Raw genomic sequence first — 228,394 nt, forward strand, 5'->3', positions numbered from 1 at the left:
TGCCCTTCACAATCATCATTCAGCCTCAAGAATTAATAAGCCACCTCAATACCACCCCCACCCTGAACAGACATTTTTTCCACATGGATGAGTACAAAGAAATAATCAGATAGGAGATTTTTCTTCTAAATTAGGCCTCTTGTTTGTAAACTGAAAGAGTGCTAATGCAGTTCAAACCCGGCTGTGCACCACACATGCCCATTCTGCCCCAGAGTCTTACAAAGAGCGGGAGAATGGAGGGTTTTGTTCTATTCTTCAGGCTCCTTCTGTGTGAGAGGCCATTCAAGCGATCCAGTACTTCTCCCTCACTCTCTCCCTTGGCCCCTCTCTCTCTCTCACACTCACTCTCCGTGTCTCTCTGTAATGCCAGCATTAGAGGCGAGCCGCTGGCTGGGAACGAGCTTTGATGTCGACCTCTCGCTGCCACTGACAGACCTGCATTGGGGGGTGAGTGGCGGAGCCACGAGGGCATGTGTGGGAGAGAGAAGGATGAAAGGAGGCACGGCCGGGGCTCAGAATGTGGACAGATTCCTGCCTGTTCCCTTAGATTCTTCAGGAAGAAAAATGCCAAGCCTTGTGATTACAGAGGTTATGAACCAGCTAAACTTCAGAAATGACCATTAAAAGTACTGCCGAACATAAAGAATCAAATTATTGTTCAGGCTTTTGGCCTCAAAAAGAAAAAAGAAAATGAAACAAGCCACAGACAGGGCCGAAGAGATAAGGACATTCAGATTACATTCTAACGAGGCTGGTTAATCAAGGGTGTGGGGAGCCCAGCACATAGACAGGGTTTGAGTGACAGCCATAGGCACACTTGCTGCCTTTCAACTTTGGGCTGTATTGTCTTGATGACTTGTGCCAGATGTCAGAAATAAATCTCAGGCCCTGGTGTTAAGGTTACAGCTGCGACACAGGCAGGCGACACATGAGAATGTCAGATCAGCAGTCTACTCTGATCTGCTGCGAACCAGAATGGCCAGGGACATCCCGAAAGGGTGAACCCACAAGGGAACTTACACCCTGCGTGAATTCTTAGCATTCAAGGACTACCTTCAGTTAGATCGTGGGATTTCATGGCTCCCTCTGAATTAAAAGGCTTTCCATTGCCAGGTTGTCAGAATAGATCTAACCTTATTCTCCCGTAACGGACACCTGCTTCCTCCTCCCTCATCTATCTGTTTTGTTAATCCGACCATATAAAGGAATAAGGGCCTGTCCACATCACCAATTTCCCAATACCACAGTCTCAACTCTTTGCAGAAGATACGCAAGAGTAGAATACAGCAGAGAAATTAAACACTAAATCCCCTTCTCTTTTTCCTTCCTTATTTCACTGACTCCCAGAGAATGTAATTTATGATCAGCCAGCAAAAACTTACTGAGGTCCTACTGTGTGTAAGATCCACATTCAAGAACATACAGAAGTTTAAAGAAAAATCCTTTCACTCTGTATATTCAATCTGGAACTGCTCTTTAGTACTAAAATGAGTCTTCTACTATTAAAATTAGGTCTCTTTCTAAAAAATCTAATTTTAGGAGGTTATAAAAAGAAAAGAAGTCCTACATTTTCTCCATGTCTACTTCTTGAATTTTGGCTTGCATGACTGCACCTTACCTATGATCAGATGGCTTGGTGTGGTTTTTATACTGGTCAGAGCATTCGTGGGAACTATTTGCTAATGGAAAACTCTGGATGGAGTCAGGAGCCTCATAAACTGCTTGTTGCCAGTAAAAGCAATATTCATAGAAGACCCCATTCTCCTTTGACAAGACTGCCCTAAGATGAATTGGCACCTAGCTTGCTTCCAAGAAGCCTTCAAAACTAAGCCTGCCTCTCCCTTGCTCCCCCATTCACAGCCCAGAAAAATACTCCCAGAAGTCCACTTGGCTCTATCCTGGGTCCTGAAGGAGAAGCAAGAAGAAGGTCTTCGCAGGGAAGTCTCTGCTCAAAGCAAAATCTCTTTATGGAATGGCATGAGCTATCTCATTATTAAATTCACCAGCAGCCAAGAGCTTCTGGCTGTGAATTGAGTTCAGCATAGTAAAAATTGTTTGCTCTCCATTTCTTTTAAATGACCAAACACAGAGGGCTCTGGCTTAAATGGAACCATTTGCTGTACAGGAGAAATATATCCCCAGTGATAGAATATGTGTTTGAATTTAAGTATATGTATTTTGTACATCTGAATGTTTTTGCTTTTTAAAAACAATATCCTGACGTAGAACCTTTCAAGTGTGAAAATCACCAAAGAATAAAAGTAAAATAAAATAAAGCAGGGAAATTGCATGGAGGAGAGAGCGGCAACCCCCAGCACCCCCACCAACCACACACACAGCGGGTCATCTCTGGTAACTTCCCCAGCCTTCACTCCACCCTCCAATTATGAAATCAGCAAAATTCTCAGGGGAAGAAGACCCAGAAAGAACAAATGTGGCAGCAAGAGACAGAAGGATCAATACCTTCAGAGTCTGAGAATGTAATGGGCCCTGTAGGTCTGTTAATTATCCAACAAAAATTCTGTTTCAAGAAAGGGAAAAACGCATTTTAATAGCAGCTCTATAATTAGCCATTTCTGTTCTTGGTTTCTTAGTAGTTTTTATGTTTGTCTGCCTCCACCTTTATTTCCTTTAACAATGTTCACATAAAATGGATCAGAATTGCTTTGCCTCTAATTATTTACTGTAACAACCAACAAGCTGAGAGAAAGACGACAAAGTAGTAGAGAAAGATCTTTGTACGGGATGTATTGACTCACCACTGTTTCCTTCTTACTCCTTGATATTTTATTCTTCTTTTCTAGTATATAATTCGTAACTATGCATACACAACTCCCCTGAGTTTCATTTTCTGATAGAGTTATACTTTTGGTCTGTGAGTTTGCTTTTCATGTAGATGCACAGTTTGCCCAGCTTTTGGTAAAAAACAGTTTTATTCCAACCCTAAAATCACCCTTTACTGAGATGGAGTGATGTGACCAAGGTGTTTTTTGGGGATTAGAAAAAAGGAAGGTGTTCAGAAACGTAAATGTGACAACCCAGGGAGAGCAGGAGCTTGGATGTCACGATGGAACTGTAAGGCAGAGAATGGTTCAGGGAAAATCATCAATGCCAGATTCTGGTAAGGCAAATGAGAAATTAAATCCTTAGCGGGCCAAACACAAGAGACAAAAATCTCTAGGCTGAATCATGATCAAAGCCACTACAATCTGAAGAAGGTAGGAGATTCACAGTGTCTGGGGCAGTCACCCAGGGATCATTTTCTCAAATCTGAAATTGTTTGCATCCATCTTTCTGAAAGCCCATCTTAAAAATGTAAGACTCTGAGTTCAGCGCCAGAAACTATGAGCCTTATTATGTGAATAGCAGTGACTCTGCACTCAAGAGACATGTGATATATGGAAGAAGAATGAATTTAAGGGTCAGAATGTGGGCCTGGGAGGCAGCAGGTCCAGCCGCTATTCATTGTTCTACTGTGGGCAACATGAAATGACCATTCCCGGCAAGTTGTCATTATTAAGTGATTGAAATATTATGGCTGAGATATGACTTGGAACTTGAAGAAATTAGAGGCTGCTAAAAATAAATTTCTGAAAGATGACTATTGCATGACTTTTAAAGTAATCCATCCAAGCAGCACCAGGGTGAAGAAAAAGACATAGAAGACCAAGAAATGAAAAGCATTGTTAGTAATCTCTCAAGAGGTTCTCTTCAAAATCATTCATAAATAACAATCTATAGGCCTTTTCTATATTATCCCAATTTAAATTTCTTCAGAGATGAGTTAAATCTCACTGTGAGGTCATACGAATGGGATGTTAGGGGAAGAAACCTTCTCTCAGAATCTAGGGCTTCTCTCTGGGCTAAGCATGAGATTTCCCTGCATTATGAAGAAAAGTCCCAAATCACCTGGGTTATGCTAGAGACCTCAAGCAAGATAAAGAGCAAAATAAATTTTGCTCTGTTCTCTGAGCAGTTATGGTTCTTGGTAATAGGCTATTGCTGTAGTTTATTGGTCCATCTTATAGGTTATTAGAGCAAAGCTTGTGTCAGAACTTCCATTACAAACCCATATTTTCTGAGTTGAGAAATCAACAACAAAATTGGGCTAGTATTGAGCCTCAATTTTGATATTTAGTCCCTGCTCAAGAACTTAAGAAAAGAAATTAAAGAGAGGTGGGTGGAGAGATAGAGAGATAAAAAGAAAAGTTACAGATCTGGCACTGCAATTTCAACATGCATATATGTGTGTATGTATGTATGTGTGTATCTATCTATCTACCATCTTAGCCATTTTCCTAATGTAAGACTCGCTTTTGTTTTATTTTGCTTACATTTTTCATGGGACCTATTTGACAGAGGAGAAAGTATTTGACAGAGGAAATATTAAAGAAAAAATCAAATCCATTTTTCACTCTACATATTCACCATACTTATATGTCTACGGAATAACCACATCTTTACTTTTTGCTACTCAAGTCACCTAAAGAACGTGAAGATTAACACTGTGTAAAAGCCAGGAGAGAAGAAGGTAGAGATGTTCTTGTTCATTTTTTTCCTTTTTCCTCTGGATAATAATGAGCTTTGGGCAGACTTCCTTCAAGGTGAACTTCTTTTGATTTTCTTCATTTAAATAGAAAACAAATAGTACAAATGTTTTCGTTTTACTCACACCATAGTTAAGAAAATTATTTAAACTTGTTTAAAATGCTTCCCAGGGCAATGATATCTAAGAAAAGATCATTTGTAAAGGATCCATTTTAAAATGCACAGTCTCAGTATAATGTCCACTATAGAGAAAGACCTTAGCTTAAATTATACCACAGCTATTTTAAATGGATTTTTAAATTATCTACCTTTGCATTTCATCATGAATGTTTCAGGGAAATTATCCTGAGATAATGCCAACAAATGGCTGCAGACTTTAGGTTTATAATTGCTCTTGTTCATTTAAGGTTCCCAGCAGACCATATCAGGAAATTCAATGCCTGGCAAGTCGGGGTTGATAATATACCGTAACTGGCATTTTCTTATTAGATGAGCACCCAAATCGGTTTTCATTTGTAGCAATGACCCTAATTAAGAGAGTTATGATTTAAAGCAAGTCTTTGCATTTTAAGAGTCAGATTTGGATATGGGAGAGTTAGCCAAAGGGTTGTATTTTTTTAAAAAAAAAACATTGGCATAATCTGGCCTTAATTTTAATTTTTCAAATGTATATCAAATACATTTTTTTCAGTGACTCCCTCTCTCAAAATGAGAGACTCCCTTCTAGCTACTGAGAAAATATATGAATAAGCAAAGTTGTTCATATACACATACATTCACATGTACCTAAGTATACTCACCTCAGTCTTCACTAAATTATTTGGTTTTTGATCTGCAGGAGGTCTTAGAAAAAAGAACATCTAATTCAGCTAGCTCCCGACACCCCCACTATCTGAAGTGGAAGAACCCACGGCATGGCAGGTAAAGCATTTTGCTTTAGATCATAAGCTGTTAAGAGGTAGAGCCCAAACTACATGAGTCTCTGGGATCCTAATCCAGGGATTTTGATGGTAAATGTACAAAAAGATCCCCCTCCAAAAAATACCTATTTAAAGATGCTATCTGTGCCATATATTGAAGTGTCTGACTTCCTAAAAACTCATTGAGTTGACAGAAATTATTAATTGCTGTGTACCACAAAAATGTCCTCACTGAAACTTTATGACAACATTGCTGTAAGGGGTCATTACCAAAAAGTAATTTTATTGTAAGGAACTTTAAGTATTCCATCTGAATGTATAGCCAAAATTTGATAACTTACGGAGCTGGATGCAAAGTAAATTCACCTCACCTAACATATCAGTAAAAGGAGGTACAGCAAGAACAATAAGCAACTTTTGGAGATCATTTTACAATTTATGAAGAATATTTACCTAGATTATTTCTTTACTTACAGTTGTCTTCACGGCCACACTGTAAAGGGGCAGGGCAAGACAAACATCAGACATTGGACCATTATCGTTCACATTTCATCGTTTGGAAGATAAGACTCATCAGGCTTTCAAACAACAGATCCTTTTACTTTCCACTATACTATTCTAACTTCCTGAGAGCACAAAATATTATTGGTAATCTATTATAAATTGAAAAAAGCAATATGATTGATGAATTGTTGTTATAATTACAGAAGTGATAACAATAGCCATGATTATTTAGCACTTTGCTTCAGATGATGCCCTGAGCAGCCTCTTGGACATCCACAGACGTGAACATCCCTATGGTAGATGTTATCACGCCAATTCACAGAGAAGCAAACGGAGGTCAGAAGCGTTATCTGATTTCTCTAAAATCATGTAGCCTGTAAATGGCAGAACCAAGATTTGAACCAGGTTAACTTCACCCCAAACCAAGTGTTTTTAACCATCTTCTACACTTCCTTCATGAAAGATAATGCATGTGTTTGACAAGATCCCAGTGCATTGGTAATACAGAAGTATAAACAGACATCAGTGTAAAGACCACCCCAAGCCAAGTTTCAACTAGTATAGGATAAAACTTTGAAAGAACAAAGAAAAGTTTATATGACAAACGGCTTTCTAAGAGCTGTATGTGTGTATGTGTATATGTTTGAGGGATTGGATTCTCAAATATATATATATATATATATATATATACATATAATATACCTATATTTTCATTTATACATGAGTGCATATACATACATAGAAAATACATATTTTAAAAACTAAAATTATACGGCCAAAAGGAATAACATATTATTAAGCTCTTTCACAAAATCCTAAAAAGTTCTAACAGTTATTAAGTAGAATTTAGTTCCTAAGTTTGGTGCAGGAGACAGAATTGCTACCAGTGTTATAGGCAACTATTCATCAAGATCTAATTGTTAGAATTGCTTCATTTCAAGGAAAATGATTTAGCCCCCAGGATATGCATATCACTATTCTAATAAGCCACATTTTTTAACAACGGGAGGGCCTTCAGCTACTCTTGCAAGCGTGAAAATTTCCAGGAATTATCCTTACTGCTATTATAAATGAATAAGTTTTAGTAGTGCCACACTGCAAATCTTTGGCACTGACCTATATAGAAACATTAATATCTTATGATATTGATTTCAAAGATAAAGTCCAGAACCTTATGGTAAATCTAGAGGAAGTTTGTCTCTCATGATAGATGCTGCCATAAGATTCACCTAATAATATCTGAGTAAATCATAATCTCCAATAAGCTCAAGACGGGATCACTGAGCATGTATATCCTCTCCAGGGGACTCTGGGCCCTCATGTGCTCTGGGCACATTTCCTATAAATGGCCACCTAAAACATTGCTAGTTCCTTGTTCTTTGTGACTGTCACTGGTAGATTGAGTTATAATCCAGTCAAGCTATATTCACACCATTCATTCCATTTTAAGGGTTTCAGATGTGTCCCCCAAAACAAGGACATTTGCAATGAGATAAAGTTAGTCAAGAACTATTAGAAAGAGATTGGGAAAAACCCAGACAGGGCCATGAAACAAGTGTGCCTTGGGCTTTGGTAGGTGGACAGGCTGAGCTCTGTTCTTCCAGATTCCCTGTTCCTTAAACAGGAATGACCAGCCCTTCAACAAATAAATAAACTGTGGAATACACCAGTAGTTGGGGAAAGCAATGCTTCCTCTCCTAGCCCCTGTACCAAGTTTACTACTTTGAAATTTTATTATAATTTACAAGTTGCTAATATATTTTCCAAGCATGGTCCCTTTTAAGTATTAAAACTAGATAGCAGCATATATAAATAATAGAACCGTTGACAGGAACCATCAGTAAGTAAGCCAGACTCTAAAAAGTCCCCTTAATGTCTGGGGGTAGGGAGAAGAGGGCAGGGAACCTCACCTTCCAGCATCTCTAGCTATCAGCCCTATAGGCCATTATTCCAAAATTGCCAGCCTGGGTAAACACTGGAGACAGATGTTTTCCAGTTTGTTTATCTTCTTCCTGTCATTTTCACTAATACTCTCTGCTCTTCTTGGCAGGTGACCTTTCACAAATGGTGGCTTTGTTTTAAAAATGTCCTATTGTAAAAAAGAGGGCAGAATTCACAGAGCAAAGGCCAATGTAGCTGGAAGGCTTTGTGGGGGCCATGGAGGCTTGTTTCCTCTGCCAAAGGCCAGCGTTAACCTGCTCCCAGCCATGAGGAGGAAGGGGGTCAGCCCTCACTTCCCAATGCTTCATCCCATTCAAGCTTCGTTTCTTAACATTTCCAAGGAGAACATACTTAACAGTATGGAACTGTTGGTTGGCTAATCTATTTGCTGTGGTGGTATCTTAGGAAAATAAGAGTCAGCAAATATCTGGGTGACTTTTATAAGGAGATAGAGAAACAAATCAATATTCAACAGTACAAGTGAGGACTGGAAAATGTCCTAGTGAAGACATATTTTCAGTATTGGTTAGTTCTTTCTACTCAGAATCTCTAGAGGAAAAGAACTAATCTTACATGTAATACAGATCGTTGGACTAGAAATCATAGATAACCTGGATTTATGCCCCAACTCTATTTCTATGAGAGCTGGGATTCTTGTTGGTGGATCAAATGACTTCTTTGGGCAATTCCCTCTTTGGCAATAAAATAAGGATAACAGTCCCTCTCCACCTGCCTCGAAAGAGTGCTAAATCTCAAGTAAGATTATGCATATAAAAGCATACTGTAAGAAGCAAACACTCACAAAGGATACTGAGTACTTGGTACTTGGGCCACGGAGCTTGGGCTAACATCATTCACCAATTGTCTTTTAAAAAAAGAAATTTCAGATGATCAAAAACATGGGGCATTTCTAAATTAGAAGAGCTTGAATAATGATCCCTTTCTGGTTCCTGATACTGTGGAGAGAGGTTAATAAGTAAGACAACAGTTTCCCATCAGGAGATGGAGAACTCAGTGGTCGAGGTATAATGATAACACTGAAGTTACTAAGCAGCAATTCCTTCTTGCTCATATCTCAGAAGCAAAGAATCCTCAGGGTTAAGGGACACAAAGCCCACATAGGCCTTCCTGAGGCTTTCCAGGTGTTGGCATACTCAGGCCTTACTCAACAGACAAGACAAAGTGATGCTAATGCCCCCATGATAGGAAATAAACTTCTATTGTTTCTTGAAAGCATCTCTGGATAAGAGCAAGGACCAGAGGGCTTTTTCCCATGGTATCAAAAACTGGAACAGAGAGAAAGAGAATTTCTCATCACAATGTTAAAACATCCATCTCATGCTCTGAAGTGCATGTAGCTCTGAATGCTTCCTTCATAGTAGGGAGGCAGGCCTGAGGTTGCTCTTGGAAGGAGTCTCTGGCACAGAAAGCTTTGTAGAAACTCCATCAGATCTCCACTCTCTGCCTCCTGATTAGCTGCTGCCTTCACCTCCTCTTTTGCTTTTCTACTGCAGTTGTTGGATTTGTGATCTTTGCCATTTCAGGAAAGTTTCAGCATGTGTTGTACTGTAATTTTAGCTTTATACTGTTTTTCATTTGTAAAAGAACCTCTTTAAAGAACAGAATGGAAACAAGCAGTTCTTCAAAGGGTTTCAAATGAGAAATGTTCAAGTGTGTGTGAGTGCGGGCACTGTGGTAAACCCAGCAGTTGCTGGGCAGAGGTTATTCATTTATACACTCAGTCATTTGACTTGGATTCTAGACCTCTATAATAGAGGCTGGCAATGTAAAGATGAATGAGAACAACTGGCTTTATCCCTAGAAAGATGTGGCCCAAGGAAACTAAAACTCACTTCTCCCTCACTGCCATCACCATCAGCAGCATAAGCAACCTCAATACCATAATGCATTTTTATTCACGGGTAACCCATTTAATATAAATTCTTCAGTCAATTTCTTTGTTTGTTTTGTTGTTGTTGTCTTTTGTTTTACTTTTATTTTGGGTTCTGGGGTACACGTGTAGATTTGTTATATAAGTAAACTTGTGTCATGAGGATTTGGTGTACAAATTATTTAGTCACCCAGGTAATAAGTACAGTATTCCATAGGTGGATTTTGATCTTCACCCTCCTCCCACCCTCCACCCTCAAGTAGGCCCTGGTGTCTGTTTTTCCCTTATTCATGTCCATATGTACTCAATGTTTAGCTCCCCCTTAGAAGTGAGACTATGTGATATTTGGCTTTCTGTTACTGTTAGTTCACTTAAAATAATGGGCCTCCAACTCCATCCATGTTGCTGCAAAGGACATGATCTTGTTCTTTTTTATGGCTGCATGGTGTATATGTACCACATTTTCTTTATCCAGTCTACCATTAGTGGGCATTTACATGGATTCCATGTCTTTGCTATTGTGAATATTGCTGCAATGAACATACATGGGCATGTCTTCAATCAATTTCTAATTCATCTCTAAATCTTCTGTATCACTTTCAACTACTTTGAACACATAGAACTTAGTAGGCATCTAATATTTGTGGAAAGATGATCTTGAAGAATAAAATAAACATCTAAAGTGGGTTAATACCATTTGAGCAGGAAGAGTGAGGGTGGGTGCATCAGTTGGAGAGCATTGGGGACAACTGAGGAATAATGGAGTAATTAATTGTACATGACCCTAGGCCCTTTGCACTCACCAGATACCGACTTCCTCCTGCATTCTTAGTCACAGCCAGATTCAGCTTTAATTGATCTCCACTGAGCACCTAAAGTGAACCAGGAATTATGTAGGTATTCTTGTATGGCATAGTTTACCTAATATCACAAAACAACCCCTTACATCCAATTAATCCCTCATTACTGGCGTGGGAAATGTGGCTCAAAGATATTAAATAAGTTGCCTAGGTTCCACAGCCTAGTTATGTTAGACCCAGGATCCCGTGTCAGGTCTGCTGCCTCTGACGAGGGTTGCATTATTCTTAAGCATCAGAAATGGATCTCGGAACATGAATAATAAATGAGAAAGACCCACCTAGTTAAAATGACTGTAATTTTTTAATCCATTTGGATGATCAGAACAAAGGCTATAAAAGCATCCTTTGAAAGATCAGGCCAGCCAGAGTCACCTCCCCTTTGCAAGGAGGAAGTCACATAGGTCTAGCTCATCCTCTTAGGAGCGGAGCCCCTGTGAGTTTAGTTCCTAACCAGCTCATCCCAGCCTGGCCTCTCTCTACTGCCTCAATGCAAATGACTACCTGAACCCAGGGTAACCTTATAGATTTTTTAATTCAGTAGTTATTTAAAGTCACTGAACAACTTATTAAGCAGGTAAGATAAAGTTCACAGGATAAAATGTGTAGGCATGCAAATGTGAAGCATTAGTCCATGTGGCACACCGAAGTCTGGCATTGCGTGTTTTAAAAGCCTTCAAAGTGCCGTGCATGTCCTTGTACTTTTCTATATTCCAATGTAGGATTGTGGAGATCTAGTTTCCCTCAATTAAGTTCTCATTGCTGATGAAACCTGAAGAGAATGTGAAATGGTTTGAAGTGAGGAGTGTGTCCTTCAATGTGGATCGATGGGCAAGAACAGTGTGACCAGAGCAGCCATGGGGCAATGCTCTATATCCTCACCAAAGAAGATGGATGCTTTGGGAGTTGAAGAGGATGATCAATAGCATGCTGACTGACATTGATACAAGAAAAGGTCACTCAAGAGTCCAAGCCATAGGGTGTTACCCAGCCCCTGAGGGTGTCATTCACATTGCAGCCTGTAAACAGCACCTCCTGGACTTGGTAGACATGGTGGCCCTATAGACCCCTTATCTTCCCTATTCTCTAGTACTATTATCCTCCATTTACGACCAAGATGGCGGAGCAGGCAGAAGGAAGAGAAACCACCATATGTCACCTTGGCCCCAGCTCATGACAATATCCCCAAAGTCAATAGCCTTTGAGTGCCCCCAGGAAAGAGGATGTGGGAGTGAGGAATACCATGTGCCTGTTCTGTATCAATGTCTGCATTTTATTGATCCGTCCACAATCCCTCCCAAGAGGGATGGATCATTACGCCCTGTCTTTACAGCCAGTGCCTCCTCTGTATGAAAGCCACAGCAGAACAATCCCTCTTTGCCATTCTCAACTTTGCTTTTGTCAATAAGTGCTGAAGACATAAAAAGGGAAGATGGGCTTTGCTCCTGAATGAGAGCTATTTGACTTTCAATATACAGACCGTGGCAAATACCTTTAGATGTTGTGTCCCGTGGAGCCTTTTCAGAGGTAGGTTTTGTTTGCAGAGGGCTCTTTTCTCCTTAAACTAGACCCAGAGAGCCATCCTCTCTTAATTTGGCCTTGTGGATGCATCGTGGCATAGGTATGCCAAACCATGCCCTGGTCCCTTGGTGGAAATGATGGGCTCACAGTATTTTTTCCAGGCAGCATCAGCCATGCCATAGTGAGCAAACATCGAGTTAAACAGAGCTTGCCTTTCTCTTGTGTTTAGGCTGCTGCCCCTTCTCTCTCTGCACAGCCCCAGACTGGCAACATTTTAAGGCAGAGTTTTAAAGTAAGCAGGAAATTGCCACGTTTAGCTGTTATGCTTTTCCCAAGCTTTAGGGCACACACAGAAAATTTAAATGCATCCCCAAATAGTACTTGGTATCAAGAATGGGCATCTTTAAGGTACTATACAATGGAAGATTGAGGATGTAGCAGGACCACAAACATAAAAATTAACATATCCAACTCATGGCTCCTCCCAACTCAGTATTAGAAGAAGCAATGGGGAATAAGAACACATTCTCTCTTGGGAATCTTCAGAGTAGTAAAAAGCACTTTATATTTATGCATAATGAGCTACTTTTGTGCTTTACAGACCGTCTTGTGCATGGTTTGTACCCCATATTAAATTTGATGATGGATATGAAAGTATTTTATAAACAGAAAATTGTTATGCACATTTTAGCTATTATGAAAATAATGATGAGTAAATAACTTCAGTTAGTGAGGCTGTCATTGGACCAATTTGGAAGCCTCTCTCTCCTGTTTCCTCAGTCCTACCCTTGGATGCAGAAGAAAGAAAAACACACAAGAAAGGAATTTTAGGAGATGGAAATTTTTTAAGTTACTGACATTTACTAATAGTCATAGAACTGCAAATTAAAAAGTAAAATTCCATTTCAAGTTATAAGAGATTGGTAAATAAATAAAAGATTGAAAACAATCAATGTTGACAACACTATAGTGAAATAGGCAGTGTGAAGTGTTAAAATGTTAAAGATCCTAATTATGTGATATAACAATTCCACTTTTGTGAATCATCCTACCAAAAATGAAAACACTAGTCATTATATCCCATTACATCCATATATGTATAGATAGGTAACTAGATAAATAGATATAAATAGATATCTATTGATGTTCAATATGGGATTGTTTGTAGTGCAGAAAACTGAAAATAAAAATCCAAATAATCATTCATAAGTCAACAGTTTGTTTTGTTTTGCTTTGTTTAGTTTTTTGAGGCAGAGTCTCGCTCCATCTCCCAGGCTCGTGTGCAGTGGTGCTATCTCAGCTCACTGCAACCTCCACCTCCCGGGTTCAGGTGATTCTTGTGACTTCAGCCTCCCAAGTAGCTGGGAACACAGGCATGCACCACCACAGCTGGCTAATTTTTTTTTTTTTTTGTATTTTTACTAGAGATGGAATTTCGCCATGTTGGCCAGGCTGGTCTTGAACTCCTGGCTTCAAGTGATCCACCCACCTTGGCCTCCCAAAGTACTGGGATTAATTATAGGCATGAGCCACTGTGCCCCACAATCATTCGTGAACAACAAAATTTTAATGTCTTTGCACTAATGCTCTTCCCTCAAGATATGCTGTAATTTACTGAGCCTTACACATATTTGTCAATGTTTAAGCTGATTCTAATATTTCGCCATTATAAAAACACAGACATAGGCAGCCTTGTATACAAATCTCATTCTACAACTCTGATTATTCCTGTGATGTTTATTCCCAGAAAGGGAAATGAATAATATTTCGGATTGTGATGTCAACTGAGTGACCATAGGACAGAGAACAGGGTGGTTTCGAGCAGGGTTTGGCAGTGCGCACTGGAGGGGAAGGGTGGGGGAGAAACGTTCTCTGAAGAGGGGGTACTTGACCAGAAGACCTACATGATGGGAAGGAACCAGGCATGCATAATGCTGAGCAATCAGCCTCTCTGGCAAAAGACATAGCATGTGCAAAGGCCCTGACTCAGGAAAGCTCCAAAGCCTTAGGAAGCCTGGAAAACTCTCAAGAGGTAGTCAGCACTCTGTCAAAACGGACCAATCAGCTCTCTGTAAAACAGACCAATTGGCTCTCTGTAAAATGGACCAATCAGCAGGATGTGGGTGGGGCCAGATAAGGGAATAAAAGCAGGCTGCAAGCCGGCAGTGGCAACCCGCTCGGGTCACCTTCCACACTGTGGAAGCTTTGTTCTTTTGCTCTTTGCAATAAATCTTGCTGCTGCTCACTCTTTGGGTCCACACTGCCTTTATGAGCTGTAACACTCACCGCAAAGGTCTGCAGCTTCACTCCTGAAGCCAGCGAGACCACGAACCCACCGAGAGGAAGGAACAACTCCAGACGCACCACCTTAAGAGCTGTAACACTCACTGCGAAGGTCTGCAGCTTCACTCCTGAGCCAGCGAGACCACGAACCCACCAGAAGGAAGAAACTCCGAACACATCTGAACATCAGAAGGAGCAAACTCCGGACACACCGCCTTTAAGAACTGTAACACTCACTGCGAGGGTCCGCGGCTTCATTCTTGAAGTCAGTGAGACCAAGAACCCACCAATTCTGGACACGAAAGGTAGAGGTGTCCTCAGGGAATAGCCCAGCAGAATTTTCCACATCGCAGGGAATGCTCTACAAAATGTTGAAGATGTAGAGTTCTTGCTGAAAACAAGATTAGAAAAATTAGCAAAGGTTGAAGGAAAGAATAAGAGTGGTAGACTAGGTCCTTTTAGGGTACACACAAAACAGACTGCAGATGATGAGAATTCAGGGTGCACAGTAGCCAGGGAAGCCTGGACCCCTGCAACATCTGCAGCAAGTACAGATGTGAAGTGTTCTGCCATAAATTCAAGCACAGTGGTTCTGTATTCCTACCTTGATGCCACTTCAGGAGGACTCCTCACTCCTCCAGGGCTGTTGAAATGATATATTGATGTGATCTTCATTTTTGTCAATACCGATTGTCTCAACCTCATTTGTTTGGAAAAAAATTACTAATTTGTGATGCCACCTTAAACATTTGCTGAAATACATCTGCATTGGAGGGTCTAGCTCAAGGTGCTCTATTCTTTTTCATTGATCTCTTCTACTAATGCTCATACCAATGTACCTTCCTAAATTATGTCCAGTTTTCTTTTAACAAAATTACTATTTACTAGGGCAGGTCTTCCTTACTTAGTCTTTTTGTTCAGGGGTTGGGGTTATTCCAACCCTCCATTCAGCCACTGAACTTTCTAATAACAAAAAAAAAGTGCCAAAACAATGACACTAGGATTTCGATGACTTTGTTAAAACTGTAAATAAATCAGTATGGAACTGCAACAGCCATACTGTCTTTTGAAAATATCTCCTAATTAACACAGGATTTCATGTGTCCCTCAATTAATTCTCTCCTCTGAATTAGTTGTTTCCATTATACTTCTAAATGTTTATTGCTTATACAGTATATAGGAAACATATGAGAGTTTCATATTTATTTCTGTTGTATTCAGCCACCTTAATAAAATATCTTATTAATGTTCAGTTATTTTATCTTTTGATTGTTTAATTTTTATCACATTCTCCATTATAACAAGGACATCATCAATATTCATGTCTTGTTTCTGATTCTTATGTGAATACAGGGGATGTATTGTTGATAAGTGTATTAGTCACTCAAGATGTATATTCCCTACTTTATAAAACAATTGCATGTGAGATTGAATTTATTCCTTTTGCATTCCTGGAATAAGCTCTATGCTGCATTATTTTAAATATTGATTAAATTTATTTGTATTCTAGCCTTTTAAAATTTACAAGAATTCATTTATGCTTTTAAAAATGGTATTAGCGCACTCAGAGTATTTTTTCATCTGGAATTAATATCAGTATTTTATATTTTCCAAAAAAGAAAATGATTTATTTTACTGAGTGCTTCAATATTCTGGCATAGATTTAGAGGATTTATAATTTCTATCTCCTTTATATTTGTTGTTTCATCATTTCTAACTTCTAATTTTGTTTATTTGAGCTAGCCATTTTATTATCTTACGGAGAATTCCAGACATAGGTCTTGAAATTGTTTTCCTTATAAAAATAGTGTCTTAGATGTACCTCTCCATTTACTTGTCAATTATATTCCCTACCAATATTGCTTCTTTATATTTACAGTTTTTTTCCTAATTTCTTGAGTATAATGATTAACTCATTTCATTTTATTTTTCTTTAATAATGCTATGAATGTGCTTTTTACTACTGTTTTGGAAGCATCCAATGTCTTTATGAGTTGTATTCCATTTTTTTCTTTTTAAAATAATTGTATTCATAATTTCTTTCTAGGCCTGCTAGATATTTGCAATAGTATATTTAAATTGCTGAAAAGGTTAATTTAAAATTTCTTTAGCCCATGTTAAATTTTGGAATTTTGGGGAGGTCTTTTTCATGGCTTAGAATATCATTTTTTCTGATTTTTTTCTTTTAATTTCTCAATAGATGCCTACAAAAGGAATCTTTTTTTATTAGCAGAGTAAAAAATGTGTGCTTTAGTAACTTTTCATTGTTATCCCTGATGGTAACATAAGCCTAGCAGGACTAAATGATTAGCAACTAAGACAGCCGAAGTTTGTCTTGGATGGGCACTTCCTTTGTACATACCTAGATGGCTTTTTTTCTCCTTCTCAGATTGTACTTCTTTTTAGATTCAGATAAAACACTGGAAATTTTTAATTAATGGAATATTTTATTTATTGCTTTAACAAATAGCTCTATTTTGTGGGAAGCCATATTCATAGATGGAAATCACACAATCTCTGGATCCCACCTAGTTCATTTAAGAGACCGGAACTACCCTTGTTGGCACCACTCCCACCTAGCGGCTCTTTTCAGAATTACATAGAGAGCGTCTCAGCATGACGCTCATGACGCTGAAAGTCATCATCTTCAAAAGTAACCTGTTCACACAAGGAAAGCATCACAATTAACGCATTAGGAAAATATTTATTAGACTGAAGCACCTTCTAACATTTAAATTCCAAACACAGTTTGTTTGGATTTTTTTTCTTTGCAGGGTTGAGGGAGGTAAAATTATCTATTTGAAACTAGATGTAGCATGTTTTCTACATAGACAATAAAATATCCAAGAGTAACTCAAATATTTTATTAGAAATGTTTAGAAATAACCTTTTGGAATTTGTTATTATTATTCATCTAAATTTCGATAAACTTCTCTATTCAGTTTCTCCTGATTCCAGGTTATGTTCAATAACATGACGCAGTCACTGATGCACGTGACAGCTGAAGGGGCTCAATGATGTGAAACTCATGTGAGAAATCATGACGGGAGATGCAGCTTTTATAACCCTGCATTGTCTACTAAAGCACAATAATCAAGCCACTTTATGAGACTGGTGATGATACTATAATGACATCAATCTGAGGACAATTTAAAGGAATATTCCATTTTCAAAAAATATTCTGGAATACAACTGAAGAGATAAGCCAATAGAAGAAGTAATTTAAGTATTTGTCCCTAGTTAATTTGTGTAATCAGCTTGACAACTTGCAAAGTCAGTTTAATTCTTTACCTAGCCCTGTAAGATCTGTCTACCAATAACAGCATTACTTAGCATATACTAAAACCATTTTTTCTTGTACTATAATGCTTATAAGAAGAAAATCATCAAATATTTTCATACTTTATACTCTACGGATTCCCAAATAACCAGGTTTGTATTTTAAGGTCCTACAACATTAGAAAATATTCTGTCAAAATAACACTTTAGATATTTGCCAAAAAAGCATATTCTCAGCTGACCTATGGCTTGCCTTCTGTCCTTCAAGGAAGGGTAATAACCTATCTTAATTGTTTCATAAATTCCTAAATAAGGGCAAGAATTTAGAGTACCACTCTTGGCAAAGTTATGGTCCTAAAATTAAAAGGCTGAAACTCAAATAATTTTAAAAATTGGTTTGCATGTTATGTACGAATGGGTAGTGGGCCTTTCATTTGTCCTTTGATTATTTTAGGTGTGCTTTGTATCAGGGGAAATGTAATCTGGAGCTAAGCAAAGCAAAATTGTGACACATACCAGAGGGATCTGTTTTAAATGAGAATCAACAGAAATAAGGGGGGGAAAGTCCTGAGACAGGGTCATCAGAAAGATGAAGAGACAAAATCCGTCCATTCAAGAGGCTGCCCTCACTCTCACTCAGCCACCCCATCCCACCCAGTTCTAAGGCATTCTCAGAACCACCCAGATCCCAGTTGTGACAAATTGTTCCAAATAAAGATATTCACTCACTCAGCCATGTAACTATAGAGAATGGCAGTTATCATATTAACTGTCTTCATGAAAACATTTAATAACATAAAGCAATGATAAAGAATTTTGATGAATGCAGATATATGCACACATACCCAAATTTATAAAGCATTAAGTAGAACTCAAAAGTTGCTGCTGGCATTTTTAGCTCATGGGATTTTTCCTTAGAAATCTGGGAAGTTCATTGCCAGGCCCATAGGCTCTGCAATCCGAGAAAAGGCTGAATTTTCTTGTGCATGGAGGCATCCCTGCATCTTTGCAGAGATTTTTGACAGGGTCTCTGATCTGCAGGCTGCAGAGCCACCTTTTCGGGGCCACCTGCACACAGAGGGAAACACATTGCATGCCGAACTGCAGATGCAACAAGAGCTCCTGAAGAATCACACACAACTTCCTGGCGTCCCGTGGCTCTTCCAATAGGAAGGCAGGAAAGGAACATCCTCTAGACCTGAGTCAGACCTAGGAGGCTGCCCTCAGCTGACCCCGCCTTCCCCCAAGCTCCCAATGAGAAATTGCTCCAAAGTCCTCTACTTTAATATTATTATTTTATTATTAGCTCTCTAATATCTCCAACTTACCACATTTCAAGCATATGAAAATTGAAAACAAAACAACATATGGAGAGAAGATTTTTGTGGAATTGTCAACCGGTCTCCAGGAGCACAGAGCAACCATTTCTTAAGCAGTCTTATCCCTGGTATTTCTCAGTTCAAGTGGGAAGACTTTCAAATAATTTAGTATTGCATTAGGTAATATATTTGAGGACTAAGATGATAAATCGGCTATAATATTCCTTTAAAGTATTAAAGGTTCAAGGAAAAAAAAGATATTAAAGACAGATGCCAGTCAGGGAGCACATTCAGGGAAGAGAGGGAGGAGGCAGGATGTCCCTCTGCCTTCGCTGCTCCCTGAAACACAGTGCTGTCCTGAAGAGCCCCCACGGTGTCCTCCTTCGGCCCCCATCCTGCTGCATCCCTCCCCCTCCTCCCAGGACTGAAAACAAATTGTTTTGGGCTACAATACCCCGGGCTGTGCCTTGACCTGCATGGTACAGTGACACTGTGCGGCTTGAATTTTTACATACAGCTGCATAAAGCAATTTTCATGTAAATTTCTAGGTAAATCAGCCTGCAGTTGGTCTATTACAGGGACACATACACAAAAACCGTTAAGTTTGACAGAAGATTAGAAGTTGCCCTTGTTCCTTCCTACGCCTCTCTCTGTGCCTTCGACGATGTGTCTGAAATGGGAAAATGAGAATGCCTAAGCACCCCAAAGAAGCAGGACTCTTATCTTGGGACTGTGCCTCCCCAAGGCTGGGATGTGCTGAAATCAGAAAGGGCTTCTCTGGGAAAGAGAGAAAACTTGGTATGAAAATCAACCCTCAAAAGAGCAGCGAGAGCTGGGTAATTCTCTCTCTCTGCCTGGGAAAGACTGGGCCACCTTCCATTACCTGGCTTCTTCTCGATGAGGCGATGGACACAAATAAACAGCCACTGTGGGCCCCCAGTGGCCCCACCCACTCCTATGGATGCGGACAGGCCAGCTCAATTAGCTCACAGCAGGTGGAGAAGTTTCCAGGGTCAGAAGAGCAAATCAGTCCTTCAGAGGCACCTTTCCCTGGGAGCTGGGAGCCACCTCCCCTCCCTGCACAGCCAGCAACAGGAGTTAGGCAGGCGACCCAGCCATCTGGCAGCAGCCTATCTGGGCCCTCCATCTAAATGCGTTCCTGCCCAAAGGAGGCTCATTTCTTGAACATGTTCTTTTAAGGCAACAGCATACACAGAGCACAAAGTGGAAGATGTAACCAAAACCTGGCCCAGGATGTTTGTTTATGCAATCCTTAAATAATTCATCTTTATCCCTATTGAGCCCATCACAGCATGTCAAAAATAAATGTGTCGCCTTGGCCTATTGTTTGCAGCTCAGGATTGTCAAGCGAGAAGAAAATATTACAGAGACGGAGGGAGATACACGCAGGAGTGTGACCTTTAACTGCACTACCTATAACCAATCTCATCAAATTAAAGCACTGTATATTTTCCTTAATAACCTCTGATTAGGCTGGGGCTATGAGTGGACACGAACACCCGCCATTGCTATGCAGCGGGATGTCTGCTTAGCACCAGCAAAGCGTTTGGGAATAAGTGAGCAAAATGCTTTAATTTGATAGGGTTAGAATCCTGCAGGCTCTGGGGTGAAAGGTCTCCAACAGCTCCGCTCACACTGAATATGCAGAAATAAAAAAGTAAATTGCTTACATCTGCTGCAGGCGGCAGGGAAAATGATCTGATTGGATGGTCCGAGGGCTCTCCATCTCTTTTGGGTTAGAGAGAGGGTTTTAGAGCATCAAAAGCTTGTAATTGGAGTAATTCTGAATTAATGGACACACACACACACACACACACACACACACACACACACACACACACACACAACATTTTGAGGCAGCTGTTTGCAGAAGCCTGCCTGTTTAGGAATGCTTACAGATTGCAAAGAAGCAACTTCAAAAATAATCTTTTCTTCTCTCCAAATGAATCCTAACCATGGGTTTGAATTTGACAACAGGTAACAAGCACAACATTCTTATCTGTCTCATCCTCCTGCCACAGAGCCTGGGAGCTATCAGACCTACGTATCTGCTTGCCCACCATGTATATCTTCCTGAAATACATGTGCACTCCAGCTCTCCTTCATGCATAAGAAGATAATTCAGAAAGGGCTTCACCGGGATTCCTAGAAGTTGACAGAGAAAGCTTGGGTTTTGCCTTGCTTTGTGATGTGGGATTTAATCTGCGTATTTGATCAATAAGAATCAAAGGCAGGACTCAAGGTCTTTTGGGCACAAGCTGGTTCAGTTTCATGCAGGATGCCAGGAGGCAGTCTGCCGTGTCAACCCAATGCGTTCAGAGGACAGTATGAGGGAACCTGCCTCGCAGATGACATTAGGCCTGGCTCGATCTGCTATTCTCTGTGGGGTATGATGGCGACAATGAGGCTGAGGTTGCATTTTAACTGTTTGTATTTTATTTTATTATTTTATTAAGCTTACACCAGCTTGCAGATCTAAATGAGATCACCTAGTCCCATTGTCAGCAGGCTCCTGTCACATACTGAAAGCAACTGTGGCCTCCTGTGGTTGAGAGTGAGCCCCCAAGGAGGGAGATTTACTGAAACTGAACGGGCCGAGAGAATGCATCCTGTGAGGCAAACTTTCAAGAGCTATTTCTCAGCCAGGCATTGATCTGGGAAGGCAGGCTTGGCCAGACAAGCCGCGGAGGCTGAGATGGAGGTTCCCGAATACTCTTGGATGCATCAGCCTTATAGGGACATCTCCAAGCTCCTCTGACACTTCAGTTGTAAATGGGCTGATGTCTAAAATCAATTTTTTCCATAATTCTTGTTACTGTCCAAGACTCTTTGAAATTATCTGAATAGCCTATTGTGTTTTTACAAGGATCAGATTGATAGGTTTTACAATCCATAAACAAGCTAAATATTCTAGGTATCAAATCTCATACACACACACACCCCTCTCTCCCTATCAATAATTTTTTAAACATGGACAAAGTAATAGATTGGATACAAAACTGCACAAAACAGTCTGTGTTCATCCCTCTCCAGCAAACTCTATGATACATAGAAACAATGAGTCTTTTTAAATTTCTCGATTTTGGCACGATTGCCCAGGATTGGCCACAGAGATGCCCTGACCTGGTTTCTCTTAGTAGGTTCACTATGTGCAAAGTCCTTTCCTCTGTAAGGCACTGCCTCTACCAAATGGCTCAGCTCTGGTCTCTATCATTCTGAAATCTCCTTTGTCTGCCTGGGCGCTGCCACAGTCTATTGGAAGGTATTTGTCAACAATTATATGTCTATTAAAGAGTAGTCAATCAGTGTGGGCCCAAACAGCCAGGCCTCTAGGGTCTAGCTTTTGATAGGAAACTGTCAATATCCCATCCAGTCCATTTCTCAACAAACACACAGTCACCTACCCGAAATCATTGTCGGAGAAACAGGGAAGGCCTGCTTTCATTGCTAGGTCTCCGACTTCTTCACTTTCTGATCTAATGTTCAGTTTGAATAAAGAGAAGCCTTTAGACTTCTGCTGAATAAAAGATGTATATTAAAATGCTATGTAAACTGAGTGCGGGTAGATATTTAATACAATTAAGAATATTATGTGAAGACTGTACGTGTAGGTGGCTGCAATTATTCCTGAAAATCATAAAACCAGAAGAACGTTAATAAAGGATACTTTAAATTAGCTTGACTGTAATTAATATCTATAAATACCTTCCATTCCACAAGCACAAAGTTGAGAGTTATTTACCCAATTTAAGACAAAAGGTTGTGATAGTAGCCAATATAGCTTCATGTATGTTCAATTTACAGAACTTACTGCAGATTTTGTAATTATTATTATAAAGGGCTTGTCTTTTCTTGAAAGAAGAAAGACTGGGAGTTCCATGTGAATGTTTAAAACTAAAGCCCCCCCAAGCAAAAACCACAATGTAGAGGACGGGGAGGGGAGAAGAAAAGAAAGAAAGGAAGAAAGAGAGAAAAGAAACCCGAAGTAAGGCTGTATCCTTTGAACTAGCAACTCCCCTGCATCACAGAGTACACTAGTTGTCCTACAACAAAAGACGGCATCAAACTCTCTCCACAAAGGCCTGAGACACCCAACAATATTTAAAGCAGATGTAGTATTTAGCATCTCTGCACTATGTAAGACGCCCTTTTAAGATCTGTTAGAGCCAGGGTTTATAAAATTTATGAAAACAAACGTTTTCTCCTTTCCTTCGAATGTTTCCCTGGGATTTTTGGACTTTCAATGAGAGAGATATATAAACGCCAAGCTGGCTGTCCCAGAGTTCAGGTAGCACACGATTAAATCCGGAATTAATGCAGGAATAGGTGTGCCCCTCGGACTGAGCTTCTTTTTATTGTACTCCTTCCATTTTCACTAAAGCCAAATAATTCAGATCTAGGGAAAGAGCATGGAAAGGTCAAAATGAAGCCCAAATGTCCAGTAGAAGTTTTATAAGTTGCCATAAAGATATAAAATAAAAATTAAAAGTACTGAAATAAACTGAGATGCCTCCGGTTTCATGTAGAGTTTTTGCCCATTTTATTTCTGCTCTTCAGAATCAAAACAAAGTAGATTCAAGGTGCATGTTAATCAAATTACCTATGTCCTATCTGAAGAGTGTCCCCAATCCCCCAAGAACTTGGAAATCCTTTTTGCATTTTATGACCAGAACTTCATGGCATTTAATGCATATTTAGTTTTGCAGGTACTGTTGGTGTTCAAATCCACTTATAGATACTCAAATCTAATCTACCATGTAGATGTAACGTAGACCTGCAGTTCATTTTAGATGCTCGGAGCAGGGAAATTATAAATGGACTTCACAAAATGTTCCAAGAGCATTAATAGTGAAATGGACTGGGTCAGGAACCCAAGTCACAAAGGGTCTCTGAGTAGTTACTTCCCCAGCAGACGGCCATCGTTGCAAGGGGCAGCTGATCTCCTTTTTTGAAAGCTCCATTATGTGTATTTACAAAATAAACAATGCATGCAAGTTCATGATTGTCATCATTAATAATAAGCATTATAGCAAACCGTTAAATAAATATACATGCCATAGATGTCTGCCAGACCCATCACTCCTTTTTCTCCTACATCAGATCCAAGGCATTGTCTTTGTTGAATTAAAAAAAAAAAATCACTCTTCATGAAACAGCAGCAACAACAAAATAGAATCATTATTTAAAATAACTCACCAATGTTCAAATGCTCGGATTTTAAATCAGATAAGTCAGCAAGTTCAGAGTTGGGGTGAGAACTTGCTCTCATTAGTCTCACGTTTGCAAGACGCAACCACAAGCCAGGAATGTAAAATGTTCTCAGTGCTTCAATAATTAACTATTTTTCAAAGGAAAAGACAAGTAAATAATATGATGTTTTATGAGTTCAAGTTGAACAACTTGTGTGCTGTGCAATACTTCTATCATGATACTCTCCAAAAAATTGTTTTATGAGCATAATATTTGCTTACTGACAAATTCTGTCACATCAAGAGATTTTTTTAAAAAAACGCAACGTACCTTTGAGTTTCAATTTGATAATCTAGAAATCAGTATACAACTGTTCAGATATCTTAGCAAGTTTCTTATTTAAAGCAAGTCTCTAAAAGTTTTACATTACATGTTCATTAAAGAAGTACATATGATTCCAGCCTCTCATTAAATAATATTCAATTTTAAAAAAAAGAAAGCAAGAAAAAGTATTCCTTAAAGCAGTACTTAACTGATAAAAATTTATATATTAAAGAACTAATGCTTGCATGAAAGAGCTTAAATTTTACTTTGTTACATTTTTAACCCATGCAGAAACACTGAAGCAAGAAAAAAATGTACAACATATTTTTATACGTTGTTTCTACACATATAGGAAGAATAATATATGTGTCTGTGTGTGCTTGCGGCCTGTGTGTGTGTGTGTACATATGTATATAAAATAGAAAAAGAACATTAGCGTTATTTGCTAAAATAAAAAAGAACATTTAGTCCTGTCTGAGTTTTTCCTTTAAAGGGTGATATAAAGATTTTGTAGGGAAAATTCATAGATGACCATTAGTTATGATTATTTTACTAGCTAAAGAAGAAATTCTTTGATAGTTCTAGATACCAGCACGTTACTTTCTTTTTACATAGAGCTTTTTGTTATGGGAGTAACAAGAAAAATTTTCAGACATTCGTTTCATAATTCTTGGCCAAATTTCCATCAGCAGAAGAGCAAATTTGTTGATGACTAAGCAGAGATTCAGAAAGCCCAGGGACCTGGCGAGGGTCACACAGCCTTTCTGTGATAGGGCGTTGATCTCCCAGCTTCCATTCACTCCATAGGGGAGTACAACTCTGTTCATGGATCCCATCAATTGAAATAAAAACGAGAGCGAGAAAGAGAGAGAAAGAGGGAGAGAAAATGAATGGGAAAAAGAACGTGCTTGAATGGACTGTATGGTTTGCATGAGACTCGTGCAGAAATTGATATTTTGCCTGTTTTTTTTGTCTCAGAGATAATCTTAGAAAATGTCTGCCTAAGCTTCTATCAGGGGTGTCCCAAAACTTGGAAATTAGCTTCTCACAGTCCTGGAGAGTCCCAAAATGTTAGCAAATTAAAACAATTTGTCTCCCTGGAAGCCCGGGGTATATTCACTGCTTAGAATTGAAGAGGAATAAGGGACCCACATGTGCTTTTGTGACTAACTGCTCTCCACAAACAACTTTTTAGACAGGCAGCCAGCCTAAATACGCTGCTCAGAGTTAGATGGGAAAAAGGTGTTGCTATGCTAGATACTTAAGAACCTAACACACAAGAATATCATGCTACACTTTCTGAAAAACAAAAAAAAGTGGGGAAGGGGTGGCATCAGCATTATCTTCCTCTTTCCAAATTAAACATCAACATGTTTTATTTTCCACATGTTTTGGACATACATCCACTTTTAAAGAATATTTATTAAGGCTTGTGTGTCTAAAAATACAGGCCCTTCCTCTATTACAAAATTCCCCAAAAAATTCAAAGGGAGAGAAAAATCTCACACAGATAAAAATCTCCCAAGCTGACCATTCCTGAACAAACTTTATTTTACAAACTACTAGGAAAAAATAATTAATTCAGCGCATTTATGAAGAATGCACACTTTTATTTTAAAATTCATAATGTCTAAGTACAAAAAGGTGCTAGTATAAAGAAGAAAATAAGATTTTTCAATGCAATGCTTCATAGAAATATTTTCTATTCAATTCAGTCATGTATTTTTAAAATTTTACACAAAATTAGTATATCACATTTTGGAATTATTTAAAACAAACCAGACCTTTCATTTACACACACACACACACACACACACACACACACACACACACACACTTCCTACCACAAATTTCTAGAGGCCAATAAAGAAACAGCATGGTAGCATTCAGGCAACATAAAAGTATTTGTTACTCATTATCGTCTATTTAATTAGGAAGTATTATTTCCTGTTTTTCAAATCAGCAATTTCTCTCTGAACAATAGATTAGGATACACCTTCCAATAATAATTAGAAAAAAATCATCTACTTCCAGCATATTGAAGGGTGAAAGTCCAGCTGCCACTGGTAAAATCTATGGTATCCTACCGCCATCTACTGACCATTGCTCAAATATTATGATTTAAAGGTACAGGTTTAAATTTATAAAATTAAGGAATTTTCAAAAGAAAACACTTTGAAAGCTCTACTGGAACAACTCATTACTCTGGCAGTTGTTCCAAATGTTTGAAAATACTTCCCTAATCTGAACCGAACTCGATCTACCTGTAAATACCACCTCCTGGGCTTTGCCTTGGCCTCCACTGGTATAAAGAGGATGCTGATTTTCTCTTAAACTCTTCAGAATTCGGAGGGCAATGCTCAAGCCCTTCCTATCTCTTCCCACCCACCCACCCAACACACACACACACACACACACACACACACACTGTCTCTCTCTCTCTCTCTCTCTCTCTCTGTTTCTGTTTCTCTCTCCCTCTCATTCGCTCAGTCCCTTCTTCAATCTAAGCAGCCTACCTTTCTTTATTAGCTCCACATCTGATGTGGTTTGAAGTCCCATCAAAAGCCAGATAGCTGTCCTCTGAACAAACTCTTTCACATACTTTTCTCATTAAATGCTGCATCTGAAAGAAAATACTCCGCAGAATAGATAGAGCACCTCCCTTTGCATGCTCTACCTTTGTCAATGCAACCAAAGGTCACAGTCAATATTTTGGCAGCTATACACACCATGTAATAACTTGCACTCAGGAAATCTCCTAGATCTTTCTATCTGTGCTACTGGCTGCTAAGCTATGCTCCCCTAATAGACATATGCAGTTGTATTTTTGAAACTAAGAAAATATCCATACATTCATTCAGTGATCTAAGATATATTCTTATTGGTGATGGTTCATGGTTCCAGCCTGTCATACATTTGTATCCTAATTCTGCTATCTTTTCCAATTTCATAGTGGTCTTGTATCTGTTATTGATCAATATTATTTGTGTAGTTATTTATTTTTCAGACAGAGTCTCACTCTGTTGCTCAGGGTGGAGTGCAGTGGCAGGATCACAGCTCACTGAAGCCTTGACCTCTCAGGTCCAAGCAATCTTCCCACCTCAGCCTCCGAAGTGGCTGAGACCACAGGCATGCACCACCACGTCTGGCTAATTTTATTATTATTTATTTAACTTACCATCAGCTACTCCCCTCCAAACCACTTTTCTGTATTTCTCTGGACATCCTCCAGTATGATCAGTATGGGAAAAGTTTCAAGGATGTCATTCAAGTGCTTTGTGCAGTGCCTAGCACATGACAAAACCTTGATGTGACAGCTCTTCCTATGATTATCATCAATAAAAATAATTAGTACAAATATATGATACAAATTAAATCTATGACATAAATAACCACGAAACAAGTATCAGTTCTAATAATACAATCATTCAATCAATTGTCATTTGCAACTGAAGCTCATCTTCTGCCCTTTCTGCTCTTCACGTAGGCAAAGGAGATCCTCTCCTCCAGCAGGACCCTCAGCTCCCAGAGGACATCATCTTAGCAGGAGTCTCAGTGCTTTTGGACAATTAGGAATCCTCTTGCAAAATGTCCCTTCCCACTGCCCCCATCTTGGCTTCAGATCTTCTCCTAAGAGACATTCTTCCTATTGAGGAGGAAGCCACATTCTGAATCAAAGAGAAGGTGGAAGCAGAAGAGAAGAGAAAGAGCCTGCGTCTTCCGCCCAAGCTCTGCAGCAACTTTTGGAGCCACTGAGCTGAGCCAGGACCTCTGTCTGCTGCTGGCTCCACCCTTTGCCGTGAAGGCATCAAGCAGGTGACACCATGTCCCTGAGCCTGTCTCAGCGCATCCTGGGACTGGCACAGACTGACACAGCTCCGGTATACAGTCCACGTTTTCTGTTCCTTGGCACAACCCAGAATGAAGATGTTTAGGTCAGAGTTATTTAGTTTTAATAAAACCCTGTATGTACTGGGATCAAATAACTCATTTTTAACTCCTGAAAATTGGACCAATATTGACAGCTTTTGCTTAATCCAGAACAGCTCATTGAGAAAGGGGTCAATATCTCTCCCACTAGGAAAAAAAGACAAATTGAACATTCACCAAAATTTCAATATTTCGTTAAAATAAATGAGTTTTTAAATACTAAAAACAAAATTCAATGGTTTAAAAAGTCCATTGATGTAGGAAAACCCAAAAGTCACCTAACAAGTAAAACAATCCTCTTCTGATACATGTCATAAGAACCAGCTAAGACTTCCAACCTCTGGCTAAATGTTAGGGCCTGGAACAGCACATTTTTATAACAAAGTTATAAAATAGATGGGAACCAGAAATAAGAGAAACAGGCACTAATGAAGGCTGATTTCAAAAAATACCTTATTTGGGCACTCTGGCAGGGGCAGCCAGAGAGTGGAGCTCTCTCAGACGGCTGGTCTCCTCGCCTGATTTCCAGAGGTCTCTAAGGCGCTGGGACTGGCAGTCTGGACCTAACTGCAGACCGCAGCCAATGCAGATCCTCCAAGGCCAGCACCAGCAGCCATACCTGACACACAGGAAGACTTGCAAAAATGCAATGGAAACAGCAGGTGGAAGTTTCCATGTTTTCTGCTATATGCCCCTCTCTCCTGCTTCAGTCTCCTATCATGAGCCTGCACTAATGAAACCAAGTAATAGGTCATTGTTCTCCTTATACTGTACTACTTCTTCCCCCTTCATCCAAGTTCCTCCAAACTCCTAGGCTCATTCATTCACCTTTCCGAGCCTCTCTCTTTCTCTCTCTTACTCTTGCTCTATCTCTCATTCTCTTTCATTGAAGTTTTGTTTTGAAATCCATATTTCATGTTATAGAATTATAAATGAAAACACATTTTAAGAAAGAAAGACCTGAGCTTCCTGCTTTACCACACCCGGTTTTTCCCTAGAACTCTTAACTCCATTGATTTTTCCCTTTCAGCAGTTACTTCTATAATCTCTAAAGATGTTGTTTGCACAGGTACTGCTATTTCTTGATGTATCTACTTTAGACATTATGTATTTCTTTTATGCCCTTGCTTTCATTAAACATAAACTTGGTTTAGTAGGGCTTTTGTCTATTATATTTTGTGCTCTATCTGAGGATGTATTTGGAGCGACTACAAGTTTTGCTATTTCTGTCTTCCATTTTTTCCCAAAGAAGTAGCAGATGGAAAGCATAGATATAGGTGCTTCCTCATCTGGGAATCTATTAAAGTATGCATCTTCATCCTGAAGTGCTTACCAAACAAATCCTCTCCACTTAAACAGCCATCAGGATCATCCCATTTATTCTGAGGAAGAAAAACTGAGGAAAACTCCATTTTTCTATTACAGCTATCATAGCTGAGATTGCTTCATTTTTTCCAGCTTTAAGTTCACTTTTCAGCTTTAAGTTCATCTTTCTATGTCCTCATCTATAAGAGAAAAAAATAGATTACCATGACACTAAGATGCCACAATATTTAAGGTTTCAAAAGAATTAACTTAGATTAATAGGAATTCAAGTAGCACAGAGAACAATTTTTAACAATAGTGCTTGAAATCAAAAGGGGATCCTGATTAACTGTGCATCATTGTGGAAGTTTGTTACTGAGGAGTCGCCACTCACTTTGGGGCCTACTGTTTATGCCTGACTTGCGGGGACACAGCCCAGAGACAAAACACTCAGAAAAGCAGACAAAGGGCTGCTCATTCTTTAATGTCTCCCGAATCTTGCTTCCTCCAAGACAGGCACCACATGGCATGAAAACCACTCCTCCGGCTGGGCGCGGTGGCTCATGCCTGTTATCCCATCACTTTGGGAGGCCAAGGCGGGTGGATCACGAGGTCAGGAGATCGAGACCATCCTGGCTAACATGGTGAAACCCCCGTCTCTACTAAAAAATACAAAAAATTAGCCGGGCGTGGTGGCAGGTGCCTGTAGTCCCAGCTACTCGGGAGGCTGAGGCAGAAGAATGGCGTGAGCCCGGGAGGCGGAGCTTGCAGTGAGCTGAGATCGCGCCACTGCACTCCAGCCTGGGTGACAGAGCAAGACTCCGTCTCAAAAAAAAAAAAAAAGAAAACCACTCTTCCACACCCCACACACATTCCCAGATACACAGGGCGCCCAAAATGTGTACAAGTACACCACACGGCTTCCATTAGAAAATCAAATTTGTCTTGTTTTGTTTTAGTGAGAATGAAAAGAACCAAAAAGCCAATAAACAAGCACACACACACACACACACACGGGCTCACACATATGCACAAATGCAAGCAAACATGCACACACACACATCTATGTATACACTGTGACTCAGCAGCAATTGTGGCTTTAATGGAGGAAACCACAATCTGTGAGACATATTTGAAAAAAAAGGAAGCAGTTGAATTGGAATGGGGTTATTTTCCTTGGGAAGATGCCTAGCAGAGTGTTTGACAAATGATTGGCATCCTATGTACGGCTTCTCTCCATATCACTTTTTCTAAGAAGCCTAGTTTTTTTAACTCATGCAAACAAGAATCCCTCATATTTTGAATAAGAGGTTGTCTATAAGAGGCCGCCCAAAATTTTGGCATAACAAGCTAAAGTTGAGAACCTCCTAACTTTCAACAACAAATAAATAAAACAGAGCTAAAAAAAAATCCATCCATTTTGCTTATCTGTTAAATGTTGGAAAAATTTTATGTGCTAAATAAAATTTGATTTTATTTTTTATTTCCAAAGCAGTAACACTCAATGTTCATGAGGGTTCAGGAAATTTTCTAGAAAATTATTCAGTCTCATAGAACATCAGTGGAAGGGAAATGCTACGGCTTTTCCAAAAAGCGGTTTGGTGATACGCTTCAAAGGTGCCCAAAATGTGCTTCTCCTTGATCTATAAAATTCCATTGTTCAAATTGTATACTAAAACACGCCAATCGGCTCTATAGAAAGATTTGTATTCAAAAATGTTTGCTATGGAATTATTCACAGTGATTTCAACAGTAAGAAAAACTATATACATATGCAAATAGGACAAGGAATGTATAATAAAGACCTGAGCTTCATGCCTCACTGCAGCCCAGTTTTTCCCCCAGGACTCTTAATTCCCTTCATTTTTTTCTTTTTAATAAAAAAATGAGAAAAAATATGTATGTATAATCATTGTTGGATATAACAACAAGGGGTATTTGTGGTGCATCTTTATGATGACACACTCCACAGCCAAAGATGGCATTATGGATATTTTATTTAATAAAAAGAATGTTATGGTATATAGTTAAGCAAAGAAGGTCATTTACAAAATAGCATATTTCACATGATTTCTGTTTTGTTAAAAATAACATGCATAGTATTTCTAGAACTTCCAAAAGGTAATGCCTTTATAGTAGGATTCAAGACATTCTTCTTTCTCTTTTTGTATAGGTGTATGTTCCAAATCTCCTCTGATGAATTTATACAATTTTATTATGAAAATATTACTAAAGAAAAAATAAAAATATACATAATAACAGCTGATTAAGTCAATGAGAGCCAGTGTAAGTGCTGCATGGGGAAACGTCAGTGATAGGAAAAAAAACTAGGGGAAGACAGCTCCTTAGAGTTTTGGAATAAAGCCAACAGAGTCCTCTAGTTACAATTATGGCCAAATTTTAAAAGCACCTTATTCTTTTCAATCTCTCTTCCTTCCTAGACTGCAGCTGTCTTCAGGCAACCTATGAGTAATTAAAATGCGGCCCATGGACAAGCTTCCATATTTTGATAAATACATGTTGATAAAGGCAGACAGAGAAATGAATACGTGTTTCTTGTGAAAATAATCCTCTCCAAACATGCTGTACTGCTTCCTTGTAACTCTGCAGTTGTGGTAGATTGCTAATATACTTTTGATTAAGAACAATATTTGTATCATATATCATCCACTTAAAAGAAAAAAAAAAAAAGCTCTGGCCCCATAAGACAATCGTATGTAGAAATCTTGGCCTTAGTTCCCTGTGAATTAGACGCCCTGTTCTCCAATACTGGGCAGGAGCCAGTTGTGCTGCAGAAGTGGAATCAAGCGCAGTGATTTCTAACACATTAGGAATCCCGACACCTCCGAATGAGTTGCTATTCCAGCATAAGCATTGCCTGTGAAATCTGTCTCCAAATTATGAAGGTAAAGATGTCTTTGGTATAATGGCTAAGTTAAACTTGAACCAACATGTCCTAAATATGCAGGTTTCCTGAGGGCTGGGGAGGTTTGGGTGCTGAGAATGGTGAGCAAGAGCATTTTCTTAAAACTGCAGTGGGATATTTCAACAGAAATTTCAGCCATAGCCTGACACCATAAATACCAGCTTCCAAAGCGATATCTCAGAATGGATGGAACATTTTCAAAAAGTTTGCTAAAAATTGGTCGCAAAATATTTAATACTTCACGTAGATCGTGGACATAAAAGGACCTGGAGTATTTCTGAATCTGACCACCATAGATTTGGCAGATAAGACACAAAACGTCCAATTCACTTTGAATTTCAGATAAAGAATGATTTTGTTTTAGTATCAGTATGTCCCAAATATTGCATGGGACACATTTATACTATTTTTTTCTTATTTATCTGAAATTGAAAAATAATGGGCATGTTTCCCCAACTCCAATCCTGGCAACCCTTTATCACTACCTCCTGGAGAAAGAGGCTTGAGTAACCCAATGCATATAGCTGAAATGTGAGTCTGGATAGCTTAAATGTGTGTCTCTGTTGTTTGGGGCCACAGTGCCTAGGCTGGTTTCTCTGATGGCGGAACATGGGAGTGGCTGATGCTATGTGGGCACAGACTTGCACCCCAGAGTTTGTTAGGAGAATGAATCCTTGATATTTCCTGTTGTCCAGCTGTGATCCACACAGGATAAAGGTCTAGGCTTGCCTTAGATACATGACAGAGGGTCACCAGGAAAGAAGAGAACTTCAGTAGAAAGTGGTCGGAAGCAGCGAGGAAGTCACAAGTGATCAGTTGAAGCAGGGGGTTATTAAACCCACCAAGAGAGAACAATTGGTGAGAGGGGCTCAGAGATGTGTGTGTGTGTGCGTGTGTGTGTCACTGTGTGTGTGTGAGATAGATAGATAGATAGATAGATAGATAGATAGATAGATAGATAGATAGAGGATAATCTCAGAATAGAATATTTTAAATATATGCCAAGATCAGAGAGTACAGAGCTGGGTGACCAGGTCAGTAACAGTCAGGTAAGAAGTCACCTGTAAAACTAGCCAGGTGTGGTGGTGTGCACCTGTATTCCCAACTACTCAGGAAGCTGAAAAGTATCCCTTGATCCCAGGAGGTAGAGGCTGCAGTGAGTCACGACTGCACCAGTGCACACTAGCCTGGGTGACAGAATGAGACCCCAGCTCTTAAAAAAAACCCACCGGTTTTTCTGTTGGTCTTAATTCTTTTCCTTGCTATGACTCCAATCCTGTCAGCCTCATAACCATTCTGAGCTACAGGGAGGAGGAAGCACAGAGAATCTCGTGGGATGAGAAGGAAGTCGGCCCGACCTCCCGGCCATCTGGTCAGTGGTCAGCATGAAGTGAGACAGAGATAGAAGAGGAGAGGAATGCTGAAGAAAGAATATTTTCTCATGATTAACAGGACTGGACATTTAAATAATTAAATTGACGTAGTGCTTTTGTGACTCTAGTGGTTGCAGAAACTAACAGCGATAAGCAAAATCATGGATGAACCACAGATGAACTATGCAGAGTGGATTTAAAGGTAAATGGGAGACAAAAATACAGCACCCATGAGCCCTGCTTGTTGAAGGTCAAGACTACATTTATTTTTTAAGGTTCGGGTGCATCATAAGAAAACTATGATTATTTGAGGATTATATTTTGTCATTATTTTTAATTTAAGGTTTCAACTACAGTAGCCGTGATTTCTTGACTTTTCCTGGATTTGGATGACATAGGTAACATACAAAAGAAAAAAATGGTGGCATGATAACATATAAAAGAAAAAATGGCCGCGTGCGTCTCAAATTGGTAAGACTGAAGTCTTTGCTATTGGTTGTAACCATTTGTTACTAGAATAGATTTCATTTTACTTCAGAAAGGGTTCCCACTATAATCTACACCCAGGAAGTTGAGGAGAAAGGAACCGAATATTATTTGGCCCCATGTAGTGTATGCTTTATCTCGGTTTATCCTCACAATAACTGGTTGAGTCCATTATTCCCAACGGACGGATACAGAAACTGAGGCTGGAGTAGCTTACCTGGCTAGATTCAAGGTCAGAGTGATCCTCTGAGGGCTCTATCCACCAGTGTTGCCATTATCTGCCACAAGAACAGACGGCCACAGTCTGAGCACCGTTGTCTTTGACCAGTGGGAAAGACTCCACCTATACATCTCCATCAGCTGTCCTGGGAGGACTGGCCCTCAGAAGCGCTACTGCCTGAAACTCCTCTCCGGCTCCCTTGGTCCATGTGTTTACTGCACCCCACTCCACCTCAGCCCACAAAGAAGTCCATAAATGGGGTATAGAGTTAGTCTGAGTTCTGAACCCTGAAACTCAAGAAGGCAGAGTGACAGCAGGACAGCAGCCCAGGACTGACTAGGGCTAACCTACAACCAAGAGTGTGTGGGAGCGGACAAGGCCCAAATGCTGTGCAGCCGCAGATTGCATGTCTGAGAATGAGGTAGTCGGACTCTATGCTCTCAAAGTCTCTTTCTGCCAGAAAACCCAAGACTTTTCCTCTCCCTAGAGAACTGGAAAGATCAACTCACATTACAGCAGAAATAACCCAAAACCCAAAACCGAACATCTTTGCCCAGTGACCTTTCTGCAGGGGTCAGGCCAAGAGCAAGACTTCCCTAGACTCCCTCCTCAGGGCTTCTTAGTGGTCAAGTAAGACCTAGGACACTTTAATTCTTTTTAATTTTTTAATTGAGAAATGCCAAAATAGATTTATAAAAATTATAACAAATATTAATAGTTTACATTTAAAAATTAAGTAAAATGATAACATTTCTCATGAACCTTATCAATATATCTGTGACTGTAGGTATGATCTTATATGGAAATCACCCCACAAGTCTAAAGTTAAGGCCCCACCTGAATTAGGGACTGTCCTGTACTTGCCTTATGATGGGTCTTGTTCCTGAGGTTCTAACAGACACTAAAATATTGAAGTTTATTTCGCCACTTTTCAAAATGAAAATGCCAGCAGTTATCCAGCAGTTTCTTATCCCAAATCATATATCCTAGAGTTGAAACATCTGAATTGTCCACAGACGAGACTCTTCCCATCATTAGCCATAATTTGTTCTAGAGAACTGTCAAAGGTATGGCCTCTGGTTTTCACTCCCTCATGAGGGATAATTATTCCTGAAATCATTGTGAAATTAAAGTAATGGGTCACAAGAAATATATCAAAGTAAACTCGGAGAGCTGCAGGGAGGTAAAAGTAATAGTAAGAATTATAAGAACAGCTGTACCAATTGATGTTACTAGTGGCCAGCGAGCATGTATGAAGGTTAACCACATGGACTTTGGAATCAGACAGATTTGAGCTCAATTCTTACTTGGGAGTTATATGTAAATACTTCCATTTCACTAATGTCCTTTTGTCAATCATGAAGAGTTTTGTCAGGGTTAAAGATAATCTGGCATGGTGTCTGGTGTCCTGAAAATATGCAACAAATATTAGTCATTGCTATTCTTGCCATTGACAGTATTGGTGGTGGTGGTAGCAGTAGTAATAGAAGGAGTAGGAGCAGGAAGAGAAGGAGTGGTGGTAGTAATAGTGATGAGAAAATATAAGAAAACCAGTGTCTTCTATCAGCTCATGCCTAAATAAGCACGCAAGAGTCTCACACAAAATAATTAGGAATAAAAGAGAGCACACAGAAGGACTATAAGTAGTTGAAGACATTTTAAGACCGATGACAGAGCCTTAAGGGTGAAGAGGAATTGGTTGAGCACAAAAGAGTTGGGAAGTATACTGAGCATCGGATACTCCTGGCACAAGGAGAGTTTGGAAGATTGGAAGGAGCCCAGGGTGCCTGGTTGAAACAGCACCATGGGAAATAAATTCATGAACCAATATCACCCCTTTCCTCAGTGCCAGCTTCAGGACCAGGAACTTAGTGGCCAAGGCAGCAGGGAGCCCCACTGGCTGCCAGTGATATCTGTTATTATTCATTTATTTGCTCATTCAATAGACATGGGTCTCTAGAATGTGCCAGGCCCTGCAATGTTGCAACCAAGCAGTGAAAAAAGGCCTCCTGCATTTGCTCCAACACCAGCACTAGTTTAGCATCCACTGAGTTCCTATAAGCTACCCTTGCCTTGAATTTCTCCAATACCCCAGCCATCTCAAGTCCTTTGAGGCCTCCTCTTGATGTGGTATTGTCTCAAGCCCTCTACAGCAGTGTTATGGGTTAAATTGTACCTTCTCAAAAAGATGTATTGGAGTCATAGCTCCCAGGATCCCAGAATGTCACCTTATTTAGAGACAGGGCCTTAGCAGATGTAACTAAGTAAAAATGAGGTCATTAGGATGGCTTCCAATCCAATATAACTATTGCCCTTATAAGGGAAATTTGGACAGAGACATACATAGAGGGAAAACAATATGACAATACACAGTGTAAGGACAGCCCTCTACAAGCCAAGGAGAGACAGCTGGAACAGACCTCACAGCCCTCAGATCGAACCAGCTTCTCATAATCTTGGACTTCCGGCCTCCAGAACTACGCAACAGATTTTTGTGGTCCAAGCCACCAGTTTGTGGTACTTTGTAACGGTAGCCCTAGAAAACTAATACAAATGGGAATCTTCCTCTAAAAGACTTATTAAAATATCTGTTTTTAATTTTACTTTTAAAGAGCCATCAGAGCTGTGACATTGGTGCAACCACCCTTGGATTTAGCCCGTAAGTTCTCTATGTTTCCCCACCTGGAATATTCTTCTGGTTTCTGACTTCTCAGTGATCTTCTCTTCTTCAAAACCCAAGTCAGACATCACATGCCCTGAGAGACATCCCTGGTTCCCCATATCCCGTAAGAACATTCCTTTTTCTGCTGTCCTCTGCAGAACTTGTACTCAGCTTCTCTGTTATCTTTTTTGTTCATAAGTCTTCCTTCTCCACCAGATTAGGGATTTATTGAGATCATAGTCTCTTCATCGACTTTGTTCCCCCAACAGAGGAGCTGATACACAGTAGGCACTGACGATGTTGTAACAGCACACATGTAAATGGATCATTAGCGACTGCCGTCACTGTGAGGCAACTGTGACTTCCAGATAGGCATAAATTATAAAAGAATCATTAGGGCTGGAGAAAGAAGCATAAACTCTTGTCAACAAATCCTTGGACAACAGACCTAGAAAGACACCATCTATCCCTTAACAGGGGTGTAGAGAATAAATAAAAATACGTGCTTCTTGATTTTGTGTTTAATGTGATATTGTATTAGCAGCCCCTGTCACAGTTGTTTCTGACTGAAATAGGAGGACTCAGAAGTAAAAAAATGTTCCTAGATCACTCAGTGATCATCCCTTTCCTGTGTGCTTGTGGTGGCCTCTAGAGTCAATTCTTCTTCTGAGTCCATCACCACTAATGCTATTCCCATATCAATCAAAAACTAAAACGTAATAAAAGAATTGCTTTCTAGGGAGTATAGTTTGACCAAATAAAAATGGGGGCTGGGCGTGGTGGGTCATGCCTGTAATCCCAGCACTTTGGGAGGCCAAGGAGGGCGGATCACGAGGTCAGGAGATCAAGACCATCCTGGCCAACACGGTGAAACCCCGTCTCTACTAAAAATATAAAAAATTAGCCGGGCGTGGTGGTTGAGTACCTGTAGTCCCAGCTACTCAGGAGGCTGAGGCAGGAGAATGGCGTGAACCCGGAAGTCGGAGGTTGCAGTGAGCTGAGATCGCGCCACTGCACTCTAGCCTGGGCGATGGGGCAAGACTCCGTCTCAAAAAAAATAAATAAATAAAAATAAATAAATAAATAAAAATAAAAATGGGATAGAAAAGGACAGAGAAAGAGAGAGAACATGAACTTTATCTATTCAGAATGACAGATAACCAGGCAGTTGTGGTAGAGTGACTTCCAGGTCAGTCAAAGAGCTAAGACAGACTGGTCATTCCGTGAATCATGGGTTTAAGGTGACCTCCCAAAGGGTCATGCCTTTTTATATTCCTCTTTCCTAGAGTGCAGGTGGAACCTATGACTTGCTTCTATCCAATACGGCAAAGGTGAAAGAAAAGATGTCATTCCTCAGATTAACTTATGAGATTGTCTGGTGTGTATGGCTGGGGGCAGCAGGGGGTACGCTCTGAGAAGAATAGAGTTGAGAGAGAAAGATGCTGCTGGTGACCTTGAAGAAGCAAAAAGTCATGTTTTGAACTACGGAGAGGGTCACATGGCAAGAAACCACAGGGTAGTAGGTAGAGACGAGGAGGCAGGCTCTAGAACCTACGGGCAGTTTTTAGCCTCTAGTCAGTAAAAAGGCAGGGATCTCAGCCATACGAGAAATAGACTCTGCCACCAACCTGGATGAGCTTGGAAATGAATTCCTCCCTATGAGACTGCAGCCCAGCCATCACCTTGACTGCGACCTTCTGAGACACTGAACAGAGGACACAGCTAAGCTGTATCCAGATTCATGGCAATTGTGAGATAGTAAATGTGCATTGTTTTGAGCCACGAATTTGGTAGTAAGTTGTTGTGCAGAAATAGAAACTAATTTGTCATAGTACATGTCAACTCATTCTTGAAATATAGATCTGAAAAGGACAATGATTGGCACCCAAATTGCTAAGAGTAGGATCAACTACAATCACAATCTTTTACAAAGCATAATACTAAGAACCTAAAAATCTTTCTTCATTCTATACTAGAAACCAAAACAAAACACAAAATCCTTATCAGTGCTACAGGAAATGATTCAGAACAAAAGAAATAAACTAGGGGGAAAAAATCACAAAGCTCTGAAAATATTTTGCTGTAAGATCAGGAAAATAAATTTCAAGCTACTTGGCAATCCTAAATATAATTTAAAAACAAAGTGGCCTCTATAAAGTCAGATTTACGCAATCATGGGAGGCAGAGAAAATAAAAAAGGGTTGCAGGAAGAGTAAGCATGCGAACACATAGATAACATCCACATCAGAGGCAGTAAAGAGAGGGACTAAGCCTTTTAATTAGCACTTATTTATTATCTTCTCTATAATAGATGCTAGGAAAACACAAAGAGTAAAACCGAGAAGGTACTTGAACTCATGAAGCTCACTTCCTAATGTGGGGATAGACATTAAGCAAATAAACAAGTAAGTAAATGAAGTAATGATATTTGTGATTATTAAAAAAAAAAACACCTTCTGTGATAGAAAATGAAGGTGAAGAGCTACTTTCAACAGGATATTAGGGGAGGATTTATTTAAAAGTAAATACCTTTACCTTGCAAGGAGCCAGTCCTGTAAAGAGCCTAGTGAAGAACATCATAGACAGATGGAACAAGGGCAAATGTCCTGTGGCAGAAAGGAGAGTGAGATGGTTTAGGAACTAACCGAAGCCTTGTTTCTAGAACAGAATGGGACTAAATACTTCAAGGTCTTGTAAGCTAAGAAATGGAGTTTGAATCTAATTCAAAATGTGATGGGTGCCCAGATTGTGACTTTGTATAGTATTTCCCAGCAAAATGACGCAGGGTGGTTTGGAGAAATGACTCATTCCAGGGCTGGAGCAGGGACCGTACAAGATGACCCTAGAGCATTTGCAGTCCCATAAATAAAGAAGTTCTCAAAAAAGAAAATGATGAGGGTGTGTCAAAGGGACATAGGAGCCAAATGAAAGGGTTCTCAGTAATGCTAGAATAATTTGAGCAACAAGATTAAAAATGTAGATTACTTGAAGATTATAATCTAAAAAGGTATGAAATAAACATCCAAGAATCCACATGTATATAAATAAATGATTAAGTAAATAAACAAAAGGGAGAGAAGTAACAAACCTTCCATATAGAAGAATTTCAAATAATCTATGTACCTATTCCTTCCATGAAAAGGTGGAGCTTAATTTGCTGCTTGTTAAGTTTGGGTGCACTTTGTAGCTTGCTTATAAAGAGAAAAGTATGAGGGGGTAGTAGCTTTACACTGCAGAAAGTGGGAAAACACTACCTCAGCAGGGTGATCAAAGTTAACATCATTGGTGGCGTGTCATGTTAACATTAGGAACCCTTGATAAGATGTGATGATAAGATTACTTCACCTCTGTGATCTTCCTCGCAAAAAATTCATAACTCAAGACTAACCATGAGAACACATCAGATAAACTCAAATTTAACTTAAGCTCAAATTCTACAAAATATCTGGCCACTATGCCTCAAGACTGTCATCAAGGTCATCAGAAAACACTCTGGTATTCTGAGAAACTACCAGAGTCCAGAAGAGATTAAGATATAAGATGACTAAATGCAATGTGGGGTTCTGGACGGATCCTAGAACGGAAAAATGACATTGGGCAAAAAGTAATGAAATCTGAATATATCAGCATTAGTTCATTAGTTGTGAAAAATATAATTATGTAAGTTGTTAAAAATAGAGCAAACTGGGTACAGGGTATAAGGAAACTCACCAAACTATCTCTGCAACTTTTCTCATCTAGACAATCCTGTAACAAAAAAAAATTTTATTTAAAAAATGTGGCCGGGTGCGGTGGCTCACGCCTGTAATCCCAGCACTTTGGGAGGCCGAGGTAGGTGGATCACGAGGTCAGGAGTTCGAGACCAGCCTGAAAAACATGATGAAATCTCATCTCTAATAAAAATACAAAAATTAGCTGGGCATGGTGGTGGGCACCTGTAATCCTAGCTGCTCGGGAAGCTGAGGCAGGAGAATCGCTTGAACCTGGGAGGCGGAGGTTGCAATGAGCCAAGATAGCCCCATTGTACTCCAGCCTGAGTGACAGAGTGAGACTCTGTCTCAGAAAAAATTAAAAAAAAAAGTAAGGCAAAACCATTAAATGGGTTCAAGCAGTGGAAAAATAAAAACAATGGATGTGAGCAGAGAACGGTTTGGGGAAGAAGAGAGAGGACAATAAAGAGACCACTCATGAGTCTATCATATCAAGATGCACAGATGATGCAGCTGCAATTTTGCAGGTGTTAGTGGAAATGGAGATCAGTGGACAGATTCAAGAAATAGTTTAAATAAAGAAACAAAAAAGAGTTATTGATAAATGTGTCAAGAAAGACAAAGAGAGAAGTTAAGTATGACACTGAGGTTTTGAGCTTTAGATATTAGATGGAGAAAACCTGGTGCAACAAAATATTTGAAGAAATAATACCTTACAATGTCAAAATTTAATGAAAACTATAAAGCCACAAGTCCAGGAATTTCAATAAACCAAGCACAGAAAACATAATGAAAACTACCCTAGGGCATATCACAATCAAATTGTTCAAAGCCACCGATAAAGAGAAAATTTCAACAAGAAGCCACGGGAAGGAGACATGTTATATAAGGATGACATCAAATTTCTCATCAGAAACAATGCTGGCCAGAAGACAGTAGAGCAATATCTTTGAAATACTGAATTTTTAAAAGTCACCTTAGAATTAAGAAAAAATAATTTTCAAAAATAAAGGCAAAATTAAAATTTTTTCAGATGTAAAAAAGCAGAAAAATTTATCATCAGCAGATCCAGACTAACAAAATTTGTCAAAAGACATCCTTCAAGCAGAAGGAAAAACAATGCTAGATGAAAATATGAATCTACACAAAGGAAGGAAGAATACCAGAAATTTTCAAGGATTAAAAACATACAAAATATATAATTTATTTTGTTATTTAAATGTATTTAAAGTTAATTAATACTTAAACAATAGTAACAATTTAGTATTTGCTTAATAACACATTTTTAAAAACGTGTAGCATCAGTAGCCCAAAGCTGTTGAGAGAAGAAAAGGAAACAGACTATTGTAAGGTCCCATGGTGTAATATCACTTGAGGATGCACTGTGATAAAATGGAGAGTTATACTATATAAATCATAAATCAATCTCTAAGTAACAAAAGAAGTTACAGCTAATAATCCAACCTGGATATGAAATTGCAAAAATTGAATCAATTAATCCAAAAGAAGGTAGTAAAGGAGGAAAGGGAAACAAAAACCTGATGAATCTAGTGTAAATCACATAGCAAGATAGCAGAGGTAAATCTAACTGTATCAGTCATTACATCAAATGTATATCATTTAAACATCCCAACTAGAACACAGGGATTTTTTTAAAAAAAGCACAAGTCAAATATTTGTGACCTCTAGGAAGTGAACTTAGACTATATTACCAAGTTAAATAGAATTTTTAAAAATGAGAAAAAATACATCCTCTTAACCCTGATCAAAAGAAAGCTGGGATAAGCACTTCTGGAATGGCAGAGTAAGGACCTATAGAAACGTACTCCTTGATAAAAACAGGGAGAACGCTAAGAAAAAATGTCAAAACCTACTTTTCGGGACTGCAAAAAAAGAAAAGTTTTGCGGAAATTAAAGAAGCATTTCTTTAAGAAAAGCATGAATTTCAGTAAGAACAGTAAACTTTGTAAATTTTAACATGTCTCTTTTTAAAATTCTTTTTTCTTTTGTCTCCTTTTATTGTGTATTTTCAAATACCCTGTCTTTAAGCTCAGTAATTATTTCTTCTGTTTGATCAGTTCTGCTGTTAAACAACTGATGTATTCCTCCACATGCCAGTTGTATTTTTCAGCTTCAGAATTTCTGATTGTTTTTATAAGTTATTTCAATTTCTTTGTTATATTTTTCTGATAGAGTTCTGAATTCCTTCTCTGTGTTAGTTTGAACTTCTTTGAGTTTCCTCAAAATAGCTATTTGAATTCTCTTTCTGAACTGTCACATATTTCTGTTTCTCCAGGATTGGTCCCTGGTGCCTTATTTAGTTCATTTGGTGAGGTCATGTTTTCGTGGATGATCTTGATGATTGTGGATGTTCTTCTGTGTCTGGACATTGAAGAATTAGGTATTTATCGTAGTCTTCACAGTCTGGGCTTGTTTGTACACATCCTTCTTGGGAAAGCTTTCCAGATATTCAAATGGACTTAGATGTTGTGATCTAAGCTGCATCTGCCTTAAGGGGCACCCCAAGCACAGTATTGCTGTGGTTCTTATAGACTCATAGAGGTATTACTTTAATGGTCTTGGACAATGTCTGGAAGAACTCTCTGGATTACCAGGCAAAGGCTCTTGTTCTTTTCCCTTACTTTCTCCCAAACAAACAGAATCTCTCTCTCTCTGTTCTGAGCAACTTAAAGCTGGGGGTAGAGTGACACAAGCAACCCTGTGCCCACCACCACCACCAGGACTGTGCTGAGTTTGACCTGAAGCCAGCAGAGCACTGGGTCTCGCACAAGGCCTGGTGTAACCACTCCCTGGCTACTTCCTATGTTTACTCAAGGCCCTAGGGCTCCATAATCAGCAGGTAGCAGAGCCAGACAGGCCTGTGTCCTTCCCTTCAGGGCAGTGAGTTCTCCCAGGCCCTGGGCACGTCCAGAGGTGCTGTTGGGAGCCAGGTAGTAGAGTCAAAAACCTTAGAAGTCTACTTGGCGTTCTGTTGTACAATGGTTGGACTGGAACTCAAACTACAAAATACAGTCTTTCCCAGTCTTCCCTCCCCTTCCAAAGGCAGAGGATCCTTATCGTGTGGCCACTGCCAACACAGGCCTATGGGGAATACCGCCAGACTACCACTGATGTTCTTTGAAGGCCCAAGGGCTCTTCAGTCACCTTGTGGTGAATGCTTCCTGGCCTGGGACTCACCATTGAGGGCAGTGGGCTTCCCTCTGGCCCAGGGCATGTCCATAAATGCCATCCAAGAGACAAGTCCTGGAATTGGGGACCCCCAAGAGCCCACTTGATGCTCTACCGCCTGTGGCCAAGCCGGTGCCTAAGGTGCAATACAAAGTCCCTTTTACTTTTCCCTCTACTTTTTTCAAACAGAAGGGGTCTCATCTCATAGCCACTTCAGCTGGTAATGTGTTGAGGCTCACCTGAAACCACCAAGTCTCAGAGTCTTAGCCAAAGCTCATGATACATTACCTGGGTATCACTGCTGGTTATTCAAAGCCCAGTGGCTCTCCAGTTAGCAGATAATAAGTCCTGCCAGTACTGGGTTCTTCCCTTTAAGGAAGTAGGTTCCCTTCTGACCCATAGTGTCTAGAAATGTCATCCAGAAACTAGGGCCTGGAAAGGGGGCCTCATGACTCGGACTGGTACCCTATACTGCTGTGATTGAGCTGGTATCCAAGATGTAAGAGAATATTCTCCCACTAATCCTTCTCTTTCCCTCACCTCAAGTGGAAGGGAGGAGTCTTTTTTGGAGCCATGAGCAGTGCAGCCTGGGGTTAGGGAACAGATGATGTTGGCATTCCCTTAGCCACCCCAGCTGGTGTCTATAGGTTGTGTTCCTCCCACCCCCAGTCCACTAGCTCTGGGCCCAGTTCAACACTAGGACTCACCTAGGAGTTGCAGTCCTTGTGGCCTAGACTGTTAGGGCCCCAGAGCACTTTAGCCTGCGATGGAGAGTCTTGGAGGAACTAACCACTAAGATTGGCAATTCCCCTCTGGCTTGGACTGGTTTAAATGCTTCCTTCATGGGTGGATGTCAACTGATCTAGAAGCAGAAATACCATTTGACCCATTCTATCATAAAGATACATACACGTGTATGTTCATTGCAGCACTATTCACAATAGTAAAGACATGGAATCAACCCAAATGCCCATCAATGATGGACTGGATAAAGAAAACGTGGTACATATACAGCATGGAATACTATGCAGCCATAAAAAGGAATGAGAGCATGTCCTTTGCAGGAACATCGTTGAAGCTGGAAGCCATTATCCTCAGCAAACTAACACAGGAACAGAAAACCAAACAATGCATGTTCTCGCTTGTAAGTGGGAGTTGAACAATGAGAACACATGGACACAGGGAGAGGAACAACACACACTGAGGCCTGTGGGGGGAATGGGGGGGAAGGAGAGCATCAAGATAAATAGCTAATGCATGTGGGGTTAAATATCTAGCTGATGGGTTGATAGGTGCAGCAAACCACCATGGCACATGTTTGTTTACCTATGCAACAATCCTGCATGTCCTGCACATGTATCCCAGAACTTAAAATAAAATTAAACTTAATTTAAAAAATAAACAAAATAATTTTAATTATATGAAGTATATTGTCCAACCAAATAGAATTAGAAATTAATAACAAAAGGAAATGTTAGAAATTCCCAAACATGAAATTCCTACATAACCAATGAATTAAAAAGGAAATCTTAAAGAAAATTGGAAAATAATTGTAGATGGATTACAGATAACATACCAATACTTATGAATACAGCTAAAGCACTGTTTAGAGAGAAAGACTAATATTTTTTTAAAGACAGAAATATCTCAAATGAACACCTTAAGAAACTGAGGGGGGTGGGGTGGGGGAGAGCAAACTAAACCTAAAGCAAAGAGAAGAAAAGAAATAATTAAGATTAGAATGGAAAGAAATGAACTAGGGGATAGAAAAACACTATAAAAATCAATGATTACAAAAATCAGTTCTTCAGAAAGATCAATATTAACAAATCTTTAGCTAGATTGACCAAAAAAGGAAAAAAGACTCAAATTACTAAAATCAAGAATAAGAGGGGACATAACTACCAACCTTACTGAAATAAGAGGAATTATAAGGAAATAATATAAACAACTGCATACCAACAAATTAGATAACCTAGATGAAGTAGCAAAGTGCCACAAACTGCTAACACTAACTAAAAAAAAAAAAGAAAAAGAAAAAGGAAATATAAATTTATATATAACAAGTTAAAGATTAAGTTAGTAATTTAAAAAATTTCCAGAAAGTAAAGCCTAGAATTAGATGGGTTCACTAATGAATTCAAATAAACATTTAAAAGAATTTATACCAATTCTTTACAAACTTGTACAGTAAATAGAAGAGGAAGGAACACTATCTAATCTATTCTATGAGACTGATGTTGCCCTGGTTCTAAAACCAGACAAAGACATTACAAAACCAATATCCTTTCTAAATATAGACACAAAAATACCCAACAAACTTCTAGCAAATCAAACCCAACAATATAAGAAAGGATTATACCCCATAACCAAGTAAAATATCCAAGGAAAGAAGCATATGGTATTTGTTGGTAATTATTCCATATGTGTTTGAAAAGAATGCATATTCTACTATTTTAAGTGGAGTGTTCTATAAATATCACTGAGTTCTAGTTGGTTGATTGTGTTATTTAGATATTCTATATTATTACCGATGTAGTATATACTTGTTCTATAAACTATTGAGAGAGGGTACTGAAATCTCTGACCATTGCTATAAACTTGTTTATTTGTCTTTGGACTTATACTAACTTTTCTTCATGTATTTTGATGATCTCTTAGTAGGTACATAATCACTTAGGAATGTTCTGCCATGTTGATGATTTCATAGCTTTACATGATGAAATGACATTTTATATATGGAAATCCCAATTAAAAGCCCAGGAAACCTTTTTAAAAGTTGACAAGCTGATTCCAAAATGTATATGATAATGCAACATAGAATACCCAAAACAACTTTGAAAAAGAACAAAGTTGAAGGACTAACACTACCTAATTTAAGAACTTATTAGAAGCTACAGCAATGAAGATACTATGGTATTAGTATTAGGATAGGCAAGTCAGGCATGGTATAGAATACAGAATTCAGAAATATATAAAAACATATATAGCCAACTAATTATTTTAACAAATGTATAGAGACAACTCATCAGAGATAGAATAGGCTTTTCAAAAAATTGTGCTAGCACAATTGAATGTCCTTGTGCGGATAAATAAATAAGCATTGATCTATCTCGTACCATGTATGATTAACTCGTAATAGACTATAGAAATTAAATTTAACCATAAAATGCTTAGGAAAATAGATAACCACACAATAATAGTGGAAGACTTCAACACCACACTGACAGGATTAAACAGATCATCGAGGTGAAAAAAACAATAAAGATATTCGGGACATGAACTAGACACCTGACCAATAGATTTAACAGACATATAGAGAATGCTCCACCTAAAAACAACAAAATCAATGTTGTTCTTGTCTACACATAGTGCTTACTCTAAAATTGGCCACGCAATCAGCCATGAAACAATCCTTAGCAAATTAAAAAAAAAGTATTACAAACCACACTGACAGACCACAGCACAATAAAAACAGAAATCGATACTAAGAAAATTACTCAAAGCCATACAATTACGTGGAAATTAAGCAACCTGCTTCTGAATGACTTTTGGGTAAACAATAAAATTAAGACAGAAATCAAGAAATCCTTTGAAACTAATGAGAACAAAAATATTAGAATCTGTAGGATACACCTAAAGCAATGTCAAGAGGGAAGTTTATAGCACTAAACACCCACATCAAAAAGTATGAAAGATCTCAAATTAACAACCTACAGAAACAAGCACAAACCAACTCCAAAACTAGCAGAAGACAAGAAATAACCAAAATCAGAGCTGAACTGAAGGAAATCGAACATGAAAAACCATACACAAGATCAATGAATCCAGCAGTTGATTTTTTAAAAGAATAAGTAAGGTTGATAGATCACTAGATAGACTAGTAAAGAAAAAGAGAAGATCCAAAAACATACAATAAGAAATGACAAAGGGGACATTACCACTGACCCCACAGAAATACAAAAAAACAAACAAACAAAAACCCTCTCATTAGCTAGAAAAACTAGACAAAATGGGTACATTCTTGGAAACATACAACCTGCCTAGATAGAACCAGGAAGAAACGGAATCTCTGAACAGACCAGTAAGGAGTTCCAAAATTGAATCAGTAGTAAAAAGCCTACCAACCACAAAAAGCCCAGGATCAGATGGATTCAGAGTCCAATTCTACCAGATGTATAAAGAAGGGCTGAATCCCAGCACTTTGGGAGGCCAAGGCAGGTGAATCACAAGGTCAGGAGATCGAGACCATCCCGGCTAACACAGTGAAACCCTGTCTCTACTAAAAATACAAAAAAATTAGCTGGGCGTGGTGGTGGGCACCTGTAGTCCCAGCTACTCGGGAGGCTGAGGCAAGAGAATGGCAAGAACCCGGGAGGCAGAGCTTGCAGTGATACGAGATTGTGCCACTGCACTCCAGCCTGGGTGACAGAGCAAAACTCCATCTCAAAAAAAAAAAAAAAAAAAAGAAGAGCTGATATCATTCCTACTGAAAATATTCCAAAACCATAAGGAGGAGGGATTCCTCCCTAACTTACTGTATGAGTCCAGAATCACCCTAATACCAAAACCTGCCAGAGACACAAGAAACAGAAAACTTCAAGCCTATATCATGGATGAACATAAACGCAAACGTCTTCAACAAAATACTAGCAAACCAAATCCAGCAGCAGATCAAACAGCTAATCCACCATGATCAAATAGGCTTTATCCCTGGGATGCAAGATTGGCTCGACATATGCAAATCAGTCAATGTGATTCATTACATAAACAGAACTAAAAAGAAAAACCACATAATCATCTCAATAGATGCAGAAAAGGCTTTCAATAAAATTGAACATCATTTCTATCCACCAACAAGGTCCAAGCTGAAAGTCAATCAAGAATGCAATCCTATTTACAATAGCCATGAAAAGAATAAAATATCTAGAAATACAGCTAGTCAGGAAGGTGAAAGATCTTTGCAATGACGATTACAAAACACTGCTCAAAGAAATCAGAGATGACATAAACAAGGAGAAAAACATTCCATGCTCATAGATAGTAGGAACAAATATTGTTAAAATGGCCATACTGTTCAAAGCAATTTACAGATTCAATGCTATCCCTCTCAAACTACCAATGGCATTCTTCATGGAACTGGAAAAAAAAAGTTTTAAAATTTATATGGAACAAAAAAAAGCCCAAATAGCTAAGGCAATCCTATGCAAAAAGAACAAAGCTGGAGGCATCACATTATCCAACTTCCAACTATACTACAAGGTTACAGTAACCAAAACAGCATGGTACTACTACAAAAACAGACCAATGGAACAGAATAGAGAGCCCAGGAATAACACCACACACCTCCAACCACCTAATCTTTGACAATGTGAACAAAAACAAACAGTGGGGAAAGGACTGTCTATTCAATAAATGGTGCTGGGATAACTAGCTAGCCATTTGCAGAAGATTGAAACTAGATTCTTTCCTTAAATCATATACAAAAATCAACTCAAGATGAATTAAAGACTTAAATGTAAAACCTAAAACTATGAAAATCCTGGAAGTTAATCTAGGAAATACCATTCTTGTTATAGGCCCTGGCAAAGATTCCATGACAAAGACACCAAAAGCAACTACAACAGAAACAAAAATTGACAAATGGGATCTAATTAAATTAAAGAGCTTCTGCACAGCAAAATGTAAAGGATCAACAGAGTAAACAGACAACCTACAGAATGGGAGAAAATATCTGCAAACTATGCATCTGAAAAAAGTCTTATATCCAGCATCTATAAGGAGCTTAAACAAATTGACAAGCAAGAGCAAACAACCCCACTGAAAAGTGGGCAAAGAATATGAACAGACACTTTTCAAAAGAAGACATACACATGGCCAACAAAAAAAATGCTGAACATATTTAGTAATTAGAGAAATGCAAATCAAAACCATAATAATATACCATCTCACACCAGTCAGAATGGCTATTATTCAAAAATCAAAAAATAACAGATGCTGGTGAGGTTACAGAGAAAAGAGAATGCTTATAGACTGCTGGTGGGAATGTAAATTAATTCAGGCACTGTGGAAAGCAGTGTGGCAATTCCTCAAAGAACTTAAAACAGAATTATCATTCAACTTAGCAATGCCATTACTGGGTATATACCCAAAGGAATGTAAATTTTCTACCATAAAGACACATGCGTGCATAGTTCACTGAAGCACTATTTACAATAGCAAAGTCATGGAATCATCCTCAATCTCCACCAATGGTAGACTGGAAAAAAATGTGCTACATATAAACAATGGAGACACTATGCAGCCATAGAAAAGAACAAAATCATGTTCTTTGCAGCAACATGGATAAAATTGGAGACGATTATCTTAAGTGAATAACACAGGGACAGAAAACCAAATATTGCACAGTTTCACTTATAAGTGAGAGCTAAACATTGAGTATATGCGGACACAAAGAAGGGAACAGCCACCAAGGCGTACTTCAGGGTGGATGGTAGGAGGCTGAAGATCAAAAAACCACCTATGGGGTACTATGCTTACTACCTGGGTGGTGAAATAATCTGTACATCAAATCCCCATGACATGCAATTCAGCTATATAACAAACCTGCAGATGTACCCCTGAACCTAGTACAAAAGTTTAAAAAAAAATACTTAGATAAAATAGGACAAAGTCCTTGTGGTTTTGGGTTGAGCAAACATTTCTTTGACATGACACCCAAAGAATGATCCATAGAATAAAATTTTCATATTTTTAACTTAATCAAAATCAATAATGCACTCTCTTTGAAAGGTACAGCTGAGAGAATGTAAAGGCAAGCCACATATAAGGAGAACATATCTGCAAATCACATACCTGATAAAGGACTTGTAAGCAGAATATATAAAGACCTTTCAAAACTTGATAATAAGGAAACTACTAAAATTTTCAAATGAGCATACAGATGACAAATAAGACAAAAATAGTTGCCTAACATCAGTAGTGGTCATTGGGTAAATGCAAATTAAAACTACAGTAAGAAACCACTTACACATCCATTAGACTAGACCCTCCATGTAAAAGACTGGCCCTTCCAAGTGTTGGCATGAGGTAGAGGACTAGAACCCTCATGCAATTCTGGTGAGAAATGGAAGACAGTAGAATCACTTTGGAAAAACAGTTTGGCAATTTCTTAAAATGTTAAGCAATGACCTACTATATGATCCAGCAATTCTATTCTTTGGTATTTCTCTGAGATAAATTAAAGTCCATATAAAGACTTCTAGAAATATCCAAACCTGGAAACAACTCAAATGTCCATCAATAGATACATGAACACATTTCAGTACATCCATAAAATAGACTACTTACTCACTACTGAAAAGGAATGAAAAATTGAGAGACATAACATCAATGAATAAAAAATAAGTAAGCGGAGTAAATGATGCAAAGCAAAGAACTATGCTATGGTTCCATTTATATAAAGTTCTAGAGAATATAAAATAATTTATATTAATAGAAAATAAATTAATATAAAGTTCTAGACAATATAAAATAATTTATATTAACAGAAAATCAATTACTGTTGGCATGGGGGATGGAAGTGTGGGGAAGGACAAGAAGGAAGGGATTACAAGAGAGCATGAGCAGTCTTTTGGGGAGTGATGAATATGTGTATTATCTAGATTGTGCTGATGGTTCCACAAGTATACATGTAGGTCAAAACTTAACAAAACCGTATACTTTAAATATGTGCAATTTATTGTATGTCTATTATTCCTTAATAATCCTGCTTAAATATCTCAAGAAATGTCAGGTGCGGTGGCTCACACCTGTAATCCCAACACTTTGGGAGGCTGAGGCAGGTGGATCACCTGAGGTCAGGAGTTCAAGACCAGCCTGGCCAACATGGTGAAAACCTGTCTCTACTAAAAATACAAAAATTAGCCAGGCATGGTGGTGCATGCCTGTAATCCCAGCTACTTGGGAGGCTGAGGCAGGAGAATCGCTTGAACCCAGGAGGCAGAGGTTGCAGTGAGCAGAGATCGTGCCACTGCACTACAGCCTGGACGACAGAGTGAGACATCATCTCAAAAAAAATTAATATATAAAATAATTATTCCATTTTAGTAATTACTTCAGTGATATGACATTTCATAACATGACATGATATGAAAAATGTATGGATAGGATATAAACAGATGAAAACTCGAAGTAAATAAGCTGAAATCATAATGTAATATTGTAAGTAAATTATTTGCTTATTTTCACTTTTAAAAAATATATAGGCTGGGCACGGTGGCTCAAGCCTGTAATCCCAGCACTTTGGGAGGCCGAGGCATGCGGATCACCTGAGGTCGGAAGTTCGAGGCCAGCCTGACCAACATGGAGAAACCCTGTCTCTACTAAAAATACAAAATTAGCCGGGTGTGGTGGCACATGCCTGTAATGCCAGCTACTCAGGAGGCTGAGGCAGGAGAATCGCTTGAGCCCAGGAGGCGGAGGTTGCAGTGAGCCGAGATTGCACCACTGCACTCCAGCCTGGGCAACAAGAGCAAAACTCCATCTCAAAATATATGTATATATGAATTACCTACAATGAAAATCAATTGCTTTCCTAATACAAAACAATTTTGTTTAAGTACTACTCACACCATAGATAATAAACTTGTGGGACTGTTGTTTTTAATCATAGAGCTGTTCACTACCAAAGAGGCCATGAAAAGTGAAGATATATTTTTAAAAAGATGCATGACATGTTTAGCCCATAATTGAGGGATATTTTGGTACCATATGTCTAATTCTCTGAACTTTAAGCCCTGAACTCTATCCTGACCCTGTAGGACATAACACATTTGCATACTTGTGGAGAAGCAGCATAACTTGACCCAGAGGGTCAGTTGGGGCTATTTTATAAATACTAATTTCCCCAAACTGGATATGATAATAGATGCATGAAAAGCCAGATGGTGACAAAGTGGTGCAGCTGGGCACAAAACCCAACTCTTTTTTCCCCTTCCCCTTCAATTTAGAGGAATGTTGTATCTTAGAAAGAAGAGAAGCAAAAGATTTGGCCTTCATAGGAACTGAAGAACTGCAACTGGCTGGCTGCGTAACTCTAAGGGCATCACTTTACCTCTCAGAGCTTTGGTTCTTCTTCAGGACCGATACACCAACACTTGCGTTGGGAAGATCTGGTGGAGTCCTATGCGGAGGCACTGTGTATACTGTAGGGCCCAGTACAAAAGTGAGTTTACTCCATGACCAATGTTCACTAGTAGGCTAGATCTGAGTCTTTAACCAGAATGGAGAGAATAGATTGTCAGAACGGAGAAAGCAAGCACAGACACAGTATTCCTACTTTAGAACACAAAGGTTTGTATTCCTGGCAAGATTTTCTCCCTGTCTGACCATCAACACCTGTATCCTTCTTGCCTCTCGACCACAAGTTTTGTTTGTTCTCCTTGATGTGCTCCAGTGATTCCAACAGGCTTAAGAAAATGACGCTTCAGCATTGCAGCTTTCATTACCAATAGAACTGATATTTGCTAAATAAGGAAATGTTACATAGAGAGCAGTGTGATGAGTTGTGTCCTCAAAAAAATGCTTACAATGTTTATCAATCCTGTTTATCCACACTTTGATCTTGGGGTGATATGGAAAAGAGATGTAAGTTAACAAATGACCCAAGCGTTATAAAAATCCTTCTACCGCTGGTAATAAGTTAACTGTGGTTTTATGTAACTATCAGATGTTGTCTGTAGGGCTTAATCTACCAGTGACAGAGAAAGCTCAACTAGTTTGTAAACCTTTTGGTTAGTGATGCAAGCCTTAAAACTGAAAATAAAATCAGTTGTCCATAGTTAAAGAACTCACTCCCTGCTCTTATAGAGTGTGGGTCACTCTGTTTCTCCATTACCAAAGCCCCCTGCCTCTCTTTTTCTGAGTCTGTAACTCATCCATAAAAATTAATATAACCTGCATGTGGGATAAAAACTGAGATGAAATGGGCTTGTTGCTGCAGCTTCTGAAATACATTCTTTAGGCAAATCACCCATTTCCAGGAAGCAAAACTGCCTCTGCTTTGAATATTTCCCTTTGCTTTTTCTCAAACAATTGCTATTCACAAAAAATTAACATTGAGCTATTTGTTTAGGGATATTTATAAACATCACAACAGCTTCTAAACAGGAAGAAAAACAAAGAAAAATCAGACTTCCAGAAATGGGCTGTCTTTTTTCTTCATGAACATAAAAATATTGCCACATGTAGCTCTAAAGAGTGAAAATATATTTTGAGCCTATGCTATACATAGAGGAAGATGTCCTAAATTTTATATTTTTCCTCCCAAGCTTCAGGCTATGTTTCCAAGGTACAGTCAGCGTTGTAGATATATGAGAGAAAATAATTTCATAGCACGTGTATATCGTGAGTCATAACAAGAGGTGAACGGACTATTTGTTTCAGACTTATCCTAAAACCATCCTCAGAGGAAGGGCATCTGCCCCAGTGTGCAATTAACAAAGTCCTTTGCAATCCTGTCTCCAATGTCCCAGGTGCAATGACTACATATCAAGGCTACACACAACACTGAGTTCATTGTTTCTTATTGTTTATCTGTATGGAGGAAACCTTATGTGTGGTAAAAGAAAGACTGGAAATTTATTTTTAACAGAGATAGGGATAAATCTATGCTGCTTTAATTGGCCTCCTCCAAAGAGACTTAGATCAGACGAAACATCTGGCATGCTGGGAGATTGCTGTATTGTATTTGTAGCCAATTTTCTTGTTGGGTAGACGGACACTCAGGAAGTGTTTGAAAAATCCAAAGCCTTCCTGTATAAACTGAGTAGTCCCTAATCCAGACATCTATAACTGAAGGGCTAATCTATAAATCAGTTTTAAAACTCTGGTACAAAAATGATTTGATTTCCAGTTCACTATTTATGCAACGACATCACTAAAAACTAAACAACATGTAGCAAACCACAGAGTATAGCTCTAGGAATTGTTATTATGCTGGGATAATGCAGAGAAATGCAGCCAGGAAGTCCCAAAAAGCAAATATCAGGCTCAAGTTACCATTCTAATGACTTTCCAAATGGTTTCATCATAGGTTGATTGTTTTGAAACAACTAGAACCTTTTATATTCTACTTCCAAATGCCTGAAAGAACAAGAGACTGAGGATTCATTGCTGAAAAGCTCCAGAATATATGGGAGAAGAGATTTTTTAATTCTGCCTCTCCTATGGCCCTGTGACCATTTTGGCCTTCACTTCTGTGTTTGAGTCAATGACTTAGCTCACGGGGGTTGCTATAACAAAATACCGTAAACTGGACAGACTATAGACAACAGAAATGTATTTCTCTCAGTTCCGGAAACTGGAAATCTTAAGAGCAAGGCACTGGCAGATTCAGTCTGCGGAGGACTCCCTTCCTGGTTCATAGACAACTGTCATCCCACTGTGTCCTCACGTGGTGGAAGGGGCAAATGAGCTCTCTTAGGTCTCTGTTATTAGGGCACTAATCCCATTCATAAGAGCTCCACTCCCATGACCTAATCACCTTCCAAGGCCCCACCTCCTAATACCATCACTTTGGTGACCGATGTCAATATACAAATTTTGGAGGACACACACATTCGGAATGTAACAGTCAGGATCTCAATACACTATGCAATAGCACAGAAAAGCCATCTCCTCATACTTCCCAATTCTTCCTTTTCTGGGATCGGCCAATTAATATGCATTCAGTCTACGTTTATGGAGCATCACGGTGTTCAATGCCCATGCTAGGTTCTGGTGAAATGTATAGACAAGGAAGTCTTGATTCTTAACAGTATATAAGCCAACTAAGAAGGAAACTTTATTGCTTGCTATACAGTGATCCTTAAAAAAAAAAAAAAGGAATGGTATATTTTTATGGATGAGGTACAATGCTCAGGATCCTGTGAGATGCTGTCCACATCATACAAGGGTGGAAAAATAACTCCATTTATGGTAGCACATGACTCAGCATATGAAGTTTACTGAGTTAGGCAAGGTTTTATAGTAATGGCTGACAGTATTGGTTATTTTCTCCATTCACATAATAAGTGGAGATGCTGCCTTCCCATCCCACAAAGATCTGACTTCCACCTAAGAAGAACTAAAGATCTCTGGAGGCCAAGAGCGGTGACTCATGCCTGTAATCCCAGCACTTTTGAAGGCCGAGGTAAGTGGATCACCTGCGGTCAGGAGTTTGAGACCAGCCTGGCCAACAGGGCAAAACCCCGTCTCTACTAAAAATACAAAAATTAGCCAGGTATGGTGGCTCACACATGTAGTCCCAAGTATTTGGGAGGCTGAGGCAGGAGAATCGCTTGAACCCCAGAGGCAGAGGTTGCAGTGAGCTGAGATCTCGCCATTGCATTCCAGCCTGGGTGACAGAGAGAAACTCCATCTCAAATAAATAAATAAAGTAATAAATATCTCTGGAGCACCAACATGTGGAAAATGTCCAAATGCAAAAAGTATAAACTTATTTCACTCTTTCATTGAGGTTTGCTTTGACCCAACTATGTTTACTTGTTTTAAATATCAATAACTAAGCAATCTGTAAATTGCATTTTAAGATACACTCCTATTTCTATTCATCTGATGTGTAAAATGATGCTATTTGTGACTAAATGATAAACCCTGAAACGTAATTTTAAAATTAAATTAATATTAAGGGGATGTTAGTGTTATGGTCACTGCAGAATCACCTTGGAAAGGAGATTCTGCAAATGAAATTCTCAGATGAATGATTTGAACTAGAAACTCTATAAAAATGCCACTCTTTCTTGCAATTCTAAACTAAATGACTTTTCCAGAAGATTGGTCAGAACCCATGATGAAAAGAGAAAGCTAGGAAATATTTAAGTAAAGAGGAAATTTTCTGTATTTCAAAATATATGGAGGCTGTAATGTCAGTAAAGGAAAATAACCATGAAAATTTGATTCTGGGTAGCACAACTGTGAAGAATTTTATTGGAATTTTCCGAGGTCCTGGAGTTAAAGGATTTTTTCATTTACTATATGAAGACTGTGTAATCATATAGATTACAAGTATGAATCTTGCAGATATGGACATAGGCAAGAGATATCAGAACTTTAGCATCTGGTAGAAAGCCTTCAAAGAAGACCAAGGCAGGAGGAGTTGTGGCTCTTATACTGCTGAATGAATTTGGGAAAATAAGAAAACCTTTTTGCACTCCATTTCTTCTATCCACCATAAGAATGTAATGAAGTCATCCCCAGGAATGGTAATGTGCAGTATAATTCATTATCAACATTATTAAATCATAGCTTTACCTGAATTCAATAAATTTCAAAGACGATTATAAAGCTTTCTCGGTGAATATGACCAGCCACGAGGTGAGAAAAGACATTTGGGTGTGTTTCTCAAATGTTCATAACAACATTTTCTCTATAGTAGCCAATTTCATTTATGGGGTGGTGTAGCAAGGACCTCTCAACCAAAGATTGCCTCATCAAAACTTGAGATACTTTACAATAGCCAACACTCTCAGAATGAGACCCATTATTTGTGGAGAACAGATGCCCTTCATCACTCTAGCAACTGGGTTAATATCATCAGCTCCAACTCTTTCCAGCCAATGTAAATCCATCATCAAGCTTTGGCGACCAGAAAAGAAACAAGCAGAAAAACCATTTGCCAGGATGATTTAAGGCCTGGCATTTAGAAGTTCCTCATTCAATTGCTCTCTTGATGTGGCTCTTGGCCCTTCCTCTTCTTGAAGAAAGCCCTCATATATTCACTCACAAATGGCCTACATGTGGGGATGCACAAAAACAAAGCAGAGAGATGTTCTTTTCAAGACTGGAATTGCTTAAGGGTGATGAACCATTGCTTAAGGAACATCCAGCATGGTCCTTAAAAGGATGACACTGAGCAGGCAAAGGATCCCAGCATATCCAAATGATGAGTGCAGCTCTGTATTTAGGTCCTGCTTTCATGATGGTAAATACTTGAGCAAAAACTGTAAAGGCAGCCAGGCATTTAGATATTTGGAGTTCGTCAATGACTAAGCAGCCTAGAAAACTGATTTTTTTTTTCCACAAGTATATCTTACAACAGTGTTCCCCAACACCAGGGACCGGTTTTGTGGACAGGGGCTGGGAGGCGGAATGGATTAGAGATGAAACTGTTCCACTTCAGATCATCAAGCATTAGTTAGATCCTCATAAGGAGCACACAACCTAGACCCCTCACATGTGCAGTTCACAATAGGGTTTGCGCTCCTATGAGCATCTAATGTCACTACTGTCTGACAGGAGACGGAGCTCAGGCGGTCATGCTTACTCACCCATTGCTCACCTCCTGCTGTGTGGCCCAGTTCCTAATGGGCCATGGACCAGTACTGATCCAGGGCCTGGGGGTTATGGATCCCTGTCTTACAACATATAGACCCAAATTGAATCTAAACTTGTTCTACAGAAGCTGATGAACCAAAAGATAATGTTGTAGCAGATATTTTGGGACAGAGAAGTCAATTGACACGGAGTGTCTTCAGTGACTTACCACGGAGAATGCAGAGAGTGAGGAAGCCTCCAAGGTTATATATCTAAGTTCTTCTATTACAAAGGAAAGGACTGAAGCCGAAGAGGGCATTTGCCCTTTGATAGAGCTGGTGGGCAGGACTAGAACCCAGACCTTCCCTCAGGCTCAGTGCTCCCTTTATTTCACCTGCCACATTCAAGGTGAGTGCGGCACTTCCACTGCCCAAGTATTGTTATATTCCTGTGCTATTTTGATAACCTTCAGGCACTGTGCATTCAGAGGCCACATCTCCATTATCCAGTAGCAAATACCCAGTGCTTCACATAGTATAGGGCAGCCTATTGATAAAGTAGCTACAGGTTTTAGTTAAATGGAATTAAATTTAACTGGAAAACAGCTTTAATAACCAATAACAACAACAAAACAACCATGACACTAGCACATGCTTATAAAATGCCTACTATGAGCAAGGCATCATTGGAAGCACTTTATGTACATTAACTTGAGTTAATGTTAATAATAACCCCATGAGACAGGTTAGCACCATTACTGACATGGGAAGGGCATTGATTTTCATTATTAAGATCACGACCAATGCATTGTGCAATCAATCGTGAAAAGAGAGTTCTTAACCCTGAGCCTGCTCATTGCCACTGTGCAGCAAGACCGGTCAATCTGGGGCAGGCGGGCTCAACCCAATCTTGGACAATTGACTACACCATATTTGGGAAGTTATTTGAATAGAAAGCATTTTAATTATATACATTTTAAAAGATAATTCAGGCAAATCTGGAAACACCCTAGGTTGGGAAAGCCTCACAAGCCGCAAGGTGGCCCTGGAAAGTCCGGCTGAGCCTGCTGTTATTTGGCATTTGTAGTTTGAAGATTACTGTGGACTGAATGTTTGTGTCTCTCCAAAACCCGTATGTTGAATCCCTAATTTCCAGTGTGGCTGGATTTGAAGATGGAGCCTTTAAGGGTGAGGCCCTGATACAATAGGATTAGTGTCCTTATAAGAAGACATGCCAGAGCTCTCTCTCTCTCTCTCTCTCTGCAAACAGTGAGGAAGTCCCTTGTGAGGACACAATGAGAAGGTGGTGGCCACTTATAAGCGAGGCAGGAAGCCCTCACCAGAAACTGAATGAACTATGAGAAAAATTATTTCTGCTGTTTAAGCCACCCAGTTTACCGTATTTCCTTCTCTCAGGCTGAGCTGACTAATACAAGAGTTTTGTCTGTTTGTTGTTCTGAGAAGTGGGGGAAGAGTGAGCAACCTCTCCCTGACGTGCTTCCAGCCTGCATCATTGCCCCCGCATTGTGTTCGCAGCCACCCTGAGGCTGGCATTTGCAGCAAGATGAAGGCATCCAAATAGCCAAGTTCTGCCATCCAGGAAAGGCCAGAACAGGCTTGCTTTGCTTTCTTGCACCCATTGCCTCACAGTGTGGCTGTAAGGTTTAAATTAAGTAACACCTGCAGAGCCCTCAGCACAAAGCCTGGCATAGAACTATAAATGGCAGTGGCTGTTGGAAGAGGCTGTGGAATACGTGGCTGAGGACATATAAAGCTTTGATAGAAACTTGAAATTGAGTGCAGGCCTCTCATTCCCCCGACCTTCTCATTAAGTAAGTCATTCATCCCTCAGAACCTCGGTCTCTTCATCTGTAAAATGCCCACACTATCTATTGCTTGTGGCTCTTGGGACACTGTATCACTCCCTGGCTTCTTTAGATGGAGGTGACTTTCTAGAGGGAGAGGAGGCTTACAGGGTGGATAAGATTCCCAGACTGCGGCTGATGTTCTATATTTTTGGCTTTGGAAAGAGGTGGGGTGGAGAACACCAGATCTCCTAGGCCCTGCAAAAGGCTCAACTGTGAGGCCTAAGCTGGGCAGAGGTTGTGGCAGTTCTGAAAGAGCACACTCAGGCCTTTCTGGAGGGATCTCCCTCAATTTAGGGAGCAGAACACTGGGCTAGGACTCTGGGAACTGAGCCCTGGGAAATGCAGGTAACTAGCCCCTGCAGGTCTCCACAGCTTCACCTTTAAAGGAGGGTAAAACATGATGATTTCTCAGGGCTCCTGTATCCTGTAGTTGTAAAGAGTGCATTCTTTTTTTATTGAATTCTACATTAGTAAAATGTGAACACAGGGTGATTTTATTCTGTGCACTTAGTCAGCATGATTTGTATTCCACAGCCTAAGTCCCTCACAGCAAGGTTGATGTGTGTTTAGACTGCAATAACCAAGTGCTTTTATATTTTATAAAAGCCAAATTAATGATGAAAACTCACTAACGGTACTTTTCCTTTTTTCAATTCAAAGAAAATTGGATTCTTCACGTGTGTAGTTAAGTAGCTCACCTCCATTAGGAAGGGGGGCTTATTGGAAATCCAGAGAAAGTGTTACAATCAGGAGGAAATTTTAGTAGAAGAAACCAAAAGACCATTACCAAAGCTTGCAAACAATGCACCTAGCATAGCTCACTCAGGGTGTAGTGTTCCTCAAAGTGAAAATCCCAAAGCCAGAAAAGGCCACCTGAGGTCCCACAGTGAGAAGCTGAGCCACAAACACAATCCCAACAGGAGAAGAAAAATTACTCCCTAGACTGTAAGCTGCTTAGAGTCAGGATTTTGTCTTTCTGTTTATTGTTGAGTCCCCAACTACTAGAAGACTGAGTCATTGCACATTGAATGAATGGAAAAGTGACCCATTCATATTCTGGTGCCTATTCTTCAAGAATTAGACCAATGATAGATACATAGGTAGATGAGAGATGATAGACAGAGAGATGATAGATAGATAGATAGATAGATAGATAGATAGATAGATAGATAGATAGATAATAGATAGATATAGACAGGATAAGATACATAGAGAGATGATAAATGACAGCTACAGGCATGTTTATGTCTGTATCTATCCACCATCTATATCTATCTATCCATCTGTCTGTCTGTCTCTATCTATCTATCTATCTATCTATCTATCTATTCATCTATCTAGAGAGAAAGACAGAGGAAACATTCAATATAAGATTTAATGGCTCTGTTTCTTCCATAGCCCACTTGTTTCTTTCCTTGTAGACTGTGAGTATTTTCCTGCTGAGGACTTAGGTTCAGATTTGAAGTGGCCAATTGGTACCTTTCCCCTTAAGCTCCTTTCTGACTTCTCACAGCTTGGGGAGCTTGAATCAAAGCTTAGAGAATTTGTTTCTTCTGTAACAGAGGTCTTGTGTACAAGGTCTTGAGTCTTACTGAGGAGAGAGGCCTCTTCCCAGAAAAAGCATCTTTGCAGCATGACTCTCTGAGTGTAGGGAGTCTGTGTGGACACCAGACTGCATTGTCCATGGTGTCAATATCACGGTCAGCCTTGTCAACTGCATTCCCAACCACATTCTTCACCAATCTAGAACTCCTGCCTTCTTACAAGATTCTGGGAAGAGAAGACAGAAAAAGACCCAAGTCAGTAGCACACTCTTGCCTTGCCTATACCCTGGGAGCAAATGGACTTGTGATGTTTTTGCCTTCTGGTGCTATCTGTTGTTCTCCAAGGGATGAGAATGGGTTCCAGGTGGTCATCGAAAATTTTCACAGCCAACAATCAAATATCCTTCTTATGAGAAGACATTTTCAGGCCAGACTTATGTGCCAAGCTCATGTCAACCTGTCCAAATACCTACTCAGTAGTCAAATAAATATTTATATTCAAAATAAAACTCACCCTCTCCTCCCTGCCAGACCAATGCCTGCATATCCTATCTCATCAAATGCACCATTCACCATCCAACAATTGCCTTGGATAGAAATAGGGTGTCCTTAGAATCTCTCCTCTCTTTCACTCATCATCAGCTCCAAGCCCTGTAGCTTCAGCCTCCGAAAAACTACGTGGACCCATCTCCACTACCACCACAATGGTGTAGGTCCTCCTCTCTGCTCACCTGGAAGAATGAAACAGCACCCCACCTGCTTCCTGCCTCCATGATACCTACAACATAACTCTGGTTAGGGCCTTCAGAGGTGGCTCTTGTTTCTCAAGGCACCATTCAAACCTTTGATGTAGCTCCTGCCTTCTGCACCAGCCTCATCTTCCTCCCGTTTTTGCAATCCCTCCAACACTCACTTCCCTGGGCTTTCCCGGATGCTTACTGCTGCCTGAGCACACTTTTTCCATCCTTAGCTGGACTCCTGAGCTCAAATTTTAACCAAGCTCAAGTTTGCCAAGTGCTTCCCACTCTGGGAGGTGCTTGAGGGTCTGTGCCTCTGATTTTATTTTGAAGTGTGCCTGGCACCCAATTCTCACCAATCTCACGGTAACTACCTTGCCACACTCTCATTTCTGTGTCTCTTCCAGAGTAGGGGCACGTCTTACTCCGCATTATAATCCTGGCACCCAGCACCATGCTTGCCCTATTAAGAAGTCAGTGTTTCCTAAACATCTATTGAATAAATGAGTGACTGTATCCTGAGGAATGCATGCCGTGGGGCTTTGAATTCTCTTTGTTTCTCCTACAGTTTTACAGCTTAGAGAGTTTGTCTCTTCCCTAGCCAGAGTGGACTCTTCCCTGCAGGGTAGGTGGTTTGCCAGGCTCTCCCGGGCTGTTCCGAGGATGACATTTAGCCTCACATGGAAGAAGGTGAAAAAAAATCAGGCAGTTTCAATCCTGCAAAACATCAGTGACAACTCATGGTAGAAGTTTATAACTGTGTTGAGGTGTTATTCGGTTGCCAGGACTTGGAAAAGAAACGAGCAAACAAAGGCACCAAACGAGGTGTGGTGTGAGGAGAGGCATGTCATTCCCGAGAAACAGCCCCCACGCTGGCTGGGAAGGGGAATGCAGAAAGCAGCAACAGCTCCCACCGGAGGCCCCCTCTGACCCAGGAGAGAAGGCTTGGCCTTAAATCAAAAAGACATCCTGATGAGATGGGGTAAGTAGAACAGATGGGGGAGGGCTGTCAGGAAAAAAAAAAAATCGGTTCATCCAGGACAAGGGAGATGGAGAGGGGCCAGGAGCTGGGATGCAGCAGAACTGGAGCCCTGGGGTCCAGTGACTTGTCAGCGTCAAAGAGGCCAGAGGGAGGCACTGCTTCAGGGCAGCCCTGCTGGAGGGATACACGGTTTCTCTCCTGCATATCAGAAGCCAAGCGCGTAACCTTAAACATACACAATGAAAATTATTTGGAGAAACTCTAATTTCAGCAAAAATCTAATCTAATCTACTATACAAAACATTGCACAGGCAATGTGGAAAGGTAACAGGTAAGGTTACTGTGTTTCTTGTTAATCAAAGTAAAGAGGGACTTTAGGTCAAGGCTGGTTCATTCCCCCGCTCCATCACTGACTTCCTGTGGACTTTGGGTTCACAATAAACTGCTCAATATTTTGGCCTCAGTTTCCTCATCTGTGAAATGGTACCGTTTGCTCACATCCCAGATAATATATGTGGTGGAAGATAATATATGAGGTGGAAAGGAGGATGGATAGGTGCAAATACTTTTTGTAACCTGAAATAAACTGTACAGATGTGTTAAAAAGATAAATGCATATGTGCAATTTGGGCAAAAGTCTCCAAGCATGTATAAAACCAGCATTTGGTCAAATGTATAAGAGAGGAAGAGTGCAAAAAACAAGAAGAGGTCCAAGGGAATGATAGGCTGGGAGGAAAATGGGGAGGGACACCTCCTTCAGGCCTGGGTCCTGGAGATGGGTAGAGGAGCTTGGCTGTTCTAAAAGCATTTGACTCAAGCCCATGGGAATTCCCCCTGGTCCTAGGGTCAGCACTTCTTGAAACCATTCCAAGTCCTATGTGCCAGCAGGACAGAATAGCCCTCTTCCAAAGATGCACACCTTATTGCATGAAAATGAAGTTTCCAGCTCAGCATACCAGACAGTAATTAATCTAATTAACAATTATTCGTTTTATTCCCCCACACCATTAGACAAGCCCACCCACCCCCCACCAACTCAACAGCAATGCCAATGAATAGCTTCAAAAGAAGTCAATATACCAAGTTGATGAGAAAGGCCTTCAAGGCAACCTCAGTGCTATTGCTCGTCCCTCTGAGCCAGCTCTGAATTGATGCCGGATAAGAAGGCTGGAAAAGCCAAGCCTGCTTCCTTTTAGCCTAACACCCTCTCTTCTTTCAGTCTCTTCTTTCTGGCAAACCTAGGTCCTCACCCTAGGTCATTAACAATGTCTTAGCACGTCTTACAAAAGGAGAGATATTAGGTTCTGGCTATATTTCAACCTACGTAATTGCACTCTCCCTAGCAAGGTCGTTCCTTAAAAAGACAGTCATTACAGCAACTTGGATACTCCCTCCCACCAATTCTTCCCACCTCAAAGAAAAAGTAATGATTCTTCCTGGGATTTTGGCCAGAAGCCAGTTCTGGCCAATTTGATTTCACCCGCCCCAAAAGCTTTTCCAGGACCTTGGGCAGCAGAGCTGCTTCATGTTTCATAGGTCATGGGTTCAAATGCCACGGAGGTGGTGCTTTCAATAAGACCTCTGTTAACGTTCAGGTGGTGGGTAATGGGCCTGGGAACTCTTTCTTCACCCTCCTTTCTTTGCCTCTACAATTTTCTTGCTGGGAAAGGTAACAGGTAAGGTTAGCTTTCATTTCCCTTCCCAATATGAGCCTTGTGCCCAGAGCCAAGTTGGCGCTCTACCATCCCATAAGGCATCTGGCTGTATTTCCGAGAGCTGCAAGTCGAATCACTCTCTCAGCTGCCTGGGGGAAAAATGGACCTTCATTTCCTATTCAGGCTTATGATTTATGCAACAATATAAATTACTATGATTCAATAAAGTAAAGTTGTATAACAAGTACATTAAATTCAGGTGTTCAATATATGAAATAGGATAAAATGTCTGATCAACATTTTTTTTTGACGTGGCAACCAGTGCCTGAAAAACTCTGCCACACATAAGCATTGACATGCCTGTGCATGGAGGGAGGAAATCATAACACAAAAAATCAAATGGTGATAGCTGCAAACATCAAATACTTATTACGTGCTAGGCATCAGAGTGGGTTCTCTGAATGGATTGCCTTATATGTTCCTTTACAGTTATCACTACTGTCCCTGGGATACAGATGAGCAAACTGCCCAGGGTCACCCAGCTAGTAAATACTAGTGTCTAAATTAATGCCCCGGGCATCTGGGGTCAGAGTCTATGCTCTTGAACACTGTATGCTATTTCTTCCAAAATATAGAGGTTGAGGAGTGCAACCCCTGGGAGGTGAGGTGGAGGATCAGCTTTATTTTCTTATTTATCCTTCTCTAGGTTGCAACATTCTTTGTAATGAAAGCATATAACATTTTTAATCAGGAAAACATGATATTTTCAAGTCTTCCTCTTTTCATATTGTCTGCATTTTAGACAAAGTAAAAAATATCTCAGAACAAGGAGCCTTTTTCATGAGGTTCTTTTTGGAATTTCCAGGACCAGAGAAAAGTATTAGGATATGGCAAATTGGCAAGCTCCTTTACAGAGATGTCATCTCCCTCTAAACCTGCTTTTACTCCTATGTAAGCACCATGTTTCTTCTCTCTCACACAAATAATAGGGCCTCTTGACACCTATACCAAAGAAAGCACAAGAAATCGAGGGGCAAAAAGTCGCATCTAAATGCCCAATCCTGCCATGCTTTAGGAGGATGAACTTGGCCTCTGGGTACAACAATTGTAAAGGCTTCTGCAACTTGGCAGCATTTTAATAGCATGAGATAATTCCCCATCGTAACAGTAAGAAATATGGAGTTGAGATCAATACAGGGTGAATTAGTAGTCAACAGCAATCAAGTATGACAGAGAAAATATGATTCATTTCTTAGAAGGGCTAAGATCTCAAACAGTGTATTGAGACGCATTTGAAGATTGGAGAACTGAGCTGGAAGGAATGCTTTAATTTAATCGACAAGTGGGTTGGTGGAGCAAACACAGACACTTAAAGGCTTTTGAGACTTTATTTTCTCTATTTCTGCTGTGACTGCCGAAATCTTCTGGCTATACTTCCTCCTGCAGCTGCTTCTGAAACCCCAAGATCAGTCCCAGGCAGGCAAAGCAGCTAACCTCACACCTTATTGCGTGAAAATGAAGTTTCCAGCTCAGCATACCGGACAGTAATTAATCTAATTAACAATTATTGGGTAGCGATGAAGCTAAGAATGTCACATCTCGTGGCATCCTTTTTATTTCAGATGGGCTTTGGAACGTGATTTTTCCTGACATTTAAACTGCCTTACCGTATGTCTTTCCTCTTGCAGAGAAATGCAATTTATTCATCAAGGATGCAGGTTCATTTTCCTTGGGTGCAGGAGATATGAACAAATGTGGATTACCTTAATATGAAAAGTGCTGGCCCTTGGCGCCTGCCTGAATATGAATGTTGGAGGGAATGGAGAAGTCATTTTCCTTGGTGTATTTTGTTATTAAGTTTGAAGGGTAAAAGCGTTGAATCTAAGCTGCAGTGACACTAGATAGCATTTTTGTAAATAAAAATTGATTTTTAAATAGTTTTAAACAGTGCCTAACAAAGAAATTTCTTACGAAATATGTGTCTCTGCCCACGTATAGGGGAGGAAGGAGAGTTTATAAATTCACAGCCCCTTCTTTCCTGCCAGTTTGCGGATCCAGAGATGGGGAGATGGTGGCTTCAGTTGCTGCAAAACTTCTCCAGTGAGGCTTTTTAGATTCTAGATCCAGAAGAGAAATGCGATAGTCCGTGTGTCTCCCCTTGGTGACTGTTTCGAGTTCAGTGTCTTCCCAATCAAAGCCTGGGGGAGTCACTAAATACAGAAATAATTCTAATTCATTTTGATGCAGTATCCTCCAAATTCTACCAATCAGCGTGTGTTTCCTCAGGGCAGTGTGTTATTTTCTAAAGAGAGAAGTAGGGCTTGGAGGCTAGACGGGGAATTCTGAACTGACTTTGGGCACACAAGGGGACGGAGAGATTGATCCCAGAATAGTCAATGAAGTGTCCCCGAAGTCTGCTGCCCCAAGAGAGTTGAGCTGATCCAACCAAGTGAACTTAAGTGTAAGTAGGGCAGAGGACCTCCCAGTAATGAAGTAATGAACAGCCAATCCCAATAAACCCTGTGTTCTGTCTCATCCGGAGTTCAGTCCTTTCGTGGAAAATCTACAGGAAGAATAGCTGGTCACCGAGGTGGTTCACATCTATGGCATGTCACTCATGACTAAAAATCCAGGGACCAGGACCCTGAGCGCTTCTCCAGACCTTCATCCCCCGTGCACACCTGTCAGGAACAATGAAGCTCTGGGTATGAAGCAAATTATGTGGGGCAGTGGTGGACAGGTAGGGGGAGGTCAGGGCTTCTTAAACACCCACAAATTCTATGAAAGAAGCACGGTCCCCGCTTTGAAGAGATAGTAACTGAGTTTCTGAAAACTTAAGTGTTATTTAAATATCATCGTTAAGTCACCCAACTTGGAAGTGGTAGAGAGCAGATTCTAACCCCAGCGTGGCTGACTGCAGCAGCTACCCTTTCGACTCTACCAAGCTGCACGTAATCAACACAAAGTGCCTTGAGCAACATCTTGACCACTCCTAATCTTTGTGTTTGTTCCAGTGATAGCTCGATTATCCAAAACATTTGGGGAATGGGGTGTTCTAATAAAACTGAAATTCTACCTTAGCAATAATAGAAATAATAGAAATAATTAGATTGTCAAAATCTGTTTGGCCCACAACAAGTAACTTCTCCACTCCACCATTATTATGTGCCTGATTTGCACATAGTAATGTGCCTGCAATGGTTATGATTTTTGATCATAACTGTTAGCATACTTTATTGTGGTCTTTTTTTCTGTTGTAAGTTCAGTCCAGCAGGACAGAATCTTTCTTGTCACATTTTATACCCAGTTCATGGCACAGATTTAGTCCTCGGTATATATATGTGTGTGTATACATATGTGTATGTTATGTACTATATAGTATACATACTATTATATAATATATAGTAATAGAGTATATATGATAAAATTATAGGGAAAATTATATAATATCATGTTGCATTAATATGATACATAATGCATAATATAAAATATATTTTACTATATAATATAGCATACAGTATATGCTATAGACATATAACACATATATATAAAATATGACAGAATGAATGAATGCAAACACTGTACAGTCTGAGATGAAAGCTGCGAAGAACATTGTTCTGAACGTTCACTGATATGAGGATATCCTCAGACACAGATGACACCCAGAGTTTGAGTCCAGGTGCTATCTCTGATCAGCTCTGTTATTTATAGGCAAATCTCTTAATCACCTGAGCCTAGTTAAAAATGAGGATGATTATATGATATGACACATTGGCATCTTCTATGGACCAGACTTAAGTAACCTTCCAATAGTCCTTATTACTCAGATGTTATGATTGGCCTCATAGGTGAGAAAACTAAGGCACAGTGAGGTTAAGTAATTTGTTCAAGGTCACACAGCTCAACCATGACAGGCATTCTGAATCCAGGGTCTACTTGCTTAATTTCTTCACCTGAGAATAAATGAGACAGTATACATATGGCATCTCACACAGCACCCAGCACATACTAAACACTCACTAAATACTAACTAGCTAGCCATGGCCTTCCTTCTTTAATGAGGACATTCTCCAGCTAACCACATGTGCTGTTAAAACTTGATAATATATTTGCCTTGTAAAGAATAGAAGAAGAAGTCAGTTTGCAAAGATTTTATTTTCAAACTATCTATAAATAATATGTTAAGGGAACTTGCCTTTCTTATTTAAAGGTCTAATTTAGATTCTTTATCAAAATGATTTAAAATGCCTTTCACTGGGAAACCATATTTCAAAGACTGTATTTATTAGACTTCTTGAAAGTGTGTTTTTAATGCACAGTCTGACTTTTTGCCAAACCTCTTCTCTGAAACAGTAAAATTAGAGCAGCCCCCTCTTTAAAGAGTTATATTTATTAGATTTTTACATATTGATACAGTACAATTTATCAAAATAAATCTAACTGAGAGTTGGCACATAAATCTTCCAACATTCTTTATATCCAGAGTCTCTACTGTCATTTTCCTCTGATGAACATTCAGAGAAGTCTCATGGCAAGAAGCTTCTTTTGAAAAGAATCAAAGATGTATCTTCAAGTGTCACTTTTCTGCCACCAACTTCACTTTCCTCATTGCTGTGGTTCCACTTGGGCCGGAGTGGCTGTGTGTGTTTTATCTGACACTGATAATTTAAACGTAATTACATTTTAAACCTCAGCAGCTGTGAACTCTGTAAAACGTGTGGAGCTCTTAAGCCAAGCTCTGAAACAACGTTTAAGCTTCTTGGGGCAATGCCGGAAGAATGTCCCCATTTTGCCCCTTTTCATGCTGTAGGCCTTTCGTCTTTTTTTGTTTAGATTATGGACGATTACTTCGAAAGAAGATGCCTATTTCTAAAAATTATAGCAATCAGATTTTGAGTGATTTCAAATAGTACAAGCATTACCTAAATCACCAAAGCTATTCTGGATATGAGTCTTTCTTTTCTAGAACTCCTAGATCTCTCGGCTGATATGTACTAGACACCAATAGCAACATTCAGGGTGGCTGACATGCATCTCGTTTGATATACAGGTTACCTGCTTGACAGTGCAGAGGTAAGAAATCCTAGTAAAAAATTAAAACTCATCTCCCTTTTCCAGGACAGAATCATTTTAACCCTCAAAATATGGAGCATTGTGAGTACATGCATTGTATTTCCTTTGTTCATGGACCCATTAAATAGTCTGTGAGGTATGGGGCTCCAATGGCACCAAACAAATAATGACAAATACAAACGTGATCATTCATGCAGACTAACTTGACTCTTTGTACTGAGGGAGAAAATCGGAAGCATCAGAGTCCATTTTTGCACTACTATTAAAAACAATGCTCTTTGAAAATTGAAAGCTGAAAATGAAGATGTGCCAGCACTTGTGCCTTGATAAATGCCCAGTGCTGCTCCTTCTCCTATCCCCGTGTCCCCTCCCACTCATATAGTGTGATCTTCCCACCTCTGCCATCTCCAATAACTGTGCTCTACTGGCTGCAATGCAAACAAGTCCAAGCTTCCAAATTCAGAATCCCAAACCCTTTCTAATCAGACCCTACCAATTTCTCTCGCTGCTTCTCTTGAAAATTAAACCTCCAATTGACAAGCATTGCTTGGACCTGCCCAGCATTCCTTTCTCTTCTCTAGCTAAAAAGCATTCTGTTTTCCCACTGTTACCATCTTCACCTGCACACTCTAACTTTGACCTCTTTTCAATCCCTGTGTTTAGTGAATAGAAATTCTTCTGTACATCGAGGGCTAAAAATATCCTTCAGGCTAAACCATCAGACTGTGGCATCTCTTGTGCACAGTGATTAGTTTAGGAAAAACTTCAAAAACCAGTGAAAACCAAGCAGATGGCCCTTTGAGACCTTGTTAGGAATACTGACAGAGAGAAACTTTCTTTCTGAAGGGTGAGGGGCTGCCTGGTTTTAACCCAGACTTACTGGGGACCACAACGAAAACAACCCACACCTATGGATGATGCCAAAATAAATAGAAGAAAGAAACCTAGTCTTGAATAAATTGTACCTGATTCTACTATGTCAGAATCTCCTTGGACTTTCTGAGTCTATCATGCAGGAAATTGCCTATGGGCTCCAGCTAAACTGAGTTAGTTTTTCTGTGATTTTCACCATGAGTCCTGATGAATATTGCACCCAGTGCACCAAATGACTTGCATTTCTCTACCCAGGGCTTGGAATTTTGTATGTCTTTGGTGTCTGTCTGTTTAATATGGATCTATCTGCCTAAAGATATATGGTCCACTTTTGGGGAAAATCAGGACAAAGCTATGACCAGTGTGTGAGATCTGGGCAAGTTGAGATGACAGAGCAAAGGCAATGGTGGAGAAGACTTCCCTGACAGCTCCAGGCGGGGTCTTTTGCCAATTCCCATCAAAACAAACTGTTAAGTCCTTGTACACATCAACCTGATGTCAATAAAATAGAGATAAATGTAGAGAAAATAGCTTTAGGGCCATAAACTCTATTGTGTAAGGAATTTACTTTTCCTTGTTCCCTAATTAAATTTCATCTTTATTTCAATCACCTATTTCAGCAGGGTTGTAGAAACTTACACCCCAGTCAATGTCATGGAGCCCCTCCAGATGTCCCCAAGCCCCATGTCCACCTGTATGTCTACTGAGACTTTGCTACCCTGGACCTTGAGTCCTTCTGCAGTCCAGTGAGAGGCTCTTTCTTACTTCTGAATTGCCCTGCAAGCACAGACATCTCTTGGAGATTGGGCATAGTCCCATCTACTGGGGCATACCAGACAGACCTTCTCTCTCCAAGGATTGGCAAACTCACCAGGCTCCTGCCCCAAACCTGTCTCTGGGCTCATCTATCCAGGGCTCAGGATCCACTCCCACCCCAGAAGAAATCTGCCTTTATATTAGAAGAAATCATCCCCTTTGCTCAATTTTGATGACTCTCCCAGAGGGGCACTTCCTCCTTAATGGTGTACTTAGGAATTACTTTGAAAATTCCTTTAATGGGTTTAGGACTTATGAAACCAAAACCAAGAAACTACTTTTATCTCTCTTTGTTCATTTTACAGAGTTAGCAGAAGCCCACTAATTGCTGGGGAAGGCGGGTTGGGAAGGTGGAGGGTGGAGAAATAGAAAATGGAGAGGAGCACAGGCTTTTACTCAAACTTATCTTATTCCACAAAGTACTTCTCAGCCTATCATAAAGTTCTCAGTAGGTCTTCCCAAAAGCTCTTGGAGCTCCCAGTCAACTCAGCTCCTTCCTTAGGAGAACATGGCTGCCATCTGGGAAGAAAATGAGTCTATGCCCTGAGAAGAAGATGCTTAGTCAAGCCTCAGGCATGAGCTGAGTTGCAAACAGCCCACTTGTCTTTAGCCATGAGCACCTATCCTTAAGCAAGGGACTGATTGACACAGCAAGATGAACATCAGCTATATTGCTAACAATGCTTTCTTGCATTTAAAGTATTTTAGAAAACAGGCAGATGGACTTATGATAACCAACCTATAAAGTTATGTAAGTGAGAGAGGCAAGAACTGAAAAATGGTAGGCTGACACAAGGTCTGGCTTCAAATGGGTTCAGGAGACAGCAAGGAAACCGGCAGTAGAAAGGGAAAAAAAAATAAAAGAAAACAGGTAACCAGGAACTCTACTTTTACATTCTTTTCTACTTTACTTCCTGAGCTGAGCCACTGGGTTTTGAGTGTTCACTATTATTTTCTTCACCCATCCTTCCATCAGCAGAGGGAGATTAATTGAGTCAGGGATGGCTTCTCTTGTACCTTTACACATCCAATCTGCTGCCTCCAGTCACATGCCTCTGGAGACATCGATTTACTGAACAAAAGATGTCACCAGAGCCAACCAGGATCAGAGCAGAGACGAGAGATTCTCAGCACTTTGAGTAGAAGGAGGAAGGGGAACTAAAATTTGTTATGGACCTACTGTGTGCCAGGTTCCATACTAAGCACTTTAACATATTCATTTGTCATTGCAACTCTGAAAGACAGATGTTTTTAATCCTCTTTTTTATAACTGAGGAAAAGGAGGCCCAGAAATATTAAAGCTCTTGGTCACGGAGGAATTCAGACCGTGATTTGATTCTAGACCTTCTTTCATTTAAACTACCCTTTAAAAAAATTAATTTCTAAAAAAATTTGAGTACTGTGTAAAGTACTCAATCTGGCACTGAGACACCAGAAATTTTATGAAATCATCAGCATCTTCCAATGTGAGAGAAAGGAGCACACCTATAAAGGCAATAAACCAATAAAGAATAAATGATATGGAAAAAAAGAAGTGCATATTGTTCATTTGTCTATACCACCTGAAGTACAAACATTTGTTGAGCTTCCACTAAATGCCAAGTACTACCTAGCGACTATCGTGTGTTTATACTTTTATACTCAGAAGCCTGTGGGATCAGCATTACCAGTATTATATGCATTGTGGAGAGGGGAATTTAATTAATGTGTCCATGTTTATTCAGCTGGTACAAAGAGAAAGACTTAAACCCAGATTATCCGAGGCCAAGGCATACATACTTTCCACCACGTCAGTAGCTCATTCAAAAACTGACACAATGTTAGAATGTTTCATTCATGTGTATGCATATATGTAATTTATATTTTCCATTGATATGTTAATTTATTCCAAAATCATGTGTTGAAAGCCCTATGGTCAGAGAACCAAAACAAAACTTAGATCCACGGGATGTATCCAGCGTCCTCAAGGAGCTTTACAGTGATGGAATCACTGGTCATCAGGGGTGAAAGGACTTGGGAGGAGCAAATCCAGTCACAGTGTCAGCCTTGTGTCCATGCTATGGTGGCTAGGCTCAATGGGACCGCCTTCTGCTGGGGAACCCACAACACTACATGAACAATACCGGGGCTTCACAACACCAGACATCTGCTCCACAAGCTGATTCCCTTGGTCAGTTACACACTGCCAGAGCTACCAATATGTACATTTAGCAGATCTACTTAAAGTTTCAGCACAATATTTTCCTTCTGAGACAGAAAAAGAGATCCTATTTTACAAATCTGCATTTTGAAGTTCAGAAAAACAGAGAGACCTGCAGCCCAGGAGAGCAAGCAGCACTCAAAAGGTGGGGGTTTTGAAAGCAGAAGTCCTGTGAGAACCCAACAAAATAAGAGGCAAAATCCAACCAAGAATGTTCCTTATACCTGGCAAGGTGCTGCTGAGAGACACGCAACAGAGATGTAAATGGCGGAATTCACAGGGAGAAAACTTGCCTCTGGCTCAGTACCTGGCTTCATATATTATTTATCATCTCTCAGCTTTCTTCTATTTTTAAGGGCTTGCAACTGCAGAATTCTAGTATCTCAGTCAGGCCTTTCTCTCTCTCTCTCTCTCTCTCTCTCTCTCTCTCTCTCTCTCTCTCTCCCCTCCCACCCCCCTCCACCCCAATTGATGGACAGTAGAATGAATTCTGTGCTGAAAGGTTATAATTAGCTTAGTAACAGAATGTTCCTGACGTGTTGCCATTCTATCTCTTCCCCTGCCCCTGTGATTGTACTGCAGGTAAAAAAAAAAAAAAAAAAGAAAAGAAAATAATCAATACTGGATTTTTATTATTAATATTTGGAAGCTCTATAGATGCCATTAAAGTAACATCAACCGCTGTTTCTCTGAGTGGATGATTTTGATCATAGTGATGTTTCTTCCTTGATTCTTGAGAACAATCTTATCACTCCGAAAGTACGCCTCAGGCCACATTCCCAAGCCAAAGTGCTGATTCTGGAGTCAACATGGTGTGGCCTCACTATGGGCCTTCCCAGGTTTAATAGGCTCTGACCTGGAGATTATTTATAAGGACTGATTTGTTAGAAAGGAAAGATTTATATGCGTGCTCTCCACATATGCAGCTGATTTTGTAATCTGAAAAGGAACCAGCGTTTTCTTTCTGTAACAATGCTTCCCAGAGTGCCACAAAACATGGTGCCAAGAAATTCTCTTCAGTAAGGAATTCACTACTAGAGCAAGACAGAGGGGAAAAGCCATCTACAGAGATGTAGAGCCATCTACAGAGGAAAAAATGTGGTCTCATCCTTAAAATACATCTTTGAAGCTAAATTGGTCCTTATGGTATCCACTAAGATGACCCCCCCCACAGTGATCCCCACTTCTTGTAATACACAATCTTGTATAAACACCTCCCCTTGAATGTGGCCTAGACCTATTAATTCATTTCTAACGAATAGCATGAGGCAAAGGTGGGGGGATATCACTGATGAGATTAGAGGCACTCTCGTGGCTATCACATAAAAGACATCTTCTGTTTCCCACTGGCTGCCAGCTGGGGACTTCCATTCACACGGGCTGATCACTGCCTGCTTCTCATGCAGCAAGCAATCCACTCGACAGAGAGAGACAGCACATCAAGAGAGAAGCCACAGTCATTTTATAACCTAACCTTGGAAGTGACATCTATCACTTCTACCATAGGCTATTCATGAGAAGCAAGGCACTAAGTATAGCCCACACTTAAGAGAATGTAAATAAGCTGCACCTCTTATAGGGGAAAAATATCAAAGAATTTGTGGACCTTCTTTTTAAAATTACCCTAGCCCCCATCTTGGTGGGTTGGTATGGAATTCAGGCATTATTTGGGCCACATCCCCTTTCCCAGGTTCACTCCAGAATCCATAGAACATACTTGGCTTCATGGAAACAGGAGAAAAGCTTCTAATCTCTAATACTATCCTGGGCATAGCTAATATCATCATAGCTAAAGCCTGTGCAATTCCCAGCAATGTGCCTTTGCCTGCTGTTATGCATTCGTTAGCCAGAGTAGTTACCAAGGCAAGGAACCAAGTGTCTAAGCAGACCATACCTGCATTCTTCTCTGAGCCAGAGTGCTGCCCTTAAGTGGTTCAAAGGTCTCAAGAGCTTCAGCACCAGCTTCCCTGAATCCTTACAGTCCAGGAAACCACCCTTCCTTTCCTCTCGGAGACACCAAATATCATAGCTTTAATGACCTTCTTCTCTTTGTCCTGCCTCTCTGGAAACAAGGACATACGCCACCTGGCTGCCTGGTTGTAAGGGAGGGAAATGCAGGGAGAACGGCATACATGTCTTAAGTATTCTGTCCTGTTACTAAAATGTTTAGGGCACCATTTGAAAGTTCTCTGAAGCACAGAAGAGTACATTGTAAGAAGCTGAAAATGTATGAAAAGATTTTATTTTTCTTTAATGATGAATGAAGTGTGTGGGAAACCTTGGAGCATTTTGCTTTGAAAGAGAACTTTTTAGCATAGAAGCAAAAAGCAATTATGCTTGAGTCTTATCATACCTCTCTTCAGCAGACAAGGTCTTCTGTCACTCACAGTGTTCCACAAAGGTTTTATACCCTGTTCTCAGTTCACTTTGAGCCCTGTTCACAAATACTGTCACCCCAATTCCCCTGAAAGTTGGTCCAAAAAGCATCCTGTTTTATCAGGTTTGAAGCTGGTAAAACAGGCAGTCAGATATAAAACTTCAGAAATTACTCAACCACCATAGTCACACATATTCTTTCTCCATTTCCCCAGTTAGGTAAAAAAAATCAAAATCTCTTCCATCCCATTAGATCTTGGAAGCCACCTTCTTCTCCCCTTATACTTCTTCAACCAAAACAGAAACTCAGAGGTTTACTCCTTCTTTTCATATTTCTCTATTTCTTCAAGTCCTTCCCCAAGAAAGGCCAAGGATAGGCAGTATCTATTTTAAAGGCCAAGGGCAATTTGGCCACTTATTATTTTAATATATATTCTTCTTGGAGAAACGTCAGCCTGTAGAATATCCTCTGAGAAATGAAAATGTGAAGGAAAATTCTTCTGCAACCTTGAAACTTTTGAATTCACTTTTAAATGAAGAGTAGACACGAGGTGTGAGGTGTGTGAATCAGAGCTTACTAGTCTTGTTTTGCAGATGTTCATCCGAGTCTGACGAACTTGAACTTTTCTGTGGGCAGCCACTTCATTCAGTCAGCTATGGTCATGTCTGAGCCTTAAATCTAACGTTTCTGTGGTTGACTCCTTGTAAAGTACTTTAGGACTCAGTTTGACTGGCTGAGAAAGCTACTTCAAAAATACAATGCTCAGGCTTTAATCAGGGGAGAGGTATTTTTTTAAGTATGGGTTACACTGCATAAAAAGACCAGGAAAGGACCTGAAACTTAACATGCACGGTGATGTGCCAATTTCAATTATAAATAAGGCAAACCCTATTTGGTCGATGTGCCAATATATTCCATTGACATCACATTTCTCACCCAAATGTGCACACTGGCAGAGTACATGCCTTCATCTTTATTTTGTTTTTTAATTTGCAACTCACTGTCTTTCAACTGGCTAAAAGGAGCTCAAAAATTATAAACAACCAAGAAAACGCAGTCAGGCTATCTAAAGCATAGGAGAATAATATATTTTTAGGTACTTTTAAGAATAACTGAAGCAAATGTACTAGAACTAGACTTACCACTTTTTCATAGTGGGATGGACTAAATTACCCATTATGTGGGAATCACACATAAAAACCTTTCTCCACATCAAGTGATAGATCAAAGGAAGGGAAGATGAGTGGTCCACAGGCACGAACCACACCTCCCGAATTCTGAGACCAGGATCGAGCAGTCTGCATTTTAACTACCTCTCCTTGACATGAAACACTACTCATGTGTCTCCCACTGAGGAAAGTCAGGTCGGCTCAGCTACAAAGATTTTCTTCCATTCCTCCCCCCTCCCCTTTTCCATTCCAGCCGAAAGATGACAGTTCACTGACTGGGCTCAGGTGAATCTAATTTAAAATCTGGACTCCAGGAGTCCCTCCCATCTGAGCCTTGCAGGGAGGGCATCTGTCAGCATCCCAGTGTGGGTCCGTGGCATATTTACGATTTCAGTGATGGCTTGCTCATTCCCACAGCAGCTGCAGTTGCGCCCTCACCCCACCCCCATCTGCACAGAAACTACCCAACCAGATATTCTGACGTCCATTGACAGATAAAAACACAATGTGTCCTCCTGTCATCCCTCTGCCCTCTTCCGTCCTCTTTTGGAATAGTAAAGGGCCATCGATATGTCAACTGAACAATCACCTTGCAGTTGCGCTACACGTTTATCAATATTCTAAAGAGGCCATTCCTTCATTCTCTCCTTCATTTAACAGACATTTGCCAAGGGTCTCCTTTGGGCCAGTCTCTCACCCAGTCATCAGGACACAACCATAAACATGCCAGCCCAGTGTCTGACCTCATGGAGCTCACTTCTCTCACACCTTCCACATGGGTAGCTTCTTGACCTATTAGCAATCTTCCGTTTCTATTAATTTCCTAGCAGCAGATGGGAAATGACAGCCAGGTCTCTGCTGAGGACTTCTATTTCAGAGATGTCCAAGGCCTAAAAGAAAGAAAGAGCAACCCTGCAGGATTTGCACCATCCCTGAAATGGGAAAATAATAGCAGAACCAGCAAGGCCCCTGGACTGGGAGTCAGGAGAAGCATCAGGCACGTTGCTCATGCCTCTTCATCAGGGCCCATTATGTGACAGCACTGCCCACAGCTCTGAGCACACAGACATGAACAAGACAGGCTCCAGCTCTCTGTGGGTGGTGGGGGCTTACCAGCCTAGGTGATATTGGAGTAGGCAGGAGAGCAGGTAAACAATAAACAAATCTATAGATGGTCTTTGCAGTGGACAATAAATGCTGTTAAAATAATGACAGAAAAGGAAGTCTGGGAGCTAGACTCAGCCCTTCACCCCTCCGGCCTCAGTTTCCTCCTCTATAGAATGAGTATGACTCTAGATAATCTTCAAGGTTTTTTCCTCTGCACCTAGAACACCTGGCCCAGGCCATCCCATCTGCCCAGTTCCACCTGTCCACTTCTTTTCTGCACTTCTTGGAATGTTCCAATCATCCATGGGTTTAAGCACTCATGCTCAGCCGGGAATATACATATGATCACTCACCTGTGAGGAGCACCGGGCAGGTAGCTCTGTGAAAGAGCTTTCACAGATAGTGTCTCATCTAATCCCATCGTCTTTACACAAATACAGACCAGGGCAGATGTGGTTTTTTACCTTTCACAGATAAAAACATTCTGGGCTCAGGGAAGCAAAACAATTTGACAAAAATCCGAGAAGAAGGAATGAACAATTGAGCTGAATTTAAAACCGGCCTTCTACTTCCAAATTCCATACATGCATAAACTACTAATCAGAAAATACATGTGAAGGGGAAGAACTGAAGGAGAGAGGAGGAAGGAAGAACCCTGGCGGCTATCAGAGGCAGTTCATGGGTAGGCAGTGAGACCCACCAACACAGAGCTCAATTCACCCGGACCCTTAGCCTCTGCCAGCTCCTCGGCCCATGGAATCCTTCTCCAGCCCTGGTTTTTGAACCTACCAAGGGCCACACACAGTGGGGGCTAGTTTAGAGCCACAAAGACACTGTTGGCCAGCAAGTATGTTCAGTGGCTCAGGCCTGTAATTCTAGCACCTTGGGAGGCCAAGGCGGGAGGATTGCTTGAGCCCACAAATTCGTGACCAGCCTGAGCAACATAGTGAGACCCCAACTCTTAAAAAAAAGAAAGAGAGAGAGAAAAGAAAACCCTCTGAGTAATATCTCACAGAAGCCAAACCGCCAAACCCTGCTGTCATCCGAGCGTGATGTCCCCTCCAGCTACTTCGATTAACACCAGCTGCACATCTCTGGTGACTGCTTCCAAGAAGTGGGCTCTGAGAGAGAAAGGTCAGGAAACCAGAGCAAACCTGGACTCTACATAATCAGAGTTTTCTTCTCACACAGAATAAATCTAAACTAAATTCATTCTTCAAGGAATTATCAAGCCAATCCTTTTCTTACCCCTAAATCAAGTTCAGAGATGTGGGATTATCAGAAGTTCTTCTACGGAGTTTGCAAACCAACGGGTGCTGCATATGGAGCATTTATTAACTAATAAAACAAAAAGAGAAATTGTGTATTAATTAAAAGCAATTAAGAGTTAAGTCTTAGCAATGCAGCTGACTATTAGGTATCCAGCTAAGGTACAGTTGTTTACGTTGCTCCATTTGAATCAAGTGTACATCAATACTTTTTGCATACTCCTCAGACAGGTCACATTGATCTCACAATACCATATCTTCATCATGGTCATAACCATCCTTATCATCAATGGAGCCCACACATCCACCCCTGGACTTTAGGCATACTCCCTGCATTTCATGGAGGAGACCCTTGATACTTTTCCCAGGGCACAGTGACCATCACTGCTGAGGTGGAGCCCAGATCTGTCTGCCTGCAAAACCCACACCCTTCAAAATTGTCCCTGTGAAAGTCCTACACTCTGCACTTAGCCCACTCATGGCAAAGCACAAAGTGGTCTTTGTGCAGGTACTTGCAAAGCACCGATAATCACCCTAGCCCTCACTCCACTGAAAATATTTCTCCTACCAGGTTGTGATTTCACATGAAATTTTGAAGAGGTTGACTTAAAAGTCACTCTTTTTTGGGAGAAAACCACATTAAAACATTGTTATCTTTTAATCACCATTTATTCTAAGGAGCCGGGTTACTGTCAGTCCACTCAGAGAGCCCTAACTCATGAGGCAGGGGGACATGTGTGTGGTTTCAGGAAGAATGACCCCCCAAATAAGCAGTCATTGTCCCAGTGAGCCATGCTTCTTTGGGTTGGTGTTCAGGTGATACTCTGAATCTGGGCTGGACCTGCAAAATGTAATAAATAGGGACATGGGCCCCCATGATCCCAGGCCAATTCTGGGCCTTACAAGGCATGGCAGCTTCTACTTTCTCTCTTGAAGTGGTTGCTGTGGGGAGTTGCAGTGACTTCAATGATATTGCCTACAAAGATATGTCTGTGTCCTAAGCCCTAGGACCTGTGGATGTGACTTTATTTGGAAAGAAAGGTCTTTGCATACCTTATTCAGTTAAAGATCTTGAGATCATCCAGGATTATCCAGGTGGGCTCTTAATCCAATAACAATGTCCTTATGTTTCAAAAGGTCAGTGGGCCCAGTGGCTTGCGCCTGTAATCCCATCACTTTGGGAGGCTGAGGCAGGAGGATTGCTTGAGCTCAGCAATTTGAAACCAGCCTGGGCAACATAGTGAGACCCCAGCGCTACTAAAATTAAAAAAATTAGCTTGGCATGGTAACATGCACCTGTAGTCCCGGCTACTTGGGGGGCTGAGGCGGGAGGGCCGCTTGAGCCCCGGAAGTCAAGGCTGCAGTGAACCCTGATCATGCCACTGCACTCTAGCCTGGATGACAGCGCGAGAGATTTGAGACACAGAGGAGGAGAGGGCCATGCAGAGGCAGTGGCAGAGATTGGAGTGATGCTGCCACAAGTCAAGGAACACCTGGAGCCACCAGAAGCTGGAAGATGTTTCTCCAGGGTTCTCCCCTAGAGTCGTTGGAGGGAGCACAACCCTGCGGACCCCTGGATTCCAACTTCTGGACTACAGAAATGTCAGAAAGTAAATTCCTCTTAAGCCACCCCAGTTTGTGTTAATCTTTTACACCAACCCCAGGAAATGAATACAAGCATGCAGAGAGTACACATAAGAAGTACATCTGTCCCATTTGTAGTGGAAAGACCCTGAGACTAGATAATGAGGGCAAGCCCCCCAGCATTGCCCCCATAGGAACCAAGCCTCCATGACTCCAGCCCCAGTCACTGGGTGACTACAAGCCTATGAGAGGCCACAAGCAAGACCAGCAGAAGAACTGCCCAGCTGAGCTCATGGAAACCTAGGCAATAAGAAGGTGGATGTTGCTTTAAGTCACCAAGTTTGGGAAGATGCTTTGCATAGCCATCCATCACTGAAAAGTAGACTAGGTGGCAGGTCAGGCGAATTGAGGTCAGATGTCAGAGGACCCTGAGCCCTGAAAATAAAGTACCGCAATGGAATAAAGAACATCATTGGGGAACAAGGTGTGGAAAACAACATTGTCCATGTCACAATTTTGATCTGGACTGTGAAACAGAAATAAGTCAGTCCCCAGCATTCAAAACATCGAGTCCTCCACCAGAGAAAGCACAGAAATGGTGTCTGGCAAGGCTGGGAATAGAAGAGCTAAGAGTAACTTCAGTGCCAAGGGATAAAAATGGTCCAAGTGGAAAATGAATATACAGTGATACCATGTGTGTTAGTTTCCTCTTGTCACAATAACAAATGACCACAAACTTAGTGGCTGAAAACAGCACAAAGTTATTAGCTTACAATTGTGGAGGTCACCAGTGTGATAGGAATCCACTGGAACAAAAATTAAGGTGTTAGTGGGGCTGGTTCCTTCTGCAGGCTCTAAAGATTCTCCATTTCCTTGCTTTTTCTGGCTTCTATGGCTTCTAGATGCCACCTACATTCCTTGGCTTGTGGCCTCTCCTTCTGTCTTCATAATGCATCACTCCAACCTCTTGTTTTGTCCTTACACATTCCCTCTCTAACTTTAATACACCTCTCTCTCTCATCAGGCTGCTCATGATTACATCAAACCCTCTCAGATAATCCACAATAATCTCCTCATTCTTAAGATCCTTGACATAATCCTATGGGCAAAGTCCTTCCTGTGATGTAAGGCATGTATTCACAGGTTCCAGCAGAAGACCAGAGGAAGAGCTCGCCAGCTGAGCTCACAGAAACATAGCCAGTAGGGGGATTCAAGTGTGGACATCTTTAGGGGGCCATTATTCAATCAGCCACATCATTTTGTATTTAGTGATCATTTGCTATGCATTAGGCACTGAGCTACTTCTTTTTTTAATTTTGTAATTTTATTAAAAATTTTACTAAACATGAGAAGTTTGCCTCAGATAGTGTGTAACTTTTCACTGGAAAAAATCCACAATTCGTCTCTTTCTCCAGTGTCTGTGCCACTGTTTGGAGTCTTCTCCCTTCAGGGACCTTCCCTACGCAAGCCTTGTGCAGGCCCAACCCTGTTGGCTTTGGTTCTTCCTGGACCGCCCACTGAAGCTGAAACTCCCTTCCTTACCCCCCAGAGCATTGAGCTCTGTGTAAAATGCATCAATGGCAATAGAGACTTCTACAGCTACAAAATCTATCTGCCAAGGTGATTATTTTAAAAAATGGAGAAACTATGGAAAATATATTTTATTTCTTTGTTTGATGTCTAACATTCTATATGAGTTTTTAAAATTGCATTTATTGTAGTAAGAATACTCAATATGAGATATATCATCTTAACAAAATTTTAAGTGTATAATGCATCACTGTTGGCTATAGGTACAATGTTGTACGGCAAATCTCTAGAGCAAATTTATCTTCCTTGACTCAAACTCTATGTCCATTGATTTGTAACTCTCTGTTTTCTCTCTGCCTGACTCCTGGCCACCACCATTCCACTTTTTGATTCTATTAATTTGACTATTGTAGATATCTCATATAAGTGGAATCATGCCCTTTTGTGACTGGCTTATTCACTTCATGTAATGTCTTCAAGGCTCATCCATGTTGTCACATATTGCAGAGTTTCCTTCTTTAAGGCTGCATAGTATTCTGTCATATGTATAGACCGTTTTTCTTTATATATTAATCTGTAGATAGACATTTAAATGGCCTCCATATCTTGGCTACTGTGAATAGTGTTGCAATGAATATGGGAGTGCCAATATCTCTTCAAGATCCTGATTTTAATTATTTTGGATAAATACCCAAAAATGGGTTTGTTGGATCCTATGGTTGTTCTATTTTTAACTGTCTTAGAAAACTCTATACCAAGCTTGTCCAGCCCAGAACCCAGGATGGCTTTGAATGAGGCTCAACACAAATTCGTAAACTTTCTTAAAACATTATGAGATTTTTTTGGCGATTTTTCTTTGTAGCTCATCAGCTATCATTAATGGTAGCATATTTTATGTGTGGCTCAAGACTATTCTTCTTGAAATGTGGCCCAGGGAAGCCAGAAGCTTGGACACCCCTGCTCTATACTGTTTTCCAAATCAGCTACATCACTTTACATTCCCACCAACAGTGCATGAGGCTTTCAATGTCTCCACATCTTTGTCTGTACTGGTTGCCACTGGTTTTTTGATAATAGTTATCCTGACAGGTATGAAGGAATATCTTGTTGTGGTTTTGATTTGCATTTTCCTGATATTTAGTGAAGATGAGCACTTTTTTTATACCTGTTGGACATTTGTATGTGTTTTTTGGAGAAATGTCTATTCAAGTCCTTAGCTCATTTTTTAATGGGGTTATTAGGGGTGTTTTTTTGCTAATAAGTTGCAAGAGTTTGTCATTTTGGAGATTAAACTCTTATCTGATATATGATTTGCAAATATTTTCTCCTATTACACAGGTTGCCTATTTATTCTATTGACTGTTTCGTTTGATACGCAGAAGTTTTAGTTTGGTTTAGTCCTGTATGTCTATTTTTGTTTCTCTTGCCTGTGCCTTGATGTCATATCCATTGAATCAAAATGAGCTATTTTCTAGCTTACTTCATCCTCACAACAGCTCTATGAAAGGAGTATTACCATTTTCCCTACTTTAAGGGAGAAACTGACATTCAGCAAAGTGAGAATCCACCCACTCTACACAGCATGTAAGAGGCTTTCTCCCTCTAAGAGAAAAAAATACAAAAGAAAAAGTCTTCCTGGAAGAATATTAATACTGAATTATCTGTATTTGGATTAAACAAAAACACAATGATAATTGCATATGATTACATCTCAGGCAAAAGTCCTTGGGCAGACATTGCCATAACAGGCAGAAAAGGAATGACACATTAAAATGCTGGAGAGTAGGGTTTTACACAGAGGCATTATTTTTGTCTACTTGTATTTAATAGAAATCATATAAAATTATATTTCCTTCTCTGTAAAAGCATTTAATTAGTTCCTACCAGTTTCCCAGCTTTGCAAGATACTTCAAGTGAGATTAAAATATCATATGAGATTAAAATATCATATAAGACACAGTCCCTGCCCCAAATATGGAGCACGTGCCTGTGCCCAGAAGCCACTGAAAGGTATGAGCTGCCTGGAGTTGGAAGGTATTCCGGAGAAAATGTAGTACATGGTTTGGATTCTAAAGTGGCTATATTGTAGATAAGAGGAATCTAAGGTAAATCAGGAATGGAGAGTGTTTTCTAAGTGAGAATACAGTCATGATCAAAATCATAGAAGACAAAATAATCCAGTGTGCTTTGGGAAGAGCAGTAAGATCAACCTGGCCACCCCAAGCACAAAATTGTGAAGTTAATGAGTGGGCCCCTCCTTGTGGGAAGCCTTGAGTGGCATCAGATTAGGAATGGAATGTGAGAAGAGCAGAGGTCTATGGGGCACAATGTAAAGGGAAAACTGATGGAAAAGAAAGGAAAATCAATAAGCAAAAAACGATTTGGAAACCAATGCTTTATGAAGATGACGTATTTTAAAGAAAGGCATAGTGGCTTTATAATGGCTCCACTAGGCCAGTCAAATCTGCATCTCCCCAAACCCTCTTTCTTGTATGTTTCTGGCTTGAATGGACCACAAAGAAGATTTTTAAGTGGGTTTGGAGGGTGCAAGGAAGAAACCGACATTTTGTAGCTCATACACTGTTGCTGATCTGCTGACTTGCCTCCTTTGTGTGAAGCAGCAACTGGGCCAGCAACCGCTCCACCTTCCCCTAGAGTATCCCTCAGCTTCTCTAATTCCTGGGTCAAGTTCATGCATTTAGCTTCATAACAAAGGGTCTCAGTTTCTGGGGGACAATGACACCATCAAATTCAGAGGCACTAAGAAGTGACACGTCTCCTTTAATCCTACTGGATCTTGCTGTTCTGCCCTTTACACCCATTTTTTCTTTCTGCCTGCCTGCCTTGTGGGCTTGAAACTCCAGTATCAGATGTGAAGATAACAGCACAACAGCTTTACAGAAATTCTTTAATCAGCTGCCACAATTATATAAACCAAATTCCTATAAATTATATGATGTATGTGTGTGCGTGTGTGTGTGTGTGTGTTCCAGTTCTAGGGGTCTAATTTCCTGGTTTAACCCTCACTAACAGAGAAGGGCAATGAGATATGATATTAAAGATTTATAATAATAAAAATGATTAAATAATAGAAAAACAATAACTGATATTTATTATTTCCTATTTTTCCAGTGGTATGCAAAGTATTTTACAAAATTACATTAATCCTTACAATAACCCTAGGTAGCTACTCCTGTCTCCAGTTTTCAGCAGGGGAACATTTTAATAGCTCACAAATCCAGAATCCTGCAACACTTTTGATTCAAAGCCATATCTGTCTAACTCTGGGTGATTGGCCATTAACATTCTGTCTCTATCATGGTGAGAAGGAGGAGTGAAGGCACTCCCTCATTGAAATTCTGGGGATGGAAGCATCTTGGTGCCTTGAGCAGAAACAGGACACATTAGAAAAGGGACTAGTTAAGCATTAGGTGGAGAGTAGGGAAAGGAAGGATGGAGGTGAAGATAATTTGAGACATATTGAAGATGAGATGATGAGAGATTGTTAAGAATTAGATACTTATATTCAGGTTAGAAATTACATATTTCTTTCGTTTCACAAAGAATGTTCGGTGGGTTTTAGGCTTGTACGTAAGTACGTAGTCCTATGAACAATCTGCCTGCAAATGGAAAACTGCCATCATTTTAAGTCTGTAACTTAGGTGGAAAGAAATATTTCACTTCTCTGATGGGAAAGAAAAAAAAAACTTCCTGAAGCAGTTAAGATCTCAAAATGGCTGGTGGGAGAACAGACCCAGCACTAGAGGAAGACTTTATGGCTGGGGGAGAAAGCATTTCCAGGGGCAGAGAAGGACAAGAGGCAGTGCATCCAGTCTGTAAACTCTGGGTAACCTGGAAGAAACCAGAAACCAGACAGGATCTGGGAGCTGGAAGCTGCGTGATGGCCAGGTGATACGGCTTATAAAGACAGGGGCCAGAGGCCACACCATGGGAAATGAAATGGGCTAGTGGCAGGTCAAGGAGCAGGAGTAGTAGTAAAAGTTGAGTGATTTCTTGTGTGATTAAGGGTTTATTTGGTGTTATCTGGAGTTAGAGGGAAATATGATAGGGGAGCCCAGTTTCTAGTCCTTTACCCATGCCTACCCAGGTTTATAGAATAAAGCAGCTCAAAACAGGTTGTATATGGAGATTATTATTTTAACCTCTTGACCTACCCCCTCCAAAAAATAAAGTCCTCCATTTACGTTCACTATCTGAAACATATGGCAATTTTGAGAACCGTGTTTTTGAAATCTTCTCACAGAGAGGTATCAATAACGAATTGCTGTCATTGCCTGGATACAAGCAAAACAGTCACTTATCACTGAAATGTTCTCAGATAAAATTGCGTATTTTTACAAAGTCACCTTAGGAGTCCTAAGACTTAAAAATTCTTTTTGCACTCTGATTATCCTTTTTCCATAAGCAGTCATTTATTTCTAATAATCTCTCTCTCTTTCTCTCTCTCTCACACACACACACACACACTCCAGAATCAACACATTTTTCTCCTGTGTAGAACATGTTTTGATTTGCAATTTCATTAACATGAGAAATATACTTGGTTTTAAAAATAGATAAATGTGGGAAAATAATTTCATAATGGAGGTAATTTTAGCCACTTATTTGTACTGCAATAAGTTTACCTATAATTCTTCCCCCAATGAAATTGAGTATAGTTATAATTTTTCAGTAAAATGGCAATTTTTCTATGTCCTCAGATTTTCAAAAAACGTAATAAGAATAAAAAGTCTCAATTCTGATCCTTGAAATCTTTAACTGTACAGTTTCTTAGATCATTAAATACATTTAAAATAATGCATTTTGGGGTTTTAATGTTCATGCTAGTCTTACTATATAGTCACAATTTTTTTAACATCGAAACTATTCATAAACTTATAAGTTTATTTTTTGCAAAATAATTTATATATATACAAATAATTATAGGGGATTTGGGGGATCTTTCCCTCATTATCTTCCAAAATCAAGATTTGAAACTTAAGTTTCACAGATCTCAAAAATCTATGAACCAACACATTTTTGTGTTCAAAACAACATCAACAAAAACTTGAGTAGAGAAACCTAAGATACTAACGCAATTCACAACGGAATAGAACAAAGTATCCTTTACTTCCGTGCATTCAATGGATGGCCTCAAGGCTGAGAAAAGAAAACAAAATTGATACTTGAAAAAAAAAATTCTGAGTGTTTCTAATGCATTTAGGAGCAGGTGTCGAGGTGGCCAAACGGAACTTTAGGGTCACTGGGAAGGAATGTCAGAGCTGAGTTATTAAGTTTAAGCAGAAAATATGGCCTGAAAGTTTAGCTTCGAACGAATTAAGGATGTGCCCAGGAATGAGTGAAATATTTTCTCTGCGAGTCACAGGGTTAGCAGGTTGGGATCCAGCATCTGGGGCTTATTACATGTGCTTTAGGTGACAGGTGGCTTTAGGAAATGGAGCCCTCATAGAGCTTTTAAAATATTTTCCTGGGAAGGGTAAATAATTCTGTGCCTTGCTCGTTTCCCTTCTGCAGGCTGTTTGAAATACAAAAACACATCTTAAGCCACATCAAAGTTGTTTCAAGTGCAGACAAAGGCAAACATCCTCAACTCTGACACATGGCTACATCGGTTTCACTTCCAGCATTTTGAAATCTGTTCTGTGCAAAACGGGTAGAGATCAGTTACCAAACCCTATTGTTACATTTATAAAACTAATATTTATCGGTCATCTTTTTAATGCTTGATTTTCATGAGCCTGAAAACGTTTATTGCCCAATTATTTCCTAGGGGTAGCCACAAATGTTGAGCCAGAGAAAATAACCTCAGCTTTGGCACCAAAAATCATGTGATGAGGAATCATTTCAACTTTTACAAATAAAAGAAATACTTTCTTGAGTGCCTGCCAATGGTCATGTTGCTGAGATCAAAGACGATGGATGATTTATTCATAAATATTTCCCTTGCCTTTATTTTGATTCTTTAGCTGGTTTTGTTGTTGCCATTTTTGTTTGTTTGTTCAATTTTTTGGTTCTTCTTGCATTTTAGTGCATGTTTTGTATGATGTCATGAACCACCTAGAAGCCCAAATTTGCCCTGTGGGATACATCTCAATCAAAGAGAAATCGCATTAAGAAGCATCATCGTTTCTTGATGATTAGCCAACTTTTGTCTCCCGCATTTCATGTAAAAGAATGTGTGAAAAGAGCAGGGGAAGTTGTTTTTCTTCTGCAATTCTGGAATATGATCGCACTTAGTGTCCTGGAGTCACACCAAGTAAGTCTGTTGCACTTAACAATTACTCGCTGATTTTTTTTTTGTCGTGTCTGAACATCTCCAATGCATTCTAAATTACAAGACTTTTTACATTGGGATCTTGACAAAACAATATGAATTTGATTTGTTTTGCACTCCATGAAGTTATTTTCCATTTTTGTAAGAACTGCATGAGTTTTAATCATGTCTATATGAGGAGCTTCATGATTGAGTGGATTCATTTACAGATTTTGTGTAATACATGCCTGCGCCATTTTTTGAAATTGTGATTCTTAAGGACAGGTTTTCTTCATTTTAGTGCACTGTCATTTGCATGCAGTTCTAGAACATGAAGTTAGTACGTTAATAAATATCAGTGAGAGTCAGAGATGCTGAAACATCTTGGAGGTTGACTAAACCAGAAATTTTCAAACTCAGGACCTCCTGCCTTAAAATCACCTGGGACAGTTTTAGAGTGTAGATTGCTGAGCCTTTCAATCAGACAGTATAACTTAGTAATTCTTGGTTGGTTTGGTTCCAGGAAATCTCAATTTTTTTAATTGTCTGGATGATTTTTATTTGTAGCCTTCTTTGTGTCGTTGATTTAAACGCATCTTTGCCTAATACAAGGATTGATTTCATCTAATTGTCACAAAATAAAACCTTCAATGTATCCACAATGTAGATTATGTAAATCTTAAAGGTATTTAAGAAATTATTGCATTAATTCCCCTTATTTTGCACTCAGAAAAAAATTAAGTAAATTTTTCAAAGTCATGGAGCTGGTTAGCACCAAAATCTAGAGCACAATTTTGATCTCCTGACTGAAAATTCCAGACTCTCCACCATCACTTCTTCAATGTTTCCTATTTAAAATCAGCCCAGAGCCCCCAGAATTCCTATACAGTCATGCACTGTAGAATGAAATTTAGATGAGGGTCCCATAAGATTACCATACTGTATTTTTACTGTACCTTTTCTATGTGTAGATACATGAAACAGACAATTGTGTTACAGTTGCCTGCAGTGTTCAATACTCGCTGTACAGGTTTGTAATCTAGGAGCAACAGATCATACCTTATAGCCTAGGTCTGTAGTAGGCTATACCATCTAGGTTTGTGTAAGTACACTCTATGATGCTCATCTAACAGTGAAGTCACCTAATGGTATATTTCTCAGAAGGTATCTGTGTCAGTCTGTTCTTGTGTTGCTATACAAAAGAAATACCTGGGGCAGGGTAATTTATAAAGAAAAGAGGTTTAATTAACTCATGGTTCAGCAGGCTGTACACAAAGCATGGCACAGACAACTGCATCTGGTGAGGGCCTCAGGAAGCTTACAATCATGGTGGAAGTCAATGAGGGAGCCAGCCTATCACATGTTAAGTGAGGGAATGGGGAGGTCCTACATTCTCTTTAACAACTAGATCTCACATGAAATAACTGAGCAAGAATTCACTCATCACCAAGGAGATGGTGCTAACCCATTCAAGAGAGATCTGCTCCCATGATCCAATACCTCCCATTAGGCCCAATCTCCAACATTGGAAGTCACATTTCAACATGAGATTTGGAGGGGACGAACATCCAAACCTTATCAGTGTCCTCTTTGTTAAGCCAGATATGACTATAATTGATAGTGTCTTCTAAGGGCCCATGGACAAGATCCGTTACTACCTGTAAACTCATGCCTTCTCCGAAATAATTTGTTTTTTAAATTATTACCCTGTGATTTCAGTGAATCTATTGTCACATACTCAGAAACTTAGATTATCACTGAGACTAGATAAACATAAAACATTATGTGTTGGTATGGAGGTTTATTAAATTCAAAAACACCATGTAACAAAATATGCTACAGCTGAACACATATTTAAATAAATGTTAAATAATGCTCCTTACAATTACTTGATCACCAATGGAAATCCCTATATTCATATAAACTAAGAAAAAATAAATAACATAGCTGAAGAAATGTTTATCAAATTAGAAAGTTCAGAGAATTCCATAGCAATGTAAAAGAACCCAAGGGAGAGGTTTATCCTTTATGAAAAACAGAGTTTATAATTTATGTCTTTCCCACTTGTCTCTTTTTTTTCTTCTCTGCTGTCCTAGTTTTCAGCAGCATTCATTAAGCAAAACACATTTGCATTGAGGTTACCTTGAATATTTCTATTCTCCACTAACAAACCACATCTCTTCTCACATAAATCCAGGTAGACTTCAGAGTAATTTTTTTAATACTTTTCAAAATAGACTTTATTTTTAGAGCAGTTTTAGTAACTCACAGCAAAATTGAGAGAAAGGAACAGAGCTTTCCCATAAAGCCCCTATTCCTATACATGCACAGCCTCTCCCCCTCCAGTATCAATTCCTTGCACCAGAGTGATACATTTGTTACAATTAATCAACCTACACTGACACATCATTACCACATAAAGTGCATAGTTTACATCAGAGTTCACTCTTGATTTTGTATGTTCTGTGGGTTTTGACAAACATATAATAATATGTATCCACCACTACGGTGTCATACAGAATAATTTCACAGCCCTAAAAATCCTCTGTTCTCTGCCTATTCATCTCTTTCTCTAACCCTGGCCAACCACTGATCTTTCTACTGTCTCCATAGTTTTGCCTTTTCCAGAATGTCATAGAGTTGGATCAAACAGTATGTAGCCTCTCCATATTGGCTTCTTTCACTTAGTAATAAGATAAGTACTCATTTAAGTCTCCTTTTCAAGATTTGATAGCTCATTTCTTTTCACAGCTGACCAATATGCCATTGTCTGGATGTACCACAGTTCATTTATCCATTCACTTACCGGAGGACATCTTGGTTGCTTCCAAGATGTTGGATGCATTTGCCAGTTATTAATAAAGCTGCAATAAACAACCTTGTGCATTTTTTTTGTGGATACAATTTTCAACTCCTTTGGGTAAATACCAAGAAGCATAATTGCTGGATCACATCATAAAAGTATATTTAGTTTGATAAGAAAGTGTCAAATATTCTTCCAAAGCAGCTGTACCATTTTGCATTCCCACTAGCTATGAATAAGAGCTCCTGTTGCCTTCCATTTTGCTGTCAATGAGGGTTGTCAGTGTTTCGGGTTTTGGCCATACTAACAGGCCTTCAGCAGTATCTCACTTGTTTTAATTAGCATTTCCTTAATGACATATAATGCAGAGCATCTTTTCATATGCTAATATTTCTCATTTGCATATCTCTTTGATGAGAGGTCTGTTCAGGTCTTTGGCCCATTTTTAAAATCAGGTTGTTCTTTTTTATTGTTGAGTTTTGGTTAAGAATCCTTCATCAGTTATGTCTTTTGCAAATATTTTCTGTCTGTGGCTTGTCTTTTCATTCTCTTGATTGTGTCTCTCAGGGCAGAAATTTTTTATTTTAATTAAATATTGCTTACCAATTCTTTCTTTAGAAGATTATGTCTTTGGTGTTGTATCTAAAAAGCCTTTGCCCAAACCTACGTCATCTAAGTTTTTTTCAGTGTAATCTTGTAGGAGTTTTATAGTTTTGCATTTTACATATAGATCTATGATCTATTTTGAGTTCATTTTTTGTGACAAATGTAAGGTCTATATCTAGATTCTTTTTTTTTCAAATATGGATATTCAGTTGTTCTAGCACCATTTGTTGAAAAGATTACCTATTCCACATTGTATTACCTTTATTCCTTAGTCAAAGATCAGTTGACTATACTTAGATTATCTATTTCTGGACTGTCTATCCTGTTCCTTTGACTTATTTGTCTGTTCTTTCACTAATATCACATTATATTAATTACTGTGGCTTTATAGTAAGTCTTGAAGTAAGTTAACATCAATCCTCCAAATTTATTATTCTTCTTCCACGTTGTATTTGACTATTCTGAGCCTTTGCCATTTCAGAAAAACTTTAGGATCAGTTTGTTAACATCTACAAAGAAACTTGCTTGGATTTTGACTAGGATTTTATCGAACCTATAGACACGATGTCTTGACACTATTGAGTCTTAATATACACAAACATGAAATATCTTCCCATTTATCTAGTTTTTTTTATTTCTTTCATTAGAGTTTTGTAGTTTTCCTCATAACAATTTTGCACATATTTTGTTTGATTTACAGCTATTTAATTTGGGGAGGTGCCAATGTAAATTGTGTTATGTTTTAAATTTCAAATTTCATGTGTTCATTTATAGTATGTAGGAAAGAGATTGATGTTTCTGTGTTTACTTCATATCCTGCAAAATTGCTATAATCTTTTCTTAGTTCTAAGAATTATTTTGTCAATTCTTTCAGTTTCCCACATAGACAATCATATCACCTATGAACAGTTTTACTTCTTCTTTCCCTATGAGTATACTTTTTATTTTATTGTCTTATTGTACTATCTAAGGCTTCCAGTATGGTGTTTAAAAGGAGTGGTAAGACATCCCTGCTTTGTTCCTAATCTTCATGAGATAGTTTCTCATTTCTTATCATTAACTATGTTGTTAGCTATAGGTTTTTTCTAGACATTTTTGTCAAGTTAAGGAAGTTCTCCTTTATTCTTGTTTACTGAGTTTCTATTATGAATGGCTGTTAGATTTTGCCAAATGCTTTTTCTGTATCTACTAATATGATCATGTAATTTTTTTTTCTTTAACCTGTTGATGAAATTAAAGACATTAATTTTTGAATGTTGAACCAGCCCTGCATATCTGGGATAAATCTCATTTGATCATCATGTATAATTATTTTTATATATTTTAAAATCTGATTTGCCAATATTTTTTGAGGATTTTTACATGCATGTTTATGAAAGATACTGGTCTATAATTTTCTTTTCTTGTAATATCTTTGGTTTTGGTGTTAGGTCAATGCTGTCCTCATAGAATGAATCAGGAAGTAGCTCCTTTGCTTTTATCATATAAAAGAGACCGTAGAGAATTGGTATAATTTCTTTCTTAAATAAAATTCACCAGTGAACCCGTTGGGACCTGGTACTTTCTGTTTTAGAAGATTGTTATTTCTTCGACTTCATTATCAGTTATAAGCTGATTCATATGGTTTATTTCTTCTTGCATGAGTTTTGGCAGATTGTGTTTCTCAAGGGTTTGGTCCATTTCATCTAAGTTACCAAATTTCTGAACATAGAGATGATATCACAACTTGATGTTTAGGTTCTTTTAATGTCCATGAGATCTTTATTGATATCTTCTATTTCATTTCTGGTATTAGTAATTTGTTGTCTTCTCTACTTTTTCTTAGTTAGCCTGGTTAGAGGTTTATTGATTTTATTGATCCTTTCAAAGAATAAGCTTTTGACTTTGTTGATTTTCTCTAGCAATTTTTGGTTTTCAATTTACATTGATTTCTGCTTTAATTTTTATTATTTTTTTCTGCTTACTTTGGCTTTAATTTTTCTTCTAGTTTCTAAGGTAGAAGCTTAGATTTTCAATTTTAGATATTTCTTACTTTTCAATGCCATAAATTTTATTGTAAGCGCTGCTTTCACTGCATCTCAAAATTTTGATAACTTGTGCTTTCATTTTTAATTGGATAAAATATGTTTTAATTTCTCATATGATTTCTTCTTTGACTCATGTGTTATTAATCAGGACAGCCATTATGGAAAACAGTTTGGAGGTTCTTTAAAAATTAAAGATAGAACTAACATATAATCTAACAATCCCACTTCTGGGTATATATTCAAAGGAAATGAAATCAGTATGTTGAAAAGATATCTGCACTCTTCACGTTCACTGCAGCATTATTTACAATAGCCAAGATATGGAACCAACCTAAGTGTGTAATGATAGATGAATAGATAAAGAAAACATGGTACATACACACAAAAAAAATCAGTCCTAAACAAATCCTGTCATTTGCAACAATATGTATGAACCTGATGGGCTTATATTAAGTGAAATAAAATGGACAAAGAAAAACAAATACTGCATAATCTTACTTATATACGGAATCTTAAAGAGTTGCACTCATAGAAGCAGAAAATAGAATGATAGTTACCAGGGTCTGGGGGAAGGGGAAGGAATGCAGATGTTGGTCAAAGGATACAAAGTTTTAGTTATGCAGGATGAATAAGTTTAAGTTCTGCAGATCTATTCTACAGCATGGTGATGATAGTTAATAATAACGTATTGTATGCTTGCAAATTGCTAAGTGAATAGATCTTAAATGTTCTTACCACAAAAATAATAAACATGTAAGGTTTTGAATATGTCATTTAATTTAATAATTTACAATGCATATGGATATCAAAATATCATGTTGTACACCTTAACTATACACAATTTCTTTTTTTTTTTTTTTTTTTTGAGACGGAGTCTCCCTCTGTCGCCCAGGCTGGAGTGCAGTGGCGCGATCTCGGCTCACTGCAAGCTCCGCCTCCCTTGTTGATCATACCTTCATAAAGGTGGAAGAGAAATAGAAGTGGATTGTTTAATCTTCATATATTTTGGGATTGCCATCTATCTTTGTTATTATCTCTAATTCTAGTTTGGTAAGAGAAAATACTTTGTATGATTTCTAATCTTTCAGCTTTTTAAAAGTGTGCTTTTTAGCCCAGAGTGTAATCTATATTAGAAAACATGGGAAAACTTAAGAAGACTGTGTATACCGCTGTTGTTGGATGAAGAAGTTGATAGATGTCAATTATATTCAGTTAATCAGTGACATTATTTAGTTCAACCATGTTCTTATTTATTTTCTGTCTGCTGGATCTGTTCATTTCTAATAAAGGAGAGTTGAAATTTCCAATAATAATAGATTCATCTACTTCTCCTTCTATTTCTACCAGCTTTTCCCTCACGTATCTTAATGCTCTGTTGTTAAGCACATACACACTGAAGGCTGTTATTTCTTCTGGGAGAACTGACCCCTTTATCATTATGTAATGCCTGAAGTTATCCCTGATAACTTCTTTGCCTTGAGTATTCTCTGTCTCAAATTAATATAGCTGTATCTCCTTTCTTTTGATTAGCGTTATCATGGTATATATTCTCCATCCCTTTACTTTTAATCTATATGTGTCTTGATATTTAATTGGATTCCCTGCAGATAACATGTAGTTGACACTTTTGTTATCTACTCTGAAGATCTCTGTCTCTTAATAAAGTAGTAATTAGGATTTAAGGTGATTATTGATATACTTAGATTAATAACTACCATTTTTGTTACTGTCTTCTATTTATTGCCCTTCCCTTTGTTTCTATTTTTGTTTCCATTCTTCTTTTTTGTTGTTGACTTCAAATGGGTATTTTATATGATTCAATTTTCTCTCATTTCTTAACATATCAGTTATACTTATTTTTTTCAAAACTTTTAAAAATAGTTGTCCTAGAGTTTACAGCTTGTTCAAAATAATAGCAACAATATATTCAATTATGTATACTTTTGTATACACATAAGTTTAGATATGCTTATACATAAGAAATATTACAACCAATCCAAGCCCACCTTCAAATAATACTACACTGCTTCACAGAGAATAGAAGGACCTTATAATAACAAAGTAATCCTAAATTTTTCTCCTGTACTTTGTATCACTGCTGTCATTCATTTCTTATGCATAGGCATATCTAAGCTTATATGTATACATAAGTATACATAATTGAATATATTGTTGCTATTATTATTTTGAACAAGCTATTGTATGCTATATCAATTAAGAATAAGAAAAATAAAAGTTTATATCGTACTTTCACTTATGCCTTCTCTAACGCTCTTCCTTTCCTTACGTAGATCTTAATTCCTGACCTATATTATTTTCCTTCTCTCTAAGGAACTTCTTTTAACATTTCTTGTAAGGTAGTCTTTCAACAAAAAATAAAATAAAATAAAATAAAGTAAAATAAAATAAAATAAAATAAATCCCCAATTTCTATTTGTTTAAGAAAGTTTTTATTTATCCTATATTTTTGAAGAATAATTCTGCTTAGTAGAGAATTCTAGGTTGGTGGAGGTTTTTCCCCAACATTTAAATATTTCACCTCACTCTTTTCTTTCTTTCATAGTCTCTGAGGAGAAGTCAGATGTTATTCTTATCTTTTCTTCTCTAAAGGCAAGCTGTTTCTGCACACACACACACACGCACACCCCACCACCCACTCTGGCTTCTTTCAGGATTTTTTCTTTATCTTTGCTTTTCTATAGTTTGAAAATTATATGCTTACATGTTGTATTTTGGCATTTATCCTGCTTGGTGTTTTCTGAGCTTACTTGATCTGTGGTCTAGTGTCTAACATTAATTTGGGGAAACTCTCAGTCATTATTGCTTCAAATAATTCTTCTGTTCCTTTCTCTAGTTGTTCTCCCTCTAGTATTTTCATTATACACATGTTATACCTTTTGTAGTTATCCCACAATTCTTGGATATTCTGCTCTGTTTTTTTTTTCTTTCAACCTTTTCTGTCTTTGCTCTTCATTTTGGGAGGTTTCTACTGAGATATCCTCAAGCTCAGAAATTTTTTCCCCAGCCCTGTCTGGTCTACTAATAAGCCCATCAAAGACATTCTTCATTTCTGTTATGGTTATCATGGTATATATTCTCCATTCTTTTTTTAAAAATCTCTAGCTATTCTTTTGATTTTTTTCTTAAAAGTTTCACCTTTTTGCTTACATTGCCCATCTGTTCTTGCATCCTGTCTATTTTGTCCATTAGAGTCTTTAGCATATTAATCATAGTTATTTTTGGTTTGGGTCATAATCCTGAGAGACACAACTCCAAACACCATAATCCTGAATGTTGAAATCAAAAAAATCAAAATCCCTAAAGTCTAAAATCCCAACAATCACAATCCTCAAAGATAAAAATTCTGAAAATATTTTGAAAAAATAATTTTAAAAGTATTCCAAATATATTTATTTGCATTTTAAAGAGTAGTTAAAAACATGTTGTTTTTAACATGTTTGTCACATAAAACATGACAACGGGGCCCAGTGCGGTGGCTCAGGCCTGTAATCTCAGCACTTTGGGAGGCCGAGGTGGGCAGATCACGAGGTCAGGAGATCGAGGCCATCCTGGCTAACACAGTGAAACCCCGTCTCTACCAAAAATACAAAAAAATAAGGAACGTAAAAATTAGCCGGGCATGATGGTGGGCGCCTGTAGTCCCAGCTACTTGGGAGGCTGAGACAGGAGAATGGCATGAACCCGGGAGATGGAGCTTGCAGGATCCGAGATTGCACCACTGCACTCCAGCCTGGGTGACAGAGTGAGACACTGTCTCAAAAAAAAAAAAAAAAGGTGACAACACTTCATAGCCAGCATAATAAAATAGACCAACACAATAAAATAGGCTATAACATTTAAATATTAAAATATTTAATAAAATATTAATAAAATATTAATAAAATAAAATATTTGAATGTTAAATGCATATTTTTGCAAGCATAAACACTCAGGTATACTAACAGTCACACAGGTACAACAGCTATGAGCAGACAAACTGTTTTCATAAAACAATAGCTTCTATAGCCATAGTCATCCGAAATACAATGGACAACCTAAGTCTTTTTTGTTTATTTTATTTTAAGTTCAGGGGTACACATGCAAGTTTGTAATTCTGATAAACTTGCGTCATGGGGTTTTGTTGTACAGTTTATTTCATCACTCAGGTATTAAGCCTAGCACCCATTAGTTATTTTTCCTGATCCTCTTTCTCCTCCCACCACCACCCTCAAGTAGGCTCCAGTATCTGCTGTTGCCCTCTGTGTCCATGTGTTGTCATCCTTTTACTCCTACTTATAACAACATGCAGTTTTTGGTTTCCTGTTTCTGTGTTAGTTTGCTAAGGATAAAAGCCTCCAGTTCCATTCATGTAACTGCAAAGAACACAATCTTATTCTTTTTTATGGCTGTATGGTATTCCATTGTGTATATGTACCACATTTTCTTTATCCAGTCTACCACTGATGGAAATTTAGATTGATTCCATGTCTTTGCTATTGTGAAAGTGCTGTGATAAACACATGTGTGCAAGTGTCTTTATGACAGAATGATTTCTATTCCTTTAGGTATATACCCAGTAATGGGATTGCTGGGTCAAATGCTGTTTATGTTTCTAGTTCTTTGAGGAATCACCACACTCCTTTCCACAATGGTTGTATTACAACTTCAGCAAAGTCTTAGGATACAAAATCAATGTACAAAAATCATAGCATTCCTATATACCAACAACAGTCAAACCAGGAATTAAATCCCATTCATAATTGCCACAAAAATAGGAATACAGATAACCATGGATGTGAAATATCTTTACAAGGAGAACTACAAAACACTGCTAAAAAAAATCAGAGATGACAAAAACAAACAGAAAAACAATCCATGCACCTGGATAGGAAGAATCGATATTGTTAAAATGGCCAAATGGCCATACTGTCCAAAGCAATTTATAGATTCAATGCTATTTCTATTAAACTCCCCATGACAATCTTCACAGAACTAGAAAAGCTATTTTAAAATTCATATAGAACCATAAAAAGGCCTGAACATCCAAGGCAGTCCTAAGCAAAAAGAACAAAGCTGAAGTCATCACAGTACCAGACTTCAAACTATACTTCTGGGCTACAGTCACCAAAACAGCATGGTACTAGTACAAAAGCAGACACATAGACCAATGAAACAGAATAGAGATCCCAGAAATAGGGCTGCACACCTACAACCATCTGATCTTCAACAAAGCTAACAAAAACAAGCAATGCGGAAAGGACCCTCTATTCAGTAAATGGTACTGAGATAACTGGCTAGCCATATGCAGGAGACTGAAACTGGACACCTTCCTTACACCAAACACAAGAATTAACTCAAGATGGATTGATGACTTAAATGTAAAACCCAAAACTATAAAAACCCTAGAAGACAACCTAGGCAATACCATCCTGGACATAGGAACAGGCAAAGATTTTATGATGAAGATGCCAAAAGCAAAGGCAAACAAAAGCTAAAATTGACAAATGAGATCTAATTAAACTAAAGAGCTCTGGCATAGCAAAAAAAAAAAAAAAAAAAAAAAAAAGAAAGAAAAGAAAAAAAGAAAATCAACAGAGTGAACTGACAGCCTACAGAATGGAAGAAAATACTTGTAAACTATGCACTGACAAAAGTCTAACATCCAACATTATAAGGAACTTAAATTTATGCAAAAAACAAACAACCTCATTAAAAAGTGGGCAAAGGACATAAACAGACACTTTTCAAAAGAAGATACACATGTGGCCAGCAAGCATATGAAAAAAAGCTCAACATCACTGATCATTATAGAAATGCAAATCAAAACCACAATAAGATACCATTTCACACCAATCAGAATGGCTGTTATTAAAAGGTTAAAAAATAACAGGCGTTGGAGAGGTTGCAGAGAAAAAGGAATGCTTATATGCTGTTGGTGGCAGTGTAAATTTCAACCTAGGTCTGTTGACAAGATCAATCTCCTTCAGAGAAGGAGGCAGAAGGATAAGACAATATGGACTACAATTCTGAGATGTCACCTTTTGCTCACAGTGAATCACCCTTTTCTTACAGAGATAATAAAAATTCAAAGGATATTTGAAAGGGCAAATCAGACTAGTCATTCTGTGTGGCTTTTAGACTGACATATCCCTAGTGAGGTCATGAAGCCTAATTATCACATTTTGATCTGGTAACTATGCTTTCATAGAGGACTCTACCCTCTTTCTGTCCATCATTCTCTCATGGCAAGTCCAGATTCCACACTGGGAAGCTTCAGAGCCCATGTAGATGACCAATCAATACCTTATTTTCATCACTCCTTGACCTTCTCAACTTCAATGACCATGACCCAGATTTCACAGGTCACTCCATGTCCCCAGAACTTGCCATCGCCTCAAATAAACTGTATTTCAGGCCAGGCGTGGTGGCTTATGCCTGTAATCCCAGCACTTGGGGAGGCCGAGGCGAGTGGATCAGGAGATCAGGAGATGGAGACCATCCTAGCTAACACGGTGAAACCCCATCTCTACTAAAAATACAAAAAAAATTAGTTGGGCATGGTGGCAGGCGCCTGCAGTCCCAGCTACTCGGGACACTGAGGCAGGAGAATGGCGTGAACCTGGGAGGTGGAGCTTGCAGTGAGCCCAGATCATGCCACTGCACTCCAGCCTAGGTGACAGAGCGAGACTCTGTCTCAAAAAATAAACAAACAAACAAACAAATAAATAAAGCGTATTTCAGCTTCTGACCATAATTTCTGACTCTACCAGAACCTTCAATTACTCTTTAAACCACAGCTTCCTCCCTGGCTCCCTTCATCATAGCCCAGTTGAACTGTCCCTGACTGTCATTCCCCCTTCTTGACCCTGTCAGAAGCCCAGGGCTGATGGTCTGAACCTGTCCCTGAACACCCCTCTCCATGCCATCTGTATTAATCCATTCTTATGCTGCCCATAAAGACATACCTGAGGCTGGGTAATTTATAAAGAAAAAGAAGTTTAATGAACTCACAGTTCCACGTGGCTGGGGAGGCCTCACAATCCTGGCAGAAGGCAAGGAGGAGCAAAGGCACATCTCAGGTGGCGACAGGAAAGAGAGAGTAGGAGAACTCTCCTTTATAAAACCATCAGATCTCATGAGATTCATTCACTATCACACGAACAGCACAGGAAAGACCTGCCCCCATGATTCAATTACTTCCCACTGGGTCCCTCCCATGACACATGGGAATTATGGGAGCTACAATTCAAGATGAGATTTGGGTGGGGACAAAGCCAAACCATATCACCATCCTCCTATTGCACATGGCAAGCCAAACCAGAAGCGACATGAGCTCTTCACTGATTCTGTTCTGGCACATTAAACCCACACAACGAAAGTCACATCAAACATGCTGACTTGGTCAACACATATTCATGACCTCTTACCTACATTGATACATCAACACCAAAAATTTATGACTTTCCTTATTATTCCTACACAACCACATTGGCTTCACTCTCAGCAGACAAGCAAGTTTCCTACTTCACTGAGGCTTCCAGATTTCTTCCTGTCAGCTGAATTGTATGTTCCTCCCTCCAAAATGTTACTCAGTTTATGCCAAGCATATCTACCTGTTTTATTCTCTTGCATCCAATTCCTACCTATTTCTTTAAGACCTACCCACCTCATCACCTGCTTTTCATCACCTGACCTCAAGTCCTCTCAAGCTATCCAGTTTTTTCTTACTGTCTCAGACTTCCTCACAGAAGAGTCTGAAGAGCCTATATGCTTCCTTCACTACAAATTTATGCCTCAAATTGTGCAGGTCATGGAATTGACTTCCTAATTGCTAAATAGGTGACTTTTTACAATTCTCATCTAACTAGACTTTTGCTACATTTGACACCATTGCTTACTACCTCATTTGTTTTATTTAAATGGCACAACATTTATTTTTCACTTTTACTATTTAAATTTGTGTTAGGTAAACTTCAAATATATATAAAAATTGAGAGGCTATTGTAATAAACTTCCACATACCCATCAACAAGCTTTAAGAACTCTCAATTTGTTGTCAATATTGTTTCATCTCTTCTCTGTCCCACCATCCTCATCCCTGGTTATTTTGAAAATATCTCATACAATGTGTCACTTCATCAGTAAATATTTCAGTACGTATCTCAAGAGATAAATGGTTCTTTTGAAAGATATTTTTTAAAATATCATTGTCAAATGTAAATGTTAGTAAGTCTTTAATATCTATGCTCACAAAGATATCTTCTAATAATGTGCTTGTTTGAATCATATCCGAACAATGCCCATACATTGCAAGTGGTTGAATGTGTTTCTCTTTTTTCCTTGCAACTTAGTTAATGAAGAAACTGGGAGAGTGGGGTGGAGCATGCCTACAGTCCCAGCTACTCTGGAGAGCAAGTCAGGAGGATCTCCTGAGTTCAGGGGTTTGAGTCCAGCCTGGGCAACATAGAGAGACCCTTACTTCCAAAATATAACTAACTAATTAAATAAATAATAAAATAATAAAATACAATTTTTAAAAAGAAACTAATTTATCCTGCAGTTTTCTACAGTCTGAATTTTGCTGATTGGAAAATTTTGTGTTATTCAACATGTTTCTCTCTTTCTTATATTTATTTTAAATTCATGATTAGATCTAGAGGCTTGATTAGCCTCGAATTTTATTACACACACACACACAAACACACACACGCATGCACTCACAACCACAGAAGAATACTCCAAAAGCTGTAATGTGTTCTTCCATCAAGAGCTACATAATGCCAGGTTGTCTCTAATTTCTGATGTCAGCAGCCATCGATGGTCATTGCCAAGATCCATTATTTCTTCCAAGGCTTCAAAAGGATTACACTATAATTCTAACATTTCTTCCCTTCTTACCTGAAATACTTTCACTGCCTTGAAATTTAATTGTTAGTGTTCATCGAGGGGCTGTTCTAGATACCAGGAAGATACCACAGACAAACGTCTCTGCTTTCTTGGAGTCTATATTTCAGTGGCACTTAGTTCCCATATGTAGTAGGTGCTCAATTAACACCAGTCACTGGATTTACACATGGTTCTCTTTCTACTGAATGCCTCTTAAATGCTAATGTCCCCCATGGTCCTATTCAGAGCCTATTGCTCTTCTTACTATACTTTTCACAAGTGGTCTTATTCACTCTCATTATTTCAAAGGTTACTACTGATTATCATTCACATTTATTAATCATTTCCAATGTATCAGGTACTACTCTAAGGAGAGTACGTATACTGAATCATTTCGTTTTCAAAACAATCAAATAAGGCAGTTACTATTTGTTCCAGCTGGTATTTATGACAGCCAGGAGAATGCTCCTCCCTGATCTCTGCTATTAACTGAGAGATCTCAGCTCCTGGGATCTGAAAATCATCATAGCCTTTGTACTGAGGCCACATTTTTCAGTGCTTCAGGGATGAAGATCCTCTGACAGATGGATTTAGCTCAAGGACTCCTCAACAGTCCCACTGAACTTGCCTTATAACAGCTCAACTCTGCCCAAACTTCCACCTTCCTTCCCTGTCTCCTTCAGTAAGGGATTGGACATGCATTATCAATTGATAGCCCTCCAAGTTTCTCCTGGCTTTCTCTCAAAGTTCTCTTCCAGGTATTTTCTTTAATAAATAGCTTCCATATTTAATCTCTTCCTGGTGTTGGATACATTATCTCTGTATAACAAATTGTCCCAGAACTTGGTGGAATAAAACAATCATGTTATTATTCTGTGGATCCAGAATTCTAACAGAGCTCAGTAGGGATGGCTTGTTTCTGCTCCATGAGGTCTAGGACCTCACCTGAGAAGATAGGGCAGCTAGAGTGACTGAAAAACTGGGGGCTTTTGAAAGTATGTTCACAAATATGTGTGGCAGCTGATACTAGCTCTCAGCTGGAACCTCGCCTAGGGCAATCAATCAAGCATTTACATGTGTCTCATGTAGATTGGGCTTCCTCACAGCATGGCAGCCTCATGGTAGTTGGACTTCTTATATGTAGGCTCAGGGCTCCAAAAATGAGTGCACCTGCAGGAAACAGACACGCTGCATTGCCTTTTATGATGCAGCCCCTAAAGTCATACTGTGTCACTTTTGTCATGCTGTGTCAGTTGAAGCAGTCACAACCTTGCCCAGATTCAGAATTGGGGAAATAATATCCAACATCTCAATGGGAAAAGTGCCAAAGAATTATTAGGTCATTTTTAAAAACCACTACACTATTTTCTTTTCAGTTTCCCAGAGAAGGAGACTGAGGCACAGAGAAATTCCCCAGCCATAATCAAGTCATCTAAATCCTGAGCTGACATGTAACTTTAGAATGATGCAGCCTCTCTGTATTTGAATCGATTGTGCCCTTAGATTTAATGCCCTCAAATTGAGTGTTTCATAATCTACCTTTTCTCCTGTGTTATTCTTCTGCAGCATATTATTCCATCTAACCAGTGACTCAAGCTAAAAAACCTGGGAGTACTCTTTGAGTTTTTCTCTCACCCTCATCCATGAATTGAATCAGTCCAATTCTATTAGGCAGGAGTTGTTCACATTTGAAATAGCTGCCCAATTGTATCTCTTCTGTTTCCATAAATTAGATTAGAATCAGCTAAAACTTCCATTTGCCACATAGGCAGGAAATCCACTGCTCCCGTTGCTGTGCTGCCCATCTTCTGGGTCTTCTAGAAGACTGGAGAGAAAGTCTGCCCAGGCAATGGCAATGCTATTGAAGGACAGGCCCTAGTGGTGGTCTCCCTCCTGATCTGGTAACTGCCTTTGCAACCTCATTGCCAAATGATAGAGCAAGAAACACCAGACACCCTTACCTGAATGGGCTATGCCTTGGTAAGATCTCCCCTGCCAAGACCCTGACATATGCCAATATTGTGCCTGGGCTCTGAGTATTGAGTTATTTCAGCTTCATGCAGAGAATCCTCTCTGGGACCTCACCATCGATGAGGTCTCAGGAGTTAACTCTCATGCCACCTGAAGCCACAGCCCTTCCTCGGGTTTTGTGAAGGTCAAGTTGCTTTCTTTTTCAACTTTGTGATCAATGCTTTTATTTATCTCCCTTTCACACACGAGAAAACCTCAGCTTCTCTGAGAAGGGCTCTGAATCCAGGAGCACTAAGAAGTTTCTTCATCTTCTCTGGAAGGAAAATACCATCTATGTCTTACTAATGACACCCAATGAGTCTCCCACATGGGGTCAAGCAATAGGACTTGCTGTTTTATCAGTTGCTGAAGTAAATGAATCAAACAGGCAAAGTTTTCATAGGGCTTCCTCCTACACGTACCAGATTTTCCTTCTAAACATTTCTCAAATCATTCCCTCTCCCCTAGTCCTGCTTTTACCAGCTCAGTCCAGGTCCTAATCATCCCTCTCCTAGACATTATAAAGGAGCTGTATACAAAAGGCCTCTAGTTCCTCAGGCAGTGTCTTAGGAAGCCCCACAGCTAAGGGCCTGGAAAAGTCAATCCAGGCAGCTCATAGCCACAAGAGCTGCTACAAACAGAAAAGCACCACTTCAATCTGCTTCATGAGGCAGAAGCATTTGCCCCTTAACATGCATGAAGCAATCTCCTTTTAGGAATGAATTTGGAGAATAAGAAAGTGGTGATCTTCTGCTGCCAAAAAGAAAAGTTATAGAAAACTCCAACCTAAAACAAAAATTTGACCATGAGCGTGACTTAGGATACGCCGCTGTTTGAAACCCTATAGTGGTCCCCCACAGGCTCAAAAGGAAGCTGCTTCTTTATGTGATACAAGGACTTTCACGATCTGTACCCACTACACACACACACACACACACACACACACACACACACACACACACACACCACTCCAGCATCTTCCTTTTGCACACTATCTTCCAACAACAATGAACAACTTGTATTTCCCAGTAGACGCTGTATCACAGCCCTAAGCCTCTGTTCATCCCTCCCCTCTGCCTAGCCCTATCCACCCCACTAACCCCCATCCAAGCTTTCACAATCAATTTGACCATTATCTCAGCCAGAAAGCCCGAACCCCTACCTCTCTCAAGCCTCTGCCAATGTAGGTGTCCATCCTCCGCACTCAAAAACACACTGCAAATCATTATCACTGTTTTATAACTATCAGATCAGGAGTTGGTCCCACTCTACACTGGGGGTTGCTTAGACAAAGGGCCTGATTTTAATCTATCTTTGTGTCTCCGTGCCCAGTAGAGGGCCTGGTAGATGTACACACTCAGAAATTGTGTGCTGCGTCCATTGATTCAATCTAATTGCAGTTAGAGTACTCTTTTATTACCCTACCCTCCCAGATCAAGTATTTTTGCATACTCATAACTTTCTCCTATCTCCTTCTTGTCGGTTTACAATCTGCTTTATTCTTTACTATGACTCAGCCTTACAGTTCTCCAAGCTTAGCATTTTCCTTGTAAGAATTCAGCGTTCTTCACTTCTGCCTTCTTTGCTCCTGTTTTGATCTCATATTCCTCAACTGCCTCATAGTAGTTATTTGTGTGCTTGCTTGTGTCTTCCAGTGGATTGGTGTCTATGGAGAGAAGGAGCTTACTATGAGGCTTTGTTCTCCTCACAACACCACTTGAGGCCCTGCTCATAATAGAAAACTCAATAAACATTGGTTTTGCTCTGTTGACAGTTCCGAGTCAGATATGCCTTGGCTTTTTAAATTTTTGATTAGATTCACATAAGTAAAAATCACATATTTTGGCATATAATTCTGAGCCATGGAAAACACATAGTGATACCATCATACCACAAGTAAGATTTAGAACAGCTCCATTATCCCAAAAATGCCTATATGCTGCCCTATCATAGTACAAAACTCCACTTTCCCTGAGTTCCTAGAAACCACTGATCAGTTCTCCGTCCCTGTAGTTTATCCTTTCTTTGGTGTCATGTAATGGAAATCATGCCATATGTAGCCGTTAGCTTGTTTGACCTAGAAAAGTGCATTGAGAGTCACTTATTTTGGTGCATGTGAAATAGTTCATTCTTTATTGCTGAAGAGCATTCTATTGGATGGATACACCATTGGATGGATATACCATTCCATTGGATGGATTCACCAGTTGAAAGACATTGGGTTGTTGCCAGTCTGGGGCATTTATGGTAATGCTATTTTAAATATTTGTATGCAGGTTTTTGTGTGAACATAAATTTTCATTTCATTTGGATAAATACCTAAGGGTGGAATTGCTGGGCAATACAATAAGTATATGTTTAACTTTATAAGAAACTGCCAATATTTTCTAAGAATACAATATGACCGTACCATTTGATATTTTTATCAGCAATATGTGTTCCAGTTGCTCCACATCATCCCCAACAGCTCTTGGAATTGTCCATTTGTTTCATTCTGTTTTGTTTTGTTTTGTTTTAGTCAATCTAATAGGTGAATGGTGTTATCCCATTGTGGTTTTAATTTGCATTTTCCTAATTAATAATGATGTTGAGCATCTTTCCATGTGTTTATTTGCCATCCACATATTACCTTCTTTGACAAAGTGTCTGCTCAAGCCTTTTGCTCATTTTTTATTGAGATGTTTGTTTTCTTACTGTAAATTTTGAGAATTCTTTATATTTTTTGAATAAACAGACTTTGTCATAAAAAGAGAAAAGAAAATGTGGACTGGGTGCATGCATAAAGGATGGAGAAAAGTGAGGGAACAGCATTTCTTGGCCAAACAAGGAGGACTTCTTCTATGAAGCTCTAGCTTGTCCTGTGCTGGACACTGCTGCGACTCTCAAACTGCTACACGGTCTCAGGACAGAGACTCCCTCACTCCCACCCCTGCGAAATATAATGGAATCCTGCATGATTCAAAAGGAACCTGAATTGCTTCAGGGTCAAAATAATGAACATCAATTATCCCAATAGCAGCAAAGAACAGATACAAAAGTTAATAGAGTTTTCTGGATGACAGAATGCTGGACAGACAAATCCATGCTGCATTATATAGCAAAAGATACTGAAATGTGGAGATATGAAAAAAAAAAATGGTGCTAAGCTGCAAGTGCCACACAGTCTGGGGTGTTGTAAATGAGAGAAATCCTCCACGATTACTACATTGATCACAAGAATCGGGCAGAATTTGCCACGGAGCTGATACAAGTAAATCCAAATAAATACCCTCCTAGATGGGGATCCAAATGCTCAATTAGCATTTCAGAACATACTCAGGGAGCTTCAAAGAGCCTGGCACTCTCGTATCATTACGAGGAGGAAAATCTTATCCCAGCCAGGCTTTTTCAGTATCCAGTGTTGTGAAAAGCCCTCCATGAGGGGCTGGGAAGTACTCAACCTCCCCATGCACCAGAGTCTATTTTCAGCCAACAGTCACCATGTGCTCCTCTGGATTATTTTAAAATCTCTCTTCCCTGAGCCCTTCTTGTCTTCTATGAGACTTCATTGCACCTTCAATATATAATTTTTTCTTACATGATTTACTAGTTTAAGTTTAATTTAAAAATAGATTTTTATTGGCAAGCCTGCACATAACTGAATTGGGTCCATCTTATGGGTTTTGATCCAGCTGTTGTCTTCGGTAACTATGCAAACACTGTGAATGAAATGCAGAGCCCAGCAATGCCTCCTTATGGAAAGCACAGGAAGCCTTGCTCTAGCCTCTCCTCTGACAGACAAAGAGAATCCACCTGCAAATTTCTCGCTGATAACGGATATTTGGATATGGATAACAGGTATTTAAGCAGTGTACTTGCCAACAGAGTTATTTGGCAATAATAGTAAAACAGTGTATCTAGCTACTTAAATAAATAAATTGAGCCTTTCAGGGTTATTAAAATTAAATTTAAACGGGAGAGAAAAAGCTGTACATGCTGACTGCATGTGGGTGGGTGTCCAAGTGTGCGCACGCTTGCGTTTCTTCACGACTTTCCAAACACCAGTGCAGAACCTTGTACATACACAGCCAGAGCAGCCAGTGTGAACAATGTCCTATACGTGGGTTTAATTTGTTTTGTAAATACAAGTGTAATTGGCATTTAAGGGGCCACTCTAAATTGCCATCGCCCCCTCTGTCTGAGCATGAGTAATCTAATTTTTCTGCAGAGCATGTTGCAGTTTGATAGACAGGTCTCCGAGGACTGTCTTGTATGTCAGCATCGGTGAAAATGAGTTCTGAAGTACAGTCACACCCCCACGCGAGCGAGGAGTCCCAATCACCCACGACTCATAGATCCATTTGCCCCATGTCTTGCTTCGGACAGATAATATATTCATTTGCTTCTGGCTAAAAAAAAAAAAAAATAGTGAGAAACCGCTGGTGCATACTGATGGCATCCTCAAGGAGCTGTAATTGGGAGAAGTGATACGCAGCTTCTGAACATGCCAGGGGACCTCAAGCTGCTATCGTCCTTCTTTGCTCTGCAGCCAACTGGAAACAATGAACCCCCAAACTCTCAGGGGATCTAACTGTCCTCTCTTGTAGGGCTGGAAAATTAAAATCTATCTCTCGACAAAAAGGGAATTTGTTTGCAAGTGCCACTAAGTATTTAAGCTGAACACTAAATGTTATCTGATTAACATTACTCCCTGAGGAAAAGTGTTAGCTTTCTTGTCTACTTCCATTGTGTTTAAACAATGCGCGATGCATGTGTGTCCTTCTGTATTGAAATATTTAACATAAGAGTATAAAAAGCAAAATAAAATGATGAAACTGCAATGTTTAAAGGGTAGGATGAGTTCACTCATGGAGAAGTTAGCCATGCGCAAGCCTGAGTTCCACTCATAGAGGGGCATGAGCCATGTACTCACAGGCCCTGGTCATTCCCTGGTGAGCAAGCTTGCTTATGGGAGACAGAGAATTTACCAGGAACTCAAGCATCTCCCTTCAAACAGTACTGATAAGCCCTTTACTACTAACCCATATTTTGATATTTAATAATGTGGTATGTATGCTAAAAAGCTGAGGACTTTATTATACCAATGTGAATTGCGTTGGTTAAAATGTTTTCATTTGGATGCATCAATTCTGTTTTCTATTAGTTAGAACAGTTTATATTTTTGGACACCTTTATTGTATATACAAGAGCTATTTTTGTTCAACAATTTCAGCTTTTGGAAATATCTGGGAAAGGATTGCTTTGTGTGATAATGAAAGTGCACCTGCTCCATGTATATTGCAATGTCGGACCCATTTTCTTTACTCTCCCTACAGCGTGCACTGTACAGTAGTTGCCCAGTAAACTATGATTTGAAATGCAAAACGAAATCAAATTAGGTAGAGCACGTAAGATGACTCACTGCATGTACAATTTTAGGATGTCCCAGAATATGTATGAAACAATGTGATCAAATTACAATGTACTGATAACTGGCATTAAATTCATTAAAGAGGCTGGGCGCAGTGGCTCACACCTGTAATCCCAGCACTTTGGGAGGCCGAAGCAGGCAGATCATTTGAGGTCAGGAGTTCAAAACCAGCCTGGCCAACATGGTGAAACTCTGTCTCTACTAAAAATACAAAAATTAGCTGGGCATAGTGGCACACACCTTTAGTCCCAGCCACTCAGGAGGCCGAGGCAGGAGAATCGCTTGAACCCAGGAGGCAGAGGATGCAGCGAGCTGAGATCACGCCACTGCACTTCAGCCTGGGTGACACAGCACAACTCTCTCTCAAAAAATAATAATAAATAAATTCATTAATGAGAGCTCATAGTCTGTGCTATGGCCTCAAATGCCAGACAACATATTTGCCACGTGTTGAGTGCTTTCCAAAAAAGCAGGGTCACCACAAGTCTTTGCTGGTTTTCCTGGGTGTTGGATTTGTCTGCCCACCAAGTCTATGAGTCACCATTCTCCACATAGCATGTCTGATCTCAGTGGCTACTCCCCTCAAACACCTATTTGTTGCTTACCCCGGCAACTGGTGGGCAAAGGGAAGAGGGCAGGCTGGAGAAACAATATGTACTTTAAAAACAGAGCCCTGTAAGGAGGGAGAGTGAGCAAGGCTCATGAGGATGCAAAAGAATCAGGGGCCTAGTTTCAGAAGAACCCTGCCACCATCTGTTACAACCTATCTGCTTTACCCCCAGGCAAGTAAGCCATCCTCCCCCTTACTCTTCTTCCCCCTCCACAGCAGGCTGAAGAGGCCCAAGCCTAGAATCTGCAGCCAACAGCAACATCTCAAAGTACAGAACCATGTCTGTGACCTTATAGGAACTAAGTTGTGTGAGTGTGGTCCCTCTCAAGCAAGGGCCACTTACAGTGTATTTCCACATCTACATCTTGGTTTCTGATTTAATATCTCCCCCGTCACCCTGTCTTCAACATCCCCACCAGCACCACACATACAACAACCAATAAAAATGTGCATTCGAGTGCACATATACTTGCACATATTATAAACTGCCTCTCTTAACAATTTCAAATTGTATAAGACCAATAACATTGTGTAAAAATGCCATCTTGTTTTATTAAAAGGGCCCCAAAGTAAAATTCCATGGCAGACATATGGTTTAGCATTAAGATAATAAAAATGCAGAAATCACTTTATGGTAAAACAAAATAAAAATTATGCATGTTTGTTATTGAGGTTAAATTTCTATAACATAAAATTAACTGTTTTAAAGGATAATTCAGTGGCATTTAGGACACTCACAATGTTGTACAAATCTCCCTGGTTCCAAAATATTTCTACCGCTCCAGAGTAAAACCCCTCACCCATGAAACAGTCACTCCTTACTCACCTTGCCCTCCAGTCTCTGGAAACTACAAATCTACTTCCTGTCTCTCTGAATTTGCCTATTCTGCACATTTCATATAAATTGAATCCTGCAGTATGTGGTCTTTTCTGCCTGGCTTCTTTCACTGAGAATGATGTTTCTGAGGTTCGTCCACACTGAGGCATGTATCAGAACTTCATTCTTTTTGATGACTGAGCAATATTTCATTGAATGGATGGATTGCATTTGTTTATCCATTCACCTGTACAAACCATGTATTCTTCAGGACCCACAGCTTGACAAAGTGGATAAGAGAAGGAGCTCTGAAATTGCCCAGCTCTGGTTTGAATTTCAGTTCTACTGATGAGAAACCGCTAAACAACTGGGCCCCAAAATACAACGAAGCCGTGGGGTTGGTGCAAGGGCTAATGAGATGCCAAGACCCCCAATAGAGTGCTGGAGGTGGCATGCATTGTTATCTTTTAAGACTGCCTCAAACACAAAAATAAGATTTAAAAAAATCTTTTGGGGAAAGAATTTTCATGATAATTTTAACATGTCCTCTCTTCACTTTATTTAAAATTGACTTATTTTCATTCTATTCATTTGCATAGATATACCATACTGTGTGACCAGCCCAAGGTACATGACTCATTTTCAAGACTCTTGGAAATCAAATAGAATTAATTTTTCTGATCTTAAGAATTTTTAACAGCACCATCTTCAGACCGTAGCAAGAGGAGTCCCCCACTTGGGCCCCATAAAAATCACACAAAAAAACACATTTATTAAAGAGCATACAAGCTCCTCTGTCACTTGGGATTAGGCACAACACAGCCTGTCCCCTAAATGTCCCTGCTGGTGACTTCATCTCTGGAAGCCACACCTCTTGCCCTCAGTTTTCTTACAAAAGGCGATTGAACCCAACAGGCACGGGTTTGCAGGCTGTGAAGTGCCAGCATGAAGAATGCATGTGGCTTAGAAGTGAGGGGAGGGTTTGATTGGGAAAGTGAGAAAACAAATTAATTAACTTGTCAGTATTTTGTCTTAGATAAAATGAATGCAATAGACATATCATTTCCCTCTAGTGCCTAGCTCTCATTTGTAGCTTCTCCTTCTGTTCCAGTTGGTGATTCCAGAGGATCTTACAAATTAACAAGGTGTTCACAACAGTTGCCCATAGCACCAAGGATAATTTTGCAACACTAAACAGATTTATGTCCAGCTAAAATCTGAATAGCTGGAGATGTAGATTAAGTGTAAATCAAGTCTGATGCTTTCCTTGATATTGACAGAGAGGGACAGAGAGCCCTGGAATGGAAAGTTTTATTTTCATACGAACATTTTGTAAGATTTTATTAACCATTAACTTTTTCAAAAAGTAAGAAAATGTTTCAACCTTACTTATATAATTTTATTTTAAATGTTAATGGTAGAATTTGTATTTCTCTTTTATTTATAATAGAATTTTTAAGATATTTTAGGATGAACTTTTTAATGTTTTAGATGTATTCATTTTAGTTTTATTTTTAATGAGAATACAATTTTGTTCACTTTGAATATGATTATATTTTATTATTCAATTCTTTGGTTCCTCCTCGCAGCAAAACACAGTTTTAATTATGAAACAGAGAATTGTCCGAAATTATAGCAAGAAAAATAATATATAGAATAAACATATTAATTTACAAATTATATGTTTTATGTTATTTACATCCTAATATTGTCATCTCATCATACTGAATATCTGAACATATGTAATGACAATTAGTGACTGAAGTCACCTTTAATATTTTGTTAATTTTTATTCATTTTTAAGACATGATTTGTCATTATTAAGGTTTAGCTATAATATATTTAACAGATTTTACTTAAAAGTTTTTTAGCATGAGTTATAATTGTAGGTGGTTTTTCAAGTGTATCCTTATTCCAGTCTCCAAAAATGTTTTACATTTCAAAACATACAAAAATTTGTGTTTTGTTTTGTTTCATGTGTAGAGAAAGGTCTCACTACAAACAAAACAAAACCAGATAAATCTCAGGCTAGCCTCAAACTCCTGGGCTCAAGGAATCCTCCTACCTCAGCCTCCCAAGTAGCTAGGATTATAGGCAGGTGCCACCACACCCAGATGACATGCACAAAGTTTAAACTACAATTGAGGATAACATAAAATGGTGATATTTTAGAGACACTCCTTTCATGTAATAAATTAAAATTAATAATCTCAATGACTTTAAAGATTCTTTCATTAAAATGAAAATATACATGACTGATTTTGAGCCCAGAATATCACAGTGGGATATTAAATTCCCATGCCTAATAACTTTATATGTTATTTTTATTCCAAGTATGCAAAAAATAGAGAAAATAAACATTTGAATAATCCCCATCAATCCAGCTACACCAAATCTGTTTTGCCATATTTGTTTTAGATATTTCTTTTCTTTACAGGTAAAACATTACAGAATCAGTTGTATTTTTCTGCATCCTTCAAATGTATCCAACACTTCTGGTTCCTCCGCAGAGCTCATTAATGTCTAGAATCTGGTATTTATCATTTCTATGCATGCTTTTACATGTATTCATACTTTTACTCAGTACCCTACATTTGTAAACAACATACAGTATTATTTTGCATGTTTAAAATTTTCATATAAAGAATGAATAATCACAAGCTTTCACAAACAGCTTTTTTTCAACCAAGATTACATTTTTGAGACTTGTTAACAGTCACACAGGCCATACTCATTAATTTTAACTGGTGTATTCCACATCACTTTTTACTATACCACAATGTATCATTTCTCCTTTTGATAGATACAACAGTTCTCACTATTGTAAACAATGCTGCTATAATCTTCATTAGACATTTCTCCTTTGGCAAATATGAGAGAATTTCTCTAGGCTGTGTATATCTAGAAGTATGATAGCTGGGTCCTGAGGAATGCTCATCTTCTTTACTAGCTGTTGCTAGTAAAGAAACCTACTGCTTTCCAAAGCCATATCAATGTATACTTCTCCTCATAGGTTACGTGGGCTCAACTGCTTCAAATCCTCACTAAAAACTTGTTATTTTTAAAGTTTAAAGTTTCACTTCCTACTTTGTTTCTGGCCCATAAGTATTTCCTTTACATTCTTTTGCACTAAACCAATAATTTAAATGGAAGTATATTATATATATTATATATATATATATAATATATATGTATGTATTTCATCCAGCATTTCTAGGTGCTTGCAGTAGGAGAATTTTTAGAAAAGCTGGTCAGTCATATTGCAGAAACCAAATGTGTCAATCAAGGAAAAGTACGAAAACAGAGCTATATTGAAAGCAGGGAACTGGTTACTGAGGTGGTAGAAGAGCTGCAGAAAAAAAGGACAGAAGTCAGATCCTGAAGCAGCGAGAGAGGTCTGAGTGTTATCCAGATGAGGAAGCTGCCATTATCCCTGGCTGGACCCCTGAGCCTGAACTTTTTGGCCCTACTGAAGGTGCCATGCAGCTAATAATGGAGCATGAAGAGGCATGAGGGGGTGCCTCCCAGAAGTAATATGGCTGTTTTCTTTCTCCCACCTTCCAATCTCATCCCAGGGCCTTCTATAATAGAACATAATTAGAACCCAGCAGCCTACAGTCTAAGAAATAGAGCTAGCAGGCTTTTAGTCTCCTAAAGCACAGAAGAACTGGAATAGATTTATATACAGACAACTGTTTGGCACACCACATGACCTAATTATTCTCTCTGGAAGCTTTCAGAATCTCACATCTAGAATTCTAAAATGTCATAATGATGTGCCTTAATGTAGGTCCTGGTTCATCATTGTTATAGCTATTTAGTGGCCATTTTGATGTGGAAACTCGTGTCCTTTAATTAAAGAAAATAATAAATAAAATTGCATGTATCAACACAGATAAATCTTATAAACATAAAAAGAAAAATGTAAATTTCAGAACATATTAATAATATATAATATAAATTCATTTATATTAAATTTGAATACGTGCAAATCAGTACTATATATTGTCTTGGGATGTATTTTATGTAATAAAAGTAAAAATGCATGGAAAGTTAAAACACTAATTATGATTGCTTTTGCCAATGAAATAGGGAAATAGGATTGGGAAGTGGTGTACGTGACATTTTAACCTGTGCTCTGTGTTATGCTCCATTTTTAAAGCTATGTGGTAGGCACATGGATATTTTCATATTACCATGTATAACATTTTATATATCCAAAACACTTCATAGAAAAAAAGAAGATTGAAAAATCAAGTCAGATTTTAAAAATTAGGAATCAGAATGGCATCAGACTTCTTAAAGTGAGCAATGGAAACTAGAATGCCATGGGGCAATATCTTCATATTGTCAGAAACTAACTTCCAACCTAAAAATCTGTACCCAGACAAACCATCAAGGAAGTGGTGGAGGAAAATACAGACATTTTTACTCAACTAAGGTCTCAAAATATTACCTACCATGCAACTTTTATTAGAAAGCTAAGTTTAATCAGAAAGGTGAGTTTCACCAAGAAAGGAAACAAAGAAAAAGGAAAAAATTAGATCCAAAAACAGGAGATTAAATATAGGAGAGACATGAATGGACTTCACAGGATGACGGTGAAAGTGGATCTAGGATGACAGCTGGGAAGCAGTACTTTATTCATACAAGTAGACTGCCATAGTTTTTAAACTCCTCAAACTATGGCAGTGGGATGGCAGTCTACTTGTATAAATAAAGTTTTATTGGAACACAGCTATTTCCATTCATTTACATATTGTCTAGAGCTGATTTTTCACTACAATGTAAGAGATGAGTAGCAACAATGAAAACTTTATGACCCACAAGATTAAAATATTTACTATCTGGCCCTTTACAGAAAAAGCTTGCAGATCCCTGGCCTAGAGTGCGAACTGGCCAACGTGGAGCAGGAAAACGGAAGGCTTCAGGAAAGGTCTTCCAGTGGAAAGAAAATAAAACTAATAGATTCAATTTCTGGGTGTGTTTGATCTTATTGAGAGGAGCTTTACAACTTTGTTGCAAAATAAGGAATGAATTAATAGGTACATATAAAATTAAGCAAATGAAAAATAATGTAATTTTTAACTCACAAGAAAGTAAAAAGCTGCACAAGAGACTATTTGTAATTACAGAACTATAGGTAACTTGTCTGTGAACAGTATTTCATAGGCAGAGTAATATAAACACTTAATATTGATTTAGCAGTATTAGGAGGATAGAGGAGTTAACTGTAAGTTGGGGAGAGACAGAAAGTGAAAAATAACTATCTAAAAGAACTACTCCTTCAGAGCAGAATATTAATAAGTGTTCTATAAAATTGAAAACTTAATATATAAAACTATTTTATTCAGAAATATGAAATTAAATAGAATAGGCATTTCTATTAGAAGATTTATAGACATATTTGTTTTTGTTAACTGGATATACTTGATTAATATAAAACATAATTTAGAGTAAAATGACAAGGCCGTAAGTATTTCTTTATTAATTTGTCAAGGTCGGTTTAGAATGAACAGGCAAAGAACCATGGATCAGGATGCCTTCCCTTTCCATGTGCTCCTCCCTGTGAACTGCTTGCCTTCATCTATAAACAATGTACAAATAAAGGCCAAGCTAAAAGAAAGGAAGGTAAAGAAAGAGGACAAAAAATAGCAAGCGAGAGAGAGAACAGAGAGATGGAGGAAATAAATTTTACTTAGAGAAATTGTCAAAAGTAGCTTTCCTGTAAATAAAATTCTGTAAATGTCCTATAAATGATTGTCTCCTCTCTTCATTCCCACTGTTTTTTTTTTCAAAAATGACTAAACTTTTCAGAAAACTGTAAGGAAAATCATTGTCCTCAAAACGTTGACAGTGTAGTTTTTAAGCAAGACAAAGGTAAGAAGTCATAAATAACAAGAAAAATCATTCAAGTATTAATTTATTCAACAAATATTTACCTACCCTACACAGGCACTCTTCTATGAACTGAAAATACAAAAGTATAAAAGGCAGATGAAGTCCAGACTCCCAAAGAGCTTACCTTCTATAGGGAGAGGTAAACAGTAAGCAACAAACAAACACACATATCGAATGGTGATGAATGCTGTGCAGAGAATTAATATAGAGTGATGCCAGGCCTGACATTAGGGATCTCAAGGACAATGAGCCCTGCAAATATCAGGGGCAAATATTTTCAGGCAGAGAAGTAGTTTGTGCAAATATTCTTAGAAGTTATTAAGCCTTGTGGGTTCAAGGGATAGAAAAGAGAATGCTGGAGCCCAGTGATGAGTAAGGACATGAGGGGTAGATGGTTCACCAATATTCTCCACGGGGTTGGCTAAGCACATAAGTATCACCTAAAGACGGTGTAACCAAAGGAGCCCAAGATGCACACCTCTGGCCAAATAGGATACTAAGGCGAGGGGGCCTTCTGCCTGCAAAGAACCCTTGTATTTTCTGCAGCCATCTGCATCACCAATGCCTTCCTCATGGTTGCAAAGCAATGGTAATCAGGACCCAGGACAACAAGACCCTGGTAGCAAACTGACTAGATTCTGCACTTATCTCTAGGTAAAGGATCAGGAATAGGACTGGTCCCTATAGACTGAGCAGGCTCCCTGGATTCTCAGATAAATGGAGGCAGAAGGCTTTATCCCTGGAGAGGCTCAAGTTCCTGCTCATCTGCACTTGGTGATTCATAAGGAGCTAATCTGAAAACTTAGCAACACAGTAAGCTCTTACACTCCAAGCAGTTGAAGTTGGTCATGGCATTACATATGCGGAAGGATAAACTGAGAATTATCCTACACCCACATAACCCAAGTGTGTGGACTTTTTGTGGTAATTCATTCATTCTGGATAGGTAAGAGATATTTTCCACAACACGAAGGTCTCTTGAAGCATAAGTAAACTGAGAAGAAGTCAAATGCTTAGAAACTGCTTTCCAAAAAGTTGTTTTATAACAAGTTGATGCAAAATTCTAGTAATCAAGTCACATTATTCCTTGTAAGGGACCAGACTCTGTTTGCCTAGGAAGAAAATAAATCTGACAGTGGCAAGCAAGATCTTAGGTAGGTCAGCTACAGACCTCTTTCATAAATAAATAGAACTGGCATCAGAGCACCACCATTTTCTTAAACCTACTCCTTCCCTATTGGGTACCCCAAAAGTGCGTGTAAAGAAAGGTCTTTATTAGCCTGAGGCTAAATTCTCAACTGCCAGGGAATTTAAGCATATTAAGGGGCCAAGGATTTAGGATTCCTTCCTCTTAGGAGAAGCAGAAGAGGTATCTGACAGAGGGAAGTAGACACACTAGGCAATGGGCTATAGGGTGGCTCTGAGGGAAAGAGTGGAGAGATTGAGGAAACAGATGTCAGATAAGAGGGAACAGATAGATACATAGATGATTATGCATATAGATATTTAGACACAAATGAAAATGTAGATGAAGACAGACATAGATATATGGCACCCCAAAAGCCCAAGAATATGAGACCTTCTCTTCTACTGGGTGTGGTACATGGAAATACGTTATTTTCATAAAGTCAAAACTTGTCCCTGCTTTGACACGTTTATCAGACCCTGCTTTTGGCTTTGTTCATCTCTAGCAAGGGCTCAGCCTGGAGAAGCTTTCAGGAAGTGGGCGATACTTTCTCTTGGATCCCCTATTGGGTCCAGCCCCTTGTTAGTAATTAGATGGAGAGAAAAGGGACCAGCAGATGATGCCAAGTTGTGAAAACTTAAAGCCTGTTTCCTCATGAATTCATCCCCCCTCATACACAATTCCACTGTGGGCCTAAGAAGCGCCCCTTGTGGCACAGACAGGAGCAGCCATGCTACAAATCCAAGAGACGCACACTATGCTCCATACTCTTAGAACAAACCAATCAGGAGGCAGTTACTGACACTGAAACACTCCGCTTGATCACTTCCTACAGTCCACCATAGCCTGTTGCTAAAAGTGCAGACCTCTCCGTGTATTTAAAATGATTTCGTTTACTAAAATGTATTAAACAGGTTTTCAATAACCCACATTTAACTTAGGGTAAGGTCAAATGGTATGCTTTCTGTGATTCGGTATTCCTGGATCTAACACTGAGTGATTAGTGACCCCAATATTCTTCATATGGGTATTGTTGGTGCAAATCAATATCTAGAAGAAATTACGTTTTAAGAAAAGAAACTAAATATTGGGCTAATGCCACAGACCTAAAAGAATTCAGGGCAGAAATATGAACGATCTCTACCTTTTTGTCTGCTTCATTTCAATTTGATTTTCATGAGAATTCTGTTTCGAAGGAATCCTGAGTGTACTTGTTGTAGATCAATACTTCAAAAAAAGTTGAATGAGGAGAGCCATGCAAAGAGGTGGTGATATATGGAGGTGACTTGAGCAGGAATAGAGAAGTCTTCATGAAGAAATGCTCACAGTGTCTTGGTTTTTATTTTCTATGTTTGTGAAAAATGCAACTCTTACATTGTCTCAGAGCAACACAAGCAATAATAGGAACTATGTGTCACAACATATTTAGTTGTTTTTATATGCATTTCACCATATGATTGCAATTGTAATGATTGTAAGTTTCTTCTCCTCTCTGAAATGTGGGAATTTCACATGGGCATATTGCTGGGGCACGTGCCTACCTCCCCACTCCAGTGCATGTTTAAAATTTACAGGTGAGAAAAGAAGTAAGGATTTATAAATCTCATATAAGACTAAAGAAATTTTATCTGTTGAATAGAACTTTACGGGCCTGATTTTTTTAAATTTCATTTTACTTTAAGTTCCGGGATACATGTGCAGAACGTGCAGGTTCGTTACATAAGTAAACGTGTATCATGGCAATTTGCTGCACCTATCAACCCGTCACCTAGGTGTTAAGCCCAGCATGCATTAGCTATTTGTCCTGATGCTCTCCCTCCCCGCATCCCCGCTACAGGCCCCAGTTTGTGTTGTTCCCCTCCCTGTGTCTGTGTGTTCTCATTGTTCAGCTCCCACTTTTGAGTGAGAACATGCAGTGTTTGGTTTTCTGTTCCTGTGTTAGTTTGTTGAGGATGATGGCTTCCAGCTTCATCCATGTGCCTGCAAAAGACGTTATCTTATTCCTTTTTATGACTGCATAGTATTCCATGGTGTATATGTGCCAGATTTTCTTTATCCAAATGCCCGTCTATCATTGATGGACATTTGGGTTGGTTCCACGTCTTTGCTATTGTGAACAGTGCTGCAATGAACATATATGTGAATGTATCTTTATAATAGAGTCCTTAATGATTTAGAACCAGAAATACCATTTGACCCAGTAATCCCATTACTGGGTATATACCCAAAGGAATATAAATCATTCTATTACAAAGATGCCTGATTTTTTTTAATGCCTGAGTTTTCCCTTAAGAGCTAGGACTCTTGCATGGATCATCTCACTGGATTCTATAAGTTTTCTCTGAGATTTTAGCACCGTACATACTTTTCTGTAAAATGAGCCATCTGAAAAAAGAGATGATTAAAGCCAGTAGGAAAGTAGATTTAGCAAAATGGGAAAGTGATGCATCGAGCTTGTAATTCAGGTAGGAATTTAAGACACTGTTCATATTAGGATGCTGTTCATATTAGAATGCTAATTATATTTAGGATGCTATTCATTTTAGGTTAATTTGGATGACAACCTAACATTAATTGAGAAAGAGGAGAACATTGTGGGAAACTTCCTGTGATTCCCTGGGTAGTGGCTCACTAATGAAAGGAAATGAGGATTATGTTACTACAAGGAAAGTTCCAAACATCATGTCAACCCTGATATTAATTCACATTTTAAAAGCCAGTTTGGATTTTCTTTTATTTCACACAGTTGATTCTATTCTCATTTTTCACACATAGAAAAATATTATTTGCATAAAAGAACAAGTGTTTTCAAATCAGGTCACAGCCAGTGAAGAAAGTTGTAAATTCTAAATGCATGATCTGAAAAATTAGGAAGGCCTGTGCAGAAGGAAGCACATGCCAGGTAAGCCATGTACCTGTGCTTTGTACACCCCTAGAGGCTGCACTCTTCAGATTTCAATACATTGCCAATAAGTAATAAATTGAATGGATATACAAAATCATTTGTTCTCTGTATTATCAAAAATTTCTGTAACCAGCTGAAGTTTTCTTTGAGAGTTGGTTACCAATGGGTAAAACAAGCCATATCCCTCCTCCCCTAACATCCAAAACTAACAGGGAAGTATATCAGCAGTTTTCTGGCATCCAAGAGACATTTGGTGGATCCATCTGACAATATAAACAGTTTGATTTTTCACATAACCAGAAATTACTAGAAGAAATGCTGTCTGTGAGAAGAGGACTTTGGGCACCATGCATGAAATACCCTATGTCCTAGGGCCCACATTCAGTAGTCTCCTCAAAATTCTCATCAAACAATTCAGAAATATTTGCAAACACAAACTTGGTGAGGGACTTGCATCCAGAATTTACAAAGAAATCTACAACTTAATAAGAAGAAGACAAATAGCCAATCCAAAAGTGGGCAAAAAACATGAACAGACATTTCTCCAAAGATGTATGAATGTCTAATAAGCACATGAAAAGATGCTCAACATGATTAGTCATTAGGGAAACACGAATTAAAACCACAATAAGCCAGCACTTCACAAGCACTAAGATGGCTATAATGAATAAAGTAGGTAATGATATGTTGGTGAGGATGTGGAGAAATGGGAATTTCTTGTACATTGCTGATAGAATTGTAAAACGGTACAATTACATGATAAGACAGTTTGGCAGTGTCTCAAAAGTTAAACATAAAACTTTCATAAGAAGGCCCAGTAATTCTACTTCTACATTCCAAGAGAAATGAAAACATATGTCCCTATAAACACTTCCACACAAATGTTCATAGCAGCATTATTCATAATAGTCAAAAGGGGAAACAACCTGTATTAGTCTGCTCTGGTTGCTGTAACAAAATGCCATAAAACAACAGATATTTATCACAGTTTTAGAGGCTGGAAGGCCTGAGACCAGGTGACAGCATGGTTGGGTTTTGTTCAGGGCTCTCTGGCTGCCTTGTGGATAGATGGCTGCCTTCTTGCTGTGCCTTACATGGCAAACACAGAGAGAGCTAGCTCCCCAATCTCTTCCTGTAAGGGCACTAAGGGCACCATGAGGACTCCACCCTCAAGACCTCAACTAAACCTAATTACCTTCAAAGGCCCTGTCTCTAATACCATCCCATAAAGGACTAAGGCTTCAAATATAAATTTTGAGGGTATACAAATATTTCTTCCATAACTCTGCCCTGGAGCCCCCAAAAGCCATGCACAGTTAGCATGCAAAATATAACCATTCCACCCCAACAGCCCCAAAAATCTTCACTCTTTCTAGTATCAACTCTAAAGTCAAAAGTCCAAAGTCTCATCTAAATATCATCTAAATCACATACTTATAAGAGATACAATCCATCTTAAGGCAAAATTTTTCTCCAACTGTGAACCTGTAAAAGCCAAAATATACGTCGGAGGACAGGCATAGGATAGATATTCTCATTCTAAAAGTTAGGAATGAAAGATGAGGTGACAGATCCCAAGGAAGTCCAAATCCAAGCAAGGTAAATTCTATGAGAGCCAAGGCTAGAGAAAAATCCTCTCTGGCTCAGTGTTCTGCTCTCCAGATCTACTTGGATGCCAATGTCACCCCCAGGGCTTGGTGGCCTACCATCCATGCCACAGCTCTCTGCAGGGACAGTGCTCCCACACTTTGAAACTGAGGTTTACTTGATCTTTTCTGCAAGGCCTGTGCACGGTGGGCCTGTGGTGGGACTGGCTGTCCTGATGATCTCTGAATTGCCTGAACTAAAAGGGATCCTTCTTCCCTTTTAATGAAGAACAGCATATGTTTGCAGCCAAATAGCTCTATTCTTCCATCTTATAGAAGCCAAGAAGTCCAACACTTTTCCTTCATTTTGTCCTGTATTCTCTGTCTCCATTAGTTTGAATTGCACTGCCTTTGCTACTATAATCCCATCTCTACTCCTGGCCTCTGCTGAAATGGCTGATTAAGTTCATAAGCTGCACCTATGATCTCTTTATCAAATGGTTGTGCAGCCACACCCTTACTGTTCTCTTCAAAGCAAGCATTGTCATTTTCTGTAATTTGGGTAGGCTGAGAATTTTTGCCATTTCCAAGTTCTAGTTCCTTTTTGCTTAAAAATTCCATCTTCAATTTCTCTCTCCCCCTCACATTTTACTATAAGCAGTCAGGAGGAATCAAAATGCTTCTTCCATGCTTTGCTTGGAAATCTCCTCAGCTAAATTTTCAATTTTATTGCTCACAAGTTCTGCCTTCCACAACACACTAGAACACAATTCAGCCAAGCTCTTTGCCACTTTATAACACGCACTGCTTTTCCTCCAGTTTTCAATAACAGAGTTTTCTTTTCCACCTGAGACCTCAACAGAATGGTCTTTACTGTGCGTATTTCCAGCAACATCCTGTTCATGATTATTTATGTATTCCCTAAGAAAATGAAAGCTTTCTCTCTAGCACTCTTCTATTCTTTCTGAGCCCTCCCTAGAATCACCTTTAACAGTCCCCCTTTCATGGCAATTCTGGCTCTTCCTAGCATGCACCTGAAAACTCTTCCAGTCTCTAACCATCAGCCAGTTCTAAAAATGCTTTTACTTTATTTTATATTTGTTATGGCACCTCACTTCTAAATACCAATTACTATCATCATAGTAGGACAATGATTTGTTCTTACAGGAATGGACACTCTAGATATAAATTTGCCTTCCCTGCGTATAATGCTTCTGCCAAAACTACCATCTGTGGATTTACAGAATGTCTTATCCACCATCATAGTATTCCACGCAGCACTGCTTTTGACCAAGATACTCACTTCATAGCAAAGAAGTGTGGCGATGGGCTTATGTTCATGGACTTCATTGGTTTTATCATGTTCCTCACCATCTTGAAGCACTTGCCCTAAAGTAATGACGGAGGGGCCATTTGAAGACTCAACTATAGCACCAGCTAAGTAGCCCTACTTTGCTAAGCTGAGGCAACATTCTCCAGCAGGCTGTATATGCTCTGAATCAGGATCTGATATATGGTGCTCTTTCTCCCATAGCCAGGCTTCATGAGTCTAGGAATCAAGAAGTAAAAATAGAAGTGGCACCACTCACTATTATACCCAGTAATAACTATACAAGTTTTTACCTCCTGTTCCTGTGACCTTATGCTCTGCTTGCCTGAAGGTCTTAGTTCCAAAAGGAGAAATACTTCTGCCAGGAGACCCAACAATGATTCCATCAAACTGGAAGTTAAGACTGCCACCCAGCCACATTGAAATCGTCATGCTTCTGAATCAACAAAGAAGGGAGGTACTGTGCTGGCTGGGGTGATTGATCCTGACTACCAAGGGGAAATTATACTGCTACTTCACAATGGGAGTAAGGAAGAGTATATCTGAAATATAGGAGGTTCCTCAGGTGTCTCTTAGTACTCCTAAGTATGTCCTGTAATTGAGGTCAATGAAAATTTACAACATCCATCCCAATCCAGGTAGAACTATGAATGGCCCAGACCCTTCAGGAATGAAGGCTTATGTCAGTCCATCAGGTAAGGATCCAGGCCTGCTGAGGTATTTGCTGAAGGCAAAAGGAATACATAATGGGTAGTGGAAGAAGGGAGTTACAAGTACCAACTACAACCTCATGACAAGTTATGGAAATAGTGGCTGTAATTGTCACGAATATTCCCCCTTATTTTGTAATTAACATGAATGTGTGTATGTATCACACACACACACACACATCAAATAGCTTTGTTTTCTTCCCTATCTTATCCTTTATGATGTAACATAAGATGTATTGACTTTATATCATAGTATTTAAGTATTATTAATATTATATTTAAGTTCTCGAATACAAAGGAAGAGCATAAACATCACTTGAGGACTTTACTTTCCCTTCTGGGGAAGGGATTAATTCATTTCCAGTTGTACACAAAATAGTTATATCATGTTAGGTAGAATTATGACCTTATTATCTTTATTTGGAAATTAAATATGACTCAGGAAGATGCATATGGGTGACGTTGACAAGAGGTAGACTTGTGATAGTTAATTCTATGTGTCAACTTGAATAGGCCTTAGGGTCCCAGATATCTGATTAAATATTATCCTGGATGTGTCTGTCAGGTTGTTTCTAAATGAGATTAACATTCCAATAGATGGATCCAGTAAAGCAGATTGCTCTTCCCACTGTGAGTAGGCTTTAGCCAATCAATTAAAGGATTGAGTAGAACAAACAACTAAGCTAGAGAGAACTCACTCTTGCTGTCATATGCTTCTGGTCTCTAGTTGGGACCTTCGTCTTCTCTTGCCGTCAAACCTGGGCTAGAACTTACACCATTGGCTCTCCTGGTTCTCAAACTTTCAGACTAAAGGTCTTAGGACTTCTCAGCCTCCATAATCATGTGGGCCAATTCTTTATAATATAAATATATAGATATCTACAGAACCCTGACTAATGTCAGCAGTCTAGCTTGTCTTCTTCACTAAGGGAATATTTTGGTGTAAATTAGCGCAAATGCAAAATTCTCATTTCAGAGCAGTTTGTGAGATTTTTGAAGGCTTGGCATAAATAGCATCTTTCTTCTTCATCATCCATTTTCCTGAAATACAGACAACAGGCGTCCTCCTCTCTGCATGCTTCACCAAAAGCATTCTGTGAAAGGAGCATCCCACCAAATGACTATGGTCCTGAAATAGATGTAGCTTCCACTGATGCAGCACACAGGGAATTTCACAGGAAGCCCTAATTAAAGGGGTGTTCACTCTAGAATTCCTTATGGTGTTCACTACAGATTCATATAAAGAAGGACGTGTAGATGTATCTAGAGACATTTGTGTTGATCAATTGGTTGTGGGCTCCAGAGCCAGAACCAAGTCACCCTGGTGATACTGTAACATGAGGACAGCTGTCTCTAACTAGTCATTGGATCTGCACTAATTTGAGAATGAATTTCTAAAGTTTACATCTAGGTTTCTCCAATATATGGCTTACTTTATGACATGGTTGCCTGGTGAGAAAGAGTTCATTGTAGCATGACAAAGTAGAAAGGTAGATTGAATTAAAACAAACAAACAAACAAACAATCTGCTTTGTAGGTAACATGAATAGAGGTTGGAGGATGAACTCTAGAAACCGGTAATGAAGGGAATGTCCAGCCAGAGACTCAACACAATAATGGAAATTTCCAGAAATAAGTCACACTCCAGGCAAGCAATTAGCATGGGGTCCACTTCTAGTTGAGAAATAGGTCATTTTATAGAGACTAAGCTGGCAGGCCTCACACAGCAGGCAGGCAGGAAATCCGTCAGCAACCATCTGGGTGCTGCCCTCAGAGGAGGTCCTGGGAGTGAGTGAGTGAGTGTGTGTGTGTGTGTGTGTGTGTGTGTGTGTGTGCATGCACATGGTAGGTAGTAGAAAGAGAAGAGAGCTTCATTTGAAAAAAATAGGAGCCAACTTACTTCTTGCAGATAATATGCAGGCAAAGGACATAAGCAGAAGGAACAAGACCAACATCCAGGAGAGATATGGAGAAGCCTGGTTCTAAGGCTGAACACAAAACCCTAAATAACGTAGTTCCTAGTACGCAACCACACCAAGACTGACCTGCAGTGAAATTACCCTTAAGTAACTGAAATAACAGGATGAAGCAAGATTTGTCAGGAAGATGTATAGACTGTCATACAGATCTGACAAGTCTTGCCCAACACGATCATATGTTCTGGAGTTAAGGTAGCCAGTTACAGAATCCCCACATTGGGCAGAAATGTCCAGTCCGAAGTAACCCTGACACCTTCAGTCACTGACTGGGGACTGGCTGGGGAGAGTATAGCTTCGACTCAAACAATGCAGCAGACCCCAAAGGAACTATAGCTGGAAACCAGTAGCTAGCTGTACTCCTAGCAGCTGAAGGCCAAGTGCTTCTTTGAAGACAGATGTGAGTGGTCCATGGTGCCAATGTAATACAAAATCTGGAATTCAGGAAAGTGGTCTAGGCTGGAGATATCATTTTCCCACCATTTGCATGCAGATAGCCTTTAAGGCCATAACCTAGAATTGGGATCACAAGTAGAGTGAATTTAGATAGAAAAGAGGACCAAGGACTGAGCTTCACACTGCAAAATCAAGAGTTTAGAGAGAAGAAGAACCAACAAAGGAGAGTGATGAAGAGCAACTCCTGAGATGGAAGAAAAACCAAGAAAGTGTGGGGTGTCTTGAAATGCAGGTGAGGAGAATTAATCGAGCGCTGCTCAGGGCCAACTGAGATGAGGAATGAGAAGTGACCAAGGGATGTAGCAACAGGAGATAACCTGGATACGAGTCATTTCAGTGGAGTGTGGGGCAGCAGCATGGCTGCAGTCACTACACAGAAGACAGGAGGCAAGGAATTGGAGAGAAAACATGTATTATAGACAACTCTTTTGAGAAATGTTGCTCTAAGTAGGGGCAGAAAAAATGGTAACAGCTAGGCAAGAAAAAATTTGATTTGGGTGTTGTTTCAAGATAGGAGAGGTAGTAGTATATTTTGGTGCTCGAAAGGTGGGGACTCCCCTTTTCTGCAGTAGATAATGATGTGACTTACAAGAAATGCTTGTGGAATCTAAGCAGAGGGTGTTTTGGCACCTAGCATTGTGATTAAACCTCTCGAGGAAAGCTCGGGAGTTGTGTCACCTGTATTTAATAAGGCTGCTGCTGCCTGCCTTTGAAAGCCAGGCCTAGAGTAATTACCCAGCCTAATATTTTCAAGCCTGCTTCTACATCTTTTGCATACAGCAGTTGATCTCTTGGCTTAACCATTCTGAGAAGGACATTTGGAACCAACACTCACTGGACTCCTCCCCATGTTGTACATTTCCATTCAGACCTAAGTGACGCCACATACTAATTTAATCACCACTTGGCACTGTGAGTCTCTGACAAAACAGAAGGCAGGAGGAGGATTACATCTGGTTGTGTGGAAAATGAAAGAAAAAAATCCCTTGATTAAAATTCAGCACCTTTCACCTTCTGCTGAGCCACTAAATACCGTTAGGTTTCAGCCTGTTATGGAAATACAGCCCCCTTCAAAGTCATTTTGATGGGATGTTAGGCAGAATATTATCCATCCAAGAAGCAGAGCATGGGATGTCAAGAAGAATAAAACAGAAACAGTGGGAAGAATTCAGAGAGCTCCATGAGACCGATGGAGATGACCACGGATGCTGCTCAGGGTCCCTGTGCTGTCATTAGCAAAAGGCACTATCCCAGCCTCAGAGGACATGCTCACTCATTACCAATGTACAAAAATGGAATATGCCTAGGGGTTCAAGAGCAATGAATCAGCAGTCCATCTTCCCAATTGTCTGTCTCAATTGTTTCCAGTTCCAGAAGCACCTGGACTTCCAGATCCAGTTCCAGTTCCAGCTGGCAGCTGCTGAAGAGGCTGGGGCCTGCTCAGAGCCAAAGGAAGGAGGAAAACCAGGATGACAGCCCTTCCTCTCCTCCAAGTCTTGTCCTCTCTGCTCCTCCCAATTCCTAAAGCTGGAGAAGCAGGGATTATGCCCAGTTCCCTCCTCTTTCTCACCCCACTCCCTCAATCCAATCATCCCCATACTTTTCACTTCCTGATTTATGAATGACAAATATCTAACACTTGAAAATATTACTGTCACTTGCACACACATACTGCAGACATTAGCAATCAACAGCCATCTTCTCCACTGAACTTTGGAAATCTCCTTGTTCCAGAGTGTCTGGCATCTGTCTCCAATCCTTCATCGTCTTTCTATGGTTACTGTGGCTATTCCAGTACAGGCCCACCTTGGCGCTCACCTTCCTGCTTCTCTACCTTGTCTCCCTCAAGCACTACCTTATCCCCACAAGAGAATTCCATCTAAAAAGTAGATGTCACCATGCCACCTCCCTGTTGGATATCCTTCCATCCTGCCATCTAGTAGCATCAAGTTCCAGAACCTGGGCACAGCCTGCAAAGACTCCCAGGCACTAACAAGATAATAATACATATGGTGGGCAAAGAAGGAGCTTCCACTAAATACCATTAGGTTTCAGCCTATTATGGAAATATTCAGTTTCTTCTTAAGATTAGACTAATAAGATTGCCTACTTTATAGAGTTCTTGTAAGCGTTAATCTTCTGTTGTTATCACTATTAATTTTTGGACATTGGTTAACCCACAAAGCCTGCCCCTCTTGCTCCTGCAGCAAGTTGCCCATCATCTCTGCCCTGATGCACTGCTTCTCAACGCCACGCCTTTGCTGGGACCTGAACCACTCATGCTGCACCGCCATCCCCCTTCTCCACCTACGCTGCCCTGGCTAATGCTTCCTAATCTCTAATACACAATGTGAGGTCACCTCCTCTGAGATGCCCTCCCTGGCCCTCAGATTCCCACTTGAGCATAAATTTCTATTACCATGCCCACCATGTGTACTATTATCTTGTTAGTGTCTGTCTCTCCCTTAATCTCTGGTGTCCCAGAGGTCAGGAACTAACTCTTTATCTTTATATTAATAGTTCCAGTTTCTAAATAAGTTTCCAGCACATCATAGAAAATTAGTAATGATAACAGAAGATTAATGCTTACAACAACTCTATAGAATGGGCAATCTTATTAGCCTAATTTTAAAGAAAAAGAAACTGAGTCCTTGAGAAATTAATAATTTGCTCAAGGGTCAAGCCAGTGATCAGGCCTGCAATAGTCTGATACCAGAAAATAAGTTATTACACTCTACAAAATAATTATATTAGGATCCGCTTGGAACTGCAATGGACTATCGAGGCACCCAGTGGAAGCTCCTTCTATGCCCTTCATGAACGCTTTGGGTGGGTAACACCTTATCTATCACAAGAGAGAAGATTTAGAGCACCAGGGGGCTTTCCATAACACCTTTCTACCTTAAGACTCTCTACAGCCCGCCATTGTGTTTAGGTCATAGTCATATAGAAACAACACCCTTTGCTTTTCCCCTTCTTCGGTGTTGGATTTAGGTACCCAACTGTTACTTAACTTGATGCAGGATGTTGGACAGAACACATCTGAATTTTGATAGTAACCTTGGCACCCAATGTCTACCGGCCTTGGAAACATCAGGTAACTTTGGCCATGATTCAAGGAAGATATTTTAGATTCCAAGACCCCAAGAACTCACACAAAGAAGATACAGTCACAAAACGATAACTACAAAATTCTGCACCACTCACTTCTCTTGTCTCTTTTTCTGAAAGCTCCGTTTGACATATAATGAGGGTTGCTATGAGGAGAGGAACTAAACTGGGAGGGAGTTGAACACAGTAAAAATATAGAAAAGCCCATATAAACTTCAGAAAATGTGCTCATCACAGCTGGCCTTGAAATAGATGCTGTATTATCTGTTACCAGATAGATCAAGACTATTTTACAAGATACATTCATAAATGAGAGAAAATGTCCTATGGCCTGGAATCTAGCACAGTGCAGGGCACATAGAGGGTGCTCCCAAACTATTTGCTGAATGAATGAAGAGTAGAATGACCAGGTGAGTAGTTATGCTGTTTATTGTTAACATTTATTAATATGGATGATTAACATCTATTGAACTACAAATAGAAACTAGAGAAAGAACCCAAAAGAATTTCCTACTAATGGGGGGATATTAAACTGCTGGACTGGCTCTCCCTAGTAGTCAGAGTGAATTGTTGAATTGTTACTAATACATCAAAGGGATGGGGTAGGCTCATCTGCTAAGCTGCTGGTCAACTGTGCACATAGTTTAACTCATTCTAAATCCAGCATTCAGCTTGCTAAACTCATTTTAGTTAAAAATCCCACTAATAGTTGTAAAAGTGCCCAAGTTCTCACAAAGTTTGGAAATCACTTCTGCTCCTTATTATCTCAGTAAGTAGAGCCAAATTAGGAGTTTCTAGCCTCTCATTTTATTCTGTATTCATGCACATTTCAAAGTCAAATCCCTCTCTAAAATTTTCATACTGTGAATAAAATAAGAAAATACCTCTATTGCAATAAATATGCATTAAGAAAAAAGATTAAAAGAGTTCAGGAATAGCTTAAAACAGAATAATACAGTGCACTTTGAAACGTCAGAAAACAAATCTTGATGAGTTGACAGTTAAATGCATTAGAGGAAATCATCTTCTCCTAGCAGTTTTGGACCTTGAAACTCTGCATAAGTGCAAAAATCATTGAATCTCCAGCTGCTAACTTAGCTCCCATTTGGTCTGTCAATGCAACAATTCAGAGAAGCTCTGCCCGTGGTCTCACTGGAAATCTTGATTCATATTTAAACAAGTTCCAATGTGGAGTTGGTGCACAGGATGTATCTTTATCAAGTCAAGCTTTTCATTATGTGTTTTTGCAACAAATGGGCCCATTTTAACACAGGATGTGCACAGCAGTCCATCACACAGAGTACATCTGTCATTCACCAGGCACCACCCAATAAAAGTGCTTAACATGCTCTGCTTCTCAGTTAAAGCAGAAATCACAGTTGTTTGGGGAGAATGGTTTGTCAGCTAATTTCTGTCAACCCAACAGCCTTAGCCATGAGAGCTGGAATTAAAGTGCACAAAAGCCTCATAAAAGGACAATGGTTCTATCAACTAATAAAGTTGGATTTTTGGCATGTTAAAGACAATAGATTATACAAAGGAAAGAAAAAAAAAGCTTTACAGAAGGGCTAACTCTTCCCTTCCGGCTACATCCTCTGGACCATGGGATTCTCAGGAGCTACAACACAGATAAAAGAAAAGCTTGATTTGCCCCACAGACTAACAAAGAAATGAAACTTTTTTTTTTAAAAAAAGAAAGCTTTATTGAAGTATAATTAAAGTACAAGAAACTTCACATTTTAAAGTGTAAAATTTGATGGTTGTGGTATGTGTATACGCATGTGAAAACACTACCATAATCAAGAAAATGAAGAGATCTGTTAGGTCTAATCATTTTCTTGTTCCCTTTGTCATCCTTTCTACCTCAGCCTGCCCCACCCAACCCTTCACCCTCCCTCTCAACCCTCTTACCTGCCCCCTTCACAAAAAACCACCAAACTGTTTTCTAAAGTGGCTGCTTCCATTGAAAATTGTAACCAGCCCTGCATGAAAGTTCTAGTTACTCCACATTCTCACCAACACTTCGTGTCGTCATATTTCATTTTAGCTATTCTATTTGTTGTGTAATATTATCTCATTGTATATTGTATATTTAATTTGCATTTTCTAAGGACTAATAATGTTGAGCATCTTTTCATGTGTTTACTTGCCATTCATATATCTTCTTTACCTGCCATTCATATATCTACTCAAATATTTGGTCCACTTTTTTATTGAGTTTTTTTCATATTGAATTTTGAAAGTTCTTTAGATATTCTGAATTCAAGTCCTTTATCAGATATATTCTTTACAAATATTTTTCCTAGCCTGTGACTTGCTTTTTTTCATCCTCTTAACCATGTCATTTGAAAAGCAAAATTTTTAAATTTTGATGAAGTCCAATGTATCATTTTTTTTCTTTTATGGATCATGCATTTGTGTTTTTCTAAAGAAATGTTTGTCTAACTCAAAATGCTAAAATTTTTACCTGTTTTCTTTTATAAGTGTTATAGTTTAGGTATTATACATAAGACTATAATTCATTTCGAGATATTTTATATTTTTCCATATTATTATGAATAGAAATCCTTTTTAATTTCAATTTACTTTTGTTTGTTGCTAGTGTATAGAATTGCAACCATATTCTGCATATTAATCCTGTTGCTGAAATCTTGCTAAAATTACTACTTTTAGCAGCTTTTTTGGAGACTCCATTGGATGTTTTACATAGAAAATTATATATGTGAATAAAGCTATATTTCTTCTTTTCTAATATAAATGCTTTTTTTTTTTTTTTGCCCTATTGCTGTGGCAAGAGCTGCCAGTAAATTGTTGAATAAAAATGTTGAGAGCTAACATCTTTGTCTTGTTCTTGAACTTAGGGGGAAAGGACTCAGTCTTTTATCTTCAGTATGATTGTTAGTTGGAAGTTTATAGTAGATTCTCTTTCTTGGGTTTAGGAAGTTCCCTTCTTTTCCTAGTTTGTTGAGAGTTTTCACCAGGAATTGATGGTGAAATTTTGTCAAAATGCTTTATCTGTATTTAATTAGATGATCATACAGTTTTTAAATTCATTTTACTAATACAATGAATGACATCAATTGATATTTTCCAATGTTAAAACAACCCTACATTCCTGAAATAAACCCCACTTTGTCTTGTGTATTATTCTTATGTATTATTGGGTTCAACTTGACAACATTTTGTTTACAATTCTTCCATACATTTCCATAAGATACACTAGTATTCTGTTTTCTTTTCTGGTAGTATCTTTATCTGATTTTGGTATCTGTGCCTAAAAAATTTCATTTAAAAATATTCCCTCCTTTCCTCTTTTTCAATTTTCTTTTAGACTTTTATAAAAAAATTATTTTCAAAAATGCTTAGTAAAATTTACTAGTAAAGCCATCTGAGTTTTTTTTTCTGAGAATGTTTTAAACTACAAATTACATTTCTTTAGTATATGTAAAGCCATTCTTGTGTGGTCATTGTTAATTTGTCACTTTCAAAAAAGTTGACAACTAAGAATCTAAGTTGTCAAAAATATTTTCATTAAATTGTTCATAATATTGTCTTCAACCCAGGTCACTGGCACCCAACCCTGTGAGTTTTTCTCTAGGTATACTGTATCTGCTATTTCTATACGGGGGTTAGGCATCTAAACGAAAATTGCTATAAAATGGCAATTTAACCCAGCAACTAGGTTACGAGCATGAGAACACTTACTTAACACCAAGAAGTATGTAGGTGAGAGCCTTTGTTACCTGTTTGCATAAAAATCACAAATTGTGACTTGCTAAACATATGATGTCATTTATTTGGACTTATATTAAACTATATATATATATATATATATATATGTATATATAAAATACTGAATTAAACTTACTTGAACAATTCTGTATTAGCTGCCCAATGTCTGTGGAGACTGAAAGAAAGCCATCAGGGCAGGATATAAAAATAAATATATATTTAATATTACCTAACACTTAGTACTGCCAGATAAATTTGTTGTTTTTGAAATATAACTGGAAAGTTACAATATGCACATGGAGACATATAGAATGTACATTTTTTCCAGTTCCTTCTAGTACAATGTTTATTATTGCAGTTCTGATACTGTAAATGATGAGAGGAGGTCCTATCATGCCATTGTCCCAATCAGCTTCTTGGAATTAATAATACCATGAATATGCTCATACTTTGAAAAGAAAAGCACTTTGAGCAGTCAGAGCTCCAGCATTTGAACATTTTGTTACATGTAGATACATCCAACTTTACTGCTTTTCATGAGGTTCTATGAAGGAATAGGAAAAAAGAATTCATTTTTGAAAAATGGCTCTAGAGTGACTCTCTGTTAGAGAAATTCTATTTTCCTATAGACTTATGTGACCAACTCAGCGATGCATTCCCCAGAAAGAAGCCCCCAAGTGTACATATTAGAAAACATTTCAGGGAGGTGGCCAAAGGAGTGGCCAGATCCCTCCTACAGGATCACAGGCTAACAACTGCCTCTAAGGTCTTCAAAGCATCTGGTTTCAGTAGAAATTCACCAATCTGGATTTTCCATCCCTAGGTTAGGCTTCCTGCTTCTCCGCCACTCCATCTGAGGCCCTAAGAGTTGCAGCCAAACCTGGTGAGCCATGACTCCAGACTCCTGGCTCCCAACACTCATGCCACTGCAGCTCAGTCCAGGGTTTAGAATCTGCTGCTTACCAAGCTTGTCCTGCTCTGGGAGCTTCTAAAGGAGGGGCTCTGGCTCCAGAAAAGAAGAAGGAACTGACAAGGAGTATAATGGAGCACCCACTGCATAGCTGCACTGGCTAAGAACATTCATATTCATTATGTCTTCTTATTTTCAAGGCACTGTGAGGTAAATATTATCCCAGTGTTCTGGAAAGAAGTCTAACCCTTAGATAAGCTAGTATGGCAAGTGTGGATCAAGTTCATCTGCCTTTAAAGACCATGCTTTTTTCTATGCCCTCCTATGGTTATCTGTATATCATCAGCATCCAAAATACTCCATAATCCCCATAGAATTCCAGTTCTTCATCATCAGTGAATGTTGGCAAATCCTGTCTCCCATCTCAGAAACTAAATCTGATAAACTTGCTGGATGGAATCTTGGATACTTCAAGGATTTTTAGAGAAGAAATTTAGAAAGAAAAATAAACTTCATATAAATCAGAGCCCTTAAAACTATTCTCGTATGTCCATTAGGGAATACAGAAATTATATATTTCAAAACATAATTTGATTCTATCTCAAATGCTTGAGTTAAAGGTGGGATTAATTCAGATATTTGGACTACATAACCCCTCATTTGACAATGGAAGATTGGGGTGAAAGGTAACCATGTCATATTTTATTGCAGTGTTGCTTCTCGCTTTAATCCCTCTCACTATTGCTAGTGCTGGCTGCCCTGACCTGGACATCAGAGAAACACCCTCCAGGGGCTGAGTACATGAGCAAATCCAAGTTAATCAGGATTTCTTTTTTTAGTTTATTTGTTATATTTGCCTGGCAAAAGATATTCTGTACCCAGTATAAGCTCTAAAAGCAAGATCCCTTTCAAATAAAAAAATGGAATGACTTATGATAGAAGAGGCAATGCAAGTAATAATAATAGTAATAATTTTATTATGATCCAAAATAAAATTTTTAAAAGGCAAAGAAATAAAAAAAAAAAAAAGCCAGTCTACGAAGTTGCACCCATTCAGAGAAGAATGTCTACCTTCTGGCCATTTCAAAATGGTACCAGACCCTGTTATAGCCACTCAAGCCCTGCCCTGCCTCATCCGATGCATTAGGAATTCTGCAAATGAGTGTTCATGGTTCACAGGGGGTTCCATCATAGAAAACTAGTTGTTGATCTTTGGATGCCTGCAGGCCTGCAATCTGTGCTACAAGTTTATCCCTCCTAGGGAAAAATTAAAGAAAAAAAAACAGAAAAGGGGAAAAAAGGAAGGAAGGAGGAGACAAGAGGATGGAACCAATACAAGCATCTGTAACAAGCTAATTGGACCCTTGGGGGCCACCCAGCAGGCACAAAATTAAAACAAACAGAGCTACGCATTGTGCACTTTCAGGACCGTAGCCACCCTGGGTCTATCAACTTTTCCCCGGACTCCTCCCTTGACCGTCATTTTTAAAGGACCTAATTATGGGTCTTTCTGAAGGATCACAAGCCAGTTTTCATCTAAAAAGAATAAGGTGTTTTGCCTCCAAACCAGAGACACTGTTAGAAGTTGGTAATTAGTATGACTTGTTAATGGAGTTTGGCTGTGATTAGGCGGTGATTGAGTGTGAGTTTGGTGCCTGTCAGTGGGTAAGCCTGGGAGGGTGAGAGATGTTTAATGAGACACCTGTTGTTGGGGCCCCACTGGGGTTTGTTGCAGCTGATTGGCACTTGGATGCAGCACGCTCCATGATGGGGGCTGGGCTGAGCGTGGCAGGTGGTTGGCACCACAGCAGAGCCTGCCGATCCCTCTAAGTCAGGGCTGGCTGTGTTTCCTGAGCTGTTTCTCCACGGCTGCCGTTCCATGTCCCCACGTGATCCAGGCTGACTATTGCTATACTCCAACTCCCAGCGGGCACTGCAACCACCATGCAGGAAAAGATCCCAGGTATCCATGACCCCCGCTCCCCACCAAATACCAGGCAGGGCACTGGGCACTCCTCCCCTCATCCAGCCTTTCCTGTCCCCAGACTGTCGATGAGGAAGCTGAGGCAGTAGACATTAAATAGTTTAACACAGCAAGTTCACACAGCCACCTCCAGGATCAGAGGTACTGTACTTAGAAACAGCCCCTCTCATGCCTTAAAAGGATCCTTGGGAAACATGTCAAAATGCATGTTTTGGTGAGTAGTTCAGGTGTGGGGCCTGAGAGATCCTAAGAGTTTCCGGGGGCACCCATGCTGCTGGTGCAGGGACTAGACCTTGAATGCAAGTCTATAGGAAACCTTCCTGTATTTGAGATAATCAGAACTTACAAAAGATACATGGTTATTGTGCATTTCAACTTTATGATGAAAACCATATGATGCTTTTCAAGGAAGAGAGAGAAGGGAAATGCATAATACCTTGCCTAAAAACAGAGCCGGATGCTAAAGATGTTCTGGAACTCTCTACCTAAGCCCATGGTGGAGGGGGGCTGGAGGACACAGCACAAAAATGTGAGGCAAACCTGAGAAGTTAGAGGAGAACCACACTCCACACTCAATGCACTGGCAGAACATTTCCAGGAGGGAAGAAGGAGTCTCGTCTCAAGGACTTTGTTCTGTCAACGATGCTGAAGAGCTGGCTGCAACTATCCACCTTCACAGCTGACCCTGTTCCCGCCTGCTGGTGCCCTGTCCACACCCACTTGACAAACCACACCCTTTCCTGGTCACTAACCAGGGCCTGAGGAGCAAACAGCTCTTTGTTCTTTCCCGACATTGTTGCAGGCTGAACACTGAATCAAAACACATGCTGGAAGTCACAAAGGTGCTGCAGCACCTGGACCAGGTTAGGTTCAGGTCAGATCCAGATGGAAGAGCCAGACCTCCACCCTGACCTTCACAGAGATCCCGCTTACAGTTCCTGCCACATTGTCTCCAACATTCAATGAAGTTTTTCTGAGACTGAAAAAAAGACTGACAGCCTCCAGCAAAGGTTTAGACTAATTTGGATAAAGCTTAGAGAGCACAAAAATACGTAAAGAACAGAGCAATTTCGTGTGCTTTCAGGTCCCAAAACGAATATTAAAAACAGATAAAATTTACTTGGGTAATTCACAAAAAATATTTTTTAAAAATGCTTTGTCTTTAATCCCATCAATTATGGAGGGTAAAAATAGGACTTCGTTCTAGTTATCCAGATAACCATCTCATTTCTTGGCTTCACTTGACTGAGGAAGACCTGGCCTGAAGAAAATATGGGTCATTCAGTACATTTTCCTTGTATTAAACGATTAGGGTGTTCATTTATTTTTCTAAAGAAATAACATAGTTAACTGATGTGGACAATTTTACTTTAAATGTGATCAAAAAATAATTATTACATTAAATTGCAAAAAATAATTATTATATTAAATTTGATCTAGTGAAATTCAAGATTCAAAAAGTAAGTTATTTCAGTATTTTTGTATGGATTTGCTTTCTTTACATTTTTAACCATGACATCAGAGTTTAAGGTGTTTTTTTGTGTTATCTGCACCACATTTTCCAATAGAAATGTAGGCTTTAGACTTCTAGAAGGATATGGAAGTTTCAGATCAGTCTCTCAATAGGGATTCAGTATTTTTTTTGGTGAATATGGGCAGAAGGGGCAGTCACGTGCCAGAAACTTACAGGAGATGCAGAGATGGCTTATGGAAATTTTTTTTTAACTGTTAAAATTTTCAAGTCCCAAAAGGTGCTACATCTCAAGGATCCATATGAAAAAAAGGGAAGTGCAAGATGCTTTATGGCAGAGCGAATAAACAGCAGATCTGAAGACAGATGGATTTAAGGGAGAGCCTGGTTCTGCCAAGTCCTGGCTGTGTAGCCTTGGACCGGTGGTGTACCTTCTTTGGGCCTCAGTTTCTTCATTCATACGTTGGAAGCAATAATATATCTTGAGATGTTGTTATGATAGTTGGACATAAGGTATGGAAAGTTCCTGGGGTATGGCAGACACTCGATGGAAACTGATGTGGGTTTCTCTGGCTCGCTGTCTAACCAGGATCATTTCCCACGTGGCACAACCCCACCAGCACTACACTGCTAAACTTGCCCCGTCAGCAGGCAGCTTGGGGTGTATCTATTTAGCCATTTCATTCAACATAGGTGAACCAAAACAAAGCCCATCCAGGAGCTATCTTCTCACCTGGACCATTGCCATAGCTTTCTAACCAGTCTCCTTGTGCAACTCCCACTCCCCTACCTTCGCCACTGTCTATCGTCTACATAGAAATCAAACTGATCCTTTTAGTTTATTTCTTTTTATTATTTTTTATTTTATTTTATTCTTTTTTTTGGAGATGGAGTCTTGACCCCAAGAGGTCAAGGCTTCAGTGAGCTATAATCATGCCATTGCACTCCAGTCTGGAAAGCTTGACCTCTTGGGCTTAAGTAATCCATCTTAGCCTCCTGAGGAGCTGGGATTACAGGTGTGTGCCACTACACCCAGTTAATTTTTTTTTTAATAGAGATGGGGTCTTGCCATGTTCCCCAGGCTGGTCTTGAACTCCTGGGCTCAAGCCATCCTCCTGCCTTGGCCTCCCAAAGTGCTGGGATTACACTGCACCTGGCCAAAGTGATCCTTTCAAAATATAAATCAGACCTCGACTTATGTCACACAGAGTGACAAAGTCCTTTCACTTGCCCAAGGCAAGTGAAGAGTGGCTGCCTGGTCCAGCCACTTGTTGCCCCTCTGACCTCTCATCCTGGACCTCACCTGCTGGCCCCCTCTGACCAGCCACTCTGAGTGCCACATGGGTCCTGAGCATGACACATTCATTCCTCACCTGCGTTGCCCTTACTGTTGCCCTGCTTAGAATGCTCTTGTTCCAGCACTCTGGCAAACTCACCCCCTTATCCCAACAGGTCTCTGCTCACATTACAGAGCTGGGTGCAGGCTCTCCTACATACATTTGCAATTCACCCAGGCCTCCCCATAGCATGCATCAACTCTAATGAGTAATATTTGGTTATCCCTAAACTTTAATATCTTGCTCCCTCTGATAAGGGTAAAGACTTTGTTTTGTTCTTTGCTGAATCCCCAGCGACTAAAACTATTACCAGGCACACCATTTTTAAAAACCTGATGAATACATGAATAAATAAAGGAATAAATGAATGAAGAATGAGTATCTGGGCGGGGCTCAGTGGCTCACGCCTGTAATCCCAGCACTTAGGGAGGCCGAGGCTAGCCAATCACCTGAGGTCAAGAGTTTGAGACCAGACTGGTCAACGTGGTGAAACCTCATCCCTACTAAAAAAAAAAAAAAAAAAAAAAAATAGCCAGGCGTGGTGGTGTATGCCTGTAATCCCAGCTACTCAGGGGGCTAAGGCAGGAGAATTGCTTGAACCTGGAAAGCGGAGGTTGCAGTGAGCAGAGATCACACCACTGCACTCCAGCCTCGGCAACAGAATGAGACTCCGTCTCAAAAAAAGAAAAAAGAAAAGAAGAATGAGTTTCTGACAAATAGGGGGTCCAACATGACTTTGTGGAATGGCTGAACAGAATTGGTTCTTTTAATAAGGCTTTTCTCTAAAATAAGCAGCAGCCCCCTAAAGGGCAGGAAACTGATCACATGACTACAGCATGTTCCAGCTGCAGGAACAGGAGTCAAAAAGACTCAGCCTGATGAACATAAAATCAAAGCCTAGAAGAGAAAACTAATGAGGGGCAAGAAGAACTTGAATCCAGGCCCAAGTCTTCAGGCCTTAGCTTGACTGTTGCCTTGTCCTTGCTGCCCCTTCTGGTGGACCTGATGCACCCTAAACACTCCTGGGCCATGAGCTAAGGCTCAAAGCATATTGGTCACATGAGTGTCTGAAGACGGCCTCTGTGAGTCCCTGCAGATTTCCTTACACATTTCACAAGGAAGGGCAATGCCTTCTTTGTGCCTCAGACCAGAAGAGTGAAGGTTGACAGCCTTGGAGTAATTCCCAGGAAAGCTGCCTGGGAGAAAATGCCACCATGGGCTTTCTTCCTGATGTTGGTTTGGTAGGCAATGGCCCCAAGATCCTCCTGAGGCCTCTAGCCAGGAGGGATGTGTGGGATGCCTCTGCCAGTGTTTGCCCCATGCAAGTTCCATGCAGAAAAGATTCATGGGTCCCAAGGAGACAGAACTGAGAGCACCCAGGCTAGAGAGCAGAGATGCAGAGAACCCAGCCCACGTGTAGAGAAAGCCCCCTCCCTGTCCTATGGTAAGGAGCCCTCATCCCCCACCAATGCAGGGTGGAAGATGGAGATGGAGATGTTTTTTTTTTTTTTTTTTTTTTTTTTTGAGACGGAGTCTCGCTCTGTCGCCCAGGCTGGACTGCGGACTGCAGTGGCGCAATCTCGGCTCACTGCAAGCTCCGCTTCCCGGGTTCACGCCATTCTCCTGCCTCAGCCTCCCGAGTAGCTGGGACTACAGGCGCCCGCCACCGCGCCCGGCTAATTTTTTGTATTTTTAGTAGAGACGGGGTTTCACCTTGTTAGCCAGGATGGTCTCGATCTCCTGACCTCATGATCCACCCGCCTCGGCCTCCCAAAGTGCTGGGATTACAGGCGTGAGCCACCGCGCCCGGCCGGAGATGTTTTTTGAGAACCCACCAACCTCAATCACAGACTGAGCTCTGAGGCATGGCAGTCAGAGGCTGAAAACATCCACAGAGAGTCACCAGAGTCAGGATACAGAAAGGAAAGATCTCGCCACAGGTGTGTCGGGTTAAGGAGAGGGTCAGGGGAAGGCAGGCAATGCAAGGAGATGAGTCATGCGGATGAGCCCCAACCAGAAACCATGGCCTGGCAGCCTTGACCAGGAAAGCCTGTCAGAACGCCATCGTGCTTCACTGAATATTCTCTGCCTGGGATTATATTCAAATTAACCTTATTATAGTAAACTGCATTTCTAGTGCACATTTCAGAGTTTGAGTTTAATCATTCACAAATAATCTCTTTTTCTACCTTAAATTTGAAGTTAAAAAACCCTTCGAGGGATGTGAAGGACCTCTTCAAGAAGAACTACAAACCACTGCTCAAGAAAATAAGAGGACACAAATGGAAAAACTTTCCATGCTCACGAATACGAAGAATCAATATTGTGAAAATGGCCATATGGCCCAAAGTAATTTACAGATTCAATGCTATTCCCATCAAGCTACCAGTGACTTTCGTTGCAGAATTAGAAAAAAAACTACTTTAAATTTCATATGGAACCAAAAAAGAGCCCCCATCGCCAAGACAATCCTAAGCAAAAAGAACAAAGCTGAAGGCATCACGCTACCTGACTTCAAACTATACCACAAGGCTACAGTAACCAAAGCAGCATGGTACTGGTACCAAAACAGATATGTAGACCAATGGAACAGAACAGACACCTCAGGAATAACACCATGTATCTACAACCATCTGATCTTTGACAAACCTGACAAAAACAAGCAATGGGGAAAGGATTACCTATTTAATAAATGGTGCTGGGGAAACTGGCTAGCCATACACAGAAAACAGAAACTGGACCCTTTCCTTACATCTTATACAAAAATTAATTCAAGATGGATTAAAGACTTAAATATAAAACCCAAAACCATAAAAACCCTAGAAGAAAAAGCCCTTCAAGCTACCCAGCATTTTCAAGAGCTATATGGGATTGATGGATATTTACTGTCTGTATTATAATCAAATCCCAGTGCATTGCCAGGAATTGGTAGAACTAAGAACTTTCAGGATGTAGCCTTAAGTAGGCGTATGCCTGCCAAGGTGCATACACATTGCATTAAAGTACTGTGCAATGTGCCAGACATTGTATATGTTATCTAATTTAATCCAGAATGGTAGACATGATTCTCTCCATTTTTATAGATAAGGAAAGTTGAAGAAAATAGGTGATTATATTAGTCAGCTAGTGCTGTCATAACAAAATACCACAAACTGGATGGGGCCTAACCAACACAACTTTATTTCTCACAGTTCTGGAGGCTGGAAGTTCAAGGTCAAGGTATCAGCAAGGCTGGTTTCTTCCTGAGGCTTCTCTCCTTGGCCTGCAAATGCTAACCTTCTGGCTGGGTCCTCACATGGTGCACACATCCCTGGTATCTCTGTGTGTCCAAACTGCCTCTTCGTACAAGGACACCAGTCAGATTGGATTAGGGTCCACCTTAGCCTCATTTTAACTTAATCACCTCTTTAAAGGCCTTATTCCAAATACAGGCATATTCTAAAGTACTGAGGATTGGACAGCAAAATGTGAATTTGGGTGAAGGTGGCATAATTCAGTGCATCAGGGGCCATACACTCTGTTTTGCCTGGGACACTTGATCTAAGCTCATTGTCCCAATGTAATATGACTAAATAGCATATTCTTTCAACCTTAAAATTGTCCCATTTGAAAGACCAATTCTACACTCACTCTACTATGACAGCAGCAGGATTAGCAAAACATCTCAAGAACAAAGAGATGGAGTTCAACTCTGTTCTACACGCCAAATCTGCCTGCCCCCTCCTGCCCCTTAAAAACCTCCTTTGTAAAAATATATGCCCCTTCCCCCTACCCCAGGGGACTGCTTACCTGGCGTTTTACAGGACATAGGTAAAGAAAGCCAGAAAGGCACAGTGACTTGGGAGGCAACAGGTGGTGTACAGGACCTGCCACAGCCCCGAACTGCCTCTTGCCAATTTCAAAATGAAGAGATGCTGTTTGAATGAACAGGAGCAAATGGGTCTTCTCCTTGTCCTCACTCCTCACTTTCGGCTTCACTGCTCCAAAATTAAAAACAAAAGCAAAAGCCTGTATCCAGGAGGACGCCATGAGAGTGCCTGACCGATCTTGGTGGACGTTCCCGCCAGAGCTCTGTGCCAGGCTGCCGGTGCTGTTTATTCTCCCTTGGCAGGCCCGCAGCATATGGTGCCTCCCTCACCTCTTCGGCGTCTTCCACGTCACATGCAGTGAGAGACTCCACTCTCCTGGGGGGTGTGTCGGGCCCCTCACTGGGCCTGTTGCTGTATCATCTGACAGATTACAGGCCGCATATTGCTGGGCTCTGCCTCTGTTGGGAGCCAGCTTAGTCATTTAACAGTTCATTCAGAGAGGGAACCAGGGTGCCCTGTGACTGCTGACGTGATGGATTTTGTCTGGGGAGGAAAGGAGGCACAGCCCTGCAAAAGTCTACAAATCCCATGGGTGGGCCAAACTTTGATGACTTGACCTAGTCGGCCCCAATTTATCATAATAAAATGAAAATAATATAATAGCTTCCACACAGTGAGTGCTTACCATGTGCTAGGCTTTGTGCTAAGATCTTTAAAGCCATATTTTAATCAAACCATGCAAACCTGTGAGGCTTGACTCACAGGCAGCAAGCGGCAAATTTGAACCCAGTTACGCCTCTCCCTCTGCAGCACTTGCTATCATGCTACCTCTTCCAGCATGTCTTCCAACCGTTATTAGGGTAAGCTTTCTAAAACGTGTATTTTCTAAAATGCACCAAAACTAATTAATACTAATATGACTTTTGTATTTAAAAAAAATCACTTATTCATATCTACAGTAAAGCATTCCAGAGTGCTAGTGGTTCCCAAAGAATTCTTCTTGGCGGGGTGCGGTGGCTTATGCCTGTAATCCCCGGACTTTGAGAGGCCGAGGAGGATTTCTTGAGTCCAGGAGTTCAAGACCAGCCTGGGCAATACAGCAAGATCCTGTCTCTATTTTTTTTTAAATAAAATAATTCTTCTTTCACAAAATATTAATAAATGTCCTGCCTTGGCGAGTCTTCCAACAAAAGTGGCTTTGTGGCCATCTGTGCTGGGAATACAGGGTTGTATTGGAAATGTTCTTTACTGCAGGACTTCTCTGAGCCTTTAATGTGTTTGCATTAATTGTGAAACTCCACAAGAACACAGTATGCAGTGTTTCCCAGACTGAGTCCCACACAGAATGCTTTCTCTTTCTAAGAACCTCTAGAGGCCTAGTCACCTGGACAGCACCCGAAACGCTGGCCTCTCATAACCTCGAGCTTCCATCTTAATTTCCAGGCCCTGCCTGGTCAAGTTTCCCCCTTGTTATTCAGCAGGAACATTTTCTCTTGAAACGGACGGTTGGAATCCTGGCCTAAACTCAGGTTCTCCCTCCTCATCAATGTCTCTCTCCACCTCTCCTACTAGAAGCCCTACCTCCAAGTGAAAGGTGACAACGTGCTAGCAGCCCTGGCTCGCTCTCGGCGGCGCCTCCCCGTCCTCTGCGTCCGCTCTGGCCGCGCTGGAGGAGCCCTTCAGCCCGCGGCTGCGCTGTGGGGGCCTCTCTCCGGGGCTGGCCGAGGCCAGAGCCGGCTCCCTCTGCTGGAGGGGAGGTGTGGAGGGAGAGGCGCGGCCGGGAGCCGCGGCTGCGCGCGGTGTTCGGGAGCCGGCGCGGGTTCCGGGTGGGCGCGGGCTCGGGGAGCCCCGCACTCCGCGCGGTTGGCCGGCATCTGCTGGGCTTGATGCGGGGACGAGCTCCCTCTGAGGTGCCGGAGTGCCAGGGCTAGGTGCCACAAAGTCCCTAAGCGAGTGCCATTGAGAACTGAAGCCGGCTGGGCTTCTGGGTCGGGCGGGGACTTGGAGAACTTTTCTGTCTAGCTAAAGGATTGTAAATGCACCAATCAGCACTCTGTGTCTAGCTAAGGTTTGTAAACGCACCAATCAGCACTCTGTGTCCAGCCAAACGTTTGTGAACACAATAATCAGCGCTCTGTGTCTAACTAATGTGGTGGGGCCTTGGAGAACTTTTGGGTGTAGCTAAAGGATTGTCAATGCACCAATCAGCCCTCTGTGTCTAGCTAAAGGTTTGTAAATGCACCAATCAGCGCTCTGTCAAAACGGACCAATCAGCTCTCTGTAAAATGGACCAATCAGTAGGATGTGGGTGGGGCCAGATAAGGAAATAAAAGCAGGCCACCCCCGAGCCAGCTGGGGCAATCTGCTTGGGTGCCCTTCCGCCCTGTGGAAGCTTTGTTCTTTTGCTCTTCATAGTAAGTTTTGGTGCTGCTTGCAACTTGGGTCCGTGCCACCTTTATGAGCTGTAACACTCACTGCAAAGGTCTACAGCTTCATTCCTGAAGCCCGCGAGATTACAAACCCACCAACCCACCAACCCACCAGCAGGAAAGAACAACTCCAGATGGGAGGAACTAACAACTCCAGACGCACCACCTTTATGAACTGTAACACTCACCGTGAAGGTCTGCAGCTTCACTCCTGGAGTCAGCGAGACCACGAACCCACCAGAAGGAAGAAACTGCGGAGACACCATCTTTAAGAACTGTAACCCTCACTGCAAGGGGCCGTGGCTTCATTCTTGAAGTCAGTGAGACCAAGACCCCGAGCATCCTTAACATCCCAGCACCCCCTCTCCTGCTGCAATTCAGTCCAATTAGCCCCTGGCCCAAAATCTAATTGTGTGCAAAGCACAAATTAACACTAAACCGGATCAGTGTTGTTTCTTTTTAATGCTGAAACAGTTCAGGGCTCACTCATCCTACTTCATCAGCTAGATTGCAAGCTCCATGTAGGGATTTTCTCCCTTTTATTTAAACCACCAGGCTGCCCCTTTTAGTGGACCTGATGCGCCCTAAACACTCCTGGGCCATGAGCTAAGACTCAAAGAATATTGGTCACATGAGTGTCTGAAGATGACTTCTGTGAGTGCCTGCAGATTTCCTCATACATCCCGCAAGGAAGAGCAATGCCCCATGTCCATGAACGGGGACCATGACTCCCCACTCTGGCTGCGACCTTCTTTTTTATTCTCACCTTGCTGAAAATAATCAACTCATCTCAGTCTTCCTGAGGCTTTGCAAGTTTTAGCACTGACAGTTCCATGAGCTGGGAACCCGCTCAGTGCCAGGCAAACCATGACGGTGGATCACTCCACCTGCCTGCCCTGCCCATAAATGAATTAAGGTTTTGCATCCTGAATCTTTATCCTCTGGTTGAAATGTTCTTATCCCATGGTTAGCCTTTCAAGGCCAGGTTCAAATGCTCTTCCCCTCACTGGACATTCCCTTATCACATCCTTTACATGCCTCCCTCCTGAAGAGTCTGGCCAAGTCACATGGCCTGGCACCATTACTAATTGCCCACTGACCCATGGTCTAGTTCTCAGTATAACTGCTTCCCTTCTGGATGATTCTTACAGGCAGGGTGTCTGTCATGCACATCGTATGCACATGCTTGCTTCCCCAGCAAACCCAGCACTGTTCCTTGCACCAGCACATCGTCAAAATTGGCAGACGCTTGATCAGCATTTGCTGATTGATTGATTGGTTCTGATCCCTAGAACAGGCCCAATCTAGGGAAGCCCAAAGCCAGGCAGCAGTACAGTGGAGAATCTGCAACTAGCTGCACTCATTCCACTCCAGCTGAAAACTCTCAGTAAATAACACTAAAATCTTCAACTGGCAGAGCACCTAGCTTCTCTGTTCAATGTCTAGGGCTGTCTATAAACCATTAGTGGTGTGTTAGTGTTTTTTCTGCATACAGACCTAAGTCTTTGCTGATTTATGTAGAAAGGAGTCCACAGCAGGGCAGAATGCATCCCAGGAAAAGGAAACGGTTCTCATACAACTATGCTAGGTCATTCAGAATAGTTATCATTATATGCCCTGCTTGGGAAATTGCAGAGACCATATTTTTTAAATGAATATAAAGTCTGAAAGGAATTTTGACAGGTCAGATTTACAAAAATCAAAGTAGGCCACCCTGATTTGCACTGTCAATAAGGTGTTAGGGAAGATACTAGGAGATTAACACCCTTTCATGATGACCTAGCTGTTCCCTTGAAGGTGGTAACACCCAGTCAGGCCCAGGATGAGGAACAAAGAGGGACTGGGGGTGACACTGGAAGCTTTCAAATCTAAGGAGCCACAGATCTCTTACTCATTTTTTTAATGACGTTTATTATTTTTTTAATGTCAGTAGCATTGCTTTCCAATCCATATCAACCACAATAAAGAAAAATTTTCATTGGTTATTTTTCTTCCTGTTGTATTACATTACATTGATTTTCAGGAAGTTACTATATAAAGAATCTCTCTAGATAATGAGAGAATCTCTCTCTTTCTATATATATATAGTGTATACACATAATAGTTATTTCAATTTTTTAATTATTTGTCACTTATATTAAATATATATTTATTTGTTATATATTTATTTAAATGTATATTAGATATAAATTATATACATATATATTTGTATATATAGTTTGTACCTATTGTATATTACTTTGGATACAAATATTTATGTACATATGTGAATTTTAACTGATGGAGATCAATTCCCATCCAAACACTTGTTGTGTCACTACTAAGAAAGTGCATGCCAAATTGGGAAAAGCCACAGTAATCGCCATACCCATGTTGTCCACCTAAAGTCAATGTTTCTCTAGGTCACAGGCAAATTGAACTAGAGTCGAAGCTCTCAGGTGGTGACGAGCTCCCCACCAGCTAGCAAACACGTGAAGAGGAAGACTCTTTTTCCCAGGATCTCGCTGTATTTTCTGGTCACATGGAGGTACAGAGAATCCAATCAACTCTAATGTTGCTTCTACAGTTTGTGTGGAGCTGGAGCCCAGTCTGGGGCATCTACTATTCAAATGTTAAGCAACTCTGCGCACTTCAGAATTCAGTATCATTGTTTCTGCAATTTTAATATCTCTATTATTAAATTCTTTAATTTGAAGCCTCCATGTACCATGTGGTGTTACCTGTAAAATTAGAGTTTCCCCTGCTCACACATCTGTGCTCCCAGGAAGTACCAACTTCACCCCCTTCTTTTCCTACTAAACTGCAGAGGGGCTTATTCAGGCATTCTGAAGACTCGAAGACAGTTCTCTGTGATCTAAAATGACTTTCCTCAATAGTCAATGTGAAGCTTTTTTTTTTTTTAATTTAGTACAGGTAACAAAGAACAGAAAAATTAGAAAGAAAACAAGCCAAAGAGAAAAAGGGACACCAACAGTAAATGCGCAGTGGTCTGTCTTCTGATTCCTAATGTTCTTCCTAGAGTTTTGATTAACAAATGTTTTAAATGAGCACTTACTAAATCAGAGGGCACCTGCATCTTCCCTTAGGCAAAGCTAAGAACTCTTTCTGGATCTCCAAACATGTTTACTTATTTCTATGTTAGTTAATCATTAGTTAGTATGAATAATTCTAAAATGTGAAGTAAATAGAGGCAAATTAATTTTTTTACAGCAGGAGGAAAAGTGTATTAGTCCATTCTTACATTGCTAGAGAGAAATACCTGAGACTGGGTAATTTATAAGAAAAGAGTTTTAACTGGCTCACAGTTCTGTAAGCTGCATAGGAAGCATAGCAGCATCTGCTTCTAGGGAGGCCTCAGAGAGCTTCCACTCATGGCAGAAGGCAGAGCAGGAGCAGGCATGTTCACATGGCTGGAGCAGGAGGAAGACAGAGAGACGATGGAAGGTGCTACCCTCTTTTAAACGACCAGCTCTCGTGAGAACTCTGTCACTAGAACAACACCAACAGGACGGTGCTAAACCATTCAGGAGGGATCTGCCCCCATGATCCAGTCACCTCCCACCAGGGCCCACCTCCAACACTGACTGGGGGTTATAATTGAACATGAGATTTGGGCAGAGACACAAATCCAAACCCTATCAAAGAGTATTTTTGTAATGCTCAATAAACAAGGAGTTAAGAACTTTATTGGATTCTGGCCCGTAGTTCTGCCATGGGCCAGCCTTGTGAACATAAGCAATCCAGGCCATCTTATGAAGACTCAGTTTCCACACCAGTGCATTGATGATGTTGAACCAGATTAACCTTAAGATCCCTTATGGACCTAATAGTCCATTAGTCTATAAAGAAGAAAGGAAATAGAAACAGATTAACTAGGATTAAATAGGGCATTATTTTCTCTTTTGGACATCCATTCTTAGAGAGAAATACAGAATTAAATTTTTAATAGCAAAAGTAGTAAATGTTTATAGTTGAAGAATAGAAATTAATGTCACTATCTTCCCGCAAAAAAACCTAAAGTCCTAAAATCCGAGTACCCAAAAATGACCATTGTCAACATTCTGGTGTTTATCTTTCAGACTATTTCCTACACGCATACATAAACATTTACATGGCAGAACCAGGGGCTACACTCCATGTACTTACACATATAAGTAAGATATTTTGGGCCAGGCGCTGTAATCCCAGCAATTTGGGAGGCCGAGGTGGGTGGATCACATGAGGCCAGGAGTTTGAGACCAGCCTGGCCAACATGGCAAAATCCTATCTCTACTAAAAATACAAAAAAAAAAAAAAATTAGGGTGGGCTAATGTCCCTGTGATCCCAGCTAGCTGGCATGTGCCTGTAATCCCAGCTACTCAGGAGGCTGAGGCAGGAAAATTGCTTGAACCTGGGAGGCAAAGATTGCAGTGACAGATAGCGCCACTGCACTCCAGCCTGGGCGATAGAGTGAGACTCCTTCTCAAAAATAAATAAATAAATAAATAAATATAATATTTATTTATACTATATATTTATAGATAGGTAGCAATCCTATATAAATGTATATATTATATATATACATTTATATATATAAATGTATATATAAATTATATAAATATAATAATAATATACTTTGCTTTGGTTTTGTGATCTGTCATATAGCATTGGGGAAAGCTTATTAATTGGTGTAGATTTTCTAGCAACCAGGTTAGCATTATATATCAAAAGTCCTGAGGATATACATATTCTTTAATCTAACAATTACATTGCTAACAAGGTAATTTCCTAAAGTGTAAGTGTATTGAAAAGGATGGTCACTATATCATTGTTTAGAAACTAAAAAAAAAAAAATGAAAAAAGAAAACAAACCAAATGTCCAAAAATCAAGGTCCTATCAGGTAAATCACAGAGTACTTTTACACAATGGAACACAATGCAGCCTTTAATAATGATACTCAGATATATATTCAGGAACATGGAAAACTATAGACAACCAGTATTTGAGGCATTTCCTCTGACAACCACAGGTAAGGGAGTTCACTGAAATGATTTCTTTAAAAAACCACAATAAAGCTGCTGGGATGGCACAGCCCTGATCTGGGCTGCCGACAACAATCCCAGGCTTTCCATATGCTCCGCAGCATCCAGAAATGGCAGGCTAACATTTTCCTCCTGCTGGCACTGGTGGGCTCGCTGCAACTGTCACCGTTCCATCCTCACTCTCCACCCCATCTCCACAGCCTTTGCCCACTCTTAACCAAGGACGGAGAGACACATTCTCGAGGCTGAAAAATTAGAAACCTGTTGAGTTACCCTCTTGCACTGCAAAGTTGCCAGGAGCCTGTCTGGGGAAGGACAGGAAGTGAATGCAACAGGATGGGCAGAGGCAGAGGCAGCAGGAGAGGGAGGCAAGCGTGGGAGTGCAGGGACATCCAGCGGAGAGAGAAGGAGGGTCAAAGAGAGAAAGGCAACCAAAGAGACAAGGCTCAGGGCTGCAGCAGAAAATGGGAAGCACTACTTTAAAAATAATCATAGAGGGTAAGAATAAAAGATGCTGCCATGATTCCTTCCCTTTGGTGATGCAACCAGTGAATTAACGAAGGAAACCCGAGGTAGAGCCAACCAGTCTCTGAACTGCTTACAGATACCTGGAAGAGGAAGGATTCCTTCTTTTGCTTACTCTTTTCCTTTCCTTCCCCACCATCCCTTTTTGATTCTTCTGGTTCATTTATATACTCTCTCTCTCTTTTTTTTTTTTTTTACATTGTCCAGCTAAACATTACAACGGTTTGAAGTAGTGTGACAAAGATGGGAGCCAAGATGAGAAGCAGGGAGCTGGAATACCTATTCAGGATGAAAATGTGTAATATGATTCACCTGTTCATACCCTAGTGACATGGTTTGGCTGTGTCCCCACCCAAATCTCATCTTGAATTGTAACTCCCACAATTCCCACCTGTCATGGGAGGAACCTGGTGGGAGGTGATTAAATTATGGGGGAGGGTCTTTCCGGCGCTGTTGTCGTGATAGCAAATGAGTCTCATGAGATCTGGTGGTTCTAAAAAGGAGAATTTCCCTGCACAAGCTCTCTCTTATCCTGCTGCCATCCACGTAAGATGTGACTTGCTCCTCCTTGTCTTCTGCCATGACTGTGAGGCTTCCCCAGCCATGTAGAACTGTGAGTTCTCTATTAAACCTCTTTCCTTTGTAAATTGCCCAGCCTCGGGTATGTCTTTATCAGCAGCATGAAAACAGACTAATACATCTAGTCTTTGACGTATTGATCTCCAACAGGAATGATTGGAGACTTGGAGAGTGTGAAGGTGCCATACTGTGTAACTTCCTAACCCTCTGCTGGTCACTCCAGTTGCTGTGGCTTTGCTGTACTCAGCTTCTAATGGGTCTTGTCTAGCTTTCCTTCATACCTTCGTTTCTCTGGTACCCCCTCTCACTAACTCCAGAATACTTATCCATATTGGACTCTCAACAATCCCTTTTCTCTCTGTGATTTGTAATAGTAAGCACATCATTTAAACCCATCCATCTCCTTCTCTTAAATGAAGCATACTTTTCCTCAACATTGCCATACTTTCTATCTCTATACTTCCCTGTTACAGTGCAATGCTTAACAATTAATTAATTAACCTTCTAACTCAGGGACACAATCTGAGATGCAAGCAAGAAATAAAATGTCTGCCCTCAGCATCTTCCTTGGCAGCCTAGCAGTACCCGCCACCCCAGCATCATGCACTTTTCTGTACCCAATCCCCATGAGGCCATTGGCAGGTCCAGTTTTTGCTGTCCTGATGCTTTCAGGTTGTCCTCTGGCTTCCAAGAATCCTAGTTTCTTAACTAGAGGTGATAAAATGTAGAAGGAAAGTCCTGGTGCAGCACAAAATTAATGAAGAATGTATATCTCCATAGTTCCCAACTGAAGAGGTGTTCAATGAGTCAATGACACCACTCCAAGGTGAAAAACGAGATAGATTCTGATTAACTGAGAGACTACTGTGTGCCAACTACTGTGCTTGATGCTTCCTGCTTACCAGGAACCATTATCTTGCTAGGTACAGGAGACACAGTTCCTGTCCTCAAACTACACTCTGTGTAGACAAAGCATTCACAAGATAATTGGCTTGTGCACCCTTGCAAGGGACATCTGCCAGAGTAAGTCAACACAGAGTCAATATCAGAAAAGTACAGATTTAGGATAATAAAAATAATTTACATTATTAAGTGCTTACCACGAACCAAGCACCATGTCAGTCCCTTTAAAACACTGGGCTTCACATTCTCAGAATTGTCTTCCATGGACGACAATGAGATTTGAGATTTACAATGATCCAGCACATAGTAGAATTTGGTCATGTCCTCTGTACCATTAGAGAGATGTTGAATGAAGGAGGAAAATCAAATGCCTTTTAAAATCAGTGCTCAGTTAGTATATTGATGCCTACTTATTAGCCCAAATTATTAATTTTCATTTTATAAACACTTTGGATAAAGTGCAGTTTATGAAAACTAAAGAACAATAATTAGTCCTATTGGCTTAAAGGCTGTTAATTCTGGCACATAATATTAAGTAATATTCTCAATAATGGATATTTAAGGCATAACATGAATCATTACTGGTATGAGTTGTGATATTTATAATGCCTGAGCATTGTGCTAGACACATGCTGTCAATCATTGCATTTATTACTCCCAGTAAACTTATATGAAAGATTCTATTATCAGTCTCACTTTACATCTGGAGAAACTGAGTCACAGAAAGGTGAAATTGTGCGTGCTGTCAAATCTAGTAAGTGCAGAGGGAGGACCTGAGCTCTGGTTTACTTGATTCTAAGCCCACTGTGTCCTAACCCATGACCATCCCAAATGGTTTTTATTACTATTTTAAATAATAAAACAATTATAATTTTTAAAAATCTCTAGGATATGTTTCACTATGATGTAGTAGTCAAAATCCCATTGAAAGCAAATTGTGCCCAATTTTTTAATATTTCTGATGATCAATAAGCAAGATAACTGCACCATTTCCAGAGGGTTTCTCTATAGGAGTGTTTATCCCTATCAAAATGCTTTCTTAACTTGAAAATTACCAGCATGGCTTTAAACCACTAAAGCTGACTTTAAAAGGGGAATGGACTGGGAGAGGGGCGGGGAGGCTTTCATCACTTACAAACAGTCCTTCGTTTGCAGTTCTGACACCTGTGAAAGACAAAATTATTTTTTGTGGTCATTGCTGGTCGCACTCAGGCTCCTAGGGAGCCTCCTTCAATGTCTGATGACATCACAGACCTAAGGGAACCTTCCAACAGGGCTGGCTGCTTTGCATCCCTTGGAAGGCAAGTCTGTTTTGCTCTAGGTTTTATCTCTCAAGTAGGGATCTAGTTGCCAGGATTTAGGGTGTTGCCCTCTTATATCCAGGAGTTGAGAAATATTTCAAATGGTGAAAATGTTTTCAGGTTCTCCCAGTTTTGCCTCTGAAAATTGCTGTTTATTCTGCCCTAACAACAGTCTCTTCCTGACTACCTTCCCCTGCTATTCTGTGGATTTCACTGTGCAATGATGGGAACATTCAATTTGCTGAGTGTTACAAGTGGGGCTAGGCTTGTATTGCATAGAAGATGAAGCAACTTCAACACCAGGAAGCTAAATGGAGAAAAAGAGGATTCTGAGGTTTTACTGAAGGGATTTTTGTTAAGTATCAAACTCAAGAAGAATATGAATTTTTTCCCACTAAATTTCTCACTTGAAATAGATAGAAACAAGAATTTTTTCCCACTGAATTTCTCACCTGAAAAGATATTGGAGCACATGACTATAACCTTCATGTCCAAATGAATATTTTTATGCTTGAATAGATTTTTAAGCCCCAAAACCTACATACTATTGTATGATCCTGAAGGAGGAGGATGATTTCACTAAGGCTGGTGAAGGTTGAGAAAAAGCTCTCCTAGAAAAATCCAGGCTGGGATTATAATTGAAAGAAGAAAAAAATAGACATGTTCTCTCTTAACCTCTACTACACCAAAGACAAACATATAATTTGCCAAAATGGTCCAGATTCAAACGAAGGCTACCTATAGCTAAATTTGCATATATATGAAGTTGGAAACTAAAGCATATTGGCCTCGAGCCAAAGTAAAAGCCTTTCTTACATCAAACACTGAGGGAAGATCCATGAAACAAAATTTCTTCCAGTTTATATTATCTCTTAAACCACAACAATTATCTCCTTCACAAATATAAATACTTCCTACAAGTTCAAAACCAATTATGTTTTCTAGACACTTGTGCACCTATTTCAGTTAACAAATCACTTTGTCCATTCCCATATGCCGCAACTCATTCATCTTGACCTTGGCAAATCACTTTATTTGGACATTTTCAGTGCATTCCCACTGAGATCACCAATTCTAAGTAATTATCACTTTGCACAGGCTGGGTTAGAAAGTCAAGGTGTTTTCATCCACCCATTGTGGTTCCTCTGTGTTTTCTGCAGAGCACTCATGATTTTCTACTGGAAATCCATACATGTATACATTTCTTGCTCTCTAAACTGCAAGCTTCATGAGAACAGGAAATATTTCTTTACCTGCAAAAATGGTCTCCTGTTTATAGCCCTCCTAGGACTTTGCACACAATAGTTAATAAATGTAAGTTGAAGGACTCAGACATTTTGCTTCCAGGGATACGCCCTATAGATCTGTTGGCATAAGGACGCAGAGAGATACTCGTTGTATACTGTTTTCAGCAATGAAAATTGGGAGCTACATAGATGCTCATCAACAGAGAAATGGTTAAATAAACACACATATCCTCTGCAAACTATGGATTGCTACCTATCTATAAATATTTAGTGTATACACACATGTACTTGATAATAAGAGCAAATTAGATAAATAAGATATGGAAAAGTGTCTGATGTTATCAAGTGGAAAAAGATAAAAAAGGAAAAGTTCAGAAAAATATGTCAATATACTTCCATTTTTAACAACTGGTTATGGATATACTACATTATATACTGTAACACATATTTTTTCCTATGCATAGAAAATGTCTGAAAGGATATACAGTATGTTCTCATAAGCAAATATCTCTGGGAAGCGGGATGCAGTGGAAACAGGAGAAATGTTTTCCCTTACATATCTATTTCTATACTGCTGATATTCTTTACACTGAGTGTGTATATGTTTTTAATAAGAGGTTAAGGAAAATAAATCTATTCTAAATGAATATATGAATGAAGTCTACATAATTTAATTGTTAATTCTGTGTCCCTAGTCTGGTTTATGATGATAAGCTGGTGAAATCAGTCCTCCCTTGGGGATAGGCCTATTACAGGGCAAGAAAGATCTTTGCTGAAAGATCCCACAGCAGCATTCAAATTACCCTGTCCTAGGAACCAGTAGACTAAATTCCTGATTCATCTGCTACCTACCAAGCTGTAGAACAATATAGATTCCCTGTACCTTACTTTCTTTATTTATAAGGTGAGGTTGGGTAGACCAAAAGATTTCCAAAGTCCCTTTGAATTCTAAATTTCTCACCCCCTTCTTTGGGAGACAGAGAGAGAAAAATGATGAGGGTCACCAAATGGCCACAGCATTAAAGACGTAAGTTGCACTGCTATTAGAAGACAGGCAGTTAACAGGATCTGACAATGAAAAAAGGAGCACTTAGAAGGTTAGCGTTCATTTTATGCTTTGCTTCATTATATAAATTTAGGCTTTCATCTGCATTCAATCCTACATAACATCCTATAAGACAAGGGAACACTGTTTACAGCATGGCATTTCAAATATCCAGATGATGGTCCATTTGGAATAGATTACAACTCTGCTTTCTGTCATCAGGCATTCTCAGACCCATATTGCATCCATATGTAGCCAGGGACCATTAATTGGTCCAGTATTCTTTTATTTGGGGGAAAAAGGAAAAATGGGGCAAAGTTTAGTACTTTCTTCATATTTTTTATTCTAAATTTTCTAGATTGAAAACTAAATAAATTATACAACAGTTTATCCATCATCGAATTTAACACGTAACACCTATTAATCATCTATGATAAAGTAAACCTGAGTCTCATCAACATGAAATGCAACGTCCTGTCCCAGAAACCACATCGATCCATGAATTTTTCTCTAACTATGATATGGAGTAAGACCAGGAGGGTCACTCAGACATAGCCTAATGAGAAAAGCTTCTTATATTATTTTCCAGCCTCAGTTTAAAAAATAATAATAAAAGGTAACTTTTTCTATTCATGACATCCTATTAAATGCAAAAGAAACCAAGGGTTTTCATTGCCCCCAGTGATATTATATACAGCCCTTTTCTTGTTTTCTGACAGAGCATCTTAATTAGGCATTAGAATGGACAAGTTTATTTTTTAGCCAACTTTGAAAGATGATCTTCCCCACCTAATTTTCTACTTGAAAATCAATACATACAGTTTTGCCTTCCGCGGTTCCCAGAATGATATCTATAGCATGCCATCTTCCACTTGCTTGCATCTAGTTTTCATTACCCAAAAATGTCTTTGTTCCTCTTTAAGAGCTCTAAAGAAAGATCTGCTCAGACTGCATTGAGAACACAGGGAAATAAAACATTTCGGAGTGGGGGGTATGACAGAAAGGATTGCCCCCTTGGAGCTGGGAAACCTGAGTATTTAAGCATCAATGTTTGAAATAATGATGGATCCAGGGCTGGCAAAATGACGACCATGTAAGCTCTTCTTCGGGAAGCACTTGCCTTCAATAAACTCCCCTCTCTTCCACCATCATGCCAGGTGCTTTTCTACTTTCCACTCAGTTGACCAGGAATCCCACTTTCCCTGCTGCCAAAACTTAAAGTAGACTAATCTTCCTCACCGCAGCAATGTCTAGCAACAGACTCTTTTCTTCAAACTCTATCCAAACATACCTAACCTGTGCAGACTCTACTCATCTGCAGACATTAAAAGATCTAAACTGTTAAGGTAGGAACTAAAGTGCACACGTTGTATGGCAGCTCCTGAGAATAAAACCAGAGGTCCAAGACAACTCTCCCTGACTCCTCTCTGTTGCAGGCCCCACCAATCAATACCTGCACTTGTTCGCTCTAAGCCCAGACACAATCTTACAGTCCTTAACACTGGATTCTGAGCAGCCACAGCCGCTTCCAGTGGAACAGAGTCAACTGGAAAGTTGGAAACTCTTTTGCCATAATTGTCTTACCCTCAAAAAACAAAAATTACAATTGCTAGAACCATAGATAGCTGCCGAAGAAAGTGGGTAAGGTGATCACCTTGGTTGGATAAGGTGGACCTGTCAGTAAACTTATGACAACACCCCACTACCTACCTGTGGAGCTGACCTTACCTCTAATATACCCCTTCTGATATTGGAGGTAAGGACAAAGTGGCCATCGTCCATCTGCAGTATGCTCTCTAATGACAATGCCAGCTTCTTCTATCTCTATTTAATGGTTTAATGCTTCTGCCTTTAAGATATTCAGATACATCTTTTTATACATTTAAAATCAGCATAAAAACAAAATAAATTGCAACTGTTCTTGGATGCCATACTCCTACAATTTTTTCACCAAATTCTGAAGTTGGAAGCATTTATTAAAATATACAGTAAAAGCATAATGTATTCCTCTATAGAAAAAACTGCCTACTGAAAAACTCCATTCAGCATACATTTTATTACTCAGCTTGAATTTAGGGAAACCTTTTTGATTTTGTATGATCCCCCTTGATCTCCAGCTCATTGTATTGAATATACACACTTGTTACACATATACTATGGGCCTACCATACATAAAGTAGCCATCGGAATCAATGTTACAAGTGGAAACTAAACTGTCTGATTTTGGAAAAGCAAGCCAATTGTTTGGCATTAGCATAGATGCATCAATTCTTTTTAATGGCTTGGATTTTTGACTTTTCTCTATGTCACCTTACCACCACCCACAAACACTCATTAATACAGGGGTCAAATTATCCTTGTTTTTTTTCTATCAGGGTATTTCACTACAGATGTCTTCTGAAAACCTATTGGTTAACCAGAATTCCTCATTCGTATTCACACTCTCTCTGCCCCTCCTGCCTGATTTCAGCACACTTCCAATTTGTTTGGCATTCCTCTTCTCCAAATTTCTGAAGTTAGTCCTGGCTTTCTCCGGATGAAAAAGCCTCAAATACTTAGTTTCCCTTATTAATAACAAAGTTTGATCCATTCAGTCAACTGGTGAATAATCATTCACACAGTGAAAACTGTTAGCCTGACTGCTCACAGCACAGCTGATACTGTTTGACCCTGTTCAAGATCAAAGCTTTTTGCAGGTCTGACATCTACCATAGACTCAGCTCATTTGCCAGGTAATCAAATTGCTATTAATTTTTCTATTAACTGAATTTAATACCAGAGGGACACTGTAATGAGACCTAGCAAATAATTTGGGAACATTAGGATCCCATGGATCTACTAATAAAAGCTGTGATTTCTCTACTCTTGGTACTGCTTTTTCCTTACTAGGAAATTATAACGCAATACAATCTTAAATTCTGTGTCTATTTCATTCACGGTGAGTTGGACCCTGGTCTCACCAACGCATTGGGGACCATTTGGCCCTAGTGCTTGGCTTGAGATTAAAATTTTCTCAAAACTGAGGAATCAGATTTTTCATACCAGGGACAACATAATACTGTATCGAGGTGAATTTTTTTTAAAGCACATTGTTTTCCAGAAGACTAAAATTTGTGTGGAAATAAACAAAGACCACCAAAACGAGAACATTCATTCGGAGCTTGCTACAACAAGGGCATCAGCCACCATCACTCATGTTTGGCAGAGACTCAAGGGCAGGTAGAGGAATGAGAAAGCTCACAGCGGAAGGAAAGAGGGAGGCTTCGATGTGCCCTGATTGGAAGCTGTTGGAGTGTAGGAGGCTGGAAACAGGCTCACTAGAAACCAGGCATCCTATAGGATTGGTTAGGAGTGAGGAGCTGGGCTTCTCCAGCTGGCCCCAAATTGGAAGGAGGGACAAATATTAAGAAAGTGTTGTTACTGGTTAAACCCTGGCCATCTTGGGCTAATGGCTATAGGGGTTTATATTTGGCTTCATCAACTGGCTGCTTCAGGTTGTAGGTCAGAGTTCTATTTTTATACATGATCTGGCCATTGTCTGTTTGTATATTCAGTCTCTCAACTGATACACACTGAAAAGTCTCACTTAAATCTGTCAACATTAAAATGTCTGTGCAAAATTAAAAATAGCACTACCATCCAATTTGCTGGTTTGGCATTTCTTTTCTGCGACTACAAAGCAAAACCTATTTAGTGTATGTTATTTGAAGAAAGAAAAAAAAAACACAAAAATAAAACAATCACCAAATATCTCACCATGTTTAAAAGATAGCCCTGATAACATTTTGGAATATTTATATTCACTGCTCTTTCTATATACAAAATTTACAAAACCAGAATTGAACTGAGTATAATCATTTCTAAACTGTTCTCTAAACCAGCAATAAGCCAACAATCACGAACATTCTCTGCCTGATCATTTAGTAATTTTCCCTGTCATGATTTTAATGACTATATTATTTTAATGACTTCACATGTTAAGGGTTCCTATAATAGATGCAGCACTCTGCTCTTTTGGGATATTCACGCTGTTTCTTATTTTTATTATAATAAAAAATATTGCACGGAGCATTCTTTCAGGTAAGTCTTAGCGCACAGCTCTGAATCTCTAGATTCTAAAGAAAAAAAATGGAAAAGGGATGGTGTTGAGAACTAACCAAGAAGCAATAGAATAGGGTAGGAAGACCCATGGGAAGTTGGTAGGTGTTTTTGGTTATACTGGTCCCACCATCACTCACTTTTTTTTTTTTTTTTTTTTTTTTGAGGCAGGGTCTCTCTCTGTCACAAGGGCTGGAGTGCAATGGCACGATCTCGGCTCACTGCAACCTCTGCCTCCCAGGTTCAAGTGATTCTCCTGCCTCGGCCTCCCAAGTAGCTGGCATTACAGGCATGCACCACCACACCCAGCTAATTTTTGTATTTTTAGTAGAGATGGAGCTTCACCATGTTGTCCAGGCTGGCCTCAAACTCCTGACTTCAGATGATCCACTCAGCTTGTTCTCCCAAAGTGCTGGGATTACAGAAGTGAGCCACCGCGCCTGGCCCCACCATCACTTCTTCTGTCACTAAACCCCTTATTTCTCTTCCTGGGCCTGAGTTTCCTCAGGAGAGAAAAGAGAAAGGGCTGCCAAGGAGGCAGCAACAACATTTTGCAATTCTCCTCACCTGCTTCTGCTCTTCACAAGACCACAACAGCTGGTGACTTGGGCAGAGGCTCGCAGGACCTTCTCCTAGATGAGGCAGGCAGGGCCCTTCAGCCTGGGAGGCCTGGACATCCTGGTGAGGGTGGGACAGTGGCTGCCCTCATGCTGCCTGGTTTTCACTGATAGCTTGATGAAGATGTTACAAAGCTCTTAAAAGCCCTATTTCTGTGTCTCTTTAAACTTCAAAGGGTGCCATGTCACAGCCTGCCTTAAGCCCTGGGGTGATGCGAGCCACCCTTGAACAGGTGGACTGATTGGTACAGGTTACATTCCTGCTGTGTACACCAATCTCTCTCTCTGGGTAACCCATATTTTCATGTTGTTAACTGTCAAGTTCGAACATTTGAACCAAATCATAAAATTTGTATGAGACACAAAGTTGTCCAGACAGAAATGAGCTCCATTTCAGTGGTAGGGAAACAAGCACATTTAAACACTCTGACCCGAGGTAGATCCAGCTGGAGGCCCTGAAGCTTATACAATTTGGGCATGCCATGTAAGAAAGAGAATAAAAAGTTACAGCATAACATTAGCTACAGAGCCTTGGAAAGGGCCTTGCATAGGAGAGGAATGAGGCTCAGGGTTGTTCTAAAGCACCCTGGGGGCTTGGTCAACCCCAAATGCTGACGTCATTCCCAGAGCTTCAGTTTAGGTGAGCATGACGAGGGACTGGGAAATTTCTAACAAGTTGTTCGGTAGCACCAAAGCTGCTGGTCCACACAGAGTGTCCATACCTTGAGAACCACAGATTTATACAAACACGGGTCACGGTCTCTTCAAGAAACATACACATTCTTTTTCACATTTTACAAAATCTTATTTAGTATCCCACATTTTACCAAAAATACACAGGACAGCGTGACAGTCTCTCCCAGGGCTGTCGAAGGGCCCCGGCGAGTGAGAAGCACAGAGGCAGAAGCTTCACTTGCTTTGCAGACAGGCCATGGCTGGGGAGGCCACTTCACCATTCAGCAGAGCCCTAAGAGGTTGCATTTCTGTGATGAGAGCACTGTGTCAACTGTCCTCAAAACAGAACACTATGTCTTGCCTGGATGACCAGATGCTGGTTATCTGTATTGCTACCAGACGGAGCTAGGACAGTGTGTACGAGCTGTTACTATAGAGCTAGATTAAGGAATTCAAATCATGGACTTGCCATGGACTGCGTGGCCTTGATCAAGTTACTAACCTTTCTGTGCATCAGTTTCCTTGTCTCAAAAGTGGAGATGGTAATGGTACCTCCTTCGCAGTACAGTTATGAGGATTCGGCACTCAGTAAATGACTAGCTGGTAGCAGCAGCAGCAGTGTAATTGGCTTACAGCACTAACTCTAGAAACTGACATGGATTCAAATCCTGGCCCCACCACTCCAGAGTGGCACAAACATAAGTAAGGAAATAATCTCCTTGAGCCTTTATTTCTTCATCTGTGAAACAGAAATAATAATGACACTTATCTAGCTAGAGTTCTTTAAGAGTGAAATGAGATAATGCATACGAACATGCTGCGTGCCCAGCACACAGTAAGGTTCCATAACTGTCAGCTGCTGCTAATGTTGTTACTATTGTCTCCGCATTTGATGATCTTATGTTAATCCTCATTGGCTCAGAAATCACAGAGGAAGCCCCCGGACCCTCTTGTTCCATTGCTGAGCACATGGTAAGAAGTCAACGCATGTCTTCTGTATTGAAACCGAAAATGGAATTGAATGCCTTTGTCTCATCAACATCAACATCAACATCAACATCAGAATTTATGGTTCATTTTGACATGAGTTAGTAAAAGTAATTCTATGAAAATCAAGGTGCAATTGTTCTGGTGGTGGAAAAGATGTAAAAGCTGGTTTCTTAGGAGTAAACCAAATTTCCCCTTTGGGTTGAATAAGTGATTGGTCTACTCATATTTATTGAGAGCTCAGTGATTTTATTGTTTGTGTGGCTGGGCTTGGATATACAGAACACTAAAACTATCAGGAGTGGAAGGAAGGGGCAGTTCTGGGAACTGTCATTTCATTGGCTACCAGGAAAATGGCTATGGTGGCGTTTCTAAGGCCACTCGGCAGACAGTGGACAATTGCCAGTGGGCCTGTTGGGGGCCATCTGTAAAGGGGCTTCAACTACAAAATGAAAAGGTTAAGAGACAGTGAAGAACCCTGGCCAGAAGCCTAGAACCAGCAGCAGAGACCACCCTTTGGTGAAGAAAAAGAGGCTGATTCTACCCCTATCCTTCTTTCCCTGCCTAAGCTCCTCCAAGAGGGGACTGGTGAGAGAGCAATGCTGAAATCCTCAATTGGAGGCTTTAGTTAAATGACGTTGTGGCTGTATTGAACTATCAGGTGTCAGAACCTATCATTTATACAGAAAAGGAGTAAAAATAGGATGACTCACTAAAGCTTTCCAAAATGCTGATTCATTCATTCAAAAGCATGTGTAGCACCTATTGTGAACCATAAATGGTTTCAACACCAGGAGGAAGTAAAGTGTCTATTCATCATTTTTATGATCGTGCCAGTTCCAGGTGCCGTAGAAACTCGTGTTCCCTACAGTGCAAGACTTATAGTACATATTCAATTAACTCTAGTTCAATTAAAATACGCAGGGAATATGCTTCTGGTATCAGATTAGAAGTATTTAGTCTGCAAACATCATCATGTTTACCATGGAAGATATGATACCCTGTTGTGTGCCTCCTTCTATATGAGTATGTCCTGTTTGTACAAGGAGACTGCCAGGAATGCCTCTAAGAGAGGGACCATGTAGTAACCAGCATGTGCCCTGCTAGTACCTGTCACAGGGTCTGTATTTGCTAATGAAAGTGGTCATCAACAACCTCCATATAGCGGCAATTGTTTATTGTGCCCCAGTCATTTTTCCTGTAAACCATGCCCAGCTTATGTGGGCAAGGTGTCCTGCGAACACAGCATAGGGAGCCTGCTTTCTGCTGAGAATTTCCAGGAAGGCATCTCAAAGAACAGACATTAAATTCAGTCAGTCCTTGAGATATGAGTAGGACTTTGGTGGTGCTGACTGTAGTGAATAGGGGGAAGAATATTTCAAGCAGAATGAACAAATAGCATATAGACTATATAGGACATTCAGGCCAGTAGCTGTGGCTCACACCTGTAATCCCAGCACTCTGGTAGGCTGAGGCAGGTGGATCACCTGAGGTCAGTAGTTTGAGATCAGTCCGGCCAACATGGTGAAACCCCGTCTCTACTAAAAATACAAAAATTAGCTGGGCGTGGTGGCACGTGCCTATAATTCCATCTACTCGAGAGGCTGAAGGAAGAAAGTCACTTGAACCCAGGAGGTGGAGTTTGCAGTGAGCCAAGATCGCGCCATTGCACTCCACCTGGGGCAACACTGCAAGACTCCATCTCCAAATATATATGTGTGTGTGTGTGTGTGTGTGTGTGTGTGTGTGTGTGTGTGTGTACATATATATGTATATATACACACACATATATACACATAAATGTATATATACACACATATATATGTATATATATAGAGAGAGAACATTCAAATTAGGACGGGTGGAAGGAAATCCAAATCAGAGTATATTTTCAAAAGAATTGAAAACAGGCACCCAAACATATCTGTAGATCCATGTTCATAGCAGCATTATTCAAAATTTTCAAAATGTAGATGCAACTCAAGTGTACATAGACAGATGAATGCATAAATAAGGTACTCTATAGATAAATAACGAACTATCATTCAGCCTTAGAAAACAAGAGAATTCTGACACATGTTACAACATGCATGAACCTTGAGGACATTAGGCTAAGTGAAATAAGCTGGTCACACACACAAAAAAAACCCTAAATACTGCATGATTCCACTTACATGAGGTAACTAGAGTAGTATATTCATAGAGACAGAAAGTAGAATGATGGTTGCCAGGGGTTGAGGGGAGGGGGGAATTGAGAGGGATGGTTTAATGGACACAGTGTCAGTTTTACTAGATGAAAGATCTGGAGATGGATGGTAGTCATGGTTGCACAACATGTGAATGTACTTAATGCCACTGAGCTGTACCTTGAAAAATGGTTAAGATAAATTTTACCTTATGCGTACTTTACCACAATGAAAAAAAGTCTTTAAAAGGAAAAACCAACAACCATTACAACTGTGCCCTGAGAGAAAAATTCAGCTTCTAAATACTTAGATACTTGTACCCTCAAAAATACTATGCATTTACATTTTATGCAAATTTCTAATGTGCAAATTTGAGATAGACACAATTAAAATATTCATAAATATCACATTATACCAAAAAATGGAAACACGAATCTTTTCCTAAACTTTTTTACTTGACCAAGAAGCATATAATTGTAGGGCTCTAAAGCCAAATGAATTGTAAACTGTGTTTAAGAAAAGATACATGGCAGCTTTAAATGAACAGCACAAATTTATGTCATCCTTGCCAGTGACTCCTGAACTGTACAGCACAAGATTTTAGTGAATATTGAGTTATGATGTTTAAATACACTCCAATAAACTTAAATTTTTCCCTATGCTATTGTTCTTGAAATTCAAGCTCTTCTACGTCAGTACCATCACGAATACTGAAAAAACACCACGGAAAAGAAAGAACTTTGAAACACGTTAGACATGCCAGAATCTTAAAGAGCAAGTCAATCATTGATTAATAATCTACCTATCTCCTTAGGCTAAAAGGCATATTTAAATTGTTCTTAAATGCCCTATCTTCTTCCATTTGTGTCTTCTGAGGATGCATCCTCACAACTCAAAATTATGCACGTCTACACAAATGCATTTTGCACATGAAATGCAAATGCTTTGTGTAATGGAAGTCCAATTTTCCTTTGGAAATGCTGGACTGTCAGAAAATGTCTAGTGTCCGCTGGCCTGCAGCCCTCCTTTGCCATCCCATGACTGCAATAATCCCATTGCCACACTCTGCTTCTGCAGAATCTGCTTCCGGGCACTGAGCCCCATTTGCTCAAAGCTGTCCATGCATGTGAGAAGCAGACCTGAAGGCAGCCACAGGACAGCGCGTGCACTTGCCTGTCTCCCCAGCACCTGAGTCTCAGAGGCCTTTCTTTAATGGGGAGAGGCTGCCTCTCAAACGGTGGGAAATGATCTCAACTCCTGCACAGATTTTCACCTAAAGCCAGTCCTGAAATATTGTCATAGCATGGGACCTCTGATCATCTGAAGCTCCAAAAAGTATCAAAATAGTTCAATAATTTTCCCACTAAAGAATGGAATAACTTGAACTCATAAGCATATATGGTCCTAACTGAAGATATGAGTATGAGAGGAGAGAGAGATATATATATACCTCTCAGGACACACATGTCTATCAAATAATAAGAAAACTGTAAGCTGGAAAAATATCACCAAACATATTGGAGCCCCATAAAACATTAAGCCTCTTATCGAATACACATTTTTGTTCTATGCACCTTCCAACAGGGACAGGCAGTCTGTCTTTATACCTAGGCCAAAGTTCATCTGTGAAAATGCAGCTGTAACAGAGGGAAGTTCCCTACCACCCTTTTAAAACCTAAAAAAAGGCCAAATGCGATGTGAGGTAGGAAACATCTAGTGGCGTTGTCACTTTTGTCATCACCTCCAAGTCCAGCTCACAGCCCCCCGTGGCAGTATTAAAGAGCCCCCTTATCCTGAATGTACAGGAATTTAGTTTTCTGAAAGGTTGCTTCACATTTCAGCCCAAGTCTCTAGGGTAATAGGTACATGGGCAGCTGCAGGGAACCATCCAGGTGTGACACCCTCGCATCCCTGAGAAAAGACTCTCAATCAGTGCTCAAAGGCTTATCCCTTTTTCCCAACACTCACACACAAACACACACACACACACACACACACGGAGAGACAGAGACATACACACTCACACACACACAGAGACACACAGACACACACACAGACACACACAGAGACACGCACACACAGAGACACACACAGAGACACACACACACAGAGATACAGAGACACACACAGAGACACACACACACTCTCACACACACTCACACACACACACACACACACACACAGAGGTAACCTTCCCAGCTAGGATAGGATGGCAAGAATTAAATGGAGTAAAATCAGAATGTTAAAAAAGCCCTTCTGCAATGAAGATATATCCGAAAATCAGTCCAAAGAATCTGCGGAGATTTCTGCTCCCTGCGGAGGTTGTGGTGGGGGCTGAACAGTGGAGTATCTGGATCTCCCCTCATCGTGACTGTAATTGATAGAAAGAAAGAAAAAAAAATGCATTGTGTTTCTAACTCAGTTCTTCTAAGATTTTATTTTTGATGCCGGGTCTCCTTTTCTATTTTTCAATCACACGACATGGTACTTATTAATGAGCTCTCAAATTACATAAAGAGAGATCTAGAGCACAGGAACACGACTATGCCCCGTGGCATTGTGGCTTTGAGTGCAGAACGGCATTTGTGTGCAATTGAGGACCAGCCGCAGCTATGGAAACCAGAGCCAGACAAGGAGGAAGATGGCGCCCACAACAAGAGGTGGGAGCTGCAGAAAGGAAAACCCCCCAGAAAGGAAGACACATGGCATCGCTAAACACACACACACACACACACACACACACACACACACACACACACACACACACACGCTCCCAGGTACTGGTACCCTAAATGATGCAACTCTCATATCCCAATCATCTTTTGTTATATGTTGGGTTTTAAAATTGAAGTATCCCACATGAACAATATATATATATTTTTTTATAGTACTACCTTAACAAATAAAACCAAGTATTTCTGCAAGATATAAAAGTGCGGATTCTTCAGTCCATTAAGATCATCCTCTGTATGTTCCGCCTCCAGTCCAGATGGGACCAATTAAGAGTAAGACCCCCCCAGTCCTAACAGATGTTAACCAAATAAGCCAAATCTGAAGCTTTAATGAATGAAGTCAGTCACATTTAGTATACCCAAGAGAAGCAAAAATAAATATAATGTATACAGTAGGCCACCTGGGTTAACTTTAGATGACTAGGGTTTTGACCCATGACAGTGATTACTTTCAACTTTCCCCACGTATTTGTAATTAGCATATCAAAGGCCGCGATGGTGTTTAACACAACCCGAACCTTGGAATTCTTTACCTCGACTTATCTTTCCTTAATATTGTTTGAAGAGGCAATTTCCACCTCTAAAATACTTTTCATTGCTTCTATTGAAACGGGAAGCATGGCTTTGTAACATTCTAAATCAATAATGATTAGTAACTCAGTGTGCAGCTTGCTCTATGTCAATAAAATATGTCGCTTTCCAGCTCTCTCTGATAGCTGTGACAGGCTTGGCTGGCAACACTTTTGCAACTTGTGCCTCACTGAATTCCACGTAGGATGGCGTCCAGACTAGAGACGCACCTCAGGCAGGCCGACCATCTCCCAGGGCCCGGTCCGAGCCCTAATGTTTTCCTGAACAACAGGTGGCGGTAAAGAGACATTCCGCAGAAGCTCACTAAAGAGGTTTTCTGTTTCAGGCTGGCACGTACACAGGCTGCTTAAGAGAAAGGATTGGGTAGTAAAAAACAAAACCTGATTCAAGTTTCTGTGCACACAGTGTTCTGTTCCTACATATGTCACACCTAGCTCAGAGATTCTCCGCCCACCACCCCCTTATTTAAAGAACTCACCTTGTGATATAAATACTTTCCTTATTGCGGAGATCTCAGCTTTCGTAATGAACAGACCTCTAACCACTGACTCCCCTCACCCCATACACACACACACACACACACACACACACACACACACACACACACACGCTGACACATCTAAAAGAGCTTGAGCTTTCAAAAGCACAGATTCCAAAGCAGCAAAGCCAAGGGGTGCTTTGTGAGAAAGCTGCCATATTATGGGAACATTTGGTTTCTGAACTGCCTTAAAACAGTGACCTTTTTTCTATTGCCAAATAAACATTCTGCAAGCTGCACTGGTGTAGAACAAAAGTATCATCCAATAGTTGATCATGCTGATCAAAGAGTTGTCTTTCAGGCCCTTTTGTCATTTTGACCAGAAAAGGGATTTGTTTGAATTCGGAGCAGAAACCGGCCCACTTTGCCTTAAATGTACATGAACAAACAAATCTTGCAGGAGCACACAGCACACAGCTCTCCTCTGAAAAGACAGAGAGAGAGAAATTGAGAGACTGATTTAATAAAACATTAAGTCTCAGGGAATCTACATGACTAATTTCGTATTAAAAAATACCGAAGATGTCTGTCGCAGTGGGAGCTGTCCCCAACAATTAGTAATTGCAAACATTAGTCACAGAGGCATGGAAAATACAATCTGTAGCTCATCTAGTACATTTTGCCCAAAAATACAATCTATGGAGCTGGGTATTACCCATTTTGTTGCAGCGTGCCGTCCAAAGACGCAGTCCAATTCACAAGGCAAATCTGCCAGGTTTTACTGATTCATTCCATTGGCTGGGCAACTCTCTGGAAGCAGCCACCACCACACCAAGCAGGAACGCATGGCCAGCCCTCTTTTTCCTGTACTCCCTGCATTTAGCCTGTAAGCTCATGGATATGCTGCGCTTAGGATACCATGGATTCCAACAAAAGAAAAGGAAACCTTTAAAGGGCAATACTGGACCTGTGAGTTATTTAATAACTCAGCCCCCACCCCTGCTCTTTTGTTTCTTGGTTCCCAGAAACTAGAGGGAAATATTTTTCATTGATCAATGTGTAATCTCCCAAGAGATTCTCACAGAGAATAAACATCTCGAAGTGTTCCCAACATCCATCATGACCTAGTCCTTCAATTCTTCCAAAAGTGGCTACTTTGAAGGTCCAGACCTAAATAGCCACCTGTGTACAGCGAGTCATGTGCCACGCAAGAAGTCTAGGACTCAAATTCCTCCCTCTACCTTTTCCCAACAAATCAAATAATGACCAGTGAGTCTTGCCTCACCCTTCTAAATATATCACCTGGCTAAGTGATATCTCTAGGTGTAGGATTTATTTTAAATGCAGGAGAGGGAGGGTGGTTTTGTCCCCCCCACCCTCTCTACCCTGCACCTAAGTTAAATCCTACATCTGTGTCTGTGTATTTTCATAATCCCCTGTGCCCAATTCTATCATGGCAAAGTCAAATGTCATAAAATTGTCTCACTGCATGCTTGTTTTCTCTAGGAGACTATGAGTTCCTTGAAGAATATAACTATCTTTGCTCGCTCTCTTCTCAATATATGCCTGACCCAGTATTTGGCAGATGGATGGAGGGATGCATGTGTGGGTGGAGGATCAGTGAGGAGCATTCCTGAGAGGAGATCCCTACCTTCCCCTTGCCTGCAGGCTCACTGTGGACACACAAGTTCAAATCACCTCAATCAGGAGGAAATTCTTGGCCTCATTACTTAAGATGGTTCTTAAGAACAAACTATTTTTAAAGAAAAATCAATTTACGTTCAAAGACAATAAGTCCCTAAACACTAACTTTGGGAGGAAACCGCAAAGAAACAGCTCTAAGTAGTGAAAGGCTTGTCTTAGAGGCTAGACCGTGTTTAAATTCCAAATCAAACAGGCTGCTGTCCCGACCCCATTTCCATTTCTTTATGCAGCCACAATGTAGCTCTGCTATAGCCTAAAAGGCCTGGTTTCAATTCTTCCAGGTGGAACATGCCTGCCTCAATAATTAAAGGCACTTGATCTACCAAGATTAAAGCCTCTTTTGAACCTGGAAAAATGTAAGTCCCAAGAAAAGGCGGTAAACTTTCACCAGCAGAAATCCTCTATATCTCATCATACTCTCCTCAGCACATGAAATACCAGCTATCGGTTCAGGTTGCTGACTTACACAGGATCCAGGGAGAGTTACCACATAAAACACAGGCTACACAGTTACATTTATTTCAGATAAACAATAACTAATTTTTGTATTTGTATGCCCATGAAATATCTGGGACGTATTTATTCTAAAAATTGTCCATTATTTATCTAAACTCCAAATTTCACTGAATCTCCTATATTTTATTTACTGTCTCTGGCAACCATAATTCCAGGGTGCAGGGCCAAGTGTCTCATCTGAGATTCTTGTGAAAGTAGATAGTTCACTGCGAGTTAAAATAAAAGTTCTATCCCTTGGCTGGATGCTGCCATGTGGAAAATACTTGCTCTTAGTGCTCAGTCCAAGCTGGTCATCCCTGATGGAGCTACAGCTCTTCATGCCCTCCTAGCCTCATTTCAAAGCCAGCTTGAGCTCATAAAATCAGAACATGTTGCCGATGTATTCTCCCAGAATTCTCTCAAATCCGTCAACCGGATAATTACTAAAAATGAAAATCATAACTCCGATCCCGTGCACAGCAATGTGAATGGAGAACCCCCCAGGAGAATGAAGGCATTGTCCAGAGGAGCCTTTCCTTTTCTAGAATCATCTTGGGGCTTGTGACAGCAGTTCCAGCAGTCACACGTCAGTGTCTAGACATCTTTCATGCTTATTTCCTTCTCTTTGGCTCCAGGTGCAAATAGGCAGGGTGTGCAGGAGAGTAAGGTGAAAGATACACCTGGGCTGCAAAGTTTCCGGAGACGTGAAGTCTCAGAGCAGATCAAACATGCAGTCAGCACCTGAGAGAAAGTGTTGCATCCCAGGTGCCTCATTCCCCTCACCTTAGTCCTGGCCCTGCAAAAATAGGTTATTTCCTTTTCAACCAGAATGGTTTGTGAGACAAGAGTTTGGCATTTCTAACTGGTTTCATATCATTTCCGGGTGGAAACAATCCAGATTTACGAGGAAAGAGATTGCAATCTTTTAGCAAATGCCTAACACAGTCCCTCACAGACAGAGGATAGTCATCAGCGTGACGTCCTTAGCACATGGGTCTGACTCTGTCCTCATCAACTTGGCAAGCCAGTAGAGCATGCATTCATTTCCTAGGCTGTTGTAATACAGCACTGCAGACTGGGTGGCTTAAACACAGGAATTTGGCGTCTCACAGTTTTGGAGCCTAGGAGACTAAAAGCATGGTGTGTCAGCAGGGATGCTTCCTTCTCAAGAGCTACGAGGGAGAACCCGTTCCAGGTCTCTCTCCTGGTGGGTCACTGGCCATCTTTGCTGTTTCCTGGCTGGCAGATGCCTGCCTTCATCTCCACGTGGTGTTCTCCCTGTGGGCATGTTTTTCTCCACATTCCCCTTTATTAGGACGCTAGTCATATTGGATTAAGGCACACCCTAACGGACTCATTTTAATTTAATTACCTTTGTAAAGACCCTACCTCCAAATAGGGTCACATTCTGAGGTACTGGGGGGTAGGAATTCCATACATGGAATTTGGAGGAACACAATTCAATCCATAATAGAGCACCTCTACACTGACTGTAGAAGGACATGCTTGTGGACTCTCAAGGCCTCCTGGACAGGTGATTGTTTCCCTCCAATTTAATTTCTGTAAGTGCATATCTTTTTGCCCTCCCTCTAACCAATCCTGGCCCTGATGTCCACACCGCTAAGTCATGCTGGACAAAACCCTTAAACACTCTGGCTCCCCGCCTATTATCCGGCACTGCCAGAAGTAAGTGGACTTCAAAGACCCTTCCTGCTCCACATTATTGTTTTTCTACTTGCTTCATTACAAGCATCACTATGGGGGAAAATGGCATTAAAGGACCAAAGCATTGCAAATCCCAGGCGGGTTCTTTTTTTCCCATAAGCAACGAGCTAGAGGTCACAGGTGGAGAATGGTGGAAATCGGTGCCTGCAATTGGTTGGGGCCTATCAAGGAGACTAAGGAGAGTGACTGGGGGCTGAGGCAGTAGTCTAAAGGGTCAACTGGGGTTCCTTCCCAACAATGCACCATGTGGCATCGAAAGCAGGAGCATCTACAGGAGAGCAGGACAAGATGTGGAGGTGGGAGGAGGAAATGATGTGGGGGGCGGGGAAGGAGGCAGGGGGGCACATTGGACTGCTGAAAAACACCATTGTACTGAGGAATCAGCCAGTAATAAGTTTGTGATCTTGTTCTTTCTAGAATTGCTGTGTGACCTTGGGCAAAATCCTTAACCTCTCTGAACCTTATTTTCCCCCATTTAAAAATGGGATCATGATACCTGCCTCACAGGCTTGTTGAAAGATTAAACAAGTAAGGCACCACAACCTGGCACACCTATCCTATCCGAGGGAAGTGGATTCTCACTGTCAATTTCCTTTCTGGCTTCCTGGAAGAACTTTTAAAATATGACTCCATCCTGGCAGAAGTGTCCAGGCAGCGCCAGCAGAGAGACAGTGGAAGGACTGAGGTGGGAGGAAAGCGCTGCAGTTCTGCAGGTCCCAGGCTGCTGTCCATGGTCGTGATGGTCTTGGGGCTGCAGGAAGAAGAAACTGAATAAAGGTGGCCTGTTGGTTCAGCGAGGACTCAGGGGCCAAGATACGAGAGGCTCACTCAGGGGCCCTTTCCAGAGAGGTCAGGAACTGTGGACAATTAAGACCAAAGAGGCTGAGAAGAGCTCTCTGGTTTCTGGCAACAGACGTCGCCCAGACCTGGAGATTTCCCAAACCCCCAGGAGATGAGGCACTGAGCAAGCCCGACACCCGGCCCTGCCGACGCGAGGTGGCGCCGCACAGCCAGGAAGCCCGAGGCGGCGCCTCCGCGCACCGCTCCCAGAGCCCGGCAGTGGGAGGTTTTCCACCGGACCTCATCCCAGGCGGCAGGCTCTGCTCAGCCCCTGGCTTCTTGCTGCCTTCCTAGTCGCGTTTGCTGAGTAACACGCCACCTTTTATTTCTTCACACTCAACCCCCTGCAGAGATGTATAGGCACGTTGTGATGACCAGACTGTTTGTCTCCTCTGTTAGTTTTTCCTTAGTTAAAATGAGGTTTGAAGGACTGGTCAGGAGGAAACCGAAGGAACAAAATCATTCTAAACCTTGTGGCTGGCGCCCATGGGTGAGGTCTGAGTTCAATAATGAGCATTTACAAAGTGATCATGTAGAAAGAGAGGAGGAGGAGGAGGGCTAGCTAAAACAAAACAAAACAAACAAAAAAACCCCATAAGACAGTTTCTGGTGAAATTCAACACACTGCACCCAGTGACATGGAAATTCCACTGTTACGAAGGAGCGCTGACCGCCACAACGCATGCACAAGAACGCTCAAAGCAGCTTTATTCCTAATCGCCCCAAACTGGAAACAATCCGAATGTTTATAAATGGGAAAATGGACGGACGAACTGTGGTATATTCATACCATGGGATTGCTTTCAGCAAGTAAAAGGAATGAGCTGCTGGCCGGGCGCGGTGGTTCACGCCTGTAATCTCAGCACTTTGGGAGGCCCACGCAGGGGAATTACTTGAGGTCAGGAGTTCGAGACTAGCCGGGCCAACACGGCGAAACCCCGACTCTACTAAAGATACAAAAATTAGCTGTGCGTGGTGGCACGCACCTATAATCTCAGCCACTCGGGAGGCTGAGGCAGGAGAACGGCTTGAACACGGGAGGCGGAGGTTGCAGTGAGCCGAGATTGTGCCACTGCATTCCAGCCTGGGTGACAGAGTGAGACCCTGTCTAGAATAAATAAATAAATATGTAAAATCAAGGGAATGAGCTGCTGAAAAGAGCAACAGTGTGGCTTTTGGTTAAATGAAAGCCGCTGATACAAAAGACTACGCTATGCGCTGAATGATTCTGGTTCCGTTCAGATGAAGTTCTGGGACAGGCAAACTAAGAGTGACAGACAACAGCTCAGTGGTTGCCTCTGGGGTGCTGATTGCCTGGAAAGGGACACGGGGGAACTTTCTGGAGTAATGGAACTGTGTTCATTCTTAATTTGCATGGTGGCTGCACATGCGTGTGCAGATGTAAAAATTCATGGAGCTGTACGTTTAGATTGGCAAAACTAGTTGAGCTTCTACTGTTCCACGATGGTACAGGAGATTTCAAACCATTCTAACTTTCTGTTCTTATATCCTTTTGAAAGATTTCTCTTAGCAAGTTTTTTCTCTATTGTGAAGAATATGGCCTATTTCTGGCATCTGTCTCTCCTGTCCATTTTTTTGTTTTGTTTTGTTTGGAAAATGTAGCTAAAGACTTCATTAGCTTTATTAAATGCTTATGCTTCCAACTAATGAATTGTCCAAATCCTCATCATAAGACTTCAATTTCACTCATTAGAACCTTAATTGTCAAGCAGCGGAAATGATTCTTATTGTTTGTCCTAATTGCTATTAGGAAGGAGTACCAGAATTATTTGTAATTTATTAGTCACATAAAAATAATGAGGGATAAATAAAGTTATTTTCCCTGAAGTTATTTTCAAGGCACAGACGCAAGGAGGGGTGTGTTTAAGGAAAGCCATACCAGGCTTCTCTGGGAGGGAGGACAAGTCTGTCTCTGGGAATCTCTACTCGCCGTGCTAATCCTCAGAATCACTCCTTTTCTACCCTGTTCAAGCACTTGGGGTCTTGAAGAGTGATTCTGAGGATAAGCACAGCAAGTAGAGATTCCCAGATCCCTGGAGCCTGGAGGGATTGCTTACTGTTGCCCCCATCAGAACCCACTCTTGGAAAAGATCTTGTGCTGGTCAATTTCACCTCCTTCCCAATGGGACACAGACGTGTCACTTCTGTCACTTCTCCTTCCTGGCGTCAGGGAACCAAGCGCTGGAGAGATGGAGTTGCCGCATTCCACGACCAGGAGCCAGGAATCTGGAGGACATGATCAATGACTTCTGATTGGCAATGGTGTGCAAGGGGTACGCTGAACAAGGTATGTCCCTGGCTGAAGGGACATATGGGGCCAACCCCAAAGCCATAGACCCTAGAGTCTTTTCCTTCACCTAGAGGGAGAGCCTTTCCTTTTGCCTGTCACATACATTCAGAGGGACCATCTATTTGTAATTTGCACAATTCACCAGTGAGGTTGACAGTGGCCCTAAATTTATCTTCTAGAAGACCAAATTGCCATTATGATCAATGCACCTATTTTCACACCCAGTTATGAAGAATACAGACAGGATGTGGACCTCCCACAAAGAATTTACATGCTAGCCAAGGAGTGGAAAACAATGCCAGAAGCTAGACCTCCTTCCCCATCCTACCCTCTTCACTTAGCCCATTCCTGTTTGGTCTTTCCTCCCCTCTTTGATTCTCTCAGTTTGAGTTGAGTGTCGTGGCAGAGTACTCCAGGGCACCAGCACTCATATCAATTCTTATCATCGTTACAAATGGTGTCAGAGGTGTGGCGCAGTAGCTCACACATGTAATTCCAGCACTTTGGGAGGCCAAGGCAGGTGGATCGCTTGAGCCCAGGAGTTTGAGACCAGCCTGGGCAATGTGGCAAAACCCCATCTCTACAAAAAAACTACAAAAATTAGCTGGGCATGGTGGTGCGTGCTTGTTGTCCTAGCTACTTGGGAGGATTACCTGATCCCAAAGAGGTCAAGGCTGCAGTGAGCCATAATTGCACCATTGCACTCCAGCCTGGGTGGCAAAGTGAGACCCTATCTCAAAAAAAAAAATGGTGCCAGAATTTACACACACATTTATATTGTGTTTTATATATATATACACATATATATATAATCACAATGACTTACTAAGGTCATAGCCTATTTCCTTGTGTATATAATGAGGATAACAAAGGTCCCTACCTCCAAGGATTGCTGTAAAGATTACACAGAAAAATGCACTCTTTCATTTGTTTAATGCCCCTGTGATATTCTACTGATAGCGGAGGAACTGAGGCAGGACTTCCACAGGTGCACACTAATAACTGGGGAGCTCTAGAAAGAGAGGGAAGCACCCAGATGTCAGGCCAGTCACCAGCCTATCTTCTTTCCTATCTTGCTTCCCAATAATAGAACCTGTTTTAGTTGGGGTGGTATTGTTTCTAGGGCCATTTCCTGGCCTAGCTTGTAGCTAGGTACATCCACGAAACTAAGTTCTGACTAATGAGATATAAGCTGACATTATTGGAGAGGGTTATGAGAAATCTCTTTAAATGGTAGAAAAATGGCTGTGCAAACTCTTTTTGTCCCTCTCTTCTTCATTTTTCTGTCTGGATCATGGATGTAATGGCTGGAGCTCTGGTAGCTGTCTTGGACCATGAAGCAACCTTAAGGATGAAAGCAAAGTGATAAGAGTGCAGAGCAGCAACACAGAGGAAGACTGGTTTCCCAGTGAGCCTATGGAGTCCTCACACCAGCTCTGACGTGCTTTCCTCTAGATTGTGATATGTGAGAAAAACATCCTTTCATCACATTCTGTTTAGTCTCTGCTCTTAGTAGTCAAACACAATGTCTCACTGATATAGCAAACATGACCAAGATACCCTCAACTTTACACAGCTTACAATCTCATTTGTTGGAACTAACACAATATGAGAACTTTGGGATACTGGATTACAGGAGGCATATAGGAAACCTGGAAGATAAAGGAAAATTTCTCCAGAGAAGTCAAACCTCGGATTGGAATTAAGGATTGGTCAAAGTTAGCCCCATAGAGAAGAGAGAGAAGTGTGTTCCAAGAGAACAGCATGCAGAAGAGCCCAGAGGCAGCGGAGGAAGCACAGCCTGCTTATGTTAATAAATATGAATTTGATTACAAGAGTTATAGAGACTACCAAAGGCTTTTATGCAAAAAAAAAAGTGATAGTAAAAAAAATAAATAATATCCCAGGGCCAGACATGGTGGCTCACTCTTGTAATCCTAGCACTTTGTGAAACTGAGATGGAAGGATTGCTTAAAGCCAGGGGTTCAAAACCAGCCTGGGCAACATAGTGAGACCCTGACTCTACCAAAAAAAAAAAAAAAGTAAATTAGCCTGGTGTGATGGCACACACCTATAGTCCCAGCTACTTGAGAGGCTGAGGCAGGAGGAGCACTTGAGCCCAGGAGTTCAAGGCTGCAGTGAGCTACAATCACACTACTGCACTCCAGCCTGGGAAACAGAACAAGACCCTTCCATTTACCAAAAGATCCTTCTCACTTCTAAGCAGAGAAGGGACTAAAAAGGCAAGTCTGAAAGCAGGAGATAGGTGGAGGCTCATGCAGAAATCCAGATAAGATACCAATGCACCTAGAACTGGCAGGGTGCTGGCAGTGGGAGGAGAGATGGATGGATTTGAGTGATGCTTGACAAATAGAATTGGCAGGACATGGAAAGTAAGGGAATACAGTCAAGAGAGGGTCTCAGTGTGTGCTGGCTTGAACCAATTTCACAACAAGAGAATCAGCTCAGCCTGCCACATTGCACCCAACACCACTGCAGAAAAGTCTTGTTTTGTAGCAAGAGATTGGTTCTCTAGCCTCCCTTGTGGATATGTCCATGGGTCAGCCCCGGCCCAGCCATTCATTACTACTGAAAATATGTAAGAAAAACCTTTTTCATTTACAAAGTAACATTATATATAAGGTTAAAATGTGATGGGTATTAACTTGCAGAGAAATATTTCAAGGTTTCTTGTGAAGGTAAAAAGTGGTAGGTAGTTTTTTATACAGATAAGTGCATGACAATTAGCTTACAGAAAAATGATCCCAACTATTCTTAGAGTACAAATTCTGTGGTTCTTTTCCAGCAATGTCGTCAGTCTCAACTCTCAGAGATGATTTGGGGAAGGGTTCTGAGATTTAGTATATGAAAATGCGGGGCATCAAGAAGGAACATCCTAGGAATAAAGAGAAACCCACCTCACTTCAAAGAGAGCAGTCTCTCATTGAATTGCCCAGTGCAGTTCTGAGGACCAACATCAACAGGGTGGAAGTAACCATGCAAGTGCAGTGACAGTGGCTGCCATGAGAGGGCAGCCTAACACGGTTCCTGTAGGAATCGGGGCTGCTCAAGGCTGAGAGGTATAGATGGCCTAGGGCTTCAATATGACCAACACAATCCCACTTAGAGAATTCTCTCATTGTAGAAGTAGTGCAAAATATGGGGTTGAGGAACACATCCTTAAGAAAGGTGATTTCAATATAATAAGTAAGAGGAAAACTGGAAGCAATATGAATATCTAACACTAAAGAAATGGCCAAGGAAATTATGATATATGCAGAATAGCATGCTTTTTCCATCAAAAATTATAAGGAATGAAACAATAATGTTGCATTTTCAATGCAAGACACAATGTGCTAGATATGAACATGAAATGTATTTAAATATACAATTAAAAACTAAATTACTATGGGAAATATGGGCAGGAAAAGGTAAATGTTATAATAAGCCTTCATAATATTAAAAAAAAGACTTAGTCATCAAACAAGAAGTGCAAGTCAGGAAAGACGTATAAATTGGAAAGGAAAAAGTCAACCATCTAGAAAATTCTAAACTGTCTCTTAAGTAATTCTTGTTTTTTTTTTTTTTTTAAGGCAGAACAGCAAGAAAAAAATGTGTTTTTTCGATTCATGGCATTAAAACCTACATAATTAAATAAGAAAAAATTAATGAGTTAAACATCCAGTTCAAAATGTTAAGTAAAACAAAAATAAAATAAACTCACATAACACATGGAAGAGGATAATAAAGGAATGAAAGAAATATAAAACAGAAAAAAAGTAGAGCATTTTCAAGGAAAATACAAGGCACAAAACTGACCCCAGAAGAGGGAGAAAACATAAATAAAACAAGAAAAGTGAAAAAAATAAAATAAAAAAGAAATAGTAAATAGCAGTAGCATTCATGAACAGAGTTATTTCCCTACAATAGAAAATATTGTTATTTATTAAAAGGATAAAGGTCGTTAGAATGAGCTGATATTAAGGTAACTTTTCTCAAAAGGAAAATGCAAGGTTTAGCACAGCAGGTATGCTGTGACCTCCTTGTGCAATATTTATTTATTTATTTAGACAGAGTTTTTGCTCTGTTGCCCAGGCTGGAGTGCAATGGTGCGATCTCAGCTCACTGCAACATCTGCCTCCTGGGTTCAAGCGATTCTCCTTCCTCAGCCTCCCTAGTAGCTGGGATTACAGGTGCGCACCACCACACCTGGCTAATTTTTGTATTTTTAGTAGAGACGGGGTTTCACCATGTTGGCCGGGCTGGTCTGAAACTCTTGACCTCAGGTGATCCACCCACCTCTGCCTCCCAAAGTGCTAGGATTACAGGGATAAGCCACCACGCCTAGCCCCTTGTGTGATATTTAAAGACCCATGTAGACATATGGTATTAGATAAGTTTGTGATATTAAGGACCTATTGTAATCGGGGCAGCGTGGTGCACTAGGTAATACTGAGACTCAGGAGCCAGATTCTCTGGATTTGAATCCTGGCTTCACCACTTTCTAGCTGTGTGATTGTCAGCAGTGTCCTTAGCTTCTCTGTGCCTTAGCTTCTTCATCGGTGAAATGGTAACAACAATAGACCCTAATTCATAGAGCTATGGGAATTAAATGGGCTAATTATTACAAAGTACTTTAGAACAGTGTCTGATAGTAACATAATAAATGCCTACTAAATATTAGCTGTGGTGATCCCTCCTAAAAGCATTACTAGGAACTGTCCTTGGGAAATTGGGTGGAGGGTGCTTAGAGGCAAAATGAGCAAAGCCTCCATTTTTCTGTGTTCCTTTCTGAACTTCTTGCATTTCCTAGGCATCCACATTACTAAATAGGACTGTGTGGACACTGGAATCATGGGACACTTTGGTTTTCCTCTTCATCCTTTTCTATATTTATAATATATATATATAATACATATATACTTATCTTTATTCAAAAATAATTATATATAATATTTTTAAATGTTGTGTTTGTACTTAGCACAACTATGTAAAAATAGAAACAAATGGAAAATTATTAGAAGGAAAATCTTAAAAATTATAGGACTTTTGTTAGTATAAGAAAATACAGAATCTTATTTCCCCCTTCATTTTAAACAAGTATTTTATTTATTTATTTATTTATTTATTTATTTATTTATTTTTGAGACGGAGTCTCGCTGTGTCCCCCAGGCTGGAGTGCATTGGCACCATCTCGGCTCACTGCAAGCACTGCCTCCCGGGTTCACGCCATTCTCCTGCCTCAGCCTCCCGAGTAGCTGGGACTACAGGTGCCAACCACCCGGCCCGGCACATTTATTTTTAAATACACTAGCTTCAGATGATATATTTTTGTAAAATATTTCAATGTAAGGTAAAAATACTTTCTGGCCTTTTCCGTGCTTAGCCCCTCCAGGGAGGGCATCTTCTCTCTGCATTAACATAGACACATACATAGTTATAGAAATGTGTAATTGCGATGTTTTTAGCAATATAAATGCCATCACACTTCATGTATTGTTCTGCAACTTGCTTTTTTCAATTAAAAATATGTCTTGGAAAAAGGAATTTCTATGCCAATACACAAATATCTACCTATTTAATAGCTGCATAGATTTCTGTGATGTGTTTGTGGCAACAGTTTATGTAACTGTTTCACTATTGATGGGCATTTAGTTTGTTCCCAAATTTTACCTCTTGCCATCAGTATTGCAACACACATACTTCTGCACATCTATTTCTCTACAATTTTTTTCTATTTTGTATATTTTTATGACATATTGCTTTTATAACTTTCAAACTAATAAAAGTATGGATAAGAGGAACATTAGCTTGCTTTCCAAACCCAAGAATGTTCACTGTGATCTCTTATTTTTTGAGACAGTCTCACTCTGTCACCTAGGCTGGAGTGCAATGGCACAATCTCTGCTCACTGCAACCTCCACCTCCCAGGCTCAAGAGATTCTCCTGCCTCAGCCTCCCGAGTAGCTGGGATTACAGGCGCCTACCACCATGCCCAGCTAATTTTTGTACTTTTGGTAGAGACGGGGTTTCACCATGTTGACCAGGCTGGTCTCGAACTCCTGACCTCAGTTGATCAGCCGGCCTCAGCCTTCAAAGTGCTGGGATTACAGACATGAGCCACTGCACCCAGCCTAAGTATGATCCATTTCTTAAAGCATAACATAGCAGGGAGAATCAGAACATCTATAAGTGCACAGTAAAGCCAGACAAAACCCCACAAACAATAAAAAATGCATCATTTTCCTCAGGAGGTTGTAGGAAGTACAAACACGAATCTGCAGTTTAGCAAATGCATGGCCGTCACAGCATTAATTGTCCAGTGGGACGTTTAGGGATAAACTACTTTTAATGGAAACATCGTGAAGGACAATCACGTCTCTTGGCGCAAGTGCCAATGACAGGCTACTGGACTAGATGGATCAAGAGCCAGCCAGAGGTGATCCATCTTGTGTCCTTACGATCACCATTACCAACCAATGACAAGCCTTTACAAAGATCTTCCCATAACTTATTATCTTGTCTGTCTTCTAATAGGTTTACTGTTTCATGAGAAAAGACCCGCAAATCAATTAAGTAAAGCTGATTATTTTAGATAAGGAAAGTGAAATATCCTTTTTCTACTTCCCATTTTTCTTTCTCTGAATTTGCATGTAAGGCACAACAAGCTTATGTCGTTTATCACAGCCAAGCCCCAGTGCAGCAACAGAAATTGCTGGGAACAACAACAAAAAAATGTGACAGACCCTCTCGAGACCTCTCAAAGGGGGAAAATGTTCCTCAGTAAGCTCTCATGTCAGTAAAGCAGAGAGACGGCGAGGCTGAGCTTCGCCCTGTTAAATATCAGAGCAGAACGTGTTATTTTGTTTAATAGGACCACAACGTGATGCTCTTCTGAATAGACAGTTTGATTTAGGAGAAAAAAGAAAGAGAGAAAGCAATTTGGCCGGTCTTGCTCAAATCGACACACTCACTGAAGAAGAAAACAAAATAATGTATTCTGCTTAACCCCATGGTTGCAGGGTAAAAATCTCAATATGAATATTTGGGAAAGAAAAAAAATACAAGCACAGATTCAAAAAGAAAAGTTTATGAACTTTATATAAGACTATTTGGGAAAGCGTTAAGACCGAAAGGAAAGGGTCAAGTAAATTTCAAATCATTACTCCATTTGATCTGAGTTTTCGGGTGGCCTGGAAAAGAAACAATAATATTGCATTGCTCTGGCAGATTAATCTTAAAATCACATTTTAACATGTGACCTTTTATCAAAATCCCATGTGTTCCCACTGCTCACATCAGCAGGGTTTTAGTTTCTTTCTGCCTTCAAAGTCCTCCCTCTCTCCCTCCCTGGTACCTTCCCGCACAGTATAAATGGATCGCTCATTAGCGCCTTCCTTTTTTCCCATATTCTCATCTGATTTCTGTGCCTTCTCTTACCACATTTCTTTTGTTGATTTCATTCTGTGTGCCATTAAAACTTAAAGCAAAAGATGATGAGGAAGCGTGATGATTTATGAAACTCTTATTTGAAAAGCAGTTGCCAAATTAAAGCCTAATTTATGGTTTTATGTCACACTAAAGCAAGTGTCTTTCTGAAGTGTTAGTCTTTGTTCCTCCTGCACCAGAAGACCTTGTGATGAAGAGTTCCTGCCTGAACACAGCCGAATGGTCAAGTCCTTCCACAAGCACAAGCACTCAACATGCTGTTAGCCTTCGGAGGATGGCAGATTCAAAATCCAATCCAATCTCCTTTCCTTCTCCATTTACTACTACAGTGTCTGCAAAAATAAAAATCAACTCCCCTACCTCTGCTACAGATAGGAATTGCCATGTGACTCAGTTCTGACCCACGAGATATAAAGGAATCCTGCTGGTGGCTTCAGAACCCTATTCCTATCTGCCTGGAATGCAGAGAAAGTCTGGCTGAGCAGCCACCACCTTGTGACCAAGAGGGCAATGCCAAGACAATTTTGGAGATTTAGCCTAGGCATTGCGGAGCTGCTGAATCAATGTCTTCAGCTGCCTCCTAACCAAAGCTTCTTATGATGTAAGGGAAGCAAACTCCCCAGTAAAGTTACCTTAAGGCAGATTTCTGTTGCTCACAGGCAAATGCATCCCTAGACTAGATGATATGGGCTATAAAGATGACAGTCTAGATCCAAAGAGTTTATAACATCTTAAGAGAGACAGGTATCTAACTAATTAACTAAAACATCAAACAATATGAAAATCAATAAGTTGAGGTAAGCAAAGTTCCACGACATGGAAGCAAAAAGAGAATTTTTTTGTTACCACTGAGACATGGGAAGCCCTCACAGAAAAGATGGAGAAGACATTGGAGCCAAGATTTGCAAAATGAGATTTCTCCCAGCCAAGAAGGGCTGGAAACCCCACATTAAGGATACAGCAAGAAGAAATGAATGACGGCCAAAGACATCTGTGATTAGTGGACTGTGCTTAGTGAGAATAATGCAGTTGGTCTCATGCCTGATCTTGACGCGTTACAGAACAGCTTTCTCAGCCCTGCCTTCTCCTAAACCATTTCCCACTCCTGTCGTTTCTGTGCTCAGTATCAGTCTTCATCACGTATATCTTCACAACAAGAAACTAGGGACAAATTACTGGCTGCTACCCTGCAAAAAGAAAAAAAAGAAAACCACAGTTTCTAACAGTTGATAATATGAAAATCTAATGATTCCTTTTATACAGGTGGTTTTCAACCAAAAGTGATCTTCTTCCTGGGGACATTTGGCAATTTCTAAAGGCGTTTTGGATTTTCACAATTGCAGGGGATGCTGCTGAACATCCCAGAGTGCACATACGGTACAGCCAGCCCCCCACAACAAAGAAGTATCTGGTCGAAAGTGGCAATAGTGCTGAGCTTAAGAAACCCTGTTCTTTTATTATTTGATGTGGACCAGTGACTTCCTATGTGTGGCTTCATATCACCAGATAAGCTCATCACAGAAAAATGAGTAAACGCCAGCATTGCCTTAAGAAAAGACCAGTGAATCATCGTGCGATGTGCTATTATGTTTTCTTTTTAACACTGAGCAAAACTACATTGACTGAAGCAACATCATAATGTCATTTAATACTTTTAGATTCCCTTATACATGGAAATTCCTCTAACAGAATGCTTGGTAATAAACATTTGTTGACTAGATGAATGCAGAAACAAAGGCCCATCTCACAGGATTCAAAATATACTTCTTTTACAGTGAGTTTTTCTGGGAGGGTGGTAGAACAAGGGTCTAGCTTATTAGTTGTTCAGAATGTTAAGCCTTTGCATGCAACAAAAACAACAGCAAATCATTAAAACAGTTGTAAAAGCCATATTTACTATTTCATTCAAAAGATACTCCATGCCAAGAATAATAGTATGTTACAAAAGTAGTTTTCTTAGACAAACTTTTTTAAAAATCTATTGAACTACAATGGGATTCAGCCTTTGCTCAGAACTGTGTTCAGATCACAGATGGAATATTGAGAACTGTGCTAAATCACAGATGGTATATTTTTTCCTATATTTCACGAAACAGGCCCTTTCTACCTCTTTTTTTTCTTTTACATTTTGCTCTTGGTAATCATGTGGCTTGAAAAAAAGGCTAAACTAAAAAGAAACGTGGAAACATTTACTTTTAGTGCTGTTTATCATCTTACTCTTTAGTGGATGGATACATCACTGAATTTTCTGTGGTGTAATTTACTCAAAAAAAAAAAAAACTCAGAGTGTAATTCATTTTAGGTGAGCAATTTGTTTTATGAGCCGTGTATGATTATTTGGGGTTGTGCTGTTCTTTTATTGAGTGCAATAAAGACATTTCTTATCAATTGATTTGTTGTATCAGCAATGGGCTTCTTTCCAGATTGAAACATGGCAGCTTTTCTCAGGACATTATCCAGCATATAATTTCACCACAGATATGAATCTGGGTTCATTAGGGCCCACTTGCACTGCCTGTTATGACCTCATTTCTAGGATTCCTGCTTGATGCTGGCATTATCCTTCTCTGCGCGCAGTGCATAACATGGTTGTCAAATGGGTTCTTCCTCTTTGATGGTTCATCACATATACAAACTTTTAATTTTGCCAACTTTTATACCAACTGATAAAATCAGAAGTTCAAAAGTTCATTTCCAATTCCATATGACATAGAAACTTTAGGTATTATAAAGCTTACACCTCTTGTGAATAATTAATTGCAATGCAGGGCAGGAACTAGAGGTATTAGATTACTATTTTGATGGTGTCAATACACTACCAGGAAGTACTTCTTAATCCAGATGTGGATAAGCACATTTCAGTGGTACATGATGCAAGCCACCAACCTTCTATCAAGCCTGGGTATGATAAACACTGTCCTTTTGGGCGCCATTGACTTACCATGACTCTCAGACCACGGGACACCTTGCAAGACCTGTTATTAGCGCTCTCATGTCGACACATGATCACATTTATTTGCACCTTTCCAGACTGAGAAAATCATGCCTTGAGAACAAAATTATGCTGATGCATATCTCACACAAGTACGTATCACAATGTCCTGGGGAACACCCCTTTGCACTTCAGTAATGTCACGCATGAAGCAGAACATAAGTGATATACACCCATAGAAAGCAGAGCCAAGAAATTGAACAGCTGTGCAAACGGGCTTGAGAACGTAAAATCAGGAAGCTATGTCTTTAGAAAAGTATTTTTTAATCCCCAAATATCACATCTGGTTGCATTAAGTTGTCATTATGACATAGTATTTAAGATGATTTAATGGGTTATTGCAGAATAAGAATCTTGGAGTTTATTTAACTACTGTGCATTAACAGAATGTAGCTATTTAAATGACATTCTGACAAAGCAGATGAAAAGCTGTTCTTGATGGTGAATGACTTTATTATATACTTTTTTACTGTATTCAGTATAAATATAGATATTCAAACATAAGCAGAATATATTGAAATACAAGAGTGGAAGTGGGGCTTTGTGATAGACATTCAAATCAAGCAGTGCATACCAAAATGTAGGCAACTATTCACCCTAGATTTATGAGATGCATTGGCCATGTGCACGAACATGGGGGTGTCACAATACAAATGTATCACTCCTTGACTGTCCCTTCTTTGCCAGTCCCCTGACTGGACATCTGCAAACGAACAGGCCAGTCCTCAAATAGATGCCTGGGTATCTCGGATCTGGAAGCCTCCTGACCTGTTCTCGCTCATGTCCTCACCATCTTCCACCTTCCCCTGTTGACCTGAACCTCTTGCCACTTCTTGTCAGATATATACATCATTTTTTATAGAAAACTGAGGTTCTATGTAGTTAGAACAATTTCAAATAACTTATTAGGGCCTAAACTAAAATCTGGCTTCCCAGTTTCCCAATGTGTCGCTCTATCACATCATCCCATCCTTGCTGCCACTTACGGGACATCAACATTGCACGTTTTTCCAACCTGGCAAAGCATACAAAAGTCTTTCTAATGCCTCTCTATCCCTAAAGTGAATGCGTTTTGCTTTAGCATCCTCTGAATCTGCTAAGAATTTCTAACGAGGAGGGTTAAATAAATAAAGCATTATGGTGAACAGCAAACTTCCAGCAGATTGCAATGGCTGTATAACAGTGTCCCAAACAAATAGAAGTTCAGTCAGGGGCTAGAACAGAGATCTGCTCAATAATATTTTCAAGGACATAAGCTCCTCCAGCTCACTGTTTCATCATTCTTATGGCAGGTCCATGTTCCAGGCAGCAGAATTCAGGAAAAGAACTAGAGGAAGAACAGCAAACAGCTTACACCAATTGCCTCCTAAAAATGGTTTGCAGAAATTGCCACACAACACTACAGTTTACATCCCACTGGCAAAAACTTATACTTTGTGGCTATATCCAGCCAAAAAAAAAAAAAAAAGACCAAAAAGTTTAGTTTTATTGTGAGGAACCATGTATCCAGGCAAAATTTCACCATTATGAAAGAAGAAGAGAACAATGTGGTTGCTGATGGTGACATGTGCATTTGCCCAGGGACATTAAACCATTTACAAGACTTTTTTTAACGCACTGTTTCTTTCATCAGTCCAAGACTCTAGAACTAAAGTAGCATATAGGTTTTAAAGCCAACACTGATTAATTGGCAATGACTGCTTGAGAAAGCCATTTGAGACAAAGTGTGGTCTCAGGGACAAAGATCTCAACAATCTATTAGTGATGTCTGTAATGGATACAGGAAAAGAGAGTGGGGGTGAAGATGCTTTCTTTTATATTTCTATTCTCACACTGTCATTTGACATTGACTTTCAAATTAAAGTAATGGTTCTACAAGTCCAGCAGCATAATAATAATGAATGCTGCTAACACACCTATGACACATTACCCAAAACAATCTATGCATGCAGGCACTAATTCCATCCTGACAGCTCTATCATGAGATAATAAAGTATTTTTATAAGCCCCAATTTGGAGATGAAGAGGTTAAGTTTTGAGCAGAGCAATGTGTTTCCACCAAGGTCACCTAATCATAAGTGGCAGATCCAGAATTTGAACTTAGTTCTTTCAGCAACATCAGATGTGCTTTCCACTCCCTGTATAATAATACTATTCCAAAAAGAAAGAATTAAGTTGTCCTCCTTGTAGATTTTCTTGGATCTTTAAACTATTTTGGTCCAATATATTGTGGAAAGAAGGCAGAGCAATTGTATATTATCTACTGATACTATCCCTTAAAGTTTTGGGTCTTCTCTGCTAATGAATTTCCTGTGGTACTCAACAAGACCAACTGAAATAGTCACAAAATTCAAACAAAAACCTTACTGAAACAAAGCCTATTAGGAGCTGGGCAAGAGATACTCATGAAAAAGTAGTTTCTAATGGCCTTTAGCCCACAGATGTGCAAACAATTACATGAACTGCGGTGTGCCAAGAGCTGTAGTAAAGGCAAGCACAAGGACCCATGGTGGCACAAAGGAGCCAACTGCTGCCATTCCAGGTGTGGGCAAGCAGTTGGTATGTCAGAGCCACTTCACAGAAGGAGAGATGGGTGGGTCCCAAAGGGCGGGTGGGTAATCACCAAGCACACACAGGGAACAGCTAGCCATGCAGGGAGAAGCAGATGCCAGGACTGGATGTGCAGAATGGCAAGGCAAGTTCAGAACAGCATGGCCAGTTTAGAAAAGCTGGGCATAATATGTGCATGGCTGGAATAACCAGAATGAAGTGGGGACCAGTAGGGGAGGTGGTAAAGAGGCTAACCTTGAGAGGATAGGGGCACCTGGACGAGGCTGTGCTTTATGGATTTTAGCGTGTAAGCACAGAAAAGCCACTGAAAGGTTTTTAAGCAGGGGAGCAAAAGAATCACATTGATCTTTGAGAGAGACCCCTAGAGAAGTTGGGCTGCCATTACCAAAGCCACAGGCAGTGAAATCAGATAAGAAACGAGCAGAGCTGAAACTGAGAGTACTTCCCCTGGAACCTACACTTTTTGAAGGGTTTATGAAAGGCCTGGAATGGTATGACCCAAATGTAGGACTTAGTATTTCTCTGAGGAAAAGTGCTGTGCCTTTCCCCGGTTCTCAGTGAAGCCCACAAGCAGAAGGACAATAACAACCTGTAGGTTAAAAATGTGTGACCTAAGCTCAGGCCACTGCAGTGGAATAAAAAAAAAATAGTTATATCAGAGTAGTATATAAAATGAATAGGAATGAAATGCATGTATTTGCATTTAATTTTTAAAAAACAAAAGAGCAAAAGTCTTAACAACGGGCCAACTATTTTTGGTATATATTTCATATACACAAAGTTAAGGAATTCAGATGTACATGTATACAGGGGCCTTGCCACAGACATCCCAGGATGGACCACATTGTCAACATCCCATCTTCTTACACCGTGTTGCTATTACAGGTGCTCTTTTACTTGTTGGACTATATATCCCAAAGTTTGGTTTGAAAAGTAAATTCTCTATAAAATCAAGCTCCTGAGAAGGTGGTCATACTTCTAATAGCTTTTGTGGGGAGAGGGCAGTGTTGAGAGGTATCAAATCTCAAAGTTCTTGCTACAGAAACATAAGCAGAAATGGAGGCATTGCCAGGCAACAAAGTAATTATGTGGGAAAAATCTAGATCAGTTGTTCTTAACCGTTTTGGGTGTCACAGAGCCTTTGAGATGTTGCTGAGCTATATAAATGTTCTCAAAAAAATTCTTAAATGTATCTTCTTATAAAATTGTACATAAATTTCCAGAGGTTTATAAAACTCTCAGAGTCCAAAAACATTGAGGTGACACTGGATGGAACCTCAAGAACCTTTAGTTTCAAAAATTCTCCTTTCTGTCAACAAAAATTTATAGATTTTCATCTAAATTAGCCTCACTAATGTTTTCTTTATCTCCTTTTTACTGATACTATTTGCTCTGCAATTAATTTCCCCTTTCTCGCATGCATATAATCTCCATCAGTGGTAAAATCACAAAGTCTGAGAAAAGGAGAGTGATTCCAATTTTCACTAAATTGAACTGTTGCCCAAACAACATACAAACTCCCAAATGTTTTTATAAACCTAGAATAGAAAACATTGTGCTATGCTTTCACTCCACAAAAATGCCTTCCCCTCTCAATGCTAGTATCTGTCTTAAAACCAGGTGTTTGAATCCTGGTCTACTACGTTGTTGCATATATGTTCTTTAACATTCATTCTACTGCAAACTTCAATACCTTTATTTGGAAATTAAATTAACTTTCTTTCAGAATAAATAGAAGCCCAGCAATGGTCTTGTTTTCTTAATGGGCTACAAAGCAGAATATTTTTAAGGGAAAAAAAATTACCACAAATTCTATAGTACTCCTTCTTTCTCCCACATTGCAGTTACTACGAACCTTTGATTAGCCCTCTAAAAAAGACCACATATTTCATAATTTGAAGCAAAAGGTTAATGGTGTTATTACAACTATTATCCCTTTTAAAATCATTATCCTTTTGTTTTTTATGGCTATATTACCTTCACCTTTCCATGAACCCACTTTACCAGCTGTTTCCCTGTGTCATAAACTTTGCTGAACATCATCATAGAAATAGGATAAATGCCATGTTTTATCAATCAAGCCTAAGGGGATCTGAGGATTCTTATAACTACAACTGTAAAGGGAGTTTACTGCAAGTTTCTGTTTTGATTTGTAAGTTGTCCTTAAGTAAAAAACACACCTGATGCAAACGTCGAGAATGTTAAAATGAAAGACGGTATGCTACAAAAATCTGCATCATAAAATTTGCTGGGTTGACAAATGCAAAAGCTAAAGACTATTGAGAAACACATGCAGGTGTGTTTCCTGTGTGAGCTGACACCTGCTGGCACTGCCATCCCTACCCATACCTAAGTTCCATCACTCCTAATTCCACCCACCCCAGCACTCCAAGGAATATATGAAACATAGGAAAGGTGCTTTTAACTTACACAGGCTACTTAGAAAGTCTCAACACATTTCAAAAATTAATATAATTAAGATGATATTTCATAGTAATATCGCAATAAAATTTAAAATTTACAATAATAGTCCCAAAATATCATCATACATTGGAAACTAATAAACACACTTCTAAACTATAAGACATCATGAAATATTTACAACTAAATCACAGAAACTATTAAAACTTTTAAGTTACAGCTAAACTAGTACTTCAGGACATTTTGCGGCTTTAATAAAAATTTTTTAGGATTGAAAATAAATTAATGAAACATTTAACTGAAGCAGACATAAAAAAGAGCAAGAAAAATCTAAATTAGGTAGTGGAAAAGAAATAACTAAAAGAATAACATTGAATACATTTAAAAAAATATAAATGAACAACAAAACCAAATTCTAGTTTCTTAAAAAGATGAGTACTATTTATAAATTTCTCACGAAAGCGATCAAGAGAAAAGCAGGAAAGCCACAAATCAGCATAATTAGAAATGAAAAAGAAACGTAACTATAGATAAGTTACAACTTATGTTAATACTATGAACAATCTTTCCAATACATTTGAAAACATGTGAAATGTAAGATCTTCTAAAAAAAAAGTTTAATTACCAAAATGACTAAAAAACAAATACATTCTGAATAGATAAGCAACCATTAAATAATTTTAATCAGCAGTCAAAAAATCTTTCCCAACCAACTACACAGAATAATTGTATTAAATCCACGAAACCCCCAATCTCTATTTTTAACAAATATTTTTCAAGAAAAAAATGTAAGAAAAGCATTCCTTTTTATAACATCATTAAAACCATATGCCAAATCAGTCTATGACAGTGCAAAAATTATTTTAAAACCCAACTCATTTATAAGCATAAATGCAAGCATAATACAATAGTAGTAAATCAAATCCAATACTGTATAAAAATAATTCATCATGAATGAGTTGGATTTATATTAGTAAGACAAAGATATTTCAAAACTATAAAATTGATCAACACTAAGAATAAAGGACAAAATGGTTATTCTCTCTATAGGTGCAAAACAGTTTAAATAATATTTTTATTATAAAAGCATTTGGCCACATTGTAATAAAGATAAATTTTCTTAACCCAAAGATGACATCATTCTTAACATTAAAATTTGTAATGAATCCCAATAAATCCTGGAAAAAGGCAAGAATTCCCACTATTGGCACCACTGTATAATACTATACTAGAAATCCTAGCCTATGAAATATGATAAGAAAAAGAATCAAGAGGCTTGCTTAATGGATGGCTTTAAGAACAAAAATAATAAAATTATTATCTACATCAAGTCTCTGCAAAATAAGACTCATGGGCCAAATAAGGCCCTACTGTAGGCCAAATTCAGTTACACCCATTTTTGTTTTACATATTGTCTATGGCTGCTTTTATCTTAAAAGTCAGAGTTGAGTAGTTGCAATGGAGGTTGCATGAACCTCAAAGAAAAAAACATTTACCACCTAGTCTGCTCCCAAAAAATGTTTGAATACTTCTGTTCTACATAATATGTCAAACAGAATCCATAAACAAACAAGTAGAATGAATAAAAGGACTTAGCACAGTTTCTGGGCACAGGATCAATGTAAAAAAAAGTCAATAGTATCTTTATACAGCAGCGTAATCTACTAGAGAGCTATGTTAAAAACACAGCTACAATTGACAATTAATAAACTATTTGGTATTTAAAAATACACCACACCTTTACAAAAAATTTTTTGAATGAAGTAAAAAATGTAATAAAATGAAATGTACCATTTACTAGATGTGAAGGTACAATACTCCAATAGCAGAGGATGGTTATGATTCATCAACAAAGATACAATACCATGTAAAACAACATCAGCAACAACAACTGTATCTAGTACTTATTGTATGCCAGATTATATTCAAAGACAGATGGATAGATAGATAATATCCAAAACAAATTTTAATACGAAGAATGATGTAGAAAGCCTTTTCTTGCCAAAGATTGATATATATTAAAAAGGTATAATAATTACAACAATGTGGACTTGGTCCAATAATAGATAATTAGACAAAGGAACTAGAATACAGCACTTAGACATACAAATACCTGGAAACTTCATATATGGTAAATGTGACAGTAAAGATCAGTAGGAAGAGGATAGAAAATTCTGAAATAGTGCTGGTATAATTAGTTATCTATCATGCTGGTTATTTATTATTACCTCTCAAATCCAAATTCATTCTTTTTGTCCACTCTGCAAAAAAAGATCTGGGCCTGTTAAATACTTTTGCTGTCAGATGGCACATTATTGAGTTTTGTCAGTAGAGGACACACAAGAGAAATTGCAAGAAGAAGAAGTTTTGGTTTCCAATCCCAGAAAGTCCACTGGGCATGCTCCAAGGGCCTGACTTCTCTAGCACCAGGTACCTGCAGCAAAGGCAGCTTCCCAGTGCACAGTCTCTTGCACTGTTTGGAAATAAATGCCCATAAACAAGAGAAATCAATAAATAAATGTTGGCTTAGGCATACTATGCATTATTCTACAACAGTTGAATGAATGAACTAGTTCTGTGTGTATCAACAAGAATAAGTCTTACAGTGTTAGAAAAAAACATTGTGTAATAATAATAATATGTATGTAGAATAATTATATACATTTAATGGAATTATGTATGTATATACATATACACACATATTGTTATATATGTGTGAAATAGAAGGGTATATAACTTTTTAAAATTTGTTTTTCATTAAAATTTTTATTGAGGTAATTATAGATTCATATACATTTGTAAGAATACAGAGAGATTCCTGTATGCTTTCTGGGTAAATCCTTTCTGATAAATCCTTTCCAGCAGTTTTTCCGTTCATTTTACCAAGATCCTTCAGAAGAATCACTATCTATGGTAGCTACGACCTTATGGCATCTATTTCTTAAATAATAAGACTTTGAATTTGAAATTACTTATTGATCCATGGGCTGAAAGTGGAAGTTGCATTATCAGACATGAAAACCATTAATCTCCTTGTACATCTCCATCAGAGCTCTTGGGTGACTAAGTACATTGGCAATAAGCAGTAATATTTTTAAAGGAATCTTTTGTCTGAGCAGTAGGTCTTAACAATGGGCTTAAAATGTTCAGTAAACCATGATGTAACAGATGTACTGTCATTCAGACTTTGTTGTTTCATTTATAGAGCACAGGGAGAAAAGATTTCACATAGTTCTTAAGGGCCCTAGAATTTTCAGAAGAGTAAACGAGAATTGACTTCAAAAAAAGTCACCAGATGAATTAGCTCCTAACAAGAGAGTCAATTTGCCCTTTGAAGTTTTGAAGCCAGGCATCAACTTCTCCTCTCTAGCTATGAAAGTTCTAGATGGCATCTTCTTCCAGTAGAAGGCTGTATTGTTTACATGAAAAATCTGCTGTTTAGTGTAGCCACCTCCATCAGGTATCTTAGCTAGATTTTTCTGAGTACTTGCTGTAGCTTCCACATCAGCACTTGCTGCAGCTTCCACATCAGCACTTGCTGCAGCTTCCACATCAGCACTTGCTGCAGCTTCCACATCAGCACTTGCTGCCTTGTCTTGCACTTTTAGGTTACGGAAACAGCTTCTTTCCTTAAACCTCATAAACCAATTTCTGCTGTCTTCAAACTTTCCTTCTACAGCTTTTTCACCTCTTTCAACCTTCACAGAACTAAAAAGAGTTAGGGCCTTGCTCTGGATTAAGCTTTGCCTTAATGGAATGTTGTGACTGTCTTCATCTTCTATGAGACACTCACAGTTTCTCCATATCAGCAACAAAGCTGTTTTGCTTTCACACTACTCATGTGTTTACTTTTAATGTTCCTGAATAACTTTTCCTTTGCATTCACAACTTGGCTAACTGCTCTGTGCAGGAAGCCTTGGCTCCATCCTATCTCAGCTTTCAACATGCCTTCCTCACTAAGCTTAATCATTGATAGCTTTTGCTTTAAATTGAGAGACATGTGGCTGTTTTTTTTTTTTAACTTGAACACCGAGGGGCCATTGTAGGATTATTAGTATTAATTGTAACCCTACGATTAGGTCACTGATTTGAACATTGTTTTGTCTCTCAGGGAACAGGGAAGCCCAAGGAGAGGGAAAAGATGGGAAAATGACTATAGTCAGTAGAACAGTCAGAACATACATGTTTATTGATTGAGTTTGCCATATTATAGGGACACAGTTCATGGCACCTCAAAGCAATTAAACAATGGTCACTAATCACAGGTCACCATGAAAATATAATAATAATGAAAAAGTTTGAAATATTGCAAGAATTACCAAAAGAGACACAGAGAAACCAAGTGAGCCCTTGCTGTTGGAAAAATGGTGCTGACTTGCTTGACACAGGGTTGCCACAAACCTTGAATTTGTATAAAACACAATATCTGTATAGTGCAATAAAGTGAAGCCCAAAAAAAGCAAGGTGTGCCAGTAAATATTTTTCTCTCAATGTCTTTGTCTGATATGAATACAGTCATTCCAATCTTCTTATGCTTACTGTTGTATGGTATTTTTTCGCCTTTTTTTTTTCTCTTTACTCTTCTAGGACTCCAATTACATGGATGTTAGATCTTGTCTGTTCCCCACATATCTATGAAGATTTGTCCTTTTTCCCGCTAATCCTTTTTCTCCTTTATTCTTCACATTGAATAGTTTCTGTTAGTTTATTTACAAGTCTACCAACTATTTCTTCTGTCTCCTTCTTTCTACTATTAATCCCATTCACTAGTTTTTCCAGATAGTCTATTTTTCAGTTCTAAAACTTTTTAAATATTTTCCACTTCTCTGCTGAAACTTCCTATCTTTTCATTGATTGTAAATAGTTGTATATAACTATTGATTATATGCAAGCACAATTACAATAGCTGCTTTTAAACCCTTGCTTGCTATTAAAATCTTTGTCTGATAAGTAAAAATTCTGTCTGATAATAATGGCAATAGGTACTATCTCTGAGTCAGTATCCATTGTCTTTCTCTTGAGCATGGGCCATGTTTACTTGCTTCTAAGTATATTAAGTAATTTTGAAATGTTCTAGAAATTCTAAATGATACATATTAGAGGGTATGGATTCCAATACGTTTATCCAGAAAGTATCTTTGTTGTTTTTGTTTTAGCAAACTGTTAATGTAACTAAACTGAAACTACAAACTCTGTCTTCTCTGCATTATGCAGCAACTGAAATCTCAGTCCATTTTTCAGCCTCATTTGGACTGCTTAGAATCAACCCTAGGCTTGTGTGGCTCAGGGGCGAGCCAAAGATTGAAAAGGTTGTAAGTTTATACACGGAATTTGGAGCTCCTCCTATTTTTTCTCCTTTCCTAGATTTTGACCTCAATTCCTAGCTTCTGAGTTTGCCCCTAGCCATGTGCCCTGATTACTCAAGACAATTAAACTATGAGTTTTCTTTCCAAATTTTAAAAAGCTCTCCAACATGTCCCAAACTGGAACCTGCCCTCAAACTAGAAACGGCAAAAACATGGAATACTCACTTAGTGCCTTTCTGTTCTTCCACACGTCAATTCTGCTAAAGTTTTTGCATGCTTTTATGATCTCTCCAGGGTCTGCACAGAGTTTTTAAAGCATTTTATTGAGAATTTATCGTTGTGTTCTACAGGATGATTCACATAATAAAAGCTACATCCCACCCCGCCACTATCAGAAAAAGAATTTACATAAAACAAAACATAACCTAAACTCATTTGGTAATTAATCTGACCTAAATTCCTGTAAGACTTTCATAGTCTTTATCACCATATCTCAAAAAAAAAAAAAAAAAAAAGAAATGTTAATGGTTTTGATAATAGAATACTTCCCTAAACCTCAATAGAAGTGTTTGGTGATAATCAGCACATTCATGGTATGATACTATTTAAAATATGGAGAATCAATAATTATGAATCACCTCTGTGCCCAAGTGATAAACAGACAAGTGATTGAAAAATTATATCTGTCTCATAGAATATATTTGGAAAAAATAACATATATAATGAGGAATAAGCGAGTAGATAATTTACAAAAGGTACACAGTAAGCCATAATGTTCTCACCCCATTTGAAAATGATCAGGAAGGCAGTGATACCAGTTGGAACAAGACAAATATAGTATATATTTATTCTTCTTGTCAGATTAAAATGTTTGTTTCTTTGTCAGGCTGTCTAATCACAATACATTCATTAACTGTTGAGTCTCAGATTGTCAAATTTCCATTGCTAACCTGCTCAGTGACTATTTTGGTAATTTATGTATTTCTCAACATAATTTGATATAGATAATAATAGATTTGTTGGATGTTATTTTATTCAGCATGTACAGAACAAATAAAGGATGAAAAGTGGAAAGGTGAGAAAGAAAGCAAATTCAACAACCATATTTTAATTTATTATGATAGTCATCAAAATATTTACTAAATTTAAATTTAAAATTACCGAATATCTATAATATGCTGTACTCTGAAATAGGAATGTAATGCACCTACATTTTTCACCACAGTCTTATGAGGAAGATATAATTATTATTTTTAATTTATTAAATATAGATGGAGCAACTGAGCCTTGGAGAGGTTGGTGCCTTTAACAAATTGCACAGCTGAGCATTAGGTGCAGATCCAAACTCAGGCAATTAATTGCCAGAGCCTGCTCTCTTAATCCTCACCCCTGTGAAGTAGATATTATTTTTCTCATTACGAGACATAATATTATTATCCTCGTTATCTGAAGATGTGGAAACAGAAGCTTGAGGCTATTAAGTGTCTTGATCAAATCCATAAGCCCAGGAAGTCGTGACGTTGGTATTCAAATTAGGATGTCGCTAAAGTTCCTTTCATTGCTACTACACCAACTCTGATCCAAAACTTGAGTGATGCCAGTAGTGGGAAATAAAAAAAAAGGTTTAAAAATTAATTATTCTGCAAACAATACGAGTTTGGGTGGAACAAACCCTCATAAATGTCAATAGACTATACATTATTAATTAATGTGTCAAAGTCAAAATTTCAAATATTTAAACATTTCTACTGTTGAAATGTAAGTACTAACTACCACAATCACTAAAATTACTGAAAATACATTAAATTTCTACTCCTCACTAGTAAAGTATGGCCTCAGTTGATCCAGTTGTAATAATTTTCTATAGAAAAACAGGTTGGGAGATCTCTAGAGAGATGTTACAAGTAAAGAGGCTATCCAGGTTACTGATTCTTAATATATGAAGCTGCTTCCTCCACCCATTGCATTAGTTTTTAGTATCCTTGCATTCTGTTGAGATAAAATTTAATTCTTGGCAATAATAGTTCGAAGTAAGTGTTGGCCTCCTATTTTCTTTGAAAGATAATACATTTTTATTGTATATTTTTTAAAAAGAGAGATAACATTTTGACAACGCTAACATCCCTAGATAACTATTCTTGACCATGGAGTACATTTTTAAAATTGAAACAATTCGCCAAGAACTGCTATAAAATTGCCTCAGTGAGGAGACTTGTTTGGACCTGAGCAATGCGCCATCAAAGAATCTGGCATTTTGTTTGGAAAAGGCTGAGTTGAAATGTAGAAATAAAATTTGACCTCCAAAGATAGTAGTAAGCAATTCAAATTACTATGTATAAATCTTTTATCTAATGTCCAGTGGGACCAATTTAAATAGCGAGGTCAGAGTTTCCAAAGCTTCTGGCCTAGGCTCAAAGCCAAGAAATGGAGTTGTCTGCTCAAGTGATTGTAGAGATTATGACATAATCCCAGGCAGCAGATGGAAACACTAGGACAGATTTGAAGCCTCCAGAGGAAGGGATCTATCAAGGGTCAGTAGTGGATTTTGGGCCGTTCTAGCAGGCTAAATTTCAAAGCCAGCTCCAGGCAAGGATTAATCACACATACACCCAGTTATTGGTATATTACTACTGAAAGCTCGGTGAAGAACCTGAACTTCAAGACGCACCCAAAACTTGAAGGAGGAAAGTAACTATGGGATATGTCAAATGGTCTGGTCTCATTTAGATTCCTGATCTAGCCAGCTTTAGATCTCCAGGCTCAGTAACTGGGTAGGACTGAAACTGCAGGTTGAATATTCTTTGCGCCTTGAGATGAGCAATACGAACACAAATAATAAAGATCCCATTGCCACATGATAAGTTGTGGGAATGACTCAGCCTTGCTGTATTTCCAAATTCTCAAAGGTTGTTTATCAAGTAGGCAGGGATGTTTAATCAGGTTAAGGTTGCCTCAGTAGGAATTGGTTAAAACTGATCATTGAGCTTCTCATTCAATAGGGTAAACAACACACTTAGAAAGTTATCAATTTATCCCACAAAAATCCCATTGAGATGACAAGAGCAAAATTATTAGTAATTTGATGAAAGCACTGGAAACCCAAGAAGTTTTCCACCAGAGGACAAGAAACATTAGAAATTGTCTACAGGACATAAAACAGGTGGGACAGGACTGAAGTTGACACCACACTGAGTTGTTACTTGATGCAGGCAAACAAAGAGGTGGTTGAAAGAATGAATAACAAATTGTGCAAGACAGTCTCCCAAATCTTTAAATACAGAGTCAGCAGGTTCAGGTAGCAGGAGCAGGTTATGGGTTTGTGGTGGACTCTTAGCATGGGAATTAGAGCCAGAAAGAGAAGCTGAGCTGTTCCCAGGCAACTTCAGGCACCCACAGCAGATGTGAGCCTCTGTACCTTAAAATAAGATGCTCCAAATCTTCTCACCCTACTAAAACTCTACAGACAACACTCCCATTCATGGCTAGGGGAAGAGGGACACACCATTGCTGAGTAGCTCTTTATCAGCTACTCATGTTGACTACTCTAGATATTAATGTATAAACAATATAGAAAGAGATGACTAAAAATCACATCACCAGGCATTTAAAGAAAACAGCATGGAAGAGAGAAGGCACCCTATACAAGCAAAACAAATGGTTTCCCAAGGAAGCAACATGAATGCAAGGAAGAGAAGAAAATGTTGCCAAAAACCTGAGTATCTTTCGTGATATTGAAGGTAATGCTGCATATGTATAAATGCATGCTGGTAAAAACGTATGGCCAGAAACTTTTTTTTTTTTTTTTTTTTTTTGAGACGGAGTCTCGCTCTTTTGCCCAGGCCAGACTGCAGTGACGCTATCTCCACTCACTACAAGCTCTGCCTCCCGGGTTCATGCCATTCTCCTGCCTCAGCCTCCTGAATAGCTGGGACTACAGGCGCCCGCCACTGCGCTGGCTAATTTTTTGTATTTTTAATAGAGACGGGATTTCACCATGTTAGCCAAGATGGTCTTGATCTCCTGACCTCGTGATCTGCCGGCCTCGGCCTCCCAAAGCGCTGGGATTACAGGCGGGAGCCACCGTGCCCGGCCTAGCCAGAAACTTTTAAAAATTCTTAGAAAAATAAAAATATCCCTACTGTAATATAAAATTCAATGAGAGACAATTTTTAAAGTTCATACATGCAACCACCAAAGTAGTCATTTTAAAAGTCCAATTTGAGAACGTAAAGCAAAAAACAAATAGGATGTATTTGAGAAGTGCTATTTGAGAAATACTTGAATTTTCAGAAGAAAAGTGCCACCTAAGCACTAAAAAGGAATACTAAAAAAAGAAATTAGTATACATATATGCTGGTATTTCTAAATTCAAAGGTTAATTCTGAAAAATATTGAGAACTTCTGGAATGCTAAAACAAGTTCATTAAAAAGGAAAAAGAAACAAATATATGCTGAATTTGTTGTACAAAATGCTAAGAACTAGAACTCAATTAAGAAGTATCTATATTGTTCTAAAAAGAATACAGTGAAGCTTTAATGCTTTAACAAGCCAAATTATCATTTACACATGAAGTCAAACTAAGCATTTCTTAAGTTGCTCAAGGATTCAGAAAATATACTGGCAAAATTATAACTTTTATTAACAATATTAATTATATACTCCAACCAAATAAAACAATTATATGTGTATATCCAAAAAGGAGAAAGACCTTAGCCATAAAATATGCTAGAGAAAAGCAACAGATAAAAACCTAGAACTACATCAAAACAAGGGTGACAGTATACTTCTAGAGTGTAATGCAACTGTTCGGAATAGATACTTTTAAAAACAAGAGGTGCAAGGAACTTTTAAAATCATATTTTTAAAAATTTGTAACCAAAATATAAGAATTACAGATATTATCAAAACCCAGGTCTTGGAGCATAGAAGAGGATGAATACAAATGTTTAGAAAAGCTGAAGTTGTTATTTTCTTTATGGATTATACATACTGATGAAATAGAAAGTAGAAGCTGAAAAATGCTTATCAAGATTTAGGGCTATCTTTGAGGGAGGAACAGCAACTGAAAGAACAATAGGAAGTCTCCTAGGGTACTGATTACATAGTGTGCTCACTTTCTAAAAATTCCTCATGCTATATACTTTTGATGTGAGCAATTTTCTTTAAGTATGTTCTACTTCAATTTAAAACTTCTTAAATATGATCGCAGTGACTGGAAACAAGATTAGAAATTCTAAATTGTTGTAGATAAAAGAGAACAAACAAAATTTTGTCAACCAATCAAAAGTGGAGAAAGAATTTAAATAAACAATAGAAAGATGTAATTAGTGTATAAGTGCATTCTCACACTGCTATGCAGTAATGCCTGAGACTGGGTAATTTATGAAGGAAGAGGTTTAATTCACTCACAGTTCACATTGCTGAGGAGGCCAGCAATCAAGGCAGAAGGCAAAGGAGAAGCAGACACCTTCTTCACAGGGTGACTGAATGGAGTGAGTGAAAGCAGGGGAAATGCCAGACGCTTATAAAACCATCAGATCTTGTGAGACTCACTCACTATCATGGGAATAGCATGGGGGAACCCATTCCCATTATCCAGTCACTTCCCACCCAGTCCCTCCCACTACATGTGGGGATTATGGGAACTACAATTCAAGATGAGATTTGAGTGAGGACACAGCCAAACCTTATCATTCCACCCATGGTCCCTCCCAAATCTCATGTCCTCACATTTCAAAACACAGTCATGCCTTCCTAACAGTCCCCCAAAGTCTTAACTCATTCCAGCATGAACTCAAAAGTCCAAGTCCAAAGTCTCATCTGAGACAAGGCAAGTCCCTTCCATCTATAAGCTGGTAAAATCAAACACAAGTTCGTTCCTTCCAAGATACAATGGAGGTACAGGCATTGGGTAAAAACACCCATTCCAAGTGGAAAAAATTGCCCAAAAAAAAGGAGGCTATAGGCCCTATGCAGATCAAAAATCCAACAGGACAGCCATTAAATCTTAAAACTCCCAAATAAGCTCCTTTGATTCCATGTCTCAAATCCAGGTCATGCTAATACAGAAAATGGGCTCACATGGCCTTGGCTGCTCTGCCCCTGTGGCTTTGCAGGGTACGGCCCCCTTCCCAGCTTCTTTCATGGACTGGCATTGAGTGTCTGTGGCTTTTCCAGGTACACAGCGCAAGTGTCAGTGGATCTACCATTCTGGGGTCTGGAGGATGGTAGTCCTCTTCTCACAGCTCCACGAAGCAGTGCCCCAGTGGGGACTCTGTGTTGGAGCTCTGACCCCACATTTCCCTTCCACACTGCTCTAGCAGAGGTTCTTTATGGGGGCCCCTTCCCTGCAGCACACCTCTGTCTGGACATCCAGGTGTTTCCATACAACTTCTGAAATCTAAGAGAGAGTTCCCAAACCTCAATTATTGACCTCTGTGCACCTGCAGTCCCAAAACCACTTGTAAGCCTCCAAGGCTTGGAGCTTGCACCCTTTGAAGCAATCGCCTGAGCTGTATGTTAGCCCCTTTTAGCCTTGGCTAGGAAACAGGGCACCAAGTCCCAAGACAGCAAAAAGAAGCAAGTCCCTGGACCCAGCCAATGCAAACATTTATTCCTCCTAGGCCTCTGGGCCTGTGAAGTTAGGGCTGCCTTGAAGACCTCTGACATTCCCTGGAGACATTTTGGCCATTGTCTGGGTTATTAACATTTGGCTCCTTGTTACTTATGCAAATTTCTGCAGCCAGCTTGAATTCCTCCTTAGAAAATGGGTTTTTCTTTTCTATCACATTGATAGGCTGCAAATTTTCCAAACTTTTATGCTCTGTGACCTCTTGAATGCTTTGCTGCTTAGAAATTTCTTCTCCCAGATACCCAAAATCATCTCTCTCAAGTTAAACGTTCCACAGATCTCTAGGGCAGAGGCAAAATGCCACTAGTCTCTTTGCTAAAGCATACCAAGAATGACCTTTACTCCAGTTCCCAACAAGTTCCTCATCTCCATCTGAGACCACCTCAGCATAGACTCCATTTTCTATATAACTATCAGCATTTTGTCAAAGCCATTCAACAAGCTCTAGGAAGTTCCGAACTTTCCCACATTTTTCTATCTTCTTCTAAGCCCTCCAAACTGTTCCAACCTCTGCCTGTTACCCAGTTCCAAAGTCGCTTCCACATTTTCAGATATCTTTATAGCAACACCCCACAACCTTGGTACCAATGTACTGTATTAGTCCATTCTCAAACTGCTATGAAGAAATACCTGAGACTGGGTAATTTATTTTAAAAAAAGTCTTAATTGAGTCACATTCTGCATTGCTGGGGAGACCTCAGGAAACTTACAATCATGGCAAAGGAGAAGGCAAAGGAGAAGCAGGCACCTTCTTCACAGGGCGGCAGGATGGAGTGACTGCAAGCAGGAGAAATGCCAGACACTCATAAAACCATTAGATGTCGTGAAGGCCAGGCACGGTGGCTCAAGCCTGTAATCTCAGCACTTTGGGAGGCAGAGGCAGGTGGATCGCCTGAGGTCGGGAGTTTGAGAACAGCCTGGCCAACATGGTGAAACCCCGTCTCTACTAAAAATACAAAAATTAGCTGGGTGTGGTGGCAGGTGCCTGTAATCCCAGCTACTCGGGAGGCTGAGCCAGGAGAATTGCTTGAACCTGGGAGGTGGAGATTGCAGTGAGCCAAGATTTCACCACTGCATTCCTGCCTGGGTGACAGAGTGAGACTGCCTCAAAAAAAAAAAAAAAAAAAAAAGCCATCAGATGTCATGAAACTCACTCTCTATCACAAGAAAAGCACGGGGGAAACTGCCCCCATGATCCAATCACTTCCCACCGGGTCCCTCCGACAACATGTGGGGATTATGGGAACTACAATTCAAGATGAGATTTGGGTGGGGACACAGCCAAACTGTATCATTAGAAAGTTATAAGATTAAAAGGTAATCACAATAAATGCAAAAGGATTAATATGACCTTTTAAAAAGTAAACAATCCTCTCCAATTAAGCAAAATTTAAAACTAAATGCTATGGTATTCAAGAAAAGCACTAAAACAAAAGAGGCTTAACACTTGAAAATAAAGAATAGATGAAGATATGCTAGAATATGACCCATAAAAGGCAAAATCAATATCAGACTATGTCAGAAAGCAAGAGATGTGTTTTATCTAGGGTCTAAGTAGGAAAACAGAAATTACTGCAAGTATTTTTAATAGAGGAAATTTAATGCAGAGAACTATTTACAGATATGGAGAAACTGACTTAACAAAAACAGTAAAGGATGAGGTGATGTTAAGCTAGAGAGACAAAAGAATAAAGCATGTCTCTGGTGTCCAGGGGTGACAGGGTCACTGGAATTACTGTAGGCCTATAGTTGGGAGGCAGTTATAAGGATGCAACCCAGACAGAAGGATGAAAGGAAGGAGGAATAAGTACCCTGAGTTTTCCACTCCTCCCACTATTAATCCCTTTCACAAGTCCCCCGCACTGACCCATCTGAAAGCCAGCTGACAAGGGAGCCCAGAATCCTGAAAAACACAACATGCACATGTCACCCTCCCCACACTACAGTGCAGAACAGAGGTGGACAAGGAATGAATATGGAACAAACAGGCCAACAACAGACAAAGAAAATTGAAAAGGAATGCATTTAATATTGATAAATGGCATGACCGCCAATATCATATAATAATCATGAATCTCTTTGCACTAAACAATATAGCTCTAAAAATTATAAAGTGAGAACCAATAATGGACAAGTAGGAAGGAATTTTGGGGGACAGAAACATTTAATACAAACTTCCAATGTAAACCCCTCTTCCATGCCCCCATGCCCGTATAGAATTGTAAGTCTAATGTTCATCAGTATTTTTGTGTGACTCCTCTCTTTGAGGGGAAACCCCCAAAATATTGAACTTCACATTGGGTCAATATAGAAAAGTAGAGAGGTATTAGGTAAAGTCATGAGACCTAGAGCAGGAAGACACATAAAAGAGTGGGTCCAAAGAATTAAAAAGAATCCTGGAAAGGTTTGAGGCTTCCATAAGTCATAGAATGATATACTCAAGGCTATGTAGATTGCACAGTGTGTGTGTGTCTGCACATTTGCATGCATACATGGTTCTAAAAGCAAGGTAAAAATCAATTGAAGGATTCAGAGCAAACTCCTAACAGAGGTTACCTTATGGAAGCAGTAGAAATGGATGTGTGACATCAGTCAGTGAACAGTTTGATGATAGACATGTAATAGATATTTTAAAGAATTTAATATGAAAATGTATTAACTAAGTATAAGGTTGTTAACTAGGTACTTGAGGGCGAACAAAGAGAATTGTAAGGTATTAGAGAGGAGCAACTTGCAGGAAACAGCTCAGAGATTGGGCCTCATGGGCCTGGGACCCAGACATTTAGGAGGAAAAGCTGGCAGATAGTGATTTTGAGGATGCCACAAAGTTTGTTTTGCACACATCAGAAAAAAAAAAAGCAAACTAATCAACTGCTACTTCTGGAGTGGAAAAAGGAACCAGACACAAAATCCAGAGGAGTGAAAATGAAGGAGCCAGTGAAGTGAAGTCTCCCTCTATCAGCCCTGCAGGCTGCCTCCAGGACCCCAGATTGGCAGAAGCTCAACATGAAGGCAGCTAGTATAAAAGGAATGTAATTTGTAGAGTCCCAGTCCTGACATCACAAAGCAAGGTGAATGCTCACAACTAAACTTGAAAAATATTTTCTTATTTGAATACAGTCAAACTATTATACTTTTCAAATCGTTATAGATTTCTGCTTTTATAGAAGTAAGCTGTCTTATCTATAATTTGCTTTTATTTTAGTTAGCCAAATTATCACAATTTTTCCAGTGGAAGTCACCTTTAATATGGTTTCTGAAAATTTTCTATACCATCTCTAAACATTTAAAAGTATTCTTACTTTTGTGGACAAAAAAATGTCCCAGGCTCGCCTTGTAAACTTACCACTTCTTTCTAAGCAATCAGATAGCTTATAGTGAGAAGAGTATTAGAACCCAAACCTGGGGCTAAGGATATAAATAGCATTGTTTGTTTGCAGTACATGTGACATATACCATCTAGTGACAAAAGATGGAAATGATATGTAATTTTTAAATTGTGAGTTCAAACTGACATTTTAAATGTACTTTTAAACATTTTCCTATTGCATGCCACTTTGGATTTTTAACTCCTTACTTAACATATTCCAAATTGGTAACTACAATCTCAATTAAAACAAACATATTTATTTCTCAAACAACAAAATGTCAAAAATTTACTAATTTAACACTTTGATATGTAAGATTTAACACTAAAGCCTTCGTGACAATTTTTAACATGTTTCCCTAATGTTTTAAAACAAACTTATTTTGCATTATTTGTAAACATTTGTCTTCCATTGAACTTATTAAAAAAAAACAAGTATATACTTTCATCCAACAACTGAAGTTTATTTTAACCACAACTGTTGGTCTTCTAATGATTGACAGTTTTGACTTTGGAAAATATTCACTTACCTTTTGTTTATTTAATAAATATTTATTGAGCTATTAGCGATACAGCAATAAATAAAACAAAAATCCCTGTCTTCCAGAAAGTTGCATTCTGTTTTGCAGACAAACAACAACAACAAACGATAAGTAAAATAAATAGTATGTCAGATGACAATAAGTGATATTGAGGAAATATTAAGACCACTAATAAGATGTTAGGGGAGGGATAACTAACAATTTTGATGGGGTGACTAGGGAAGATATCAAGGACAAGGGGAGAGGGAATACGAATAAGATGAAGACACTATTCCAGAGAATATCCACAGAATGAGAGCATTCCAGGCAAAGGTGACAAGAAAGACTTAGGCAAAGCCTGCCCGAATAAGAGAAGGTTAAGTTGCTTTTCCCAATTCAAAACCATCACTTCTTCAATTCCCTTTTTTTTTTTTCTTAAATTGTTAGCTTTGGGAAAGTTTTGCATGTAAAACATACACTGAATACATACACACATACACTCACACCAAATTTGTTTAATTTTACATCTTATTATAGGAGTAAGTACACTTTCGCCATTTTGTCTCTTCTGCCAACATGGAAGTTATTTTAGTTTTCTTTTTAAATATAATGTTACGATTATTATAGAAACAAAATTAATGATTAAAACATAGTTTGAATTATAATTGCATTTTAATGTAACTGTTAGGAATTTATCTTTAATAATGATTATAACTTTCATTTTCAAAAGACACATCTTAATTAATTCAAACAGATTTTAAAATAAGTTGATTGTGTTTACACTTTTTGCCAATGAAAGTTTAACATTTTCAATTAAATATTTTAATTGGTTGCTCATAAGGTAGCTTTTCAAAAGACACATTTGCAAGAACTTGCGACCTCCAAACACCATCTTAAAATTCAATTAGTTTATAATACATTTGAATAAATTATAGTTTTAAATTATAGTTTTCAACAGCTCTTTTGGAAAGCTGAATAAGATAAACAATTAAAATACTGTTACTCTATATTGCCAATGTGAATACAAACTTTATTTTTTTATTATTATGAAATATTTCAGTGTCCTAAAGAATAGCTAATATAGAGCTACAGGGTATAAAGATAATTTTTAAAGTACTCATTAACCTTTCAGAAGGCAAATAGAACATCAGCATTACTGTTGAAGCCTCCATTCATTGCACCTCCTTTCCTCTGTATACCAGGCACCTTCCACCTTCCTAAAGGTAATTAGTCTTCTAAAACTTGTGTTCATTTTCTTGCTTACTGTCATAGTGTATGAATCCCTAGACAATATATTATTTATATATTAAATGCCATTGAGTTTCATTTAAGTGGTATTATGTTGTATGGTTTTACTGTAACTTGTTATTTTATTTAACACTACATTCATGAGATTTATCTATGTTGAAATATACAAAGCTATAGTAAACTCTTTTTCACAGCTAAACAGGATTCTATTGTATTAATATGCCACAATTCATTTATGGATTTTTGTTTATTTTTAAAATTTTACTATCAGAAATATTGCTACTATGAAGACTACTGAACACATCCCAGTGCATTAGGAATATCCTTAGGGATGGGTTGTAAAGTATATGCAACTTCATTTTTAAAAAATAATAACAAGTTAGTTTATAATATTGTTGCAAGAACTTATACTTTCAGCAGCAATGTATATAATTATGGTTGCTTTTTTTCACAATATTTTGACAAAATGATCGATTTTGTCCAAATTTTTAACACAGTGAAGCAACATTTTTAAAGTAATGAAAGAAAAATCTGTCAACCCAGAACTCTGTAACCTATAAAGATATATTCCAAAAATTGAAGGCAAATTTTTTAAAAAATATCAACCTAGAATTTTATAGCCAATAAAAATATCTTTCAAACACTGAATGCAAAATCAGGACTTTGTCACCTTTGCAAAAGATAAAAGAATTCATCACTGAAAGACCCTCTCTACAGAATATGCAAAAGGAAGTACTTCAAGAAGGGGGAAAATAATGGATTCAATCTCTTGCTATCTTGCCCTTCCACCTTCTGCCATGTGAGAACACAGCAACAAGGCCCTCACCAGGTCAGATGGACAGATCTTGGACTTGCCAGCCTCCAGACTAAGTTTCTGTTTATTATAAACTGCCCAGTCTTGGGTATTTTGTTAGAGCAGCACAAAATGGATTAAGACAAATATCTTAACTTTGTGGGTAAAACAGACCATTACCTAACTCAGGAGAGTATATTGAAAATCAGAAGGAATTGAATAATAATTTTTATTATAAGCCTCTCTGTATGGTTTGAGTCATTACTTGGACCACTCATTTTTTTAATTAAATATTTTCTAGAGAAAATAAAACAGGCCAGGCATGGTGGCTCACATCTGTAATCCCAGCGCTTTGGGAGGCCGAGGTGAGTGGATCACTTGAGTCCAGGAGTTGGAGATCAGCCTGGGCAACATGGTGAAACTTTGTCTCTACAAAAAATACAAAAGTTAGCCAGGCATGGTGGCATGCACTTGTAGTTTCAGCTACTCAGGAGGCTGAGGTGGGAGGATCACCTAAGCCTGGGAGGCAGAGGCTGCAGTGAGCCATGATTGTGCCACTGCACTCGAGTCTGGGTGGCAGAGTGAGACCCTGTCTCAAAAATAAAAAGAAGAAAAACAATAAAGTTTCTTTCATGACTAGTCTCTGCGATCAGAGAAGAAAAAAGTATAGTTAATTCATAAACTTTTTCAAACAATGAGAGTCATTAAACTTCCTAATTTGTGTCTTTAGCAAAACAAATTCCTGTTCATATTAAAAATTAAGTTTGCATTTCAAACAGAGGGCCATGGGAAAAATTAAAATATAATCTGTGGAAAACTGACTAAGAAGGCATTTGTAAAAGTCCTGCCTTGCCAATCATCCGCAAAAATTAATTTCCATGATTCTTATTTCTTTCCGTTTTATTCTCAACTCAAAAACATTTTTTCATTTTCATTGCATTTTTTCATTGTTCATTATATAGCAAAAAATCCAGTTGTTGACAAACTGGATATTGGTTCTTCTCATTATGGCACAGGATTAAACCTGCATATGGTTTATTTAATTTATTATCCAAGACAAGACTTTCTGATTATAAAAAGGAACCCTATTAATAATAGTCTTCCCTTTTCCTTAGTCTGGTTTTCCACTAGTGTTTCCTTAGACCTCAGGTTCTAAGAATTCCAAATTATTCACAGTCTTTAATATATGCCATGCTGCTCATACCTTCAAGGCTTTGCACATTCAAAGACTTCTGGATAGAATGCCACTGAGTACTTCAGAAACTCTTCTTGGGCTTTTCAAACCCACCTTAGGAGATTAGGCAACTCTTAGGAGAATCCAATGCTAATGCCCTTCACATCTTGACCATTCTCTTCATTTATGAAAGATTCAGCCACCGACCACATGTACGGTGCTCTACGCTACAGAGCTACTCAAGATAAACATGACCTTTATGCTCTGGGAGCTTAACATCTGTGAAAACTGAACCTTGAAAATGCTTCTATTGTACTTATTTCACTGTATTACAACTACCTGTCGCATCCCCTTACAGAGCTGCTAGCCCCTTGAAGACAGGCATTTTAGTTGACCTCTGTATCTGACAGTGTCCTGACTCTGTTCTGGAGAATTAGCCCTCCATCATTGCACAATCTTAGTAGGTGTATAAATTAACTATTGATGCATAACAAACCATACTGAAACCTTCATTTAGTTTCCAAACTCAAAACATTCATTCGGCTCATGGATCTTCAGTCGGACTGGGAAGTTTTGCTGCTGTGGACTGGCCTGGTTGATCTTGGGGCTTATATACACACCTATAGTCACCTGGAGGGTTGACTGGAGGCTGGCTCATTGTAGTGGTTTAAAAATGTCTGAAAATTTTTTCACATTCCTCCCTTCAGAAAGTAAAGCCTATGGTGAGGGAAATTTTAAAAAGAGAGACAAAAAGTAGAGCCTAATTTCCCTGCCCTTGATTGCAAGCCAAACTTGGTGACTCATTTCTAATAAATAAAACATGGCAGGCTTGGCACAGTGGCTCATACCTGTAATCCCAGCACTTTGAGAGGCCAAGGTGAATGGATCACCTGAGGTCAGGAGTTCAAAACTAGCCTGGCCAAATGGAGAAACCCTGTCCCTGCTAAAAATACAATAATTAGCCAGGTGCGGGGTTGCATGCTTGTAGTCTCAGCTACTTTGGAGGCTAAGGCAGGAGAATCACTTGAATCCAGGAGGCAGAGGTTGCAGTGAGCTGAGATTGCGCTACTGCACTCCGGCCTGGGCGACAGTACAAGACTCTGTCTCAAAAAAACAAAAACAAAAACAAAAAAAAAAACAAATAGAACATGGCAGAGAGGCATTTCCATTTTCCACTTGCTCTCTTAAATTGCTTGCTTTGTGGGAGTTAGCATCATGCTGATATTTAAGCAGCCTGTAGAGAGAGGCCCTCAGGGAGAATAACTGAGGCCTCCAGCCAACTACCAACTTGCCAGTCACATGAACAAATCACCTTGAAAGTGAATCCTACCTCAGATTATTACAGCCTGGCCAACATCTTCTCTGAAACCTCATAAGAGGCCCCAAGTCAGAACCTCTCAGCTAAAATTGCAATGGATTTCTGATCTTCAAAAACTGTGTGAGATAAGAAATGTTTTTTATTAGTTTAAGTTACTACATTTTTTGCAGTAATCGGATGTGCAAAATGAATGATGGGTACAATGGCTATGATAACCTCAGCTGGAATAACTCATCACTGCTCTACATGGACTCTAGTCTTCCATCATGCTAGTCCAGATCTGTTCTCAGGGCTTTACAAATGTTTTGGTCAGGGCTCTCCAGAGAAACAGACACAATAGGATATGCATGTGCTAGGGTTTGGACGTTTCCCCTAAAAAGCATGTATTGGAAACTGAATCCTCAGTGCAACAGTGTTGGGAGATGGGGCCTAATGAGAGGTGATTAGGCCATGAGGGTGAAGTACATGAATCTATGATGTTATTGCCAGAATGAGTTTCCCATAACAGGAGGAGAACGGACCTCTTTACTCTTTCTTTCATCCCCTTTCCCCTTTTGCCATGGGATGACACAGCAAGAAGGCACTCACCAAATGCCAGCCCCTCAATATTGGACGTCACAGCTTCCATAACTGTGAGTCAATAAATTTCTATTCATTATAAATTACCGAGTCTTACCTATTCTGTGATAGCAGAACAAAAGGGACTAAGACAGTGTTCATATGTGTTTCTGTGTGTATTCAGAGAGAGAGAGAAAGAAGGGGAGAGATTTATCATAGAAACAAGCTCATGTGATTAGAGAGGCTTGAGAAGTTCCCACAATCTTTTCTGGAAACCCAGGAAAACTGGTGATGTAATTCATTCCACATCTCAATGTCCAAGAACCAGGGGAGTCAATGATATAACTTCCAGTCTAAGGCCAAAGGCCTGAGAACAGAGAGGCAGGGGCAGTGGGGGCAATATGAGCCCCAAAGTCTGAAGGCCTGAGAACCATGGGTTTCAGTCTCCAAGGGCAGGAAAAGATGGATATCCTAGCTCAAAAAAAGGAAGTGAATTCATCCTTCCTCTGCCTTGTTGTTCTATTGGGGCCCTCAATGGATTGGATGATGTCTGATCACATTGGTAAGGCCTGATCTTCTTCACTCAGTCAACAGATTCAAATACTGATCTCCTTCAAAACACCCACAGAGACACATCCAGAAATAATGTTTTACCAGCTATTTGGGCATCCTTTAGCCCAGTGAAGTTGAAATATAAAATTAACCATCACAACAAGGTTTAGTGAAAGCATATGATTACAGGGCACCCTGAGGCCCGTGCTCAGAAATGGCATGTCGACTATACCATTGGCTAAAGTGAGCACCAGGCCAGCCCAAGTTCAAGGATGGGGAGATAAATACCTCCCCTTGAGGGAAAAAGCTTCAAAGTCACATGACAAGGAGCAAGGATTACAAGAGGAAAATATCTGAGGTGACTTTTGTAATCCATCTACCACAATTGAGTTTGTCAATCAAGGTGTTTCCTCTCCTTTGTCCCAAGGGTGGGTTTTCCATCCAAGCAAGGGCAGTCAAGTGCTCTCTACCTCAGGAGTCTTGGATGGAGGACCTCAAGGGGGAAAATGAATGGTTTTATGCTGATGATGAGCGGTTTGAAGAGGTGCGGCATTCATTCTTGCTGCTACATTTCTGTAGCTGCCCTACTTTCTGTTCTGTATGGTTCTTTAGCTAGTCCTTTCTGTAAACTGCCATGTGCTTTCCAACAAACACCATTCTTTTCTAGTCAAGTTAGCCAGAGTCCGTTTCTGTGGCTTGCCACCAAAGAAGCCTACATTCCCGGTCACTATCCCTGTGCCTGAGACCTTGGCAGCACGGAGCATGTGTCTGCATGGTTTCCTTAGGAAGTGCTTCTAATAAGCACCGTGTCCTTTACAAGAGGTACAAGCCAGAAAATGCCATAAATAAAGCACTGAGAAATCTCTCAGAACATTACTGGCATTTTAAAAATAGCTTTTAAAACTCTTTAAACTTCCTTAAGGACAAACATAATACAAATGCAAAGCAATAGCAATGAATGCAACAACTACCCTGAAATGTTATTTTCTGCAAAGGCTGAATTGTCTAGCAGCATTTCCATGTGGCAGTGCTGCTGTCTGCCATGGTTATTGTATTCCAGAGGAGGCCAAAGATTTTGACAATTGTACCAAATATTCATATTTAGGCTATGAAGTCAACTGTCTCCTGCCTCATGCTTTCCACTGACATATGGCAGCTTCAGGCCGCTGTTCTATTTGCTTGTCTATAGCAATTGAGGTTTACAATCTCTCCAGGCATGAAATACTTAATAAATTCTGCTTTCCGCTGGTCATGTTCCCTTACTACACTACATGGTCATGTTTTCCGCTGCACCAATTGGGGATGACAGAAGGTATCAACTCCCTTTTCGGGTATTTAAACTTTGAGCAGTCATCTGTATTCAGAAAGAGTGCCCATGAACTTCTGAGAGCTTGGCTTACGCAGACCTGAGAGTGTGAAAGATGCACAATCAGATCCTCGCGAATATATTTCCCAGTCTACGATCAGCAGCTTCTAAAATAAACTCATCAGTGCGTCTTTCGGCTGGAGTTCCAGCAGTTGTTAATCAGGGGTGGGCTTTGGCGTCTGACAGTAGAGACAGCGCGCCCTAGTGATTAAGGACGCAGCCTTTTAGCCCAAAAACCATGAGTTCCTGTCTTGGCTCTACTTCTTACTACTTGAGCATCTTGGACAAACTACTTAACCCTTCTCTGGGCCTCAGTTGCCTCCTGGGGAAAACTGTGTCAAAAATAGAAGCTGCCTCATCATGTTCTTCTGATAATTAATATAACAATATATGTAATCCACTTAGCACAGAGCTTGGAACATAGGAAGCACTCAAACGGAATTGCTACTGCTTTTATTATTATAATTACTAATACTGCTACTGCTAATAATAATTTAACATGCCAGGAGCTTCCAGACTGGAACAGCAAGACAAGGTACATTTGACTCACCAAGCGGCAGCAGCAGACTAGTGCTAGTCCACCCGGGATTCGCATCAGTCCTCAAGGGCAGCCACCTGAGAAGGTAGGGCTGGAGCTCAGAGTCTGAGGTCAACACTAGACACTGTCAACATTTCACCTCCACACTCTATCCAGGTTGGACCAAGAGTGTCAGAAGCAGAGTCAGAGCTCAGAAGAAAGGTGAGAACTCATCTAACTCTCAGAGCTGGGCTCCAATCTCAGCAGAGAACTGAAGTAGCTGCCTGGACTTTGGCTGTGGACTGACGTCCACCGAACACCCAGAACTCTGGTCATGCTGTGCTGGCTTGGGCAGTGGAAACTCTCCAGACCCATTCCACCAGCAGAAAGGAGAAGCTTCTGCAGTGCTGCCAAGTCTGGCTCTCTATCAGACTGAAGGCAGTGCCTTAATGTGAGCTGGTCCTTGTATGTAGGGCTAATACCATCTCGCTCTCTGAGCTGCAGGAAGAGATACACTTGACAAGGAAAGGGAAAAACATAGAGCCCGCAGTGACAGCACATCTGACACAATCACTGAGAGTTGCTCCAGGAGACAGCAGGGCTGATTACCTAAAACAGGAGGCAGTAACTGGCATGTCAGATACCTGAGGCTTCAGGGCTAATCTGTCCCCTCTCCAAAAAACGCCAGCGCTGTTGCAGGCTGCCAGCTGCAGAGACACTCCCAACAGATCCTCTAGGACCTTGCTGCTCACAGTGGTTCCCAGAGGGTGCCAGAATCTGCATATTTAACAAAGTGCCATGGGGTTCAAATGCACACTTCAGTTTAAGAAGTTCTGTTAGGATGTCCTTTCCATTGATGGAATTTAACCAATTCACCAGCCCTGGTTTCAAAATAGACTGAAGTCGAGGAATGCTGAAGGCAGGAAGCATATCCCTCATTTCAGAAAGAAGGACGGAGTCTATTAGTGATGTTTTTTGGTTCATGAGAACGTTACGAAGTAGCCAGTATTAAGACCATCCCAGCCAAGCAGAGACGAGGGGTTGGAATGAGTGGAAACCAGTGAAGAAATCTGAAAAGAGGCAGAAATTTGGAGCATGAGCATAGAAAGACACTCCACTCGACCTTGACTCTCACAACCTATTTTGTCATCATTTCCTTCACTGTTTGCTCATCTTTATTGTTAGTTTCCCTGCATCATTTGTGGTTTCGAGAACATCAGAGTCACTCAGCTGTGCCTAATACCAAGGAAAGGTGACTTTATCTAGGTCGGAATGTAGGGGGCAGCTGCTGGAGTCCCCTGGGAACCAAGAACAGGTGGCAAGAGCAGGCACAGACTGAAGAAACAAGGACAGAAAAGTGAAGATCTGGGGAAGCACGCAGTACCACCTCTCCCTAACCTGTAGACTTTCCTTCTTAAAAACTGTGTCTGCAGGAAGGGGAACATCACACTCTGGGGACTGTTGTGGGGTCGGGGGAGGGGGGAGGGATAGCATTGGAAGATATACCTAATGCTAGATGACGAGTTAGTGGGTGCAGCACACCAGCATGGCACATGTATACGTATGTAACTAACCTGCACAATGTGCACATGTACCCTAAAACTTAAAGTATAATAATAAATAAATAAATAAATAAATAAATAAATAAATAAAAAGAAAAAAAATCAGTTCAAAAAAACAAAACAAAACAAAACAAAACTGTGTCTGGCCGGGCGTGGTGGCTCACGCCTGTAATCCCAGCACTTTGGGAGGCCGAGGCGGGCGGATCACGAGGTCAGGAGATCGAGACCATCCTGGCTAACACGGTGAAACCCCGTCTCTACTAAAAATACAAAAAATTAGCCGGGAGTGGTGACGGGCGCCTGTAGTCCCAGCTACTCGGGAGGCTGAGGCAGGAGAAGGGCGTGAACCCGGGAGGCGGAGCCTGCAGTGAGCCGAGATCGCGCCACTGCACTCCAGCCTGGGGGACAGAGCGAGACTCCGTCTCAAAAAAAAAAAACAAAAAACAAAAAAAACTGTGGCTGAGCCTTTGTGTGGGCATGAATTTCATGAAGGTGGGTGTTCGCTCTGTGGTTCCTAAAAGATTGGTGTCTGCGGATTCATCTCACAACTCTCTGAAAGCGATGAGCCTTCCCCCCTTCTTGCCTCATCCCCCAAATATAAAGACTCACGTACCCTCAAAGCTTGGCATGCAATTGCAAGAGTTTATGGAGCCCCTTGATTTCAGGGTCCTCAGGTTAAGAATTCACACTTGGTACCTTTCATATACTTTTATTTCTTCATTGGAGCTATAGCTTTAAACCTTGACCCTATCATTGTTTACCAGCTTGCTTTCCATTGGGTGACAGCAATGAAAACAAACTCACCTTTCAGGCAATAAGTGTTGGGAGCCTTAGTCCTCACTCTGGATGTGTGCTCCCCTGGTGATTCTAAAGTCTAGCCCTGGTAGAGAACCACTGTTCCCAGGTGCCTTTGCCCTGGGCTGTATCTGGGCTAAGCGATTGGCACCAGCTTACCTTCCCCTGTTCGTGCCTCTCAAAGCCTCCTCTGCATGAGAAGCCGGTGTGCCCAAGCCTGGGAAATGTGAGACGGTGAAGAAGCAGCTCCTCTATTCATTTATTTTTCACTCAGGCACAATCTTGCTTAAGTCCTAATCATGAAACCTATAAAAATACTAATAAAAGCCGAGTTTAACCAACACCTGTCAGTAAGTTATGAATCTTTGTCTCTGCCCCACCATGTACAAAGGTCACTCACAAGCAGGGTGGGGAAAGCCTCTGACCTCTCCCACGACGCCTTTCCGTGCGTGTGCTTGTGAAGCCGCAGGTGAGTCACTTCGTGTTTAGTAATCAGACGCCCACGCATAAGTCCACTCTGGATCTTTGTGCGTACCTCACTTCCACAGACATTTTAAGAGGAAATGGGTTTTTCCAGTCAACCCTTGAAGTAAGTTACTTCTTTGAAAATCACTGAGCAATATATTTATTGGATATTGGATATTGATGGATATTGGATATTGGCAACAAAGGTGATACATCATTTAACTGGCAGTCTTAAAGCTCAGCTTGGAAAACAATTCATTACTTCTCATGGCTTCTTTACCAAAAATTATCCTAGCTTTTTTCAAGAACAGAATGAATGATTGCCACATCTTGGTAAGTGGTTAATATCTGGCTTCTCTTCTAGAATGTTCAAATCAGCCACTGCTCGGGTACACAACCTATCAGGATATGATGCTTTGGGAAAAAAAAGTGTCTCAGCAACGAGGTTTTCCTTCAATAAAATGTTAGTTCTTACACTACAACCCACTGTGTCCAATTGTAAAGAACTTCTGGTTCAGACTCAAAGTTATGATAATCAATTAATCTTCTTTATTAACAATAATTTAAATGCCTCTTCTACCCCAGCCTAAATTCAATGACTAAATGAGAAGGATTATTTCTATCTTGCTAGTAAGAGCAAAAGAATATTGGGCCTAAGACAACTGATATGTCTTCATTGTTTCGCTAAGTAATCCATAATGCTGTGGCTTGAGGCAAGAAATCAAGGCTTGTTCCTTAACTTTTAAGTTTAAGCGTACATGTGCTTTTTGGATATGGATCTTGTACCTCAGCACTTGGTGGACTACATCTGTTAGAAGACAGGGCTTGGACATAAAGTTGCCTAAGGTCCTAGTAGATCACAGGCTAGTGGAGAAAATAAGGCATTAAAATGATATGGTATTAAAATGATAAATCCACTCATAACTTCTAAATTTTAGCTTCCCTGTCTTCTCTGAACTGTTTGACTTTACAAGTGAACAGTATTAGGCTCAACAGATACACGTTGTTATACTGGTAAATTTGTGTCATGGGGGTTTGTTGTACAGATGGCTGTGTCACCTAGGTATGAAGCCTAGTACTCATTAGTTGTTTTTTCCTGATCCTCTCCCTCCTCCCACCCTCCACCCTCCGATAGGCCCCAGTGTGTGTTGTTCTCCTCCAAGTGTCCATGCGTTCTCATTTAGCTCCCACTTATAAGGAACAATACGCAGTAATTGGTTTTCTGTTCCTGCCTTAGTTTGCTAAAGATAATGGTCTCTAGCTCCATCCATGTTCCTGCAAAGGACATGATCTTGTTCTTTTTTATAGCTACATAGTATTCCATGATGTATGTGTGCCACATTTTCTTTATCCAGAGTACCATTAGTGGGCATGTACATTGATTCCATGTCTTTGCTATTGTGAGTAGTGCTGCAATGAACATACATGTGCATGTGTCTTTATAATAGAATAATTTAAATTCCTTTGGGTATATACCCAGTAATGGGATTGCTGGGTCAAATGGCATTTCTGTTTTTAGGTCTTTGAATAGCCACACTGTCTTCCACAGCGGTTGAACTAATTTATACTCCCACCAACAGTGTTCCTTTTTCTATGCAATGTCACCAGAACCTATTACATTTTGACTTTTTAATAATAGCCATTCTAACTTGTGTGAGCTAGTATCTCATTATGGTTTTCATTGCATTTTTCTAATGATCAGTGATGTTGAGCTTTTTTTATATGCTTGTTGGCCGCACATATGTGTTCTTTTGAAAAGTGTCTGTTCATGTCCTTTGTCCACTTTTTAAATGGTGTTATTTGTTTCAGACTTGTAAATTTATGTTCCCTATAGATACTGGATATTAGACCTTTGTCAGATGCATAGTTTGCAAAAATTTCCTCCTACTATGTAGGTTGTCTGTTCACTCTGTTGATAGTTTTCTTTGCCGTGCAGAAACTCTTTAGTTTAATTAGATCCCATTTGTCAATTTGCTTTTGTTGAAATTGCTTTTGAAACCACAGTTTTAAGTCAAAGTCTCATATGTCTTTGAAAAGCAGTGTCCCAAGATGTTCAGTTTCACGAGAGAAGTGAGACACCTGGTTTTGAGTGAATGCTTGGTTGATTACCTGGTATCCTTATTACACATCTTTATGGAAAATAGCCTAGCTGAGAACATCCTTAAAAATGCACACAAACCCAATAACTCAAACTCCTGAAATTTTTCACAGGATGCAAATGATATCTGAAGCTCCCTTTACATATTGTGATTACAAAATGTGCTTTTAATGCGAGCTAATAAAATACATTTCTTCTCTCTATCTCAATGAGAATATCTTTTCTTATGCAGAGAAAGAAGGAAGACAGTCAGAAATGACATGATTACCAGCTACAGTTACATGAAATATACATACACGGACATACATGTTTTTACTCAATAATTTATGACCAGCCCGACTTTGAGGAAACTGAGGCCTAAAGAATTCAAGTGGCTTGTCATAGGTCACACCATCAGGAAGTGGTAGAGCCATGACTCCAAATCAGACCTATCAGACTCAAAGTCCACCTCAGCCACCATCACCTTGTCAACAACAACAAAGGCCTCGATGTGTTGAGCACTTTCTGTTGACCAGACATCTTCTATGTAATATTTCATTTACCATAACAAGCCCACAATAAAGATGTCATTAACATCTGAAGCCTAGAGAGTCCCTTCCTCAATTTTATGCAGCAAGTGCTGAAAATAAGGCTTGCTCCCAGGAACCAAAGCCCCTGATCTTTTCACTGTCCCTGGGCCTTGGCATGCAGCAGAGACCTACCTGCCTTCCACATACCTCTAAACCTCACACAACACACCATGCTTAACAGCATGCAGGTCTGTAGCTGATGCTAAAGGCTAACAGTGCCTCCAGCCTGGCAAGGAACAGAGGAAGCTGGAAGGTTCTCTGTCGAGCCTGATACTGTTCATTTGTAAAGCCAAACAGTTACAAGGACACAGGAAAGTTAAAATTTATAAGATAGAAGTGGGTTTATCATTTTAATACTATATCATTTTAACACCTTATTTCCCCATTAGCCTGTGATCTACTAGAACCTTAGGAAACTTGATGTCCAAGCCCCGTATTCTAACAGATGTAGTCTCCAAGTGCTGAGGTACAAGATCCATATCCAAAAAGCAACAGGTTTCCTCTACACTAGCAATCACCAATCCAAAAACGTCAAGGAGAAAAAAAAAAAAATCCCATTCATCTAAAATACTGGGGAAAACGCTTATTATGAAATAAATCTAACCAGAAATGTGCAAGGCTTATATGAAGAAAAATGTAAAATGTCACTGAAGAACACATAAATAAATTCCTGGATGAGAAAACTCATTTAAAAATGCTCGTTCTCTGCAATTTAATGAATAAATTCAATATTTTCCCAATGCTATTTCAATCTACCAGAATTTTTATAAAAATCAAGCGAGTCCTGGCTTCTTTTCTGAATGAGAAAATATTTTAAAATAGCCAAAATAAAAAATTTAAAGAAAAGAATTCTGGTAATCCTTGCCCTACTAGTTATCAAAACGTACTACAAGAAAACCTGCAATGAACAAAAAATGTTGTTTTGGTGCAGAAATAGACAGTAGATCAGTTCAAGAGAAAATAAACACAGACTGATGGATTTATATCAATTAATTATGTAATAAAAATGAATATTCCATTCAGTGGATAGAATGCAGTGGATTCCATTCTGCAAGATAAAAGGCTGAATGATGAGAACGCATAGACACATGGTGGGGAACAAAACACACTTGGGCTTGTTGGAAAGGGAGGTTGGAGGAGTGAGAGCATCAGGAAGAATAGCTAATGGATGTTGGGCTTCACACCTAGGTGATGGGATGGTCTATGCAGCAAAGCACCATGGCACCCGTTTACCTATGTAACAAACCTGCACATCATGCACATGTACCCCTGAATTTAAAACAAAAGTTGGAAATAAAAAAGAATAAAAATGTACAAGATGAGAGGAAATATTTTTATTATATAACACCAAGTTTTAATACCCAGAATACATTTAAAAATGTATAAATCAATGAGAAAAAGGAAAAATAACATAATGGAAAAAAGAACAAGAAAGATAAATTGCCATTTCATAGAAGAAACATGCCATTATGAATGTATTCTCAACTTCAATAATATTCTCTCATATTCTTAAAAAAGTAAATTTAGGCTGGGGGCGGTGGCTCATGCCTGTAGTCCCAGCACTTTGGGAAGCTGAGGCAGGTGGACTGCTTGAGGTCAGGAGTTCGAGACCAGCCTAACCAACATAGTAAAACCCCATCTCTACTACAAATACAAAAATTAGCTGGGCGTGGTGGCGGGCGCCTGTAATCCCAGCTACTCGGGAGGCTGAGGTAGGAGAATCGCTGGAACCCGGGAGGCAGAGGTTGTAGTGAGCCAAGACAGTGCCACTGCACTCTAGCCTGGGAGACAGAGCAAGACTCCATCTCAAAAACAAACAACAACGACAACAAAAAACAAAAACAAAAAAGTAAAACCACAATGAAATATCGTTTTTTTATCCATTTAGTTGGCAAAAATCTCAGACGAGTTATATCCAATGCTGGCAATTAAAAAACAATCTCACTCACTGTACTTGAGAATAAAATCTTTGGGAGGGCAAATATACCATTAGGTTCCTATGCCGGGGAAATAGACATGCAAGGGAGTTCAGCATTATTATTATTAATAACCCTAAATCTAAAGTAACATAAATGCCTATTAGTGAGGCTAAGGTTTTTTTTGTTTTTGTTTTTGTTTTTTGAGATGATGTCTCACTCTATCACCCAGGCTGGAGTGCAGTGGCATGAACTCAGCTCACTGCAACCTCTGCCTCCCCGGTTCAAGCAATCCTCCTGCCTCCCTCCCGAGTAGCTGAGATTACAGGTTCTCGCCACAGTGCCCAACTAATTTTTGTATTTTTAGTAGAGATGGAGTTTCATCATGTTGGTCAGGCTGGTCTCGAACTCCTGACCTTAAATGATCCAACCACCTCTGCCTCCCAAAGTGTAGGGATTACAAGCGTGAGCCACCGCACCAGCCAAGTCTAAGATTATATAAAGAATGGTGCAGTCACACAATGAAATCCTACGCTACTCATGAAAACTATGAAGCAGACCACAGAGTTTGAAATGAAGACAAGCAAGGTGCAGATCCCTCAAGAAAGGTGTGATTTTCAGTGTGTGCGTGAGCATGTAAGGCAAATATATACAATTATATAAGACAGGTTTTATGTCACATAAAAAATCCGTGTGTTCCTAAACGCACATGTGTTTGCAATTGCATATGCAAAGCTGGGAGCAGTGAATATTGCTTCAGACCAAGGGAGAAGGGTGCTGATGGGTGGAAGGGCCTGCACGGGACCAAAAGATTAGCATGGGCCTCACTCACACTCACGTGCTCTTTGCCATGAGTCTGTTGGAAAACACAGTGTCTTAATTCTCTGGACTTCAGTTCAAAACGTGATTTTTTTAAAGCTGTTATAGTTTCCACCATTTTCATAATCATTTTATTATTTAATTCAATTAGAATACTTCATGAGCCACTAAATATTTATAAGCAGGTTTTTTTAAATCAATGATAGAGTCAGTTATCGCAGGGCAATTTCAATTGGAACTGACCTTCTTAGGGGAAAAGAGATATTAAAGGGCAATCATGTAGAACGAATAATGTTTCGTCACAGACGAGCTTTTCCCATTGATTCTGCGTTCAATATAAATCTAATTATATTTATTGAAGACCCGTAATCATTACTCATCTTATGTGTCTTGATTTCATGTTTGCTTGCTCAGTTTTAGTAACGGCAATGCAATCTACTATTAGTTCATTCGTGGAAACTCTTTCCTCATTCTGTTCATTCTGTTGTAATTGCAATACAACTACGTTATGTATGTGTAAACCATGACATAAGAAGGCAGGACCTTTTCTGCTATTCAGAATAAGATACCTTTAGCAAAAGGATCCTGAGCCCTTATAGTAACCTGTCTCTTCATCAAAATAAAAACTGAAACAAAAACTGTCTCCAATGTTTTCATTTGTTTTGTTTTTGTTTTATTTTATTGTCCTGTTATTAGTTGTCTTCTTCCCCATACCCTTTTTTCCTTCAAACTTTCCTTCAAGTAAAAAAGCTCTGTTATTTCTTCCTCAGCTGCCAGAATCATTTTGGGGAGATGGGGGAGAGTAAATTTAGGCATGAGGATACATGGAATGCTCTAGTACAGGGATAACCATTTCCAGTAAAGTATTAGTAACTCAAAGGGCAGTACCTCAGTGTCAACAGTGCATATAACCATGATGGTAAAGAACCCACACAGGAACTGATGAACATCTGTCCTGTCTACTGATTAAAATAAGTTCATCTTCTTCCCTTCCTCCTTTTCATTCCATCCTTCTGTTTTCTTTCTCCTTTAACCTTGAAGGCAGTATAGTGAAAACAGGACAGGTAGCCTTTGGTTTGATACTGTCCCTACCGTTTACTGGCTGTGGAAGATGAAGGAAGACACATGGCCCATCTTTCTGAACCTTGGGAGCCTTGTCTGTCAATTCAGACCTCTATTCCAAGATGCACTTCCAGAGCTTTTTACGAGTGTGAATAGGATTGTTTATGTTGAACATCTGAACAGGAGTTCAGTGGGTGCTTAATAAAGATTAGGTCTCGTCCTTCTTTCTACGGATATTTTCTTTGCAAACTATTTCCAATTGTGAAATTGTGAAACTGGAATTTGAGCCATAAATGAATTTCCAACATCAATAAACATATAGATATGGTCTCCCAATTAAAACAGAAGTGTGTGCAAACACAAATTTACAAGATAAAAAAATCTAAGCAATAGCAAGACGAATGCATGCACCATACAAAAAGATAATGAATGAGCATTGGTATAATACTTAGGCAGTGATTCAATCACCTTCATAAAATCCGAAGGGTCCAAAAAGATAAATTGGAACTTCTGGTGTTGGAAAATATAGAGTTAAAACATTACAGCCTATCTCTCCTAGCGATCTTAACCAGAATTCTGAAAATAATAATCATAAAAGCAATTATCTCAGCACCAACACATTAGCAGGTGGTTTGGGGAGGGAGGTCAAATTCTGAAGTGCAAACTGTAACAAGAGCAAATGTTGTGTAGGGTTTTCTCTTTTATTACCTCCTGGCTTTGAACCAAGGGCGGTCTCAGTGGGGAACTACCAGAGGACACAAGCAGGAAAAGCTTAGAGACAAATCTATCTTTCATCCAGAGTAACAGGAAAAATGGTATCTCCAAGCAGGAGAGTTTGGGGGAGTAGGTCTGATTGTTGTTTAATAAATTTTACCTTGGAAAAATTTTATATTTCAGAAAAGTTGCAAAGATAGTACAGAGAGCTCTTGTACACATTCACTTAGTTTCCCCCATTATTTACAACTTACATTACCACAGTTCATGTGTTGAAACTAAGAGACCTATATGGGTACATTGCTGATATGGATTGGCTGTGTCCCCACCCAAATCCCATCTTGAATTGTAGCTCCCATAATTTCTCCATGTTGTGGGAGGGACATAATTGGAGATAACTGAATCATGGGGGGTGGTTTCCTCCACACTCTTCTTGTGGTAGTGAATAAGTCTCATGAGATCTGAGGGTTTTATAAGGAGTCTCCCCTTTTGCTTGGCTCTCATTCTCTCTTGCCTGCTGCCATGTAAGACGTGCCCTTCTCCTTCCACCATGGTTTTGAGGCCTCCCCAGCCATGTGGAACTGTGAGTTCATTAAACCTCTTTTTCTTTATACTCAGTCTCCGGTATATCTTTATCAGCAACGTGAAAACAGACGAATACCAATTACTGTTAATGAAACTAGACTTTATTTGGTTTCACTAGTTTTTCCACTAAAGTTCTTATTCTGTTCCAGGATCCAATCCAGGATACCATATTGCATTTAGTTATCACATCACCTTAGTCTTTTCTGCTCAATGGCAGTTTCTCAATCTTTCCTTATTTTCCACGGCCTTGAGAATTTTGAGGAGAATGCATTGAATATTTTGTAGAATGTCCTTCAAATTAGGTTTTTCTGATGTTTTTCTCATGCTTAGACTGGACTTACGGTTTGAGGGTAAAATATCAGAGAAGTGAAGTGCCCTTTACATAACATCATATGAGAGGTACACACTATCAACAGAACTTATCACTGGTGATGTTAGTCTTCATCACCTGGTCAAAAGATGGTTTGTTGGGTTGAAAGCAAGTCACTAGGTCTAGCACCCACTCCAAGTGAGTGGGAGGAGAATCTATATAAATTATTTGGGATTCTGCTGTAAGGAAGATTTGTTTCTTTTCCCCCATTTTTATGTTTATGCCTTGAGAGTAGCATAAACATAAAATGTAAAATTGTCTGATGGGTTTTCTGAGGTTCATACAAATGTAAATTTTAATGTATGTGGATGTAATACACATGACAACTATAGCGTAAAAGGGGAAAGGCAGTCATTCCTAGAGCAACTGCTAAAAATATATATAAAGTAAAAAAAAGATAAATTTAAATGGATTACCAAAAGATGTTCAAATAATCAAAATGAAAGCAGGAAAAAAAGAATAAAGAAACACAGACACACTGATGAAGGCACAACCAAAGCAAATAACAAAATGACACATATAAAACCGACTGTCTTAGTCTGTTCAGGCTGTTATAACAAAATGCCATAAAACGAGGTGGCTTATAAACAACAAACATTTATTTCTCATAGTTTAGAGACTACAGAGTCAAAAGATCAAGGCACCAGAAGATTTGGTGTCCCATGAGGACCTGTGTTTTCATCTGGTGGTGGTTGTTGTTTTGTTTTGTTTTGAGACAGGGTCTCACTCTATGACCAAGGCTGGAGTGCAGTGTCGCAATCTTGGCTCACTGCAGCCTCGACCTCCTGGGCTCAAGCAATCCTCCTGCCTCAGCTTCC

General features: G+C 39.7%; 2 long non-coding RNA genes across 3 annotated transcripts, besides 1 other annotated feature; both read right to left on the reverse strand.

Annotated features, from left to right (window-relative positions):
- Positions 1 to 13,988: 13,988 nt before the first annotated feature.
- LINC00923 (long intergenic non-protein coding RNA 923) lies at positions 13,989 to 145,802 on the reverse strand. Of its 2 annotated transcripts, NR_024172.1 has the most exons (3): positions 145,326 to 145,802; positions 29,863 to 30,034; positions 13,989 to 14,856 (listed from the first exon to the last, which is right to left on the reverse strand). It is a non-coding gene; the product is annotated as a long intergenic non-protein coding RNA 923 (long non-coding RNA). The 2 variants fall into 2 exon arrangements; NR_024173.1 differs by lacking the exon at positions 29,863 to 30,034.
- Positions 139,318 to 139,518: a silencer, noted in NCBI's record as "peak2442 fragment used in MPRA reporter construct". NCBI's record gives its function as "represses an SCP1 promoter by STARR-seq MPRAs in K562 erythroleukemia cells {active_cell/tissue: K562}" and the evidence as "EXISTENCE:reporter gene assay evidence [ECO:0000049][PMID:32103011]".
- A 70,740-nt stretch (positions 145,803 to 216,542) lies between the features above and the next one.
- Positions 216,543 to 221,391, reverse strand: LOC124903585 (uncharacterized). The gene is made up of 2 exons (XR_007064805.1): positions 219,138 to 221,391; positions 216,543 to 217,691 (listed from the first exon to the last, which is right to left on the reverse strand). It is a non-coding gene; the product is annotated as an uncharacterized LOC124903585 (long non-coding RNA).
- Between the last annotated feature and the right edge of the window lie 7,003 nt (positions 221,392 to 228,394).

This window comes from Homo sapiens, chromosome 15 (assembly GCF_000001405.40).
Source record: "Homo sapiens chromosome 15, GRCh38.p14 Primary Assembly".
Taxonomy (NCBI): domain Eukaryota; kingdom Metazoa; phylum Chordata; class Mammalia; order Primates; family Hominidae; genus Homo; species Homo sapiens.